At 36.8% G+C, this 288,358-nt stretch overlaps 1 non-coding gene across 1 annotated transcript; it reads left to right on the top strand.

Annotated features, from left to right (window-relative positions):
* Window positions 1-36,830: 36,830 nt before the first annotated feature.
* Window positions 36,831-36,938, top strand: LOC138097772 (U6 spliceosomal RNA). Its single transcript, XR_011146515.1, has one exon. It is a non-coding gene; the product is annotated as a U6 spliceosomal RNA (small nuclear RNA).
* The last annotated feature ends 251,420 nt before the right edge of the window (window positions 36,939-288,358 follow it).

Raw genomic sequence — 288,358 nt, 5'->3', positions numbered from 1 at the left:
CAAGGCTATGGTTTTTCCTGTGGTCATGTATGGATGTGAGAGTTGGACTGTGAAGAAGGCTGAGTGCCGAAGAATTGATTCTTTTGAACTGTGGTGTTGGAGAAGACTCTTGAGAGTCCCTTGGACTGCAAGGAGATCCAACCTGTCCATTCTGAAGGAGATCAACCCTGGGATTTCTTTGGAAGAAATGATGCTAAGGCTGAAGGTCCAGTACTTAGACCACCTCATGTGAAGAGTTGACTCACTGGAAAAGACTTTGATGCTGGGAGAGATTGGGGGCAGGAGGAGAAGGGGACGACCGAGGATGAGATGGCTGGATGGCATCACGGACTCAATGGACATGAGTCTGAGTGAACTCTGGGAGATGGTGATGGACAGGGAGGCCTGGCGTGCTGCGAGTCATGGTGTCACAAAGAGTCGGACATGACTGAGCAACTGAACTGAACTGAACATCATGAGAAATGCTGGGCTGGAAGATGCACAAGCTGGAATCAAGATTGCCAGGAGAAATGTCAATAAATCTCAGATATGCGGATGACACCACCCTTATGACAGAAAGTAGGGGAACTAAAAAGACTCTTGATGAAAGTAAAAGAGGAGAGCGAACAAGTTGGCTTAAAGCTCAACATTCAGAAAATGAAGATCATGGCATCTGGTCCCATCACTTCATGGGAAATAGATGGGGAAAAAGTGGAAACAGCGTCAGACTTTATTTTTCTGGGCTCCAAAATCACTGCAGATGGTGACTGCAGCCATGAAATTAAAAGACGCTTACTCCTTGGAAGGCAAAGTTATGACCAAACTAGACAACATATTAAAAAGCAGAGACATTACTTGCTGACTAAGTTCCGTCTGGTCAATGCTATGGTTTTTCTTGTGGTCATGTATGGATGTGAGAGTTGGATTATAAAGAAAGCTAAGCACCAAAGAACTGATGCTTTTGAACTGTGGTGTTGGGGAAGACTCTTGAGAGTACCTTGGACTGCAAGGACATCCAACCAGTCCATTCTAAAGGAAATCAGCCCTGGGTGTTCATTAGAAGTACTGATGCTGAAGCTGAAACTTCATTACTTTGGCCACTTCAAACACAGAGTTGACTCATTGGAAAAGACACTGGTGCTGGGACGCATTGGGGAGGAGAAAGGGATGAGAGAGGATTGATGGCTGGATGGCATCACAGACTCAATGGACATGGGTTTGGGTGAACTCCAGGAGTTGGTGATGGATAGGGAGGCCTGGCATGCTGCAATTCATAGGGTCACAAAGAGTCAGATATGACTGAGCGACTGATGTGAACTGAACTGAAATAATCAAAAATGAACTACATTGTTCTTTTTTCGTAGAGAGCATTTATTTAGACCTAATATATGCTTCTAAATCCATTGAAGTAGTGTTTCAATTATTTGATCAAGGACTTTTCCAAAGCTAAAATAGAACCATAGATCACTGGTTAACACTTTCCTTACAGATATCTCACACTATATTGCCTATTACTATTATTCTGTCTGGGCTCATTCACATTTCATTATGCCACTCTGAAGAGTGTGCAGTTAGTCCCATATATGGATTAAAGGAATATCTACATCAAGGGCTAAATGGTGGTGATGGAGATGAGAATGGAAGGTGGAGTGATATCTTTTTTTTTTTCTATATTATTATGATTTCACAGATCTTCATATCAAAGTCCTTTTAAGTAATATTCTTCATGCAATGTAATGACAATTTATGACATTTTGTGATTCTGGAAATTGAGATGCAATACTCTCTATTGTTTGGAATACACAAATCATTTCAGGATGTCAACAACTCAATTTTCTAAAATATCACACACCTATAGATCATCTATTAATACTATGCATAAAGCACTGTCTTCTACTTATATTTGGTTGGATGAATCGAAAATTATTAACAAGGCTAAATATAACTTCTTTCAGTCCTACACATAGTAGCAAAGTGTCCCATGGAATTTAATTGACCCATAGTATGTATTGTTCATTATGTAAATAGTATTATTCAATGTAATGTATAACTTCACTGTTTTTTGATAGACTGTAAGTTCATTTGGATAATAAAGTCTTTTGCAATTAATATAAATATAACCAATATTTATTTCTTACTATACCACTGATGTTTCTATGTCAGCTGTAAAATAAAAACTGTACACTCTAGGCATGTTCAATACAAAAATTAATACGATAAATCAAATTTTTAACATAAAATAGCAAATGTTTGTACTTTGTCTTAAAAGAGAGACAGGCCAAATAGCTACACAGTTGTTTCTGTATTCAAGACTGAAATAGAGAATTGAAAATTACCTATATTATTCAATGGTGAAATTTTACTGTTATTAATTAGCTTTGTGAAATTCTTTAATTGTACATTAGGCATAAATAACCTGATTTCATCTCATTTTTAAACTGCATTTAAATGTATCAATCCTATATGATTGCTTCTCAATATATTATATAGTTAAAACTTAAAAGTAACCATTTTATACTAACAATGATATTTAATATGAATTTTCATATTAAAGTGTGTAATTTGAGGATATTAGTAAAGCTAACACAAAAAAGAACAAACAAAGTTGAGTTTATATCTTAGAAATCACTTGGAATTCAAATCATACTTTTGTAGAATAGAGTTATGGAAATATTAGAAATAAAAAATTCATCATTAAGTTATATTACACAGAGGAATGAATTACCTTCAAAGTATTTTAAAGTTAAAATAATTTAAAATATAAATTAGAAGGAAATTATAGAGAATTTCCCTTTCCCTAGTAGGAATTCTAACTTTATTCTTTTTTATATTCATTATAAATGACAATCCTTTTATCTTTTAACTTTATTAGAACTCCTCATCCAATTTCAGTCACTTGTGACAACTTTATCTTATGTGAGCATATAAATGACATTTTCTTTTCTATTGCAAGAAACTGGCAAGTAACTCTCAAAATCAAGTAACAATTATTTTTGTTAATATTCACTGAGCCGACATTTATCAAACACCAGCCCCCTCCAACAACGTGTCAAAAACTATATAGAATAAAAGCAATGGGAAAAAGAGGTTTGAGCTAAATTAATTCATAGTCTCATCATATTTATAATGTATCAATTAACTGGATATTGCTGAAGACACAAAGAATGTACAATATAAGACATGGGATATACCCTCACAACACTTATGATATCACATGGGACAGGGGGTATATAAAAAATGATAAAGAATAATTTGAAAACATTGCAATTAATATTAAAATATATTAATTTAACAAACATCCATGTTATTGGTCTGAGATACTTCATCTTACAACTTGAAATTAATGATAAAAAATAGTTTTGTAAGGATGTAAAACAAAGAGAGGCTAAGGCCAGTTGACATCCAAGTATCTTAGTCTTGTTTCTAATGTCTAAAGTTCTTTCAATCACTTCAGCTTTTCTGGACTGATGTTGGATTTCTTCATACCCTCATCATCTAGTTTTATGATGATAATTCAGGAGTGAGGACATGAAAAGCCTCAGTTCCCATTTCCCTGCCTCCAACTTTGGCTAAAGCATTTTGCTTCTGTTTCCAAGCTGCATCAAAACAAGTCTTTCCAACTTTTATTATCTGTGGGTGTTTCCATCTGTGAAAAAATAATGAAGTGGGAATACTGATGGTGGAAAAGGAGGTATAACAGCATGTAGTTCAACACTGTAGTTTTTGACATTGTGGCTGCTTTCAGAACCTACTGCTATTGCCACTCATCTATAAAAACAGTGCATATCAGTCTCTACTTGTTTCAGCCTGGTGGGTTTTCTCCAGTTAATGGGACAAAACAAAGGCCTCTAGTTAGTGATCTCATGAGTTCAGTTTAGTCATACTATCTCAAGGGAATAAATTCCATAACATTAGATATAAGGAGAATGACCTAAATAATTTTTGATATTGTGATGAATATTAGTGATTTCTGACTTTTATCAATATTTTTGAAAGAATTCAGGAGAAACTTCTGAGATGGCTATATGGATGCTGTTTGAAACAAGAAGTATCTTTAGTCCGTCCTTATAAATACCATGTACTCATCTCACACACTAGCAAAGTAATGCTCAAAATTCTCCAAACCAGGCTTCAAGAGTACCTGAACTGAGAACTTACAGATGTTCAAGCTGGATTTAGAAAAGGCAGAGAAATGAGAAATCAAATTGTCAACGTTTGTTGGGTCACATAAAAAGCAAGAGAGTTCCAGAAAAACATCTACTTCTGCTTATTGACTACATCAAAGCCTTTAACTGTGTGGATCACAACAAACCGTGAAAAATTCTTCAAGAGATGGGAATACCAGACCACCTTACCTGCCTCCTGAGGAATCTGTATGCAGGTCAAGAAGCAACAGTTAAAACCTGAATGGAAGAATGAACTGGATCTAAATAGACAAAGGAGTATGTCAAGGCTATATATTGTCACCCTGCTTATTTAACTTATATGCAGAGTACATCGTGTGAAATGCTGGGCTGGAGAAGGCAGTGGCAACCCACTCCAGTACTCTTGCCTGGAAAATCCCATGGATGGAGGGGCCTGGTGGGCTGCAGTCCATGGGGTTGCTAGGAGTCAGACACGACTGAGTGACATCATTTTCACTTTTCACTTTCATGCATCGGAGAAGGAAATGGCAACCCACTCCAGTGTTCTTGCCTACAGTATCCCGGGGATGGGGGAGCCCGGTGGGCTGCTGTCTATGGGGTCACACAGAGTCGGACACGACTGAAGCGACTTAGTAGTAGTAGTAGTAGTATGAAGCACAAGCTGGAATCAAGATCGCCGGGAGAATTATCAATAACCTCAGATATGCAGATGACACCACCCTTATAGCAGAGGGTGAAAAGGAACTAAAGAGCCTTTTGATGAAAGTGAAAGAGGAGAGTGAAAAAGCTGGCTTAAAATTCAACATCAGAAAATGAAGATCAAGCCATCTGGTCTCAACACTTCATGACAAATAGATGAGAAGACAATGGAAACAGTGACAGACCTTATTTTCTTGGGCTTCAAAATCACTGCAGATGGTGACTGCAGCCATGAAATTTAAAGACACTTGCTCCTTGGAAGAAAAGCTATGACCAACCTAGATACCATATTAAAAAGCAGAAATATTACTTTGCCAACAAAGGCCCATCTAGTCAGAGCTATGGTTTTTCCAGTAGTCAAGTTTGGATGTGAGAGTTAGACCATAAGGAAAGCTGAGCACTAAAGAATTGATGGTTTTGAACTATGGCATTGGGGAAGACTCTTCAGAGTCCCTTGGACTGCAAGGAGATCAAACCAATCAATCTTAAAGATAATCAGTCCTGAATATTCATTGGAAGGGCTGATGCTGAAGCTGAAACTCCAATACTTTGGCCACCTGATGCGAAGAACTGACTCATTGGAAAAGACCCTGATGCTGGGAAAGATTGAAAACAGAGGAGAAGGGGATGACAGAGGATGAGATGGGTGGATGGCATCACTGACTCGATGGACATGAGTTTGAGCAAGCTCTGGGAGTTGGTGATGGACAGGGAGGCCTGGCGTGCTACAGTCCACTGGGTCACAAAGAACTGGACTCGACTGAACGACTGAACTGATAAATTCCATGAGTGGATTTTTTCCTCTGGTAGCAGTAGCAAGTGTAGCTAAAATTCTTTGAAAATAAATCTGTGGGTGATGTGTGTGTGTGCATGGTCTAAATAGTTTATTTTAGATTTTCACAAATATTAAAGTAAATTTCTTCTTGTATATATACAGTGATACTTTTTTCTATAAGGTTAAAACATTTCTTAATTGACATTAGGATTTTATTATATTTGTATATATTTATATATTATATATATGATTATATATTATATATTTATTATATTGATAAATATTAAATATATTTTTATATATGTAAGTTCTTGAGGACTTTAGGAAAAATGAAATATTTTAATTATGATTTAGATGTGTTTGTGTGCAAAATAATTCTGTTTCATGTAAGGATCAGGAAAAAAATAAATTATGAAAAATTATTTGTACAAGGTTCTATGGTAAGCACAGCATTGCTATTTCTGTTTTGTATTAATAGTAAAGTGTCCTTTTTTCCTCTGCTTTTCCAGTAGCAGAAAGTTGTTTTTTGTAATCCCACTTATTTGAATGGTCCTATATTCTGAGAATCCAGCATGAATTGCCCTTGAAATGAAGGTAAACACAGGAAGTACTGTGAGAAGCTGCTGCTTGTCTTGGCTTTCTCAGTGTGATGCATAACATAGTCTCCTGAATTCCCATATTTTCTTCTCTTAGTCTGGAATAGCTACTGATCAACTGGGATCAGTATTTTTCAGACTTCTGAAGGAAGCAGTTGGTAAATGTGCATGTTCTGCACGCAAAATAAAATGTTTAAGTATACAGGCACCAGATCAGTTAGACTGACTTTAAATTCTCATGTCTGAAATTTATTGGAGGTTTATTTTGTCCATATTTCACTAAACAAAGATTACCTGCTGTCATTGGTGATCTTTGTTTTGTTTTTGCTGTGATTATGATTTTTGTTTAGCTGAGATAAGAAATAGTTGGTATCATTAAACAGAAGGATTTACATTTTGCATACTATGTGCCAGGCATTATTACAAACATGTCTGTGTATTAATTAATCTGATTTTGCTATAGTACTGCCTTAACCAGTAGCCAATGCCATAACATAGATGATGTACACTATGAATTCCATGAGGGAAGTCCACAAAAAGCCCCTCTTCCTACAGAGAACTAAAAGGGTTTGTGAATTTTTAGCTATAGCTTGGGCCTTTTAGAAGCTATACTAAGCCACTCTCCTTTCAAATTCATTAAATAAATATATATATCACCTTTCAGTGATCTACTTTTGCTGAGTCACATTCCCGTAAATGACATTTGGAGCAGAAAGAGATCAAGTGATTGAAATGAAGTCTCCCTCAGAAGAAGTCTGAAAGGTATATGATATTAGATAGCTCTTTAATTTGTAACAGAAATCTATTTTCATAGTTTCCATTTATCAAAATTATTTTGCAAATGCACTGCACACTTCTGGTTTAACTATTATACCTCCCTTTCTGAGAAGATAGGTAGAGTGGTTATTAATAATTTCATAAATGACAATATTTGTGATGGATGCATGGATATCTGTTTCTGGATTGAATTGTATGGCAATGTTGAGTCAGTGTTCTCTATGACTTTGAATTTCTTAGAGATTATCTGGTTGCACTCCTAGTATTTGCTCTCTCAGTCACTATATCTAATACATACTTTTTGCACTATTAGATAGCAAGAGCTAATAGGTGAGCTAGGTCTCCCTCACAATGAATCTATTTCACTTAGCTCTTTGACTGTTTTTACGTGTTTCATATTTCAGTGTTCCCTCTATCTCAGTTATGAAGCATACAAGAAATATCTAGCACATACAGTAAACAGGACCAGCAAATAAGAGCCACGGTTATTTCTCAATTTGACCGTTGAGACAAAAATAAAGATTGATTTAAAACTATACCTGCTGCCAGGAAAATAAAAAGTTTGGCTCAATATAGCAGAATTCTTACAGAGCCTTATGAAATGTCTCCTAGTGTGACATCCTACAGTTTATCCCATACTAGACAGGAGCTTTTTACACAACTGAACATCACTCTGAGAGAGTTTAAAAACCAGGAAGGTAGCAAAGAGAATAAAATGTTCACTCTTATTTCTACTAAGCCATTATTTTTATTAGATACAAAACTCTAAGATTATTGGCAGAATGAAGGTTTGCTAATGTTGCCACAAAATTCAGTTTCTAAAGAACTTATATATATGAAAATTTAGGTCCTTTACCCAGCATTTAACATGTTTAGATCTCAGAAATTCTTATTTTCTAAACAAGGAAAATTGGTAAAGTTTCAGAGTTTTGTAAACTTTTAGAAGAATATAAGATTAGCCTTTAAGTAAATATGAGTATTTTTCCTCTCAAACATTAGAATGATCTACAGAATAGTAGAATCAGTGAATTTACAAAAATACAAAAATGGAAAAGCTAATGATGGGAACTATATGTATCTAAAAATCTGTTTGACATTGCGAGGGGAAAAAATATGTACCCATGGTGCTGAAAAAGTAATGAATGTGATCCGAGTTGAATAAGCAGACAAAGCAATAGTAAGACATAAGTTCACATCTGCAAGAATGATTATCCTCAAAATGTCCACAAATAATAAATTTGGAAAGGATGTGGAGAAAGGAGAACTCTTGCACATTGTTGGTAGGAATGCAAATTGGTGCTGCCACTATGGAAAACAGTATGGAGGTTCCTCAAAAAACTAAAAACAGAACTACTACATGCTTCAGCAATTCCACTCCTGGGAATATATCCAATGAAATGAAAACATTAATCTGAAAAGATAAATGCACCCCAGTGTTCATAGCAGCACTATCTACAATAGTCAGGATATGAAAGCAACCCTAGTGCCCAGCAACAGAGGAATGGAATGGATAAAGAATGTGCGGGATATATCTATATCTGTAGTGGAACATTACTCAGCCATAAAGAGAATGAAATTTTGTCACTTGCAGCAATGTGAATGGGCCTAAAGAATACTCTGCTTAGTGAAATAAGTCAGAGAAAGATAAATGCTGTATGATAGCACTTCTATGTTGAATCTAAAAAATAATACAAATCAATATATATGCAAACCACAAAAAATATCATAAATACAGAAAAAAAAAAACTAGTAATTACCAAAGGGGAGAAAGGGAAATTAGAGGTATGATATTAAGATATACAAACTACTATGTATAAAACAGATAAGCGACAAGGATATATTGTACAGTACAGGAAATTAAAAACATTATTGTGCAATGATTTTTAATGGAATATAGTCTATAAAGAAACCTGAATCATAATGCTGCACACTTGAAACTAATATAACACTGTAAATCAACTATTGTTGTCATGGTTGTTTAATTGCTAAGTCATGTCCAATTCTGTGACCCCATGGACTGCAGCCCATCAGACTCCTCTGTCCATAGGATTTTCTAGGCAAGAATACTGGAGTGAGTTGCCATTACCTTCCCCAGAGATCTTCCCCACTCAGGGATCCAACTGCACCTCCTGCATTAGCAGGTAGATTCTTCAATAAAAAATAATTAACAACTTATTTTAAAATTATGAGTAATCATGATTAATTAGATAACTAGAATCCTTTTTATATCTTTATAGTTTAATGACAAACATTATAGTTCTTAAACTCTACTGTGTAGTTTTTGTACAAACATCTATAAATACAAGCAATAGTTACAACTAGTGACACTCATTTCTTCATTTAAAAAATGTACAAAAGATTTTTTAAAGGAAAAATGTATTTTAAAAAATCCATCTAACTTTATTTTCTTTTTTTAAAAGCCAATACATTTTCTGCAGGAATGAAGTACATTTTCTTTTTAAAATGAGAGAAAATGTTCTTCCTGTGGAAATAATATCATTAGCCAAGGAACATTTCAAAGTAACAAATCACTGACACAAACATTTCCCAAAGAAATAAACAGGAAATGTAGTTTGAATTTCACCAAGATTTATAAAAACTGGAGTTAGAAACAGAACTCAGTATTGATTTCCTAATGATCTTTTTTTTTTTTTTAATAAAAAAAACATTACTTTCTTGAGGTCATCTAAGTCTCAGTAATTCTTTTTGTTGTTTTTTGCTTACATCTTATGCCTTTTCCCCTAAATAGCTATATGTGCAAAAAAAAGGTATTAAAGTTTAATATTTTTATTCTATAGTAGGAGATATTCAAGGATAAAATAGTTTAGACTTCTCTCGTTTCCTCCCACTTAAACACAACTGTAAGTCCTGAAAAGAACACAAGAGAAAGCTAAAAAAGAACACTAAAAGCCAGTGAGAAAGTAAATGGATTTTGTTAGGGAGCTACCTTAAATTTGAGAAACAACACAGCTGGAAGAGGTTAGCCCAGATTTAGCATTTCTCAGTCTCCAATCCGGAAACAGAAGACCGCCCAGGTTCTGCAGACAATTCATAGGTGTCCCTTTCTTTTGGGTCAGTCACTGGAGTTTTGCCAGTTTCCTTTAGTGGAATCACCGCTTCCTTGGTATCAGGATCTTTGTGCTCTTCCGTTGGCGTCTGCATGTTTGAGGGTGTAGGCACCTCCTCCAGTCTTCGCAGACGGGCTTCAGCAGGCAAACCCCGTCACCAGTCAGCCCCCCAGAGATCCTGCTGGTGTGCATGGCTGATGGAGACCTTGGGCAGGTAGGCCTGGTGCCTGGGTCAGCAGGTGGGCTGGTCTGGGTTTTCGTTCCAGGGGCCTGTCTGGGTGCTACAGTCCAGATGTGCAGGCCTCGAGTTTGCGTTCAAGGAGGCAGGCTTGGTACTGGAGTCGCTTCTGATGGGCTTGGGCCCTTGACTCTGGATCCAAAGGGGTCAACCAGGCACCTGGGAATAATGGTTTATGTCTGGCCTCTGAGTCCACAGTGCCGCACAGGAGCCGCAAGAACACTGAGGTGCGGTAGTGGCTCCAGGCCTCGGCTGGCTGGGAAAGCCGGATGCTCAGAAGCCTCATGGGACTTTGCTGGGAAGCCACCTGTGTCCTCCCACAGGAGTATCCACCACTCCGTGAGCCAGCGGGCCTACGTTCACCGGCTGTCTGAGAGCCTGGACAAAAGGAAGCCAACTGGCGCCCCGAGACTCACCTAGGCCCGCAGGAGCTCGCTGATGCCCAGGTGAGCTGAGCCTCAGTTCACGGAGAACCTCCTCGCGAGAACCTGGTGCTGGGGAAGCCGTCGGAAGCCGCTGGTGTCCGGAGCTGTAGGCCTCGGTTTGCTGCAGCCACAGAACTCTGTGACTTAGGAGCAGCTCGAGGCCGGGGAACCCTCCTGGGGCCACTGGAGCCAGTGGACACTGAGGTGAGTTGGCCTGGATTGGTGGGAGCCCACCAGGGTCCAGTGTCAGGGACACTGTCCTGGGGCCTTGTTGCCTTAAGACACGGGGGAGAGCCTGGAGTGGCAGCAGTTTGCCAGAGCCTGTGTGCTGGATGTCGCTGGGGGTTCCAGGGAGTCACCCGGGGCCTCTGGGGTCGGCAGGCACCCACGTGCACTTAGGGCCCAGGTTCTTGGGAACCTGCTGCCAGAGCCTGGAGTTGGGGAAGCCACTTGGGGCCTTGAGCCGGAAAGGTGCTGAGGGAGCCGGGAGCAGGGGAATGAGGATGCTTCTGGGGCAACCGGAGGGACAGGTATGGTGCACTGGGCCTGGGTTCCTGCAGGGCCACAGACGTTGGCCTTGGTCAGGGTCCACAGTGATAGAGTGCCCACTTCGCCCTCATCTCACGCAGGGGGTGCCAGAGCTACAGGCAGGGGCGAGGGACTATGCCCCTTCCTTTCCAGCTTTTTCAGTATTTCTGTTCTTCACCCAAATGGCTGAGTCCCTTCCCTGGAATCCTTGGCTCCTGTGAAGGTTTCATGAGCTGGTAACTGCTCAAATGGATGCTGGGGCGGGAGAAGGGACTTTTGGATAAGAACTCAGAGGAAGGCAGTTCCAGTGCAGCCTTTTTTGTTCCATTTATTTGCTAGTCTTTTATTATTTGGAGACAAATCATCAATTTTATATAAGCTATGTTTTACTTGTGCGTATAGAAATGAATTAGTTAATCTTTGCTGTGTGTTTGCTAATTTCTTTTACATTTGCTAATTTTGTGTTTCTTCATCAACCTGATGAAAACTTTTAAGAATTTTATTGGGCTATTTGAAACAGCTTTCGGTTTGATTGTTTCTAAGTCTTTTTAGTTAATATGAGCTCTTACCTTTATTTTATTGTGTCTGCTTTTTTTGGATTTATTTTGTTGTTCTTTCCCCCAAATTTTATTTTTTTAATTAATTTATTTTAATTGGAGGCTAATTACTTTACAATATTGTATTGGTTTTGCCATACATTGACATGAATCTGCCACGGGTGTACATGTGTTCCCCATCCTGAACCCCCCCTCACCTTCCTCTCCATCCCGTCCCTCTAGGTGATTACTGCTCTGCAAGCTAGCCTTGTGCAACCCTCTAAAATACCCAGTCATCTTCTCAATCTAAGTGGGAGTTTCTCTCAGTGACTAGGATCAGATTCATTAGCATAACTTTCTCTAAACCAATTTTCTACATGCCCAAATCCCATGATGCCTTATTTTGGACATGAAAATTTGGGTGTTTTCTTTGACTGGGACAAAGAAAAGTATTACAGTTAAAGTATCTGTTTCTTCCTTTCACTGGGATCTCTTGAGCTTTTTTAAAAAATTAAGGATGAGCATTTGATATTATCAATTAAATTTTGTAAAACTACTGATACGGTTTTTTATTGATTGGCATAATTATAATCAGTTATGTGTAGAAGATCAGATGGTTTCTTAGAAAATATGTCGGGGGGAATGTATTCTACTTTGAGTCAGATTGCTAATACTTATTTGAAGTTATTCCTCTTCATTTGAGAGATGTTTCTCTTGTAACTCAAACTTATCTTATTTTGCTTTAATTGGGCATTATCATTAATGAAAATAAACATGTTTACACAGTCTGTTAATGTCTATGGTAGTACATTTTCACCCTCCCCCTTTTAAATAAGAAAGAGAAACTTTTCTAGATCAATACATTTATAGATGTTTACCAAAGTGAATATTCTAGTTTGTAGTTGCATTTTCTTTGCAAATCTTATTAAAATACATTTTGTGTTTCTGCCATAATTACATTTAAGCCATGTAAGGATATTTGCTTAGTATTGTCAGATCAATTACTTTATTTAGAGTTTCTAAGTCTTTTATCTTTTCAGTGATCATTCTGTTTGCTCATACTTACTAAGAGAAGTCTGTGTTTATTTAGATTTGATTGTTGACATGAGGGCTTTTCATGGAATCAGTTATTCTTATTTAAAGTATTCTGGCACAGGAAAAACAATGAGGGAAAACTCTGGATGTTGTTCCTGATAATACTTTTTTCATGGTTTAGAGGGGGAGCTGTATGCAGCCTGAGTAAAACTAAAGCAAGTATTTTGCCTATTATTGTCTTTTTCATGTATATTGTGGTTACATGTTAATTAATTAATTAGTGCCCTGCGTATTAACAGGGATGCATATTATTGTTAAATACTACAACAGTCTCACTCTCTGTATTATGCTATCCATTGCAAGTACAACTAGGAATGAACATCATGAATTGTTGCTTTTACTTTTTATATATCTAACTGGGAAGACCCAATGGAACTGAGAGTTGGTCTCATCCTATGAAATTAAAGCTATTTTTTGCCAACATCCTTTGTGTCTCTGAATCATACATCATCAGTGTATACTTCTGAAGCTTGAATATTTATTCCTTAATTCATTCATTCCATACATATTTATTTAGTTCCTTCTATAATCCGGGACTTCCCTGGTGGCTCAGACGGTTAAGCATCTGAGAGACCAGGGTTCAATCCCTGGGTTGGGAAGGTCCCTGGAGAAGGAAATGGCAATCCACTCCAGTACTATTGCCTGGAAAATCCCATGGACAGAGGAGCCTGGTAGGCTACAGTCCATGGGGTCACAAAGAGTCGGACACGACTGAACGATCTTCTTCTATAATCCAGGCAGGTGATTGCAGAGTTGGCCATGACTGAAATGACTTAGCACACATGCATGCACATAGTCCAGGCACTATTTTTGAAATGAATATATAATAAAGTGCAAAGGAGACATGATTATAGAAGAAGTTCTGATGTACAAACAAGGATTAAATACGTATAATCGAACCAACAAACATGTACAATGAAACCCTGAGAAGGTGTAGGAATTATAAAAGAATAAGGTATTAAATAACAGATGGTTGGGAGTCATCAAGCAGCTTCTTTCATTATGGATTAAATTTCTATTTCTAGAAATAAGGTTAATAAGAATATTCCCCTGAAACTGACATAACATTTTAAATCAACTATAATTTGATAAAATTTTTAAAAAATAGATGTTCTGCTCTTTCCTCTCCAAATGACTTTATAAAAAAAAAAAGACTCATGCAGAAGAGTTATGGATAAGATATAAATTAACTTTAATGTTAAAGATCATATAAGGCAGGAAGATAGAAAGCTGAGTGAAAAGAGAAATCAAATTGTTAGTGTCCCTAATCACACTAATCAAGATATAGTGGAGAAGGGAATTGAAATTGTTTTGATAGCCTCTGAATCTTCTACAAAACTGGATTGCTAACTTGTCAATTCAGGCAAAACACTTATATTCCTGAATGTGGGCTTATGACAATTTCAGCACTACGCAGTGTACACTCTGTTATCTAAGGCTGTCTTGGAAATGTGGCCATTAGGCCTCTCAGACTACTTGGTAATGGTCTTTTTTTCTTCTTCTTTTTAAATTAATTAATTTATTTTATTTGGAGGATAATTACTTTACAATATTCTGATGGTTTTGCTATACATAGACATGAATCAGCCACAGGTGCATGTGTGCCCCCCATCTTGAACCCCCCTCCCATCTCTCTCCCCACCTCATTCTTTTGGGTTGTCACAGAGCACTGGCTCTGAGTGCCCGGCTTCGTCCATCAAACTTGCACTGGTCATCTATTTCACATATGGTAATAAACATGTTTCAGTGCTACTCTCTCAAATCATCCCACCCTTGCCTTCTCCCAATAGTCCAAAAGTCTGTTCTTTATCTATGTCTCTTTTGCTGCCTTGCATATAGGACTGTCATTACTATCTTTCTAAATTCCCTATACATGTGTTAATATGCTGTATTGGTGTTTCTCTTTCTGACTTACTTCACTTTGTATAATAGGCTCCAGTTTCATTCACCTTATTAGAACTGACTCAAATGTGTTCTTTTTTATAGCTGAATGATATTCCATTGTGTATATGTATCACAGCTTCCTTATCCATTTGTCTGCTGATGGACATCTAGGTTGCTTCCATGTCCTAGCTATTGCAAACAGTACTGCAATGAACATTGGGGTTCATGTGTCTCTTTCAATTCTGGTTTCCTCAGTGTGTATGCCCAGAAGAAGGATTGCTGGGTCATATGGCAGTTCTATTTCCAGTTTTTAAAGGAATCTCCATACTGTTCTCCATAGTGGCTGTATCAGCATTCTCACCAACAGTGTAAGAGGGTTCCCTTTTCTCCATACCCTCTCCAGAATTTATTTTTTGTAGACTTTTTGATGGTGGCCATTCTGACAGCCTGAAATGATACCTCACTGTGGTTTTGACTTGGATCTTTCTAATAATGAATGATGTTGTGCATCTATGTGCATCTATTTTTTGATTGGGTTGTTTGTTTTTCTGATATTGAGCTGCCTGAGCTGCTTGTATATTTTAGAGATTAATTCTTTGCCAGTTGTTTCATTTGCTGTTTTCTCCCATTCTGAAGGCTGCCTTTTCACTTTGCTTATAGTTTCCTTCCTGATGCAGAAGCTTTTAAGTTTTATTAGGTCCCATTTGTTTATTTTTGTTTTCTTAATGGCCATTAAATATGGCCAGACATTGAGGGGTAGGCTGTCCAGGCTCAAATAACTCACCAGTCCTCTACAAATACATTCCTAAGCATAACTCCTCTTTTTGTTTTATCCATAATTTTGCTGGCTAAATTCAAAGCACTTTGTCATAACCAGGTTGCTCCTGTCTATAACATAATATGATATAATGAATGATATATATTAACATAATGTGTGTGTGAAAGTCATTCAGTCATGTCCGACTCTTTGCAAAACCATGAACTATACAGTCCATGGAATTCTCCAGGCCAGAATACTGGAGTGGGTAGTCTTTCCTTTCTCCAGGGGATCTTCTCAACCCAGGTATTGAACCAGTTCTCCTACATTGCAGGTGGATTCTTTACCAGTTGACCCACAAGGAAAGCCCAAGAATACTGGTGTGGGTGGCCTGTCCCTTCTCCAGTAGATCTTCCCGAGCCAGGAATCAAACTGGGGTCTCCTGCATTGCTGGCAGATTCTTTACCAACTGAGCTTTCACGGAAGCCTGATTAATGTAATATAATATGAAGTAATAATAAATAAAGCTTTAAATCCTTAGATTATTAGGACTCGCACTAATAATCCCATTTCTTCCAAGCCTCCCAAAGATCAACATTCCCTGGGCTGTTCATTTTCTTTGAACTGATCATTTATCACCAGCAGAATAGAAAGTAGGTTAGGACAAAGAAAAGAACTTAGAAAAGTGCTATTCAAATGTTTTCTGTACTAGACCCTTAGACTGGTATTCAATGGCAAATTAAGTCTTCTTGGTATCGAGCCCAAAACACAAGGCAATTGATTTTTTAAAGGCTAAATTAACACAGTTGTGTTGTACTTAGTTACTTAGTCATGTCCGATTCTTAGAGCCGGTCAGGCTCCTCCGTTCATGGGGATTCTCCAGGCCAAAATACTGGAATGGGTAGCCATGCCCTCTTCCAGGGGATTTTCCCAACCCAGGGATTGAACCCAGGTCTCTTGCATTGCAGGAGGATTCTTTGCCTTCTGAGTCACCAGGGAAGACCAAGTATACTGAAGTGGGTAGCCTTATCCCTTCTCCAGGGGATCTTCCCAACCCAGGAATCAAACTGGGGTCTCCTGCATTACAAGTGGATTCGTTACTGGCTGAGCTACCAGGGAAGCACCAAAAGTCTTTGTCTAGTCTCATTCTCTGTACATATATTTCTTTTAATCTGTTGGTAGCAGAGTTAGTGACTTAAAGTCAATTGTTAATTTTCTCAAAGTTAAAACTGTCTTCCTATATCTCCCTATATGTATGCTTTGTATACCCCATCCTTTTCCCCAGTTTACTTATGCAGTGTATTCTCTCTCCATTCTTCTCTTTACAGTTATTATCTATTATACATCTTTAAATATTCCTTCTATTTGAATCATTCTAAGATAATAACCACATTGTTTATTCTTCTTGAAAACTCACTTGGTCAAATAAAATTTCAAATGATTTAAAAGTTGTAGTCATTTTTTTTTCTTTTGATAGGCTAGGTAAGTCTGTAATGAAGATAATTTATTTGAGAGTTACCCCCAGACATACTAAGCATAGTCAGAGACTGTTTGGCAAGGGACCAAACAGATTATGTCTTGATGACTCTACCCTGTGAAATGTGTGTCTTGAGTTGGACAGCTTGATGTGAGTTGGGAATGAGGAGGGTAGATCAGGAGTAGATCAGCATGGTCCATCTTAACCTACCCAGAATCTTGTATATACTTTCTCGGCGGTGGAGGTGGGAGAAAAATATTATTTTCCTTCTCTTGTCCATGTATTGTTCTGCACATATATTTGTTTGGGGGACTTCAAGGGAAAGAGTGAGATATGAATGAGTGTTCCCAGGTCAAATATTGCATTATAACCTTCTAACACCACTCTTATGGCAGAAAGTGAAGAAGAACTAGAGAGCCTCTTGATGAAAGTGAAAGAGGAGAGTGAAAAAGTTGGCTTAAAGCTCAACATTCAGAAAACAAAGATCATGGCATCCGGTCCCATCACTTCATGGCAAATAGATGGGGAAACGGTGGAAACAGTGGCTGACTTTATTTTTCTGGGCTCCAAAATCGCTGCAGATGGTGATTGCAGCCATGAAATTAAAAGACGCTTACTCCTTGAAAGGAAAGTTATGACCAACCTGGAGAGCATATTAAATAGCAAAGACATTACTTTGCCAACAAAGGTCCATCTAGTCAAGGCTAGGGTTTTTCTTGTGGTCATGTATGAATGTGAGAGTTGGACTATAAAGAAAGCTGAATGCCAAAGAATTGATTATTTTGAACTGTGGTGTTGGAAAAGACTCTTGAGAGTCCCTTGGACTTCAAGGAGATCCAACCAGTCCATCCTAAAGGAGATCAGCCCTGGGTGTTCATTGGAAAGACTGATCTTGAAGCTGAAACTCCAATACTTTGGCCACCTGATGTGAAGAACTGACTCATTGGAAAAGACCCTGATGCTGGGAAAGATTGAGGGAAGGAGGAAAAGGGGACAACAGAGGATGAGATGGTTGGATGGCATCACTGACTCGATGGATATGTGTTTGGGTGGACTCCGGCAGTTGGTGATGGACAGGGAGGCCTGGCATGCTGTGATTCATGGAGTCACAAAGAGTCGGACGTGACTGAGTGACTGAACTGAACTGAACTGAATCTAAGTCACATCTTCAGCCAAGCTAAATTGTTTGCTATATCAGAGTAATTTATCTACTTGCTCTGTTTTTAAAATCCTATCCATCCCTAAAGGCATACTTAAAATTATACCACTTGTGTTACAATATTTTATAGTTTGTAAAATTATGGTTTGTAAACAGTGTCTTCAGTTCAGTTCAGTTCAATTCAGTTGCTCAGTCGTGTCTCTTTGCGACCCCATGAATCACAGCACGCCAGGCTTCCCTGTCCATCACCAACTGCCAGAGTCTACCCAAACCCATGTCCATCGAGTCGGTGAGGCCATCCAACTATCTCATCCTCTGTCATCCCCTTATCCTCCTGCCCTCAATCTTTCCCAGCATCAGGGTCTTTTCCAATGAGTCAACTCTTTGCATCAGGTGGCCAGAGTATTGGAGTTTCAGCTTCAACATCAGTCCTTCCAGTGAACACCCAGGACTGATCTCCTTTAGGATGGACTGGCTGGATCTCCTTGAAGTCCAAGGGACTCTCAAGAGTCTTCTCCAACACCACAGTTCAAAAGCATCAATTCTTAGGTGCTCAGCCTTCTTCACAGTCCAACTCTCACATCCATACATGACCACTGGAAAAACCATAGCCTTGACTAGATGGACCTTAGTCAGCAAAGTAATGTCTCTGCTTTTGAATATGCTATCTAGGTTGGTCATAACTTTTCTTCCAAGGAGTAAGCGTCTTTTAATTTCATGGCTGTCATCACCATCTGCAATGATTTTGGAGCCCCAAAAAATAAAGTCTGACACTGTTTCTACTGTTTCTCCATCTATTTTCCATGGAGTGATGAGACCAGATGCCATGATCTTCATTTTCTGAATGTTGAGCATATAATTTTGTATTTGCTTACAATCTGTATATCAGATTGGAAGCACTTTTAGATGTTTATGACATCTTTACATTATGAACACTATGTGCCAAGGTGAGGCAGCAGAGAAAAATAAGACAAAGAGTTAAGTAAATTATCTAAAGTCACAAAGTCAGTGAATAGCAGATTTGGGGATTTGAATCCAGTAGTCCAGCTCCAAAGGCTGTGTTCTTTATACATGTTTATATTGCCTATCTAATAACAACTCACTCTTTTAATTCTCTAAGTTCATCAATCAGTGACTAATAATTGAAATGGATGGAATGTAAGGTTAAAATTTGTTAATAATGACTGATCATTTTTAGAGACCACTGTAGCACATCATAATTTTAAGTTACTCCTTTAAGAAAACTTACATTCAATATACTTAATAAAACCGTATTATATCTGATATTTTAAATGTAATTATCCAGTGAGTTTATGGAAAATTTTGTTCAACTCACTGTAAAGTTTGACTTACTAGAATAAGTTTTCAAAATATGATAGAAACGAGAGATACCTGTAATAACCCACAGATTGTCTAATCAGTTAATTTTTTATTGATTTTAGCCATAAACTATTTGCTGGCATTAAGGAAGGGAAAGGAAAAGGAAGTATTAAAGGAAAGCATTATTAGTCAAATTTAGTATGGGTGGTGATTATTTTCAACTTGCCAGAAAAATACACACACACAAAAAAGGGAAAGGTAAAAGAAACACTTCTTTTAAGAAATAATTATGCAAAATAATTAAAATGACAATATAATTTATTTATTTTAGCTTAAAGACATCTCAATTCTTGAAGCTCAAGCACTCAATTGAATATATATGCTCCAAGTTAAAACTTAGGACTTGCTTTTAAATGCCCAGTGTCCCGTGGTCACTTCAAATTCTAATTGTCCAGGACATGGAAACAGCCTAGATGTCCATCAGCAGATGAATGGATAAGAAAGCTGTGGTACATATACACAATGGAGTATTACTCAGCCATTAAAAAGAATACATTTGAATCAGTTCTGATGAGATGGATGAAACTGGAGTCGATTATACAGAGTGAAGTAAGCCAGAAAGAAAAACACCAATACAGTATACTAACACATATATATGGAATTTAGAAAGATGGCAATGATGACCCTGTATGCAAGACAGCAAAAAAGACACAGATGTGTATAGCGGACTTTTGGACTCAGAGGGAGAGGGAGAAGGAGAGGGTGGGATGATTTGGGAGAATGGCATTGAAACATGTATACTATCATGTAAGAATCGAATCGCCAGTCTATGTTCGATGCAGGATACAGCATGCTTGGGGCTGGTGCACAGGGATGACCCAGAGAGATGTTGTGGGGAGGGATGTGGGAGGGGGGGTTCATGTTTGGAATTGTATGTACACCCGTGGTGGATTCATGTCAATGTATGGCAAAACCAATACAGTATTGTAAAGTAAAATAAAGTAAAAGTAAAAATTAAAAAAAAATTCTAATTGTCCAAATCTGAATTCAGCCACTCACTTTTCTACAAAATTATTACACCTATTCTTTCCTCCCAGGCCTCCATATCGCCCTAGGCATCTACCAAGTATATAGTTATGAACATCAGAAACCCAGTAATCAGCCCAAATGCCTCTCTTTTTTATTCACCCTCATTTGATTTTTTACCAGGTCTTGTAGAATCTTGTTTTTGAATCTGGCTTCAATCCACTCCAATAATCTGTTTCTATATGACTACTTAGTTCAGCCCCCTATTAGTCTATCATCTAAATCTTTCTAATTGATTTCTAAATGGTCTCCTTTTGTCCAGTATTATCATTTTTAAAATGATCTTCCAGGTTGCAGTAAGATTCACCCTTTTAAAATAAAATGTGAATGTGTTATTCACTCTTTTGTTTAAAAATTCTTCATTTGCTCCACAGCTAGCAGAAGGAATTGTTTAATCTCTATTGTCTGGCATAAAGGCCCTTAATGAAGTGACCTGAGGCTTCCTCTAACTCAGCATCTGCTCCTTTATATCCTATCCTTTAAACTGTAGTTTTCAGCAGATGCCGTGATAGATTCATGATTTATTCACAACACTCCTTTGGTTGAAAAAATCCTTCCCCTGCCTTCAACTTGTTAATTCCCATCAGCCTTTTCTAATAATGATCAATGGTTGTTTTTACCACAAAATCTTTCCTGAACAACAATGACCAAAATAATTATCCATTTAAATTATCTTGGAGTACCTTGACTGTGTGCACAGCATAACATTTACCACAATTTAATGATGTTATTTCTTAACAATATTAAACAATGCTGTCTCATCCACTTTTTTGGATGCCCGGCAGGGACCAAATAATAGCCCTTTAAAAATGAGACCATTTGGCAGTGCCTGAGTGTTACCAGATATGCAGTAAATACTGGTAAAGCTTAAAGATAATTGTATGCTCTATTTGCCTATATGAATAGAATATTCTATATGGGTCAGCTCAGTAATTTAACATCAAGCTAAATTTTAATGAAGAATATCCCATCATTGATAACACATTTAAATTTCTGATATTTCATTTGTATTAATCTGTATTTTATATAAAAAGTTTTATGAGAATAACAGACTACATGTGATAGAATTACAAAATATATAAAGTTTATATATATACAAATTGGATATATGAAGTTTATTTCTAAATATCAAGAAATAATGTCAATGTGTATATGTGTATATATCATATATGGTTTGTATATCATATATGTATGATATGTCCAAACACTTTTGTTGGAAATAAAGTTTATCTTTTTAACAAGAGAGAAAATAATAAAGTTCATCATTGGAGAGGGGTTTATTGCTTATCAAAAATTGCATCCAAGGCCAGAATCTCTTGAGAGAGATTGTATTAACTATAAAATTTTATGCTTTTGAACTGTGGTGTTGGAAAAGACTCTTGAGACACCCTTGGATTGCAAGGAGATCCAACCAGTCCATCCTAAAGGAGATCAGTCCTGGGTGTTCATTGGGAGGACTGATGCTGAAGCTGAAACTCCAATACTTTGGCCACCTCATGCAAAGAGTTGACTCATTGGAAAAGACCCTAATGCTGGGAGGGGTTGGGGGCAGGAGGAGAAGGGGCAACAGAAGATGAGATGTTTGGATGGCATCACCAAATCAATGGACATGAGTTTGGGTAAACTCCAGGAGTTGCCTGGTGTGCTGCAATTCATGAGGTTGCAAAGTGTCAGACACGACTGAGCAACTGAACTGAACTGACTGACTGATAAGATTTTAAGTCAAGATATTCAAGTTTACAGCTTTTATTTTTTCTGAGGTCTTAGATAAGTTACTTCTTAAGAAATATGTTTATTTTTCCTCTCAAGATAGGATGTTTAATACTTTGAAACTGTATCTGACTCTATTAAAAATAATATATATATAAAATATTAAAGCATGTCCAATTTTTCTCATTATAAAAAAAATTCTAAGCGTGAAGGTCACTTGTAGAACAAATATTTGCAGGAACGACCCATCTAACCACTGAGGACTCTGTCTTGATACAAATGAGCACCTTAAACCATAAACTGGTGTTATTCAGAGAGGCATTGAAAAATAAACTGTTATAAAATTGTCAGCAGCTGACAACCAGAGAACAGATTCTGTAATTTAGTGAGAAACTAAAAAGATCAAAATCACATCTCTGCCTTTTAACGGGCCTTTGGCTGTCGCACAGAACCTGCTAATAGCTGCGTAGAAGGGAAGGGAGAAGGAGAGGTCCTAAGGGCTACTTTACAGAGTTGGCAAAATGGATGTGCCTATTCTTAGCTTGCTGCAAGTCCTAAGAACAGAAGACTTAAAGATGTGCTGGCCTTACTCTGAGACTTGATAATAAGAACTCAGAAAAAGCATCTTGCTCTGTGTATAACAATTAGTTTAGCTGCTAATAATTGCAAAGTATTTTGTTTACCTAACTCTTTGTTCAGAAGCATGGAACAGTTAGTATATTCTCTCTAGTTTACCCTCGGAACTGGATTCAGGAGGATGAATCACCCACCTGGCTTTTACACATTTTTCTCACTTTAGCCTTTTTGTCAGTGCATCTCCTACATCTTTTGGATACCATATAATAATATTTTTGCATTTTTATATTATTATTGATTTCAATAAGCTTCACTTGACTCCAGAACTTTGATTGTATTTCTAATCCTGGCTCATGACAATTAAGTAAGAAAGTACTTTTTCTCTTTTTTGAACTCCTCATCTGGTTAGTTAGCATAGAAACACCACTGTACTAAAGAAAAATACTTAGTTTTAGACATTTTAAGAGCTAGAATATTGTATTGGAAATGCACAAAAACACATACTGTCCTCTCAAGGAGCTGAGTATGTGTCTGTATTTAATGGCCTTCCCCAACGAAGTTCATAACAACTAATATAGTAGTAAGTCTTAGTAGGTTATGTATCTACAGGCAGAGGAATGATTAATTTCTTATAGTCATGTTCTAAAAGTACAGCCTCAGAAATATGCCATGGAGATGCTGCTGATTCTTACTTTGCTTTAATTATTACTGTTATTCATTTTAGGTTGACAGCTCTTCTCTCCCAGGTACGCTTACTTACTGCTCAACATGTCCTGTTTCCTTCAATTCACTTTCCTTTAATGTATTTTTTTTAATTCAAAACCCCTTCTGAATTGCTAATACTGCATGCACTATTATGAATTATCTTTCAAATGGTAGCCATCAGAAAGTTTTCTTTTCTCTGGTGGTTGAGATCTCCCCAGATAAAAAAATGAATGCTTTAGAGGCACGAAATACAACTCATAGAATACAAGCCAACAGGACCAAAGTTGACTGAAATATTGGGCATAAAAAATTAGTGGGAATGAATATTTAAAGTGAAATTTTTATCTAAATGTTCACACAAAATTGTAAATGTTTCAATAAACTTGGCTTCCCTGGTGACTCAGTGGTAAAGAATCCCTTTGCAGGAGACGCAGATTTGACCCTGGGTCAGGAGGATCCCCATGGGAAATGGCAACCCATTCCCATATTCTTGCTTGGGAAATCCCATGGACAGAGGAGCCTGGTGGCCTGCAGTCACAAAAGACTCGGACTTGATAGTGACTAAGCAACAGCAACTTCAATAAACTTACTCATATTGCTGTTTCACAGCATTTATTTATATTGTTGCTAAATGAAGTTTTCTCAGAAATTAGGTACATATCAATCTTTTGTCAACTGAGTTATGTTTTTGAGGGACCTTATTGTTTAAAAAGAACTTTATGTCATTTCCTTTTTAAATGGGAAAAGCAGCCTTTTCACATAAGAGTTTTGAATCTATATTTGTTCAAAATACGCTTGAGTAATATTTTCTTTATTATTATTACAAATGATATGCTGGAACACTCAAGGGAAGTTTGTTGGTAAAAACAGTAAGAGGATAAGAAACCTGAACTGATTTATAAGTGGCTGTAATAACAAATTTACAAAAGCAATTTGCACAATTTTTGGACCTCTGTTTTGTAGCAATAGAATGAAATCAGCAAAAAAAAAAAAAAGAGAGAGAGAGAGACAGAAAGAACTCAACCAAAAATGTACCTGTCAGCATACATACAAAATGTGTTCTTTATCCAAAGAACTCAGTCACAATGAAAGAGAACATCATCCATTGAAATACAGAAAGTCATTTCTTGACTCTCTCTCCCTATTCAGGGATATAAATTATCAAAGATTTTCCCTCTTCATAATGTGTTTTGTTTTCCTCTGCCCTTTGTACGATAACTCTAGCCTAAGTGATTCTTTTATCTGAAGGACTAAAGTGATATTCTGCCGGGGTCCAGTCCCGGTGGATCCAAGTTAATTCGAAGGGGAGACGGAATTGGCGTCCTAGGAAAAAACTTATTTAATTACAGATATAAAGAGAGATTAGAGAGGAATAGTGTAGTAGGAAAATTAGTGGAGAAAACGAGGCTGAATAACTTGGTTTACGTGGAATACCAATCACTACCTACGTAGGCCACAGGCATCTTTCCGTTCTCCCGAAGGAGAGGAGGCACTGAGGCCTCTCCAGTCCGATCTTAGAAGCTCAGGCAAAATTAGCAGGCTTGGTGAGTACCCACGTTCCAGATGGGAATTCGGCCAGAAGGGGAAAGAAAGAACGACACGGGGGAATCAGTCTTCCCAGAAACTGATCTGATTTCTTTATTTTTCAGATTTGCTAGTATACTTTTTGTTATACATAGGGATGAATACAGAGTCACGCGGGGGTCAGCAGACCTGACCCTTGTCACAGTCAGGTGCTTCATATAAAATTATACAAAGGTCTTAGGGGTTTTACATCATTTTCTGGCCATGAGGCCTGCTGACATTTTATGGCCCTTCCTGATAACGGTCAGTTAACCAGAAAACTTATTTTTTCCAGGGGTGATTTTTTCTTAAACCAGGCGCCACCCTCCAAATAAAGTTGCATTCCTATAGGGTGAGGGTGTAGTGGGTTACAATCAAGAAAGGAATTTTCTTAGCCTAAGGTTTAACATGATTAATCTTAAAGGTTAATACTTATTTCTCCTATATGCTAGTTATATTCATTATAAGGGCAGGGAATATGGAGATTTAGCAGCAAATTTTGGCTCAACAAATGAAAACCCTTCACCAATATAATTTCTAATCAACCCACTATACTAATAATTTTCTAACTTCTCAAAAGAGTCTGTATTTAGAAAGTTTTAAAGCATCTCGTGCCTCTCACGGTTGGGAGGCTGTAAACAATCATATGTGGCCGGACGAATCTGTTCAGATAGGCTAGAGAATCTTCAGAGGAGTTTGTAAGTTGAAACACTCTTGTCACATCCAGGAATTTTTATTAACTGGAACTGCAAGTTAACTCCTTCTCTGAGAGAGGTGGTGGGGGAACAGCCCCCTGTGAAGTCAGAGGTATAGGTGAGAGCATAAAACAGTAAAGTAGGCACTCTGGTTTTGGGAGTAGATGCTCGGGAACAGGGGGTTTCCTGAGGCTCGATCCCGCCTTTGCGTATGCCGAAGCCTCCTTCCTCATGACCTTTGCCATGGGCAGAATTGCTGACGCTGGCTCCCGGCATCATTCCCAAGTAGCCCAATCACAGCCACCACTCCTTTAGAGGTCTCCTTTTATTATTATGTAAAAATACAGGTTTAAATTTTATATATTCAATCAGCATTGTGTCCCTTGCTCAGCAATTCCCAGTCCTATGGACTGAAGTTCATTTACCAGGAGTCACTGCTTGGACTGGGTGATACTTTCCCGTTGTCGCCTGAGACACATCAAGACTCATTCTGTGCACTATCTCTGCACATTTCTCTGCACTATCATACTCAAGTCTGTGGGCTTTACCCGCCTTTATAGATGTTGTTTATTCACTTAGTCATGTCCGATTCTTTGTGACACCATAGATTGCAGCACGCCAGGCTTTCCTTTCCTTTAGTATCTCCTGGAATTTGCTCAAACTTATGTCCTTTGAGTTGATGGTGCGATCCAACCATCTCATGTTCTGTTGCCCCCTTCTGCTCCAGTCCCTAATCTTTATTCCTGACCAACATCAGGGTCTTTTCCAATGAATTGGCTCTTCACATCAGGTGGCCACTTCAGCATCATTACAGATGAGATGAGGGTAAATAAGTGACAGTATCACATGTTTTTTGGGAGCAAAGAAGAATTACAATTATACTGATACTCTGAAAATGACAATTTCTTCAATCCAAGGAAGGCAAATTATGTCTATGGGGCTTATAAATCTATAAACTAGTATATAAACTCACTTCTCTAGGTTCAAGTTCGCTTCTCATTTCAGGAGCCACATCCTTTAAAAAAAAAAAAAAAAAAGAACACCCTTTAATGACCTCTGTAGATGTTGATCTGATCAGAATCCATCCCTTTCACAGATCCCCTTCGCTCAGACAAGCAGTAGAACACATTAATGTTCCAGCAGTTAAAAGGCTTCAGAAGAACGTGAAAGTGTGGATTTTAGCTCAGATTTCAAAGTTGTGTTCAAAGATAAACATAAGATTCTTCAGTTTAAATCATCATGGAATTATGGAAAACTAGTAATTAAAACACAGACACACATGCTCAAGCCAAATAAAAATCCTCACATTTGCAGTACTGTTTGAAATTATATCTCATGTTCTTTTAATTGCCGATCAATCTTTACAGTGACCCCTTTGTGTGCCAGATCATGTTTGTCATTCACCGTGCAGCATGGTAGTAGTTTGTACATATTTTTCTTCCTGGTTTTATGCTGTGCATAGTGGTTTACACATTAATAAGAGACTCTTAGATATGGTGCCTCTTGCAAGACCAGTTTGGTCCAACATAAAATGCAAGCACACATCGATATCTGTTTCCCATTTTCATTTTGGCTGCACTAGAAATGGGAATAGCAAACCACCTGACCTGCCTCTTGAGAAATCTGTATGCAGGTCAGGAAGCAACAGTTAGAACTGGACATGGAACAACAGACTGGTTCCAAATAGGAAAAGCAGTACATCAAGGCTGTATATTGTCATCCTGCTTATTTAACTTATATGCAGAGTACATCATGAGAAACACTGGACTGGAAGAAACACAAGCTGGAATCAAGATTGCCAGGAGAAATATCAATAATCTCAGATATGCAGATGACACTACCCTTATGGCAGAAAGTGAAGAGGAACTAAAAAGCCTCTTGATGGAAGTGAAAGAGAAGAGTGAAACAGTTGGCTTAAAGCTCAACATTCAGAAAACAAAGATCATGGCATCTGGTCCCATCACTTCATGGGAAATAGATGGGGAAACATTGCAAACAGTGTCAGACTTTATTTTTTTGGGCTCCAAAATCAGTGCAGATGGTGATTACAGCCATGAAATTAAAAGACAGTTACTCCTTGGAAGGAAAGGAGTTGCTCCTAGATAGCATATTGAGAAGCAGAGTTATTACTTTGCCAACGAAGGTCTGTCTAGTCAAGGCTATGGTTTTTCCAGTGGTCATGTATGGATGTGAGAGTTGGACTATAAAGAAAGCTAAGCGCCGAAGAATTGATGCTTTTGAACTGTGGTGATGGAGAAGACTCTCTAGAGTCGCTTGGACTGCAAGGAGGTCCAACCAGTCCATTCTAAAGATGAGTCCTGGGTGTTCACTGGAAGGACTGATGCTGAAGCTGAAACTCCAGTGCTTTGGCCACCTCATGCAAATAGTTCACTCATTGGGAAAGACCCTGATGCTGGGAGTGATTAGGGGCAGGAGGAGAAGGGGACGACAGAGGATGAGATGGCTGGATGGCATCACCAACTCTATGGGCATGAGTTTGAGTGAACTTCCGGAGTTGGTGATGGACAGGGAGGCCTGGCGTGCTGTGATTCATGGGGTTCCAAAGAGTCGGACATGACTGAGCGATTCAACTGAACTGAACTTCATTTTCCATCACTTTGGAATTAGCCAAGGCTATATGATTAGTTCTAGCTCAGTAAAATGAAAGTTGAGTGGAAATAATGTACACCACCTCCACATCCATCCTTTAAGACCACTCACGTGCTCCTGTGTGCAGCCTGTGCCCCTGAACAATGACAGATGTTAGAAGATCTAAGGGGAGAGTTTCCAAAGCCAAGTGCCTGACCTCCTCGCTCATGGACCTGAGTGAAAAAGAAATGAACCAGAATTACCTTTAAGTTTCCTAAATTTGGGCAAAGAGTAAAAGTTGTTATTCTTGTGATTTTATCATTTTATTCACAAATTGAGCTGAATCAATTTCTTAGGCAAAGTGTATTTACTCTTTATATCAGAAATAAGAGGAAAACTTGTTTTCTCTTGGCAAATTATTTTCTTTTATATCTGTATTTTATGTGAAACCTTTTACTTTCTCAAGTGTTAAAACTCTAGTTACTCAATCCAACCCATTATGAATGTCAGCTTCATATAACACCTTTATTTATTTTTTTAAAAAAATTATAATTCCTGGTCACATATCTACTTTTCCTTGAATTACTCTTATGCTGCTAGGACCAAATAAACCCCTTTGCTTTGTGAAAAAGTAGCTCATTGTCTGTAACACTCTCCTATAAGTGGCTTTCAGGAATTCAGGGAAATGATGATAAATGTAGACTTCAGAGAAAGATCTGGTTTCTTATGGCAATTTGGCCTTTGGATATGCCTAAAGTGATAAGAATTAAATAGTAAGAGAGAAATGGGATCAGAGTCCAAGCTTAAAGCAAAAGCGTGTGCAAATTAGCTATAAATTAAATTTATAGCTAATCCACCTCTACTTTCAAAAAACTCTGTGCCATCTCTTGGTAGTGTAATTGCCTTACAGTAATAAAATAATTCTAATTCCTCCCTCCCATCTCCTATGTCATTACTATCATTCTGTTATTCATTTTGCTTGAAAGTATATATATAATCATATGTAATCAAATAGATATAGCTATTATTATATTTTGGACAAGCCTGTATATTTTACCAGCTAAGAATTTTTTTAAAAAATTTTTACCTTTACTTATTTCTTCTTCTATGTACTTCCTTATTTATGCAGCTCCAAGTTTCTGACCTATATTATTTTTCTCTTTTCTAAAGAACTCCTTTTAATGTTTCATGCAAGGCAGGTTTACTGGCAAGAGATACCTTCGATTTTTGTTTTGTCTGACAGTACATTAAAAAGCAGAGACTTTACTTTGCCAACAAAGGTCCATCTAGTCAAAGCTATGTTTTTTCCAGTAGTCATGTATGGATTGGAGAGTTGGACTATAAAGAAAGCTGAGTGCCAAATAATTGATGCTTTTGAACTGTGGTGTTGGAGAAGACTCTTGAGAATCCCTTGGACAGCAAGGAGAACAAATAAGTCCATCCTAAAGGCAATCAGTACTGAATATTCATTGGGAGGACTGATGCTGAAGCTGAAAGTCCAATACTTTGGCCACCTGATGTGAAGAGCTGACTCATTTGAAAAGACCCTGATGCTGGGAAAGATTGAAGACAAGGGGGGAAGGGGAAGACAGAGGATGAGATAGTTGGATGGCATCGCCAACTCCATGGGCATGAATTTGAGTAAACTCTGGGAGTTGATGATGGACAGGGAGGCCTGGCGTGCTGCAGTCCATGGGATCACAGAGTTGGACACAACTGAGTGACTGAACTGAACTGACAGTCTGTAATTCTCCTTCACTTTGGAAGAATAGTTTTGAAGTGTCCAGAATTCTAGGTTATTGTTTTTCTTTTTTTTCTCTCAATATTTTATATATTTCACTCTACCTTCTTGCTTGGTTGGCTTCTGGCTTCTGAGAAATCAATGTAATTTGTTGTCTCTATGTAGATATATAATTTTCCCCCATCTAGCTACTTCATAATTTTTTTAGAATTTATTCCTTGTCTTTATTTTCTGTAGTTGGAAAGTGATATGTCTAGATGTGTTTTTTTTTTGTTTTTATTTTTATCTTTTTGTGTGTGTGTGTGTGTGTGTGTGTGTTTTGTTTTATTTTGATATTTTATCCTGCTTGGTTTCTCTTAGCTTACTGACTCTGTAGTTTGGTATCTGACATTAATTAATTTGAGGGCCATTCTGTCATATTATTTCACATATTATTTCTTCTATACTCTTGTTCTTCTGATATTCCTATTACTTGAATGATACACTTTTGGTTTTGTTCCAGAGTCTTTAGATATTCTGTGTTTCCTTTTTCTAGTTTTCCTTCACTTTGTTTTTTAGTTTAGAAAATCTATTGAGGTAACCTCCAATTCAGAGATTCTTTCCTCAGCCATGCCCCATCTACTAGTGAGTCCACCAGAGATATTCTTCATCTCTGTTACAGTATTTTTGTCCTTTGATATTTCTCTTTAATCCTTTCTTAACACTTTCATCTTCCTGCTTACATGATCCATTTGTTATTGTATATTATTTTTTTCAGTAGAGTATTAATCATACTTATTCCTGGCCTGAAAATTCCAGCATTCCTACCGTAGCTGATTCTGATGCTTTCTTTGTCTCTTCAGATTGTCTTTTGGTTCTTAATGGACCTTAATTTTTTTCTCAATAGCCAGGCATATTAGATAAGTTCAGTTCAGTTCAGTTGCTCAGTCATGTCCGACTCTTTGCGACCCCATGAATCGTAGCACGCCAGGCCTCCCTGTCCATCACCAATTCCCGGAGTTCACTCAGACTCATGTCCATGGAGTCAGTGATGCCATCCAGCCATCCCATCCTCGGTTGTCCCCTTCTCCTCCTGCCCCCAATCCCTCCCAGCATCAGAGTCTTTTCCAATGAGTCAACACTTCGCATGAGGTGACCAAAGTACTGGAGTTTCAGCTTTAGCATCATTCCTTCCAAAGAAATCCCAGGGCTGTTCTCCTTCAAAATGGACTGTTTGGATCTCCTTGCAGTCCAAGGGACTCTCAAGAGTCTTCTCTAACACCACAGTTCAAAAGCATCAATGCTTTGGCATTCAGCTTTCTTCACAGTCCAACTCTCACATCCATACATGACCATTGGAAAAACCATAGCCTTGACTAGATGGACCTTTGTTGGCAAAGTAATGTTTCTACTTTTGAATATGCTATCTAGGTTGGTCATAACTTTTCTTTCAAGGAGTAAACGTCTTTTAATTTCATGGCTGCAATCACCATCTGCAGTGATTTTATTACGTAAAGGAAATGCTATAAATACTAATGTGATGGTGAGATATAGGGGAAGGAGAAACATTCTATAGTACTAAGTTTGCTGCTAAGTCGCTTCAGTCATGTCCGACTCTGTGCGACCCCATAGACGAAACCCCACCAGGCTCCTCTGTCCCTGGGATTCTCCTGGCAAGAACACTGGAGTGGGTTGCTATTTCCTTCTCCAATAGTACTAAGTTTAGGTCTCTGTTCTTTAGTCAGCCTAAGCCTCTGGACAGTGAACATCACAAGTATTTCTCAGTTTTTTTTTTTTTCCTTCATACTTAGTGTGAGAGTAGGTTAGAGTGCACTGGAGTTGGTGTTTCTCTTTTTCTACATGGAGCTGACTAGAGTTTTATATTTCACTTACCCCAGATCATTTAAACTCTGATTAATACACCAGCAGGTTAGGCTTTGGTTAACTAATTTCTCCTAAGAGCAGACTTCATTGAAAAGAACAGCATGTGCTCTGTTATATTTCAGAATAGTTCATTTGTCCTCTTTTTACAGAAAGTACAATGAAATAGTTTTCTGATATTTACTGTGAGAACTGGCTCCAGCTCCAAGAGGAATATCTCACAAAGTTGTGGAGCACCTTCTACAAATGAGTCCTCTGGAGTTTTTATCTTTCATATTAAGGCACTCACAATTCATGAGTTACAGTGTAGGCTTTCCTACCTTAGCAGAATCTCTGTGCCACGAAGCCATGACTCCCTGTATCCACTTATCTCTCCGATCTTGGGGCAGCAGTTTACCCTGTTTTCTTACCTCGCTTACAGATCCAAAAAGAGTTGTTGATTTTTTCCATCAACTCAGCTTTTTACTTGATGTTAAGATAAAGTTGTGATTCCTTACTTCCTTATATGCAAAACTGGAAACCAGATGTTGAACTTTGTTTGCCATTTTAAACCTTGAGTGATAATATTTAACTCTGTCAATTTATTGGAGAATATTTGGGGCATGATTATTTGCAGATATTTCATATACTTATATATTTTCAGCTGGAAAATGCATTGCCATTTACATACAACTGTATAATAAAAATCTGAGAGAGTTTCTACAGTTTACCTGGCTCTTATATTGTGCTGCTTCATCACATCTTTAATTATTTCAGCTCATTATTGTTAGTGTAATGCAAAATGCTGCAATACAAAAAGGTGAGTAAGGGCTGATGAACTAGGTAGATCTAAGGTTGTATTACATCCCTTGCTTCCTGACAGACCTTTTACTATTTCCACTCATTTTCCAATTCGAAAGAGAAAATTGGTTTAAGTTAAACTTGCTTTAAATTTTCTCTTCTTAAATATTTTCTGAAATGACTTTTATAACAACAATCTTAAAATTAAAACATAATTGAGTTAGTAAGCAGGTGAAATTTATCTTATGACTACAGTAGTGTTTTCTGATCCACCTGTGTCTTAGAGAGGTGTTTGTGTTTTCATAAGACTTGTTATTTCAGAATTTCCAAGATAACTGCAGAGCTGAAAGAATTTGAGTGTCCATGTTTAATCTTGGCAAGGCAATGTATTTTTAAACAATACTTCTAGTTGTCATTTTAGTCATTTTTGCCTATCAATAAAGTAGTTTAATCATTCAAAATGTATTTTGAAAAGATTCCTAATAAAACTTGATTCGTTTCTAATACGATTTCATTTGCTTTAATATAAGCATTCTGGTTTTTCAGAAGTGTGCAATTATGTGGTACAAAGTATATATTATATGGCATAATGGGAATTTTTATCTGGCAGGAAATCAGTTTTATGTTCTAGGTAAGATTATCTTCATGGTAATAAAAAAAGCATTGATATTGAGGCTAGTCATTTCTTTATTTCAATTGTTCTACTAGGGCCTATGTTTCTAGTTTGTAATAAGATCAGAATAAAGTCAGAATTAATGAGTGTTTTAAAATTATATCTAGAGATGGTTATAAATAGAATGATGGTTTCTATTAGAATATAGATAAAAAAAGAACATAGCATACTATTTAAATCATTTAAGGTCACAACAATAAATGATAATAATTATTGTTTCATTTAAAACTTCATTTTCTTAGATATCATTTTTTTAAGACTCCTCATTCTGAGTAAAAGCCATACGTAGAGAATAAGGAAACTATACAATTCTTATTCAGTCAAAATGGTGTCATCTTATTCATGTATAAAATTTACTAGGTGAAAGAATACTTTAGGCCTAATTGAAAGCTTATTTAGTTTATTATTTAATTATAATATATTTTCTATCTAATTTTCTGACCCATAGTAGATTAAAAATGTTATGATTAACAAAACAAATGATATAGTTAATATAAAATTTTATATGAGAAACAGTAATTTTTCTAAGAAAAATAACATAAAAGAGGGTTCAGAAAAATAGTCAAAATTCGCATATTTAAGTAGAATGACAAATTGTGACAAATCTATAATTTATGTGCAAAAGATTTTAGACTGTTTCTTTCAATATGAGGACATGCTTTATTATAGCTTCTAAGAGTTCAACATTAAGCATAATATTTGTTATGATTTGCCTAGGGACGCTAAAAGGTAAAAGCATATCTAATATAGCAGTGCTGTTGATTCTGTAGCTCTGTTCTAAGGCCTAAATTTCTGCTTTCTGACAATCACGTCAGGTATTGCCAGTGATTCTGGTCATGGATCACCCTTTGGAAATGAAGTATTTCATTATATTGTGCTATTATTGTGTGTTTCATTATATTATACTATTTCTGAATATTTTATTGCATGTGTCATCATTTAAGAGTATTGTTGGCAGTCTAAATTATAGATGAAAAATATATAAAATTTTGTTTTTCATGATATCTTAAAAATATATTATTTCAGTAAAAAAGCAGAAGTTGAGGAATGATGATATTTATTTGACAGAAGTATTACATAGGAGAAGAGAGAGGTGTGGAAGCTTTCTTAATGATTTGGGACACTGCCACTGGTTGCTGCAAAGGTTCACCTTAAAAGAGAGCTTGTTAAGAGAACTGCCCCCACTTCCCCCAAAATTGAACTCCTGCCACAACAGGATATTCCATAAAGCCGAGCATATTCTGCATGGTCTGGCTGAACACGTGGGGATTCCTGAAGTAGATTAAAGGAAATCTGTCTAGAATTTACCAGAATTTATATACTCTTTCTCATATGGAAGATCTTCAGGAAATACAGAATTGTATAAAGTAATGAGAAGAGGGAAAAAGTACACGCTTAATGTGGACAAAGCAGCTTAAAATAAACTCAAGCAGGCAAAAGAGTATTCATTTAATTTGTATAATAAAAAGAATCATTTTCTAATAGTATTTTTTTGTGTGTGTGTACACATTTTCTAATAGTATTTGAAGCTAAAAATGTATAACTGTCTTGTTAACAGTGAGGAAAGAATAAAAGAAATGGGGATAATCCTTTTGAACCCATAACAATGTTAAATCTATGAAAAAAAGAAAGTGAAAACTAATATATGAGGCAGATTATTTAACTAAGTAGCAGAGCATCTAAAAACTTTCCTTTGTGTTGTATTTATGTAATTTTCAAAGAAGATAAGGATTCTCATTAAAAATTTTTTTTCCAATCTGTTTGATATCTGTTTTATCTATAAAGCAAATCCTTTTGTCCTTAATTTTTAAACTTCTCCCCCCTCCCGCCCTCAGCTCAAGGAATAAATAAATAAATATGTAAAAGTTACAAAAAATCATGAAATCTCAGGGAGTAAGTGCTAGAGTGTTTGAGTAAGTGCTAAAATGAGTGCATGAAAATTACTGTTATATTTTTCCCACAATGATCTAATTATTTTGAAAATGTCAGAGACTTGTGGAGTTAGAAAAGATGTTAAAGGCAAATGTACCCCAAATCCCGTATGTCCAGAATGAGAAAATAGGGACTCAAAGACATAAAACTGGCTTGTGGGAGAGAAAGGACATAATCTTAAACATCTGATTCCAACTTTAGTGTTCTTTCTAGCACGTCACCACTATTTTAGATGTTATTTCTGAATGCGAAAGTAAGCTTTTAACAAATTTTAGCTTCCAAAATGTGTGATACTCCCTTAGAGTTCAGTTCAGTTCAGTCATTCAGTCATATCCGACTCTTTGTGACCCCATGAACCTCACCACTCCAGGCCTCCCTGTTGATCACCAAATCCCAGAGTTAGCCCAAACCCATGACCATTGAGTTGGTGATGCCATCCAGCCATCTCACCCTCTGTCATCACCTTCTCCTGCCCTCAGTCTTTCCCAGCACCAGGATCTTTTCAAATGAGTCAATGCTAGAATGATCTCTCTTCATTTCCAAGGCACACCATTTAATATTATGGTAATCCAAGTCTATGCCCCGACCAGTAACGCTGAAGAAGATGAAGTTGAACGATTCTATGAAGACCTCCAAGACCTTTTAGAACTAACACCCCCAAAAAAGTGTCCTTTTCATTATAGGGGACTGGAATGCAAAAGTAGGAAGTCAAGAAACACCTGGAGTAACAGGCAAAGTTGGCCTTGGAGTACAAAATGAAGCAGGGCAAAGGCTAATAGAGTTTTGCTAAGAGAATGCACTGGTCATAGCAAACACCCTCTTCCCTTAGAGCAAGTGAATTAAAATAAGAACATGAGTTAAAATATAATGAAGAATAGACATTATTCTATATCAATGAAGACTGATATACAGGGTAATTAAATAAATCCCATAAATTATGAAGGATGTAGTTATTTGGCTGGTTGGAGAATAGATTATATCCAAGCAAGAGGATTTTAACATAAATCTTCACTTACGGAAGAAGCATTTTTTTTTTTCTAAATAGATTTCAACTAATGTCATATAAAAGTACTTTGCAGCAGCTCAGTGAGCATCTTTTCAATTGGTTATATATGGATTTTTCTAACTCTGTCTAATTCCTCAAATAGGAAACATGTATAAGTTATAGTTTGTAATAATAATCGAGGGTAACTTGAGCATGCAGTGGGAATGCAGTAAACCAAATATCAGTAGACCTTATTCTTAACTAGGTCTTTTAATTTGTTTTCTTATAAACAAGGACAAACAAGGGCGTGGGCTCACATTTCGTATTTTCAAGACAGTAAAAGTAGGTACTGCTCTGTCTACTTCAGTCAATATTAAGAATGATCAAATGAAAGACCATATAAAGGATTATTTATAATCCTTTGCATTGGTATGTTAGTTAAATTATTAAATGAAAGAGTTCCCAGTTTTCAGATGAATAATGGAACATTCCATTGTCCTCACTTGAGCAGCACATATATAGAGGAGATTAGCATGGCCCCTGTGAAAGGATGACTCGCAAATTCTTGAAGCGGTCCATATTTTTAAATATATGGCCAATGGGAATTTGCTCTGTGACTCAGGGAACTCAAACAGGGGCTCTGAAACAACCTAGAGAGGTGGAATGGGGAGGGAGATGAAAAGGAGGTTCAAGAGGGAGGCCTATGGTGATTCATGTTGGTGCTTAGCAGAAACCAACAAAATTCTGTAAAGCAATTACCCTTCAACTCAAAAAAAAAAAAAAAACAGTAATCACTTTCTCAAGGCTGTATAGATAAATAAATAGTAGCAAAATCAAGAATCGATTTATGGTCAAATATGAAATTCCATTTAGATCCAAATTGTGGTATTCACTCATTATTTTCTTTAGTGCCACTTCCTTTCAGAGAATGTGTGATACTCTGTGTGATAAGGGAGTATCACACATCTTTTCCAGAGGAAAAAATTGTTATTCAAATATTTTACTATAAAACATTACCTTCCAATTGTTACATTTTGTACTTTCCAAATATTGAAGTGCCTCCTTTTTGTACAGGTAAGATACTTGCAGTATATTAGTCTGGTATGAAAAAGTGAGGCATTGTTTTGTAAATGCTGAATCTATTTCCCTTACCAGTTAGTCTTTAGTGCTTTTAAGTTGATTTAAATATATTTTTACTTTTTTAAACAATTACAAATCCTTTCCAAACACCAGGACATAATTAATCTAGAAGTCATATTTTTGTATGCTTATGGCATTTATCTTTTAGGGCCTTACTAACATCAGACTAATTTTAGGGATAAGGCAGTAATAGGAGCTGCTATAATCTGGGCATGTATATATCATTCCATTATTCTAATAATATAAACTATGTGCTTTAGTATATCATGGCTCCTTAGATTATAGCAGCTCCTATTACTGTCTTATCCCTAAAATAATTAGTCTGATGTTAGTTAGGCCCTAAAAAGATAAATGCCATTGTTAAAAAAGATTACAGGTGTTGCTAAAGGCATAGGAAAAAAGAGAACCTTTGTGCACTGTTGGTAGAAATGTAAATTGTTATAGCCGTTGTGGGAAACAGTATGGCGTTTCCTCAAAAAATTAAAAACTACAACTATCATATGGTCTAGCAATCCCACTTCTGCATATATATCCAAAAGAAATTAAATCATTATCTTGAAGATACATATCCCCTCCCATGTTTCATTGCAACATTGTTTGCAATAGCCAAATATGGAAACAACCTAAGTGGCCTTTGATGGATAAAGAATAGCTATAGGTGGCTCAGTCATAAAGAATCCGCCTGCCAATGCAGAAGACTCGGATTCAGTCCCTAGGTTAAGATCCCCTGCAGAAGGAAATAATAACCCACTCTATGTTTCTTGCCTGAGAGATCCCATGGACAGAGGACCCTGGCAGGGTACAGTCCATGGGGTTGCAAAAGTTGGACATAACTTAAAAACTAAACATCACCAACAACAAATGCATAGATGTAAAATTCCAACTTAAAAAAAAAAAAGAAATCCTGCCAATTGCAACAACTTGAATGAACCTGGAGGGCATTTTACCAACTGAAATATAAACAAGATACATTGATACATTGATACAAGATACATGATTTCATTTATATGTGGAATCTAAAAAAGTTGAACTAACAGAAACAGTAGAAGTGTATTGGGGTTGGGGAAATCGGGGAGATATTGGTCAAAATATACAAATTTTCAATTATAAGGTGAATACATTCTGGAGATCTAATATACAGCATGGTGACATTTAAAATGAAATATACTTTATAATTTGTTAATATAATAGATCTTAAGCATCCTCTCTGAGGTGATAGATATGTTAATGGCCTTTATTGTAGTAATCATTTTACAGTGTAAACATATATCAAATTATCATGATGTATAAAACTGTGGAAGATTCTGAGAGAGATGGGAATACCAGACCACCACCTGACCTATCTCTTGAGAAATCTGTATGCAGGTCAGGAAGCAACAGTTAGAACTGGACATGGAACAACAGACTGGTTCCAAATAGGAAAAGGAGTACGTCAAGGCTGTATATTGTCACTCTGCTTATTTAACTTCTATGCAGAATACATCATGAGAAACGCTGGACTGGAAGAAACACAAGCTGGAATCAAGATTGCCGGGAGAAATATCAATAACCTCAGATATGCAGATGACACCACCCTTATGGCAGAAAGTGAAGAAGAACTAAGGAGCCTCTTGATGAAAGTGAAGAGGAGAGTGGAAAATGTTGGCTTAAAGCTCAACATTCAGAAAACGAAGATCATGGCATCTGGTCCCATCACATCATAGGAAATAGATGGGGAAACAGTGGAAATAGTGTCAGACTTTGTTTTTTGGGGCTCCAAAATCACTGCAGATGGTGACTGCAGCCATGAAATTAAAAGACGCTTACTCCTTGGAAGAAAAGTTATAACCAACCTAGATAGTATATTCAAAAGCAGAGACATTACTTTGCCGACTAAGGTCCATCTAGTCAAGGCTATGGTTTTTCCTGTGGTCATGTATGGATGTGAGAGTTGGACTGTGAAAAACGCTGAGCACCTAAGAATTGATGCTTTTGAACTGTGGTATTGGAGAAGACTCTTGAGAGTCCCTTGGACTGCAAGGAGATCCAACCAGTCCATTCTGAAGGAGATCAGCCTTGGAATTTCTTTGGAGGGAATGATGCTGAAGCTGAAACTCCAGTACTTTGGCCACCTCATGCGACGAGTTGACTGATTGGAAAAGACTCTGATGCTGGGAGGGATTGGGGGCAGGAGGAAAAGGGGACAGAGGATGATATGGCTGGATGGCATCACTGACTCGATGGACGTGAATCTGAGTGAACTCTGGGAGTTGGTGATGGACAGGGTGGCCTGGCATGCTGTAGTTCATGGGGTCGCAAAGAGTCGGACACAACTGAGTGACTGAACTGAAGTAAATACCCTAAATACAATTTTGTCACTCATACAGCAGTAAATCTGTGTTTAATAAATCAATATAGATTTTGTATTATTGAAATAATATAATGACATAAACATACTAAAGATGATTAAATATATTACTTGCTATTATATATTTTGAATACATAAAAATATAAATGTATAGAAGTATGTTAATTATTGCAAGTGGATGCCTCTAAATTGTAAAAATTAAAGCAATAATCAGTCTTTCAAGTCATAATAAAATATATATGCACATAATACTGGCCACGGAACAACAGACTGGTTCCAAATAGGAAAAGGAGTACATCAAGGCTGTATATTGTCACCCTGCTTATTTAACTTCTATGCAGAGTACATCATGAGAAATGCTGGGCTGGAAGAGCACAGGCTGGAATCAAGATTGCTGGGAGAAATATCAATAACCTCAGATATGCAGATGACACAACCCTTATGGCAGAAACTGAAGAAGAACTAAGGAGCCTCTTGATGAAAGTGAAAGAAGAGAGTGAAAAAATTGGCTTAAAGCTCAACATTCAGAAAACGAAGATCATGGCATCTGGTCCCATCACTTCATGGGAAATAGATGGGGAAACAGTGGCTGACTTTATTTTTCTTGGCTCCAAAATCACTGCAGATGGTGATTGCAGCCATGAAATTAAAAGACACTTGCTTCTTGGAAGGAAAGTTATGACCAACCTAGACAGCATATTAGAAAGCAGAGACATTACTTTGCTGACTAATGTCCATCTAGTCAAGGCTATGGTTTTTCCGGTGCTCATGTATGGATGTGAGAGTTGGACTATAAAGAAAGCTGAGCACCGAAGAATTGATGCTTTTGAACTGTGGTGTTGGAGAAGACTCTTGAGAGTCCCTTGAACAGCAAGGAGAATAAATCAGTCCATCCTAAAGGAAATCAGTCCTGAATATTTGTTGGGAGGACTGATGTTGAAGCTGAAACTCCAATACTTTGGCCACCTGATGTGAAGAGCTGACTCATTTGAAAAGACCCTGGGAAAGACTGAAGGCAGGAGAAGGGAATGACAGAGGATGAGATGGTTAGATGGCATCACCAACACAATGGACATGGGTTTCGGTGGACTCCAGAAGTTGGTGATGGACAAGGAGGCCTGGCATACTGTGTTTCATGTGGTCACAAAGAGTCAGACATGACTGAGTGACTGAACTGAACTGAACTGATTTTTCAAAGAGAATCAAAATTAAAAGAAATTATTAGGGGACTTTGCAGGTCCAGTGGATAAGACTCCACGCTCCCAATGCAGGGGACCCAGGTTCATTCCCTGGTCAGGGAACTAGCTCCCACATGCTGCAACTAAGACCCAGCACAGCCAAATAAAAATAAATAAATATATTTTTTAAAGTAAATTATTGTAATGTGAAATTGGATAAAATTAACCAAAGTTGTCATGTCACACATAACCCCTAAAAGGACTACCATGCACTGAGAAATTTATTGGTGATCTCTCTGAAATGTTTTTAATATGGATTATGCTTTCATGCCACTTACACTTCTGCTTGCATTTTATTGTTTTGGTCTAAATCCAACTGCTGTCGTAATATTCTCCACATGGAAAGTGAAATGACCTTATTTGCATTTTAAAAGACTGTGACGTGGTAAATCATGCCCAATGCTGAAACTGAATTGCTTCTTTAATATGGTCATGATGTAACATGCCCCAGTGTTATTGAGATGTACACAGAATTGTTAACCTCGAGCCTTCTGAATTTAATACAGTCCTCTATTAGAAAAATGTGTATAGTTTCTCAAAATGAACGGAAGCTAGATTTCAGTGAGATTTCACTCCTAGGTTTTTGCCGTATTTAACCCTTTTATATTTAAGTATTTCCTTTTTTAAAAAAAAGTTTAGTTCAGTTCAGTTGCTCAGTCATGTCTGACTCTTTGTGACCCCATGGACTGCAGCACACCAGGCTGCAGTTAAAAAAAGTTAACTGTCTACCATTTTAAATGAAATAGCTTACAACTATAGAGTCAGAAACTATATTAAGTGGTAAGAAACGTGGAGGGGAAGTTGGAGAGAAACAGAGGTTACTGCCAAGGAGCACAAGGTTTGTTTTTTGCAGGTGAAAATGCCTTAATTTATATTGGTAGTGGTTGCATAATTCTGTGAATAAACTAAGAAAAACTGAATTGAACACTTTAAAATGCTTGGATTTTATGGTATGTAAACTATTGTTGTTATCCTTTAGTCTGTAAGTCTTGTCCAGCCCTTTCGTAGCCCTATGGACTGCAGCCCACTAGACTGCACTGTCCATGGGATTTCCCAGCAAGAATATTGGAGTGGGTTGCCATTTCCTTCTCCAAGGCATCATCCAGACCCAGGGATCGAACCCATGTCTCTTGCTTGACAGATGGATCCTTTAACACTGAGCCACCAGGGAAGCCCAATATGTAAGTTATATCTCAATAAAGATGTCGAAAATTTAGCCTGCAAAATAAAAATGGAAAAAAAATCATATATTCTTTCAGTAGTAATATAGTGAAAAAGATTTTTTGAGACTACTTTGAAAATTCTGAAGTTTGATCATTTTCTCAAGTATTATGGTTACATTTCCAAGCTTTTACAAATATAAATCAGTTTACAAGACTTTTTTTTTTCAAGTGGATACATTTTTTGACCAAATTCTATGTTCCTGTTTAAGATCAAAGTAAGAAGAAAAAACCATTTTTATTTGAAATAACTTTAATTTCTCATGAAGAATATTTACTTTTTCTGTCTAAAGTGTTTCCATGTTATCAAAGCTAAATTTATTGTTGAATATTATTGTTAATTCTTCTCTCCATATACTTACCTATTTAATCCACATTATACTCTATAATGTAATTATTATTATTTTAAAGATTATTAACTTGGGGCAGAGAGAAGGTAGGTAGCTTGATCAGTGTAGTGGAGTGGCAAATCCAAAATTTAGAAGTACATATTCTGACACCAAAATTTCAGCTTTCACCTGTGATGTTCAATGGTTTGATAAAATTTCATAATCACACACAAGAGTACTTGCTGGCTTAACAGGATAAGATTGTATCCATAATGATTATTAATGCAAAAGATAGCAAATAGTAAGTAAGCTGGCTATAAGTTGCAAATTTCTTTTTGATGAATAGAGTTTTATTATAATGATAGTAAAAAATATCTAATATTTTATAGTCCTTGATTCATGCAGGAACACTTTAGAAAATTATAATTTTTGTATTAAATTTGAAGCTGGGATATAAATGCATAAAATAACTTATTGAGAGTCATGCAGTCATGTAGCGAAAGTGTTAATCACTCAGTCGTGTCCAACTCTTTGCAACCCCAAGGACTGTAGCCTGCCAGGCTCCTCTGTTCATGAAATTCTCTAGGAAAGAATACTGGAGTGGGTTGCCATTTCTTTCTCCAGGGGATCTTCCTGATCCAGGGATTGAACCCAGGTCTCCTGCATTGCAGGCAAATTGTTTACCACCTGAGCCACCCGGGAAGCCCTCGTGTTCCAATTACTTATCCTCTAATATAAAACATATCATAGGAATTCTGGCAAGCCAAGAGAAGAGGTTATATGAAACTTTAGTTAATCTCTTCCACTATCTAAACTTTGTATATAGTATTGACAGAATTCAGCCATTTTTGAACTACTTGCCTCTACTAAGCTTTTTAAAAAACTTTCTAGGAAAGTTGTTGTCTAAGGCCTAGGCATGAACTTGCTGACCAGTAGGCTAATTTCTCATAGGAAAAATATCAAAGATAATATTAAGTATTACTTATGAGTCTGTTACTGAGCTCAAGTCAAATACATGTCTGTATTAAGAAATCCACTAGAATTTTATTGCACTTCTGAAATATACTGGGCTTCTCTGATCGCTCAGTTGGTAAAGAAATTACCTGCAATGGAGGAGACCCCAGTTCAATTTCTGGGTCAAAAAGATCTGCTGAAGAAAGGATAGTCTACTCACTCCAGTATTCTCAGGCTTCCCTTGTGGCTCAGCTGGTAAAGAATCCACCTGCAATGCAGGAGACCTGGGGTTGATCCCTGGGTTGGGAAGATCACCTGGAGAAGTGAAAGGCTACTCACTCCAGCATTCTGGCCTAAAGAATTCCATGGACTGTATAGTCCATTGGGTTGCAAAGAGTCTTTGCTTCATGTTTTATGTATATGTAATTTAATATATATGTATATATGTATGCATATATGTGTATATGTATGTATGTATATATGTATGCAATGTAATATATATTTAGGTATATATACTTCATGTAATGACAGCTAAAGGGGAATCATTATATAATTAGAAAAGAATGAAAACATATGTTTTCATTACCCAGTTTAATAATAAAACTGTGTAAGGTGTGTTATGTGAATATATATATATTGAAGGGGGAAGTCAGATCTTAAAATCTTAATTTTTTAAAGAAAGTCGGACACAACTGAAGCGACTTAGCAGCAGCATAGATATTTGAACCTAGTATCTCAGACACCTTCTTATTCCCCAACTCTCTTTTAAATATTTGTCTATGCTCCCCATTCATTTTTACATTTACACTGTATGAAAAATCCATTACTCAATAAGAATACTTAGTTCAGTGGCATCATGTTCAAAGTCAATGGATGTTTCAGAATTCATCTTACTTAACCTTTCAATAGCCTTTAGAAAAATGCCCCTTCTTCATATTATAAACTTTTTTTTTGGCCTGTAGCTTTCATGATGACATAATCTCCTGGTTTTCCTGCTAGCTCCCTGGTCTCATTATCTCTTTTGCTTTATTCTATATTCTAAATTTTCTATACATTTCTATTAGTTGAAATATTTCTTCAAGGTGGTCTTGCATCTTTTCTCTTCTCCATATTCTATCACCAATGTTTTCCCTGTATTTCCAAAAGAAATAATACAAATATGTAAGATAAATAGAGCACTCCCATTTACATAAAATGGATATTCTTTGACAAGAAAACCAGGATGGTAATTTTTGGAATGGCAGAATAACAACCTCTGAAAATCCACTTTTAAGTAAAAGCAATAAAACCCAGGCAAAACTATCTAAAAACAACTTTCAAAGAACTCTGAGAATTAACAACCTAGACAGGATATTAAAAAGCAGAGACATTACTTTGCCAACAAAGGTCCCTCTAGTCAAAGCTATTGTTTTTCCAGTAATCATGTATGGATGTGAGAGATGGACCATAAGGAGAGCTGAGCATCAAAAAATTGATGCTTTTGAACTGTGGTGTTGGAGAAGACTCTTGAGAGTCCCTTGGACTGCAAGGAGATCAAACCAATCCATCCTAAAAGAAATCAGTCCTGAATATTCATTGGAAGGACTGATGTTGAAGCTGAAACTCCAATACTTTGGCCACCTGATGCGAAGAGCAGACTCATTTGAAAAGACCCTGATGAGGGGAAAGATTGAAGGCAGGAGGAGAAAGGGACAACAGAGGAAGAGATAGTTGGATGGCATCACCAACTCGATGGACATGAGTTTGAGCAAGCTCTGGGAGTTGGTGATGGGCAGGGAAGCCCGGTGTGCTGCCATCCATATGGTTGCAAAGAGTTGGACACAACTGATTGACTGAACTGAACTGAAGTGAACTGAGAAGTAACAAAAAGCTTTTAATAATCTAATTATTCAAGAAAAAGTGCTGAATCTAGTAAGAAGTGTGACTTTTATTTTGTATTAACCTTTCCTAATCCCTGCGCTCTAAAACCAACAGTCTTGCAATTATGTGCTGAGTTTAGTCCTTCGGTCGTGTCAGATTCTTTTCAACTTCGTGGACTGTAGTCCACCAGTCACTTCGGTCTGTGGGAATTACCCACCTAAGAATACTGGAGTTGGTTGCCATGCACTTTTCCAGGGATCTTTCCAACCCAGTGATCGAACCCGGTTCTCACACATTGCAGGCGGATTCTTTACCCACTGAGCCAACAGAGAAGCAACTATAGTTGCTGTCAAAGCAAGCAGTATAGCAGCCATTGGAGAAGGGAAAACAAGCTGGGAGCTACCCAAAGTCTTCATCCCCAGAGAACTAGCACTATTTAACCTGTGTCAACCGCAGTCGCAAGCTCCATTCCCAGGGATTGTCTTTGACAGACTCACTGTTTGCAAACAGGATTGCCCACAGGGTGTTTGTCAAAAATTATCAAGGGCAATTGTTTAACGTTGCAGCTGTCAAACATAGCAATACAAGTAGGTCTAAAAAGAGACTGACAAAAACAACTTCAGAAACTGGCAAATGAAATATCCATAGGAGATTTGTAAAGCTCCAACATATTCATAGCAATCTAGAAGGCTACACATATCTATACAGTTGCTCACATGCCACAATGTACCCTAGAAGGCTTCAAACTCTAACTGAGCAAGACCAGTAATGGAAGATTGGTTCAAAATGTAATACTCAATGTACAGTGACATATATATATAATAAAGGACAATTGCCACATGATTATCTATATAGACTTAGAAAAAAAATATCAAATGCCAACATCGTTTTTGTATTATAAAAAGCTTAAACCAGGAATAGAAAGAGATTTCTTCAACTTGATAAAAACTACATCTGAAATATTCACACTAACATTATATAAAGTTTTAAAAGGCTAGCTGTGTCCCTCTAAATACCAGAAACAAGTGAAAGATGCTGTCATTTGCCACTTCTATTCAATATTTTACTGAAAGTTCTACCTAGAGTAATTAGACAAGAAAAACAAAAAGATATATAGATAGAATAGGAAAAAATGCAAATATCTCTATTCTCAAAAGAAAATATCTTCTATATAGAGAAACCAAAGTAATAGACAAAAGTGTATTAGAACTCATTAACATGCTCAGCATAGTTGCAAGATTCAAGATTAATGCAAAAAAGTTATATTGCTAGACAATTAAAAATAAGCCGTACAAATGTCAAGTTCTTAGAAAACTGTTCAAAATGATCTTTTGTTTTCATTAAGAAGTCAAATTTGATATTTTGATACAACTTCCATGTCATTCTTATAATTTGCTTGAATTCTTTTCATAATCTATCACATTTTTTTGTTTTATGGATGCACTTAGGATAAAAAGATGTGGCATGATATGGCTAGTTTTTGCTATGTTTTTAATGTCTATAAAAGCATTTATTTTAAAATGATCATTGTGAGTTTTTAGTTTATTCACTCAAACTATATATATATATAGTGTGTGTGTATGTGTGTGTGTGTATATCTATGTATTTTTTTTTAACATTTTAGGCTCTTTCTTCTCTTTAAAATCTATGGCAATAACTCCATTTAAGTCTCTGAAAAGCAACATCAAATTTCAATCCTGACATAAGCTGTACTTTCAATATTTATACTTCAGTCCCTTCAAAGTTGAGCAAATCATTTTATTGTAATCAAAAGTTTAGTTTAAAAATCTAAAGAAAAACACAGTTAACTGAGCATCTCTCCTAAGAATAATCTTCACTTGGTAAGTCTTGGTGGAACAGTTAAAACCAAAGTGCTCTTCAATGTATCCTGTATATGCTTACAAGAATTGCATAGATCTGATGGCTCTAAGAATGATGAATACAGTATAGATTATAAGGTTAGACAAACTCAGAGCCTATTTTTTCAGCCACGATATATAGCCCAGTGGAAATATTTGCATTTATATATATAGGACTTCCCTGATGGCTCAGACGGTTAAGTGTCTGTCTGCAATGCGGGAGACCTGGATTCAATCCCTGGGTCTGGAGGAAATGGCAATCCACTCCAGTACTATTGCCTGGAAAATCCCATGGACAGAGGAACCTGGTAGGCTACATGTAGTCCATGGGGTCGCAAAGAGTCGGACACGACTGAGCAACTTCACTTCACTTCACTTCACTTCATATATATATATGAATATATATATATGACTATATATATATATATATATATATATCGGAGAAGGCAATGGCACCCCACTCCAGTACTCTTGCCTGGAAAATCCCATGGTCGGAGGAGCCTGGAAGGCTGCAGTCCATGCGGTCACTGAGGGTAGGGGACATGACTGAGCGACTTCACTTTCACTTTTCACTTTCATGCATTGGAGAAGGAAATGGCAACCCACTCCAGTGTTCTTGCCTGGAGAATCCCAGGGATGGGGGAGCCTGGTGGGCTGCTGTCTATGGTGTCACACAGAGTAGGACACAACTGAAGTGACTTAGCAGCATATATATACATACATATATATATGTATAATTTTATTTTCTTTATTCATTTTTGACTGTGCTGGGTCTTCCTTGCTTCATGAGCTTTCTCTAGTTGTAAAGAGAGGGAGCTTCTCTGTATTTATGGTTTGCAGGCTTCTCACTGTGTTGGCTTTTCTTGTTGTGGAGCATGGCCTCTAGAGTACATGGGCTTCAGTAGTTGCAACACATGGGCTCAGTAGTTGCCGCTTCCAGGCTCTGGATCATGAGCTCAATAGTTGCTGCTCACTGAGCTTAGTTGCTCCGTGGCATGTGGGATCTTCCCAGCTCAGGGATGCCCCATGTCTGCTTCACTGACAGATGGATTCTTTACCACTGAACCACCAGGAAAGCCCCTAATGGCATTTTAATTCAGGTGGGATTGTCCTATTATCATGGACTATGATCAAAAACAATTATGGATCTTTAAACATTCACCAGAGAAGGCAATGGCACCCCTCTCCAGTACTCTTGCCTGGAAAATCCCATGGACGGAGGAGCCTGGAAGGCTGAAGTCCTTGGGGTGGCTAAGAGTCGGACACGACTGAGCGACTTTACTTTCACTTTTCACTTCCATGCATTGGAGAAGGAAATGGCAACCCACTCCAGTGTTCTTGCCTGGAGAATCCCAGGGACAGTGGAGCCTGATGGGCTGCCCTCTATGGGGTCGCACAGAGTCGGACGCAACTGAAGCAACTTAGCAGCAGCAGCAGCAGCAAACATTCACAGTTGTTTAGTAAAACACAAAACAGTAACAGCTACTTTCCTGAATGGATCAACTTACATAATAGAAATCACAGCAAATATTGTTCTTACATAATGAGAAAGCAGGAGTAAGCACATTGTTTTTTCTGTGATCATACCAATCTGAACATACTTGCCAATCTTGTCTGATCTCAGAGGTAAAGGCATTTTTTTTGGTATATAATCATCAACGTTGCTATACTTTAAAACAGCACATAAGAGTCTATCCCAAACTCCTACTATATCCCTCCCCCAATATAAAAAAAAGAAAAAAATAGGTTCATCTTCAAACCAATTTTGAAAAGAGTTCTTCAATCCTTTATTTTTAAAACCAGTCTTCAGAGTGTACATCTTTTCTCATCCATGCCAAAGGCATGGCTGGAAGGCAAGAGCTGCTGTCCCATTCAGTACAGACTAAGATGTATTGCAATATAGACTTCTTTATTATGTCCATACCTCATCTAAAGCATGAGCTTCAAAGTCATACAGTGTCATTATTTTGATCATAAAAATGATAGCATTTCAGGTTGCTCACTCCTATCAGGTTTCATTAAGATAATGATGCTACATTAAAATTCAAAATAAATCTGAAAGTGCTTTTAAATTTTAAAAAATCTACAATTTTCAACAACAGCAAGTTTTCAAGTGAGACAAATAAAACATTTGAATGTGAACACTTGTCCAAAGCCACGTAGTGGTTATTTTGAACTAACCTTAAAACCCAGATGTCCTAATCACAAACCCAGTGCCTGTCCCATTGAACATCAAAATCTCTGGAGAATGTTTTTTTACTCCAAATCATAGGGTTTTATGAAGGTGTTTTGGCTCATTTATATTATGAAAATAGCAGGACAAACTTTCTGAATCTGATTATTATATTCTATTAAATCTAAATTTAATAAATCTGTTCAGAAATAACTGTAATTCAGATTATTTATTTTATTAATCTCTGTATGTTTTTTGTATAGAGCAAAGCAATTTTATTATTCAGTAAACATTTACTTAATTTTCTGTTACTGGTTAAATACAGTGTGGATATGAAGTTGAAGGGAAGAAAGACCTTTCCATTAAAAATGCTTACCAGTTTTATCTGAGAGATTTTGAAAAGTCATTATATTATAAAATATAATTCCATTTATTGTACTTCCTTCCTTGAACGTGCATATCACCAGGGCCTTGATGTGGCCGTTAAATTATTAAGCAGAGATCTATATGTCACTTCTGGGCAGAAGCTTTAACAGTTTCTATGTGATTTGCCAGATTTTCTTTTCCCTGGCCTGAATATAATAGAAACATAGACATAGAGCCTTTCTCCAGTTGTTAGAGTAGAAACCAAATCTATTTTGACTATACACACTGTGTTACGTATTGTCAAGTACCTAGAAAGAAACACTTGACACTCTCAAACTGGGAAATTAGAAAAAAAATTAAGAAAGGAATCATTTGTAATAATGAAATTAAGGTGAAAGGAATCATTAGTGATGGTATAGTAGACCAGGATTAAAATATCTTGCATTGTCAGTACTCCCAGACCTGAAAATGCAAGTAAAAATGTTACTGGGACGTTAAGAAAAAGAGAATATATTCTTGGATGAATTCATCTCAAGATATCTCTGCAAGAAAGGAGTAAAGGGAACGAAAGGTACAGTCTCATTTTCTTTCCTGCCTCATACCTGCAGCCAAATGGAAGTTGGTTGTACAAAGATCAGCCTCTCAGTAGGTAGAGCAGGCTGGAACGTGCATCTGGAAGGGAACTGGGGAGATTATTTGACACAAGTACAAAACCTTACCCATGGTCAGATTATTGTGGGAACACATGAAATAGCAGATAAAAAGAGGACTTTCAGGAAAGTTATAGAGGAATACAACTGGAGTTGAATCTTAGAGGTATAACATAATTACTTTAGACAATTTATGATGATCTTTTGATCTAGGTATCGAGGAAAGCCTGTGTGTAGAGGAAAACCTAAGCAAATACAGTGTTTTCAGAAATAAAGATTTAGATTAAAGAATGAAGATTTAATATCCAGCCTAGGACTATGAAACAATAAGGTTGACCAGAACATGGAAGACTTTCTGTATTACATTAAATAATGTTGACTTTACCCTGAAGTCCAAGAGGAAGTTCTGAAGGATTTAAAAACAGTGACATGCCTGGGTTTCTAATTAAAGTCAAAATGTAGCAGTACTAATAGTCAAGCAGTACTAATAATAAAAATGTAAGCTGTACTTACATTTATTGAGTGATTACAATGGGCCAAATCATGTTCTGAGCTCTAAGTACTGCCGAGAGTCAGATACTATCATTTTGGCTATTTTGTAAGTGAAGATACTGAAGCAGAAAGTAGTCATTCTAGATGACATATAGTACATAATGGAGTGGAGATGTGAAACTAGTTTTTGTAGAAAATATGAATATAAATGCAGGACCGAGGCAGGAAGACAGTATAAAAGTTATTCAGATAAGGAACAATAACCAGAGGGATAGTGCTAATAATGGGGACAAGAAAAGCCATTCTAAAGCTTAAACCTGTCAGATACGTGCTTGATTGACTATGTGAAATGAAGGGAAAAAGGAAATCAGCCATACACACATGGTATCCTTAACTGAAAATATGTGTTACACTTAACATTTTACACAACTGCCATTTTCATTTTGAACAAAAATATGCAAAATTATCAAAGATCATGTAGATTCACAGATGTTAATGAGCATATTTAATTTGGGGTGGGGACTGTTGAATTTATTTCAGATTTCTGCATTAAAAAGGAAAACATAATTTAATATTGCAAATATTATCTCTTAGAGCTTGCAAATTAAAAATGAAGTGACAAATAGCAAAGACAGTAAAATTTGGGTTTAGCTCAGTCATGAAACTCATAAAGCTAGGGTAAATGATACTGGGCCTTTGTGAGACCTGCCTTAATAGATCTGTGTCATCTGAGTATTTGAAAAGCTAATTAAAGCAGCAACTATAGCTTCTTATCTCCATCATCATCTCACTAATTTTGTAGGTCAATCCTATTTTTATCTTCATTAAATGCTTAACTAGCTCTTATCTTCCTCTAAGGTAATCTAGGATATTTTTGGTTGTGGTAAAATTTAGACGTGTTGTAAACGAGTAATTTAAACAGTTTTGACATTAACTAAGGTATTCTTGTTTTTTATTTTTTTCTATACCTTGGCGTGTAAACAGTTTCACATAAAGATGAAATATCTATGACAAGAAATTGCTTCTGTGATTTACAGTTGAGAATATTATCTACCCTTTATACACACAAACACAGGCACACACACTCAAAAATCATCTATCTTAAATAGGTACTATTTTTAAATTAAATTCTACTTTAAAGACTATCAGTGCATATGTTGATAAAGGTAGCATAGTAGCATTAGAAAATGCAGTGTAATAATATACTGGGGAAGATATGTTACTTTATTTTAAAGAATAAGGGCAAATATTGTATTATTATTATTAAGGAAACAGTGGCATTGAATGCAGATCTATGAAAACATTAATGGAAAAGTAAGACATAAACGATTAGTCACATGTATAAACAGAATTCAGTTCCTCACCTCATTAGTCTATTCATGACATGGTAACTGGTTTCTGTTAGAATGTGTGATTGAAGAAAAAGATAGAGACTATATGGAAGTCACTTATCTTTTATGATCTAATGATGAAAGTCACATATAATTACCTCTTCCCATCTTGTTCTCTTGGCACATAGAAAAATCTTAAGAAGAATATGTAGCAGAGGGCTTGATGAGAGTGTAACTATCAGAAAGTTATTTCCCTTTATTTACAGTGAATATCCCGGCTTCTAGCAATAGATAAGTATTCTTTTGTTGTTGTTGTTTCTTAGTACTTCTACAGTAGTCTCAGAACTGCTTTAACCATAACTCTTACCAGTACATATGTATGCTGAAAAAGAGAGTTCAAATTCCCTTGTAGTTCTTTTCCATCCCCAGACCTTCTTAGGAGTCCGGGTACATAGTTAAATTCTATGTATCATTTTCCTTCATGCGTCTCACAATGGAAATGAAAGTAGATTTTTATCTTAGTTTATGATGAAAATGATCTACTACATAGTTTCTCTTTTCATCGTCTTAAATATTTTTCAAATATGTTCAAAGTTTCAAATATTTGAAAGGTCCTTATAAGGAAGGAAGGAAAAATTGCTTCCTTATTCTTGTTTGAATTTTTACCTTTTTCATGTACTAGTGCATCATTACGTGTCACTTATAGCAAAAAGAAAAGCACAGCATTTAATTTTCCATTCAGCATAAAGCTATACAATTGCATTTATTCATGCAGTTGTATAGTTCATTTAAATACTTTAACTCATAAGTCTAGGTTATAACTTAAAGGACTTCTGACTTTCAAATGACCATGACAATATCTTTTACTATTCTATCCTGCCTTCTGTCACTTTCTGTCTTAAAATTGAGTTGTTCAGTTCAATCTGGGCATATATATATATATTAGTTTGGTTGTATTGTGACTGAACAGAAAAATAAGAGCTCTTCAGTTCAGTTCAGTTCAATACTCAGTCATGTCCGATTCTTTGCGACCCCATGAATCGCGAAAGCTCTTCAGATGGATGCAGTCACCATTTCTGGAAAAGTACATTTAGGACAGACAGTGATGATTGTTGAAGGAGGAGACTAGAAAGAGTACTATTGAATCGAAGGACGTACCATAAGCCTGATTTTAAGTTGTTCCCACATCTCCCTCCAGTCCTGTCACTACACTTTGATTATGAAAATAAAGGTTGTGGATAAAAAAAACTTAATATTGATCTTTGTGCAGCTTGCATTACATAAGAGAAGCTTTGCAAGATGCACTAAGTTACAAGTGTTGGATTCAGTCAGGGCTAGCTTCATGGACCTTTGACAGACCCAGTCAAAAATACACCTATAGGAAATAATTGTTGTGGTTGTTGTGTGTGTTTGCCTCTTACTGTAAGGTTTATTCAGTGGTGGTTATTTTTCTTGGATGTCAGGTGAAGATGGTGTCCAGGTGACCCCCCTTCCTGGTGGCTGCACTGTCTAGAATCCAGGCCTTTGAGGTTATCGTAATGAAACTGAAAGCAGTAAAGGGACATATTGATCAGAAGTGTCATGTATGCATCACCTTTCATTTCCTTAAGGTGCTTTTTTGCTGTCAGTTAGCCTACACAGGGCTTTTAAGTACTATCTTAATGCTTCTTTTCATTAATTTTACCAACTTCTTTCCCTATATTCACACTTGTAATTTTGATGTTTTTGCTTATTACTACCTAAGTGAATACATGTTTCAAAATTTAGCCAGATACTCAGACATTTGGGCAGAGTTTATACAAAGATCTGATGTTCTCAATATTTGTCATTCTACTATTATTTGATAAATAATAATATTATATAATTAATGTATAAATTAGAATATTATGTAAATAATATCTATTATTATTTTCCCATTTATTAGTGACTATGATAGTCACAGATTTCATCCCATGATTCTTTGAGCTAGAAATATTTCAGATTTTCTACCAAAGTTTTCACCAGAGTAAACAGCAATGATTGTTGCCTACTCTCTCACTGAAAGACAGATGAAATGGGAATCCCTTGTCAGTGGAGAATTTGCCTGCTTCATTTCCCTTTCTAACACCTTCAGATCTTTGTACATTTAAAAAACACTTCTTACCAGTGTTATTGTTTTTCCTACAAGAGCATTCTTTGGCAGACCAGAAGCAGATCTCCCATATCTTTATATGCATTTGATCAGCTTTATGAATGAATAATTTAGGTACAATATGTTACAATCATTTAAGGTCTGATTCAGTGCCATTTGCCAGATATATGCACTAACACACCACTGCTACAAGCAAAATGCAGAGCATTTCCATCAACCCCCAAAACTTCCCCATGTGTTACTGGATTGCATCGTTATCTCTGTACCCAGCTTAAAGCAAACACTGATCTTTCTGCTATCACTAGAGTTTAGTTTGCACTTACTGAATTTATCTATTTCAGATTTTTATTTATTTGTTTGTTTACCTATTATTTGTATTTGTTTTCTTGCATTTAGTAAAATGACTTTCGCTCATGCTTATTGTTTCTTTTACTAGTATCCATTTTTATCACTGAGAAGAACATAGAGAATAATATATAATTTCCAAAAAATTCATTTTCATATTTTATGTTAATATCATTACACATACATAAAATGGTTTATTTTATACTGTATCAATATGTCTTTGGACAAGGTGAAGTACGACTGTGCTTCAGGTTGGTATCTAGAAAATTGATCACCCAAGGTATCCCTGGTGCTGACATTATGATCGGATAAGATTCTCTTTGTTTCCTTCTTTTGTCTTTATGGTCTTCCCTTGTGGTTCAGGTGGTAAAGAAACCACCTGCAATGCAGGAGACCTGGGTTCAATCCCTGGGTTGGGAAGATCCCCTGGAGAAGGGAAAGGCTATCCACTCCAGTATTCTGGCCTGGAGAATTCCATGGACTATATAGTCCATGGGGTCGCAAAGAGTCGGACACAATTGAGCAACTTTAACTTTCACTGTCTTTATAGCTCTTTATTTAAAGTTTCCTAATACAGAATGTTTAAGTTTTATATAAGAAAAAGTATCCTGTTCCCATTAAGGCTCTTAAGAAATTCTCCAGACATAGTAAGGTTGCATATGCTAGGAAACCTGAAAAAAAAAAAAAAAAAAGTAGTGTGTTCAGGAGGAAGTAATATCACTTGTGACAGAGAACCATTTCTTAGAAGCTCATAATATTACTCAGTTTTAGTTTTTTATTATTTAATTTAGGTTAAATTTAATAGCTTTAAATTAAATATAGTATGTAATGGGCTTCCGTGGTGGCTCAGCAATAAAGAATCCTCCTACAGTGCAGGAGATACAGGTTTGATCCCTGGGTCAGGAAGATCCTTGGAGGGAGAGCATGGCAAGCCACTCCTGAATTCTTGCCTGAAGAATCCCATGGACAAAGAAGCCTGGTGTGCTACAGTCTATAGAGTCGCAAAGAGTCGGACAGGACTGAAGTGACTGAACACACACACAGAGCATGTAATAATAGCCTGTTTTAAAGAGTTTTTATGTGCATCTTTATCTACAGTTTCTCCTTCTATTACTTGGTCTTTACATAAAAAGTGAGCAATGTCTAAAGCACCATTTGCAATGAATTATAGTGATAATACATAATATGTATAATATGTATAATACATAATACAGTGTTTCTGAGTTAGGGAATTTGAGGTAGTTTGTTTTCTTCTTCTCCATACTGCTTGAATTTTTAATAATAAACATGGATACTTATAAAAAGTCAAAAAAAGCCATTCATAATATCCTCCAAATTTGAAAAACTTACACTCATCATTGCTGAGAGTTGTGCAGATTGGTAGGACTGAATCATTTTTGTTAAAGGAAACAGGCAACCCACTGCTGTATTCTTGCCTGGGAAATCCCATGGACAGAGAAGCCGGGCAGGCTACAGCTCATGGGGTCAAGAGTTGGATGTGACCTCTTCTATGAAATCTAGTCTGCAGAATTTAAGAACAGTACATTGAAACATTTTAGAACTATATTCATAACACTATGGTTTGCAAAAGCAACATGTTGGAAAGCTTCATTTAATTGGAGGAAGGAAAGTGAAAGTGAAGTCGCTCGGTTGGGTCCGACTCTTTGTGACCCCATGGACCGTAGCCTACCAGGCTCCTTTGCCCAAGGGATTTTCCAGGCAAGAGTACTGGAGTAGGGTGCAATTTCCTTCTCCAGGGGATCTTCCCAACCCAGGGATTGAACCCGGATTTCCTGCATTGCAGACAGACGCTGATTGGAGGAAGGGTATATTAAATATGACAATTCCTTATTCTGGGATACACTGCAATGATAAAAAAACAAGGTACATCTATATATTCTAGCCCCTGGAGAATGGAATGGCTACTCACTCCACTATTCTTGCCTGGGGAATTCCATGGACTGAGGAGCCTAGAAGCCTGTAGCCTTCAGTCCATGAAGTCACAAAGAATCGGACATGACTGAGCAATTAACAGATTCACTTTCACATGTGGTCTAATTTGGAAGACTATGAGAGCTTATGAAGACAAAAAAATAGAAAAAATAATTTTTCAATCTGCTAGGCATTGTTATAGCAATTTAGACATGTGAACTTAAGTACAGAGAGCATCCTGAGGATTTCAGTCTTTACCCACAGTTTAAAGATGGGCATAGTGCATCACTGTGAATGTAGCTTACTCTTTTGACAGAGGTGCTGAGAGCAGTCTGGCTCCATTGCTGTTTCTTGTAACACTTTGAAATAGTGTGTCTAACACTGGAGCTAATGTGTACAGTTATGATTCCATTTTTGTATGAGACAATGAGAGAGAGAGAGAGGTGTTTAATGACAATGAGACAGAGACACAAATCAAGATCAAGGTCTGTTTACATCTGCAAAACAATCATACAGCGTTTGCCCCAAGTCAGGCACATAATTATCTTAAGAGAAGGAAAATTTTACTTCTTTCTATACAATATTTTTTAGTGTGTGTTTTTTTTTTTTTTTGAATTTTCTGAAACTTTCAGATGGGAGTAAATCATTAAATAAAGAGCCAACCCTCACAGTGTTCTGACTAGCTATGACACTTTGAGCATTTACATAACATTTCTTAGTATGTTTCCTCACTCTTAAATTGGATAAAATAATAACATCAATATCGTTAGTTTCTTGTGAAGATCAGATGAGATTGTTAAACTTCTAAGAACAGTTAGTTCCTGGTATAAAGTAAAAGGTAATAGTTAGCTTTTTTAAATTTTATTTTTAATTGGATGATAATTGCTTTACAATTAAAATGTGCTGGTTTCTGCCATACAACGTGAATCAGCCATAAGTCTACATATATCCCCTCCTTGAAACTCCCCATCCTGACCCCCTATCTCACCCCTCTAGGTCGTCACAGAGCCCAGGGCTGAGCTCCCTGTGTTACATAGAAGCTTCCCACTAGATATCTTTTACACATGATAGTGTATATATGTTAATGCTCTTCTCTCAATTCTTCCCACTCTTTCCTTCACCTGCTGTGTCCATGAGTACATACTGTATGTCTGAGTGTCTCAGTTCAGTTTAGTCACTCAGTCGTGTCCGACTCCTTGTGACCCCATCAACCACAGCTCGGCAGGCCTCCCTGACCATCACCAACTCCTGGAGTGCACCCAAACCCATGTCCATCAAGTTGGTGATGCCATCCAACCATCTCATCCTCTGCCGTCCCCTTCTCCTCCTGCCCTCAATCATCCCCAGCATCAGGGTCTTTTCAAATGAGTCAGCTCTTCACATCAGGTGACCAAAGTATTGGAGTTTCAGCTTCAACATCAGTCCTTCCAATGAACACCCAGCACTGATCTTTAGAATGGACTGGTTGGATCTCCGTGCAGTCCAAGGGACTCTCAAGAGTCTTCTCCAACACCACAGTTCAAAAGCATCAATTATTCAGTGCTAAGCTTTCTTTATAGTCCAACTCTCAAGTCCATACATGACTACTGGAAAAACCATAGCCTTACAGACTTTTGTTGACAAAGTAATGTCTCTGCTTTTGAATATGCTGTCTAGGTTGGTCATAACTTTTTTTCCAAGGAGTAAGCGTCTTTTAATTTCATGGCTGCAATCTGCATATGCAGTGATTTTGGAGCCCAGAAAAATAAAGTCAGCCACTGTTTCCACTATAGATTTAAGGGACTAGATCTGATAGACAGAGTGCCTTATGAACTATGGATGGAGGTTTCTGACATTGTACAGGAGACAGGAATCAAGACCATCCTCAAGAAAAAGAAATGCAAAAAAGCAAAATGGCTGTCTGAGGAGGCCTTACAAATAGCTGTGAAAAGAAGGGAAGCAAAAAGCAGAGGAGAAAAGGAAAGATACACCCATTTGAATGCAGAGTTCCAAAGAATAGCAAGGAGAGATAAGAAAGCCTTCCTCAGCTATCAGTGCAAAGAAATAGAGGAAAACAATAGAATGGGAATGACTAGATATCTCTTCAAGAAAATTAGAGATACCAAGGGAACTTTTCATGCAAAGATAGGCTCAATAAAGGACAGAAATGATATGGACCTAACAGAAGTGGAAGATATTAAGAAGAGGTAGCAAGATTACGCAGAAGAACTGTACCAAAAAGATCTTCATGACCCAGATAATCATGATGGTGTGATCACTCACCTAGAGCCAGACATCCTGGAATGTGAAGTCTGAGTGTCTGCTGCTGCTGCTAAGTCACTTCAGTCGTGACTGACTCTGTGCAACCCCATAGGCGGCACCCCACCAGGCTCCCCATCCCTAGGATTCTCCAGGCAAGAACACTGGAGTGGGTTGCCATTTCTTTCTCCAGTGCAGGAAAGTGAAAAGTGAAAGTGAAGTCGCTCAGTCATGTCCGACCCTTAGGGACCCCATGGACTGCAGCCTACCAGGCTCCTCTGTCCATGGGATTTTCCAGGCAAGAGTACTGGAGTGGGTTGCCATTGCCTTCTCCACCATATATATGCATTAATATATTATTCATAAAAATTTATGCATGTGCCCAAAAGTTATGTATGAGCCCAAACAGATATAAGATTGAGAGAATAAGCTAAAAAAAGAGCAAAATAGTGTAGTATGTGTCAACTTAACTAACTTTAAGAGGCAAATGGAAGCATACTTAAATTATTTGGGAATAACAAATATTTCAATTTGGTACATGTAACTGAAGAATCTACAGATGATCCCAAAATTTTCCATGTGTAAAATAAGCTTTGAATTGATTGCTTTCCCAAGCATGCCTGGTTTTTTATGAGGACCAAATAAAATAATATAAAAGTACTCTGGAACTTGCAAATCATCCTTTAAATACAAGCAGTTCTTATTCTGGTTTATATTATTCTAAATGACTTATTCTTGGCTTTGTGTCATGCTATATTAATATACTGGTAGAATTACTATTACAAACATCAAATGATAAATACTTTAAAAGGCAGGAAATGTTCCAGATATTTAAAAAATAATTCATAATTTTACACACTTAGATTTCATGAATTATGCTATAGAGTGATGAAAGTTAACTATAAGTGGCAATTAATAGCAAGGTGATATTTATTTTGAGTCAATCAGTGCCAGCCTTATCAGAACAACATGAATTTTGAGACTACAATAACGATATAAAATATTAGCATGCTTAGAGGGAGAAATGTTTGTATGTTTCCAGGTTCTCCAAAATATAATTAATTTTCAGAAGCTTTTCTTAAAAAAGGCTAATAATGATTGTTTTGAACAATATTAAGTATTTGTCTTTTCATTTTTATATCTTTTAGAATATATATAGTATGGAAAACATTAAATTATGAAATAAAATGATTTGAAAAATATGATATAGCTCAGTGTATCATGTTTATCACATCATTTTGAATATTTACTTCTACGTTTTAACATGTGTAAAAAGATTTCAATCTAAAACTAGAGGATATTGAAATAGAATTTCTCACTCATGCTCCTTCAGAAGAACAGAACTTGAGAACTGAGAGACTGGTTTCCTGTGTATGCCCGATTTATTGAAGAACAAGACTTAGCTCCTGACCAGTGAACATCTGCCAAGAACTCCCTCAGCCCTCAAGCCAATGAACTTACTGCTTCAACTCAGGCTAGGCTTTGCCCATTTGCACTCTTGCCCATAATAGAACCTGACCCAAAGGACTCATATCTAGCTTGGCACACTCAGCTGTGTCCAACTGTTTGCAACCCCATGGACTCTTCTGTCCATAGGGTTCTCTCCAGGCAAAAATACTGGAGTGGATAGCCATTCCCTTCTCCAGGGGATCTTCCCAACCCAGAGGTCAAACTCAAGTCTCCTGCACTGCAAGCAGATTATTTACCCTCTGAGCCACCAGGGAAGCTTTATGTGTCCTAAATTGCAATCCCTCTGCTATTTCCAAATAAACTCCATTTCTGGTCATTTGAACTTGCCTCAGTTTAACCTCCTTTATTTAAGTCAATACATACAAATATTTGATCACATCTTAAAAAATATAAATAAGTATTCTTTATCTTGAGCTTCCCTGGTGGCTCAGAAGGTAAAGAATCTGCCTGTCATGCGGGAGACCTGTGTTTGATCCCTAGTCATTATCTTGTGGTGTTTTGAGAAATGCAGTATTATTCCTGAATAGTAAATAATGATTCATGTGACTATCCTGTCCCTTTGAAAGATTTTCTAATAACTGGTACTAAACCATAAGTTAAGGGAATGAAATATTAGAAATACTAAATTTGTGATGAGAAGTGTTACGCAAAGTTTGATGTGCTATTTTGAATTGCATACTGATAATAAAAGATTGTTAATAGAAATGAAACATGTAACTGCAAGCAATTATAATTTACCAGGCTACATGTATGTTGGTCAAATTTATTTGGAGCTAGTAACAAAGCAGAACCTATCATTTTAAATGACTGATCAGGATATAGGCAATTTTGACACTCAGCAGTTGGGCTTCAGTAAAATAAACTTGCCGTTTGAATGGAGATAGATGGAACAGCATGGAGTTTATATTTTAATTACTTCAGTATCTCACTGACATTAAAATGTTCCTTTTGGCAAAGGATGGAGTTTTACAGTGCACTTGTGATAAGTAATACACCAGTTGCAGAGTAACTATATGGATTGAATCTAGTTTACAGGAATGAATGCACTGGTACTTTTCAATGAAAGAATAAAAATATTCTTAGTCACTGTCCCATCTGACTCACAATCTGCGAGGCTCTTGCCAAAATTGAATTATATGTTGCTTGGGAAAGGAATATTTTTTTAGAAATGTACTACTTAAATAAATAGAGTGAGATTGGGAAGCCCAGTTCTTTGGAGAAAAGTTTGCTGACCACCATAGGATTGACAAAGATTTTCTTTCACATCACTGTCACCAAATACCTTCTGCTTACACCCTCTGAGCACTTATTGTAGTATGTTATAGGTAAATTTTTTAGCTATTGCTCATTGTTTAATTGGGAAATAATTTGTCTATGATGTCTGATATGCAATGTGCCATGTATCATGTTAAAATGTTAATGAAAGTATTATATAACATTTTAGCATAGAAAATTCTTCTTTATATTATTAAAAATTGATGCTATGCATGAATTTACTTATGAATTTACATATTATGATAAAATTAAGGAGAAAACAACCCCAAAACCTAAATTTCAAAATGGGCAAAAGATATGTATACAGAAAAGATACATATTGATTGTTCACAGAAAATGAAATAATACCATGAAAAGATATTCGATGTCACATATAGTAAGGCAAACAAAAAGCTACTAATGTAATTTTTACTCATCATTGAGAAAATTCATCATATATTTGGAATTATATAGGGTATAGTCCTTTGACTTTGGCTTCTTTCCTTGTTCAGGAAACTTTGGAGATTCATGCATGTATGTGTAAGCAGTTCATTCATATTTTTGAATAGTATTTCATTGCCGTATGTACCATGATTTGTTTAACCATTCAGCATTTATTGGACATCTTTCCCAATTGTGGCAATGATAGAAAGGCTGACATAAACATTCTTTACTGATTTTTCCATGGACCTTTTTTTTTTTTTTTTTCTGGTGATGTGTGTGTATTATATGAATCAGATGTGAATTTTACAAGCTCTTTCTCATTTACTTAGACACTTAAGCAATGGTCCAACTTAAAGTCACTGAATGTTACATACATACTGTGGTTTAGACACTCATCATTCTTATCTATGAGAGTCTGATTCTTGGGATCATTCCTGTTGCTAAATATGGAGTTGCATTGACACATTGAGTCAGAAAAACAGGGGTCATTCCATTTCTTCATTTTGAAATAATTCTAGATATACAAACTAGTAATGATAGTAAAAAGATAAAAAATAATGATAGTAAAATGATGAAAGATATAATGATAGTAAAAAGAGTTCCTATAGAATCTTTCACTCAGCTTCACCTAATGACTACATCTGTATAATCCTGGTACATGGATCAAACTGAGAAATTAACCAATGGTTATATAATACTATAAACTACAGACTATACTTGAAATTAATTTTTTTCCCCTACCGATGCCCTTTTTTAATTTCTTCCATGATTCTTCTATACAGAAGACCACGTTACACTTAGTCATGATCCTTAATCTCCTCAAACTTTTAATGTTTTCTCAATCTTTCCTTGTTTTTGTTACACTGACACCTTTGAAAAGTATTGGTCAGTTATTATGAAGGATGCCCCTCATTCTGGGTTTGCCTGGATTCAGGTAAGTAGATCAGGGTCATGATTTTTAGAAAGTGCCTTTGTATCAATGATACATGAAAGTAATACAGTCTGATGATGTTAACCTCCTACCTCTTGGTGATGGTGGTGACTTCCAGGTTTCTCTATTGTAAAACTGCTTTCCTTTCCAGACTCTGCTGCTGCTGCTGCGGCTAATCGCTTCAGTCGTGTCTGACTCTGTGCGAATCCAGAGACGGCAGCCCACCAGGCTCCCCCGTCCCTGGGATTCTCCAGGCAAGAACACTGGAGTGGGTTGCCATTTCCTTCTCCAATGTGTAAAAGTGAAAAGTGAAAGTGAAGTCACTCAGTCGACTCCTAGCGACCCCATGGACTGCAGCCCACCAGGCTCCTTCGTCCGTGGGGTTTTCCAGGCAAGAGTACTGGAGTGGGGTGCCATTGCCTTCTCCGACTGGAAGAAGAGTATCACAGAATTTGTAAACCTGTTAAAACAACCATAGTAATAAATAAATATATTGGAGGAGATATTTGAAGCTGTATGAAACCCTTGCTCTTTACATTCTAATTCAATATTAATCTGTGTATTTTAGATACAGTGGATTACTGAGGATAACTTTCTATTGCCTTTATTCTTTCTATATTTATTACTTGGAATTCTTCTATTGTAAAGGTTATACTTTCTCTCTGTTCATTTATTCAGTAATTTATTCCTATTAGTATGAACTCATGAATATTTACTTTTGCTCAAATAGTTTCAGTTTTAGTAACTGGGCAATCTTTCAGGTTGATTTTTGTGCTCTTCTTAGCATGCTCTCATTTATGTATTCATTGTTTTATTTATTTACTTATTTCATCTTGTCTTTATTTTTTTTAATAGCTTCAAGCCTACCTTATTTTCTCTGTCCCAGTTCTAGATTCAGTCATTTCTCATTGAAACACTAGTTATTAAAACTCATTTTTTCTGTATTTTCTTTTGATAGTTACATAGATTTGTACATATATGTGTGTGTGTATATATATATGATATATTTTGAGTTTAATTTTGTTTAATATGTGTGATGTATATTTAGGATTTGGGGGTTTTGTTTGTTTTATTTTGTCTATTTTCCCTTTATTAGATTCAAGGTGTTTCATTTTGTTTCTAATATGCTATTTTCTGAGAGTTTTTTTTTTTTTTTTTAAGCAAGAACTGGCTTTACAATGCTTTTTGTATATCACTTGAGATGGCTATAATCATAGTCTATTAAAATGGTGAAATATATTGATTTATTTTCAAATGTTGAAGTAGCCTTGCATTCCTGGGATGAAATGCACTTTGCTGTAATATTTGTTGTTGTTCGGTTGCTAAGTCATGTCCAACTCTTTGCAATCCTGTGGACTGCAGCATGCCAGGCTTCTTTGTCCTTCATTATGTCCTGTTTGCTCAAGCTCACATCCATTGAGTCGTGGTGCCACTGAACCATGTATCCTCTGTTGCCCACTTCTCCTCCCCTGTCTTTCCTAGCATCAGGGTTCAGCCTATACTTTGCTGTATTTTATTCATAACTATCCAAATCTGGGGGAGTTGTCCAGGTATTTTATATTGATTCATAGCTTCATTGCATTATATCTTATAACTTACTTCACGTAATTTATATTCTTATTTGTTTAGCTTTCACTGCCCAGAATATATTTTGGTGAATTTGAACATATATAATACTTAAAAATGTATTTTCAGCTGCTTTGGAGTACAGTATTTTTTTTTCATGTAGATTTGGTTATATTGGTTGATATTCTTAAATAATTTATCAATAGTCATATTGGTATTTTGTCACTTCTCTTATCAATATCTCAGAAAGGAGTGTTAATGTTTCAAACTATGATTATATATTTTTCTATTTCTCTTTTATGTCTATTATTTTTTGCCTCATATATTTTGAAGTTCTGTTGTTAGGTATTAACATATTTAGGAGGACTGACCTATTTATCAGTATGCAGTATACCTTATCACTGATAATATTACTTGTTCTGAGTCTTCACTGTATGAAAGTAATAATATAGGGCACCCCAGATTTCTTTGATCAATCCAAGTACATCTTTATCCATTTACCATTAATGGCTCTGTGTCTTTGTATTTAAAGTATATTTCATATAGGCAAAGTATACCTGAGACTTGTATTTTTATATATGAAAATCTCCTTTAGTATATTTAGAACATACTCATTTAAAATATTACTTTTTAGTGTAGATCGATTGAAATATATCATGTTGGTAGACATTTTGGAAGACTTTAAAGTTGTTACTTCGTACTTTCATGATTCTTAAACAAGAAGTCAGCTTCAATTCTTATGCTTATCTTCAGTTTGTGTTTTTTGTTTGTTTTTTTCATGTTGCCTTTAATACTTTCCCTGACTTTGGTTATCAGTTGATTGAATATGGCATGCTTATTTTTATTTATATTTCTGTTGGTATTTTCCCTCTTTGGTGTTCTCTAAGATATTTGGTCATATAATGTAGAATATGTCAAACGTTTTTTTCAAAATTCTTTGCCATTTTTTTCTTCAGATATTTCCTCTGACTCTCTCTTTCCCTTCTGATGTTCCAAGTATGCACGTTAGACTATTTGATAGTGTATATTTTTAATGTATTGGGTTTTTTTGCCCTTTGTTTTTCTTTTAATATTTCAGGTTATATAATTTCTGTTGACCTGCATTCAGCCTCACAGATTCATCAGTGGTGTCAAGTCCACTGATGAGCCTGTCAGAGATGCCGTTCCTACAAATATTTTGTTGTTTCGATTGTGTTTTTCTAATATTCCCATATAATTTATTCTTATAGTTTCCATTTCTCTGGTGAAAATACTTTTCTAATCTTAGATGTTGTCTATCTTGTTATGTCAGAGCCTTTAAGAAATCAATCTTGGTTATTTTAAATTCCTTCTCTGATAGTTCAAACATTTGTATTATGCCTGATTCTGTTGCTGATGAATGCTTTATCACTTCATATTGTCTTTTTCCTTGCCTTTGATATACCTTGTGTTTTTGAAGCAAAATATGTTTTAATTAAACAATGGACACAATACTTTTTTAGACTTGAAGCAGTATTTTTTTCTGCAAGGCCATTTTGGGGGACTTGTGTTGATGGAGATAGGAGTTCACTGTTTTGCTGTTTATTCTTTGCTTGCCTTTTGAGTCTCCCTGCTTGACTTTGAATTTTGTCTGTGTGCTGTTTACTGGGATGACACTCTCAGCTGTATTAAAACCTCAATTTTCCTTGACACTTGTTTGCATTCTGGTGGGAGTATAGGAGTGGGGACCATCTCTGATCTACTGATTAAATCTCAGCCTTAGGTAAGCTCTCTGAACCCGTGTCTTGATAATGTGGCCTTTAAAATCACTGCTGCTCCTCTATCAGATGTAATTATGTGCTACTTTTCTCCCAGAGCTTTTATATTCCCTGTTATTCTACCACAGATGTAGTGAGTTTCCTGCAGTACTCCTGAATATAATTTTTTTGGTCCATTCCCCTGCAGATTAAGGCTTTTCCATAGTGCCAGTGGGCAGTAGAATGTGATCAAGAGAATATACATTTCCCCTCAGCATGATTAAACTTTATTCCCTAGTGGTCCAGTGGCTAAGACTCTACACTTCCAATTCAGGGCACCCAGATCCCATCACTGGTCAGGGAACTATATACCACGTACCACAGCTAAGAGATCACATGCCTTAACTAAAAAATTCATGTGCCACAATAAAGATTGAAGATCCTGCATGCCACAACTAAGACCCAGTGCAGCCAAATAGATACATGAATAATTTTTTTTTAAAGGACCCTCAAACAACAACAACAACAAAAATCAATTTTAGACAGGCTTCTTCCTGATGTTAGTCCCTGGACCTACCTTTTTGGTAGCATTTACTTTAGAAAACTTAAAATTGTTAATCTTTTCTCTGCCTCTTTGAGAAGTAAATCCTCTCTCATCCTCTTGCCAGTTTTATAAACAGGAACATCTTTTTCAACAACCTGAAAGCCATCTCTCTGAAATGTAATCATTAACAAGGATGCATGCTTGCTAAGTTGCTTCAGTTGTGTCCAACTCTCTGAGACCCCGTTGACTGTAGCTGCCAGGCTCCTCTGTCCATGGGAGTCTCCAGACAAGAATACCAGAGTGAATTGCCATGCCCTCCTCCAGGAGATCGTCTAGACTCAGAGACTGAACCTGTGTCTTCTGCATTGGCAGGTGAGTTCCTTACCACTGAGCCACCTGAGAAGCCCATTAGCAAGGATAGCACCCCTATTTCTCAGTTTCTGTGTGAAGGTGGGAGCCTAGCTTTAATAAGCACCAATTGACAAACACAGATGTCCTTATTCCATATATCAACATCACCCTGGTATCCTCCAGAACTTTTTCTCACCCCGGTGTTTTAATTCCTTTCACCTCCCCCTACAGCTCCCTTTGGGGTAGAGTTCAGTCTCTCCTGTTGCAATATTCTTGACCCATATTAAAAGAATCTTAGATAAGTCCTCCTTTTGGTCCTTAATGTGTCAGTGACATTTTTCTTTGACAATAAGAAGAATGAGCCTGAAGGGAATTATTTGGGGCAGTAGCAATCACTTGTTTTTAGGCAGCACTAATTATCCTGGGCAGAATTTTCCCAGGATATCATGGTCATCCCAGTGAACACTTGAAAGTTTTCTGTAAGAGGGAGTGATTCTCCCTTGAATACTGCCCTCAGGGACTCGCTACCGGCACATCAACACATACTCAATGTACAGCAATTTTAAAATCATCTTTGTCTGGATTTTCTTGTTCCATGGCCTCTGTCTTAGTCAGCCAATGGCTTGATTCTGTTTCTGATTGTTGTTGTTTAGCTGTTGAGTCATGTCCAACTCTTTTGTTGCCCCATGGACTCCTCTGTCCCACCAGGCTCCTCTGTCCCACCAGGCTCCTCTGTCCATGGGGCTTTCCAGGCAAGGATACTGGAGTGGCTTGCCATGTCCTTCTCCAGGGGATCTTCCCAGCCTTTGGCATTGAACCCACATCTCCTGCATTGGCAGGCGGATTCTTTTAGGTGCCTGTTATTCTTCAGATTTCAACCTAGTTGTTCGCTCTTTACAGATTCAGGCTCTCAGGTGTTCAACAATGTCAGTATTTCTCAGTCTGTTCAGCCATTATCTTATAATAAGGTTAGAAGGAACTCTCCTCTCAGATCCCTGTAAGTGTTATCAAGAGCTGGATATGTTTACCAGATGAGAAATAGTATGGTGGGCCTCCCTCGTGGCTCAGATGGTAAAGAATCTTCCCAAAATATGGAAGACCTGGGTTCGATTCCTGGGTTAGGAAGATCCCCTAGAGAAGAGAATGGAAACCTACTCCAGTATTGTTGTCTGGAGCATTCCATGGACAGAAGCCTGGCAAGCTACAGTCCATGGGGTTGCAAAGGGTTGGACACAACTGAGCAACTAACACACGTGCACACACACACAAAGAAAAAACTGAAACACTTATGGAAAAAATAATAATGAAATAACTACCAAAAATGGCTTTCACATCTCAAGCTGGCAGGACAAAAGGAAGAGGTTAGAGTCTTTAGAACCTGGAATCTTGGGAAAGTGTTCCCATAGACACAAGGCTCAACTCACTGGGCAGAAGGCACCAACCAAGAATGCTGTTGTCTGAGGAGCTCAGAAGTGCCTATGTGGAGCTTGGACCCACACCTTTTAGGATGAGGCCCCTCTGACTAGTGCTAACAGCACGCTGAAAACAACTGCTGGCATTTTCACTCCATATCCAAGGGGAGTGAGGACTGTTGCTAGGGTGATGCTGAGACTAGTGAGCAAATTAGTTGCAATATGACCACTCAAATTCCTTCAGATTGTCAGTCTTGCCAGTGTTTGCTGTTGGTTGAATGTAACAGTAATAAAGCCAGCAAACAAAAACAAATGTCTTGCTCTGGTGCCACCAGAATATTGAAAGATAACATATGGCACTGAGAGAAAATAGCCCAATAATCAGCACAAAGATGCCTTTGTCTTCTATTAAAAACTAAATTTATATTATTCCAATTTATATCTCAATATATATTTTATTTGTATATAAAATATACACATTAGTTACTGCACCTTGTTATTGGATGCTTTTTTTTTAATTGTCAGAGGACCTGAGAGATTATAAAGACACACACACAAAGAGAGAAGCTGAAAGTTAATGGTTCTATTTGAAATTTTGACTTTTCTTTACTTGCTCTTCGATTTCACTGTTTATTTGTTCACATTGATAAAAGAGACATGCAAGTACTAGAATCTAAAATTTTAAGGCTGTTAGAATGACCTATCCGCCTCAACAGATGCATTCTCTTAGGGCAAGGTTCTCCGTCATGTAATAAAGGCAGCTTCAGAAAGCATATCATTAGAAATGTAATACCGTATTCTCAATACATCATGTCACATTATGGGGTACATTATCCTTCTGCTGTGTGAATTTTATTTCCATTACCACAGAGCGAAAATGCAAAGAAAATTAAACTTTAAGAGTTTTCTTTCTTTAGGGCTTATTGGATATTGTTGCTAATGAATGTTTATCAATATTACATGGAAAGAAAAGATAAAAGTTGTATGTGTCTATTGTTCACTTTTTTACAGTGAGTTTCACATTACTGTTTCTAGAGCCATTTCATTGTAGTTTTCTTTTTCTCTTAAAAATAGTTTGTTCCTATAACAAATCATTTAAATGTTACTATATGAAAAGTTACCATATGAAAAGATTTCCCAAATTTTATATTGTAAAATTATGTCTATGGGGCAGTTAATATAAAATAAGGCAAGTACACACTTGCACAGGAAATGCATTTTTTAAAAATGAATATAGTTGATTTCCTTGGTGACTCAGATGATACAGAGTCTGCCTACAATGCAGGAGACCAGGCTTAGTCCCTGGGTGGGGAAGATCCCCTGAAGAAGGGAAAGGTTACCCACTCCAGTATTCTTGCCTGGAGAATTCCATGGACAGAGGAGCTTGGTGGGCTATAGTCCATGGGGTCGCAAAGAGTCAGATACAGCTGAGTGACTAATACTTTTTCAGACTTTTTTCATAGTTGTTTTCTATGCCTGTGAATGTGATTCCACATGTAAGTGATATCATATAATACTTGTCTTTGACTGGCTACACTGAGTCACCAACACTAAGTGTGATATTCTCAATCCATCTGCTGCTGCTGCTGCTAAGTCACTTCAGTTGTGTCTGACTCTGTGCGACCTCATAGACTATGTTACTGCAAATGGCAGTATTTAATTCTTTTTTATGAAATTGAAATTGTTAGTCACTCAGTCGTGTCCGACCCTTTGCAACCCCAGGACTGTAGCCCATCAGGTTCCTCTGTCCATGGGATTTTCCAGGCAAGAAAAGGAGGAAAAGAAGTGGGTTGCCATTTCCTCCTCCAGGGGATCTTCCCCACACAGGGATCAAACCTGGATGCCCTGCATTTCAGGCAGATTCTTTACCGTATATATATATATATATATATATATGAAGAAATCATATCTTGTTAAACCAGTCATCCATTTGTGAGCACTTGGGCTGTTTCCATGTCTTGGCTATTGTAAATAGTGTCACTGTAAACATTAGAGTGCATGTATCTTTTTCAATTAGCATTTTTATCTTTTCCAGATACATGCCCAGGAATAGGATTGCTGGATCATATGGTACTCTATTTTTATTTTTTTAAGAAACCTCCATACTGTTTTCCATTGTGGCTAAACCTATTTACAGTTCCAGTAACTGTGTAGGAGGATTCCCTTTTCTTCACACCCCCTCCAGCAATTAGTTATATGTAGACTTTTTGATGATGGCCATTCTGACTGGTATGAGGTGATACCACATTGTGGTTTCAATTTGCATTTCTGTAATAGTTAACAGTGTTGAGCATCTTTCATGTGACTGTGGGTCACCTAGAAACACTTTCTTGAGTAGCATACTGTGCTTCTTTCAGCAGCTATCTTTGCTCAGAACTTTAGCATACTTGTAGATCATTTACCATATGTTTCATATACAATACCAGTGCCAACTCTCTTTCAGCTGTATCCATGATTGGGTAAATAATCAGTTTGCTAAAAATGAACATAAAGGGGATACTCTTGAAGAATTTTTACCAAAAAGTGTTGTTACAACATCACAGCTAGAACTCTGAATATGTTTATATTCATGTATCCATTTATTATACTTTAAAATTTACCATCTGTGTGATCTTATTTTTTTGTCTACACAAGTAAACCTTCTCAGTAGATATGTATAAGTTGGGACTTATAATTCAAAGACATAAGTAAAATCAAAAGTAAAACATAATTGAATATTTTGTTTTGGTGGTGGTAGTGGATAATCCTGTTTTCATTTTAAATACATAAATTTGATTACTTTAGTTAAGTTCTGTGACCTAACTTAAATTATCTTGAAAAAGAAATGCAAATCATTTTTTCTATTCAAGTGGAAAGAAGTAAAACAATATTTATTTTACAAAAAATGGAGAATTAATCTTTAAAAAAATTGATGTTTTCTTATATTTGCTTTTGGAATTAAGGAAAATTAAGAAACCATATCTGTTTTATTATATGTCAGTATATATGCTTCATAAATTATGGATCATTGTTTGAGGAATCTCAAAAAGTATGTGTTTTTATGCTCTTTGGTATGTGTAAAAATTAATGTTATTTCTTATAAGAGCTTTGTTCACTGATGTATTCTCCCAAAAGATCATCTTCTCAAAATAACAGACAGTATATGTATACATTTAAGTTCTAAGTAAAGAAAATGTTCAGTTTACACATGTAAAAATTTTAACATCATCTTAAAAATATACATGATAAAATATACAATAAAAACATGTACTTTGAATTAACATAATAAACAACAATTTTCAAAGATAAAGACATGTATAATGTATTTTCTTTCATTGCTTTCTAGTTTATGCTGCTTAGGACATACTATTCAAAGTTGTTGGGTGCATTGTAAGCACTTTAGTGTATGTATGCTTTTGAAGTGAAACACTTTTACAAATTTGATATTTTTACTCAAGAACAATAATAAGATTCCACTATATCACAGGCAGGGTTTAAAAATAGAGTAGCAATTTAGGTGTGGGAGAGTGGAAAGTACAAATTGCTGGATATAAGATAGGCTCAAGGATATATTGTATAGCATAGGTAATGTGGCCAGTATTTTGTTGTAAATGTAAATGGACAGTAAACTTAACGGTATAAAATAAAAAGTGAAAATTTTTAAAAATTAATAGAACAGTATTAGAAGAAAATTCTGAAAGAGATGGGAATACCACACTTCCTGACCTGTCTCTTGAGAAACCTATATGCAGGTCAGGAAGCAACAATTAAAACTGGACACGGAACAACAGACTGGTTCCAAATAGGAAAAGGAGTATGTCAAGGCTGTATATTGTCACTCTGCTTATTTAACGTCTATGCAGAGTACATCATGAGAAACTCTGGGCTGGAAGAAGCACAAGCTGGAATCAAGATTGCCAGGAGAAATCTCAATAACCTCAGATATGCAGATGACACCACCCTTATGGCAGAAAATGAAGAGGAACTAAAAAGCCTCTTGATGAAAGTGAAAGAGGAGAGTGAAAAAGTTGGCTTAAAGCTCAACATTCAGAAAGCAAAGATCATGGCATCTGGTCCCATCACTTCATGGGAAATAGATGGGGAAACAGTGGAAACAGTGTCAGACTTTATTTTTTGGGGCTCCCAAATCACTGCAGATGGTGACTGCAGCCATGAAATTAAAAGACACTTACTCCTTGGAGGGAAAGTTATGACCAACCTGGATAGCATATTCAAAAGCAGAGACATTACTTTGCCAACAAAGGTCTGTCTAGTCAAGGCTATGGTTTTTCCAGTGGTCATGTATGGATGTGAGAGTTGGACTGTGAAGAAAGCTGAGCACCGAAGAATTGATGCTTTTGAACTGTGGTGTTGGAGAAGACTCTTGAGAGTCCCTTGGACTGCAAGAGATCCAACTAGTCCATTGTAAAGGAGAACAGCCCTGGGATTTCTTTGGAAGGACTGATGCTAAAGCTGAAACTCCAGTACTTTGGCCACCTCATGAGAAGAGTTGACACACTGGAAAAGACCCTGATGTGAGAAGGGATTAGAGGCAGGAGGAGAAGGGGATGACAGAGGATGAGATGGCTGGATGGCGTCACCGACTCGATGGACATGAATTTGGGTGAACTCCGGGAGTTGGTGATGGAGAGGGAGGCCTGGCGTGCTGCGATTCATGGGGTCTCAAAGAGTTGGACACGACTCAGTGACTGAACTGAACTGATTAGAAGAAAATCTTAATACTATTTTGAACAAAGTGACTCCAGTGCTCTGTTGAGAAATTCTTACTCAAGGCTAATTAAGAGAGAAGTTCATACTGAGGCTGTGTCGTTAGTGAGGAAGAACAGAGAAGAGACATCTGCTGAACCTTAAAGGAAACTTCAGTGAGACAAAAGTTCTATTAACTTGCCATCCTCTAGATTTTCCTACTTGAAGTTGTAAAAATATTCAGATTTCTTTTCCTTGCTCTGAAGTGTTAGAGATAATAAAATTAGAAATGATCTCTGACCAGTATACTCAGAAAATTACTAAGGAAGTGACTGACACATACTCATCTCATTATTTGATAATGATTGTCTTTAAATTCTTAATAGTTATTTCAAAATCATTTTTAGGCATATGTAATGTTATAATGGATCTGAACAAAATGGCCTATGAATGTTTTTCTCATGTAATATATAAATGATACATTGCATATGGATTTCTAATAATTACTGAAAATGACCAATGCTAACAAAATATAAAATTTGATCTTTTTAATTTCTGTTTTGAATGCAAGCCTTAAATCTAGCCCACTGGTTGGAACCAATTTTTCCCACTTACGTTAGTTTTCCGGACACAGGGTACTTTCTACTTGTTCACCAAGTATAGGCAAGATTATCATAGGACATTTCTCCTAAAATCAGCCAACATTCATCTACCTTCTACGATGCAATTGGGAATTAGTCTCTTTCTTTTTTGCATTATGAAACTAATTATATATGCCAATATTTAGAATTGTCTTACCATAGTTTAATTATGCATGTGACTGAGATACTTGTGCCCTTAACTTGCCCTTTGTGTTACATCCCTAACACTGTAATTTCCTGCAACCTCTGCCCCAAAACCAGGGATGATGTTGCCTTATTTCGGTAAATGAAGGAGTGATGAGTTCCCATCTTGCTTCCTGTAAGAGACCCTTTCTTCCATGTTCCCTTTCCACTGCAGTCCATATGGGAACGGTATATTTAAGTGAAAAAGAAAGAGAAAGAGAAAAACAAGGAGAAGAAAAGAAAGAAAAAGGAAATAAAAAGGAATGTATTTGAAGAAAACTGGCATAACTCAACCATCTACTGTATTTGGATCTTGTTCAGCTCCATGAAGTATGGTCACTGGAGGACCATACTTCACTAATATGATTCGGACAAAATAAATAGTTGGAAACGCATGTCTTTCAAAATAGAATAGACAGCCAAGATGGCAAAATAAGAAGTGTGAAGCTGAATAATTACAGAATGTAAAACTGCATCACATGGAGAGCCAGGTCAAGAAATAGAGACTTATGCCAAATTCATGTTTGCTGAGAATCTATAGAATAGGGTTAATATTGGATGACAATCGTAGTGTAATATCTTGCTTTAATTATGATACTCAATTTATAGAGAAAAATCTGCTTACTTTGTGATTAACAGAGTTATGAGAAAACTACCTTAAAATAACATTTTGGTACTTGTAATTGGGTTATTCAAAATATATTCTTATAGATTGAAAATGTGAAAATCTGCAACTATGAGAAAGTATGAGTTTTTTTTTTTTTTTACATGGGGGACTGCTTTAAGTTTTTGGAAACTATGAATAAAATAAGTAGGAAAGTGCAGTGTTTGTTGAGAATGTGTTGGAATTATATATATATATATGTATATATGTATACTTGAGTGTATAAATGCTTTCTGTTATAAACTATGTTTAATTATACTTATATACTTTCATTAACACTAGAATTTAAAATATCTATTAAATATTTAACAAATCAAAAATATACTTTTATTAAATAAAATATATTTCTAGGTAAGAGAAATATAACCTCTTGATTTATCAAATGTAGCTTAGTGAATTTATGAATTTTTAAATGTACCCTCTAAAATATATTTGTGACAAAAAAAGTTGAGATTTTAATCTAGAAGTTTATATTTTTAAGAAGTAATGCATGTAGTTGAATGTTTATAATTGTATCTTTTCTAATAATATGCTTATTTCAAACCTCTCTTGTCTGAAAAGTTACAATGAAAAATCATCTGCACATTGAGAAACCAGCTTTCCATTTGCTTGTTAAATGAGAAAGACAGTTGCATCAAATATTTAAAAGTGCCTTCAGCAGAGATTTAATTTGAAATATAGGCTCATATCTAAGTCAGTTATTATATGAAAAGCTATAAGAGTTGGAGGATCGCTTTCCTTCCTTCCTTTCTCTCTTCCTCTTTCTCTACCTCGCCTTCCTTCCTTTCCTTCATTTCCTTTATGTTTTCCTTTCAGGGTGTGATTATAGGCCATCAGTCCATCAATATTTCAGCTACTTAAAGAAGAAGTGGTAGCATAAGGCTGGTAGGTGATGAAAAGTAGTAGGATTGATGGATCAAAGCTCTCAGTGAAGGTTGATAGATTTTCAGTTTCTGGTAACTAGAGCAAGTGGGGTAGATACGTAAGTGGAAAAAGTTTCAGGGTGAGATATTTCAAATTGGAGACTTTGAAAAAAACTCTGGTTTTGGTGATGACAGATGTCTCAGGCTGAGACATGATGAGAATAACTAGAGTGAGAAAGAAAACAGGATTGTTCAAAGACAAGAGGTGAAGGATCTTAGCTGCCAAAATGTTTGTATGATCATCTCGTCTGAAATACTAATCACCTAGAATTATGACAGTAATTTTGAGAGTAAGACAGGGTATAAAACTTTTAAGGAATTGACTAGAGCATATCAAGTGCCCATATATAAACAGGGGAAGTAGTGGGTGGAATATTCTGATGATAATGAAATTCAGACTTGGTTTTCAAGATGATGGAGGCATAAAATTGTCTAGAAGCTGCAATTAGAAGAAAAAAAAAAAGACATATACTCCTATGGTAGACACAGTAATGGTTACCCCAAGATACCATAGACAGAGAAGCCTGGTGGGCTATAATCCATGGGGTCGCAAAGTCAGACACAACTGAGTGACTAATAATAACTAAAGATGTCCATGACCTATTCCTTGGACTCTCTGAATATATTCTGTTATGTGGTAAAAGTGACTTTGCAAATTTAATTAAGGATCTTGAGTTGGGTAAACTCTTCCAGATCACCACAGTGGGACAAATCACAAGAGTCCCCATAAGAAGGAGGAAAAATGGTTGTCTGAGGAGGCCTTGCAAATAGCTGAGAAAAGAAGAGAAGTGAAAGGCAAAGGAGAAAAGGAAAGATATACCCATTTGAATGCAGAGTTTCAAAGAATAGCAAGGAGAGATAAGAAAGCCTTCCTCAATAATCAATACAAAGAAATAGAGGAAAACAATAGAATGGGAAAGAGATCTTTCCCATAGAGATCTCTTCAAGAAAATTAGAGATACCAATGGAACTTTTCATGCAATAAAGGACAGAAATGGTATGGACCTAAAAGAAGCAGAAGAAATTAAAAAGAGGTGGCAAGAATACACAAAAGAACTGTGGAAAAGAGATCTTCATGATCAAGATAATCATGATGGTGTGATCATTCACCTAGAGCCAGACATCCTGGAATGTGGAGTCATGTGGGCATTAGGAAGCATCACTACGAACAAAGCTAGTGGAGGTGATGGAATTCCCATTTAGCTATTTCAAATCCTAAAAGATGATGCTGTGAAAGTGCTGGACTCAGTATGCCAGCAAATTTGGAAAACTCAGCAGTGGCCACAGGACTGGAAAAGGTCCATTTTCATTTCAATCCCCAAAAAAGGCAATGCCAAAGAATGCTATGCACAAACTACTGCACAATTGCAGTCATCTCCCAGACTAGTAAAGCAATGCTCAAAATTCTCCAAGCCAGGCTTCAGCAATACGTGAACCATGAATTTCCAGAGGTTCAAGCTGGATTTAGAAAAGGCAGAAGAACCAGAGATCAAACTGACCACATCTGTTGGATCATCGAACAAACATAAGAGTTCCAGAAAACATCGACTTCTGCTTTATTGACTATGCCAAAGCCTTTGACTATGTGGATCACCAAAATTGTGGAAAACTCTGAAAGAGATGGGAATACCAGATCACCTGACCTGCTTTTTGAGAAATCTGTATACAGGTCAGGAAGCAACAGTTAGAACTGGACATGGAACAACAGACTGGTTCCAAATTGGGAAAGGAGTATGTCAAGGCTGTATATTGTCACCCTGCATAATTAACTTATATGCAGAGTACATCATGAGAAATGCTGGACTGAATGAAGCCCAACCAGGAATCAAGATTGCCGGGAGAAATATCATAGCATCAGATATGCAGATGACACCACCCTTCTGGCAGAAAGCACAGAAGAACAAAAGAGCCTCTTGATGAAAGTGAAAGAGGAGAGTGAAAAAGCTGGCTTAAAACTCAACATTCGGAAAACTAAGATCATGGCATCTGGTCCCATCACTTCATGGCAAAAGATGGGGAAACAGTGGAAACAGTGGCTGACTTTATTTTGGGGCTCTAAAATCACTGCAGATGGTGACTGCAGCCATGAAATTAAAAGACACTTGCTTCTTGGAATAGTTATGCCCAACCTAGATGGCATATTATAAAGCAGAGACATTACTTTGTCAACAAAGGTCCATCTAGTTAAAGCTATGGTTTTTCTAGTAGTCATGAATGGATGTGAGAGTTGGACTGTAAGGAAAGCTGAGCACTGAAAAATTGATGCTTTTGAACTGTGGTGTTGTAGAAGACTCTTGAGAGTCCCTTGAATAGCAAGGATATCCAACCAGTCCATTCTAAAGGAAATCAGTCCTGAATATTCATTGGAAGGACTGATGCTGAAGCTGAAACTCCAGTACTTTAGTCACCTGATGCAAAGAGCTGACTCATTTAAAAAGACCCTGATGCTGGGAAAGATTGAAGGCAGGAGTAGAAGGGGACAACAGAGGATGAGATGGTTGGATAGCATCACCGACTCAATGCACATGAGTTTGAGTAAACTCTGGAAGTTGGTGATGGACTGGGAGGCCTGGTGTGCTGCAGTCCAAGGGGTTGCAAAGAGTCAGACACGACTGAGCGACTAAACTGAACTGACTGACTGAAGAGGGAAGCGGGAGTGGCAGAGTCAGTGAAGGAGAGGTGATGACAGAAACAGAGTTCAGAGTGATGCAGCCAGGAGGAAAGGACTGTGAAAAGCCTCTAGAAGGTTGAAATGGAGGGGAGTGGACGCACTCCTTGATGCTCAAGAAGGAATTCAAATCTACAAGCCAGTTTAGATTTGTGTCCTACCAATCTAGAAGACAAAAATTTGTGTTGTTTTAAGTTACTAAGTTTGGGGTAATTTTTCACAGCAGCAATAGGACTCAGGTAAAACCTACCTTTAAATACAGTGGAACACAATTTGAGAGATTATAATGGACACTGCCTAAGAGGACCATGAAAGAGGCAATGTCCCCCAGAGACAGTGGAATTTCAGCCAGAGCAGAACATGAAGATTCATCATAGAAGGTGTGACGAGGACATGGGGGAGATATTTAAAGAGTTTCAGGGAAGAGTGGAAAATGGGCTCACAAAGTGCATATGAGGAGTAAGAACTGGGGGGAAAAGGGATGAATTGTAGTTCTGGGTTTCTCGCTGTACTTGACAAAACAAGGAATAAAGGATAATGAGATTAGTATAGATGGCCACAAGACATCAGTGGAGGTCAAACATAAGGGTGGTGGGGAAGGCAGGGTGGCCTTCCAAGGAACAATTACATTTGCTCACAGAGTCATGGAGGCAACAGGAGGGTGGGTGGCCTTAAATGGAGTCGCTTAGTCATGTCCAACCCTATGTGACCCCATGGACTGTAGCCCTCCAGGCTCCTCTCTGCATGGGATTTTCTAGGCAAGAATACTGGAGTGGATTGCCATTCCCTTCTCTAAGGGATCTTCCCAACCCAGGTATCGAGCCTGTATCTCCTGTGTCTCCTGAATTGCATGCAGGTTCTTTACCATCTGAGCCAGGATTCCCAGGTGGCCTTATTTTTATAAAACCATGCAAAATCATACCTGCTGATCAGGAGCATTCACCAGTAAATGAAGCAAGAGCTGATTAAATAAGCAGTGCATAGGCACCAGAATCTGAGGAGCACAATTAGCATCTCCCTTAGCATCTGTGTATAAAAAGGGACTTAAGTGGCTTTGTGGATTTTGAGTAAAAAAGAATCTGCTTAAGTATGCTATATGGAGGCTTATAAGAAAGACCAGGAATGTCAGATAGTTAAAACTGGCATTAAGTGTATCCATTTGCATTTAGGAAAGAAAAAGGATCATGAGGTATTGTGCACAATAATTATATGAAGCGATAGTTATCAAGAGCAGTGGAGAACTATGGCAATCCCATTCCAAGTTTAGAACCAGGACTTTAGGTAGAGGTTTAGCTGTTATACTTTGAACTTCAGAAATGCTTGATTTTTAATAAGTATTTTTATGAGGCAAATTGCTAAGAAATATTGCTCACACAAAAGACTGTGTTCAAAGAGCTTTAAGTAAAAGAGATCAACATAAGCAAGTGAAACTGCACTTTTAACAATAGTGATGAAAAAAGAAAAACCATTGTCAGCAGCCTCATAGTCTTTCCTTTTGAAAAATGAATGCCTTATTGTACTGCATGCTTTCAGTACAATATGTTAGTCCATGAATTTTGTAGAAGATGAATCCATAGGAGATTATCAGGGCAGTGATATAAGTCCCAATGCCTAATTTCAATAGAAGTTGTACATGTATTAGTTCAGCAAGCAGTACTGAATTTTCACAAACATGCTGACTTATGATAACCGAAATGAGAAATGAATAACCATCAATGGAGCCTGGATAGCAATAAGTGGAAGTCGGCAGATGGTGTGTGAATATCACACTGGCACTAGAAAATAGTAGAACAGACAGCCATGCTTACTATGATGACAGATTGACTGACTAGAAAAGCTTGAATGCACTTGTGGTGTTTTCCCTAGTGTTTTAATTGGAGGCATAAAAGTTCATATTAAACTCCATAGCAGTTAGAAATGGTAAGTCAAATTCAACTTATTATAGGCTAGATATAGCTGTTTAGTGAGTGTGAGAGAGAGAGAGGAAGAGACAGAGAGAAGGAAATCTATAAATTGACTAATACCATAGAAAATGATCATTTTTGCCTTAATTTAATGTTGAAATTGATTACAAATATAGTCTATGATTAGCGAAAATGATCCCTTTTTACATCATTTAACAAATAGTAATGATTTAGTGGATGGCTTTAGAAATGAAACTGTGTGATCCCAGAAAATCATAAATATTATACTACTAAATTCATATGATATACTACTTATGATAAAATGTGAAGTTTAATTATTTTGAAGGATATACAGCCACTATGGCAATTTAGGCAGAAGCATCGTTCATCTCTCTCTTACTTCAAAAATGTATATTGAATCACCGACATACTCACTGTTTTTATCCCGTAATAGTGCATCAGCTTGTCTGTAGATTTGTAGAGTTGTAGATTTGCCACAGGTGAGTTAAGAAATGCAGTCTCCACAGATAAGGAAGCATAACTGTGCTTGGGTCAAATGATCAGTGACAAAACAAACTATTAGGAACAGAAAAAATACACCATATAAGAGATATATATAATTTGAAGTTATGATCTACAGAGATGAACATAATAGATCTGAAAATTTTCAAACATTGTCATTTAGAGTTAAAAATCAAATAATTTAACAAAAAGTCCTTGACTTTATAAATTTTATTGTATAAGGTTTCTTATGTCTTTTGCATATATATAAATAAATAAGGGAAAACAGACCTTCAAATGTGATAAACACTGTTATATACTATCCATATTATATAAAATGTGTAGTTGAGTGTATGAGTTTGCCTATGAAAAGTAGGGACTTCTTGGGAATTTATTTAAAGAAAGTCCAAAATGGCAAATTAAAAATAAATAATAATTTATTTTCTACAGAAAGAACAGGCATCATAGTATGCATTGTTCGCCGTGTACTTGTGTAGAGATCAGTTCAGTTCAGTCGTTCAGTCCTGTCTGACTCGGTGACCCATGGACTGCAGCACTCCAGGCTTCCATGTCCATCACCAAATCCTGGCGCTTGCTCAAATTCACGTTCATCAAGTTGGTGATGCCATCCAACCGTCTCTTCCTCTGTCGTCCCCTTCTCCACCTGCCTTCAATTTTTCCAGCATCAGAGACTTTTCCAAACAGTCAGTTATTCCTATCAGGTAGCCAGAGTATTGGAGTTTCAGCTTCAGCATCAGTCCTTCCAATGAACATTCAGGACTGATTTCCTTTAGGATGGACTGGTTGGATCTCCTTGCAGTCTAAGGGACCTTTCAAGAGTCTAATCCAACACCACAGTTCAAAAGCATCAATTGTTCAGAACTCAGCTTTCTTCATAGTCTAACTCTCATATCCACACATAACTACTGGAAAAAAACATAGCTTTGACTAGACAGAATTTTATGGCAAAGAAATGTCTCAGCCCTTTAATATGCTTTCTAGGTTGGTCATAACTTTTCTTCCAAGGAGCAAGCACCTTTTAATTTCTTGGCTGCAGTCACCATCTGCAGTGATTTTGGAATCCAGGAAAATAAATTGTGGCATAGTTTGAGCATTCTTTGGCATTGCCTTTCTTTGGGATTAGAATGAAAACTGACCTTTTCCAGTCCTGTGGCCACTCCTGAGTTTTCCAAATTTGCTGACGTATTGCATTCAGCACTTTCACAGCATCATCTTTCAGGATGCGAAATAGCTCAACTGGAATTCCATCACCTCCACAAGCTTTGTTCATAGTGATGCTTCCTAAGACACACTTGACTTCACATTCCAGGATGTCTGGCTCTAGATGAGTGATCATACCAATGTGGTTTTCTGTGTCATGAAGATCTGTTTTGTATAGCTCTTCTGTGTGTTCTTGCCACCTCTTCTTAATATCTTCTGCTTCTGTGAGGTCCATACCATTTCTGTCCTTTACTGTGTGCATCTTTGCATGAAAAGTTCCCTTGGTATCTCTGATTTTCTTGAAGAGATCTCTAGTCTTTCCCATTCTATTGTTTTCCTCTATTTCTTTGCATTGATCATTGAGGAAGGCTTTCTTATCTCTCCTTGCTATTCTTTGGAACTCTGCATTCAAATGGGTATAACTTCCCTTTTCTCCTTTGCCTTTCACTTCTCTTCTTTTCTCAGCTATTTGTAAGGCCTCCTCAGACAGGCATTTTGCTTTTTTGCATTTCTTTTTGTTGTAGATGGTCTTGATCACTGCATCCTGTACAACGTCTCGAACCTCCATCCACAGTTCTTCAGACACTGTGCCTATCAGATCTAATCCCTTGAATCTATTTGTCACTTCCACTTTATAATAGTAAGGGATTTGATTTAGGTAATATCTGAGGTCTAGTAGTTTCCCCTACTTTCTTCACTTTAAGTATGAATTTTGCAATAAGGAGTTCATGATCTGAGCCACAGTCAGCTCACAGTCTTGTTTTTTCTGACTGTATACAGCTTCTCCATTTTTGGCTTCAAAGACTATAATCAAGCTTATTTTGGTATTGACCATCTGGTGATATCCATGTGTAGAATCTTCTCTTGAGCTGTTAGAAGAGGGCGTTTGCTATGACCAGTGCGTTCTCTTGGCAAACTCTGTTAGACTTTGCCCTGCTTCATTCTGTAATCCAAGGCCAAATTTGCCTGTTACTCCAGGTATCTCTTTACTTCCTACTTTTCCATTCCAGTCCCCCATAACGAAGAGGACATCTTTTTTGGATGTTAGTTCTAGAACATCTTATTGGTCTTAAAAGAAACATTCAAATTCAGCCTCTTCAGCATTACTGGTCAGGGCATGATTTGGATGACTGTGATATTGAATAGTTTGCCTCAGAAACGAACAGAGATCATTCTGTCATTTTTAAGACTGCACCTGAGAACTGCATTTCAGACTCTTGTTTACTATGAGGGCTACTTCATTTCTTCTCAGGGATTATTGCCTACAGTAGTAGATATAATGGTCATCTGAGTTAAAGTCACCCATTCCAGTCCATTTTAGTTCACTGATTCCTAAAATGTTGATGTTCACTCTTGCCATCTCCTGTTTGACTACTTCTAATTTGCCTTGATTCATGGACCAAACATTCCAGGTTCCTATGCAATATTGTTCTTTACATCATCGGACTTTACTTCCATCCCAATCACATCCACAACTGCCCATCATTTTCACTTTGGCTCCATCTTTTCACTCTTTCTGGAGTTATTTATCCACTCTCTCCAGTAACATATTGGGCACCTATCGACCTGAGTAGTTCGTCTTTCAGTGTCATATGTTTTTGTCTTTTCATGCTGTTGATGGGGTACAAGGCAAGAATATTGAAGTGGTTTGGCATTCCCTTCTCCAGTGGACCACATTTTGTCAGAACCCTCCACCATAACCTGTCTGTCTTGGGTGGTCCTACATGTCATGGCTCATAGTTTCATTGAGTGTAGAGATAAAGTTATTACCAAATGCTTTTATCATGTTTTCACTCTCACAGTTTAACATAGAAATAAGTGTTTTGAAGTCAGCATCCAGTTTTGAATCCAGCCGTCCAGTTGTCTTCGTGTCAGTTATAATTTCCAAATGATACCCATCTGTGTCACTCTTACAGACTATTGCCATAATTGAGTGAGTCAACATCCACATATATTTTACTTAATTTCAAACTAATCTCATGTATCACTTTTCTTCAAGTTACATGATGCATTTCTTATAAGAACTGATGCTACAGAATACCAAGTCCTTTTCCTATTATTGAGGGAAGTGAAAAACGATCTATAGAAAGACTGGCCATGTGAATTACTATGAAGATGGGCTAAAGAAGGTCAAATAAAGAGTGTTCTTTGATTATTAGAATTTAAAAGTAGCAGTGAGATCAAGGGAATATCCTCCAAACTAAAATCAAGTCACTAAATTTTTAGAGGAACAGAGACAGATGCCCTTCAGGAAATACATTAACCCCAGGATTTACTATTCAATCAGTTCTCAATCAGAAGTGCCATCTATCTTCTTTAAATAGGAGAAATAATTTAAAATAGGAAAGAGAGGAAATGGAACAGGGAATTAATAGTAATACTGCATCACGTATTTTAGTAGAATTATTCTATGAATAAAAATAAAGCTTCATATTGAAATATATAGGGCCTTTTTGATTATATATATATATATTTGACTACAACTATATATATATATATATATATATATATATATATATATATATATATATATATATATACATACATATATATGTATGTGTATAAGGGCTTCCCTGATGGCTTAGTCCATAAAGTATCCACCTGCAATGCAGGAAACTGCCTGCAACACAGGAAACCCAGCTTTGATCCCTGTATCTGGAAGATCCCCAGGGGAAGGAAATAGCAACCCACTCCAGTATTCTTGCATGGAAAATCCCATAGACAGAGGAGTCTGGCGGGCTACAGTCCATGGGGTTACGCAGAGTCGGACACTACTTAGTGACTATATATATATATACACACACACACACACACACACACACACACACACACACACACAGATTTCCTCTCCTGATCATGAGTCTGACTGAGAGCTACAGCTCACTGCTGTTTTCCAACTCCATGAGAGTATCACACTGCATATCTGCATATAACTAATTAGGAAAAGATAAAAATTCAAGGTGTGATTTCAAAAAGTGTGTTGCTTTTGCACCATTGTAAGAGACAAAAACTTGTAAGTCAGACTGTTGTAACTTGGGCCCATCTGTACTTCCACACTGTTTGATAAGCAACCATCATCCTGTTCACTTCAGGAACTCTCTGCCCAAGCCATGCGTGTTGCTCAGGATGCTCTGTCCTCTCACCTAGAAATTTCTGGATACTTTCACTATTGTCTTAATATCTCTTACCGGAGACAGATTTTCAGTGAAGCAAATGAAATTTGTTTCATGGCCCTTTACTTACAGGGCCTCACCCTAGGCACTTTATACTTACATTGAAAGTGATCCTCCTCTCTTCTCACCTACTCCTCGTCTGCATCCCAAATTGTGACTGTGCCAAAGCCTTTGACTGTGTGGATCACAATAAACTGTGGAAAATTCATCAAGAGATGGGAATACCAGACCACCTGACCTGCCTCTTGAGAAATCTGTATGCAGGTCAGGAAGCAACAGTTAGAACTGGACATGGAACAACAGACTGGTTCCAAATAGGAAAAGGAGTACGTCAAGGCTGTATATTGTCACCCTGCTTATTTAACTTCTATGCAGAGTACATCATGAGAAATGCTGGACTGGAAGAAACACAAGCTGGAATCAAGATTGCAGGGAGAAATATCAATCACCTCAGATATGCAGATGACACCAACCGTTATGGCAGAAAGTGAAGAGGAGCTAAAAAGCTTCTTGATGAAAGTGAAAGAGGAGAGTGAAAAAGTTGGCTTAAAGCTCAACATTCAGAAAACGAAGATCGTGGCATCCAGTCCCATCACTTCATGGGAAATAGATGGGGAAACGGTGGAAACAGTGTCAGACTTTATTTTTTTGGGCTCCAGAATCACTGCAGATGGTGACTGCAGCCATGAAATTAAAAGACACTTACTCCTTGGAAGAAAAGTTATGACCAACCTAGATAGCATATTCAAAAGCAGAGACATTACTTTGCTGACTAAGGTCCATCTAGTCAAAGCTATGGTTTTTCCTGTGGTCATGTATGGATGTTCGAGTTGGACTGTGAGGAAGGCTGAGCACCGAAGAATTGATGCTTTTGAACTGTGGTGTTGGAGAAGACTCTTGAGAGTCCCTTGGACTGCAAGGAGATCCAACCAGTCCATTCTAAAGGAGATCAGCCCTGGGATTTCTTTGGAAGGAATGATGCTAAGGCTGAAACTCCAGTACTTTGGCCACCTCATGAGAAGAGTTGACTCATTGGAAAAAATTCTGATGCTGGGAGGGATTGGGGGCAGGAGGAGAAGGGGACGACCGAGGATGAGATGGCTGGATGGCATCATGGACTCGATGGACGTGAGTCTGAGTGAACTCCGGGAAATGGTGATGAACAGGGAGGCCTGGCGTGTTGCGATTCATGGGGTCGCAAAGAGTCGGACACGACTGAGTGACTGAACTGAACTGAATACCTGAACGACCACATGCCTGGCACAAACGGAGTCTCTGGGACCATATTCCAGTGCCACATGGCAATATCCATTCTGGTTGTTTAATCTTTTGATTTTAGATATTTTGAGGATAACCCATTAGTCACTGAAAAATAAAAATATAGTAATAACAACACCAAATTCAACATAATAATTGCCTCTGAGAAGAAGGGATGGTTGAATCCAGAAGAGATTGTGAGTTCTTCAACAGTTCACATAACATTCTATACCTTTATATAAATTGTTGGCACATGATTACTCTTCAAACTATGTATATTTATTATATACTATCATTTGTATATTTCAAGAGTAAGCATACATAAAAGTATAAGGTAAAGCGGGCAAAACCTCTTATGAAATTTAGGAAGTCTAAACAAGATGTTTGTGGAGATATACTTGGGCATAAATATGAGACTTTGAACTGCTTATAAAAAGGTACCAAAGAGCTAAAGTATCTGTGATGTATATACAAATTATGAATAAAATGTAAATCATCTTTTGTTCTTAATAAGATATTTCTATTCCTCTGAGTATAGTCACCTCATCCTGCTTATAGATAAGACATCTTTTAACTTACAACTTAATTTTGTTCTGTGCAGAGACAGATTTCCATCAGCAAAATCATGGTTAAAAATGCAAATTCTAGACTGGTTCCAAGGCCATGCAGGAATCAATGTCTGACATGATTTCTGTCTGATTATAATGGACACTCAGGTGTTAGAGCCAGTCTGTATTATTTTCATGGAAGACTAAATGTTTTTCTTCCCTGTTACTTCATTACAGTATTTCCAGTTTATTTATATTTAATAATCCCTGGCCTTTATAGCTTTATAAGTTAATCCAAAGAAATGACAATGAAAGTATTTTTTATCTTTCTTTAAAATAAGGAACCATTACCTAAACTCTAACAATGGTTAAGATTTTTTATGTTGATTATCACATAATGTAATTCTATGTGTAGGTTTCTGAACTCTTTAGAGAATGTTAAGATTGTAATGAAAGAGTAATAGTCTTGTTATTCTAACTTTTTAAAATTTTAAACCATATTGTGCTGCATATTATTTATACAACAGCATTGAAATTGATGATGCACTTGTTTTATTCAACAAAATCTCCTAAATGAAAATAATGCATAATAAAAATATTATGTAAAGTAATTGCTTCCAAAATTACTCATTATTGCCTTTATCACATTACATGCATCAGAAGCCATAACCATTATCTGCATTTTCATTATAGAAATATATTCAGTTTATACCTTGGCATTATTCTGATTACACAGAGTCCCATTAAAATTAGTAATGAGCAAAACTGAAAATGTACAAATATTCAAGCTGTATGCATCTGGTAGATTTCCTTAATGGAAATGTATTCAAAATGTATAGTTCTTTGGCCAGGGAGATTTGTAAACGTGTTATTGGGAGCTACTATTTTTATGTTTCCATTTGGCTTGAGACTTATCTGGTATTTTACATAAAATTTGATTATTAGTATGTAAGAAATTACAGTAGATGCTAAAGAAGAGAAACGTATGTTGATTTCTCTTATTTTTTGTCCAAAAATGTTAAACTACCAGCTGTATAGGTAATACATATGGATAAGTTGAAGAATCTTTAATAATAAGCTCTGTTATCTTCTGAGAAATCCAGAAATTTCTGAGAAAATGAATATCCACTCAGAAATGTTAGCACTACAGGGAATCCATTAAGCTCTATGGAATTTTCTTTCTCATGTTTAGCCATCCTTAGTGAAGGAATGATATTAGAGTGTATCAATTCTATGTCAGAGGTGTATAGTCTGTTCTAGAAGGATGAGTCAGAATTTGAGTCCAATTTCACATCACATTTTGATTTCAATAGCCAGCTTTCAATACACACATATATAAAGAAGCTCACAAACCAAAAAGAGACCATGAGGAACAAGCTGTGTCATTACATATGCTACGTTATTAGGAGTAACCCAAGTCCAAACAAAACAAAACAAAGCTAGCCATTCCTCAAACTTCATTTCTTCTCTCTCCAATGTCAAATTTCACTATCCAGCTAAGATAAATATACAGAGAATGTCAAAATTAGGTTACCAGCTGATTTTTTTAAAGGAACAGCTTACCCAGTCAAGATAAAATAGTACTCTGTGTCTACAAATAATATAATAAATACTTCTGGCTCTTGCAAGGGAAGGATCTTCAGAAATGAGAGCCAAATCAGTATTAAGCACCTTTCACAACCAGAGCAGTTTGTTAATGACACAGAGTGGGAATCAAAACACTATGTATACAATGAATGGTGAATGAATGAATGAATGATTTAATCTCCCTGCTTGATATTATACCCAGGTGTATATGAATCCTTTTCTGACTGGTCCAAGTCTAGAAAAATATATTCCACAGTATATAAACATGTTTCCAAAGTTACATATATATAATATATATGTATATATATATGCATAATATATATAATTATTATACAGTAATGAATTTATTTAACTTTCCCTGGTGGCTCACTGGTAAAAAATCTGCCTACCGTTGGAGGAGACCCAGGTTTGATCCCTGGTTTGAGAAGATCCCCTGGAGAAGGAAATGACAACCCACTCCAGTATTATTGTCTGTGAAATCCAATAGACAGAGGATCCTAGTGGACTACAGTCCATAGAGCTCAAAAGAGTCAGACATGACTTAGCAACTAAATAACAAAATAAATATATTAATAAATTAATTAAAATATAAATATATATATAGTTTCAAGTTTTCATTAATATTACTGATATTTCATTATATATCATACAAAATTTGAAGAGAAATTAAAATAGGATGATTTTTAGCTCTTATATAAGTTATATTTCAAGAAAAAGCTGATGATTTTATACCAACATAAAACAGCAGAACTTTGAGTTTAAAATATCTTGAATATACATATTTGTATTTTTATCGCTTACATAGTGTTTTAGGTAATGAGAGTGAATAGTGCAAACAATAACTTTGGTGCATATTTTACTAGAGTGTTAACAGTATTGGACTAGACTTAGAACATTTCCTCTGAAATACAATAAATACTTAACAATAGTTCGCAAAATGAGTGAATGGCCAAGTGCATGGTAGGTACACTCTACCTTTTGAAGATGTTTTAGGTTAGTTCTCTAAGATCAATTAGATTGACTGTTTACAAGTTTATCTTCAAGCAATCAATTAACTTGCAAATGAGCTAGGTTATTCATGCCTGTTAAACTACATAGATAACTGCTGATTGACTCAGACATCAAACATGTGTTTTAATATGTGAATATTATGATAGATGAGCTAACCAATTTGACATATAAACTGTCAAACCAAGAACCTCATCATAACTATGTACATAGCTCTATATGTAGTTTACAAAATACTCACAAAATACTCACATTTATTTTTCAAAATACAGAACCCAAACTTAAGCAACCATGACTTGGACTACATCAAATCCACAAGAATGAACAGAATCAGAATTCAGGTTTTCATTTTTAAATCAAATGTCTTTTCTACTACTTATAACTGACCTCATGGACTGTAGCCTGTCAGGCTCCCCTGTCCATGGAATTCTCCAGGCGTGAATACTGAAGTAGGTAGCCGTTGCCTTCTCCAGAGGATCTTCAACACCCAGGGATCAAACCTGGGTCTCCTGCATTCCAGGCAGATTCTTTACCATATGAGTCTCCAGGAAAAGTGAAAGTCATTCAGTTTGCGAAGTACTATTTGCGACCCCATGGACTATACAGTCCTCGGAATTTTCTAGGCCAGAATACTAGAGTGGGTAGCCTTTCCCTTCTCCAGGGGATTTTCCAAACCTAGGGATCAAACCTCAATCTCCTGCATTGCAGGCAGATACTTTACAGTTTGAGCCACCAGAGAAGCTCGACTTATAACTCGTAAAGTATAGTTTTTGATATAGATGATAAAGCCATCAATTCAGTTCTGTCACTCAGTCATGTCTGACTCTTTGAGACCCCATGAATCTCAGCACACCAGGCCTCCCTGTCCATCACCAACTCCTGGAGTTCACTCAGAGTCACGTCCAGCGAGTCAGTGATGCCATCCAGTCATCTCATCCTCTGTTGTCCCCTTCTCCTCCTGTCCCCAATCCCTCCCAGCCTCAGAGTCTTTTCCAATCAGTCAACTCTTCGCAGGAGGTGGCCAAAGTACTGGAGATTCAGCTTTAGCATCATTCCTTCCAAACACTCAGGGCTGATCTCCTTTAGGGTGGACTGGTTGAATCTCCTTGCAGTCCAAAGGACTCTCAAGAGTCTTCTCCAACACCACAGTTCAAAAGCATCAATTCTTTGGCACTCAGCCTTCTTCATAGTCCAAATCTCACATCCATATATGACCACAGGAAAAACCATAGCCTTGACTAGATGGACCTTAGTAGGCAAAGAAATGCCTCTGCTTTTGGATATGCTATCTAGGTTGGTCATAACTTTCCTTCCAAGGAGTAAGCATCTTTTAATATCATGGCTGCAGTCACCATCTACAGTGATTTTGGACCCCCCCAAAATAAAGTCTGACACTGTTTCCACTGTTTCTCCATCTATTTCCCATGAAGTGATGGGACCGGATGCCATGATCTTCAATTTCTGAATGTTGAGATTTAGGCCAACTTTTTCACTCTCCACTTTTACTTTCATCAAGAGGTTTTTCAGCTCCTCTTCACTTTCTGCCATAAGGGTGGTGTCATCTGCATATCTGAGGTTATTGATATTTCTCCGGGCAATCTTGATTCCAGCTTGTGTTTCTTCCAGTCCAGCGTTTCTCATGATTTACTCTGCATAGAAGTTAATTAAATAAGCAGGGTGACAATATACAGCCTTGACGTACTCCTTTTCCTATTTGGAACCAGTCTGTTGTTCCATGTCCAGTTCTAACTGTTGCTTCCTGACCTGCATACAGATTTCTCAACAGGCAGGTCAGGTGGTGTGGTATTCCCATATCTTGATGAATTTACCACAGTTTATTGTGATCCACACAGTCAAAGGCTTTGACATAGTCATTAAAACATAAATAGATGTTTTTCTGGAACTCTCTTGCTTTTTCCATGATCCAGCGGATATTGGCAATTTGATCTCTGGTTCCTCTGCCTTTTCCAAAACCAGCTTGAATATCTGGAAGTTCACGGTTCACGTATTGCTGAAGCCTGGCTTGGAGAATTTTGAGAATTACTTTACTAGCATGTGAGATGAGTGCAATTGTGTGGTAGTTTGAGCATTCTTTGGCATTGCCTTTCTTTGGAATTGGAATGAAAACTGACCTTTTCCAGTCCTGTGGCCACTGCTGAGTTTCCCAAATTCGCTAGCATATTGAGTGCAGCACTTTCACAGCATCATCTTTCAGGATTTGAAGCAGCTCAACTGGAATTCCATCACCTCCACTAGCTTTGTTCGTAGTGATGTTTTCCAAGGCCCACTTGACTTCACATTCTATGATGTCTGGCTCTGGATTAGTGATCACACCATCATGATTATCTGGGTCGTGAAGATCTTTTTTGTACAGTTCTTCTGTGTATTCTTGCCACCTCTTCTTAATATCTTCTGCTTCTGTTAGGTCCCTACCATTTCTGTCCTTTATCGAGCCCATCTTTGCATGAAATGTTCCCTTGGTATCTCTAATTTTCTTGAAGAGATCTCTAGTCTTTCCCATTCTGTTGTTTTCCTCTATTTCTTTGCATTGATCACTGAAGGCTTTTTTTATCTCTTCTTGCTCTTCTCTAGAACTCTGCATTCAGATCCTTATATCTTTCCTTTTCTCCTTTGCTTTTTGCTTCTCTTCTTTTCACAGCTATTTGTAAGGCCTCCCCAGACAGCCATTTTGCTTTTTTGCATTTCTTTTCCATGGGGATGGTCTTGATCCCTGTCTCCTGTACAGTGTCACGAACCTCATTCCATATTTCATCAGGCACTCTATCTATCAGATCTAGTCCCTTAAATCTATTTCTCACTTCCACTGCATAATCATAAGGGATTTGATTTAGGTCATACCTGAATGGTCTAGTGGTTTTCCCTACTTTCTTCAATTTAAGTCTGAATTTGGTAATAAAGAGTTCATGATCTGAGTCACAGTCAGCTTCTGGACTTGTTTTTGTTGACGGTATAGAGCTTCTCCATCTTTGGCTGCAAAGAATATAATCAATCTGATTTTGGTGTTGACCATCTGGTGATGTCCATGTGTAGAATCTTCTCTTGTGTTTTTGGAAGAAGGTGTTTGCTATGACCAGTACATTTTCTTGGCAAAACTTTATTAGTCTTTGCCCTGCTTCATTCCGCATTCCAAGGCCAAATTTGCCTGTTACTCCAGGTGTTTCTTGACTTCCAACTTTTGCATTCCAGTCTCCTATAATGAAAAGGACATCTTTTTGGGGTGTTAGTTCTAAAAGGTCTTGTAGGTCTTCATAGAACCGTTCAACCTCAGCTTCTTCAGTGTTACTGGTTGGGGCATAGACTTGGATAACTGTGATATTGAATGGTTTGCCTTGGAGACAAACAGAGATCACATGCCATACACACAGATAAATATGCACAAAGATGCATGTCAGTAGAATTATACTTAAATATTCTTATTTATTTCATTGCATCATGATACTAAATGGATTTAATTACATTTATATGCTAAATTTGCCATATTTCAAAGTACAATAATAGAACATTTAAGAAAATGCTAACACTATATTTTATGTTTCATTTTTCAAATGTAATCTGATAAGCAGTGCATATATTTGAATTGTTTAATTGAATTATGGTTTCTAGTAGACTCTATTTTTCCCCCAGATTAAACACAATAACAGTACCATGCTACTCAATATTGATGATGCTGATAGTAGTTTCTAGGTGGTCTATTCTGAGTAATGTCACAAGTTTTGATTTGTCAGAATATACTGCTAGCAACAAAGAGGAAATGACAAATGCGAGGAAAGTTAGAAAAAATTCACAATAATTGTTAAAATGAGGGAAGATATAGGAAACTGTGGTCGTTGATTTCAACCATTTTAAGAACATTCACATTACTTTGCCAACAAAAGTCCATCTAGTCAAGGCTATGGTTTTTCCAGTGGTCATGTACGGATGTGAGAGTTGGACTGTGAAGAAAGCTGATCGCTGAAGAGTTGATGCTTTTGAACTGTGGTGTTGGAGAAGACTCTTGAGAGTCCCTTGGACTGCAAGGAGATCTAACCAGTCCATTCTAAAGATCAGTCCTGGATGTTCTTTGGAAGGATTGATGCTAAAGCTGAAACTCCAATACTTTGGCCACCTCATGCAAAGAGTTGACTCATTGGAAAGGAGCCTTATGCTGGGAGGGATTGGGGGCAGGAGGAGAAGGGGATGACAGAGGATGAGATGGCTGGATGGCATCACCGACTCTATGAACAGGAGTTTGAGTGAACTCTGGGAGTTGGTGATAGATAGGGAGGCCTGGCGTGCTGAGATTCATGGGGTCACAAAGAGTCAGACATGACTGAGTGACTGAACTGAACTGAACATGAAAGAATAGGAATTTGTTCTATATGTCAAATATTGTGGCATTGAGATAAATAGATTTCATAAGATGCACTGGAGGGGGGAAGCACTGAGGAAGGCTCATACAGAGATTTGAATGATAAAGTACTCAGACCATATAAACAGGTGTGTGTGTGTGTTTGTGTGTGTGTGTGTGTGTTAGTTTCTCAGTCGTGTCCAACTCTTTGCGACCAATGGGATTTCCAGGGAAGAGTACTGGAGTGGGTTGTCATTCCCTTCTCCAGGGGAGCTTCCTGACCCAGGGAGCAAAGCTGCATTTCAGGCAGATTCTTTACTGTCTCTGCTACCTGGGAAACCTATATCAGCAGATGCTCATGCCCAAAGGGAAGCTGAGTTTTCATTTCTGCAGTTATGCTTGATGCACATGCTAGAATGCTGTACTTGGTCCTCTGTAGAGATTTGTTCTAAGTGGGAAGATTATATTTCTTAAAATGGTAAATAAAGTCAATTTCCTCTGACAGGTTGTTTCCTCAAAGTCTGAGGAGTCGTTTTGGGGAAACTGAGTTCAGAATGCAAAAAAAAAAAACTGTTAAGAGAAACACCTGTGAAAATTAAAGAGAGCAAACGCAATCCATTTTGGGGAACAATTAGACCAGGATGCTGATCTGACAGTTTCTACAGCTCAATACGATGATTTGAAGCAAAGATTGCCCTTTTCGGAAGTATCTCACATTGGATGGAAATGGCTACTTCCTTGAACGACTTTATTACTCCTTCTCTGGGAGCTGTTCTAAGAAAAGTGTGTCATTGACACCATCACCTTTCTTAGCTGTTCTGCTAGAGCCACTCTGAGAAAGCATGATCTTGGCTTAACAGCTGCAGCAAATGCTGAAGGGACCAGCAGCAAACAACCATCAACTAGCCATATTCACCGAGGCTGGGCCGGCTTTCTTTCTTAGAGCACCCTGAGAGCACATGTTTGTGTTTGCCACACCATATCCCTACCTGCTCCTATAATAATAGCCTTCCACTTTGAAGAAAACTGGATAGTTGCACAGGATAAAAATCGTGAAGTCATTACTCACTTTTCCCTTTAATATCCCTTGTATCTGTGCTGTGTTTAGTCACTCAGTTGTGTCCAACTCTTGGCGACCCCATGGACTATAGCACACCAGGCTCCTCTGTCTATGAGGATTCTCCAGGCAAGGAATACTGGGGTGGGTTGCCATGCCCTCTTCCAGGGGATCTTCCCAACCCAGGGATCAAACCAGGTCTCCTGAAGTGCCAGCAGATTCTTTACCATCTGAGCCACCAGGGAAGCCCTTAGCATTCTTCAAATATGCCAGGCACTTTTCTGTCTCAGGATCTTGAACTTGCTGTTTCTTCTTCTTTCAGGTACATTCAGGTCTTTAATATAGTGCCCCATTTTCAGAAAGAGTTTCCTTGACAATTCTTAAATAAAGTTCAATTCAAACCATAATTCTGCATGGCAATACCATTTCTCCGTTCCTGCTTTATTTTTATTCGTAACACTTAAATTGTTAATTATGGCATCTCCAGGACCCTGGAGATAGACCCTGGCATTCGGTATGCTTTCAAATGAATATTTATTAGATGAATGAAATATATCAAAAGCTATTTTTCTCCTCCTTTCAGTCTCTCACGGTAATAGGAACTAAATATTAGCACATCATTTCATATGGTTATCAGTGAGAAAATGTGTAGTCCATGACCCCAAAATAGCCAGAAGATTACTAGAAGCAAAAACAACAGAAAAGAGTTTGTTTTGTTGACACAAAGGTGCTGAAGTTTGGGCCATGACTTCTAATGAGGTGAAGAAAGATTGATTAGAATTAAATAGATAATTTTTAATTGTCCAGATTAAGCATGTGTTTAACCCATGTCATTCTAGAATGTTTTGGGCCTCTTGGGCTGCCTGTCTTTGTTGTACTAGCAGATTGCTTATTAAAAAAATAAGTGTTCCAATGTCTTTTATTTCCAAACCTCACCACAGCTATTGCTTTACATCAGCCAGTTTTTTATCTCTAAATGACATTTGAGTTTATAACTCAAAAGAAAACAAACATATATATAAAACATGAAGTATAAAGGCAAAATATCATAATAAATTAGTTTTCATTCATTATATTTTTTCAAAATATCATGATAAATTTCCATTAATTATCATTATTCATATAGCTAGTATTCTTGTAAGGTAGATCTTCAATAGAACATGAAGACTCTTTAAAAGGAATATTTTCTTAAGTTTTTCTATAACACAAAGAAACGATGCTAATGTAACCATTCTTCGGGCAAATGTAACCAATCCTTAGGGCATGATCTCAAGGATTCTGAGATCTTTCAATGACAAAGAAGTGAGAAAACCACGTATCACAACTGCTTAGTGTAAGTGTGCCTCCATGTTATATATTTATCTTTTTCACCGACTCCAAACTTCACACCTCATTTCACACTACCCTATATACTAGAATAGCATTCTGATTAATACTTACTCCTTTCCCTCTGTCTGAAGTCATTTTTTTTCTTTTTTCTTTGCTCTCTCCCAAGCCCATCTGTTTAGTGGCAAACCTACCTGCCTTCAACTGCTCCTTTGTCTTTTTTTTTTTTTTGTCCTTAGCAATTGTTCTAGTTGATGATAAAATAATCTCTGTTGAAATTGTGAACCTATTTGAGTGAGAATTCTAATGTGTTTGACCTGCATTTTCCTTCTTACACATTTCCATCTGATAGCCAGAAACTCATAAATAATGTTAGGAGAAATAATATAGTTGAGAATATTCAACAAAGTAGGCATTGTCTCCAATCAGTAGAGATGCATAGAACTCTGAGATGCACATTTCTGATTTACAGCTTAGTGCTGAAAAAAATACAAAGGCATAACATTGAACATATATTAAATACTGCTTTTACATAGTTCAGATAAAGGCTAAGGATAGAATTTTTACTTTCCTTTTAATGACAACTTTAAAAGTATTTTAGAGGATAATTTTAAAAAATCAATATTTACAATGTACCATGTTGACATATATTTTGTGTTATAGATTTCAAAGTATTGAATTACAGTGTTTCCACTTTCTATTTATTTGACATATGTTTTTTCTGTTAAAACCATGAAAAATCAATCATCATTTTGAGAACTGTCATTATTTTCCTCAATGCCATTTATAAAAATTTAAAGAAAGCAACTCTACCTTCCTAAACACATGAATGCACACTGTCTTGAATACCCAAAGAAAGCTATCCAAACATTTTACTTTTTAAGCAACTAATTTCTGGGCTATTTATTGTTGAGAGCTATCATTTTAGAAGACTGATGCTTCTTAAAAATGACTTTGTGGTTGATTATAAGCTAGAAGTTTCCTTTAGAGGGAATTTTTATAATATCCTGTTGTTTTGTGTTTATTATATAGTAGTTGAGGCTTCCATGGTGTTTCAGACTCTAAAGAATCTGCCTGCAATGAGGGAGATCCCCTGGGTCGGGAAGATCCCCTGGAGAAGGGAATCTCTACCCACTCCAGTTTTCTTGCCTGGAGAATTCCATGGACAGAGGAGTCTGGCAGGCTATATATATAAAATCCATGAAGTTGCAAAGAGTCGGACATGACTGAGCGACTAAGCACAGCACACAGTAGTTGTGACAGTACAGTATATTACCTTTCAAATGTAAAACAGGTAAAATTACTATATAAAATATATGAGTCACCATAGTAAGCATAATATAAAATCATATATTAAAATGTCTGACACACATATGTGTTAAAATGATATATAAATTATTTTATTTGGGGCTTAAGAATTATTTAGTGAACTTTCTAACTCTTAGCTACTTAGGAATTTTTCCATTAAAAGAACCATTTCACATTTCATAGGTCAAAGCTACCATTTAGAGAAACATGCATTTAGCTTACAGCAAAATTCTGAAGCTCTCCTGGTGAGAAGTACTTAGATATAAGCTGTGAAACGAAAACTACACTCATTTTCCTTAGCCCATAACATTGAGAGTTCAAAAGGCAAGAAGCACTTCTCACCAAGAATAAACTGCAAACTGCATTGGGTTGTTGCAGGCTGTGCCAGGGGATTTGTCAAAGCAAGTACACAGAACCCTACAACTATTAATGGTTAATTCAAAGGTGATTTAAGTCAGCAGTGCCTAAATGGTATTAACATTACATCAGCAAAGTGAACTGCTAGGATAAGCATCCTTGATTCTTCTGTGGCAAGTGATTTCTGCATAACAACTAAGCATATAAAAGTTCTCATCATAGTAGTTGTTGCTCCAGGAATAATTTAAAAGAAACCATGATTTTTTTTTCTTCCCTGCTAAGAGTATTATGACTATCACAATGCCATCAGTTCGAAAGACAGAGAGAGATCTGAGTTCTCAATTAAGAAAGCTAGATTCCGAGGCAAAGAGCGAGTTTCAACTTGCTTGATCTCTCAGTCAGGCAAAATAAACTAATAACCTTGGAGTATATAGGTCATGTTTGACTCAGTTTTTGAAGCTGAATACATGGATCACTTTACATTTTATGAATTCAAACCAATGCTTCTAAGACCAGAAGCAGTCCTTTAAATTTGTTGCCACAGACATCAGTGAAAATATTTGAAATGTATTTTTTATTTCAAAATGGTCATATATATGCAACTCCATAGGGTTCACCCCAAACATATCTTTAGGGTTTGCAGAGTTTCAACCTCAGCCATTCAAGTAAGTGTGAAGAAAAATATCCCATTTTAAAGCATACTGAGGTATGAAAATATTATTCATAGACCACAAATAAATGTATAAATGAGATACTACAAATATTTGTTAGTGCTCTTCAATTAAGCAAGTGGGTTGTATTTTAAAGTTGAGTAAAATGATCATAACACTTTTCAGTAAAATGATGGATATGACTGTTAACCTTGATAAAATTAACACTCGTTGTCTAACTCAGTGTGAAGATTTCTGAGATATTTTTTATTCATTCCTAAATATGAAAATCCACAACATATAGTTAATCACAGGGGATCATCTGTCAATTTTTCAGACTTTATCCCAAATGTTAATTAATTATCAGCATCAACATATCTTTTTCATAGAAGAATTTGCTGTTTCGTTATTACTCGTGCGTGTGTACTCAGTTGTGTCCGACTCTTTGTGTGGCTCACCACAGACTGTAGCCCTCCAGGCAAGTATACTGGAGAGGGTTGCCATTTCCCCCTTCAGAAGTCATTATTACTTAGACCTTGAAATTTTTACCTTCTTTTTTAAATTATCATTAATGTAGCTTAATGTATTTTATTAAGAAATCCACAAAAGAGAGAAATGATGTTAAAAAAAAAGTGGCTGGTTCTTTGTGTATTCAAGAGCCTTGTATAGTGTTTGAGTGATTTATTAATCATAATTATTAAGTGCTTAACATATGCACTGTATTTGTCTCTGAAAGTGGCTGATGGTATGGGAAAGTCCATTTCTCTATGGATCATGTGATACAATTAAAACAAGAGATAAAATGCTCTCTTGTGTACACTTACCAAAATATCTTTAGCTACTTTATTGAGGAAAATTTAAATTCCACTTAAAACAAAGTAAAAAAAAAAATCATTGTTGGAATATAAAATATGACATTTTTATATAATTTGATACTTACCAAATCTGAGGAAGAAAAATATTTTCTACAAGTTGTTTTTTAAACTTGTATTTTAACTTAATATTTTTAATGAATGTCAAATCTACCACACAAGTACATTCACCAAGGGTGTTTCTGTATCTCTATCATGAAGTGCATCCTTAGTCTAGAAAATGAATGAATCAAAGATGCTTACATTGCCTGTAGATAGAGGCTCGGGAGCTACTTTCATGTTTAGGCTATCCTGTGGCCTCCTGTGGTAAAAAGTATACAGTTTACTTCTGTGCAGGCTTCCCTTGTGGCTCAGCTGGTAAAGAATCCGAGTGCAATGCAGGAGACCTGCGTTTGATCCCTGGTTTAGGAAGATTCCCCTGAAGAAGGAAATGGCTACCCACTCCAGTGTTCTGGCCTGGAGAATTCCAGGGACTGTATAGTCCATGGGGTTGCAAAGAGTCGGACATGACTGAGCAAATTTCACTTCACTTACTTCTGTGCAATCTGGGAAATCCCTATAGACGTTTACTAAGATCATGGCATCTGGTCCCATCACTTCATGGGAAATAGATGGGGAAACACTGGAAACAGTGTCAGACTTTATTTTTTGGGGCTCCAAAATCACTGCATATGGTGATTGCAGCCATGAAATTAAAAGGTGCTTACTCTAGATAGCATATTCAAAAGCAGAGGCATTTCTTTGCCAACAAAGGTCTGTCTAGTCAAGGCTATGGTTTTTCCAGTAGTTATGTATGGATGTGAGAGTTGGACTGTGAAGAAAGCTGAGCGCCGAAGAATTGATGCTTTTGAACTGTGGTGTTGGAGAAGACTCTTGAGAGTCCCTTGGACTGCAAGGAGATCCAACCAGTCCATTCTGAAAGAGATCAGTCCTGGGTGTTCTTTGGAAGGACTGATGCTAAAGCTGAAACTTCAGTACTTTGGCCACCTCCTGCGAAGAGTTGACTGATTGGAAAAGACTCTGATGCTGGGAGGGATTGGGGGCAGGAGGAGAAGGGGACAACAGAGGATGAGATGGCTGGATGGCATCACTGACTCGATGGACATGAGTTTGGGTGAACTCCGGGAGTTGGTGATGGACAGGGAGGCCTGACGCGCTGGGATTCATGGGGTCGAAAAGAGTCGGACACGACTGAGCGACTGAACTGAACTGAACTGAACTGAATTGATAGACGTTTACATATAAATTGCCTGTTTCCAGCTCAAAAGTAAAATAATTCCAGTGAAGAAATGTTACCATTTGTGTTCAGGAAAAAAGGATGAGCAAACCTCAATTGCAGAACTTCAATGCCAACCATTTGGTAAATGAAGCAAAAGAGGAGCTGGAAATAAACTTCAAATTCCTATGCAAGAGACTTACACCATACTGACTGGTTAAATATAAGCAGTGGAAAACTTGCTAAACATCTACCATGTGCCTAGAACAGTGCTATTAACTCTCCGGTCAATGCCAGCAGGTTTGAGTAAGACAGAAGAATGTGTTCAGTGTTCAGTATCATCTTAAACATGTTATCATCTTTATCACTATCATTATTCTCATTCTTATCCTTATTTTCATCATCAATGAAGTTCATTACTAAGCATTATTTTAATAACCATAAGTATATTAAGTCATATTTCACAAATAGATTCATGTCAGTCAATTTACTTCAATGAGAGGGACATTGAGTCTGAGGACAGATTTCAAATCTCTTACCACCACTTCACCAGGCAGCATTATATTACAGAGATTTACCCCACCTCTAATCTCAAGGTTCAGAATGTTAGATGGAAAGTGCATGAAGAAATGCATGCTAGCAGGTATCCTGGCCTCAGCAAATTTTGCTTTTCTGTAGGTTCTTGGGGAATAAGCAGGAAGAGAACTTGAAGTTCATTCATTTACTTATTCTCTCATTGTATATTGGTCCCCTCCATCCCCAGCTGTGTCAATTTCCATACATCCTGATATCGAACAGAAGTCCCACATATTTCTCACTTAAACTGTACATTGTTGTTATATCTTTGTATTAAAAATCTTTGCCTTTTGCTTCTAAAGTTTATCCAATATTTATTGGGGGAAGAGAATCAATAGTTTCTGATAATTCTCCATCTTAACAGAATTATGAGACTTTCAGGCATTTTCAGGTAAAAAATAGTCCTCTGACCATGTCCACTTTCCTCAAAGAATGTTAAAATGTAAACTCACTAGATATATATTTATACTTATATCCTACTACTCTCTTTCTGGAATAAACAATTTTGTGTATTTTAAAATATTGCCATTAATAATAAGTATAACTTTGATTTTACTAAACAATAATAGAATGTAACTTGGATAATTTATTGTAAATATCTTTATTATGTTTTGAACAAAAGCATCTCTATTTGTTAAAAGATTTTGCTATGCATATATTCTAAATGTGAATTAATGAACATAACAGTATGTATTCCTTATTTTATATTCTTATACTTCTATTAATCAAATTTTAAATTTATAAATTTATTTTCAGAAATAATATTTACTCAGTCTTCTTGTTTTTAAGAAGGAAAATTAATTTAATTTTATGACTATGCACAGTTATTATATATTTTGACTACTCTTAAAGATTTGGTGATTTAATGAAGATAAATTCAACTCTAAAATATAACTTGTAATTAGTTTTATTAAATTTCCATAGATTATTTGCATTGTTAAACATTATCAAATATACAATTTGAATTGACCCATTTATATTCAATAAGTTAAAGACAGAGATAGACATATAATTTAAGAGACTTAGCTTCATTCTAACCATGAATTTGAGAAATTTATTTAATAGCTTGTACATTTCTAAACAGCATCTGTATGTTCAATAAATTTCTATAGACATTTATTGAATGGTTCATTAATCCATATTTAGTATATATGCATAGTAAAATCTTTTAACAAATAGAGATGTTTTTGTTAAAAACATAACAAAGATTTATACAATAAATTATTCAAGTTATATTCTATTATTGTTTAGTAAAATTAATGCTATACTTATTATTAATGGCAATATTTTAAAATACACACTTTATTTAAAGAGTGCATTTCTTTAATGTATACTCTTTATTTATGTATTTATTTAAAATATTTATTTAAAGTTTATGTATTTATTTATGTATTTATTTAAAATACACTCTTTATTCCAGAAAGAGAGTAGTAGGATATAATTATAAATCTATATCTATTGAATTTACATTTTAACATCTTTGAGAAAAATGGACATGTTCAGAAGACTATTTTTCTACCTGAAAATGCCCAAAAGTCTCATAATATTGTCAAGATAGACAATTATCAGATATTTCTATAGACATATCTTTTTAAAAACATGTTTGTTTATCTCACTTTCTGTCTTTTAGAAATTGCATTAAAAAACTCATATACAGAGTAAAATTATATGGATATTTTGTTACATTTACTTTGTAAAATGAATTATTAGCATTCTTTATTATTTTATTCTTTTATGTTTTCCTGATATAAGAACACATAAGATATACTTATTCAAGTATTTTATGGACCCTTAGTATATGCTATGTTATCCTCTCCTTTTCTAGTGAAATTAGGCATGCCAGTCTATAGAACTGGTGAACACTTATTCAAAAAATTTATGTAGCCTTTCTATATCAACTCGACAAGAAAAATGAAGAAAAAATGAAATGTAGTTTTAACTTTAATAGTTCAGATCAGTTCAGTTGCTCAGTCTGTCTGACTCTGTGACCCCATGGACTGCAGCAGGCCAGGCCTCCCTGTCCATCACCCACTCCCAGAGTTTATTCAAACTCATGTCCATTGAGTCAGTGACACCATCCAACCATTCATCCTCTATTGTCCCCTTCTCGTCCTGCCTTACATCTTTCCCAGCATCAGGGTCTTTTCAAATGAGTCAGTTTTCCCATAAGGTAGCCAAAGTATTGGAGTTTAAGCTTCAAAATCAGTCCCTTCAGTGAATATCAGGACTGATTTCCTTTAAGATGGACTGGTTTGATCTCCTTGCAGTTGAAGGGACTCTCAAGGGTCTTCTCCAAAACCACAGTTCAAAAGCATCAATTCTTCAGCTCTCAGTTTTCTTTATAGTCCACCTCTCACATCCATACGTGACTACTGGGAAAACCATACCTTTGACTAGAAGGGCCTTTGTTGGCAAAGTAACGTCTCTGCTTTTTAACATGCTCTCCAGGTTGGTCATAACTTTTCCTCCAAGGAGCAAGCATCTTTTAATTTCATGGCTGCAATCACCATCTTCAGTGATTTGGAGCCCCCCCCAAAAAAAGTCTGTCTCTGTTTCTACTGTTTCCCCATCTATTTGCCATGAAGTGATGGGACTGATGCCATGATCTTAGTTTTCTGAATGTTAAGTTTTAAGCCGACTTTTTCACTGTCCTCTTTCGCTTTCATCAAGAGGCTCTTTAGTTCTTCTGTTTCTGCCATAAGCGTGGTATAATCTACATATCTGAGGTTGTTGATATTTCTCCCAGCTATCTTGATTCCAGCTTGTGCTTCATCCAGCTCAGCGTTTCTCAGGATATACTCTGTGTATAAGTTAAATAACAGGGTGACAATATATCGCCTTGACATACTCCTTTCCTAGTTTGAAACCAGTCTGTTTTTCCATCTAAGGTAAAATTGTTAATAATAGGTAATAATCTAGGGTAATTATTTTAAATTATTTTTTCATTCATTTATGCATTTTTTCATTCAGTGGCTACTCTGTGCCAGGTGCTCTGGAAGTTGTTGGTATATAATTTTGATACCTAATGGGCTTCACTGGTGGCAAGCAGGAGACTCAGGTTCAATTTGTGGGTTGGGAAGACCCCCTGGAAAAGGAAATGGTAATCTACTCCTGTATTCTTACCTGAAAAACCCCATGAACAGAGGAACCTGGAGGCCTACAGACTGTGGCAATGCAAAAAGCTGGACATGACTGAGCAACTAAACAACAACAAACAAAAGTCATCCTGCATGAAAGATAAGAAAAAAGGGCAAACAAATATTTGTTTCCATAATGAATCCTATAACACACATGAGTAATGTAATATACAACCCTTCAGCTTAGAGCATCCAGAAACCTTCCAGAAGGGAAGATCTTGAACTATACCTTGTGGATCAATGTGCATCGTGGATTGCATTGTAAAATGAGGGCTCAGCAAAGCAACTGCCTGACAAACGTGTGTCAAAGAATTGTGATCTTTTTCAAATATTTATTTGCATATATGAAGCCTTGGTGATAGTAGGCAAAGAAAAAGTAATTTATCTTCTTTGTTCAGCAAGTGTTTATCCTCATGGAGAATGAATAATATGTGATTCTAGTGTTAAAAGAAACAGACTGTTGCTTCTCAACAGTAGCTCTTTTCTAGTACCTGATTAACAGTGGGTTAAAATAGTCTAATTTGAGCCTTGGAGTATCTTTACTTCCCACTCCATTTGTACTAATTCTTCCAGAATAATTGTTATTTGGCCACCAGAGATGATTGTGCCACTAATATATGTTGCCATAAGCAACTTGGAAAATGTCTACATGCAAAATTTTCAGCTACATATTATTTAATAGAAATGACACATAATACTTTAGATAAGCATTCACTGACAGAAGATAGGTGTTAGAGAGCATACAGCATAAAATATTCACATTTTGATTGACAAAATTAAAATAATTGTATCTTTGAAGATCATATTTTTAAGAGTTTTAGACTAATCTTAATGAAGTTAAACAATAACTCTAATATTGTTAATATTATAATAATAATAAGACTAATAAACTGGAGTTAAAGTAACTTTCCTTGAGAAATGGTATATAAACTAAACAATACTTCCTTTACGGTATTGAAGGTTGTTTATTGAAATCTCACCTTCAGTTCAGTTCAGTCACTCAGTCGTGTCTGACTCTTTGCTACCCCATGAACCACAGCATGCCAGGCCTCCCTGAACATCACCAACTTCCAGAGTTCACCCAAACCCATGTTCATTGAGTTGGTGATGCCATCCAACCATCACATACTCTGTCATCCCCTTTTCCTCCTGCCTTCAATCTTTCCTAGCATCAGGGTCTTTTCAAATGAGTCAGCTCTTTGCATCAGGTGGCCAAAGTACTGGTGTTGCAGCTTCAACATCAGTCCTTCCAAAGAACACCCAGGACTGATCTCCTTTAGCATGGACTGGCGGAATCTCCTTGCAGTCCAAGGAACTCTCTCTCAAGAGTCTTCTCCAACACCACAGTTCAAAAGCATCAATTCTTCGGCACTCAGCTTTCTTTAGTAGTCTCACCTTATGTTCTACATATTGTATAATGCAGTATCATGTGGAGTGATCTGATATCAGAAAGCCCCCAACCTCTAGTAGGTGAACTTTTTCTCACTTTCATGCTTTAAGAAAAATTGAATTCATATTGGATTCTCAGAGACAAAAAAAGAAATTGCCATGCTTTGTTCACTTTAGTTCGCTCTGATTCCAAGAGACTGAAAGTTTAGTTCTGAAAAACTAGATTTAAATTCTGCTAACAGACTGGTTCCAAATAGGAAAAGGAGTAAGTCAAGGCTGTATATTGTCACCCTGCTTATTTAACTTATATGCAGAGTATATCATGAGCTGGAATCAAGATTGCCAGGAAAAATATCAATAACCTCAGATATGCAGATGACACCACCCTTATGGTAGAAAGTGAAGAGGAACTAAAAAGCCTCTTGATGAAAGTAAAAGAGGGGAGTGAAAAAGTTGGCTTAAAGCTCAGCATTCAGAAAACGAAGATCATGGCATCCAGTCCTATCACTTCATGGGAAATAGATAGGGAAACAGTAGAAACAGTGTCAGCCTTTATTTTTGGGGCTCCAAAATCACTGCAGATGGTGACTGCATCCATGAAATTAAAAGACGCTTACTCCTTGGAAGAAAAGTTATGACCAACCTAGATAGCATATTCAAAAGCAGACACGTTATCTTGCCAACTAAGGTCCTGTCTAGTCAAGGCTATGGTTTTTCCAGTAGTCATGTATGGATGTGAGAGTTGGACTGTGAAGAAGGCTGAGCACCGAAGAATTGATGCTTTTGAACTGTGGTGTTGGAGAAGACTCTTGAGAGTCCCTTGGACTGCAAGGAGATCCAACCAGTCCATTCTGAAGGAGGTCAGCCCTGGGATTTCTTTGGAAGGAATGATGCTAAAGCTGAAACTCCAGTACTTTTGGCCACCTCATGCAAAGAGTTGACTCATTGGAAAAGACTCTGATGCTGGGAGGGATTGAGGGCAGGAGGAGAAGGGGACGACAGAGGATGAGATGGCTGGATGGCATCACTGACCCGATGGACGTGAATCTGAGTGAACTCTGGGAGTTGGTGATGGACAGGGAGGCCTGGCGTGCTGCGATTCATGGCATTGCAAAGAGTTGGACACGACTGAGTGACTGAACTGAACTGAGCTGAACACTCTAAAGCTTTAATATCTACTTACGAGTGTAGCATTACATCACTACATTTGTTTTCCTTTTTCTCACTATGTATTTACCTTTTATGATTTTCTGAACTATGCTGAATCAATGACTATTTTTAGTAATAGGTCTCATTACTGACTCAATGCACATGAATTTGAGCAGACTAGGAGATAGTGAAGGACAGAGGAGCCTGGCGTGCTGCAGTCTATGGGGTCACAAAGAGTTGGACATGACTTAGCAACTGAACAACAATAGCAACAACTCATCCTTTGAATTTTAATCAATGTTCTTATTATAGTCATTCCATATAAATTGCATCATATTCACACAATTTGATAAAATCATAAAATGATTAATTATAAAATTCCACATACATTTAAGCTATATTTATTTTTGTGTTAAACTGATGAGGAACAAAGGAAATTTCTTACTTGATAGATACTGATGTAAATACACTGCATTCCAACGTGCTCTGTCTGTATCTCTCTCAATCACACACACACATGCACACATGTTATTAGTTTAAAAAAAAATGAAGCTGATTGCTCTTGTTTTGTATTCTCTTATGTAATAATGTAATAAAGCAACAAATGTCTGCTTTATTGGGGGAACTGAGATATGAATGGTAAGAATATGAAAATCATCATGGAGCTTGCTAAAATGTGGAATTCCGTCTGTAAAGGTTCTGATACAGAAATCAGTTCTGAGAACCAATGATGAGTCTGACTAAATTTAGTGTAACTGTTCTTTGTGAAATTTAGTTATGCCGGAGTGACCACATTTTGTTTATTCTCCCATTAAAGGAAAATCTCACAAAGTTATTCATGGCTGTGTCCTGAACTAATAAATTAAATGCAAAGGAAACAGAGGGGCATGACATGTGGTTCTGCTTGTTGTTGTTGTTATTTAGTCTCTAAGTCTTCTTTACTCTCTTGTGACCTCATGGTCTGTAGCCCACCAGGCTCCTTTTGTCAATGGGATATTTCAAGCAAACATACTGGAGGAGGTTGCCATTTCCTTCCCCAGGGCATCTTCCTTACACAGGGATCAATCCCACATCTCCTGCATCAGCAGGCAGATTCTTTACTCCTGAGCCACCAGAGAAGCCCTGTGGTTCTGTTTCCTTAAGACATATCCAAGGATATAAAATAAACAGTATTTGATCTACTGACTTAGTAAAATTATCAAAATCAAAGATCTGAATCCCTACCAATTTTAGAGTATGGTAGAAAAATATCTGAAAAGATGTTCTTCTGTAATTTCAGTTAAATTGTGAATTTTCTCTAATTACAGTTTAATTATGAATCCCTTAACTAATCATTTTGAACTGTGAACAGTGCTATCTCTAGTTATTAAAGAGCTTCCTGTTAATGCATGAATCTATTGATCCCTGCTATGTGATAGAAAACTGTGTGATATATTCTTCTCATATATTGAGTAATTGAACTTATGCAAAGACCCTGGATAATTATTTTTTAAATCAATTTATAGTGAAGCTCAGCAACATGTTAAAACATGCACACAGAGGGTATAAGAAAAGAACATGATCCCAGATATTTCTTATTTTTCTCTGTCTTTTTCCTCCCTTCAGCAATGTTATTTTCCATCTGCCCATGAAAAAACAAACAAACAAACAAACAACTTTTTTGTTTTCTTTAGTAACACCAATTTGGGCAAAAAATAATAAAAACACAATGTGCACAGCAATGAGATTGGTCATTTCTGTGTAAAGTGATGAGCAGTAAATGTTTTTGAGATGGAAGTGTTTTTGCTTGTTATTTTGTTTGGAGTTGGGGAAGGATCATAATAAGCACCGACTTTCTTTTACTGAGCATTATCCCTACCACTCACATGCTAGGACCTCAGGCATTAGAAAGTCTAATACGTCAGTGATGTATGAATAAACTTCATACTTTGTTCATAAGTAAATTGCAAGTTGTGTATGATACAGTGCCCTTTGGCTTCCCTGGTGGCTCAATGGTAAAGAATCCACCTGCAATGTAGGAGATGCAGGTTTGATTTTGGGGTCAGAAAGATCCCCTGGAGAAGGAAATGGCAACCCACTCCAGTATTCTAGCTTAGGAAATGCCATGGATAGAGGAGCCTGATGGGCTACAGCCCATGAGGTCACAAAAGAGTCGAACATGACTTCATGACTATATAACAACAACACACTGCCCTTTAACTTTTATAGCAAGTCAACAAGTAATAAACAATAGTCAATTTTCCAATAAGTAGATAAATAAGTACATGAAGTGAGAGAATTTTAGAGTAGGAAAAAATTAAATGGTATAGCTTTGCCCCAAAGTGTGTCAAATTATAGAAAATTTGTACCTTTAAGCCCAGAATGATCATGTAACTTGGTATGTGAAAAATGTATGCACAGGTTGAATGTATTTTTATTAATGATGAAAGTCATGTTTATGAATGCCCTCATAGTCTAAAGACAAATAATTCTTCACTAAAGAAGTAACTATAAATGAGTTTAGAATAATTTTCTAGGAATTAGTGAGGTAGGAACATAAGGAAAAAAAAAACAAACTTAAAGCACAGATGATTTAATTTCACAAAAATGATACAGTGGTGTATTAGCTTTGATGAAAAAGGTAAACTGATGAAGATAGACCTCTTTCAGGTATTAAGTTTGTCAGCAAGATATTTTTCTAAGAGACACATTTCCTTATAGAATAACCATTTAGGTGATAACCTGGGTCATCATTTTATCCCATAGCGGAGCCTGAAGCACACTATGCCTTATATATATTCATACTAAAGCAGAAGTTACCTGCTAAACTTTCCCAACTTGTCTATTCTAATGTATATTTTGAATTCATATGGATTATTTTTATTTTTTAGTATTTTTTAATCTTCACTTTAAAAATGGAATTGATTACAAATAATCTTTTGGTTTTGATGTGAAAGCAATTAGAATAATATGCAGATGCAGCTAATCTTGGAACAATACTTTTCCTGGAAATAGGTTCAATGATAGTACATATGCTTAGTCGCTCAGTCGTGTCCAACTCTTGGTGACTCCATCGACTGTAGCCCGCCATGCTGCTCTGTCCATGGAATTCTTCAGGCAAGAATACTCAATGGGTTGCCATGCCTTTCTTCAGGGGATCTTCGAAACCAAGGGATTGATTCCAGGTCTCCGACATTGCAGGCTGATTCTTTACATCTGACCCAACAGGGAAGCCCAGTGATAGTGTGTCTTTTAGAACAGTGCAACTGTTGTCAAGCTTTCAGCATCAGGATGCCATGGGAAAGCTAATACACAGGCACATCATATTATAAAATTCCACTCAAAAATAATACATTAGAGATAACTTTATTTTTGAGGCATTAAACTAATTTGAATATGACGCTTGTCATATAAGTTTTCCTTATGTAAAAAATGTATACCAATGACAGTTTTAATATGTTGGATCATCCAATTTTCTTAACATATGGCTAAAAAGGTTAATTTTGCAAAGCCAATACAGAATGTTTAATGTTTTACTTTATATTGCTTTCTAATATTATTTTTTATTAAGCAAGATAAACTAAATAAAAAAGAGGGCCCTCTACTGCCAGACTAGTTGGTAGATGAAATATGTATATAAATTCACATACCTGCCTTGAACTCCATGTTAAGTTTTGGTCAGGCTATCACTTGACATTTCTTATTCCTCTCTTCTCCCTCATGCACTTCTGTTAGAGCCTGGATCTCAGACTAGGTCAGATGTTAGCCAATTTTAATCTTTTCACATTATTTTACATTACTCTAAACACCCCCCAGAGACAATCAATGGAAATTAAAAATGAAAACTGGCTTTTTGTTTAGAAGATTATGAATACCAGATTATGAACCCCCAAAAAAGGGCTTTCTAGTATTTCTCAGAAATAAAGATGAATAAGAGAAAAAGTGAAAAGGGAGAGTAAAAATGTTGGCTTAAACCTAAACATTCAGAAAACTAAGGTCACGGCATCTGGTCCCATCACTTAATGGCAAACAGATGGGGAAACAATGGGAACAGTGAGAGACTTTATTTTGGGGGCCTCCAAAATCACTGCAGATAGTGCCTTCAGCCATGAAATTAGAAGACGCTTGTTCCTTGGAAGAAAAGCTATGACCAACTTAGATAGCATTTGAAAAAGCAGAAACATTGCTTTGCTCACAAAGGTCTGTCTTGTCAGAGCTAGGGTTTTTCCAGTAGTCATTTATGGATGTGAGAGTTGGACTGTAAAGAAAGCTGAGAGCCAAAGAATTGATGCTTTTGAACTGTGGTGTTGGAAAGGAATCTTGAGAGTCCCTTGGACTGCAGGGAGATCAAACCAGTCCATCCTAAAGAAATCAGTCCAGAATATTCATTGGAAGGACTGATGCTGAAATTGAAACTCCAGTACTTTGGCCACCTGACGTGAACATCAGCAGATGAATGGATAAAAAGCTGTGGTACATATACACAATGGAGTATTACTCAGCAATTAAAAAGAATACATTTGAATCAGTTCTAATGAGGTGGATGAAACTAGAGCCTATTATACAGAGTGAAGTAAGCCAGAAAGAAAAACACCAATACAGTATACTAACGCATATATATGAAAGTTAGAAAGATGGTAATGATAACCCTGTTTGCGAGACGGCAAAAGAGACACAGATGTATAGAACAATCTTTTGGACTCTGTGGGAGAGGGAGAGGGTGGGATGATTTGGGGGAATGGCATTGAAACAGGTATAATATCATATATGAAACAAATCGCCAGTCCATGTTCGATGCATGATACTGGATGCTTGGGGCTGGTGCACTGGGATGACCCAGTGGGATGGTACGGGGAGGAAGAGGGTAGGAGGGTTCAGGATGGGGAACACGTGTACACCTGTGGCGGATTCATGTTGATGTATGGCAAAACCAATACAGTATTGTAAAGTAATAACCTCCAATTAAAATAAATAAATTTATATTAAAAAAAGAAAAGACCTTGATGTTGGGAAAGATTGAAGGCAGAAGGAAAAGGAGATGACAGAGGATTAGATAGTTGGATGGCATCACTGACTCAACTGACATGAATTTGAACAAGCTCTGGGAGTTGGTGATGGACAAGGAAGCCTGGCCTGGTGCAGTCCATGGGGTTGCAAAGAGTCAGACACGACTGAGCAACTGAGCTGAACTGCACTGCACTGTACAGCATACTGCCTGTAGATAAAAATGCAATATTATATACATAGAAATTTGCTAACAGAGTAGATTTTATGTTATCTTCTTATCACAGATAATAATGACAACAACAAAGAGGGCAGGAGAAAAATTTTGGATAGGTTATGGCAAGGATTGTGGTGATCGTTTCTCAAGTATATACTTATCTCTGTACTCATCAAGGTGTAGTCAATAAGTATGCACAGCTTTTTTTATATTAATCAGACCTTAATAAAGTGGTTTAAAAAATAAGCAAATTTTAAAAGAATTTTTTTAAACAGCTTCCTTTTCAGGATTTCCCTACTTCTTATATTTTTTCACATATGTTTCCAAATACATATTTCATTGAAACATCGATGCATGGCCTCTCAAGTTGTTAATATTTGCTTTAAGATAAAATAATATCTTACCTAAATTATCATTTGATATATGAAATCTCTTTCATGAAATGCAAAGACAGTTTTTACTACATATAGTTTATTCTTTAATGGTAGTTACCTTTTAATGAAATAAATTTTGTAATTTTTCTCTTTAAATACCACTAGGGTCTTCATACATATATTATGATATCAAGTAAATAACAAAAAACCATTTTTATTTGTGAAGGTCCTCAGAATAATATGTATCTAAATACGTAAATATCCAGGTGCAGCTATGTTAGATAGCATCCAGGGAAATAGTGGGATAAATGAAGAAAACTAGAATGCATATAAGCTATATAAATCTACTATTTCATTTCTGTTAAAGGAGTTCTATGTATATCAAAGGCAAAAATACAAAAATAAATAAAAAGTAAAAAAAAAAACAAATAATAGAATTTGGAAATTAATATTAAAAATGTGACTGATGATGTAAAAGGGAAAATATAAAGGAGAGCTCTTGTATAAGTGAGTCAGAAATAAAAGTTTAGAGAAATACATTTTACACTATTTAAAGAATTTAGTAAAATATGAGAGAACTATTTGCTTTTTCTCAGTGATGAAAAGGAAGCCAAGAAAAGCATACTAAGAAGAAGAAAAATTACCCATGAATAAGTTGTAGAAGGCAGAGCTGAGATAATAATAGTGAATACATTAAGACAGAATGAAAGTCATCAACTGCATCAATTTCATGGGCACTAACACTCAATTCTGAAGACAGCATGTAATACTCCTACTACTTCCACTAGCAGCTGTATTAGAACACTGTAAGAGAGACAGTATTTAATTAAATTTTACTTCAGCAATAAGTTCTTATTTGTCTTGGGCTGGTTCCACAATTCAGTGAGGTCCTCTAGAACCCAGACTCTACAGATTTTGTCAGTGTGCCAGTGATGGCTCTCCCAGTGATAGCAAGAGAACCACAGTAGTGCCTAGCATCAAGTCTTCAGATAGCCATGTCCAAAAGTTAGAAAAATAAGGTAACAGCATGGGTCCTTAGGCTCTTATTTCTCTTCATTAGGAAGAGCAATATTTCTTAGAATAACAGAGATTTTTATGTTCCAGTGGACAAGCTATATCTTCCCTGATGGCTCAGCAGGTAAAGAACATGCCTGCAATACAGGACTCACAGGAGATGCCTGTTCAGTCCCTCAGTTGGGAAGATCCCCTTGAGGAGGAAATGGCAACTGAATCCAGTGTTCTCTCCTGACAAATCCCGTGGGCAGAGGAGCCTGGTGGACTACAGTCCACAGGGTCGTAAAGAGCTGGACACAACTAAGCAACTAAGCACACACAGACACACACACACACACACACACACACACACACACAGCCAAAAAAATCCTATGCACCATCCTAAGTGAATCTATAGCAAAAATGTGATGAAAATACACATGTAGCAATGACTGATTATTTGTGCAATCCAGTGTTTCCCCTGAGGTTTTATTAAGGGGAAAAGATAGGGTGAAGTAAAAATGATGGCAGGAACATAGATGTATATTCTAGTGGTAAATACTGATTGGAGGTTTTCTTCTTACCACACAAGCTGTGTATATTTCTCTTCTTCTAATTATGTTGTTTAAGTCACAGTTTTATTCTTGGTTAACTGAGAGTAAATAAAACTTTAAGATCATGTAACTCCCCTAAGATAACATAGTTAACAAGATGATTCAGATTTGTACAAATTCTCTTCAGGTTTCTAAATAGAATGCAAAAGCTATAAAATATAAAACTGCATCCTACTGAAATATAAATTCACTTTTAAACTAAAATATTATAGAATAAAACCTTTGAAGCTTTATAAAAAACATATACAGTTATGACTTACGATATAAAATGAAAAGTTTAATTCATTCTATGGATATCTGCTAACACTTATTTGAAAAGACCCTGATATTGGGAAAGATTGAAGGTGGGAGGAGAAGGGGATGACAGAGGATTAGATGGTTGGATGGCATCACTGACTCAATGGACATGAGTTTGAGTAAACTCCGGGAGTTGGTGATGGACAGGGAGTCCTGGCATGCTGCAGTCCATGGAGTCGCAAAGAGCTAGACACGACTGAGCAACTGAACTGAACTGAACACTTATTATATTTCCTCGGAGGCCTTACTGTCCACGGGGAATTTGAATACCATGACCCAGAGGCCATTAATGCCTGTGTGTGTGCCATGTGTGTGCATGTGTGCAGTAGTATATATCTATGTTAAGATGGAGAAAATTTGATATTGCTTAAATAATATGCAAGAACTATAATAATGTTAAACTTAAAAAATAGAGAGAGAGTAAAGAGGTATTTGAGTTAAAGAGAAGTATTAGGTTTAAAGCTCACTCTTGGGTAAAATAAAGGATTTCAGCATCATCATTTTGTTGTGAGACACAGATTACAAAAAAGTAATTATAAGTGTTCATTTCATTTCCCTGTATTCCATTAATGTATAAACCTGAGTGGCCTAAAGGCCTATTATCATGATCTTGAGTTTGGGCAGGAAGTAGAAAAAAAGTTCCTAATATACTTAGCATTTTCCCCTTATTAATTCAAACTATTCAATGAAAATTCAAAATAGATACAGAGTTATCCTATGCTTGGCATAAACTGAGCATTAATTTCTTAAAAACAACAGATTATTTTTCACTACTCCCATATTTAATAAATGAACTTCCAGGTGAAAGAGAGCCCTATTAATAAGTCTCATTTCCTTAGGGATCAACAAGTAATAGAATCCAGAGCTCAGGAAGAGCTATTAGTCTTGGAAAAGCAGAAAGATCCTCATTTATGAAACTTTAAAGAACAAAGAAGTGTGTAGGCTGTAGCTGGTTTAAATAAGTAAGTGTTATATTAATGACCCAAAGATGGCCTTTCTATGTTGGCGCCCAGATTGTTTGTTCACAGCAGGCTGACTCCTTTTCATTATTAGCTCAGAATCCTGTTGGTGCTAAACTGAGATTTTTATACACCCAATTATTTAAAATACAGCCCAAATCAGCTACTTTGCCCTCTTCCGTCTGTTTGCCTTGCCCTGCCCCATGAGACTGCTAGCCATGGACAGGTCTGGCACTATACAGACTCAAGCTGCTGCCTTTCCAGGCTCTCAGACCCAGGACTGTCTATCGTGCTCGTGATCAACATCACCTAGACGTATAACTCCCTTCTCAGTCTGGATGGTGCTCCCACACTCCCAAAGCCTCTGGAGAGTTTCATGCTTTGAGAGACTTCACATCACGTGTCAGAGTCTCACAAATCAGGCTTGTATGTGCTACTGGGTTTTATATAGATATATAGGGATATATATATACATATTGAAGAAGGCAATGGCACCCCACTCCAGTACTCTTGCCTGGAAAATCCCATGGACGGAGGAGCCTCGTAGGCTACAGTCCATGGGGTCGCTAAGAGCTGGACACGACTGAGCGACTTCACTTTCACTTCTCACTTTCATGCATTGGAGAAGGAAATGGCAACCCACTCCAGTGTTCTTGCCTGGAGAATCCCAGGGACAGAGGAGCCTGGTGGGCTGCCGTCTATGGGGTCACACAGAGTCGGACACGACTGATGCGACTTAGCAGCATATATATATATATATATATATATATATATATATATATATATATATATATATATAATATCTGTTATAGCTGTACTTATCTCTGTTTCATGGAGCCAAGTGCATTTGCAGAGAAAAGTGGAAAGATATGACAAGGTAATTAAAAGTTTAGACTAGCTTGACTGTGGAGAAGGAGAAGAGGGTACCATAATTCTAGGTATTTCAAAGACTGATCAACTGATAGTGGGAACAATGAGTTTGTAATAGCGTAGACCACATAGTTTTGTTCTTTTCTGTTTGTTTCCGTGTTTGTTTTTCTTTGCACTGTTTGGCAACCTTTGTGGCAAATAAAAGATGGAAATTTGTGTTGATACAATGTTTGGTGCTTGTGTTAATGGTGAAATGAAGAGCAGAAGGAGTTAATATGCTGAAAGTATTACTAAAAATCTATAGTGAACATCTGTGAGATCTGGTCTATAGAAAAGCATGTGAAGATAGAATACTATATTGGAACAAAGGATAAAATAAATTTCTAGAGCCGGGCTATGTAGTCAAAACACTGTAAAGAGAGAAATGTTCTATAATCTGTGTGTCCAATACAATACAGTATACTAATTACATGTGACTGTTGAACACTTGAAATGTAGCTAGAGTAACAGAGGAATGGATTTTTTTTTCCATTTTTTTTATTGTGGTAAACAACATAAAATGTACAGTTGTTACCAGTTTTGTTCAATAGCATGAAGTATATTTATATTGTAAAGCTATCCATCTTGTAGAACTGAAACTCTGTATTGATTAAAAAATAGCTTCCCTTTATCCCTTCCCAGGTCCCCAGCCCCTGGTAGCCACTATTGTTACTTTCTATATCTATTGATTTGACTACTTTAAACATATCATAAATGGAGTCATACAGTATTGGTCCTTTTGTAACTAGCTTACTTCACCAAGCATCATGTACTTAACAATATCCTAATTATGGTATGTGACAAGATTTCCTTATTTTTAGGGTTTCATGGTATTCTGTTGTAAATATCTATCATATTTTGTTTATTCATTTGTCTGTCAGTGGGCATTTGGGTTGCTTCCACCTCTTAACCATTGTAAATAATGCTACTAAAACATGTTTTCAATTAATGCTTCAAGATCCTGCTTTCCACTCATTTGGATGTACACCCAGAAGTGGGGTTGCTATATTTTATGAGTAATTCTATTTGTAATTTAAATTATTCTGTTATTTTAAATTTTAATTTCCTTTGCTGTTAACTATCCCAGTTCACATACCAATTTTTCCACATTTCTGCCAAAATTTATTATTTTCTCTGTTTTTTTTGAAGTGGTAGACATATTAATAATTGTGAGGTGATAACTCAATATGATTTTAATTTACATTTCTCTCAGGAACGTCTTTTCGTATACTTGTTAGCCATTTGTATACAATCTTTGGAGAAAGGTCTAAGTCTTTTCCCTATTTTGTAAATTGGGTTATTTGATTTTTGGTTTTGAGTTGTAATTCTTCATATATTCTGGATATTAATCTCTTATCAGATCAGTGATTTGCATGCATTTTTTTCTCCTAGATTTTTACCCATTCACTGTTGATTGTATCCATTGATGAACAAAATGTTTAAGTTTGATGTACTAATATATGTATATCTTATCACTTCTGCTTATGCTATCATATCCAAAAAATTATTGCTACATCCCAATGTCACAAAGTTTTTCACTATGTTTTCTTCTGGGAATCTTATAGGTTTTATGTTTAGGTCTTTAATCCATTTAGACTTAATTTTTATATACAGTGTAAGAACCCGATGTTATTTTTTAGCATGCGGGTATTCAGTTTTCCCTTTGCAGTTAGTTGGAGACTGCCCTTTCCCCACTGAGTGGCCTTGGCACCTGTGTTGAAGATCATTTGCATATATTCTCAAGAGTATATTTCAGGACCTTCTATTTTATTCCTTGGTCTATATGTCTTTCTTAAAGTCAGTACAGAATTTTGATTACTATAGCCTTGCAATATGCATTGAAATCAGGAATTGTTAGTTCTTCAAGTTTGCTTTTCTTTTTCAAAAATCTTTTGGCCATTTGTGTTCTCTTGAGTTCCCATATGATTTTTAGGATGATTCCTTTCTATGTTTGCAAAACGTACCATTGGGATTTTGACAGGGATTGCATTGAATACATAGATCACATTAGGTCATATTGGCATCATAACAATTAAGTCTTTCAATCCATGAGCAGAGATGTCTTTCATTTATTTGGGTCTTTTTTTTCTCTCTCTAAGAAACATTTTGTATCCTCAGTGAACAAATCTTTTATCTTTGGTCAAATTTATTTCTAAGTATGTTATTCTTTTGATGGTATTTTGAATGGAATTGTTTTCTTAATTTCTTTTACTATTTATTGCCAGTGTTCAGAAACACAACTGAGTTTTGCTTATAATTTTGTATTCTGCAACTCTGCTGATTTTGTTTATTACTTCTAATAGCTATTTTTTGTGTAAACTTTAGGGTTTCCTACATACAAGATAATGTTATCTGTGAGCAGAGATAATTTTAGTTATTGCTTTACAATTTGTACCTTTTGTTTCTTTTTCTTGACTAATTGCACTGACAAGGACTTCCAGTACTATGTTGAATAGAAGTTAATTAGAGTGGGCATCTTTGTTTTATTCCTGATCATAGAGGAAAACTTTTCAGCCTTTCCTCATTGAATATGGTATTAGCTGTGAGTTGATGAGCTGAATTTTAATTGAATTTAATTTTAATAATTAAATTGTAATTTAAATAGTGCCACGCAGTTCATGGCTATCATTTTGGGCAATATAGTCCTAGAGAGTCCAGAAACAGATAAATATTGGCTTTGTTGGCAGATGTGAGTTTAGTGTTTTAAAAGCAGAATTCATTCGTAGGGCACACTTTCAGGTAAGATGATGTAGAGTTGTGAAAATGTGAGGAATATAGAGATTTTTTTTCTTTTTTTTTGCCAAATCTGAATTTAGCTTTATTTAAATTGGGTTTGTGTCCAACTCTGTGCAATCCCATAGACAGCAGCCCACCAGGCTCCCCCGTCTCTGGGATTCCCCAGGCAAGAACACTGGAGTAGGTTGCCATTTCCTTCTCCAATGCATGAAAGTGAAAAGTGAAAGTGACATCGCTCAGTCGTGTCCAACCTAAGTGACCCCATGGACTGCAGCCTTCCAGGCTCCACCGTCCATGGGATTTTCCAGGCAAGATAACCGGAGTGGGGTGCCATTGCCTTCTCCAAGAACAATGAAGTAACATATCAAATGCCTATTCACAATCATACCAGGAATTATTACATAAAGTTCTATCAATGACAGATAACTCAGAGATCGGTTTTCTCCTCTGATTTGGGAGACTGTCAATTTTGATATAGGTGAGAAATGATGAAATAACATCCACTGTTTCTTATGTAACATAAAAATCTACTTATAGTTGTGAGTCCATTAAACTGTAAGGAAACAATGAGTTGTTAAAAGTACCAGTGTTTGATTCCAAAAAAGGCAAAGGAAGGAAATAAACTATGGAGAAGACTGAGGGATACATTTTGTAACAGAAGTAAGACACTATTTTATTCCATATTTTTTCATATTATCTCTCATAAACTGTTTATTTCTCTCACAGAATTTCTGTTTAGTAGTTATTGTTTTTTTCAAGCTGGTACTCCTAATTTATTCTAATAGATCAAGTCAGTGTCTATTGGACCTGAAAATAATTACATTAAATTCCACTTTGGTTCAGTTACTTCAATCTGTTTTTGGGGTTGTATTCACATGAATGCAAAATCAGGGAAAAATTAAAACAGGTTCTCAATGAATATATGAAAGTTTTGATGTTATCTAAATTTCTATAGTCACCACTATGGATATTTACTAAATGAGACTAAATTAGACCTGGCATTCTCTCTGTTCACAAAATTTCGAAGCAAACTGCCTTCCTACAATCTAACTTAAAACTACACACTCATAATATGCACTAGTTTTCTCTGGTGCCTTTTAATAATTAGAAAAAGATAGGCTCACACACAACCACATTATGTTTTGCTTTCTCTTCTATATTAGGACACATAAATGCAATTTCTTTATTCCCGTGTTATCTCTCTAGTGGCTTAATGAAAGTTGTTATTTTTAAAATCGGTTAGATAATTTTTTGTTCAACATATGGTACTTCTTAGTTGTTTCCATCCCTGAGGAAGAAGAAAAAAATAATGTCTTATTCAGGGTAATGTTGATATGACTTGCAAATTTTCTGAAGTCACTGACTACTGGCCTTCTATTTCTCTAAAATGAACTATGCCACCCTACGTGGAAGTTTTGGTTTTCTATTACCTCTAGGGTTTCAGTTGTTTTATTTAGGCAATTTCTCGAAATAGTACTGCAGAAAGTAATGGTGTCTATTATCATTTTCATAAAGGAAAAGTTTCTAGAATAAGTGGCATATTTCAGTGGCATGGAGAACTAAAATCTATGCATCAGCAAGAGTTTTTATGTGAAATTAAAGATTTAACTCTATTAGATCTATATTCTCTTAAGGCTAATATTGTCCATGAATCACAGGCAAGGTTATATCCTATAAATGCATCAGAGGTGCTTAAACTGTGAATATTTCTTAATTAAAAGCATAAAAGAACAAATAGGAATATTAATTATAGCGTTTCCAAGGTAAAGGTTAGTTTTCATTCAAATCAAAGAAAGGCAATGCCAAAGAATGCTCAAACTACCACACAACTGCACTCATCTCACACGCTAGTAAAGTAATGCTCAAAATTCTCCAAGCCAGGCTTCAGTAATACGTGAACCGTGAACTTCCAGATGTTCAAGCTGGTTTTAGAAAAGGCAGAGGAACCAGATCAAATTGACAACATCCGCTGGATCATTGAAAAAGCAGGAGAGTTCCAGAAAATATCTATTTCTGCTTTATTGATTATGCCAAAGCCTTTGACTGTGAGGATCACAATAAACTGTGGAAAATTCTTCAAGAGATGGGAATACCAGACCACCTGACCTGCCTCTTGAGAAATTTATATGCACGTCAGGAAGCAACAGTTAGAACTGGACATGGAACAACAGACTGGTTACAAATAGGAAAAGGAGTATGTCAAGGCTGTATATTGTCACCCTGCTTATTTAACTTCTATGCACAGTACATCATGAGAAATGCTGGGCTGGAAGAAACACAAGCTGGAATCAAGTTTGCCAGGAGAAATATCAACCTCAGATATGCAGATGACACCACCCTTATGGCAGAAAGTGAAGAAGAACTAAAGAGCCTCTTGATGAAAGTGAAAGAGGAGAGTGAAAGAGTTGGCTTAGAGCTCAACATTCAGAAAACGAAGATCATGGCATCTGGTCCCATCACTTCATGGGAAATAGATGGGGAAACAGTGGCAGACTATTTTTCTGGGCTCCAAAATCACTGCAGATGGTGACTGCAGCCATGAAATTAAAAGACGCTGGCTCCTTGGAAGGAAAGTTATGACCAACCTGGAGAGCATATTAGAAAGCAGAGACATTACTTTGTCAACAAAGGTCCGTCTAGTCAAGGCTATGGTTTTTCCACTGGTCATGTATGGATGTGAGAGTTGGACTGTGAAGAAAGCAGAGTGCTAAAGAATTGATGCTTTTGAACTGTGGTGTTGGAGAAGACTCTTGAGAGTCCCTTGGACTGCAAGGAGATCCAACCAGTCCATCGTAAAGGAGATCAGTCCTGGGTGTTCATTGGAAGGACTGATGTTGAAGCTGAAACTCCAATACTTTGGCCACCTGATGCGAAGAGCTGACTCATTTGAAAAGACTCTGATGCTGGGAAAGATTGAGGGCAGGAGGAGAAGGGGACGACAGAGGATGACATGGTTGGATGGCATCACTGACTCGATGGACATGGGTTTGGGTAGAATCCGGGAGTTGGTGATAGACAGGGAGGCCTGGCATGCTGTGGTTCATGGGGTCACAAGAGTCGGACACGACTGAGCGACTTAACTGAACTGAATTGAGAGGCTAGTGGACATTGATGATTTGAGGTGCAAACATGGTGTATATAATTATGAAATAGTACCTTTGGAGAAATATAATAATATAATCATAATAATATAATGTACTGCTAAAAGCTATATCCAAGGTAACTGGAAATCATGTTTTTTTTTGTTTGTTTGTTTTGTTTTCCCTACAGTTCATAATCACTCATACCTCCTCCTTTGGTACCTCATCACTTTTAAGTATAATATTTTAAAACTCTAGACACAATTTTGCTGTGTTCAAATCCCAGCTTTGTCATTCACTGTCTGTGTAATGGGATTCCCAGGTAGCATAGTGGTAAAATAATCTGCCTGCCATTGCAGGAGACAGAAGAGTCACAGCTTCGATCCCTGGGTTGTGAAGATCCCCTGGAGTAGGAAATGGCAACCCACTCCAGTATTCTTGCCTGGAAAATGGACAGAGGAGCCTGGAGGGCTACAATCCCTGGGGTTACAGAGAGTTGGATGTGAGTGAACATGCACACACATACACACACACACATAGAGCTGTGTAATATTGTGCAGAATTATTTGTGGCTCAATGTTTTTATCTGTTAAGTGGGAGGAACATTAAGCGAGGATATCTTCTAGAAAATTACTGACATGTTGAAAACATTCTTTTAAATATTTATTGTTGTTGTCATAATTTGTTTTGATTTTGTTTTCTCTGATATGGTGGCCTTATTGAACAGAAATTATTTCCTGATCAAAACAACCCTACCAGTAACCTCATCATCAGCAGTTTACAGAGGGCACAGACTAATGAGGTTCCTGCTCTTTATTTCACTAACCATACACCAAATTTATAATGCATTTTGTCAGTGAGCCAGTAAAAGATTAATAAAATAGATATTCAATCAGATGACTCTTCATTTTAGCTAGGACATTACTGTTCATATATTAATTTTATCCTTAGCCTTATGATTTATTAAATGCCTAAAATTGATCTTCCAAATTATTTAGTAATAATAGAAAACAGATTTTCTATTTTTTTTGACAAGTGCTTGACTAAAATTTATCTTTTCTTTTTAAAAGAGCTTTTTTCTTGGATTTCTTCAATAAAATCTTGTGTACATACATAGAGAAAGCATCAATTGACGTTTCCATTAACTTTTACAAAAAGATCCTATTAAAGGAACTTCTAATATTAAGAATATAGTCCTTCATAGGAATATCATTGCCATTTCTATCTTGGAAACTCTAATTAGAACCTCTTCTTTGGGTTTTAAGTGGAGGTAGGAGGTGTAGTTACACAAAATATTTTGACAAATCCCATTGTAGAGTTGAGAATTTAAAAGAGATGGTTCTTCTAATATTCAAAATTACGTATGTTAGAATTTATATATATTCAGAAATATTAAATGTAACCAGAAAGCTCTAATCATTTAGAAACATAAAATATTTCCTCAACAGTCCCACAGCTGTATCCACTGTTACAAAAATGTGGCAACGGTAATGAACTATGAGTTGCTTCAGTGGACAGGGTATGACCGGAACAAGTACTAGTACTTGCTAAGATCTGCAGCTTGTGAAACAGTTTTCACTCAAGTAGAACTGATTCATATTGAATTCCATGGGCATTTGAACACGTACTAGGTTTGAGTAGCCAGGGAGGAAGTCTTTTTTAAATTGCTTGAAATAAAGTTGTTGAAAAACAGGAAAAGTATTCTACAAGTTTGATGAACTAAACAATGCAATTAAGTCTTCCACTGGTCATTTCTGTAGAGCACAAATCTTAATATTAAAACATTTAAACTGAAGTATTGATATAATTATTTTCTACACTGTCTTCTTTTTTTGCATTAGAGATGATAAAGTTAAAGCTTATAAATGAATGAACACTAAATAGTGGGAAAAGTTAAATATAGGTCATTTGGAGCAAAGCTTCCTACAATACATTTAGTGAAGCATCACTAAACTACAAAATAGCTTTAGGAGAAAAATAAAATAGATGTATATTTAAGAAATCCTGTTTCTCTCATGCCTTGGTTTTTGGAAACAGGTAGGTGAATTGTGCTGTGTTTATGTCATCATGCCTTTTTACAAAAAATTGCTTCTTTGGGGCTTTCTAAATGACATTCGTTAAGTGGAGTTCCAAGGGTAACATCAACTACTCGTTTGCTCCATGACATTTTTATTCACAAAATAATCCTGAAATATTCATTTTGTAGTACTTGATACTTCAGTGTACCATACCATTTATAGAAAGGGAAAACCCAAGAGAGACTTTACTAACAGCTGGAAAAATGCCAGCAGATTTTAGTAACTTTCTCTGTAAAACTGTAATGAGTAAAGCAGTTGTAAACCTGTTAAGTTTTATCATTTATTATTACCTATTCAAGTACAGTTATCAGAAAAATACATTATTGATTGATTTTGTATAAGTTTTATATTTATATATAGTTGTTAAAAGTTTGGGCAATTTGATCATTTGAAACAAATACTGGCAATGTATTTGTGACCTCTTATGAGCGTTTATATTTAGTAAGAATTCTTATGACTGCTACATAAAAATTAACATTTTAAATTTCCTCTGTTACTGGTCTTAAGAAAGTGGATCACATGTTATTAGGCAAAAAGAAACAAACAAAAGACTGTTGTGGAGATAAAAGTTATTCAATGGCAAACATTATTAACATTCAGGCAGTTTTATCATATCTTTAGAGTGATTTCTGGCATGAAATTCAATGGAATCATCATCTTACTCTGATGTCCACATTGCTAATGCTGTTAACTTTAAGAGAAAGGAAAGCTTCACTTCAGTACCTGAAGACTTAATATCTGGTTGAACTCTCGAAGTGAAAGAAAGTAAACCTGAACGTGCAACGTTAGTTTTGTGCAGTTTAAGTAATGAAAATCCCCAAGCCTGACACTAATCTTTTGAGTTTATAGATTTCTTACTTGGCAGCATAAACTCCTTGGTTACTTTCCTCTTGTTGTGAAATAAACTGCTACTGAAATCCTAGCAGGAGACTCTGGTCTTTGAAAGTGTTGTACTGCCGAAACAAAAATGATTACCCAACTCTAAGTTTCCTATTATAATTAAAATTAGCAAAAACAAGCTGTTTGACCACTAATTTTATTGCATCTTCATAATGATCCTTACTTTTATCAGAGCGTGTTTAATACTTTGTTCAGTTATTTATATCTTTGCATTATGAAATATAGCTTATTGATTTGTATATCTATAGCACTTTGGACAGTGCTTATTCAAGGAAACACCGTAATCCTTGTTGAACCAATGAGATGAATTTATGTATAGACCTGGGGCCATCAATAAAACATAGTTTAAACAGAGAATGACCAGAGGTCGATATCTTTCAAATATTTTTATGTTTCTGTACCTTAATCTTTTTAAAGTTAAATGTGGATGTGGAGATGAACCAGTAGCTCTATCAGATCTCTTTATAAATCAAGAAACTCAAATCTTGACATGTCTTAGAATACCATCCTATAATTTAAACCAAGAAACAATTAAAAACAGAATATTTAAAGCTTCTATATTCAAATATAGATTAATTAATTGATAAACTCATGACAGGTCAAGCTGAGCCTGGTCAAACAGATCTTTGTCTACAGGGATATTCTTGGATTAACTACCAAACCAGCAAAGAAGTGTTACAAACATTATAACATCTAAAATTTACACAGCTCCTTGAATTCTCCTTTGTTTTCTAGAAGAAAAAAGCAAGTGTGATCAACAGTCAAGAAACTAAACTAAGATTTTTGACTCTTATACTCTTAGGGTGCGAAGGAAACAGAATTCAGGAGTCTTTCTATTATCGAGATACATACAGATTCTTATTCTTCATTTCTTACTGCACAGTTATACTGAAAAGACTAACCATACCTAACAATGACCTGAGATACCAGCTCAGCTTGGTAATCCTGGAGACATGTGTCTCCTGGCCTGAAGCTACCCAACTGCTGGTTCCTTTCTTTTAGCTCTAAGTACTGGCGCATCTGCCCTACCAAGATTAGTCTAGATTAGAAGTGAACTTTATCTCTAAAGTTGATCTTTCACCTAAGTTTCTTTTGTAGAATGTTTAGACTTCAATACCCAGTAGTCCTTTATGATTCATGCAAAATTCACTAGTGTGCTAATCTATGATGAGATAAGAAATGATCCTTGGAAATTTTAAATTACCTCCATACATGTCCTGATAGAACTTTTCAAAAGGCCATTTTTTTAAGGTGGAGAGGTCATTAACAAACATAGTGATGAATATCTGTTTTTTTCCTAGTTGTAAAATCTTAAGAAAATTTAACACATTAAGATGTATTCATAAAACAAACCCCATAATAATGAAATTTGTATTCTTTTGAACTAAATTAAATCAAGGCGGGCATTAAGCATCTTTGGATTGATTATATGTAGATTGTCTTTATTCTCTACCTATTTAAAAAAAAATCTCTCATCACCTCCAACATCTTCCCTATAATTCAGTGGTCCGTCCTTCTCCATTCAAATCACTTCATTCTACTCTGATATTTCTTATGTTGCCCAAGGCAATATACTAGTGACTACACATGCCTCTCTTTTCCTACCAATCATTTGCCCCATGAAGGAAACTTTCAGTCTTGTATTTTATCTTTTTCAGAAAGCGTTTTTGGTTTTCCCTTTAAAATGAAGGCAAAGAATGAGGGCTCTTAAAGAAGAAAAGTTAAAGGTTCTGTTTTATATTTTCTGGCTTAACAGTTATTAACCAAACATATATGCCTAGTAAGTATTTATAGATAGGAAATTAGGAATTAGGAAGCTGTCAATTACTCATATAGACTATCAAGTCCTTTACATTGAGATTGAAGCTGTGATAATTTTCAAAGCAAGCTCCTCTATGACCCATCTCCTAGAATAATGGAAATAAAAACAAAAATAAACAAGTGGGACCTAATATAACTTAAAAGGTTTTGCACAGCAAAGAAACTATAAACAAGGTAAAAAGACAGCCCTCAGAATGGGAGAAAATAATAGCAAGTGAAACAACTGACAAAAGATTAATTTCCAAAATATACAGGCAGCTCATACAAGTCACTACCAGAAAAACAAACAACCCAGTCAAAAAGTGGGAAAAGGACCTAAACAGGCATGTCTTCTTTCTCCAAAGAAGACATGCAATAACCTAACAAACACATGAAAAGATAAAAAAAAAAAAAAATCATCTTCAGGAAAGATGAATTAACATAAGTTGAAAACTATGATAAAATAAATATTGAACCAGCAGCATAATAAGAAAATAGGTTAAAACTATTTTCAACACTACAAAATAAAATAATTTTGTGTAATATTTTATTAAATTTCATAGATCTGAAGTGTTATTACATGAAAAGCAAGAATACTGTGCTCTTTTTGGCAAATGAGTTGCCATTTCCTACAGCTGGGGAACTTCTCAACCCAGGGATCGAACCTGGTGTCCCGTGTCTTCTGCACTGGCAGGCATATTCTTTACCACTGCACCACCTGGGAAGCCCAACAGCCATCATATTACCTGCCATGTAGTAATTTATTTCATTTATTCAATTTTGATATAATTTATAGTCATTATTTAACTTACTGTTTTTCATCCTTGTGCCAAAAATCATGTTATTTTTTATTTTTCCACCTTCTATTTTTTAATCCACCAAATATAAAATCCTCAGGTGGCACTGAGTGCATGCAGCCATTGCCAGAGGCTGAGAGGCTATTGATTTGATAGTTGTTGCTTTTGGATCAGTGGGAGTCTGGCACTTCTAAGGATGTTTTGCAGCCAACCCATCTTGGCTCACTGGGCAAAGTAAACTCCCACGCCAATAAGAGAGACCTGCTGATTGAAATAAATCACTTGAAATGGCACAAAAGCAGTAGAACTCTTTTTCATTTTTTGGTCCCAAATTGTGTTGATTTTCTTTCACCAAACAAATATTCTATCTTGGGAACACAAGTGAAAGAGGATCTTTAAAAGCTGCAAGTGGAAGAATAAACAACCACCCAATTTCTTAGGTGAGAGTATAATTTCAAACAAAGATGATAAAGCAAATGTAAAAGGGGAGAGGAAAAAAAGAAGTGGGATTTTTTAGTTAGCTCTAATGATAATCTTTCTAATCCAATTAATTTTCCATTTATGAATCTAGCTAGGAATAAGATATATTTTCCTCATATTTTTTCCTTGTTATATTAAAATACCTTTTAGATGATTTATATGTCAGAGTATGTTTTCCATATATATATATGTATATATGTGTATATATATATATATATACACACACATACATACAGAGAGATAGGAGATATATACTATATATACATGTATGTATGTATACAGTATCCCCATTGCTTTAAAATCATTTCATATTTTTCTGTATTCTGAAGGTGGCTGGAGAATAAATGCTTAGAGATGTGTTTCTTTAAAAGTTTGCTTGATTTTAGCATTTTGATTGATTCATTTTCTGAAATTTCATTAGCACATAAGAGTTTATGTCTCTGAAGTTGTAAGAAATCTTGGTTAATGTAGTTAGGTGAGATTTGCTGAAGGATTTGCCTCTGTCTCAAAAGATCATGAGTTCTATCAAAATCACAACTGTATTTAACCTAATTTCTGGGACAGACTTAGGTTTAGAATATATTCATTAAAACTCAGTTGAACTGAATGAATTTAGTATTTTTAAATGGATGGACAGTTTTCTCTTCGAATTCTATTTGCTTTGTTTATTATTTGAAAAATTTGCCAACTTTTCACACTGACGAAATGAGTGTAGCAACTGGCTGTGTGCTTGTTATTAAAGTTAAAAAAAAAAAAAAAGCCCAGAACTTAAAAGGGGAAAATTCTCCACAATAGCTCTATGACATTATGTAAACCAGCCCCCATGAACCTCAATTTTTTTCATCCATATAATTGCAATGATGATATCATCTTCATCTTTCTTTCCTGGCTGGGAATTTATGTACTTCTGTAGCTGTTGATCTTCTCAGGACAGGTATTGTTTTTTCACCTCTTACTAATTATCACTAATCTTTTTTGGACCCTCTTCAGACATATATGTGTCTCTTAAATACTTTGGTAGAGAAGTGGACATAATACTGTCCGAAAATAGATGGAAAAACTGACTCTTCTATAGAGAAACACAATTACCTCAACAATATTTTTAATACTACCATCAGTGTTTTTAATATCATAATATCATAGCCAGAAAATAACTTTTTAAGTGTAGTACTATATTAAATTATATCATTTTATTATTCTGGTATAGAGGAAATTATGCACATATTTTCACTATGAAGACAACAGCAAACTTTTTGTTTGCAAGAAGGCTCACAATTTTGTGCAAACACATTATTTTTTATGAAAAAGTTTGTACGACAAATCATTAACTCTGAGGGTAGAATTAAAAGCACCAATGAAAGTAATTTTTGTGATGACCAGAATGTGGAATCACAAATAAGTACAACTGCAAGAATATGCATGTGCTACACAGTGGTCCAGATGGATAGGTTGTCCTGCCATTGCATTAAGCAGAAAACCTAAAGAGGATTGATTCTGGTAGAAAGAACGTGAGTGCAGCCGTAGGTATGTTGAGGGGGCAGTATGTTTGTGGCATCAGAAAGGTGGTATGGATTAGACTGAAAGAACCAAAAGCATGGAGCTCAGAGATCTGTTTTGAACATTTGTACATCTGCACTTAGGAGCCAGTCTTAGAAACGAAGTCCCTGAGAAAGGATATAAAGTGGGAAAAGAAGAGGGTCTGAGATCAAATCTCTAAATCCCAACACATGAAAGATGAGAGAATGAGCCCGCTAAGGAGGTAAAGTGAATTAACAAAAGTGGCTAGGCAAAAATCAAGAATGTGTTTAGTTAACTTTTAATAATTTATCAGGAAGAAGAGAGATAAAGGAGGAATACATTTTGAGCATTAAGTACAAATGGATGAACATCATGTTATACACCCAGTCAAACACCTACATTTAATTCAAACAATAAAACAATTTATGTGTCCATAGCACTATCCACTAGGGAATTGATAAATGCAAGGTACAGTATAAAAGAATGAGCAGGGGAAACTTCTGCAATGGCTGAGTAAGGAGCTCAATATATCCTGTCCTTGAAAATCAACGATAAATGGACATAATTGTCAAAGACAACCACTTTAAGATTCTGGAAATAGATCAAATACATACAAAAAATTTAGAAATGTTTATTTTGGAACTGCTGTAAGGATAGTAGGGAGCTCTGGTGTTTCAGCTATAGGAGGGTCTTCCATTTCTCCCCATACCACTCTGTTACATGGAATACAGGGCAGGGCATGAGGACCTACATCTCTGCTGCCAAAGGGTCTGGTTTTATTTGGTATGGGTGCTTGGAAAAATCCATACCAGGGCAGACTGTTGAAAACAATAGAGAAACAATCCAGAAACAATGGCAAACAATCTGGGATGGCTAACTTCACACCTATTTTAATGTCATGCTGCAGTGTGGAGCAAGCAACAGGCAAGTGGACAAGTCATAAATGTAGCAGAAGTTCTTGGGAACTTGTCTTTATAAGACAAGCTGTCTTGTCTTTCACATAACCAAGGTGGTCTAGTTAAGATTTCATATAACATGGTGGTCTGGAATACTGTGGGTGTGTGTATGTACGTATTCCTGCAAATTCAGGAAAGACCATAGAAAGCCTTAGTTATCTCTTTGTCTTGCTGACTATGAGACCTTGAACATACAGAAATAAAAGGTTAGAAAAGAATTGTAAGAACGTTGAACTTTGAATGTGTTTTCAAACCATACATAGACCTATCATCAAAGAGATGCTACCAGTTCAATGACTTTAAGTACAACTGCTTACTAGTCATTCAGTTCAGTTCAGTCACTCAGCCGTGTCCGACTCTTTGCGACCCCATGAATCGCAGCACGCCAGGCCTCCCTGTCCATCACCAACTCCCAGAGTTCACTCAGACTCATGTCCATCGAGTCTGTGATGCCATCCAGCCATCTCATCCTCTGTCATCCCCTTCTCCTCCTGCCCCCAATCCCTCCCAGCATCAGAGTCTTTTCCAATGAGTCAACTCTTCACATGAGGTGGCCAAAGTACTGGAGTTTCAGCTTTAGCATCATTCCTTCCAAAGAAATCCCAGGGTTGATCTCCTTCAGAATGGACTGGTTGTATCTCCTTGCAGTCCAAGGGACTCTCAAGAATCTTCTCCAACACCACAGTTCCAAAGCATCAATTCTTTGCTGCTCAGCCTTCTTCACAGTCCAACTCTCACATCCATACATGACTACTGGAAAAACCATAGCCTTGACTAGATGGACCTTAGTTGGCAAAGTAATGTCTCTGCTTTTGAATATGCTATCTAGATTGGTCATAACCTTTCTTCCAAGGAGTAAGCGTCTGACCCTAAACTGTGTTGACGCAAAAGGAAGCCCAAGTAAGCCAGGCTTAAAAATAAAAATAAAAACAAATGGTAATAAAAACTGAGCTGCAACTTCAGTGGCTATTCATTTGGGGTAGGGGAGACATAATCTTGAATTATCCCAAATAAATGAATACAAGGAGGGTTAATTTGAATATATGCTTGTAACAGTATATTAGCTGTGTGTATGTGTGTGTATGTGTGTTCAGTCATGTCTAACTCTTTGAGACCCAAAGGACTGTACCCCACCAGGCTCGTCTGTCCATGGTATTTTCCAGGCAAGAACCCTGGAGTGGGCTGCCATTTCCTACAATGTCCAATTTTCAAAAAGGAAAAATAAAAATGAGACATGAAAAACACCAGGAAATTTAAATATATGCACATTAAAAAAAGGTAATTGCTAATATTGTTGATGGATTAAGCAGAGAAAGAATTCAAAGAAACTATCTTAAATATCTTCAGAGAGTCAAAAAAACTCAGTCTGTCATACATAGTATCACTTTTGGTTTACTCGATTGGCTGAAGCAACAGTCAAAAACCCACCAAGATTCAAGAGGAGGCAACATAGACCCACTTCTAAATAAGAGGAGTTCCAAAGAATTAGCAGTCGTGTTTTAGAATCACGACAGTCTGCCCTCTAACTTCAATTTATTTATCTTCCTCCTATGTGTAAAATATGAGTTTCTCCTCTCTACACCAACATCCACTTAAGTTACATTCCAGTACAGCATCATACTCAAGGCCTGGCCCAGGATCTTTGCATGAGGTCCCAGTACAGAAGGTCTTTGAGTGTGGCTGCTCAAGTATGATTTTTGTCAATATGGATGTCTGAGAATTAAAGATAAACCATTTGCACCCATGCTACAAAACAAATGACGCTGAGACAGATGTAGGATAAACATAGTAGACAAGCCAACACACAAAAGAGGAAAGCAAGAGACACAGCAGTCACTGGCCAATAGCAATTCTGAAGTCAGCCAGGCAGGAATGCCACTTTCTTGGTTAGACTTAGTGCTGTTCCCTGAGATTGTTTTTATTGTGTCTGCTATTTGGATGTGAAGAAAGACTTGGAAAGACTGCAAACCCAAACTACACATCCCACTTGTTTAGCAAAACAGCTTGACGAAGTTTTGAATGTGTTAGTCGCTGTCATGTGCGACTCTTTGCAGTCTTCACGTACGGTATCCCACCAGGCTCCTCTGTCCGTGGAATTTACCAGGCATGAATGCTGGAGTGGGTAGCAGTTCTCTTCGCCACGAGATCTTCCTGATGAGGGGTTGGACCCGTGTCTTTGAATAGGCAAACTTAATTACATGTGAAATGGACTAAACCGTTGAATATGTGATAACAAAGTACAGTCTTTAAACAAGATGAAAAGTATTTATCACACAATAGTCCAGCCAGTGGTCAGAGCTAGTATAGTTGCTCAATAACACTGAGGACCCCACTTGTTCTCACTTTTTAAACTACCATCCTTACAGTGTTGTGCATTCCAAGAAAGAAAAAATACTTTGGAAAATGTAGAAAACATAAAATCACATATATAATCAATAACATCCTTTTGTCAGACCTTATTGGATACTCAATTATATAAAATAAAATTTTATTTTCAAATAGCATTTAGCCTTATGGAGAACTGACCCTATTAAAAGTAGAAGATGAATGTAAATTTACATTTATAACATGATCTTTAGTAAGCACACACGTATACACACACACCTCCATATATACAAAGAAAGAAAACTAAAATTACTATCATTTGCAGCTGTTGTTTGTATGCAAATGGGAAATTGTAGGGATTTAATATTTTAAAATAAAAATACTAATTAGAAATATCCTGGATGGCCTGCTTCCTAATTTTAGAAGCCCTTTAGATATATGTAGGTACTGGTTTTAGGAGACATTACATATATGCATTTGCTTAACTGATGCTTTGGTAATAATAAAACTGACTAGAGGAAAGTGTTTTACAGGTATGACTTTAAATACATCACAGGTGCTTTCTTCCTTGAATAGATTTCTGGGATGCTTTAATGATGGAAGACTGGAAGCAAAGTCTCAGCCCCAGTCATGGAACTCTTTTACATCATGTTTCTTTTTTTCTTCTTGTTTGGTCGCTCCTAACTTAAATCACTACACTGATGGGTTGAGATATGACCTGAAATCTTTTGTCCAGCTGGAATCTCAGAATATGACCTTAGCTGCAAATAGGGTTTTTCGGGTATTATTAGCTAGGACAAAAATCATCCTGGGGTTAGGGTGGACCCTAAGTCCAGTGACGGGTGCCTTTGTAAGAAGAGGAGAGAACATATGAGATAAAGTCACAGAGGGCAGAGACCGACTGACAGTTCAGCAGGAGCTGGAGTGCTGCAGCTGAAAGGCAAGGCCAGGGCTGTGGAGACAGCAGAGCTTGGGTGAGTCAAGGAGGGATTTTCCCCTTGACCCTTTAAAGGAAATGTGCCCGTGATGGCATTTTACTTGAAAGGGCTAGACTCCAAAACTGTAGGAGAAAAAGAAATTTCTGTTACTTTAAGCCACAGTGTTTGTGGCAATTTATCATGGTAACTCAGGAAACTAATAAAATTACCCTCCAGAGAAAGGAATATATTGTATTAATCTGAGATAACTAATATGTAAGAATATTATATGTATATAATATTTATAATATTATGTAATATCTAAGAAAAATATATTCTTTGAGATGCAAAAATAGAGGTTACTTTTTAAAATGATTAATGTAACTGCTGATCTAAAAGATAATATTTGGGAAAGTGTTTTGTTAGCCATCAATTGCTATGCAAATGTTAGTTGTACACAAGCTTATGCATTTTAGCTTGTGACTCTATCTATAATATATATTAGAATGATTTAATTTCCCCACCCACATTCTAAAACTTCATTAGCAGGGGTATAAATTATTTCACATACTTTAAACAATTTATCTCAATGGATAAAACTTAAAAATTTGAACTTATAAATCAAGATCAAGACAAAAAGCACGCCACTGACTAAATATATGAAGTTCAATATAACTTTCTCTCAGATAATTTTTTTCTGAGAATGCAGAATTAATTACTAAATTAAATAAATCCCAATTAATTTAGAGTGCACATAATATAAGTAATTACAATTTGGATATCAATTTTGCATGGCACAAAAATTTACATTTATTTAATCATTGGTTCTTATTGGAAAAGAACAATGGGATATTTGGAGTGGAAATTATGTCTCCAACATGTTCTGAAACATAAAAGAAAACTAATAAATATTGAAATAGTGTTATAAGTCAAGATAACTGTTTGAAATAATAAATATTTATTGAATTTTAATGTAATATATTCAGTATATATGCATATAAGGTAATATATGCAGAACATGTAGTGGGAAACAATGAGACAGCTTGTTCAGCCTTCCTTTCCAATAAAATGAAAAGAATACCTTCCTCCTGAGATTGCAGTAGGATTAAATGAGATACCATAGGAGTATCTGTCATTTGTTTCAGATGCATTCCCTTTCTTTCATCTATTCTGCTAATTATTTCAGGAGTTCCACCTCTTCAGCTTGTGTGTTTCTCAATCTCCATGACTCCTGACTTCCAGCTAGGCTTGGCCAATGACTTTCCTGGCAGGAGAATGGGCGTCGAAAGCACTAAATTAACTGAGAAATTCCTCCCCCTTTTCCTCTGCTTTAGTCAGTAGCTTCAAAAGTAACTCTGTCTCCTTGGTGGTTTCAGTGCCACTGGGCAGTGCTAAGTTATTTGGATCCTGATCAAACAGACATTATAGACATACATTGTTATGCAAAATATTGTACATGCCTACCTACTCAGTTGATTCAATTGCATCTGACTTTTTGTGACCCTATGGACTATAGCCAACCAGACTCCTCAGTCCATGGGTTCTCCAGGCAAGAATACTAGAGTGGGTTGCCATACTCTCCTCCAGGGTATCTTCCCAACCCAGGGATGGAACCTGAGTCTCATACATTGCAGGTATTGTATGCCTATATATTAATTTTAGCTTCTAATTTCATCCATAATGTAACTTGGAAATATTTATCTCCCTCCTTACCACACATTCTGAAACCAGTCATTACAAATGTGGCATTTTTTCAGGAATTTGTCATCCTAATTGTCCCTTCCTTATCTGACAATATTCTTGTAGATATGTTATTATTAATAGAACTAACTCCAGTAACTCAGAAGTAATGTTAATACTTTAGCATCTCAATCCATTCCCAGTATGAGTGGAAATACATTCAGTTCAGTTCAGTCACTCAGTCGTGTCCGACTCTCTGTGACCCCATGAATCACAGCATGCCAGGCCTCCCAGTCCATCACCAACTCCCAGAGTTTACCCAAACTCATGTGCATCGAGTCGGTGATGCCATCCAGCCATCTCATCCTCTGTAGATCCCTTCTCCTCCTGCCCCCAATCCCTCCCAGCATCAGGGTCTTTTCCAATGAGTCAACTCTTTGCATGAGGTGGCCAAAGTATTGAAGTTTCAGCTTCAGCATCAGTCCTTCCAATGAACTCCCAGGGCTGATCTCCTTTAGGATGGACTGGTTGGATCTCCTTGCAGTCCAAGGGACTCTCAAGAATCTTCTCCAACACCGCAGTATAAAAGCATCAATTCTTCGGTGCTCACCTTTCTTCAGAGTCCAAATCTCTCACATCCATACATGACCACTGGAAAAACCATAGTCTTGACTAGACAGACCTTTGTTGGCAAAGTAATATCTCTGCTTTTAAATATGCTATCTAGATTGGTCATAACTTTCCTTCCAAGGAGTAAGCATCTTTTAATTTCATGGCTGCAATCATCATCTGACGTGATTTTGGAGCCCAGAAAAATAAAGTCTGACACTTTCCACTGTTTCCCCATCTATTTCCGATGAAGTGATGGGACCAGATGCCATGATCTTCGTTTTGTGAATGTTGAGCTTTAAGCCAACTTTTTCACTCTCCTCTTTCACTTTCATCAAGAGGCTTTTTAGTTTCTCTTCACTTTCTGCCATAAAGGTGGTGTCATCTGCATATCTGAGGTTATTGATATTTCTCCCAGCAATCTTGATTTCAGCTTTGTGCTTCTTGCAGCCCAGCGTTTCTCATGATGTACTCTGCATAGAAGTTAAATAAGCAGGGTGACAATATTTAAACAAAATTTTTACTGTCCTGCTCCATGATTATATCCTACCCTGTTTCCGCTTATGTTCATTTCCATTTTTGCTATTATTTCTCTTATTCTCCCACTTTCTCTCCTTGCTTATAAACAAGCACTGTTACCATCTGTCCTGCCAACTTAACTGGGTTTCCATAAAGGCAGAATAAGCATCTGCATCTATTAGTGGTTTGTAAACTGTAAAGATATGCTTACCCCTTAGTGTACCATTTTGCAGCAGCTTTTCTTTTTTCTTTCCCCATGAACACCACTGACTTTCCCCAAAATTCATTCTCAATGCTTTATATTTTGCCCTTCTCAGACTGCCCATTAATTTTATGTGACTGAATCTCAATTCTCTTTCTAATTGTGACATGGTTGGCAACTGTCTACTCACAATTCTTACTTGAGGTTTTTTGTTTTTTGTTTTTTGTTTTTTACTACCTCCTCATTCTCATATGGGATTTCCCAAGTGGTCTTAGTGGTAAAGAACCCAATTGCCAATGCACTGGATGTAAGAGAGCAGGTTGGATCCCTGGGGTAGGGAAGATCCCTTGGAGGAGGACATGGCAACCCACTCCAGTATTCTTGCCTGGAGAATCCCATGGACAGAGGAGCCTGGTGGGCTACAGTCCATGGGGTTACAGAGTCGGACAGGACTGAGTGACTTTCATTTTCACTTTCATTCCCATAAGTTCCAAAAGCAAGCTGCACCTATTGCTCCAAAACTCATATATTGGGCTCCATTGTCTAAGTTATTGACATAAATTTTTTCTCCTTTTTTCTTATGTCTTTTATTCCTAACTTCAAACACCCAGATTTATTGATTCTTCTTCCCTTCTCTCTTTTGTGCTTTCTTCCTTTTGCTGTTTTTTTTAGTTTCGGTGTGTCATTTGTTGATTTTTGCTTTTATCATTTATTTTAAGGATTTACTGAATGTGTGCAATTGTTTTGCTTTTGTATCAGTCAGAATCAGTCAGGAAATCACCATTGATGTCAGTTAGTTACACGTGGAAATTTTAAATAGGATAACTGGCTTGGGAGAGCTAAAAGGACAACACAAAATGTTGCAATCCAGGAATTAGCAACAGCAGAAAGCTGCCATCACTGTGTAGACTGGAGGTAAAAGGGGAGAAGAGTTCAGTCCTGTTTTATTAATATTATAACTGAAAATCCTGAATTTAATTTTAGGTACCACATTATAAGGAGGATATTAAAAGTTAAGAGGATGGCTATTATGAGAATGAGATGGTTGGAAAATGTCAAGTGAATAATTTTTGAGAGAACTATATCAGTTTGCCTAAAGAATAGGTGTACTGGTGGCATTGAGAAGGATACAATAATCATTGTTCCAAATATTAATGGAAATGTATATAGTCCTGGGCGAAGTAAGAAGTTTATGACATTGATTTTGGTCAGTGTGAAGCCTGATATTGGAATAATTAATGCTGCCCCAAAATATGCATTGCCTTGAAAATAATGAATACACTATCACAAGCTTGATATTAGAGTATTCACACAGAGATTAAGAAAAACAATGTTAGCATTGTGAAGGAGTAAAAGCAATTAACTTGTTAAGTTCTTGCCAAATTTTAAAGTTAACATTGATAGAGAAGAATATCAAATAAGTACAAATTGATTTGTACTTAAAATTAAAATTCAAGATGATCCCCCCCTTTGTTTTGATGAAGGATAATTTCATCGACTTCCATGAATGCATTTATTTATGCAATTATCTGTACAAAACCAAGTTGGCAAATAAAACTGTTGGTATTGATTACTAAAATAATGAGAATAATCATTATAGGGAAGGCATATAAAAAGGAATGAACTTTTGCAAACTCTAGAAGTAGCTAAATATGCTTACAAGCAATAAAGACAGAATATTGAACTAAATAGAGAAACAAAGACCAGATATGCACTTTGTAGACATTTGAGGAAAGGATGGAAATAAAACACACACAAACACAAGCAGTAAAGGCAGAATATTGAACTAAATAGAGAAACAAAGATTTTACTTAAAATGGGATGATTAGAGAATCCCAGGGGGAGCCTCGTGGGCTGCCATCTATGGGGTCGCGCAGAGTCGAAATGACTAAAGCGACTTAGCAGCAGCAGAGGTGACTCTATTAGCGAGATGGATTTTCAATTTTTCCACCATAAACATGGCAAAGAAGTGAAAACTCTCCTTCCCATTTGCCATAAAATAATATCCATTTGGCTTCATTTCTGAGAGCTCTTTGGCCTTTCAGCTTCATTTCACATCTTATCCAAGCCACTTATAATCTTCAAGGATAAACCATAAGGTACTTCATAAAAAGGCAGGTAGGAGGCAAGTTGGGGAGGACCAGGTATGCACTTTGTAGACATTTGAGGAAAGGATGGAAATAATACACACACAAACACACACACAAACTGTTTATATTAGGAAGAAGGTAAAATTGACTTCAGTCTTCAGTAAATAGAGTTCTTATTTCTGAGGATGGCAAAAGTAGATACGATTTTGAGTTTGCAGAGAGCATGGCTGCTGGGAATAAGCATTATGAGAAGTTCATGTAGTTGAGTAAGAGGATTACTGAGCATCACTCAGGAAATGATTGAAGACATAACATGTAACATTGTAACAGGTCAAAATTGCATGGCTTGCTATCTTCCCCTATTAAAAATGTTCATGTCTACATAAGGAATAAGGAATGAAAATAAAACTGATATTTAAAAAGCAATCAAGCTTTTTACCAATAGGAAAATGATTTCTTCACAGAATTTATTTTAGAAGAAAGTTGAGGATAGGGGAGTTTTGAGACACCTGGATACAGAAGGAACAGAGAAGGAAAAATACAAAATATGGAGATGAAGGCACAGTTCACGTTAAATAGATTATCAGCTCTATCACACAGTTGCATATTAACACATGCATTTTAAAAAATCAGAGTACAAGAACATATTCTAAGACACATGAAAATATTCTGGTCACTTCAACTTTGCCCCCTTTCAATTCAGTGGGTTTATAATAACAATTTAACAGTACACTTGTGGATTTTTTAAATCATTCTGATAGAATGTTGCAAGTTTGATAGGAAGTTGGTGATAACACCTCTCAATCTGTGTAAACAAAACTTATCTTGATAGTTTACACAGACTTTATCAGCCCCAACAACATTTCCAATGCATTTAGAAATATCTGTTAGACTCATTTAGATTAAGGTTCCTTTTAAAATATAATTGTACAGTAGTACATTTTTATGCCTCTTCTGTATGCTCAGGAAAAGAAATAAGCTTCTACTATTAAAAATATAGACATTAAAATGTTAATAGTTGTTATATTTATCTGCTTGGATTAGAAATTTTTAAAGAAATCACTGTGCAGTCTATATTTTCCAAATTATTGTTTGAGCATACATACTTTTTAGAAATATGTTAAGACTTAAATGTTTGTATATAACATATTCTCTCTATATGTACATGTGTTTGTATGTATATCTAAACAGTAATGTGAGTGATTAAAAAAAGATTCTGTATTACAGGCTAGTGAGCAAAACATGACAAAAATGAAAGGGGTTCTCAAAGTTTTAATGTGATGCTGAAGCTCCAGTACTTTGGCCATGTGATGCGAAGAGCTGATTCATTGGAAAAGACCCTGATGCTGGGAAAGACTGAAGGCAGGAGGAGAAGGGGATGACAGAGGATGGGATGATTGGGTGGCATCACCGACTTGGTGGACATGGATTTGAGCAAGCTCCGGGAGTTGTTGATGGACAGGGAAGCCTGGCATGCTGAGTCAATGGGGTTGCAAAGAGGTGGACGCCACTGACCGACTGAACTGAACTGAACTGATGTGGTCCTATCTGGATGAATATAAACTGTAGTCAGAACTGGGCTAATGAAGAGAATAATGTGTGATGTTCAACAACTATTTAAGTAAGTGTGAGGGAACCAGAAGAAATGAAGCTTTTGATTCTGAGAGTGGCACACCTATTCAAAATTTTGGAGGGCAAGAAGTGGACTATAATAATGTTGATAAAATTGAAGGTATCCTGGTCAATAGCAGGCATAGACTAAAGGAAAACAATCTTTTAAAAGCTGAGGAAAAACTAGATAGATTATCTAGCTAACAAAGGCAAGATAATTAGAAGCAGAAGTTAAGTTTTATAGAAAAAAATGAAGAGAATCACATGTGACAAGGTAAATTTGCTTTCTCTTACATTTCTGAGCCTGTCTATAAAATAATTTTAAAACTTCTGAAAACTGGTACATCCTTTCTGTCAGTCTAGAATATTTGGTTCTGGACAGTTAGAGTAGCAAAAGAATTTGGAGTAGCAGAAATGGTAAAGGAATTTTAATGTTTAAGTGATACCTGCTAATACTCCAAACGAGTGTGATTATATAGAATCATGATCGTGCTTCAAAAGTAAGAAGTTAAATGCCATTAATGGACTGTTTTCTAAAAGAGCAAACTGAAGTAGGAGGAACCCCTTTCAAAACTCATTAAAAGAAGAGCATAATTATAGTAAGTTCAGTTTTGAATGTAAAGGTCAGTCCTCCAAATCCAAAAGTTCCCTGTTGGAATTTGTCTTGAAAATATTAGGCAATCTGTTGTGAAACAATATGGTTGCCTGTATGAAGAACTATGTTCATGCCAAACAGCTCGTAAGCAGATCATTAACAAACTAAACAGAGAAGCAAAACGATGGGATCCCCTAAGGAGATAAGGCTCAGAAATTCTCTTGTATTTAACCCATCAGGTAGTCCCATACAAAGACACCATTTGTCCAGTGAATTAAAATGGATTTTGGGTTTCAAATGATATAGGGAACAACAATCCAAATTCATGTGAAAGTAAAAGTACTCCTTCTCTTACTAATTCTAAAACGAAAACATATTTTTTCCTTAGGGCAATTGATTATGATGTATGTAGACTAGCCTGAAATGAATAGCGTGCTAGAATATGTGAATGTAAGGGAGACTTCTGAATAAAAAATTAACCATATCCTACCTTCCCATTCTAACTGCCCAATCCAGTTAGACCACAGTGCAAAAGACTGAGTTAATCATAGTCCTCTGTTCTTGTAACAATATCGTAAGCACTCAGATGGACCTTCTCTTGACTATTAATTTGATTTTATTTACAAATAGTTCTCCCATCCATTTCTTATCTTATCATGAACCATATAGGTAGATTCATTTGTTCATGTAAAATGCACTTAGTAATAATTGTTTTATTAACATACTTTAAGGTAATTTTTACTGTATCTCATTGTTTTCTTTTTTATTTCATTGAGACATATTTTTAAAGGTCAATTCATGAGACTAAACTATATCTGGTCAGTTACTTTTAACTTAATGATACAGTGTGATGTTTTCCTCTACATGTTTCCCAGTGTCTTTCCCAATGATAAGTACCTAGATTCCTACCATATACTTAATATGTACCACAAACATTATTGCAAGGAATATTTTTTGTGCACAGCACTTAATAGATTTACGTGAGCGATATATATATATATATATAGAGAGAGAGAGAGAGACATATGTATATATAATGGAATTTATTGTTCATAAGATAATGTATAATATTATTTTTAGCTTGGCTTTTATCATATTGCTTGCTGAAATGACTGCATTTTATATTCCTGATAGGTACACAAATGTTTGTATGTACCAAAATTCCCGCAAACAACATTATCAGTTTTCTAAGTTTTTGCAGATAAGTATAAGAACTGTAAAGTGTGTGCTTGATATCTCTCTCTTTTCTGTGAATTCACTCTTATCCTGATTACTGATAAATATGATTCTCCTTTAACCTTATGGCTTTACTTTTTAGTGAATTACCTAATTGCAAATTGTATATTGAGATTAAGACTGTCTTGGTAATATGAAGCTTTAATGATAATTCTAAGGGAAGATTGAATGTATGTGAATATCAAAGAAAGCATCATTATTTAAAATGATGCCGAACTGAAGAGAATGCATTGCCTGGTAGTTAAGATTATCAGGATCCCTATTCTCTGTGCCTTACTAGTTGTACCATCTTTGCACATTGCGGCAGTGTTTTCTCTTTTAAAAAGTAGGTGTAATATTGATATTATTACCCACTTAGTAGCGTTCTTAAGAGACTAAATCATATACAGAACAGACTACAAACAAAGCTCAATCCTGGGGAGAACTGAATAAATGAATGTTTTAAGAACAATTTACCCTCAATTTTTGATTAATAATTTTAGATTTTTCTCATTTTCTAAAGACAGTTTTACCTACTAGGTAATGTTAGTAAAGTAAATATTATTGAAGGGACATAAATTGCATTCAACATGCTTCAGATATTCACATCAGCCTCCTTTGGACATTTTTTTTATGTAGTAACTTCTCTGTCTTTATTTCATAGCTCAGATAAACAGAGCTGGAACTGAGAAGCCTGAAATCTGTTCTCTGAGCATCTTCCATATATTTGTGAGATGTTCTGATTAGATACATTTATTGAAAAGGTTACCAGGACAACAGATGCTATCTGAAAATGTTATCTTAAAAGTTAACTAAATAATGCACTCCAGAAAGGCAAGCCATTCACCAGCCATTTGTAAATTCTTGCATCTCATTCTCCTCCACCCTTGCTTAATTTATCTTCAGGCATTTTTTAATCTGTAAGCAAAATATCAGTTGCAAAGGTTAATATCTCTCTTGTTCCTAATTAGATGAAATATGCCACCTCTAGCTATGAATTTAGTTCTGATATTTCATGTCTTATGGTGCTCATAAATTAAATGTGTTCAGGGAAAACTATATAGAATTATGGACTGCCCTACAAAAATCTGTTTACATAATTTTATGAGCAGCTGTTGAAATTCTTAAAAAAAAAGGTACACTTTTCATAAAGATAAAGGTTTTTTTTTTTTTTCCCTCTGCTTTAGTAGGAAAAAATTAGAATAATTGAGAAAACTTTGTCAAAGAAGCATATTTTTAGGCCAATAGCTTAAACAAAAGTGAAATCAAACCTGTTGTCTCAATAGCAAGGGTTTATTTTAGAGGTGTTTTTCTTTTAATAGGGGTATAATTTGTTAAACATTGGACATAGTCACTTTTAATTAAATATGTGTTATTCTGAAAATTGAAATATTTCATTCTTATAAAACTAAGAAGGAAACTAGAAATAGACTTTATGAAAGTATGAAACTTAAGGTCCTGCAACTGGCCGAAACCCATGATTTAATTGACGAGGAAATGTTTTCATCATCACCACAGCTGCTCAGTTCTCTCCAACTCTTTGGATAAACTAAATTTGCCTCTTTTTGAGATTGTTAGTCTATATCAACTGGCCAAATATTTTTGAGTTTACAACTTTCTAGTAATTATTGAAACCATGTTACAATGTCTTCTAGTGACCAGGCATAGGATTTAGTGTTAATCAGAAAGAATAAGGTAGGCCTGATGTTCTCCTCATATTTACAAAAATACCAATTTGTGTAAATTTAAAAACAGTGGTTTGGACTCTGTGCTCTCACTGTTGAGGGCCTGAGCTTAATCCCTGGTCAGGGAACTAAGATCCTGCAAGCCACAGTGCAAAAATAAATAAATATATGATAATAATAATACTAAAAACAGAGTGTCAGATCTACTTGTCCCTGTCTCTCTCTCTCACAGCTAACTCTTTTTTCCCATTCTCTCCTTGCCCTTTATTTTCATACCCATGGAGATAAATCACAGAAACAAATAAATCCAATAATGTGTAAACAGATACTCCCAGAGTTATAGCATCTTCTCAGAGGCACAAGCGAAATCTAGCCTAGACATTCTAGCCTTATGAGTTCTGTGATCCACCAAACCCATGAAAAGAGACATTAACGGGTCTTGACCTTATCAGTTCTTTCTAAGTCCTAAATGGTTGCTTTGAGATGACATAAGTGGTTCACAAGTACCTGATGTCTAATTAAAGCTATTTTCAGTTCCAGGGGGAAAAACAATGTTAGGGTCACATGGAGCACTACTAAATTGCTTAGGCTGTTCTAGAAAAGAAATCAAAATTCCATGGGAGTTATGAATTGTCATAGACGAATTTGAGGTATTAGTAGCACAGTGTTCATAACTAATAGCCCAGTGTGGGTGTGCTCATTCCCTCAGTTGAGTCCAGTGGTTTGTGACCCCATGGACTCTAGCCTACCATGCTCCTCTGTCCATGGAATCCTTAAGACAGGAATACTGGAGTGGGTTGCCGTTCTCTTCTCAGGGGATCTTCTCAACCCAGTCAGCAAACCCAGGTCTCTTGCACTGCAGGCAGATTCTTTATAAACTGTGTACATGGACTATGACCAGAATGGAAACCTTTCCTTTCTCTCACTAGGAGAATGGATCCAAAGAGACAGGGATTATACATTACTCAAAGTAGAGGTAGGGGTATATATCCTGGTCTCTGGATTTGAATCATGTGTGTATGAGAGCTAAGTTGCTTCAGTTATGTCTGACTCTGGGGACCCACCAGGCTCCTCTGTCCATGGGATTCTCCAGGCAAGAACACTTGAGTGATTTACCATGCCCTCCTCTAGGGGATCTTCCCAACCCAGAGATCAAACCCCTGTCTCTTGGATCTCCTGCATTGGTAGGCAGATACTTTACCACTTATGCCACTGTCGCTGGCCAAAATTTTGGCCTTCTCTGCCCATCAATGCCAAATAAAAAAATGTAGAGACAGAGTCTGAAGGAAATAGAAAGGTGGCTTTAATTCTCAGCCAGTGGAGAGAAAAAGACATTAAGCTCATGCCTCAAGAACTGTGCCCTCGCTCTATGAATCTAGGGGCTTATTTAAGGCAAGGGCTCGCAGTCAGGAGTCAGTGATGAGGAATAAAGGTGATAGGATCTTGATTTCTTCCTCTTGCATTATTTCGGAGATAGTCGTAGACTGGCATCAGTAACGCAGTAAATCAATCTGGCAGTTTGGTGATTCTGCGATCTTCTTTCTGATATGTAACAACAAGGGGAAGGATATCGTAAGGGTAAACACCAGATACAGGATGTATTCAGCGGAGAGTCAAAGGAAAAATGTGAATTGTAGCTCCTTCAGATTTAGGAAGCAGAAAAGCAAACTTAGTTACAAGCATGCAGAGTTAGAAACAGTTAAGGTTTAAAAAAAAAAAGGAATATTTGGGCCTGCTCACTGTTCACACTGTCCTCTTTGTTCACAGGAAAGGGAAAGAGAAAAACGTATTCCTCTTTTTTTTTTTTTCTTTTCACTGCAATACCACCTGCAAAACCCTTTTGAATCATGATGTCCCACTTATGAGCTGTGAGAACTCAGTTACCCACACTTGCTCCTAAACTTGCTCATTTGTAAATGAGAGAAATATAGCGTAGGTAAAACACAAACAACAGTGCCTAGACCAAAGAAGCCACGTGTACATATTTGTCCAATGAATATATGCTCTGATTGGCATTTTCACATAAGAACTTGATGAGATTATTTGAAAATTCTTTCTTAGATATTCATTTTTTGTAATTCCAAGTGTAAAGTCTGAACTTTGAGGTTTAGAAAATTGCCTAAACTCATGGAAAACTAGGATTCAAACAGGTTATTTCGATTCTAAGCCCAATACATTTGGTTATCTTGTTGTTGTTGTGTTGTTAAATCTCGAAAAAATAGGCCCTGAGGTCTGATTTTTTCTATTTTTTCTTTTTTTTTAACATAAGGATAAACCTACATGTTTTTCTCCAGTGATACGCAAACAAAGGCTGCTAAACTTGGTCCCTGGAGAAGGAAATGGCAACCTGCTCCAGTGTTCTTGCCTGGAGAATTCCACAGACAGAGGACCCTGGAAGGCTACAGTCCATGGGGTTGCAAGGGTTGGACATGACTTAGTGACTAAACCACCAAATTCGTTGGCCAAGATACCCCCAAATAAATGGGGTCTGGGCAGGGAATAGGTGTGGTTGTGCACATAATAGTGAATATTTTGACCTTATTCTTGCAGTCTCTTCAGACTGCTTGGATATTACCTGCTTTACATGATTGTTACATTAGAGACATATATCCCAGGTCCAACTTCTAGCCCATACTGACTTTGTCAGCATTTCTCACAAAAATGTTTAGTAATCCTGATGCTAAAGTTCTGCCTCTGTGCACCAGTGCTAAATCCAATCTCAAAGACAAGAATTTTGGGTGGAAGAGAGAATAGCTTTATTGCTTTGCCAGGTAAAAGGGGGACACATCCTCCTGCCCCCAAAAGCTGTTTGCTCCAACCTGGAAGGATTTGAGGAGGAGTTTTATAGAACTGATTCAAGGGTGGTGTTGCTGATAAGATTATGGTGTGTGTGTGCCTGCACTGCTTTGTTCTGCTCTCAGGTAATCTTCTTGATGAGCTTCTTTGATTACTTAATGTAACCTCAGGTGGTTTCCTCTGGTATGAAGAATGCTGACATCTTCAAGAGCTTCAGTTCAGTTCAGTTCAGTCACTCAGTCATGTCCAATTATTTGTGACCCCATGGACTGCAGCACACCAGGCTTCCCTGTCCATCACCAACTGCCATAGCTTGCTCAAACTCATATCCCATAGTTAGCAATGCCATTCAACCATCTCATCCTCTGCTGTCCCCTTCTCCTCCTGCGTTCAATCCTTCCCAGCATCAGGGTCTTTTCAAATGATTTAGTTCTTTGCATCAGTTCAGTTTAGTTCAGTAGCTCAGTCGTGTCCGACTTTTTGCGACCCCATGAATCGCAGCACGCCAGGCCTCCCTATCCATCACCATCTCTGGAGTTCACTCAGACTCACGTCCATCAAGTCCGTGATGCCATCCAGCCATCTCATCCTCTGTTGTCCCCTTCTCCTCCTGCCCCCTATCCCTTCCAGCATCAGAGTCTTTTCCAATCAGTCAGTTCTTTGCATGAGGTGGCCAAAGTTCTGGAGCTTCAGCTTTAGCATCATTCCTTCCAAAGAAATCCCAGGGCTGATCCCCTTTAGAATGGACTGGTTGGATCTCCTTGCAGTCCAAGGGACTCTCAAGAGTCTTCTCCAACACCACAGTTTAAAAGCATCAATTCTTCAGTGCTCAGCCTTCTTCACAGTCCAACTCTCACATCCATACATGACCACAGGAAAAACCATAGCCTTGACTAGACAGACCTTAGTCAGCAAAGTAACATCTCTGCTTTTGAAAATGCTATCTAGGTTGGTCATAACTTTTCTTCCAAGGAGTAATCGTCTTTTAATTTCATGGCTGCAGTCACCATCTGCAGTGATTTTGGAGCCCAAAAAAATAAAGTCTGACACTGGTTCTACTGTTTCCCCATCTATTTTCCATGAAGTGATGGGACCGGACGCCATGATCTTCGTTTTCTGAATATTGAGCTTTAAGCCAATTTTTTCGCTCTCCTCTTTCACTTTCATAAAGAGGCTTTTTAGTTCCTCTTCACTTTCTGCCATACGGGTGATGGCATCTGCATATCTGAGGTTATTGATATTTCTCCCCGCAATCTTGATTCCAGCTTATGCTTCTTCCAGCGCAGCGTTTCTCAGGATATACTCTGCATATAAGTTAAATAAGCAGGGTGAGAAAATGCAGCTTTGACGTACTCCTTTTCCTATTTGGAACCAGTCTGTTGTTCCATGTCCAGTTCTAACTGTTGCTTCTTGACCTGCATACAGATATCTCAGGAGGCAGATTAGGTGGTCTGGTATTCCCATCTCTTGAAGAATTTTCCACAGTTTATTGTGATCCACACAGTCAAAGGCTTTGGCTTAGTCAATAAAGCAGAAATAGATGTTTTTCTGGAACTCTCTTGCTTTTTCCATGATCCAGCAGATGTTGGCAATATGATCTCTGGTTCCTCTGCCTTTTCTAAAACCAGCTTGAACATCAGGGAGTTCACAGTTCATGTATTGCTGAAGCCTGTCTTGAAGAATTTTGAGCATTACTTTACTAGCATGTGAGATGAGTACAATTGTGCAGTAGTTTGAGCATTCTTTTGCACTGCCTTTCTTTGGAATTGGAATGAAAACGGACCTTTTCCAGTCCTGTGACCACTGCTGAGTTGTCCAAATTTGCTGGCATATTGAGTGCAGCACTTTCACAGCATCATCTTTCAGGATCTGAAACAGCTCAACTGGAATTCCATCACCTCCACTAGTTTTGTTCGTAGTGATGCTTTCTAAGGCCCACTTGACTTCACATTCCAAGATGTCTGGCTCTAGATTAGTGATCACATCATCATGATTATCTCTGTCGTGAAGATCTTTCTTGTACAGTTCTTACGTGTATTCTTGCCACCTCTTCTTAATATCTTGTGCTTCTGTTAGGTCCATACCATTTCTGTCCTTTATCGAGCCCTTTATCTTTGCATGAAATGTTCCCTTAGTATCTCTAATTTTCTTGAAGATATCTCTAGTCTTTCCCATTCTGTTCTTTTCCTCTATTTCTTTGCATTGATCACTGAAGAGGGCTTTCTTGTCTCTTCTTGCTGTTCTTTGGAACTCTGCATTCAGATGCTTATATCTTTCCTTTTCTCCTTTGCTTTTCACCTCTCTTCTTTTCACAGCTATTTGTAAGGCCTCCCCAGACAGCCATTTTGCTTTTTTGCATTTCTTTTCCATGAGGATGGTCTTGATCCCTGTCTGCTGTACAATGTCATGAACCTCATTCCATAGTTCATCAGGCACTCTATCTGTCAGATCTAGGCCCTTAAATCTATTTCTCACTTCCTCTGTATAATCATAAGGGATTTGATTGAGGTTATACCTGAATGGTCTAGTGGTTTTCCCTGCTTTCTTCAATTTGAGTCTGAATTTGCTAATAAGGAGTTCATGATCTGAGCCACAGTCAGCTCCTGGTTTTGTTTTTGTTGACTGTATAGAGCTTCTCCATCTTTGGCTGCTAAGAATGTAATCAATCTGATTTTGGTGTTGACCATCCAGTGATGTCCATGTGTAGAGTCTTCTCTTGTGTTGTTGGAAGAGGGTGTTTGCTATGACCAGTGCATTTTCTTGGCAAAACTCTGTTAGTCTTTGCCCTGCTTCATTCCGCATTCCAAGGCCAAATTTGCCTGTTACTCCAGATGTTTCTTGACTTCCAACTTTTGCATTCCAGTCACCTATAATGAAAAGGACATCATTTTTGAGTGTTAGTTCTAAAAGGTCTTGGAGGTCTTCATAAAACTGTTCAACTTCAGTTTCTTCAGCGTTACTGGTTGGGGCATAAACTTGGATTACTGTCATATTGAATGGTTTGCCTTGGAGACGAACAGAGATCATTCTGTCATTTTTGAGATTGCATCCAAGTACTGCATTTCCTTTTTTTGACCATGATGGCTACTCCATTTCTTCTGAGGGATTCCTGCCCGCAGTAATAGATATAATGGTCATCTGAGTTAAATTCACCCATTCCAGTCCATTTTAGTTCGCTGATTCCTAGAATGTCAACGTTCACCCTTGCCATCTCTTGTTTGACCACTTCCAATTTGCCTTGATTCATGGACTTGACATTCCAGGTTCCTATGCTGTATTGCTCTTTACAGCGTCAGATTTTGCTTCTATCACCAGTCACATCCACAACTGGGTATTGTTTTTGCTTTGGCTCCATCCCTTCATTATTTCTGGAGTTATTTCTCCACTGATCTCCAGTAGCATATTGGGCACCTAATGACCTGGGAAGTTCCTCTTTGGTATCCTATCATTTTGCCTTTTCATATTGTTCATGGGGTTCTCAAGGCAAGAATACTGAAGTGGCTTGCCATTATCTTCTCCAGTGGACCATGCTCTGTCAGACCTCTCAGGTGGCCCAAGTATTGGAGCTTCAGTTTTAGCATCAGTCCTTCCAATGAATATTCAGGACTGATTTCCTTTAGGATTGACTGGTTTGATCTCCTTGCAGTCCAGGGGACTCTCAAGAGTCTTCAAGACCACAGTCAAAAGTATCAATTCTTTGGTGCTCAGCTTTCTTGGAGAATCCCAAGGACGATGGAGCCTAGTAGTCTATGGAGTCGCACAGAGTCGGACATGACTGAAGGGACGCAGCAGCAGCAGCAGCAGCAGCATTCTTAAAGGGCTTAAAACATTGTTATAAGTATCCCCTGAGGTGATACCGGGATCCTGCCCCAAGGCTGCACTATGGTTTCTTGTCTTTGTATCCCTTCCCTTCTTGGTCTATCAACCATTGAAATCTGCCCTTTGGAACTCAGGAAAGGTCATGGAGTCTGGAGTCTGTTTCTTATAAGAAACAGGAGACAAAAAGGCTTCAGTGCCAGAACCCCTACAGAGTCCTGCTTGTTTTCAGTCCCTATGTTAAAATAACATTGGTGACAATTTGACAATGGCTTTTGTAGCATTTAAAATGCTAGGAGTTCATGTGTCTGTAAAAGGAATTTCTGAAAAATATTGTGTGAGCATAACATAGAGAAATAATTGTCTTTCAGTGCCTGAGGCATGCTCTCACCAATCCAATTTTAAACTAGAAACAAAACACAGAGCAGAGGGGTAATAACAGCCATGTTTTAGAAGATGAGGCAGAACTGTTAGATGATTTGAGGAATGTCTATAGACTGAGGGTTTTTTGTTTTGTTTTGTTTTGTTTTTTTCCAAGCTGGCCCCAAGGGAGGAAAACCATGAAAATAAAAAAAATGAACTGAATATGAACTAATATAATTTCAACAGGCTGAAAGCTGACACTAAAATAAAATGTGCAGCAGTAAAAAACACGAAAAGTAAATAATATGAATGGCTTTCTAAATGGAGGTATAAAAGAAGCATGACTGTACACATGGCATACATCTGATTTCTTATAGTATAAGGAATGCTCTCGTATCAGATGAATTCCCAGAAAGCTGAAACCAGGAGAAATATTACCATAAATTCAATCAAATCTCCTATTTTTTTTGTAAATGAAAACATGAACAGAGAATTTGCAAAAATTTATGCCTGCTATATAGAGAGCTTCACCTTATTCAACAGTCTCTTCCAACAACACAAGAAAAGACTCTACACATGGACATCACTGGATGGTCAACAGTGAAATCAGACTGATTATATTCTTTGCAGCCAAAGATGGAGACACTCTATACAGTCAGCAAAAACAAGACCAGGAGCTGACTGTGGCTCAGATCATGAACTCCTTATAGCCAAATTCAGATGTAAATTGAAAAAAGTAGGGAAAACCGCTAGACCATTAAGGTATGACCTCAATCAAATCCCTTTTGATTATACAGTGGAATTGAGAAATAGATTTAAGGGCCTAGATCTGATACATAGAGTGCCTGATGAACTACGGACAGAGGTTCATGACGTTGTATAGGAGACAGGGATCAAGACCATCTCCATGGAAAAGAAATGCAAAAAAGCAAAATGGCTGTCTAAGGAGGCCTTACATATAACTGTGAGAAGAAGAGAGGCAAAAAGGAAAGGAGAAAAGGAAAGGTATAAGCATCTGAATGCAGACTTCCAAAGAATAGCAAGGGGAGATAAGAAAGCCTTCTTCAGCGATCAAAGCAAAGAAATAGAGGAAAAAAACAGAATGGGAAAGACTAGAGATATCTTCAAGAAAATTAGAGATATAAAGGGAACATTTCATGCAAAATTGGGCTTGATAAAGGACAGAAATGGTATGGACCTAACAGAAGCACAAGATATTAAGAAGAGGTGGCAAGAATACATGGAAGAACTGTACAAAAAAGATCTTCATGACCCAGATAATCACGATGATGTGATCACTCACCTAGAGCCAGACATCCTGGAATGTGAAGTCAAGTGGGCCTTAGAAAGCATCACTATGAACAAAGCTAGTGGAGGTGATGGAATTCCAGTTGAGCTGTTTCAGATCCTGAAAGATGATGCTGTGAAAGTGCTGCACTCAATATGCCAGCAAATTTGGACAACTCAGCAGTGGCCACAGGACTGGAAAAGGTCAGTTTTCATTCCAATCCCAAAGAAAGGCAATGCCAAAGAATGCTCACACTACCACACAATTGTACTCATATCACACACTAGTAAAGTAATGATCAAAATTCTCCAAGCCAGGCTTCAGCAATACATGAACCATGAACTTCCAGATATTCAAGCTGGTTTCAGAAAAGGCAGAGGAACCAGATCAAATTCATAACATCTGCTCAATAATGGAGAAAAGCAAGAAAGTTCCAGAAAAACATCTATTTCTGCTTTATTGACTATGCCAAAGCCTTTAACTTTCTGAAAGAGATGGGGATACCAGAGCACCTGACCTGCCTCTTGAGAAACCTGTATGCAGGTCAGGAAGCAACACTTAGAACTGAACATGGAACAGCAGACTGGTTCCAAATAGGAAAAGGAGTATGTCAAGGCTGTATATTGTCACCCTGCTTATTTAACTTCTATTCAGAGTACATCATGAGAAATGCTGGGCTGGAAGAAGCACAAGCTGGAATCAAGATTGCTGGGAGAAACATCAATAACCTCAGATATGCAGATGACGCTCCCCTAATGGCAGAAAGTGAAGAGGAGCTAAAAAGACTCTTGATGAAAATGAAAGAGGAGAGTGAAAAAGTTGGCTTAAATCTCAACATTCTGAAAACGAAGATCATGGCATCTGGTCCCATCACTTCATGGGAAATAGATGGGGAAACAGTGGAAAGAGTGGCAGACCTTATTTTTGGGTGCTCCAAAATCACTGCAAATGGTGATTGCAGCCATGAAATTAAAAGACGCTTACTCCTTGGAAGGAAAGCTATGACCAATCTTGATAGCATATTAAAAAGCAGAGACATTACTTTGCCAACAAAGGTCCATCTAGTTGAGGCCTCCTTGGTGGCTCAGATGGTAAAGCTTCTGCCTGCAGTGCAGGAGACCTGGGTTCGATCCCTGGGTTAGGAAGATCCCCTGGAGAAGGAAATGGCAACCCACTCCAGTACTCTTGCCTAGAAAATCCCATGGACTGAGGAGTCTGGTGGGCTATACAGTCCATGGGGTCGCAAAGAGTCGGACACGACTGAGCGACTTGGATTACTTAGTCAAGGCTATGGTTTTTCCAGTGGTCATGTATGGATGTGAGAGTTGGACTGTGAAGAAAGCTGAGTGCCAAAGAATTGATGCTTTTGAACTGTGGTGTTGGAGAAGACTTTTGAGAGTTCCTTGGACTGCAAGGACATCCAACCAGTCCATTCTAAAGGAGATCAGTCCTGGGTATTCTTTGGAAGGACTGATGCTAAAGCTGAAACTCCAATACTTTGGCCACCTGATGTGAAGAGTTGACTCATTGGAAAAGACCCTGATGCTGGGAGGGATTGGGGGAAGGAGGAGAAGAGGACGACAGAGGATGAGATGGCTGGATGGCATCACCGACTTGATGGACGTTAGTTTGAGTGAACTCTGGGAGTTGGTGATGGACAGGGAGGCCTGGAATGCTGCGATTTATGGAGTTGCTAAGAGTCAGACACGACTGAGCAGCTGAACTGAACTGAACCTTATTCAAGGGGGCGTGGTGGAACATAAGATCTGGTTTTTGGTGGTAAGGAGATACTCTTTGTTTAGATGATAAGCTCACCACCTTTATGTATATAAGCCAACCCTTTTCCCCTATCAAAGACTTTCTCAAGGCAATCTGTAACTTTTCAATTGTTGCAGAAACCTGTAATCAAGAAACCAAGCACCACACGTTGAGAGTTGGAGAACTCAGGTTTACTACGCTGGTGGGCCCAGAGAAGTTAACACTGCAAGCTCTGAGCCCAAACACAGGGTTACAGGGTTTTTATAGACAGACTATGGTGGGTAACACTGGCTGTTAATAGGATGGTTTAAACTAAGTGGTGGGGGGTGGACAGCAGTCAAGACTGGGAGGATGATGCCTGACCCTTACACGGGCAGACATGATTAAGCAGGTTTTTAGAGGTTGGGTGATTGCAAAGAGCAGGACAAGGGTAAGTGAGATAAGCTCCAGTTCCTACTACTGTAAGTCCCCACTTTCAGAGGCTATGTGACTATGTGATCCAGGCTTTGCAGGGAGCAAGCTGAGTTACAGAGGCAGAACAAGCAGGAGCTTATGTAAAATTTTAACTTTTCCTCTTTACAATCACAGAGATAGAATAGTGATGCTAGAAAAGACTCTTGAGAATCCCTCCAGTAGCAGGGAGATCAAACCATTCAATCCTAAAGGAAATCAACCCTGAATATTCATTGTTAGGACTGATGCTGAAGCTCCAATACCTTGGCCACCTGATGCAAAGCACCAACTCATTGGAAAAGACCCTGTTGCTGGGAAAGATTGAAGGCAAAAAGAGAAAGGGGCAACAGAGGATAAGATGGTTATATATTATCACCAACTCAATGGACATGAATTTGAGCAAACTGTTGAAGATAGTGGGACAGAGGAGTCTGGCATACTTCAGTCCATGGGGTCACAAAGAGCTGGACCAGCTGAGCAACAGCAATTCAAAAAGCTCTTCTAAGGCAGGAAATCTGTGGGAACATCAGTTTCTAAACTTAAAACTTAAGTTTTTAGCAACTTTAGCAGTTGCTAAAACTGCTTCCTCCAGATGCACTGGTATCAGAATCCCTTATCCTTGCTCATTGTTACTGATGGGTAAATATGGGAGAGAAAGCTGAAGAGTGGGGAAAAATCATGGAAGCCTCTCCAAGAATAAAGGACAGGATCAGCACTCTGAACAGACTTGTGATAAAGTAGAGAGTGACTTCAGTTTCCTTGTTTACTGTACTCCTGCTGTACTCCCAAGTGCCAAGCTCACCATCAGGGATGGGATGCAAGGGATCGGAGTCATAGTGATCAAGTCCAGAGATTAAATGATCCAATTTTTAAACTGAAAGTACGTATCTCACCCAGAGCCTTGGCATTACAGATGAGGAAACAGTTCCAAAGAAGCATCAAAAACAATCTGCCTAATATCACCCAGTATACAGTTAGACCAGAATCTCAGTCTCCAAATTCTCTGGGCCAGTGCATTGACCACTGCTGTGCCCTCCTTCTTCGAAGAAAGCACTGGATCCTCATCACATTATTCATATTCTTATGGGTGAAGAGGAAATAAAACATTGTAAAAACAGAAAAAGTCTACATAAGAGAAGACATAGGGTGGAGTTGTGGCTTTGCAAGCGCTCAGTGTGCTTCCTCTAGTACCCTGTGCATATTTCCACCTTACTACTTAGCACATGCATAGCAATCATTTCCTTGTCAGCAATTATCACAGTTTTCAAAATACCCATTCATTTTAGTTGAATTTAACTGTGTGATATTAATGAAGGAATTGAAATTTTCTATTTCTTCATCAAATTCTCTTTTTTAATAAAGAGAAAGTCATATTTATTTGCCTGTTTAACTAGGTTTGTTGTGAAGAGTAAGCAGTAACGAGGGATGTGATGCACCTTACAATTGGAAAGTAACCATCTAAGGAAAATCAAACGGTAGTAGTCATACTATTGTATTGACAATCACTATCCAATTAACATGCCTAGAATAGGGAAACTCAAAGAAGAGAGGAGAGGAAGTTTGTTCTTAATGAATACAGCATTTGCCAAATGATAGTTGTTATATTAGGATCTGAATTAGACCCCCCAAAAAGGAGTTAGCTGAAGCGAAATGTACTGAAAGGTATCATTCCCATGTACATCTGAACTATGCTTGCAAATTTCAATGATGTACAATACAGAGGCTCCAAGGTATTTATAATAAAAATAAAAAATGATACGGGTGGGAAAAGATTGCTAATACATTCTATTGTCATAGTCTTATTCATTGTTTCAATCCAAATCAGTTTTTTTTTTTCCTGAATGGAGCTTCATTAATATATAATTTCTCTATGAAGCATTAGTAAAACCAACTGAAAGCAAGTAAAATATGAAATCAATTGTTATACTAGAGTTTGTGATAGATTATTTAGAAAAGACCTTGATGCTGGGAAAGACTGAAGCAAAAGAAGAAGGGACTGGCAGAGGATGAGTTTGTTAGATAGTAATACTGATTCAGTGGACATGAATTTTAGAAAACTCCAGGAGATAGTGGAGGACAGAGGAGCCTGGCATGCTGCAGTCCATGAGGTTGCAAAGAGTTGGACACAACTTAGCAGCCAAACAACAACAATCCATTGGGAAAAGTCAAGGTTATATACCTTTTAAATTTATTTTAAGTGTAATAGTGAACATTGAGGTTTCTATTCAGATGTTTTGATGTTGTTTATTGAGACAGTTCAGTTTGTAACTAAAGCAAAGCCTTCTGAAAAATTTGAGAGTAAATCTGTTTAGATTTTAAAGCCATGTTTCAGTAAATAATAGACATGACTATTTCCCCCCATTTCTGGCTAAAGTTTTCTTTTTTCAAAAATAATCAAGTTGTTTTGGAATTTAATGGCAAACTCAAAGATGAATGCTTGAAAATGGTACCTATAGTATATAATATTAAATAAAGTGTATATTAATAGTGAATATTTATATAGTAGATTGTATTTCTGAAAAGTTTTGAACCATTTTTTGTTGACATATTAGTTAGCATTTTCCTTATAGTCAACTTTCTTTCTCTACAATATCACTTGATGAATTTTACTTAAAGAAGTTTATAGTGAGATGTGAGCTTATCCTGTATGATTCATCTAATTCTCCTTTAAATGAGTTTTACCTAATAAAATGGTAACTGTAAATATGCTGATATATTTGCTCTTAGTTAAGTAATAGGTCTTCTGCTCTCTAAAACTTCAAAACAGTGCTCTACTGGCAAATGAAATTTTTAAAAGATATCAATCAATGCAAAACTAAATATTTATAGATTTTGCTCCAATAAGTACTTTTTTCCTATATAAGATGCTTAATGTCTATCCAGAGGTGTCTAGATATATGTGTTGCAGATTAGGCAAAATTTCACAGACTCTTACTCCTAGAAAGGCCAGAGTTCATATGTGTTTACTGTAATCGGCACCTCACTGTTTGCATTGCTGATATGCATGGAGGCTTTTTGCTGTGCTTCATTTGATTTTAGAGGAGGGGAAGAGGCAAGAATACTGGTGATTCTGTGGCTGGCCCAGTTAAACAACATGTGAGTTTTAAAAATGTACTCTTCTCACATGGGCTTAAATTTTTCTGTTTAGAAGCCCGAGGCTCAGAAGCTGTAAGAGCTGTTTAATTTTGTGAAATATCGGTTAGTGTGGGAAGGGATATTGGTCAAGAAGGATTAGGTGAGGTGCTAAATCCGAGGAAATAAGTTTTGGAGTCTGATGAAAAAGGGTGTTGCTAAGCTGATGAGGAAGGGGTGAATCTACCAATCTCTATGTGTTGCACAAAAATGCTCGAGCCCTGAAAGTACAAATGTTTTTTTTTTTTCATTGAATTCTACAAATCTCAAATCAACAAACCTCAATTCCTTTAATTATCAAAAGGATGTAAAGGTAATAGTAGCACTGTGTTTATAGTGTTGCTGCAAGCATTGCAGTGGAGTTTCCTAGGTTAAATGCCTAGAAGACTGTGTGATACAGTGTATCCACTCAGCAAATATCAGGCATTATTTCTCATGTAATTATTTTTTATTAAAGTGAGACTTGTGAACATGCTGAGACTTCAGCAAATGTATTTGCAGGATTCTCTGTTACAAAGAAGTTGATTATATATATATATATCTGTTAGAAATTTCAGTGACCTGTGTGGGCCATAGTGAGCTATGGATGAAGATAAGAATAACTAGTAGAGAAGAAACAGTTCTGTGCTTGACTTATTGTTTAATCAGTACATTTGAAGCTTCTTTGTAGTCTCCAAACAATATCTCTTCATGTTTTTAATTTTCAAATGTGCTGTCTCTGGTTAATTTCTTCTGTTCCTATCTCAACATGAGGGTAAGTAGCAATGCTTCTATTACTCACAATGCCAGGGTCTTTGGAAGATGTGTATATAGAAACAATATAAATCTTCTTACCTCCCAGTTTCCGAATACTATTTGTTTCATTCCAGTTATATAATTTTGCATGACGCTGCATCAACCACTGAACCACCCATAGATCCTGGATTCCAGTGGCTCTCAAAATTCATCACTGTGCTTCATTGATAATAAACACGTATGTAAGTTTTATTTTGAATATATAGAAAATGTAAACAATAATTTGTTTGAAAGCCATGTTGTACAGTTTTGATTGGGTTTATTGCTGTTTTAGAGACTGACATTTTTCCGCTTCCAGATTCTACTCATGGACTCTATTTAGCGTTCCTCAAGAACCCAGTGAGATATATATATATATATCTCAGTATATATATATATGTATATTTACTTATGAATTCCAGTAATATTCTTATACTATATTTAAGATACCTATTATATTGCTTTTCAAATGTAATACTTAATCAAGATACTTTCTCTCATTAGGATTTGTTTTTAGTATAGTATATGTCCCATATATTTTCCTTAACTTATTTTCTGCATAAACTACTTATTCAATAAATGTTCAATGAACTTCAAAACATAATTTATTTTTCTCCAGTGTTAAGTACTGATATGCAACAATCAAATAAGGGCATATTATATTTGTCACTTATTAACTACTGAGATAGATCACCATCAGATTTCATTTATATCATCAAGAAAGATATCTTATTAGTCTAGTAGGTTTCCTGAGTACTTTTTCTGAAACCTTCAAAATGTCTATTTTCCCTGAACCAACTGAGGATTAGAAATTTACCCAATTAGTTTAATGTTTTAACTTAAATTACACTATTATTAATTTCCCCTTAAGTGTTTGTGCACTCTTAAGACATTGACAGGAATAAGTCTGAGATCATTTCTAAGGGCAAAGTTCTATAGGAAAAATAAGAAAAAATGTTATGGAATCAGGATCCAGAGGAACATAGAAAAAATATTAAGTAGATATTGAAGGTGCTTAAGCTAAACTTGGAACTCACTTTCAAAGATTACCCTTTTAATCTTAAGTATTTAGGTAGTGTGCTTTGCCTTCCCTGTTGTGTTGTTGTTGTGTTCAGTCACCGAGTTGTATCCAACTCTTTGTGCCTCCATGGACTGCAGTACAGCAGGCCTCCCTGTCCCTCACCATTTCCTGGAGTTTGCCAAAGTTCATGTTTATTTCATCGGTCATACCATTCAGGCATCTCATCCTATGATGCCCTTTTCTCCTTCTGCCCTTAATCTTTCCCAGCATCAGGGACTTTTCCAGTGAGTCATCTATTCACATCAGATGACCTATAGAACATTCCCTGTTGCTGCTGCTGCTGCTAAGTCACTTCAGTCGTGTCTGATTCGGTGTGACCCCATAGATAGCAACCCACCAGGCTCCGCCTTCCCTGGGATTCTCCAGGCAAGAACACTGGAGTGGGTTGCCATTTCCTATGCAACCCCAAATCTTGAATCCTAAATATTTAACATGAGCCTAAACAGGGGAGGAAAAAAAAATTATAAAGTCCTGGGAAGTTCATGTTAAAATTTTCTAAGTTGTTTTTTTTTTTTTTTTAATATTGAAAGGGAAAATAACTTTCACACCTTAAATCATGAAGTACATATTGTAAATTCATTGATGAAATATGTTGCAAATCACCTCTAACATAAACTCTGTATTCTTAAAAAATTGTTTGCCACATATATTAACTTACTGATTGAGCTTCTAGATCACTTGGTACAGTTGACTAATTATTTTCTTCCAATAAAGAAATTTTATTTGTATTTAATCTTTCTAAAATACAACAAAGTATCTTACTTTGATACATATAGCAGAGGTAAATCTGTCTAGTTTTCCCCCCTTTGTCATTTTATAACTTGCCTATGAAAATATACTACAACACCAGTCATGTTTGCTAATCTGTAATATATTACGTCTCTGGAATCTGGTTATAGAGTTGATGTCACCATCTGAGTCATGCATAACTAGCCTTGGGATAAAATTTATAAAATTTACTATGGTCCACCATTATTCATGTAGATCTGTTGTCCTAGTCCATCCAGCATTAGAAATAAAAAAATAAAATATGTTACAACCACAAAGTATAAAATTATGTTATTTTATATAGAGACAAGAAGCTGATTAGTAGATTATCATAAATTGAGGATAGGAAGCTAGCTGGGCTTCCCTGGTAGCTCAGCTGGTAAGAATCCACTTGCAATGCAGGAGATTCCAGTTCAATTCCTGGGTCAGGAAGATCCCTTGGAGAAGGAATAGGCTACCCACTCCAATATTCTTGGACTTCCCCTGTGGCTCAGTCCACAGAAGAATCTGCCTGCAATACGAGAGACCTGGGTTTGATTAATGGGTTGCTGCTGCTAAGTCACTTCAATCGTGTTTGACTCTGTGCAATCCCATAGACAGCAGCCCACCAGGCTCTGCGGTCCCTGGGATTCTCCAGGCAAGAATACTGGAGTAGGTTGCCATTTCCTTCTCCAATGCTTGAAAGTGAAAATAGAAAGTGAAGTCGCTTAGTCGCGTCCGACTCTTCGCGACCCCATGGACTGAAGCCTACCAGGCTCCTCCATCCATGGGATTTTTCAGGCAAGAGTACTGGAGTGGGTTGCCATTGCCTTCTCTGGATTACTGGGTTGGGAAGGTGGCAACCCACTCCAGTATTCTTGGCTGGAGTAGCCCCATGGACAGAGGAGCCTGGCTGGCTACAGTGAATGGGATCACAAAGAGTCAGACATGACTGAGTGACTAAGCACAGAGGGTAGGAAGAAATGGAAAATAATTTCATGATGGGTACAGGGCTTTATGTTCAGTTCAGTTCAGTTCAGTTGCTCAATCGTGTCCAACTCTTTGCGGGTTATAAAAATATTTTGAGTCAGATAAAGTTGGGACTACCTAAAAGTGATGTTTGCCAAGCATCGTGAATATACTAAGTGCCACTGAACCACATACTTTTCATTTTATATTATGTGAATTTTACCTCCATAAAAGGAAAAAAAAAAAAAAACACAAACCTGTATTATGGGTCTCCCAGTCCAAAACTTTCAAAGAATTTCTTACAAAAAATAATGATTCATATATGTGTGGATTTGAGAGGATACATTTTAAGTGTTATATTTCCATATATTATTGTCCAAATCTGGCCTTAATCATATATTTCCTTTTCCAATTACTAGTATTACAATTATCAGTCACCAGTACATTCCTCTCTCATAATCTGTATCTTCTATTTAGTTTTTTTAACCCCATTACTTTAGTCATAATGACCTAATGCTCATAATTTCTCTTATCTGTCTCAGTGAATGAAATTTTTACATTCTCCACTTCTGAATTTTCTAGATCAGAAATGAGTATTTCACTTTTGACCTTTCCTGTTCTGTGATATGCAGAGTCATAATCCTCAAAAATGTCCATGTCCCTGTCTCCAGAACATGTGAATGTGTTAGTTTAAGTAACAAAAAAAGACCACACAGATGTGATTAAGGACCTTGGGAAGAAAAGATTTTCCAAGACTATTTGGGTCAACCCAATCAAACCCAGTCTTTAAAATCCAGTAATCTAGCCTAGTCATGGTTAGAGAGGGAGATATGGTAATGGAAGTTGGTTCAAGAAACTGTAATAAAACTAGCTTCAAAGATGGAGAAAAGGGGTCATGAGCCAGGACTATCTCTATGAGCTAGAAAAAGTAAGGAAATGGATTATCCCCTAAACAATCCAGAAAAGGACATAATGCTGCCTTTTAACCTTAGAGTTCAGCAAGATTTGTGTTGACTCTAATCTATAGAACTGTGAAATAATAGTTTTGTGATAGTTATTTAGGTAGTTAGTGGTAAAAAATCTGTTTGCCAATGCAGGAGATGCAGGAAGACGCAGGGTCAGTCCCTGAATGGGGAAGACCCCCTGAAGTAGGAAATGGCAACCCACTCCAGTATCTGTGTCTAGAAAATTCCATGGACAGAGTAGCCTGGTGGGCCACAGTCCATGGGGTCACAAAGAGCTGGACGTGACTGAGCACGTACCGTTATTTTCAGCAACTACATTTCTGATAATTCATTTTTAGTGGCAATAGTAAAATAATACATCTTCTTTTCTCATAAGATTTATGATAAATATCTCATTGTCTTTCAAATCTATTTACTTTTTCCCATTTAAACCTCTACTGCCTTGCTTTATGATTCATTACATTTTTGGATCATAGCAATAAATTCATAAATACTTCGTTTTATTTCTAAAGTCACTTTAATTCATTTCCCACACTGCAGTCAGAATTTCCATACCAAGAGACAAATCTGTATATAAATTACTAATAAATCCCTTCAATCATTTCTATAACCCTCAGGATAAAGTCCAATCTCCTCATATGTTTCACCAGGCCCTTCATGATCTAGTACTTGATCTCTCTATCCTCCAGTGAATTATCATACAAATATACATGAAGTTCTTGCAAAACGCCCTATTTTCTCCTGCCTTTGGGTGAGAACTTTCCATCATTGACAGTACCATCTCTACCTAGTTCATTGTTATTTTGTTGTTGTGTAGCAGAAGGCAATGGCACCCCATTCCAGTACTCTTGCCTGGAAAATCCCATGGACGAAGGAGCCTGGTAGGCTGCAGTCCATGGGTTGCTAAGAGTCGGGTACAACTGAGCGACTTCATTTTCACTTTTCACTTTCCACTTTCATGCATTGGAGAAGGAAATGGCAACCTACTCCAGTATTTTTGCCTGGAGAATCCCCGGGACAGAGGAGCCTAGTGGGCTGCAAGTCTATGGGGTTGCACAGAGTCGGAGACTACTGAAGCAACTTAGCAGCAGCAGCAGCAGCAGTTGCTAAATCATGTCCAATCCTTTTCAACTTCATGGACTATAGCCCCTAGGCTCCTCTGTCCATGGGATTTTCCAGGCAAGAATACTGGAGTGGGTTGCCATTTTCTTCTCCAGGAGAACTTCTCAACCCAGGGATCGAAACCAAACCTTTTGTGCCTCCTGCATTAACAAGCAGATTCTTCACCACTGAGCCACCACCTGGTTAATACGTGTTTATTCTTTACCTATCAATATGTACCTGTTGCCTTTTTGAGGAAGTCTTTTCTGAACCCATAAAATTAGGTTTCCTATTACTAATTGCTCTTGTCATCTTTGCATCCATAATAACCTCAGTCATAACATTTATCAGTCTATTGAATGATGTCATTTATTTTTGAATTGTAAATATCCTTCACTAGACTCTAACTTTATTTTCATATCAGTCACTTGATATTCGAAAGTAATATATAAACTAATGAATGAATATAGGTATTTGTGCTGTGCTTAGTCACTCAGTCATGTCCAACTCTTTGTGACCTCATGGACTGTAGCCCACCAGGCTCCTCTGTCTATGGGGATTCTCCAGGCAAGAATACTGGAGTGGGTTGACATACTTTCTTCCAGGGGATCTTTCCATTCCATGTCTTCTGCATTGCAAGCAGATTCTTTACCATCTGAGCCAGTAAGGAAACCCAGGAATACTGGAGTGGGTAGCCTTTCCCTTCACCTGGGGAACTGCCTGACCCAGGAATTGATCCAGGGTCTCCACGTTGCAGGTGGATTCTTTGCAGCTGAGCTACCAGGGAATATAGGTATTTAGCTTTTGCCAATATGTAAGCAGATATGTGTATGTGTACCCACATTTAACCACTTACTTAAGGTAGTTTCTGCCTTACTATAATTTTAAGCTTATGACTATGTTATATTATGACTTTAATCAAAATATTCTTATTAAAAATCTAATGCTTACTGAATGATGTGGAGAACATTCTCAGAGTATTGCTTGGTGTAAATCTAACTTACTCATTTATGTCCAACTCATTGCATCCAAAATAATGAATCTGCCATCTAAATTGTAGGCATACTGCCTGGGAAGAATTAACAACTTTTAGAAGCTTGCCTTGAAAATCCAAACCTGTTAAATGACACAGAATGTCTCAGCATGTCATACGGTAATACAATTATCAGTGACATTAATTATTATATTCCAAATTGCCCTTTTAATCATGTTTTAAAAGATGAAATTATGATTACTTTCTGCTCTTTATCATTTATCTCTTCTCACTGTATTTGAATAAGCAGTGTATGGGTCCAAAAGAATAGTTATAATAAGCCCTCAATGAATATTTTAGTTACTAATACATTTAAAGTTCTCCAGTAAAGCCATATAAATATTGAAAATGTCTGCTTTATAAGCCACTTACTGATACTGCTGCTAGTTGATTATGTTATCAATTCAAAGACCATTATATTCAAACATTATCTTAACTTAGGAAGCTTTAAAATATATTTTACAGCAAGAGTATACATCATTTATACAATTATTTATTATGGAAAATAAATAGAAATGTAAACTCAATTTTTTGCTTCTGAAGAGAACATTTTACATACTTAGTGACTTTTATACTATATGTATAATATTCAGGTGTAATAAAATAAAAGTCCAAATAAACTTGTTCCAATTTAGACTGCTCATGCACTAATTATTTCCCCATGAGTATATGGGATATAGTTTATTAATACATATAATGAGGGTAATATTTCTTCCACTTCCCTATGTTATAAAATTAAGAGAGTAAATCATAAATCAAACAGGATAGGATATTGTAAAACCCTAAATCTATGAAAATTTGGCATTATTACTAAAATTAAAAATAGTTATGAAAAGGGTGCTGCTGCTGCTGCTGCTGCTGCTGCTGCTGGTAAGTCACTTCAGTCGTGTCCGACTCTGTGTGACCCCATAGATGGCAGCCTACCAGGCTCCTCTGTCCCTGGGATTCTCCAGGCAAGAACACTGGAATGGGTTGCCATTTCCTTCTCCAGTGCATGAAAGTCAAAAGTGGAAGTGAAGTCGCTCAGTCGTTTCCCACTCTTAGCAACCCCATGGACTACAGCCTACCAGGCTCCTCCGCCCATGGGATTTTCCAGGCCAGAGTACTGGAGTGGGTTGCCATTGCTTTCTCCAATGACCAGGGTGAATACTTAGTAAATAAATAAAATATAATTTATTTTAGAATAAGCAATTTTCCAATTTAATCATTTAACAGTCACCAAAATAAAACATATCATCTCCCAATTCGGCTATCTTAACTGATAAATTTGTTATGTTTTCAATTGTTGCTAACTTTTACCACATCTTAAAATAGTAAAACCAGACTGCATTGATTACATTTTGGGTGGTGATAGGCGTAGAGATTATCCATATTGTCTGTGTAGTTTGTGTTAAAGACCAGCAACTTGCATCAAGACAAGACAAATGAAGACAGGAATCTTGCCTTCAAACATATAAATAGTCAGGAAGAAAAATCAGCTCTTTCTTAAATTCTAAATATCTGGTGAATTATAAAGTTTTAATTATAGTTTTATAAAGTTTTCTATGAAATATGAAGGACTAATATATGCAATTTGGTATGCATGCTTTGGGCATCATGCACTTTCATATGTACCAAGTTCATTAATGAAATAATTGTTAGGCTTACATAAATTAAATCATAATTTTGCATACATAAAAGATTAAGGATCAGAGAAATCAAGTAATTGTTTTGTACACATTATAAAGGTTGAACTTAAAGGAAAGGACTTAAATCAAGAGGTGACAGACTCTTTTGCACCACTCATAAGATGTGGAATAGAACTTTGGTCCAATGAGAAAGCCTAAGATATGTGTTTAAGTTATATTTCCCAAATATTTGGCTGTATGACTGAATAACTGAGGGAATTTTCCTGAGTTTTATGTTCCTATGAAATGGAAAATTAATACCTACTGCACTGAATTATATAACTTAACTAAGCTTGCAATATAATGTATCAACTATTAAAAAGCTGCATGTAATAGTAAACATATTCTTTGAATATAATGGAGATTAAAAATGTACATATTATCAATACATGATGTTTTTCTTTTTTAAAAAAATATTTTAATTGAAAGATAATTCCTTTACAGATTTTTTCTGTCATACATGAACAAGAATCAGCCATAGGTACAGCCATGTCTCCTACCTCCTGAACCTCCCTCCCATCACCCTCCCCATCCCACCCTTCAGCCTATCAGAATCCCTGTTTGCATTTCTTTAGTCACACAGCAAATTCCCATTGACTATCTGTTTTGCATATGGTATTGTAAATGTCCATGTTACTCTCTCCGTACATCTTGCTTTCTCCCTCCGCCCCACTCCCATGTCCGTTGGCCTGTTCTCTATGTCTGTTTCTCCATTGCTTCCCTGAAAATAAATTCATCAGTGCTATCTTTTTAGATTCCATATATATGTCTCAGTATATGATATTTATTTCTCTTTCTGACTTCCTTCACTCTGTATAATAGGTTCTAGGTTCATACATCTCATTAGAACTGATTCAAATGTGTTCCTTCTTATGGCTGAGTAGTATTTCATTTTATACATGTACCACAGCTTCTTGATCATGGTGTATGAGCTTTTCAATGTGTTGTTGAATTCTGTTTGCTAGAATTTTGTTGAGGATTTTTGTGTCTATATTCAGTGATATTGACCTGTAATTCTCTTGTTTCATGTTTTCTTTGCCTGGTTTTGGTATCAGGGTGATTGTGGCCTTGTAAATTGAGTTTGGAAGTATTCCTTCTTCTGCAATTTTTTGGAAGAGTTTCAGAAAAATAGGCATTAGCTCTTCTCTAAATGTTTGATAGAATTACCCTGTGAAATCATCTGGCCCTGAGGTTTTGTTTTTGGTGAGACTTTTGGTCATTGGTTTGATTTCCTTGCTTGTAATTGGGTTGTTCATGATTCCTATTTCTTCCTGGTTCAGTCTTGGGAGGTTGAACTTTTCTAAGAATCTGTCCATTTCCTCTAGGTTGTCTGTTTTATTAGTTATGTAGTTTCTCTTAATATTCTCTTATGATCCTTTGAATTTCTGTGTTGTCTGTTTTAACCTTTCCTTTTTCATTTCTAATTTCATTTATTTGATTTTTCTCCCTTTTTTTCCTTGATGAGTCTGGCTAGTGGTTTGTCAATTTTATCTTCTCAAAGAACTAGCTTTTAGTTTTATTAATCTTTACTATTATTTTCTTTCTCATTTATTTCTGCTCTGATCTTTATGATTTACTTCCTTCTGGTGACTTTGAGGTTTTTTGTTTTTCTTTTTCCAGCTGCTGTAGATGCTAAGTTGTCTATTTGATGCTTTTCTTGTTTCTTGAGGTATGAATGTATCACTATAACCTTCCCTCTTTGAACTGCTTGTGCTAAATGTGTTAGGTGTTGTGAAGGTGTTGGGTCATCGTGTTTTCATTGTCATTTGATTCTAGGAATGTTTTGATTTCCTTTAATATTTCTTCAGTAACTTTGTTATTTAGTAATGTATTGTTCAATCTCCATGAGTTTGTGTTTTTTACTGTTTTTGTTTTTGTTTTTTTTTTTTTTTCCTGTAGTTGATATCTAGTCTCCTGGAGAAGGGAAAGGCTACCCATTCCAGTATTCTGGCCTGGAAAATTCCATGGACTACAGACCATGGGGTTACAAAGAGTTGGAAACTACTGAGTGACTTTTACTCATAGGATTGTGGTGAGAGAAGATACTTGATACAGTTTCAATTCTCTTAAATTTACTGAGGTTTGATATGTAGCCCAAGATGTGGTCTATCCTAGAAAATGTTCCGTCTGAACTTGAGAATAAAGTGTATTTGTCTGCATTTGAGTAGAAAGTCCTGAAGATATCAATTAGGTCCATTAGGTCTAATGTTTCATTTAAGGTGTGTGTTTCCTTATTGATTATCTGTTTTGATGTTCTGCCCACTGGTGTGAGTGGGGTATTAAAGTCCCCTACTATTGTGTTACTGTTGACTTCCCCTCTTATGCCTGTTGGTGTTTCTCTTATGTACTGAGGTGCTCTATGTTGGGTGCATAAATACTTACAATTGTTATGTGTTCTTCTTGGATTAGTCCCTTGATCATTATGTAGTGCCCTTCTTTGTCTCTTATAATAGTCTTTATTTGAAAATCTATTTTATCTGAAGTAATGATTGCCACTCTGGCTTTGTTTTGGTTTTCTTTTGGTTTTCTTTTGCATGGAATATCTTCTCCATCCTTTTACTTTCAGTGTATGTATCTCTAGGTCTGAAGTGGGTCTTTTGTAGGCAGCATTTATAAGGGTCTTATTTTTGTATCCATTCAGTCAGTCTGTATCTTTTGGTTGGTACATTTAATCCATTTACTTTTAAGGTAATTATTGACACCTATATTCCTACTGGCATTTTCTTGATTGTTTTAGGCTTGTTTTTGTAAGTCTTTCCTTTCTCTTGTGTTTGCTAGCTCTGTAAGTTCCTTCCATATTTGCTGCAAGGCTGATTTGTTGGTGCTGAATTCTCCTAAATTCTGCCTGTCAATACACGATGATTTATAATGATAAAAATGCAGATGACTAAATTAAGGATTTTTCAATAAAATAAGGCAATCTTTAAAAATAATTATAAAATATCAAGGATAAGAAAAATTATAGGATGTTACATTAAAAGAAAAGTATAATAATTAATTAGTGGACTAAATCTTACAAATATTTTTTGTCCTTTCCAGACTGAAGAGACAGAAAATTCCTGGTCACAAAGTGAACTCATATTTGCTGTGTTCAAAGGACAGGAAGAAGGCATATGTGACTGGATTTTTATAAAGATAAGATGGTATTAAGCCTGTTTTGAGTTTTAGAACAGGGTTCTATTAAAATACAAGGAGAGGAATAAGGCAAGTGTGGTTTGGTTAGAGAGCTGAAGAGAATTGTAGGAGAAGAAATCAGAGTTAGCCCTCATCCGAATTAATTTAGATTTCCAAAGCCATTGTGAGGATGTAGGCTTTTATTTAGAAAGAGATTGGATGCTACTGGTGGATCTGAATGGAACAATGAAAGATTCTTTATAAAGTATCTCTTCTCCTGCCACATAAGTGAAAAGTCATTCTGAAGCTATTAGAATAATTCATTTGCAGGAGTTCAAAGCAAGGTGACATGTCAGGGGTTGTTACAAAAGTTGAAAGAGATGAGGAACATTTTGACCAAAGTAGTGGCTAATTAGATTCTGATGACCACATTTTGAATAAATATTTTATTTATAATAAATAGAAATTGCTTTTGTACAGAAAATAATAAATATGTGTATTATTTTAATTTCAAAAATCATTTCAAGTCTCGTTTTCTTTTTTTTTTTTTTTTCTTGTGTAACTTGGAAACTGCAGTGGCATTTATTGAGATGAAGATGGCAGGAAAAGTACATTAAGCACATGAGGATGCTGAGGCTACATCTGAACTTTAAACTTGAGTTGACTTCTCAACATCCCCATGAGGATGTCCAGTAAACCATATGATGTATGTAGGGAACAAGGTATAAGGAAGGCTGAGAAGTGCTTGCAAATGAGACTCTCAACCAGGGCTGAACATTCTTGAAAACGAGATGTTCTGCCCAGTGTAGGGAACAAGGTATAAGGAAGGTTGAGAAGTGCTTGCAAACGAGACTCTCAACGAGGGCTGAACATTCTTGCAAACGAGATGTTCAGCTAAGAATCCTCTGTTTGTTCCCATGGGAAAAGAACATTTCTTGCACACAAGGATGTTTCTCTGATTCCTCAAAAGGAACAGATCCAGAGACAAAACGGATTCTAAGTTGATAAGGAAGTTCCCCAAAACAAAGTCTTAGCTGCAGTAAATAAGTTAAGGTAAAGGTTATCTCGCCCTGCGCCTGCGCACTGTATAGTCGCTGAATCATAGTGCTTGGCAACTTGTCCTGTAGATTGTTGTGCAAGGGATATAAAATAAAGCAGCTGTAAGAAGTAAAGAGTTAAAGTAAAAAGATTTAAACCACTCTGCAGTGTTGGTGTTTCATTCCATCGCTAGCAGATGTACATGTCTTTCATGCAGAGAATATGCCTGACTTGAGCTAGGGGATTAAATTTTGGGTGGATAACATAGATAGTATTTAAATCCCTGAGATCACTGATAAGTGAGTAAAGATGGTAAAGAATAGAGACTCCAAGACTGAATGCCAGATTTCTGAAAATTTTAGAGTTCAAGGAGAAGTGGAGAAACCAGCATTGGAAACTGAGAAGGTGTTTCTTGTAGGCAGAAAGTTATCTGAGAGAGGAACATCCCAGCCATAACTTGACCACTATGAAGACAAAATAGGATAAATGCATAAAATTATTAATGAAATAGCTGAATACAATTATCTAAATGAATTATTCATCATGTCTTTTTTTTTTTTTAATCCACCCTGCTAAAATATTTATAAACAAAATTCTGTCAGGGCCAATTCCATTGTTCATGACTATTCAGGTTAGAAGGTACAGAATTTGAACTTGAACTCATATAAAAAAAAAGCAAACAAACAGGAAATTCTAAATGCAAACTGACCAAATGAGAAAAGGAAAATAAGATATATATATATATATATTTGTTTCTGTTGCTCAGTTGCTCAGTTGTGGCCAACACTTTGCAACCCCATGGACTGCAGCATGCCAGGCTTCCCTGTCCTTCACTATCTCCCAGAGTTTGCTGAAATTCATGTCCATTGAGTCAGTGATGCCATCCAACTATCTCATCCTCTGTCACCCATTCTCCTCCTGACCTCTGTCTTAACCAGCATCGATAGATATAAAACTTAAAAGTAAGCAAAAAAATGAAAACCACACCATATCAAGAACTTGGATGCCATCAAGTCTCTGTCTTAGTTTTTCAATTATGCTTATCTCCACTTTTATACTTCTTTTTTTTTTTTTTTTTTGTCTCTCTTCAAGCTTATTTCCCTTAAGGAGGACAGGAATACTCACATGTCTCCAGTTCTTCATCTTGTAATATCTATCACCACAAAACCTGAAAATTTTGAAAACTTTAAAGAAAAATCTTTGCTGGACTTGAATCTATTCTTGAACTAGTCAACTATGAACAGAGAGTTGGAGTCAGGTAAAGACATAGAGGGTCCCAGTGAAAATAAAGGCTTCCTATGTTGCACTCGGAGAAGGCAATGGCACCTCACTCCAGTACTCTTGCCTGGAAAATCCCATGGATGGAGGAGCCTGGAAGGCTGCAGTCCATGGAGTCGCTGAGGGTCAGACACGACTGAGCAACTTCACTTTCCACTTTTCACTTTCATGCACTGGAGAAGGGAATGGCAACCTACTTCAGTGTTCTTGCCTGGAGAAGCCCAGGGACGGTGGAGCCTGGTGGGCTGCCGTCTATGGGGTTGCACAGAGTCGGACACGACTAAAGCGACTTAGTAGCAGCAGCATGTTGCACTAGTGGTAAAGAATCCCTCTGCCCATGCAGGAGATGCAAAAGACACAGGTTTGATCCCTGGGTCAGGAAGATCTCCTGGAAGAAAGCAAGGCAACTCACGCCAGTATTCTTACTTGGAAAATGCCATGGACCCAGGAACCTGGCAGACTATAGCCCAAAGGATCACAAAGAGTTGGTCATGACTGAAGCGACTTAGCATGCACACACACACAGTGAAAACAAATTGATGAGTTGGAGAAAATACAAGCCCCCAAAAGAAAATGAGACAGGGATTGTTATTCTTGCAAAAAGCATAACAAGTAACAAGGTGGGGAGAAAAGTAAGTTCCAGAAAACCCCAAGCCACATTCTCAGATATATTTCATCCTCATATTCAAACAGACCTTTATTTCTCTGATGTTCTTCTCTCTGATTAATTTTTTCTAAGTGTCAATGAGTCAAAAATGTTAATGATAAAATGAGTGTAAATTATCAATGGACTATATGAAATTAGAATTAATTTTTATTGAATTCTGACTTCTCAGAATGACTATTAATTTGTTGACTTTAAATTCAGAGAACTGAACAAAGTAACAGAAGAGTTATTCAGTTTGCACTATTATTGGAATTAATCTTCTGAGGTTCTTTTTAAGATCTACAAGGTGCACACAATTCCTCAGCAACATGCTGTTTCTAGAGGATTCCAGAGAGGAAATCATCTTTGAATTGTTGATACTGATATTTTCCCCAGATTTTATAAAGATAAGTTGGTATCAAGCTGATTTTAACTTTTAGAAGAGGGTTCTATTAAAATGCAATATATACACCCTCAAAATACACACATATCATGCATATTTAATTTTAAGGACAAATTATCTCACATAATACTCATTTATGTAATGAAGTACAAATTTTATTCTGAGCTAAAAATTGCACCTATAACTCACATATTATGATAATCCAAATAATTGAAATTCTATAATCCTTAGATTTTATTAAATATTCATGTTAATATTCAAAAAAATAACAGCTATTTTATTCTTTAGAACCTTCTCTTTGTGATTTCTGTACCACTTGATTGCTTTTTTGCCTTTCAATTTTATTTAAGATTGCAGAGATAAAAAATAAATACTGTTTTTCCATTCATTTAATGTATCACAACTCTGTTTTCCCAGTTTCCTCTGGATCTTAGTTTTCAATTATACCAACTGTCTCACATGGGCACCATGTGATTGCATGTGTGCTGAGTCTTTTCAGTCCTGTCCAACTTTGCGACCCTGTGGACCGTGGCCCAGCAGGCTCCTCTGTCCATGGGATTCTCCAGGCCAGAATATTAGAGTGGAATATTGCCAAGAATATTGCCATGCCCTCATCCAGCAGATCTTATCCACCCAGGAATTGAACTCACATCTCATGTATCTCCTTCACTGGCAGATCAGTTCTTTACCACTAGCTCCAGCTAAGAAGCCCATGGGCATAATATTATATATTTAAAATCTGATATAAGATGACCTCTCATCCAGTTTTCAAGAGTCATTAAGCTCAAATTAGTGTGCTTAATGTATGTATGTAAATGTCATGTATATTCTCAGCCAGATACTTTTAATGAAATATTTTTTTAATTAATTTAGTATTTTTTTTATAATTTTAAATTTGAATTATTTGTTGGTATTATTTGTTAGTCCGGCATATCTTCATCAGAAACACATCCTGAATTAGTTAATATCCAGGGACTCTTCTAGCATGTATGTTTCTGATCACAGTGCACATATATTTTTCCCTATTTGACTATATATTTTTTTTTCTTTTAGAGCTATCTGGATTTTATATCTGTCAATAATGCTCTCATTTTCTTTCAAGCTGGTATATCACAGCTTGACACAGTCAGTAAATAATTTCTATTAAAAAAATTTCTAATTTTGAATATCTTCAGAAAAAAATATAAATTGTTGATTTGGTGTTTCTAGATAATGATTTGCTTCTTTTCACAAAATATAAGAGGAATGAGATTTGTTATTAAATTTATAAAATGTAGTATTAGAATCCATCTACTGGTATACATTTCATTAGTTAATTAAATACATATAAATAGTTAATAAGCGTAAGCATATTGCTTATGATAACTTATATAGAGGTGTCATTTTAGTATTTCACTATCTGTATACAAATAGCAATTTTCTCATTAGTATAGTGAGGAGAATTTTTCATAGACACCAGGAGGAAAAAAAAAGATTTTAGTATTATGTATAGTGCTGAAATAGAAATAGGATTTATTGTCTATAAATAAGTATAGACTATTCGGATGAAAGAAATAACTTTTGAGACTCTTTCAATGTTCAAGGTGTCAGCACCCTAAAATAGATTATTTCCTCTTGTCTTTGCTAACATTTTATTTGATGCTATTAACTGCAAATACATACATCCAGTGCTCTGTCCCAGGTAGTCAACATGCCAAGACTCTTTCTCCTCTTGCTTAATTATATAGAGATGACATTTTCTGTCTTCAAAGTTTTAAACCTAGATTTCAAATTCCACAGAAAGATTTTTTTTGAAAGTACAGCTCATTCTCTGTCATCTCTAACTATATTCTCACTGTTCTAAATTCTGGAAAATTAAAAAAAAAAAAAAGCAGAACATAGATTTTAAAAATCACTAAAAAACAGTACAACAGAGATTTTGTCCAAGTTGTCACTAATTATGTTTGTGACCTTCAGTTCAGTTCAGTTCAGTCATTCAGTCGTGTCCGACTCTTTGCGACCCCATGAATCGCAGCATGCCAGGCCTCCCTGTCCATCACCAACTCCCGGAGTTCACCCAAACTCATGTGCATCGAGTCAGTGATACCATCCAGCCATCTCATCCTCTGTCGTCCCCTTCTCCTCCTTCCCCCAATCCCTCCCAGCATCAGGGTCTTTTCCAGTGAGTCAACTCTTCACATGAGGTGACCAAAGTATTGGAGTTTCAGCTTTAGCATCATTCCTTCCAAAGAACACCCAGGACTGATCTCCCTTAGAATGGACTGGTTGTATCTCCTTGAAGTCCAAAGGACTCTCAAGAGTCTTCTCCAATGCCACAGTTCAAAAGCATCAACTCTTCGGTGCTCAACTTTCTTCACAGTCCAACTCTCACATCCATACATGACCACTGAAAAAACCATAGCCTTGACTAGACGGACCTTTGTTGGCAAAGTAATGTCTCTGCTTTTGAATATGCTATCTAGGTTGGTCATAACTTTCCTTCCAAGGAGTAAGCGACTTTTAATTTCATGGCTCCAGTCACCATCTGCAGTGATTTTGGAGACCAGAAAAATAAAGTCTGACACTGTTTCCACTGTTTTCCCATCTATTTCCCATGAAGTGATGGGACCAGATGCCATGATCTTCGTCTTCTGAATGTTGAGCTTTAAGCCAACTTTTTCACTCTCCTCTTTCACTTTCATCAAGAGGCTTTTTAGTTCCTCTTCACTTTCTGCCATACGGGTGGTGTCATCTGCATATCTGAGGTTATTGATATTTCTCCCGGCAATCTTGATTCCAGCTTGTACTTCTTCCAGCCCAGCGTTTCTCATGATAAACCTCTTAATCTGCTATATATGTACATGAACAAATTAGAGTTAAATGAGGTCTTCAGAGGCCTTTGCACAAAACTGCTCCTCCAATTTATGCTCTTTTACTAATTATATGTGTGGTATACTGAAAAAAAGCAAACTAGCTTCATGTCCTCTTTCTTGGTTAACTTCTCCATGGTCATGAAATCAATAACAGAATATGCATGGTGGGCATGACTGCCTAAGGATTAGGCAAAAGTGACTGATTTTTCTGGATTTGCTATTTTCTATAGGATTGTTTCTCTAGAGAATGATGGAATCTTCTTTTCATTTTGTGTGGTAGTGATCAAGTTGAACAATTTATTTACACTTAAAAAATGCTTCTAATGATAACAATTATATCCTAGTGTGTTCACCAAGCTCATAGAACTGAAATATATTGCCTAAGTATTTTAAGTTAACTAATGAATTAGATTTCCTGTGGTTCAATTATGCAAGGAGTTCAATTTATAAATAAGTCGATTATAAGGGCATGTTGGTAGCTAAAGAAGCAGAATCTCCTGTCCTCTGATGAAGTGTGTTACCCTTTGCTTTTATTATCTTGGATACTCACTTTTTTTCTGCAGCCCTCTTTTCTGTTGAAACACTGTTAAAGATGAAATGTTTTGTGTTTCATGGAGTGCATATATTGAAGAACTAACTCCCAGTTTAATTACATTTGGAGATGGATTCTCTAAGGAAATAGTTAAGGTTAAAAGAGATTGTAGAATTAGTGTCCTTATAAGAAGAAGCAGCTTCTCCCTTCTCTCTCTCTGTATCCACAAAGAAAACATCACATGATAGAGAGATGGCAGCTGCTTAAACGCAAAGAGAAGTAATCTTAAAATGAAACCTGTCTTGCTGGCAACTTGATCGTGGACTCCTCAGCTTCCAGAACTGTGAGAAATAAATTTCTCTTAAGCAACCTGGTCTGTGATGTTTTGTCATGGCAGCACCAGCAAACGAGTATGAATTTTGGTACTGAAAGGGGGGTGTTGCTGTAACAAACTCCCCCAGCAACTTTGAAACTAGGTAATGGTTAGATGTTGGAAGGAGTTTAAAAGTACATGCTAGAAAAAGCCCAGATCGTAGTGAAGGGGCTGTAGTAGAAAAATGAATGTTAAAAGTGATTCTGGTAAGGGCTCAGGAATTTTAAAAAGAGAGCTGGAGAGAAAATCTCCATCTTCTTAGAGGATTATATAAATAGTCATGAACAAAATGGTGGTATAAATATGAATATTAATGGATATTCTGGTGAAGTCTCAAATGGAAATCAGGAAAAGGTAATTGGAAACAAGAAAAAAGGCAATCTTTATTTTCCAATGGCAAAAACATTGGCTGAATTGTTTTCTATTGTTTTTACAAAAGATATAACATTTTAATCATTAAATTTAATATTAGCTAACATTTCTAAGCAAAGATGTCACTTGAATCTTCCTGACTACCTACATGAGAATTCAAGAGTGGAAATAAATGGAACACAGAATTGTTAAACAAAAAGGAACCATAACTTGAGGATTGGGAAATGCTCAGTCTGTCCATATTTTAAAGGATAACAAAGAAGGTTCTGGAAGAATACAAAGATGTGGCTGGACTGTCACTAGAAAATGAGATTATGTGATTATATGAACACTCAGTCAGTTTTAACTGAAGGAAATGTTTGCTGTACAAAATGAAGAGTGTCAGATTCTTGGATTTTGCACAACAGAACCATAGAGTTATCTGTCTGAAAACACATGCTATTCTTCAAGAAAAGGGAAGAATGACCCCAAAGGTGTTCAGAGATTATCAGGAACACCAACTCAGTTTCAACATTTAGTGACCCTGGAAGGTGGGGCTTCAGTTGCAGTGGGTCTAGAAGACAGGGCGTGAAGCCAAGGAGGATTATGCTCAACACTTCAGATCTAATGGAATCTGCCTTCTAGGTCTTAGACCTGCTGGAACCTGTCAGCCCTTTCTTCCTTTCTGATTTATCACTCTAGGAACAGAAATGTGTATCCTATGTCTCACCTACCATTGTAATTTTTGAAGCACATAATGTATAGTTTCATAGATTTGCAGGTGAAGATGAATTTTGCCTCAGGAAGAATCATCACTCCCTTCTCACCCTCTGCTATGATTTAGGACATGACTCTTTCAACTTTAGGTTTTGGAATGAGTCAATGAAATGAGTCAATTGAATGAGTTAAGAATTTTAAGGCTGCTGGAATTTAATGGATATATCTTGATTACATGAAGAAAAACATGAATTCTGGAACTGAATATTTGTCTCCACTGACATTCACATGGTGAAGCACTAACTCTTAGAGTGTGGTGCTTGGATATGGGATCTCTGAGGGAGTGATTAAGATTAAATGAGATCATAGGGTGGGGCCCTGATCTGGTTCAATTCAGTCCCTCAGTCATGTCCAACTTTTTGCAACTCCAAGAATCGCCGCACACCAGGCCTTCTGTCCATCACCAACTCCCGGAGTTCACTCAGACTCATGTCCATCGAGTCAGTGATGCCATCCAGCCATCTCATCCTCGGTCGTCCCCTTCTCCTCCTGCCCCCAATCCCTCAGAGCATCAGAGTCTTTTCCAATCAGTCAACTCTTCACATGAGGTGGCCAAAGTACTGGAGCTTCAGCTTTAGCATCATTCCTTCCAAAGAAATCCCAGGGCTGATCTCCTTCAGAATGGACTGGTTGGATCTCCTTGCAGTCCAAGGGACTCTCAAGAGTCTTCTCCAACATCATAGTTCAAAAGCATCAATTCTTCGGTGCTCAGCCTTCTTCACAGTCCAACACTCACATCCATACATGACCACAGGAAAAACCATAGCCTTGACTAGATGGACCTTAGTAGGCAAAGAAATGCCTCTGCTTTTGAATATACTATCTAGGTTGGTCATAACTTTTCTTCCAAGGAGTAAGCATCTTTTAATTTCATGGCTGCAGTCACCATCTGCAGTGATTTTGGAGCCCAAAAATATAAAGTCTGACACTGTTTCCACTGTTTCCTCATCTATTTCCCATGAAGTGATGGGACCGGATGCCATGATCTTCGTTTTCTTAATATTGAGGTTTCAGCCAACTTTTTCACTCTCCTCTTTCACTTTCATCAAGAGGCTTTTTAGTTCCTCTTCACTTTCTCCCATAAGGGTGATGTCATCCGCATATCTGAGGTTACTGATATTTCCCCTGGCAATCTTGATTCCAGCTTGTGTTTCTTCCAGTCCAGCATTTCTCATGATGTAGTCTGCATATAAGTTAAATAAGCAGGGTGACAAAACACAGCTTTGATGTATTCCTTTTCCTATTTGGAACCAGTCTGTTGTTCCATGTCCAGTTCTAACTATTGGTTCTTGACCTGCATGCAGGTTTCTCAAGAGGCAGGTCAGGTGGTCTGGTATTCCCATCTCTTGAAGAATTTTCCACAGTTTATTGTGATCCACACAGTCAAAGGCTTTGGCATAGTCAATAAAGCAGAAAGAGATGTTTTTCTGGAACTCTCTTGCTTTTTCCATGATCCAGCAGATGTTGGCAATTTGATCTCTGGTTCCTCTGCCTTTTCTAAAACCAGCTTGAACATCAGAAAGTTCACAGTTCACGTATTGCTGAAGCCTGGCTTGGAGAATTTTGAGCAATACTTTACTAGCGTGTGATATGAGTGCAATTGTGCGGTAGTTTAAGCATTCTTTGGCATTGCCTTTCTTTGGAATTGGAATGAAAACTGACCTTTTCCAGTCCTGTGCCACTGCTGAGTTTTCCAGTTTTGCTGACATATTGAGTGCAGCACTTTCACAGCATCATCTTTCAGGATCTGAAACAGCTCAACTGGAATTCCTTCACCTCCACTAGCTTTGATCGTAGTGATGCTTTCTAAGGCCCACTTGACTTCACATTCCAGGATGTCTGGCTCTAGATTAGTGATCACATCATCGTGATTATCTGGGTCATGAAGATCTTTTTTGTACAGTACTTCTGTGTATTCTTGCCACCTCTTCTTAATATCTTCTGCTTCTGTTAGCTCCCTACCATTTCTGTCCTTTATCGAGCCCATCTTTGCATAAAATTTTCCCTTGGTATCTCTAATTTTCTTGAAGCGATCTCTAGTCTTTCCCATTCTGTTCTTTTCCTCTATTTCTTTGCATTGATTGATGAAAAAGGCTTTCTTATCTCTTCTTGCTATTTTCTGGAACTCTGCATTCAGATGCTTATATCTTTCGTTTTCTCCTTTGCTTTTTGCTTCTCTTCTTTTCACAGCTATTTGTAAGGCCTCCCCAGGCAGCCTTTTGCTTTTCTGCATTTCTTTTCCATGGGGATGGTCTTGATCCCTGTCTCCTGTACAATGTCATGAACCTCATTCCATAGTTCATCAGGCACTCTATCTATCAGATCTAGTCCCTTAAATCTATTTCTCACTTCCACTGTATAATCATAAGGGATTTGATTTAGGTCACACCTGAATGGTCTAGCGTTTTCCCTACTTTCTTCAATTTGAGTCTGAATTTGGTAATAAGGAGTTCATGATCTGAGCCACAGTCAGCTCCTGGTTTTGTTTTTGCTGACTGTATAGAGCTTCTCCATCTTTGGCTGCAAAGAATATAATCAATCTGATTTTGGTGTTGACCATCTGGTGATGTCCATGTGTAGAATCTTCTCTTGTGTTGTTGGAAGAGGGTGTTTGCTATGACCAATGCATTTTCTTGGCAAAACTCTATTAGCCTTTGCCCTTCTTCATTCGGTATTCCAAGGCCAAATTTGCGTGTTACTCCAGGTGTTTCTTGACTTCCTACTTTTGCATTCCAGTCACCTATAATGAAAAGGACATCATTTTAGGGTGTTAGTTCTAAAAGGTCTTGGAGGTCTTCATAGAACCGTTCAACTTCAGCTTCTTCAGCGTTACTGGTTGAGACATAGACTTGGATTACCGTGATATTGAATGGTTTGCCTTGGAAACGAACAGAGATCATTCTGTCGTTTTTGAAATTGCATCCAAGTACTGCATTTCGGACTCTTTTGTTGACCATGATGGCTACTCCATTTCTTCTGAGGGATTCCTGCCCACAGTAATAGATATAATGGTCATCTGAGTTAAATTCACCCATTCCAGTCCATTTTAGTTTGCTGATTCCTAGAATGTCAACGTTCACCCTTGCCATCTCTTGTTTGACCACTTCCAATTTGCCTTGATTCATGGACCTGACATTCCAGGTTCCTATGCAATATTGCTCTTTACAGCATCGGACCTTGCTTCTATCACCAGTCACATCCTCAACTGTGTATTGTTTTTGCTTTGGCTCCACCCTTTCATTCTTTCTGGAGTTATTTCTCCACTGATCTCCAGTAGCATATTGGGCACCTACTGACCTGGGGAGTTCCTCTTTCAGTATACTATTGGGGTTCTCAAGGCAAAAATACTGAAGTGATATGAAAAGGCAAAATGATAGGATACTGATCTGGTAGGACTATTGTTTTTAAAAGAAGAGATACCAGGGAGCACTTTTTTTCTCTTTCTGTGCACACACAAAGAAGAGGTCATGTGAGCACACAAAATTTGCTGCCACCTACAAACCAAGATACAAGCAAAACTATGGGAGGTGATGGAATTCCAGCTGAGGTATTTAAAATCCTAAAAGATGATGCTGTTAAGGTGCTGCATTCAATATGCCTGTAAATTTGGAAAAGTCAATAGTGATCACAGGACTAGACAAGGTCAGTTTTCATTTCAATCCCTAAGAAGGACAGTGTCAAAGAATGTTCAAATTACAACACAATTGTGCTCATTTCATAAGCTAGTAAAGTGCTCAAGATTCTTCAAGCTAGGCTTTAACAGTACATGAAATGAAACCCTCCAGATGTACAAGCTGGGTTTTGATTAGAAAGGAAACCAGAGATCAAATTGCCAACATTCACTGGATCACAGAAAAATCAAGGGAATTCCAGAAAAACATCTACTTCTGCTTCATTGACCCTGCTGAAGCCTTTGACTATGGATCACAACAAACTGGAAATTTCTTCAAGAGATGGAGTACCAAATGACCTTTCCTGTCTCCTGAGAAATCTGTATGCAGATCAAGATGTAACAGTTAGAACTGGACATGGAACAACTGACTGGTCCCAAATTGGGAAAGGAATACGTCAAGGCTGTATATTGTCACCCTGCTTATTTAACTTATATTCAGAGTACATCATGTGAAATGCCAGGCTGGATGAAGCACAAACTGGAATCAAGATTGCTGGGAGAAATATCAACAACCTCAAATGTGCAGATGCTACCACCCTAATGGTAGAAAGTGAAGAGGAACTAAAGAACCTCTTGATGAGGATGAAAGAAGAACATTAAAGAGCTTGCTTAAAGCTCAACATTCAAAATTAAGATTATGGCATCAGGTCCCATCACGTCATGTCAAATAGATGGGAAAAGTGGAAACAGTGACATAATTTATTTTTTGGAGCTTCAAAATCACTGTGGATGGTAACTGAAGCCATGAAAATAAAAGATACATGCTCCTTGGATGAAAAGCTATGACAAACTTAGCATTTTTAAAAGCAGATACATCATTTTGCCAACAAAGGTCCATAGAGTCAAAGCTATGGTTTTTCCAGTAGCCATGTACAGATGTGAGAGTTGGACCATAAAAAGGCTGAGCACCAAAGAATTGATACTTTCAAATTGTGGTGCTGGATAAGACTCCTGAGAGCCCCTTGAACAGCAAGGAGATCCAACCAGTCAATCCTAAAGGAGATCAACCCTGCATATTCACTGGTAGGACTGATGCTGAACCTGAAGCTCCAATGCTTTGGTCACCTTATGCAAAGAGACAACTCAATGGAAAAGACCCTGATGCTGGAAAAGATTTTGAGGGCAAAAGGAGAAGGAGGCGACAGAGGATGAGATAGTTGGATGGCATCACTGACTCAATGAACATGAGTTTGAGCAAACTCTGGGAGATGGTGAAGGACAGAGAAGCCTGGGCTGCTGCAGTTCATGGGGTAGCAAAGAGTCAAACATTACTTAGAGGCTGAACAGCAACTAAACAACAAACCAAGGGACTAGGCATCAGAATGCAAACAATCCTGCCAGTACCTTGATCTTACACTTCTCAACCTCCAGAAATGTGAGAGGTAAGTTTAAGTGTTTAAGCCACCCAGTCTGTGGTATTGTGTTATTAGCCCAAGCAGACTAATACAAACACCGCTCTGTTTGATATATGAATGCTGCAAGCTGTATTTGAGCTAAAAGAGTTAGAATTTTGACTGCAAGTTATGTCTTTAGGAAAATATTTGGATAGCCCTCTGCAAAATTTATGGTAACCTTTTATTTTTGTGATGGAGATATGTAACTTTTTCTGAAGAAATTACAGCTGCTTTCCCCAGGAAATGAATGTATTCACATAATTATGATGTTTTGCCTTAATTGTACAGGAGAGGAGAATTCCTGCATTAAGGACTGACTTGCTTTGAATCAGTCCTTAGATACTCAAAAAATCCTTACATTGGTTGTTCAGAATGTTTGATTAAATATTTTGCATAACATGGCTACCCTGTCAAGTATACTTAGTTTAATTTATCAGAGTCTGATGGTATCTCACTTTACTGAAGCACCACACTAGTGAATATTTTGAATACAAAGATGAGTGGGACTGAGTTCTGCCTTTAAGAAGCTTTCACTTTCTTTGAATAAATAAACAGAAGTAAATAAGATTCTTTTGGTTTCTGCTTGTCCATTTATTTATAGTGCATGGTCTCAGATCTAGCTAAGAACTATAACAAGCACGCAAGAAAACCATCTAAAGACATCGGGAGAAGGTGCCCATCCACATGTCAAGGAGAGAGGCCATCAGGAAAAAAAAAAAAACCCTACTGATGCCTTGATTTTGGATGGGTAGCCCTCTGAACTTTGAATAAATAAATTTATGTTGTCAAGCCAACAAGTCCTTGGTACTTTGTTATATCAGCCCTAGCAAACTAACACACTCATTAAAATGAACTGAACTAGGCTAGGGCAAATGCTTAACAAAATATAAGAAATACTTAAAAAATAACGACTGCTTTTAGTTCCAGTTAAATTTAACCAGAGCTTCATATAATTGACCTCTTCGAAGGACAAGGTTTCAAGGTAATGAACTAGAAATAAACTGAAGTACTCGAGTGGAAATCCTAATTACTAAATGGAATAATTTCAACGATATCTAATGATGTTAGATTTCATTTAAATTAGATGACATCTATAAGAAAAGATTAAATGTATCATATTAAATGATGTTGTTTATCATTCAATATTTAGTTATAAACTTTTAATTATTATTAAAATCTTCTTAAGCTGCTCATGCTTTGATGGAGATGATCACTTTTCATTATAGGTCATTACATAATGCTTCAGCTGTTTCATGACAAAACTGTTGCTTTTATAGAAAATCATATGCTAATATGATAGAGAAAATCTTAAAATTATTTTTCCCCAAGTAACTTCCAAAATAGCTGTGGTTATCAGTTTTCAAATGCTGTAACAGGAATGGGAAAACATAGTGAATGCAAAGAAAATGGGCACAGATAGCCACCAAAATAGCCTTGCTAATCCAATATTGTGTTGATCTGGACAAGGATATTTAGAAAAGGCCTGCTCAGTTGATAAAGAATCCTGCAATGCAGGAGCCACAGGAGGCATGAGTCTGATCCCTGGGTCTGGAAGATCCCCTGGAGAAGGAAAAGGCAATCCACTCCATTTTTCTTGCCTGAAAAATCCCATGGATAGAAGAGCCTGGCAGGCTAAAGTCCATGGGATTTCACAAGTCAGACATGACTTAGCAACTAAACTACCATATATATGTGTGTGCATGTGTGTGTATGTGTGTGTATGTGTGTTAAGAAATATTCGTTTTATTTAACTAGTTTTCACAGCTAAATATTTATTCTATAAAACTTTACAGATTTTATAGTTTATATATAGTTCAAACTGCTGAACTAAAAAGTAGATCCCATAGATGCAAAAATACTGCACCAACAATCCAAGGTAAAGGCAACATGATGTGCTGTGCAGCGCTCTAGGAGCCAGGTATGGTCGACTCTAACTATAAAATTCAAAATTGTACAAAAATTTTTAAAAATTATTTCATTCATTCTTTATACATTTAATATGATTGCAGGTTCAGAAGCTTACATTTATAATATGAATCATGGTCTAGGGTGAGATTTTCCCACTTGTATTGAAAATTGACTTGTAAATTTCAGGAAAATCATCTTGGCTGCTTGAGATACATGTACATGCACTAAATTTAAAATAAAGCTATCTTTCTGTATTTTCGGATATTTTATCTCTGCTGCATTGCTTCTTCAATTAAAAAAATTAGTAAATAAATAATAATTTAATCAATAAAAAAAGAAAAGATCACAGTATGGTGTTTAGAAAAAATGCTTCTGAAAGTTGAGAAAATTAATATTATTTGAAAAACAAATGTATGCTCTACTCAATACAAATTTATAATATGAATTTAAATTTGGAGTCAGGCAAATCAGCAGTAATTTGAGAAGTAATAAAACATTTTTTTTTCAAATTGCAGATGTTACATAATTAAATATTCAGCAGGATAAATGATCTGATATTCTGATATCAACTTACTTAACTCAGAATTATTGTGAATATATCATCAATAATTATGAAGCACATTTTAAGGGGTGAAGCTTTTATGTTTATTACAGAGTATGTGAAAGTTTGCACATGTTTTATCACTTATGTATATTCTAATATTCAGTTGCTTTGGCCTTTCACCATTACTGAGGGAAACCTAATAGAATTTAAGTGGTAGGGTACTATAATATCACAGTTTTCAGTAGCAAATACCATAAATGAAGCTTCCAAAATGTTCTTTGTAGTATCTAATTTTCTTACATAGCTTTCCTGATACTCTCTTTTGAGATAAAACTTTTCTTCATAATTTGTCTAGAGGTAAACATATTTTGGGATATTATGTTGGAATAAACTCAGGCATTTAAAATTACATATTTTAATGTTAAATTTATGGTGAGGGTAGGAATACCTCAAAATAACTCTCCATCAAAACTTTGCAATTGTATATATAACATCTTTACCTGACATATAAGGCAGCACCCTACTGCTATAAGACTTAGGTAAACTGAAGCCTTCAGGCTTTTCCTATGACATATTACCAAGAAGATACACACGGAATAAGCAAAAAGCTTACACTGAATATAATATTTTATTTTAAGGAATACTGAAAGATTTACTAGCACTTTAAAAATATTTACATTACCATTTTGTTTTCTGATATTTGTGAGGAAGAATGGAAAATTAAGGTCACTTAAGAATCAGAGGTCCTAATTGAATCATTTTATGCCTCCTTTATCTTAGAAAAAATTTTGGTGAATATTTTTTTAATGCACACATAAATGTTGATAGAACAGGCCTCAGATTTGTTAACATATTGTTAATGCAAATGAAAGCAGTAAGACATACACACCGTGTTAATTATGTATGATGGGCTAACTTGGGTATTATGAAAGCTATTTGATGAGAGAAGAGGAAAATGTCCTTGGAGAAGAGTAAAAATTATTAAGTTAATGGCAAATCCCATCATTACTGATGTTCATACAAAGTCAGTTGTTAGAAGGAAATTTGAAACTTGAAACCTTTGATTCTATCCTGATATTTTCTTTCACTGAAACTAAAAGTATAGTGAAGGTATACAACAGATATGAAAATCGATATCCATTTCCAGGAAATTTGCTTAGTAATGATCTAGTAACACTACTCGTGATTTAACTTTTTTTTCTATGTGTGTGTATCATAACACATTGCATTCTTGGGCACCTTATCCTTGCCTGTAATCTATTATTGACCAGAGAAAACTTCGATGGAAAATTAAACAAGATATATAAATTATCCACTGTACTGTACTGACAGTTTCTTCACAAATACATTTTGAGACTACTTATGATAAACACTCTTGAGTTGAAAATTTCTGATAGAGTACAATGATGTTAGACTTAAAATACTGTTTTGCAGTGGTAGAATGAGTTACTATTTCCATAAGCATATGAATAAATAAATGAATCTATCAAAAATATTAACATAATATATTTTATTTGGGAGAGAAAATTACTGGAGATTCTACAGTTAAGTTTTAAATAAAGAAATAATAGAAAAAGTTTAAAATGTATTTATTGTTGTCTAATTTACTCAGTTTTCCATTGCTTTAAGGTTATTTTACCCTAAAATAATAGTAAAAGAGAAATCTGCATTTTTTTCAGATAAATATTAAATTTTATCCAACTGAACATAAGGTTTCACCGTTTGATATATACACTAATAGCTTTTCTTTGGGGTCATCCTGAGGAAAATCTAACCTGTTTTCTAAATATGGTAACATGATTAAAACCACACTTCCCAGTTTCTATGCATTTAAATAAAAACTTATAAATACTTTCCCTCAAGTAAGCAAAACATATACAAAATGTGTTGGATTACTTCCAAATATCCATCAAAAGTAGCCACTAAAATAACTCTCTACACAGAAATATGACTATATTTTATACTTTATAAATTGTGAAACTTATTTCTCATGCCATTGGAGTTTTAAAGCCAGATTTCTAGTATTTGAATATAGTTATTTTTCAAGGTTTAAGTGATATGAAATTTTAGCTGTAGAAACTACCTGTTAAGTTAGTCTCAATAATATTGCATGTGGGGAGTAAATGCTGGTACATGCTATTTACAAAATAAGAAGAAATCATTTTAAAACTGAGTTAGAAGAATTAGATTATTCTGAAGTATGCAATGCAAAAGGCAATGCCATCTTATCCCATGCCAAGTGTTCTAATTGTAAGATGGTATTTTCATTACACATAGGCTGCCAAATCAAGAAAAATTACCAAATTTGGCTACTCTTTCTCTCTATAAAATACTTCATCCTAAACTGTGCTTAAAAATCCAAATGTGCAATCACTGATGTTCTTTTACATTTTCCCTTATTTTAATCTTTTAAATGTATGTGAATTTAATTGGACAATGACTTATTGCGGCCGGGTGTCTGAATTCATGGAAAGTCATTTATTTACCTAGCACTGTAATATCCATTAGTAAATGCAAAACTTTTATTCTCTTCTTCACACTGTGGTTAATAAAGAAATATATTTACTAGTTCAACGAATCAGATATTTTGTTTAAATATGTATTAAATGTCCAGAGATTTCCTGATTTTATATATTCACTGCTTTGAGTGGATTAGTTTTATCTTCTGTAACAATGAATCTTTCACATTCTCACAGTATAAGCATGGGCTCATCTACTTTATTTTGGATTATGATATACTAAGTTGGCTCCATCTGCCTCTGCATTTCTATAAATGCTGATTATGTGCAATTTTGGGAGACATGAATGTGCTTTGAATCATTTAAACACTCTGAGTGTGTTTCCTGTGCTACATTGAATCCCTTCTTATATTCTTTTTAAAAGTCTAATTCAGAAGAAACTTCATTTTTATCTTCAACCAAATTGTTATTCTACTGTCATAAATTTTGCATGGGCTATTTTAATATACATATAGAAGACATAAATGAAAGGGCATCAAGATGAAAAACTACCTTGAACCACTCAGAGATTCAATATTTATTCTTCCAAGTTGACAATATGTCTGTCAGTGGCCTCTCCAAATCTACTCATATTATAAATAGGGTATCATAGCACAATATCGTGTTCGGCTAGTTTCAGGAATTGTAAATAGTGTCATGATTAGAAGCTGGTTAGATTAATTACCTGCCATCGATGAAACTAGCTTCATAGTTAGCTTTTGTCCAGAATGTTTTTCTCTTGCTATTCATATACTTAGTGCTTTAATGTTTCTAATGTGTTCTTACTAAAATAATATTCTTTTGACCTTACCTTCTTAATTCTTGCATACCATTAACAAAGTTTTGGAAGAAATTACATGTGGTAAAAAAAAAAAAAAAAAAAAAAAAAACACTTGTTATTCTTTCTAGCTCCTTTATATGTTTATTTTGTAAATAAATCCAAGGTATATTTGACTTACAGTCTTCATTTTGGATCACAGATTCACAAAATGGGATTGTAATATTGAAAGTGAAAGTGAAGTCGCTCAGTCATGTCCAACTCTTTTGATTTTATTTTATATCATTATTCATTTACGTTTTAGCTAAAATAGCATTTTACTCTGTCACAAGTCACTTACTCTTTTATATTATTTGCATAAATAGTATGATGTATTTTACATTTTTATATAGAATAAATATATATTAAATATTTCAGTATTGGTACATGCTTATCTGATTTCTTCCTTGTTACTGCTGTATACTTTTCATAGTTACTATGTTACACATATTTATTCAGTTTTTTAATAATTGAAGGACATATGGGTAGTTTCCATTATTGTGATGAACTTTACACTAATGAGCCTCTTTAGGCAACCTTCTTTGAGTATTTATACTAAAGTTTCGCTGGATATGTGTTTGGAAGAAAAGTTTCTGAGTGGTAAAAAATGAGCACAGTAAACCTGATAAAATACATCTAGATTTTGTTTGTTTGATTTCTATTATTGCTAAGAACTTGAATGTCACTTCATATGCTTATCAGCCAATGAGATTCTCTTCCTAGTACTTATTAATTTGATTTGCCCATATGATATTGATTAAATTCTCTTGCTACTTCTCAGAAATTCCCTATATATAAGATAAAAATCTTGGAATGGTTGTTCATATTGCAAATATTTTCACTTAACATTAATTTATTTGTTAAATTGTATTCATAACATATCCTTTGATTTTAATATCATGAATTTGTTCACCTGTTTTAGTTTGGTGCTTTATTTAAAGAAGTTATTCTCCATTACAGAGTTATAACTCTATTGCCTACATTTTTTACTGGTAGTTTTTACAGGTTTATTTTTTCTTTTTTTACTTTCACATTAAATCTTTAATACATCTAAGTTTGCTTGTTATATCTTGTGTCAAGTAAGCCTTATTTTCAGATAGCAAAGAAATTTTCCTCAATTTAAAAAATAAATTCTCCATAGATCAATGATGTCAACTAATCATTATTTGGGTAAACAAAGAAAATAAACTTGTTAGTTATTATTATCTATTACCATGTGCCAACTGCTTAACAAGGATTATGCCATTTAATCCTTGAGATTTCATGGTAATAAATGTTGCTTCTAATTTTGAAAAGATCAATAATTTCACCTGATGATGCACAACTTATAATCATTATAGGTAGAAATTGAACACTATGACATCTCAGATAAGTGAATGCAGTCCAATACTTCTTATAGATAAATGTGTCTGAAATAAAAGTCTTCTTTATCCCATCATATTCTCATCTAAGACAACATCTCTAAATTCCTACAAGATCTAGAACAGGATCCTTGGCATGATTTAGAAAACATCCCTCATCTAGCCATGCCCTACATGTACAAGTTCATCTGCTTGCCTTCCTGTCTTCACTTCATACTCTGCCCCAGACAACAGTATCCTTTCACATGGCATGGATAGTTCAAGCTTTCCATTCTTTGCTAATGTAACCTCTGTGTCAGAAATACTGACCAGTTTCACTTAGATAACTCAGTTATTCTAGGGAGGGCCCTACATTCAGCTCTTCTAGGAAGCTTTACTGGAACCCCCCTTGCAGACCACATCCATATCCTATACCTCTGTACATAGTCCATCATTTACATTTTGTACCTCATCCTTAATTTTTTGGCAGAACAGACTGCAAGAAGCCTCCAGTGAAATGCTCCTTATTCTTGTTTTACAACAAGCACATGACACAGGTCTGATGTATGCTAATGGCTCAACTGTGTTTAATGCTTTGCGACCCCATGGACTGTAGCTCATGAGGCTCCTCTGTCAGTGGGATTCTCCAGACAAGAACACTGACATCAGTAACCATTCCCTTCTCCAGGGTATCTTCCTGACCCAGGGGTCAAACCTAGGGTCTCCTGCACTGTAGACAGATTCTTTACCATTTGAGCCAGCAGGGATATATATGGAAGACATGCAATAAAACTGGTTTAACTAAACTAACTGTAAAAGCTGGATTAACTGAGCTGAACTGAGAAATCTTTATGCATACAATAAATATTTAGGAAAACCTCCATAAAAATATATATTTACCAATGTCTATAAACATTGTTCAATTGACTCTATCTTAAATAATTTATTTCTTCTCATTGGAATATGATGCGCAGCAAGGGAAACTCCACCTTTCTTTCTCCAGCCTTGAAATGTCAGTGACTAAATGTGGTGATGAATAGAGTGTCTCCTGTAACCACAAGTTCCCCACAGATCAGGAGTCATATCTGGTTTGCAGTATTCAGTGGGGATAGGGGGTGAGCTCAGTTATTCTAACAGACATGATCTGTTAAACCTAGTTGCCTGCCTATCTAGCTAATGGATTCTTGATTACTCTTAGTAGATTTTAGTGTCAGTACAGTATTAGTCTTTTCTTTCTCCTGTCTGCTGCAGCTATAATAAGTGTGAGAAATGTGAAAGTATCTTCCATAGTGATATGAACAATCAAATTAAATTGTCATGAACTTTGACCATTTTTACCCAAATGAGAATTTAAGTGGGAGTATTTAAACAATTCTGGCATTTCTTCATAAAACAGAATACCTAACTCACAAAAAAAATGACCCTGTTAGGGGCTCATTTTCATCATTCACATATAACTTTTTGGATCAGTGAAATAGAATGACTGAAGATGACAGATTTATTTTGGTGATACCATACACTCAAAACTCACTCATTTGCACCTGGCAATGCAAAGCAAACAAGAGAACTACCCAAATAAGAATTTAGTAGATTTTGTTTTCTCTAAAAGTCATTGTCCAGCCCTCACTCAGAACACAGCTCCCAAATAATAATCCCCTTCGTTGTCAAGAACTTTATAGCAGTAAATTCTTTCATCAGCACTAAGATGACAACCTTTTACTTCCCAGAGACTGAAGCACCAATGCTCTGGGTACAGCTGTGAAGGATGAGGCTAGCAATTACTAATATGCCATTTCTCATGCTAAGTATCTCTTGCTCCCTCTCTAACTCTATAATTAATTAAAAAATATTACTTGGTTCACATTGCATAATGCAAAATTTTCTTAAAAATTAACTGTCTTCTTACACTAAATAATCACATAAAACTGACCAAATACATTTAACAAACAGCTAACTCAAGAGCAGAACATTATTCTTCACACAAAGTGCAAGCAAATAGTTTTATTCCTGTTTGTGGAGCTTAACCTTCTGCAAAAGTAATTAGGTCTATAATTAAAAAGCTATTTGGAATGATTAAAACTCTGTTATCTTCTGGCATTTAAAGACAAATGCAAATGTCAGAAAGGATGAATTCATTAAAATTTCTATTTAAGAGAAAAAAATTGGATGGAGGCTGTTATTTATTAAAATGTTACAGTTTCAGAGGAGGTTTGATCTGTAAAGAAAACATTAAAGGTGGAAAGTAACTTTCTGTAACATTGGATTCAGCAATCAGCTGCTATTCACAGATATTTATATTGGGAGTTATTTAAACATAACATCTCATAATGTCACAGTGCTATTTCAAAAATGATGTTATTCTTCTGAGAGATTTTCTCTTTCCATAAATTAGAAATTGTTACCCTGTCTAGTCTTGATTAGCCATCTATACAAGTATGGTCATCTCACTGGCAAGCCATAGTATATTATCAATCTAGATTTTCAAGCTGAGGATTCAAAACGTAATTACTTTGAATGAAATGGTCGTTTTTTCTTGGGCCCCAAAATTAGTATGATTAGGGGTAAAATTTTTGAGGGCATAGAGGACTGTTGGGCTCTCTGCTGTTCCATGAGCGTTTTTCAAGTGAATGTTATTTAGGAGCATTCTGCTCATGGTCCCTAGTCAAGTGTTTTGCATTATTTAAAACAAAGAAACAATTATTCATGAGCAAGTCAAGTGTACTTCTAGTCGTAGAAGTTATTGAATTTTATCTTGTGTTGTGTATGACTAATTTAAATTCATACCTTTCCTATAGTTTTAGCATTTGTATTCCAACACATCATTAAAATACAAGAAAATAGATACATGAAGAAATAAATTTTAAACCAAAAAGAAAGAAGTTTTTAAAGTATTATCCTAAATGAGAGATTAAGTAAAAAGAATAAAAAGTAAAACACATGATCATTGGTTGGAAGGAAGAAAAACTATAATTATTTAGGCATTATTTGATTTATTTACAAAGCCAAGAAAAAATTAAACAAGTATTATTAAATGAAAAATCACTCTTTAACTTTAGAACAAGAGTCCTTTCTCTACTTAAATGGTCTTTATGATCTCATAGATTCAATTTCCTATCATTAGAAAGATAGTATAGTCCCACCACAAAAGCCTTATATCACTAAGGGTACCATGGGGCTCTGTCTTCCCAGGTTTATTTTAAGGATCTAGAAGAAAACTGATTATTTCTTGAAAATATAACAACATGATCCATAGGCAAGTCATTTTCAGTGGTGTGAGCACAGAGGGCTACACACAGAAGAACTTCAGATGCTTGGTTTTAATGAATCTTTATATTTCCAATTCATTATTTATCTCTTGATTGGAATACGGGAAGGAATCTTGGCTAAATGATATAAAACTGACAAGAAATCTATACTTAATCTAGGAACCAAGAGGTAAAACTAAGAAATTATCTTATAAAACTGAGATAGATGAAATAAGATAAATGAAACATAATGGAAGGATGGAAAAATTACAATGCATAGGTCTGAATTTTCTAGCTGAAGATATTATTAGAAATAAAATATACAATTTGAAAAACAAAAAAACAGAACTCAGGAGGACATTTTAAACATGTAATATTCATCTAATAATACATGCTCACTTTCAACATGCATCTTTTATTTTATATTCAAATTTGAATAATTTTTAAAAGGTAAGAGTATTAAGAAAAGTAAAAATAACTTTATTTATTTATGCCTCATTAGTCTTGTATGGTCATGTGTGTTGGAACTTAAAGAAGACTGAGCGCCGAATAATTGATACTTTTGTATTATGATGCTGGAGAAGACTCTTGAGAATCCCTTGCACTGCAAGGAGATCCAACCAGTCAGTCCTAAAGGAAATCAACCCTGAATATTTATTGAAAGGGCTTCCCTGGTGGCTCAGATGGTAAAGAAGCCACTTGAAATGCGGGATACCTGGGTTCTATCCCTGGGTAGGAAGATCCCCTGGAGGAGGGCATGACAACCTAATCCAGTATTCTTGCCTGGAGAATCCCATGGACAGAGGAGCCTGGCAGGCTACAGTCCATAGGGTTGCAAAAGTCCAACGCGACTGAGCTACTAAGCACAGCACAATCATTGAAAGGACTGACACTGAAGTTGAAGCTCCAATACTTTGGCCACTTGATGCAAAGAGCTGACTCATTGGAAAAGACCCTGATGCTTGCTTGGAAAGACTGAAGGCAAAATGAGAAGGCAGCAGAGGATGAGATGATTAAGTAGCATCACTAACTTAGTGAAAATTTGAGCAAACTCTGGAAGAAAGTGGAGGATAGAGTAGCCTGATGTGCTGCAGTCGATGGGGTCACAAAGACAAACCTGACATAACAACTAAACAACAGACTTATTCAGAAGCAAAGAGTCACCTAGTGAGCAACTCTTTACATGGACAGAATATAGAAATATCTATAGTCTTCACATATAATTTACATACATTTGGAAAATATACATACATGATAAACCATAAAACTCAAGAAACGTCATATTTTATGTATTTATTTTTTAAATTGAGATCTAATCCAGGTGAAAATGCCAGTGAATATAATGAATGTGAGAAGGCCTTTTTCCATGACTAGTGACTTATTCAGCATCAAGGAAGAAAGATTAGTAAGAAACAAAGCAAATATAAGTAGTGTGGAAAGACATTTGTGAAGGATCTGTGTCTTTCTGAACATCTCATTAGTATTAATGGTAAGAAACCTTTCAAATCTGATCACTATGGATAATGTAGGGGGAAATTTTATGGAAGTTAGGAATGTGGAAAGAATTATGGTATAACTCAAGACTTATTCTTCATCAGAGAGTTTATCCCAGTGAGGAATCATGTAAATGAATACTGTGGTTTCAATGCCTTTAGGTATAGCTTTCAACTATCTCTGTATCAGAGAATCTATGCTGATTAGAAACCCTAGGAATTGAAGCATTGTGAGAAGGTCTTTCCTTTTGTGGTAGGATCAGAGAACAAATGGAAAAAGGGTAAAAAAGAACAAACATCCCACAAATGAATTATTTTGGAATGGTCTAAGAGATTGTGTCTTACTTGATGAGAGAGCACTTTTATCATCTTTTAACATTTTTCAAATAATACATATGTGTGTATGTAATTCAGTGAATTTCACTTCACTTCTAATATTTTGTAAAGTTTTATGGAGGACTTTTGTATCTAGCTCACATTTCATTATTCACTATTCACAGTGAAAATTGTATCTGTACTAATTTCGGCAAAATTGTAATTCTATTATCAATACTTTATTCCTTTGCTATTTTTATTTCCTTGATATATTCTTATTCCCACTAGTTTTTATTTCAGCATACTCTCACTTATAATATTGATTAAATATCTATAAATGCCTATGATTTTAGTCTCTCTCTCTCTCTCTCTCTCTATATATATATATATATATATATATATATGCACACACACATATACATGTGTGTGTGCTAAGTCACTTAATTGTGTCTGACTCTTTGAAACTCTGTGGACTGTAGCCCACTAGGCTTCTATGTCGATGGGATTCTCCAGGCAAGAATACTGAAAGGGGCTGCCATTCCTTCCTCTAAGGGATCTTCCAATCCAGAGATTGAAGCTACGATTCCTGTGGCTCCTGCATTGCAGGCAGATTCTTTACCACTGAGCCACTGGGGAAGTGTGTATTGAGTGAGTGAGAGAGTGAGTCACTCAGTTGTGTCTGACTCTTTGCAATCCCATAGACTATACAATCCATGGAATTCTCCAGGCCAGAATACTGGAGTGGGTATCCTTTTCCTTCTCCAGGGGATCTTCCCAACCCAGGGATCAAACCCAGGTCTCTTGCACTACAGGTGGATTCTTTACCAGCTGAGCCACAAGGGAAGCCTGGAAGAGTGTGAGTGTGTGTGTGTGGTATATGTATAATTTTAACAAAACTATGGATACCTAGAGTTTGTCCCAAGTAAGTGATTCAACCTTAGAAAATCAGTAAATGTGATACATCATGTGAACAGGCAAAAAACTGAGAAATACACTATCATGTCAATAGATGTATAAAAAGCATTTGACAAAATCCATGATCTGTTCATGATAAAAACTCTCAATCAACTTGGAACAGAAGGGAGCGTCTTTGCTTTCACAAACAATATCTCCAAAAATCTACAGCTATCACCATGCTTAATGTCAAAAAATTCAGTTTTTTCCACTAAGATCAAGAACAAGGTAAGGATGTCCCCTTTTACCACTGCTTTTCAACATTGTACTGCAAGTCCTAGCTAGTGGAATTAGGCAAGAACAGGAAATGTTAGCTATATGTTTGGAAAGGAAGATATAAAACTCTCCTTGTTCACAGAGGATACAACTGTCTATGTGTAAAATCTAAAAGAACTGACAAAATTGCTCCTGAAATGAGTAAGTTATAGCAAGTGGCAAAACACACAGTTTACATTCAAAGTAGTCACTAGTTATTTCAAGTAGAGTTTGAAATAAAAGCAAAATTCTGTTTATATGAGCACCCTCCAAAATGAAATACTTCTGAATAAATCTAACAAAATATATGTAAGATCTATTTGTGGAAAGCTGTAAATTTCCAATAGAGGAAATCAAGGAAGTTAATAAATGGAGAGCTATCTCCATATTCTTGATAAGAAGAATCAATATTGTCAAGATGTCAATTCTTCCAAAGCTAAGATAAACTTAGTGCAATCCATACACTAAGTTTAAGCAATGCATGCATTTTCATACATGTTTTATGTATATTAACAAACTGATTCTAATGTCTATGTGGAGAGGCAAAGATATAGAACAGGAAACACAATATTGAAGGAGAAGAAAGTTGGAGAACTGACACTACTTGATTTTAAGACTTACCTTAAAATCACGTAATGGTAAAGAATGTGGTAAAGGATCTGCCTGCCCGTGCAGGAGGTGGAGGCTTGATCCCTGAGTTGGAAAGATTCCCTGGAGTATGAAATGGCACTCTACTCCAGTATTTTTGCCTGGAAAATTCCATGGGCTGAGTAGCCTGGTGGGCTAGTCTATAAGGCCTCAGAGAGGCAAACACAACTGAATGACTAAGCACATAGTTATCAAGACAGTATAGTACTGGTCAAAGAATAGACAAATAGATCAATGGAGCAGAACATAATGTCCAGAAAAGACCTCCATGAGTATAGTCAAGTGATCTCTGATAAAGGGAAGGCAATACAATGGAGCAAAGAATCTAGATATAGAAGTCTACAAAAATTAAATCAGAGTGGATAACAGATACAAATACAAAACACAGAACAAAAAACTCCTTAGATGGTAAGGTAGGTGATAACCTAGATGAGCTGGGGTATGGTGATTACTTTTTAGGTACAACAAATGGCATGATCCATGAAAAAACTGATCAACTCGACTTCATTAAACTCCTCTGTGAAAGACAAAGTCAACAGAATGAGAAGACAAGACATAGACTTGGAGAAGATATTTTCAAAAAGCATGTTTGATAAAGGATTATTACTCAAAATATAGGAAGAATCCAAAATTTAACAATAAGAAAATAAGTAACCCTATGAAAAAATTAGATCAAAGCCCATTAATAGCCTCTCCAGATTTAATGTACATTTCAGTGGCTCTAAGTATATTTGCATTGTTGTGGAACTCTCACCATCATCCATCTCCAGAATTTTTCACTTTCCTAGACTGAAACTGTCCCATTAAGCATTAGGTCCCCATTCTCCTTCCCACACCCCTGTTCCCTGGCATCTACTAAAGTATAGATACTTTCTGTCTCCATGAATTTGACTTTCTATGTATGCTGTAAAAGTGAAATCAAACAGTATTTGTCTGTAGCTACTGTACATTATTATAGTAATCAGTTCAGTATTTAATGATATGCATATGTAGTACATATACTATTATACATGTATATATACATGGTATATATTTGAACACATTGGTATATATATTGAAGAATGGATTAAATTCATTCAGCATATTTTGATAAATTGCTAATAAAGTTTACAAGTAGATACACGGGGTGCTATTTGAAATTTCTTTTTAATTTTATTATTATTATAATTTTTTTAATCTTACAATATTGTATTGGTTTTGCCACACATCAACATGAATCCGCCATGGGTGTACACGTGTTCCCCATCCTGAATCCCCCTCCCACCTCCCTCCCCATACCATCCCTCTGGGTCATCCCAGTGCACCAGCCCTGAGCATCCTGTATCCTGCATTGAACCTAGACTGGCAATTCGTTTCTTATACAATAAAATTTATGGTAGTAGCTAGAATTGAGATTGACTAAGTCACTTTTTACCTGTGAATGTCAGTTTCCTCTTTATTAAAAATAAAGAAGTTAAGAAATATAATTTCTGTGTAAGGTCTGAAGCTGAAAAATCTATTATTTTATTGGATAAATAATTGTCATAACTATGTAACCACACTCAAAGATTTCTTATTATTTTATACTTTTCCCTGAGTTTTTCCTCAGAGTGAAAAGATCTCAGAAACATGACACATTGCTACCGAGCTGTTTTTTCAAGAAAACAAATTATAATTTGAGACTGAATTTTTTAAAGATACAAAGCATAATATTTATTTTTAAAAATGAAGATCATCTGGAAATAGAATGTAATTTGATGCATCATACTGTATTTCAGAACTATATTTACATTAAACCCAATAAAAATAGCATGTATTTCTTAGCTTTTCTTAATGATGTCAGTTATTTATGAACTTTAACTACTCAGCACATCCTATTTGGTTTATCATTCGATGGTGTCTTACAATCTCTTTTAAAATTATGGAAGTGACAAAGAAGTAAGTATTTTAGATGTTGTAGTTCTGCTTACTAACCAAGCTAAACATAAATAAGCTGGCTCAGCATCATCTCAACCTGGCATTTTTCATTGTTTTTCAAATTCTTAATGTTCAGTGTGGCTGACAGCTTTTGTATATCCCTGACTTTCCAGTATCATGGCCACTGAGTTAAAAAAAAAAAAAAGTTTTAAAGTTTCTGTTTCAAGTAACTTCTAAAACTGAATAATAAAGCTTTCACCAAGGGATATGATGACCATTAGAAAATAGCCTGAGTACATTTATATAACATTTTGCTTTTATACCATGGTTTAAATACAATTTAGCATCCATTTTCCTAAAAGAAGAAAAATAACCTCACATTATTTTCCAGCACTCTATAGAATAAGTGAAATTTATATTTCACTTATTCCAGCTTATTGGAATTATTTTCTACCAGCATATAGTTAAACATTATTCTCAGCGTGTGATGCATGCCAATTTTTCATTAATAATTGATTTGCATATGCTATTTAAATGAACTCTTTTCTAAAGAAGCATAAGTAGTAAAAGTCTTTTTCTTCTGATCACATAAACCAGTAGCTAGTGCAATATACTGTTTGCTAGTAATGGCAGTTCCTAGAGGAAGCTGTTAGCAAAGATCTGGAATTGCAGGACAGATGTTGTATTTTGTGTTTAGGCAGGAGAAGACTTCAGATGGTTAGCAGAATGTGCCTGTGGGAATTCAATGTTGTACATTACAGTAGCTCAAGGTCTTTAAGACTTGGCATAAAATAACTTCTGAGCACACTGCAATTGTAAGATAACACACAGAAATCCATGTCTTATTCAAGTAAAACCAAAAGCAGTCATAGGGTTAGGAGAGCATGAGGCACATACGTCTATTAAGAATCAGCCCCAAGAGAAGACATGTCTTTTTAGAAGATTATATTTTGATACAAGATGGGATCATACAGTCAGTAACTCAGTTTAAAGAGGACACGGTAATTACAAAAGGAATATCCCATCTGTCTGTCATTAAAATGTGACAGATATTATGATTTCTAGAAGTGGCTTGTTTAGAGAAAGATGATTCATTTTTCTGCCTAGAATATGTTCATTTTTGAAGATTGCATGTCTAAGATATCAATTCACTGTACTTTGGATTTTGACCAAAATACATCCATTAAAAATGTTGTCATTTTAGTGTTGAAGTGCTTTGGTTCCTAAAATCAATATTATAAGAGACCAGATTGTATTAAAGAAATGTACATTTTCTCTCAGTTTACAAATGAAGTACCTAAACGCCTTCAGCAAGTGTCCTGAAGGCAGTCACACAGAGTGTTTTCTTTTCAGTTTGGCATGCCTCTCAGTTATCTTTCAGTGGAAAAGGTTCATGCTTTTTCTGTGCTACAGTGGAACTTATCTAACATGCCATAAACAGTGATAGCGGATCATCTAAAGTGAGCACGGACTGAGATGATAAAATCTTGGCATCATTTCCAAAAAAGTATTTAAAAATATGCATTTTTAAAAGGGTGTTTTATGGCAAGAGACAAAGATGAGATTCAGTTGGTACAAGGGATGAAGGACTAATGAACTGAAGTATGGACATAACTATCTTTATCATTAGAGACTATTGTATCCTTTCCATCTGTAGCTTAATTGCAGCCAGTCCAGAGGAAAAATATCTAGTAATGGCCAACAAGTATATAGTGCTTATCATTGGCCAGATATTATTCCAAATGTGCTACACATATAATTTCTTTTTATTTTTATCTCTATGAATAAGGTAGTATTAGTATCTATATTTTATTTGTAATAAAACTCAAAGAGATTATTTGACTTGCTATTATATACATATACTTGCTATAGTATATGACTATTAGGTCATATACTTAAAACATAGCAGGGTTAGAATTTGAACACAGGCAACCCATATTCCTAACGCTTTACAAGACAAGCTCATAACATGTAGTAAGGAAAGTAGGCTTTAGACAAAAATGAAGTCTGAGGTTCAGCGGAACGGCTCTGAGATTCAAAGGAATGGGATCTTCCTTAGCCATATCAGGTTATGTGCTTTTATTAAAATCCTCATAGGATATTGGATTTTGTCTTCATGACATTTCCCACAGTTGACACTATTTATAAAGTTATTTGTACAATAATGTTTTTACCAAACCAACCTTGAGTCTGCTTGTTGGGGTTCAGTCACTCAGTCACTAAGTTGTGTCTGACTCTTTGCAACCCCATGGACTGCAACATGCCAGGCCTCTCTGTCCCTCACTATCTCCCAGAGTTTGCCCAAGTTCATATCCATTGAACCGGTGATGCTATTTAACTATCTCATCCTCTGTCATCCCTTTCTTCTTTTGCCTTCAATCTTTCCCAGCATCATAGTCTTTTCCAATGAGTTGACACTTTGCATCAGGTGGCCAGAGTATTAGAGCTTCAGCATCAGTCCTTCTAATGAATACTCAGAGTTGATTTCCTTTAGGATTGACTGGTTTGATCCCCTTGCAGTCCAAGGGACTCTCAAGAGTCTTCTCCAACACCACAGTTCAAAACCATCAATTCTTTTGCGCTCAGCCTTCTTTATAGTCCAACTCTCACATCCATTTATGTCTACTGGAAAGACCATAACTTTGACTATATGGATTTGTCAGCAAAGTGATGTCTTTGCTTTTTAATATGCTGTCTAGGTTTGTCATCGCATTCCTTCCCAGAAGTGACCATCTTCTAATTTCATGGCTGCAGTCACCATCCGCCGTGATTTTGGAGCCCAAGAAGAGAAAATTTGTCACTGCTTCCACTTTCTCCGCTTCTATTTGCCATGAAGTGATGGGGACCAGAGGCCCTGAGTCTCCTTACCTGCTTGCTTTAACACCTGTGTGCTAACACCAGGTTGTGGTGAAGGAAACTGCAAGTTTTCTGTAGACACCAAACAAGGAGTATAGACAACTAATGCTCAAAACACCTCAACATCCCAGATGGGTTTCAGGGAAGGATGTTTGAACGAAGGGGAAGGGAGAGAGTTGCAGGGTGTGTGATCAGCTCAGGCAACATTCTCTGATTGGTTGATGGTGAGGTAACAGGGATTAACCTCTTTAATCCTCAGGCTCCAGCTAGTTTCAGAGGTACATGTTCATGGTCATTATGCAGGCAACTTCTTCCACCTGATGGGCATTTTAGTATCTAAAACAGCTCAGGATTGTGCATCAGACACTGTTATCTTTATCTTTCAGAGAGAAACTCAAAATATATGGCTGATTTATGGTTCAAACTGTTACGAATTCTCCAGGTTTAACTGATACATGTTGTTACCACATGTTCACTTTCTTTCAATTACTAATTCTTCAGCTAGTCTTTTGTGATTTAGAGGATACCTGGGAGACCAAAGCTTGTCTACAAACAAGAGGCAGGTAGACAGTATGGGAAAAGAGGCAGGGGACTCTCTCCCAGGAAGGCCCCACAGAGCCCTGTTCAGTTACAGTGCCTGTTTACCTGGAAATTGTATTTCCAGGTATAATAAAATGCTTCAAACACTATAAGTATACTTAAGCCTTTTAAAAGAAATTGAAAATGGGAGTTTCACAGAGAGTCTAAATAAAACACAATTTTATAAATGACTCCTAAAGGAAGTTTTTAATTTTAATAATGTCACTTGTCTGCTGATATTTCACTGTGCTTTGTGACCTAGCAGACTTCATGGGGCTGTTCAGAGAGGCTTCTAAAAACATCATTCTCTTTTGAATATGTATGCTTTCCCGAATCCTCCAGGTACTTTGATCAAAAACTTATGACTGTCCTTTATATAATAAGTTAATTGTGAACACATTGACCAAATAAGAAATGTATTGATAAATAAATAGCATGAAATTCTCTATGCATATGCATGTTGGGAAATAATTCCACATTACTTGAGAATTTCATTTGATCAATCTATGGATAAATTCATAAAGCATAATGGGATATATACATACAATGAAATAGTGTTCAGCCTTAAGAAGGAAAGAAATTCTGATACACACTACAACATGAATGAATCTTGGCATTTGCTAAGTGCAGTAAACCAGACACAAGAGAAAAAATGGCAAATGACTGCACTTCAGGTATATGTGGAACAACAGACTGGTTCCAAATAGGAAAAGGAGTACATCAAGGCTGTATATTGTCACCCTGCTTATTTAACTTATATGCAGAGTACATCATAATAAACACTGGGCTGGAAGATGCACAAGCTGGAATCAAGACTGCCGGGAGAAATATCAATAACCGCAGATATGCAGATGACACCACTCTTATGGCAGAAAGCGAAGAACTAAAGAGCCTCTTTATGAAAGTGAAAGAAGAGAGTGAAAAAGTTGACTTAAAGCTCAACCTTCAGAAAACTAAGATCATGGCATCTGGTCCCATCACTTCATGGGAAACAGATGGAGAAACAGTGGAAACAGTGGCTGACTTTATCTTATGGTCTCCAAAATCACTGCTGATGGTGGCTGCAGCCATGAAATAAAAAGATGCTTACTCCTTGGAAGAAAAGCCATGACCAACCTAGACAGCATATTAAAAAGCAGAGATTACTTTTCCAACAAAGGTCCATCTAGTCAAGGCTATTGTTTTTCCAGCAGTCATGTATGGACGTGAGTTGGACTATAAAGAAAGCTAAGCACTGAAGAATTGATGTTTTTGCACTGTGGTGTTGGAGAAGACTCTTGAGAGTCCCTTGGACAGCAAGGAGATCCAACCAGTCCATCCTAAAGGAAATCAGTCTTGGGTGTTCATTGGAAGGACTGATGTTGAAGCTGAAACTCCAATACTTTGGCCACCTGATGCGAAGAACTGACTCATTTGAAAAGATTCTGATGAGGGGAAAGATTGAAGGCAGGATGAGAAAGGGATGACAGAGGATGAGATGGTTGGATGACATCACTGACTCAATGGACATGAGTTTGAGCAAACTCTGGGAGTTGGTGATGGACAGGCAAGCCTGGCGTGCTGCAGTCCATGGGGTTGCAAAGAGTCCGACGTGACTGATCGAGTGAACTGAACTGACTGAAGGTATGTATAGTAGTCAAATTTGCAAAGCCAGGAAATAGAACAGTGGTTACTAGGGGCGGGAAGAAGGGAATGGGCAAATATTGTTTAATAGGTACAGAATTTCAGCTTGGGATGATGAAAATATTATGTTGATGAATGATGATCATTGTATAACAGTGTTAATGTACTTAATGCTAACGTACTCTACACTTAAAAATTATTAACTTATGTAGAGTTTACCAAAACTAAAAATAATAAGGCAAAAGAGAAATTTCATTTGAACTCAACATCTTATCAGAAATATTGTTGAATTTGAATTTTTGGTATTATAGGTTTCTTGGGCCTATGTCTATTTATTGATTATCCTATTAAGATAAAAGGGGAAGTTTCATCTTATAAAGGCATTCAGTTTGAACTTTACTTTGAATTATTTTGTCTTATGCTTCCTTATATAATGCATTATTTTTATTTCCAACTAATCTGTCAATTAGTTAAGAAACTATTTTGTTTTAAAATATCAATATTAAAAGTCAATGGTTTGTTTTTTTTTTATTAAGCATCTGTATAAGCAAGGAAAATAATGCTCTCAATCTTTGTCTGGACATATTTATTTAGAATAAGATATGAAATTGTAAATAATCAGAAATATGTAAAAAATTGAACACAAATGTACATACCGTAGAAGAATATGTTGATCATATCAATCCAAATCAATTTTCATATTCATGGCAACTAATATTAGTTTTATAAGAATTGTCCCGAGACAATGTTATTTTAGACCTTTCCTGTTATATTAACAAGTATACTGGCAAACAGAGTCTAGGCCCTGACCTCAGCTTCCTGGGATAAGTATTGACTCTGCTACAAAAAACTGAAAACTTCACAAGTACTTCAACATTCCAATGCCAAAGGGAGAAACCATTTTTGTAGTATGACATTCTCTGTAAACCACCATCATGGACAAATTGATTTAGATTTATAATGCTATTCTGAAGTATAAGATAAAAAGGGACTCTATCAGAACTGACTTAAAATATTCCACATTTGATGTTTCCCTGAAAACAAGCAGAGAAGGATCACTGACCAACATTACATCTTATGTTTACCTCATACATTTATGAATTCTAACCTTAAACACCAAATAAAGAAGTTATTAAATAATTATACATATAAATTTCAAAACTATTTGCTTATATTCACATGCAATGGAAATATCCTGTTTTAGGAGGCAATAATCCAGGCATGTCAGGAAAATAAAGTATGCATATAGTTCAAAATTGAGCTGTATTTTAAGCTGAGATGATATATTATAAATTTAAAAAATATATATCCGTAAGACAATGCTTTGTATTAAAATATGAGTGAATTTCTCCAAGGTATGTCACATTATGGTTCAGTGATAAGCTTGTGCTAATGGATATATATGTAATAGTAGATGCATGTCTGATTTCATGAGAAGTAAAACTGGAGTTTCCTGTGAAAAAAGTAATTTAGATATAAATACTAGCAAATATAAATTATAAACTAAGTCCTTACACAATTTTCTAAATAAATTTTCAAATATTTTAATTTTAATTCTTGTGGAATTAGTGACTTTATTCTCTTTTAAAACAGATTAGTTTCAGAAAAAATCAATGCTAATTTAAAAATTCAGCTTCCTTGAGCAACTCTCACTTGTTAAACAGCTTTCTTGATATGGTGTGCACTGTGTGAAAAGAAAGCCACTTGTATGAAAATAAAACCACTTTTAAGGTAGCTATTAATGTAACACTTTGTTTTATATGAGTCTTTTTTTTTTATGAGTCAATTTTATTGGCAACTCTGACTCAGATTTGAAAAGGAGTTTCAATCATAGCCATGCAATTATTATATTTTTGCATTATGTCAGAGTAAAGGAAGAGAAGAATGTACATTTCACCAATAATACTAAGGCATCAAAGTATTACTAGAAAATATTATTTGATGTCAGTTCATGCATAGCAATAATAAAGAACTCTAAAGAAACAAAGAATAATGCACAGAAATCAAATGGCTCTGATGATAACACTTTCTGGAAGAAAAGATTCTTCTCATTTATATGAATCAAACAAATAATACTGATTTAATCTCAAAGTGTGAATTCATCATGATTGTCATATTTTAATCTAAATAAATCCCCAATAAATATATTTTGCGTTAAATATTTATCTTCTTATTTACTTTATACTTTGGGGCTTCCCAGGTGGTGCAGTGGTAAAGAATTTGCCAGCTAGTTCAGGAGACTAGAACTTCCCTGATGGCTCAGATGGTAAAGCGTCTGCCTACAATGCAGAAGACCTGGGTTCAGTCCCTGGGTTGGGAAGATCTCCTGGAGAAGGAAATGGCAACCCACTCCAATACTCTTGCCTGGAAAATCCCATGGATGGAGGAGCCTGTTAGGCTACAGTCCATGGGGTGGCAAAGAGTTGGACACGACTGAGCGACTTCACTTCACTTTCAGGAGACTAGATCAGGAAGATCCCCTGGAGTAGGAAATGGCAATCCACTCCAGTATTCTTCTCTGGAAAATTCCATGGACAAAAGAGCCTGGTAGGCTTCAGTTCATAGGGTCCCAATAAGTCAGAGACAAATGAGCACTTGTTACTTCCTTGTTGTTCTTTTTTTTCCTTTAATCAATTTTCCCAAACATTGATTGGCAAATATGTCATTTAATTCAGCAAAGCAAAATAAGTACAAAGTATAGATTTTGTTTTAAAGAATGTTACAGAGAACATTATAAAATGTTCCTCTAAAGAAGCTGAGGGGGTTGCAAGAGTTGGACACAACTTAGTGACTAAAACAGCAAAGACACTAAGAGAGACTTCCCTGGTGGCCTAGTGGTTAAGACCCCATGTTTCCAATGCAAGGGGTGTGGGGAACAGGATCCCATATGCAACACAGTGCACCAAAATTTTAGAAAAGACGAACAGGCGCTGAGAAAGCTCTTCTGTATGATTATCAGAAGAGAAAATTCCTTTCTGACTGAAGTGTTAGCATTGGCAGTGATGATCTTATTATGTTCCACACATGCCAAGGAAAACATTAATCTAAATATAGATTCATATCTAGCCAATCCATAGAATTTGTGACATCGTACTTGGGTTCTATCCTTATACTTGCTAAAGTCTCGTTACTTTATTTCCCTAGAATTATTTTCTATTTGTGCTTCCTAGGTGTTGCAATGGTAAAGAATCCACCTGCCAAGTAGGAGGCACAGGTTTCACGGGCACAGGAGCCTGGTAGATTATAGTCTATGGGGTAGCAAAGAGTAGGACGCAACTGAGCACAGCAGGATGTTTGCTGTTTAGCTAAGGTTTTGATCCCCATATCAGAACTTTTTTTTCTGCTGTTTGCTAAGTCATATTTTTTTTTCCTTTGTGTGATTTCAGAATATAATTGCAAATGCAATAGAAAAATAGAAAGTAAATGAAAAGGTGAGGGATGTATAAACACAAAAAGTTGATTAAAACTAAAAAATCTTTTGGCACATAAGAAATGCATTTGGGAAGTGTTGCTTTAGTGCATAACTATCAATAATTAATTTAGTTAAAGCATATTCATAATATTCTTTTATATATGCTTATATCATCAATTTAGTTAAAGCTTTCATGTATGGATGTGAGAAAAAGCTGAGTGCCGAAGAATTGATGCTTTTGAACTGTGGTGTTGAAGAAGACTCTTGATAGTCCCTTGGATGGCAAGGAGATCCTACCAGTCCATCCTAAAGGAAATCAATCCTGAATATTCATTGGAAGGACTGATACTGAAGCTGAAACTCCAATACTTTGGCCACCTGATGTGAAGGACTGACTCATTTGAAGAAACCCTGACGTTGGGAAAGATTGAAGGCTGGAGGAGAAGGGGATGACAGAGGATGAAATGGTTGGATGGCATCACCGACTCAGTGGACATGAGTCTGAGCAAACTCCAGGAGTTGGTGATGGACAGGAAGGCCAGGTGTGCTGCAGTCCATTGGAGTTTCAAAGAATCAGACTCAACTGAGTGACTGAACTGAACTGAACTGAACTGATATCATCAAGCCAAAATATGAACGAATAAGTCAGGAATGCCATTTCACCTTATAGGCTACTGTGAGGGACAGTCTAAGAATAGACAGGTTTTTTGACTATCTAAAGGGATATAGGGATGACATCTCCTCCGGACACTGTTTCCTATGAAGGAATAAACAACCTGACACAGCTATTAAAATATAAGAAATGTAGTTTTATCATAGTTTATGTGTCTATGTGTTAAATTACTTTTATTCTATTTATTTCCTTGATATATAAGATTTTAACCATGAAAGAAGTTGATGTGGATATTATATTAAAAAAAACATATAGTTGTTATTTAGTCATGTCTGACTATTTGCAACCCCATGGACTGCAGCAGACCAGGCATCCCTGTCCTTCACTATCTCCTGGATTTTGCTCAAATTCATATCCATTGAGTTGCTGATGCCATCCAGCCATCTCATCCTGTCACCCCTTTCTCCTCATGCCCTCAATCTTTCCCAGTCTTCAGTCTTTTCCTATGAGTCAGCTCTTTGCATCGGATGGCCAAAGTACTGAAGTTTCAACATCAGCATCAGTCCTCCCAGTGAATATTCAGGGTGGATTTCCTTTAGGATTGACGGGTTTGATCTCTTTGCTGTCCATCACTTTCAAGAATCTTCTCCAGCACCAGTTTGAAAGCATCAATTCTTTGGCACTCAGCCCTTTATATGGTCCAACTCTCACATCCATACATGACTACTGGAAAATCATAGCTTTGACTATACAGATGGTTGTTGGCAAAGTGATGTCTCTGCTTTTTAATACACTGTCTAGGTTTCTCAGGGCTTTTCTTCCAAGGAACAAGTATCTTTTAATTTCATGGCTTGCAATAACTGTCTGAAGTGATTTTGAATCCCAAGAAAGTAAAGTCTCACTGTTTCCATTGTTTACTCATCTGTTTGCCACTAAATGATGAGACTGGATGCCATGATTTTAGTATTTTGAATTTGAGTTTTAAACCAGCTTTGTCACTCCCCTCTTTCACCTCAAAGTATCAATCTATCTAAATTCTTTTAGCCCTTATATTTATAAAAGCAAAAGAATTGAGTGATTTGGGATTCTTAAGGTCTGACATGACGTGAGTTTACCACACATCTTCAACTTTGTATTGAAAGATCTGAATGTTTTCTAGGAATAAAATTCTTCAAATTAAATCACTTGTTAAGTATAAATTACAATATCTGTATAATTTAAAAGAAAAGAAAAGAAATAGCATTTATTTATGAGAAATTAAAAAAAAAACTACTCACTACCTTTTGAAGTTACTCTAAGGAAAGAAACTGATCAGATTTCCTTATGACACTGTATTAAGGTAATTTGAAGAGTTGATTCTACCTTTGCAGAAATGTAATAGCTATAAACCCTCACGTGCATGCATGCTCAGTCACTCCGTCATGTCTGACTCTGTGTGACCCCATGGAGTGCAGCTCGCCAGTCTCTACTGTCCATGGGAGTTTCCAGGCAAGAATACTGGAGTGGGTTCCTCTTTCCTTCTCCAGGGGATCTTTCTGACCAGGGATCAAACATGCCTCTCCTGCATTAGCACGTGAATAGTTTACCACTGAGGCTCCTGGGAATTCTATAAACTCTCATAGATTAAAAAACATGTAGTCTTATATCTTTGTCATCAACTCTTGTTAAGATATTTTTTTCAAAATTAGAAACCTTTCAAACATTTCAATAACACTATCATTAATACTACTTGCCTCCTCTTATATTTTATACAACACTTTCATATATATTTTCTCACTTGGAACATAATGTTTTATTGCTCACCGGATAAAAGATAAAAGTTGAATAAATAACATACATGGAGAAAAATTTTGTTATGTGTCTGATGAGCCAGGTACAATAAATTATAAAGCAAAGAAAAGATCAAGAATCGGGATAGTAAATATATATGGAGAAAGTGAAAATCACTGAGGAATGAGAGAGATAACAGAAATGGATACTGTCAGTGTTAGAGAAGACTGTACGTACTGTGCACTGCAGAAAATAAATAATAGAAGTGACTTTTAAATCACTTGAGAAAAGCTTAGTGAAATATCTCTCAGGAAACCTAGTGAAATTCTCTGATAATACAGAAAAATGTTCAATTGCCTAAATTTGTTCCTATCTAGAATAGTATCAGAGCTGTTAACTAATCAGAATGTAACATTCCCATAATGACACTTTATGAGACCCATTTTCCACCTTGCTGCTCCTAAAAATCAAATTACATACATTTAGCAATTTTCTAAGTGCTCTAAAAATATCTTTATTCTCTCATCTTGCTATTTGAAGTTTTATTTTTCCAACTAGCACTTCCTGCAAGAGAGAAATTAACAGGAAAGGCAAAGGACACTTAGAAATAAAATTTTCTTTTAGTTTTAAGATTATTGACACCAAAGGAAAGGTCATTTTAGTTTAAAATTGCTATAAATCATTTTATTTGTTGTTCTTTAAAAAAAAAAATCATAGTAGAAATACTGACTTATCTCATTCATTCAGTGAAAGATTTGGAGAACTCCTACCATAGAAGTGGGCTTCCCAGGTGGCGCTAGTGGTAAAGAACCCATCTGCCAATGCAGGAGACTTTTTAAGAGATAGGGGTTCAATCTATGGTTAGGGAAGACCCCTGGAGAAGGACATGGCCACCCACTCCAGTATTCTTGGCTGGAGAATTCCATGGACAGAGGAGCCGGCTGGCTACAGTCTGCTGCTGCTGCTAAGTCACTTCAGTCATGTCCGACTCTGTGCGACCCCAGAGACGGCAGCCCACCAGGCTGCCCCGTCCCTGGGATTCTCGTCTAGAGGATCACAAAGAGTTGGACATGACTGAAGAGATTTGGCACAGCACATACCATATAAGTAGTGACTTTGTTGTTCCATGTGGACTTTAGACACTTAAAAGAATTGTTGAGCCCTTAGAATTTCTAGCTGTATAATTCTGAAGGCCTCCAATAAAAAGACTCTTATTCTAGACCAGTGCTATTCAAAGTGCTGTTACTCAACAACTCATGAGGCTCATCTGAGAATGAAACTTTAGGCACTGCTTCCTTCCATAAGAAAAGCACTGTGTAAGATAATTTTTACCTGAATTAACATATTTGATCTGTGAAATAGTTGATTACATGTTGATTTTAAGATTTATATGAATTTTACTACAAATAAGTTTATCTTGACCCTATTATATTTAGCATTTAATTAGTCTAAAGTGAACAAAATAAAATTCATAATCAATTAAATGTAAAATAATATAGATAGTGAATGATAAGTAAGGGAAATCCTTAGTACCAACAGCCCTTTATTTTAATCCTATGCTCTTTTCATAAATTGCTCACTGTTTAAATAAAATATTCTGTTTCTGGTCTGCTATCTTGGGAAAGCTGCATATTTAATAATGTATAATATTTTAAAGGATTTTAACTTGAGTTGAAAGTGTATGATTATGTTTGCATGCATAGTCAGTATATCATGCACAGGCTGAAGGTTTACTTTCTACTCATGACTAAATAAGTACAAGAAATCTTGTATCAAATAGGGCATATGATGAGTTAAAAAACGTTTTGAAGTCACATTGATTATACTTCCAAATACGAACATCTAACTGCAAAGAAGTTGAGTGCATATGTTTTCCACCAATTTCAAAAAGTTGAATATTTCAAACAAAGGTTGAAACTGAGAGAGTCAGCAGGTTGATAAGAAGTCCAGGGTCCCTGAGATGGAGAAAAGGATCTGGTGTTCTCAAGGAGGAGTTCACGTCTGGAATGCTCAAGGAGGAAAGGACATATGTCTTTTTTTTTCTCTACATTCAGCAAAAGGTTCCGAAATGCAGTACATGGATGCAATCTCAAAAATGATAGAATGATCGCTATTTGTTTACAAGGCTAACCATTCAATATCACAGTAATCCAAGTTGATGCACCCAAAAAAGATGTCCTTTTCATTATAGGGGACTGGAATGCAAAAGGAGGAAATCAAGAAATACCTGGAGAAACAGGCGAATTTGGCCTTGGAGTAGAGAATGAAGCAGGGCAAAGGCTAACAGAGTTTTGCCAAGAGAACACACTGGTCATAGCAAACACTCTCTTCCAACAACATAACAGAAGACTCTACATATGGACATCACCAAATGGTCAATACTGAAGTCAGATTAATTATATTCTTTGCAGCCAAAGATGGAGAAGCTCTAAACAGTTGACAAGAACAAGACCAGGAGCTGACTGTGGCTCTGATCATGAACTCCTTATTGCCACATTCAGACTGAAATTGAAGAAAGTAGGGAAAACCGCTAGACCATTCAGGTATGACCTAAATCAAATCCCTTATGATTATACAGTGTAAGTGAGAAATACATTCAAGGGATTAGATCTGATAGACAGCATGCTTGAAGAACTATGGGTGGAGGTTCATGACATTGTACAGGAGGCAGTGATCAAGACCATCCCAAAGAAAAAGGAATGCAAAAAGGCAAAATGGTTGTCTAAGGAGTCCTTACATATACCTGTGAAAAGAAAAGACATGAAAGGCAAATGAGAAAAGGAAAGCTATATCCCTTTGAATGCAGAGTTCCAAAGAATAGCAAAGAAAGATAAGACAGCCTTCCTCAGTGATCAATGCAAATAAATAGAGGAAAACAATAGAATGGGAAAGAATAGAGATCTTTTCAAGAAAATGAGAGATACCAAGGGAACTTTTCATGCAAAGATGGGCTCAATAAAGGACAGAAATGATATGGACCTAACTAACTGAAGCAGAAGATATTAAGAAGACACAGAGAACTATACAAAAAAGATCTTCGTGACCCAGATAACCATGATGGTGTGATCTCTCAGCTAGAGCCAGACATACTGGAATGTGAAGTCAAGTGGGCCTTAGGAAGCATCACTACAAAGAAAGCTAGAGGAGGTGATGGAATTCCAGTTGAGCTATTTCAAATCCTAAAAGATGATGCTGTAAAAGTGATGCACTCAATATGCCAGCAAATCTTGAATACTCAGCAGTAGCCACAGGACTGGAAAAGGTCAGTTTTCATTCCAATCCCAAAGAAAGACAATGCTAAAGAATGCTCAAACTACCTCACAATTCCTCTCATCTCACACGCTAGTAAAGTAATTCTCAAAATTCTCCAAGCCAGGCTTCAACAGTATGTTAACCATGAATTTCCCAATGTTCAAACTGGATTTAGAAAAGGCAGAGAAACCAGAGATCGAACTGCCAACATTCGTTGGATCATTGAAAAAACATGAGAGTTCCAGGAAAACATCTACTTCTGCTTTACTGACTATGCCAAAGGCTTTGACTGTGTGGATCACAATAAATTGTGGAAAATTCTTAATGAGATGTGAATACCAGACCACCTGACCTGCCTCTTGAGAAATCTGTATGAAGGTCAGGAAGCAACATTTATAACTGGACACAGAACAACAGACTGTTTCCAAATACAGAAAAGTGTATGTCAAGGCTGTATGTTGTCACTCTGCTTATTTAACTTATATGCAGAGTACATCATAAGAAATGTTGGACTGGAGAAAACAAAAGCTGAAATTGAGATTGCTAGGAGAAATATCAATGACCTCAGATATGCAGATGACACCACTCTTATGGCAGAAAGTGAAGAACTAAAGAGCCTCTTGATGAAAGTGAAAGAGGAGAGTGAAAAAGTTGGCTTATGGCTCTTTATTTAGCAAACTAAGATCATGGCAGCTGGTCCCATCACTTCATGGCAAATAGATGGGGAAACCGTGGCCGACTTTATTTTGGGGGGCTCCAAAATCACGTGTATGGTGACTGCAGCCATGAAATTAAAAGACGCTTAGTCCTTGGAAAAAAAGTTATGACCAGCCTCAGTTCAGTTCAGTTCAGTCGCTCAGTCGTATCCGACTCTGCGACCCCATGAATCCCAGCACGCCAGGCCTGCCTGTCCATCACCAACTCCTGGAGTTCACTCAGACTCACGTCCATCGATCAGTGATGCCATTCAGCCATCTCATGCTCGGTCATCCCCTTCTCCTCCTGCCCCAATCCCTCCCAGCATCAGAGTCTTTTCCAATGAGTCAACTCTTCACATGACATGGCCAAAGTACTGGAGTTTCAGCTTTAGCATCATTCCTTCCAAAGAAATCCCAGGGCTGATATGACCAACCTAGACAGCATATTAAAAAGCAGAGACATTAGTTTGCCAACAAAGGTCCATCTAGTCAAAGATATGGTTTTCCAGTGGTCATGTATGGATGTGAGAGTTGGACTAAAGAAAGTTGAGCACCAAACAATTGATGCTTTTGAACTGTGGTGTTGGAGAAGACTTTTGAGAGTCCCTTGGACTGCAAGGATATCCAACCAGTCCATCTTAAATGAAATCAGTCCTGAATATTAATTAGAAGGACTGATGCTGAAGCTGAAACTTCAATACTTTGTCCACCTGATGCGAAAAACTGACTCATTTGAAAAGACCCTGATGCTGGGAAAGATTGAAGGCAGGACGAGAAGGGGATGACAGGGGATGAGATGGTTGGATGGCATCACCGACTCAATGGTCATGAGTTTGAGTAAACTCCAGGAGTTGGTGATGGACAGGGAGGCCTGGTGTGCTGCAGTGCATGGGGTTGCTAAGCGACTGAACTGAACTGAATGTAATGTTACCATTTAAACATTTAGAAAATTAATTTGGCACTGTGTCATCATCCCACAGACATTTAAACAAATCTAAATTAACTATTACATTGTGGTTTCAATTTGTATCTTTGCGTCTGTGCTGGGGAAGGGAGCTGGGAAGGTCAAGGAGGTGGCAGATAGAAACTTGCTTTTCACTTTCCACAGACTACTACTACTATCACTGTAAAATTTTCAGTGAATATTTGTTGAATGCAATGCAGTTTCAGAGGTTGTTTATAAATGAGTTTATTTATATTAATTTTTAAAATTTTTCTGATTTATTTTTTAGGTACTCCTTCTCGTTCTCTTCTTGTCCCTCCCAGCCTTCATTCCCCTTCCTTCCCCGCCTCTCTCTTTTCCTCCTCTTTCTCCCTGACTTTAATTTTTGCTACTGTAGAGCAGAAAAACTTGTAGTGTATATCTATTGTCCAAAGTTAATATAACTTCCTGGTTATAAATCTTATATAAATAAAACATGAATGTGAACAGAAACACTACTATGAAACAAATAATTTCAGTTATTTTCTCTTGTAATAATCACCTCCCACTGGGAAAGAGAACTATATTTGATATTAAAAAAAAGTAGATGACAATGAAGTTTTATTTGCTTCGTGAAAGTGTTAGCTGCTCAGTTGTGTCCAATTCTTGGTACCCCATGGAATGTAGCCCTCCAGGCACCTCTGTCCATGATATTCTCTGGGCAAGAATACTGGAGTTGGTAGCTTTTCCTTTCTCCAAGGGCTTTTCCCAAACTAGAGATTGAACCTGGGTCTCCCACATTACGGGCAGATTCTTTACTGTGTGAATCATCAGAGAAGCCCTTATTTGCTATATTATCCCCTAAATCTCAACTGTTATTGATGCAGAAATATGCCAACTTTTCCTAGATAGTGTATAGCTACTAATGCAACTTCAATAGAATACTCTGGATCATGACTTCCAGCACCGAGTTTAGTATTACATTGCTTGTTCTCAAACAGTGAATTAGAAATGAGAAGCATTTTAAGAAATGTGAGCCTAGGTTAGCCTTTCAGGCTTCAGGTAATCCTTGGTTTGTCTTTTAAGGCAACCTGTCCCTTCCATGAGCTGCAAGTCTTCTTTTCCTATCAAGGTTTATCATTTTGGTTTGCTGACATGACCTTTTGCTACTGAACTTAAGTTCATAGACAAAAGAATGTTACATTTTTCACCTTTTTACTCTGTGTACATCATGTTTCTGAAGATACTTAAAACCCAAACAGCATGAAAAAAAATAACATTTTTAGTGATGAAGAAAAATAGGTGACAGAGTCCTCCAAAATACCAATGCAAATTAAATGAAAATTGAAAGAGCTAGGTTTTTTTTTTCACATGAATAGATATTTTCTTAATAAATACAGGGTTGCTTGAGTGAAAATCTACTGATTGGCAAAAGACAGGAGGAAGGCTGTCTTATTTTATATAGAAATGAAGCAGTGATTTTTTAAAAAAAATGTGTAAATATTTCTTTAAATACTTGAAACTTAGAAAGAGCTCCCTAACCTCTCCCATCAAAAAATCTACCAATCTAATTAATGAGAATGTGTTTTCTACTTATTTGTGGAAACATGTTAAAAATAAATTTAAGCATTATCCTTCCTGCAAAAATAAGCAAGATACGCAGTGTAAATTAAAACTTTACCTTCAAAAAAGAATAATTAAAAATAAACAAGTAGCAGTGTTATGATTAATATTTTCACCATCTAAATTATATAAGTTCATATATCAAAGAGATGTATTTCATTGTAACCTTCTGTAGAAGCTTTCTATTTTTAGAGAAATATAATTTCACATGGGCTTCCCTTGTGGCTCAGCTGGTAAAGAATCTGCCTGCAATACAAGAGACCGGGATTCCATCCCTGGGTTGAGAAGATCCTCTGAAAAAGGGAAAGGCGACCCACTCCAGTGTTCTGGCCTGGAGAATTCTGCGGACTGTATAGTCCATGAGGTTGCAAACATATTTGATATTTAATATAAAATAATATTAATGTTATAAAAATATATTTCATCTAAGGACAGACGTTAAAATTTATCACCTTATAGGTTATATTGATGCATCTTAAATAGGAATTTTATAAATATATATATACACTTTAGCAATCTCGATTTGATAGTTACAGTTCGTTTTTATGACAGTTGAATTTTTGTCATTTATTGCTGAAAAATTTCTGAGTCTTGGCAGCTATCTTTTATTACTTTAACCTTAAACATATTTTAATCAGAGGCCTATGCTGTCATGTTTATTTTAATTAGAAACTGTCCCCAAGTAAAATGATCAGGAAGCCTATGAATTTCAAAGTTGGTATTTTGCAGAAAAAAAAAATTTCTTCAGAATTTTAATTAAATGGTGTATTATCATGTAATTACTGATGAATGATATCAATATTGGTAGATACATAAATAGATAGGCATAGATATAAGAGAGTTGGCTGTTTAGTTTAGTTGCTCAGTCATGTCCAACTCTTTGTAACTTCAAGGACTGTAGCCCGCCAGGCTCTTCTGTCCGTGAGATTCTCCAGGCAAGAATAGATGAATATATTATGAGACCATTGTTATATCAAAATATTGCTATATACTACTTATTATGCCACTAATTATTCTCTTAAGATGCTTAATGTAATGATTAATTGAGAGAGGGATGCACTTATTCCTAGTTGGAATGGCACTGATGCTGTTGTTTGATTAAGGTAGACTGCATGCATGCAGGCTAAATTGCTTCAGTCGTGTCCAAGTCCTTGCAATCCTATGGACTCTTTCCAGGCTCCTCTGTCCGTGGGATTCTCCACGCAAGAGCACTGGAGTGGGTTGCTATGCCCTCCTACACGGAATCTTCCCAACCCAGGGATCAAACCCTCATCTCTTAAGTCTACCTGCATTGGCAGGTGGATTCTTTACCACTAGTGCCACCTAGGAAGCACTTAAGGGAGATTATGTTGCAGTAACTAGATGTATGTATTTTAAAGTCATTAATTCATGTCAGCTTATTTTATCCCTCATCTCCTTCAATAAGGTTGTGGCATGATGTAAAATACTACTAATTATTTTCTCCCAGTCTTTGGTATCTCTTCTTATTCCCTTGTTTTTTTTTTTTTTTACACAGAAGATGTTTTTAATTTTTTTTTAAATATATATTTTTTCCTCATATGGGTCATGCTTTAGGGATTAGGGCTTCCCTTGTGGCTCATCTGGTAAAGAATCTGCTAGCAATACAGGAGACCTGGGTTCAATCCCTGGGTTGGAAAGATCCCCTGGAAAAGGGAAAAGCTACCCTCTCCACTATTCTGGCCCAGAGAATTCCATGGAATGTAGAGTCCATGGAGTCACAAAGAGTCGGACACGACCAAGTAACTTTCACTTAGGGGTTACATCTAAAAGCTTTCTGAAATTAAGGTCATGTGGATTTTTCTCCTCTGTTTTACCCTGGAAATTTTATAGTCTTATATTTTACATTGAGGTCTATCACTTATTTTGAGTTCACTTTATATAAGGTATGAGGTATGTATCCAGACTACCTTTTTTATTTTATTTTACTTTATTTTTCTCATGGATACTCAATTGATCCAGCAGCACCATGTGTTAAAAAAAAATCATCCTTTTCCATTGGATTGATTCACATATTGTCAAAAATCAGTTGACTACCTTTGTGCAGCTTTATTTCTGGACTCTTTATTCTAACTGTTGTGTCTATTTCTAATCTATTGCTTTGATCTTTGAAGGTTTATAGTAGTCTTCAGGCTTCCAAGGTGGCTGAGATGGTAAAGAATGTGTATGTTTATAGATTCTTTGGAAGTTTTCTCTATAGACAATCATGTCATGTGGGAATAACCATGGCTTTATGGCCTTTTCCTTTCCAATCTGTATGCCTTGTTTTTCTCTGCTGTTGCATTGGTTAGTACAACTAATACAACCAGTACATACACAATACACACATACAAATATGTACTTCCCTTAAATAACACTTTACAGGTATAGGAACAGGTCCTTTTCTTTTTTGGTATAATTTCCCTGCTCCTCTCATCAGGGTTTTTGTTTGTTTATTAACACTCTATTTTCAATATACAGCATCGTCTTCTATCTGGATACGATTCCTTAGGAACACCTGATGTGTCATTATCAGGTGATCATCCACGCCCAACTCTTCTCCAATTCTTTTATTCATCAAAGATGTTTTAAAAAGTCATTTTTGTAAGGTTACATTTTTCCTTCACTATCTACTTTAAAAGTAAAGTGAAATACACCAAAGATAAAACCTTTCTTTAAAAATTAGTATGAAATTTTTTATTATAAGGTAATATTTTAACATGTTAATACTTGAAAATCAACCTAAATAGGCCTGCTCTTCATTCATTCATTCATTTATTCACTATCTAGCTGGTATGTATCTACTCTGTGTCTAAAAGATTTAGATACTAATCCTAAAAGTTACTTTTTACATCTCAGCCAAAACTTTTAATTTAATATACATTTTTAAAATTCAAATATGCAACTTAAATTTAAGAATAAAGATAGTAAGAATGTCATTTCTGTTCAAGCACAACATATATTGAAATGTTTGTTAACAAAGTGTGATGCTCAGTTCAGTTCAGTTGCTCAGTCGTGTCCAACTCTTTGTGACCCCATGAACCACAGCACACCAGGCCTCCCTGTCCATCACCAACTCCCAGAGTCCACACAAACCCATGTCCATTGAGTCGGTGATGCCATCCAAACATCTCATCCTCTGTCGCCCCCTTCTCCTGCCCTCAATTTTTCCCAACATCAGGGTCTTTTCCAATGACTCAGCTCTTCATTAGGTGGCCAAAGTATTGGAGCTTCAGCTTCAACATCAGTCCCTCCATGAGCACCTGGGACTGATTTCGTTTAGGATGGACTCATTGGATCTCCTTGCGGTCAAAGGGACCTCTCAAGCATCTTCTCCAACACCACAGTTCAAATGCATCACTTCTTCGGGGCTCAGCTTTCTTTATATTCCAACTTTCACATCCATACATGACCACTGGAAAAACCATAGCCTTGACTAGATGGACCTTTGTTGACAAAGTAATGTTTCTGCTTTTTAATATGCTGTCTATGTTGGTCATAAATTTTCTTCCAAGGAGTAAGCGTCTTTTAATTTCATGGCTGCAATCACCATCTGCATTGATTGTGGAGCCCAAAAATAAAGTCGGCTACTGTTTCCGCTGTTTCCCCATCTACTAGCCATGATGTGATGGGACTGGATGCCGTGATCTTAATTTTCTGAATGTTGAACTTTAAGCCAATTTTTTCACTCTGCTCTTTCACTTTCATCAAGAAGCTTTTTAGTTCTTCTTCGCTTTCTGCCATAATGATGGTGTCATCTGCATGTCTAAGGTTATTGATATTTCTCTGGCAATCTTTTTCCAGCTTGTGCTTCTTCCAGTCCAGCGTTTCTCATGATGTATTCTGCATATAAGTTAAATAAGTAGTGACAATATACAGCCTTAACATACTCCTTTCCCTATTTGGAACAAGTCTGTTGTTCCATGTCCAGTTCTAACTGTTGCTTCCTAACCTGCATATAGGTTCCTCAAGAGGCAGGTCAGGTGGTCTGGTGTTCCCATCTTTTTCAGAATTTTCCACAGTTTATTGTGATCCACAAAGTCAAAGGCTTTGGCATAGTCACTAAAACAGAAATAGGTGTTTTTCTGGAAATCTCTTGCTTTTTCCATGATCCAGCGGATGTTGGCAATTTGATCTGTGGTTCCTATGCCTTTTTCTAAAACCAGCTTGAACCTCTGGAAGTTCATGGTTCACGTATTGCTGAAGCCTGGCTTGAAGAATTTTGAGCATTACTCTACTAGCATGTGAGATGAGTGCAATTGTGTGGTAGTCTGAGCATTCTTTGGCATTGCCTTCCTTTGGGATTGGAATGAAAACTGACCTTTTCCAGTCCTGTGGCCACTGCTGAGTTTTCCAAATTTGCTGGCATATTGAGTGCAGCACTTTCACAGCATCTTCTTTCAGGATTTGAAACAGCTCAACTGGAATTCATTCGCCTCTGCTAGCTTTGTTCGTAGTGATGCTTTCTAAGGCCCACTTGACTTCACATTCCAGGATGTCTGGCTCTAGGTGAGTGACCACACCATCGTGATTATCTGAGTCATAAAGATGTTTTTGGAAAGTTATTCTGTGTATTCTTGCCGCCTTTTCTTAATATCTTCTGCTTCAGTTAGGTCCATACCATTTCTGTTTTTTATTGAGCTCATCTTTTCATGAAATGTCCCCTTGGTATCTCTAATTTTCTTGAAGAGATCTCTAGTCTTTCCCATTGTATTGTTTCTCTCTATTTCTTTACACTGATCACTGAGCAATGCTTTCTTATCTCTCCTTGCTTTTCTTTGGAACTGTGCATTCAAATGGGTATATCTTTCCTTTTCTCCTTTTTTTTTCCCCCACTTCTCTTCTTTTCACAGTTATTTGTAAAGCCTCCTCAGACAGCCCTTTTGCTTTTTTGCATTTCTTTTTCTTGGGAATGGTCTTGATCCCTGTCTCCTGTACAATGTCACGAACCTCCTTCCATAGCTCTTGCGCCATGCAGCCGCCGCTCCTGTGCCGAGCAGCCTGCCAGTGTGATGCTAGATCTATATTGTATTATGCTTTTGCACTTTATAGATGTTATCTGACATCATTTTATCTCTTACATATTGAGTGTACATAATAGGCTTTAAATAACTTCTTCTTATTAGGCACAAATGTACATTAATTTACCTATCAATTTGAAGATTTGCTACTTTATTTTCTTACTCTTTGAACTAATGTCAGTACTTTATGTGTTATAAATTAAATGATCAATGATATTATATTATTGATCCTATTCTATTTGTCAAACATTTCCAAATAAACTTGTTTGGCAATTTATAACATCAATATTTGTGCTTATCATACTCATATTTTTTGATCACTTGTAGCTTGAAAGCCATGGTTTCATCTAGCGTAGGTAGCAATACTATTCTTATAGCAAAGACACAGTGTTTTATTTTGTTTTTTACAGAAAAGTAAAGACCAAGTCATACTAAGTTACTCAGTTGTCTTCAACTCTTTGTGGCCCATTGGATGGACTGCAGCTTGCCAAGCTCTTCTGCCCATGGGGTCTTTTCCAGGCAAGAATACTGGAGTGGGTTGCCATTTCCCTCTCCAGTGGATCTCATCCCAACTCAGGGATCAAATCCATGACTCCTGTGCCTCTTGCATTGCAAGCAGATTCTTTACCTGCTGAGCCAGAAAATAAAATTTATCATTTTAACCATTTTAAGTTTGCAGTTTGAAAATGAAATGAATTGAAATAAAGTTGCTCAGTTATGTCTAACTCTTTGTGACCCCATTAACTGTAGCCTACCAGCCTCCTCTGTCCATGGAATTTTCCAGTCAAGAGTACTGGAGTGGGTTGCCATTTCTTTTTCCAGGGGATCTTCCTGAGCCAGGGATCAAACCTGGGTTTCCCACATTGCAGGCAGATGTTTTACCATTTAAGTCACCAGGGAAGCCAGTTTCAGTTCAGTTCAGTTCAGTCGCTCGTTCATGTCCGACTCTGCAACCCCATGAATTGCAGCATGCCACGCCTCCCTGTCCGTCATCAACTCCCGGAGTTCACTCAGACTCACGTCCATCGAGTCCGTGATGCCATCCAGCCATCTCATCCTCTGTCGTCCCCTTCTCCTCCTGCCCCCAATCCCTCCCAGCATCAGAGTCTTTTCCAATGAGTCAACTCTTCGCATGAGGTGGCCAAAGTACTGGAGTTTCAGCTTTAGCATCATTCCTTCCAAAGAAATCCCAGGGCTGATCTCCTTCAGAATGGACTGGTTGGATCTCCTTGCAATCCAAGGGACTCTCAAGAGTCTTCTCCAACACCACAGTTCAAAAGCATCAATTCTTCGGTGCTCTGCCTTCTTCACAATCCAACTCTCACATCCATACATGACTACTGGGGAAAACCATAACCTTGACTAGATGGACTTTAGTCGGCAAAGTAATGTCTCTTCTTTTGAATATGCTATCTAAGTTGGTCATAACTTTTCTTCCAAGGAGTAAGCGTCTTTTAATTTCATGGCTGCAATCACCATCTGCAGTGATTTTGTAGCCCCCCAAAATAAAGTCTGACACTGTTTCCCCTGTTTCCCCATCTATTTCCCATGAAGTGATGGGACTGAATGCCTTGATCTTCGTTTTCTGAATGTTGAGCTTTAACCCAACTTTTCCACTCTCCTCTTTCACTTTCATCAAGATACATTCACATTTTGTGTTTAGATTTTGTATGCAATTTTATTTACAGCATCTAAATACTGAATAAAATTAGATATACTTCTGTTCCTCATCTTTAGTTACTGAGTAACAAAAACCAAATGCTAAAAAATAAGACTGTAACTTTTCCCACTGTTATATTGAATTTATTGCATAAATTCTAAAGCTTTGCTCTATCTTAAAATGCTTTTTTGTGAGTTACAAATGGAATTTTATTATACAAGTCTTTCTAGAAATATTGTAATAAAGCAACAAGCAATATTGACTTCAAAGATAATATGCAATGCAGAAATATCAGGATCATTAGTAATTATATGAAGGTTACAGTATAAGATAAATTATATTTGCAATAGAGGTGTAAATCAAATTCTAGATATTATGTCAGAGTTTCCAAAGCCATTTTATGTTGGGAAGAATTTCATAGAAAATAGTTTGAGCTTCCCAAAGCAAGATTTGATTTTACAAAAGAGGTTACATATTTCAAGATGTACTAGGTAAATAATGGTGGTATTCTGGGCTACACAGAACCCATTTCACCCATGGAGAAAAGGCTCTGAACAGATACAGACGGGATACAGAGAAGTGCTCAGCTGCCAAAGCATTTAGTTGGGATAATATTGACTCCAATGAGCAAAAATCTTATATCTCACTTGGATAAACAACATTTTTAAAGATAGCTAAACTACAGAAACACTTTTCTAATTTTAGGTTTTAAGATTACATTATTTTGAAATCTCCTGTCTTCAAAGAGAAACATTGAATTATTTAAAATACCTAAGGAAAACCATCAGATAAAGCATTTAACTGATTGTATCATCAGTTTCTCTTCTCACCCAAGTTGGCCAAGTATGTTTTATATTTCTTATCTCCTTCTAAAGTACCAGTTTGCATGGAGTTGGGTGGTAAAATCTAGTTGAAGCTTTTACTGGAAATCCTGAAGTTGTAATGATAGCCAGTAACTTGAATATCAAGAATAGCAATGCAGAAAATATAATCTAGAAGACACTCTCCTCTATTCCTTTTGAGCATTTCAGTCACAGCAGTTTCAAACTTTACTCCTTTTTCAAAGCTAGCCCACTCATGTCAGCAAAAATGTTGGTTTCACGACTGGAGAAAATTAATATAGTATATATGATTTCCCTCAAGTTTCATCTCAACCTTCTTTAACTCTCTATTTCACTCCCACTTACATTTGTTAAACTTCCTTTAAATTCAGTAGACTCTGTCCTCAGGCACAAGGTTAATATCTTCCCTGTATTCAAGTCACCCCACTCTCTCCTTTCTCCTTGAATTATTTTTCAAATCATATTAGATCAGTATTTGTGTGTGTGTGTGTTTATCTCTGCTCCATCCCCAGTGCCTAAATCAGTATCAGTATCCATATCAGTATGGAAGTGCATGTGTGCTAAGTCGCCTCAATAGGGTCTGACTCTGTGACCCCATGGACTATTAGCCCACCAGGCTCCTCTCTGTCCGTGGGATTCTCCAGGCAAGAATATGGAGTGGGTCTCCATGGCCTCCTCCAGGGAATCTTCGAGACCCAGGAATCAAACCCTCATCTCTTATGTCTCCTGCATTGGCAGGTGGGTTCTTTACCACTAGCGCCACCTTGGAAGCCCATATCAGTACCTGCATTATATGTTTTCATATGTTTCCCTCTCTCTCCCATTTTTAATATAGCCCTTCTCAGATTTTTTAGTCTTCTTCATAAGGTCTTAACTTTCCCTCTTGCCTCTCTTTTCCAGTATCATCTCTTCATCTCTCTTTCTTATCATCTTCATCTTATTCCCTTCATTCATTTTTCTCTGCATAAACCTCAAACAATTTGTTCTTTATTTCTTAAACTCTTGATCTGTAAAATATTCATCTCTCTTTACTCTTCTTCTACGTCTTGTATTGTTATGTTTCATCTTCATTGACTTCCATCCTCCTGTTAATCAAGGTCCTCCCCAAAGTTCTCCCCTAAGTTTATTTTATTCTATTTATGTATTTTTTTCTTGTGAAATTCCATCTAGGTTCATAGCTTCAAATGTTTTAAAAACTGGATGTTAATTAATAGCTATTGCACTGAAGCCTGTACTAGAATGGTGTGTTTATCATTTCATATAATGCCTACACAATCTTACAACAGGAGCTGCTAATTTTCACATTTTATAATAAAGGAAATATTAATACCCATATATATATGGGCTTTCCTGGTGGCTCAGATGGTAAAGAACCAGCCTGCAATGCAGAAGACCCAGCTTCGATCCCTGTAAGGAAATGGCAATCCATTCCACTATTCTTGCCTGGAGAATACTATGGACAAACAAGCCTGACAGGCTACAGTCCACGGGGTTGCAAAGAGTCGGACATGACTGAGCACTTTGCATGTAAAGTACTTAGAAATCGGGACACCTTAGCTCCAAGGGAGAGTTCTATCAGATGGGATAATACAGGAACCTTATAGGAAAGGAGTGTTTATTTATGTTTTGACCTGAGATCTAATTGATAAACAGCCATAGAAATCAAAGATAGTTACATGTGTGAAAGTCATCTTCTGAAATTAAATAATTTCTTATTGGTGACGACTACTGTTAGGACTCCCCAAAATACCACACAAGGTTATATGTGTTGAAAATTCTGGGTAGTTGCTTCACATTCAGTAGTCATTCTGAAAATAAATTTGCCATGTATCCATTGTTACCTTGTCTGTCAGAAATGAGTTTGGGTCTGGAGTTTTAAATAAAAATTCAGATGCCATATAAAGTCAAAATTAGACCCTCAAAGGCTAGTGACAAGCTCTCTTTGAGTCAAGAGAATAAAAATACTGAATTGCAAATCCTAACATTTTCAGTGGAAAGTGTTATCTGATTCCCTTTATTAAACAGTCGATTTTGGGGAAATGGCTGATGAGGTTTCTTAAACAATAAATACATAGAACATTTAGCTGAGTAAATTGAATGAAGATAGGTTGAAAAAGTAAGTCATCCTCAAGAAGAGTTGTTCTCCAAACTCTTCATAGTATTTATAATTTGAACAAACACAATATATTTGTATAAAGTAAAATTGAGCTATGAATTGAGATAAGCAATAACCACTTTTTATCTCCTCCTATTAATGTGCCTTATAATAATCAACACTGATACTGAGATTTGAGAGAAACTTTACAAAAACCAGCAAAATAAAACTTTCCTTAAAAGGAAAGTGTTGTTTTTTTTTTTTAAATCATCATTGAAGAAGGTTATTTCAAACACTCATTTTGAACATGTTATGGATATAAATAGTTAATATGATTGCAAGGAGAAAGGCAGTTGAATAATGAAAAGCTTACCAGAAATCAATCATCTATATAATTGTTAAGTTTTCTGGTATCTCAAAACCTTTGTGAATCTCACTGCTGAGTTGCTATGCTAATGTGTGAGTTTTCCTATCAAGTACAGAAAGAAAAGGTGCAGGATTATTTTGGTCCTCACAGAAACCAAGGCTTCACATATCTGACAACACTTTAATCAGGACACCAGAGCAAATGTAGAACTGTTTCCATTTTTAGACTCACAACTCATTCCTTAGTGTTGCAAAAGAACAGAGTGTTACATGATAACCATTTGATGTTTATTTTAGATGTGCATTATTCTTTATGTAAAAGTTTCCCTGATGCAAAACCTTCCTTATTCTTCATACTGCCATCTGGTTGATGGTGCCTCGGTGGAAACTTCCTGTAATCTGGCTTGAAGTCAGAAATATTGTTCCTAAGAGTTTCTTGTAGTTTAGCATCTAAAGATGTTATTCTGAATGTTTATTTTGGATACCTATATATCTAATAAATTCAAGAACACCATCAAAGCCTTTAAAATTTAGTAATAAGGGAGAAAAAAGTAATTTTTCCTCCTGTTTTCTTTTAAGCCTTGGACTAGGATGTATTATAGCCAAATATTGGACCAGATGCCTTAGAGAACTGAGAGATAAGCATATTCCAGAAGGTGATGACTTACCTCTCCTACTGGTAACATCCATTCTTCTTAATGTTATCACATCTCTAATCTCATATGGCCACTAACTAAATCTCATTTACTGCATTTTAAATAAAATTGTACATATTCAAAGTATACAATCTGGTGTTTTGGAATATATAGATATATATATAGTGAAATGACTACTACTCTCAAGTCAATTAATTATCTATCTCATCGCATAGCTATCACATTTTTTGTGTGTGGTGAGAGCACCTGAGATCTACTCTCTGTAAATTTCCAGTAGAGAATACAGTCTCATTAATTATACTCACCAGGCTTACACTTGAGCTCTAAAATTCATTCAGCCTGAATGACTACAACTTTATGTCCTTTGACCAATATCTCCCCATTTTCCCCACCTCTTCATGCATGGAAATCATCATTCCACTCTCTGCTTCTGTAAATTTATTTTCTTTTCCATTTATAAGTGAGATCATGTAGCATTTTTCTGTTTCTGGTTTATTTTATTTAGCCCAGTGTCTTGCAGATTTATCCATGTCCTCACAAAAGCCTATAAAGCCATATGTATATATGTATATAGGCTTCCCTGGTGGCTCATTGGTGAAGAACTCGCCTGCCAGTGCAGGAAATGCAAGTTCAATCCATGAGTCAGGAAGTTCCCCTGGAGAAGGAAATGGCAACCCACTCCAGCATCCTTGCCTGGGAAATCCTATGGACAGAGGAACCTATCAGGCTACAGTCTATGCAGTGGCAGAGTCAGACACCACAACTCAGTGACTGAACAACAAGAGCAATAAAATATATATGCAATTAATAGCCAGACAAAAAAAAGAAGATAACTACAAAACTGATAAACATCTTTTACTAGTATGATTATGCAACTGTTACTCACTTAATACCATTATATCATGATTGGTCAACAAATACCACCCAAACTACCATTAAATAGAAAAACCAATAATCACTTTTTAAAATCCAGATGCATGTCAGATTTATTTGGAATTTTTTGAAAACTACAAATGCCCAGGTATTGGTTTTTTTTTTTTACCAGAACTCCAGATTGTTTCTAGTGAGCAACTATGTTTAAAAACAACTGGGCTATATGAGGATCTTTTACTTTATCTAATTTGCTTCACTTTTTCTATTTCATATTCAGTGCTCACTCCCATTTCATTTAGTTTATATTTTTTGATATTTCCATGTCTTCTTTTTTATGTTCTTTCTCAAGACTTTATCAAGCATTAGAAAGGTTTTTTTATACATATACATAAATAATATGTACAATACATATAATTTAGAAGACATGAATTTTTGGTTAAAAAGTGTATGACATTTTGATTCCACTTGTTTGACTTAGTACAAATAGAATGCTAGATTTCTAATTTAAAAAAATAGATATGCAACAAGCAACAAAGGTTTACTGTATAGCACAGGAAACTATAGTCAATATCTTGTAATAACCTATAATGCAAAATAATTTCAAAAATAATATGTATGTATAACTGAATCACAAAAAATCATTTCATTTTTTCAAATTTAGTAATGTTTATCTTTTTGCCAGATTTTCTAAATGTCCTATGAAAATCTAATAACAACAGATACAAAATGTTAAATCTATTTGTGTAGGATATAAGATTAATATGCTGCTGCTGCTGCTAAGTCACTTCAGTCATGTCCGACTCTGTGCGACCCCATAGACATCAGACCACCAGGCTCCCCTGTCCCTGGGATTCTCCAGGCAAGAACACTGGAATGTGTTGCCATTTCCTTCTCCAGTTCATGAAAGTGAAAAAAAGTGAAGTCACTCAGTCACATCAGACTCGTCACGACCCCATGGACTGCAGCCTACCAGGCTCCTCCATTCATGGGATTTTTCAGGCAAGACTACTGGAGTGGGTTGCCATAAAATTAATATAAATATAAATCTATTATATTTAAATTATTAATGACATCATTCAAGATTCTCCTATTCTTATTTTTTATGCACTTGATAAAATTTTCTCAGATAAATGTTAATATGTCTCATTATGATTATATTTTTTTCTTTTTCCTTATATTTCTTTTGATTTTTACTTTATGTATCTTTCTTTTGTTATTGTTAGTTGTCTAATAGTTTATGATGTCTATCTTCTTTGTGAATTGTACATTTCATCATTAAAATATTCATCTTTGTTTCATTTAAAAAGAAATACCTAAAGAAATATATAAAGTATGTGTGTGTGTGTATATATATATATATATATATATATATATATATATATATATATAAGACAATTATATTTTGCCATTAATCCATTGAAACATACCTAGGTTGTTGACAGATATTGGCTGTTGTGAAGAATGTTTCAATGGACATAGGCGCATAGATATCTCTTTGAGGCACTGATTTTATTTTCTTTGGATATATACCTAGAAGAAGGATTGCTGGATCAGATGGTACTTTATCATTATTTTTTTAAGATCCTCCATACTCTTTTTCATGATGACTGTACCAATTTATATTCCCCAACACAGTGAACAGGTGTTCCCTTTCTCCACATTCTCTTTGACACTTGTTGTGCCTTGTTTTATTCTCTTTTTAATAATAACAGCAGTGCTAATAAGTGTGAGGTGATATCTTACTGTGTTTGTTTGTTTGTTTTCTTTTCTTTTCTTCTTTTCAGTCTTTAGCCCTGTTTCAGGGCTTGCAGGGTCATACTTCTCCAACCAGGAATTAACCCTCTGCAGTGAAAGTGTGGAGTTCTAACCACTGGACTGCCAGGGAATTTCTCCTCGTAGCGGTGTTGATTTGCACTTTCCTGAAGATTAGTAATGTTGAGCATCTTTGAGTGACAACATCTTTAAGATACAGTTTTTTTCCCCTTGGGGCCTAAGTAAGGGATTTTTTGAAAGCTGAAAACTTTTCAAATCTAAATAGTGATTCTGATGTGTGATATTTATGAAATTAGATGGAAAAAATATAATCCCCTCTGTATACAGTCTCCTGAGGAAGGTTCAAATATCCTATTCAATCACAAGGAATATAATAACAGCATATTGGGTGACATGGGGCAACCTCCACGAAAAGGAGATAGAAAGTAGGATTCTTTCCTTTTCCCAATACCTATCCAGCCAGGAGTCTGGACCTTAAGCATTATCTTCATTTCTGTGTTTCTTTATTGTTTTCTTAGGCAGGCTATAGATTCTAAACAAAACAAGAACTAATAATAGTAAGTGGGATATTTATCAACAAAATAAACTCTCATTGGATAAAATAGGCACAATAGATAAAATCTTTTGACTGAAATTAACTTGGCATATTGTTAGTTTCAAATTCTCACCCAGAAAAGCAAAGCCAAATGTCAACATTTTGTTATTAAGACTTTATTTTGAATCAGTGACTTTGTAGGTTTCTGCGGGATATGGTTTTGGCTGGACCTGAAAGGGAATTAAGGTCAAATGAAATCATTAATGAAAGGGTTAGCCACTTAGTTGTGTCTGACTCTTTGCGACCCCATGGACTGTAGCACATCAGGCTCCTCTGTCCTCCATTATCTCCCGCAGTTTGCTCAAACTCGTATTCATTGAGTCAGCGATGCCATCCAACCATCTCATCTTCTGTCGTCCCCTTCTTCTCCTGCTTGCAATCATTCCCAGAATTAGGTTCTTTTCCAATGAGTTGGCACTTCGCATCAGGTGGCCAAAATATTGGAGCTTCAGCATCAGTCCTTCCAATGAATATTCAGGGTTGATTTCCTTTACAGTTCAATGATTTGATCTCCTTTCTGTCCAAGGGACTCTCAAGAGTCTTCTCCAACACCACAGTTGGAAAGCATCACTTCTTTGGCACTCAGCTTTCCTTATGGTCCTACTCCCACATCTGTACATAACTGCTAGAAAAACCATAGCTTTAACTAGATGGACCTTTGTTGGCAAAGTGAAGTCTCTATTTTTTAATATGCCATCTAGGTTGGTCATAGCTTTCCTTCCAAGGAGTAACTGCCTTTTAATTTCATGGCTGCAGTCACCATCCACAGTGATTTTGGACCCAACAAAATAAAATCTGTCACTGTTTCCAATTTTTCCCATTCTATTTACTATGAAGTGATGGGACTGGATTCCATGGTCTTGGTTTTTTGAATGTTGAGTTTCAAGCCAGATTTTTCACTCTCCTCATTCACCCTTGGAGATAGGGATCTTAATTTTTGCCTACCACAGGAATTACGTTGAATTATTTTCTAACTCAGAACATGAAGATTTTCTTTTTCACTCCTAGAACATGCAACCTGACACAGTAAGATTATATAGGGGGAACCTTAGAGAGTTTATCTTTTAATTTCTGAATCGCCCAGTCCTGGTCAAAAGAATTAAGAAGTTCAAGAAGCAAAAAAGAAAATAATTTGGCAAGCAATGCCTATTTTATTAGCACAAAATGTCATTTGGAGTTTACTTGCATTATAAAATTATTTATAGAGCTGCTATATGTAGAAAAAGTAGGACTGACACTTTACTTTTAACTTGTAAAGTGAATTACTTCTTGTGCGAACAGTATAATAATTTTATCCAGTAAAATTGGGTAGATGCCTTAGACCAGCATCTTTTGATTACAAACTAGAATCCTAATTATATCTTAAGAGATTTTCATTTAACTTGAAACTCACTTTCGAAGCAAGACAGATCAATTGCATAAATTAAGCTCTTTCCTTATATGGTTTACATAGTTAATTTTCATGTTGATTTTCATTCCATGATTTGCAGCATTTTTTACATTCTGTCTCAGAGGATCCTTGTGGTATTTCTTATCTATGCCTCAGTTACTTCCAAATTATTAAACTGCATTAACTTAAAAGGAAATTTTATTTGAAATAAAGCATTCAGAACATACTATAAGCATTCCTTAGAAGTGAATTTCTTAAATCACTCAAAATTAGTCTCTGACCCTCTGTCCAGGAGCCTTAAGACAGTTAAAACATGATTTAAGAGAAGTTGAGAGAGCATGGCAGTACGTTCTGCCATTACTCTTCTTCCTTGCACCTAACAGTGCTTCTTTTCTGATTTTTTTTTAATCAACAGATCTATAGATTAGTGAAATTTAATATGTATTTGTTGAGTTCCTATCATACTTATCTGTGTATGATAAATGTTGTTCAGTTGCTCAATCATGTCTGACTCTTTGCAACTCCATGGACTGTGACATGCCAGGCTTCCCTGTCCTTTGCCATCTCCCAGAGTTTGCTCAAACTCGTGTCCATTGAGTCAGTGATGCCATCCAACCATCTCATTCTCTGTCATCTCCTTCTTCTCCTGCCTTCAATCTTTCCCAGCATCAAGGTCCTTTCCAGTATGATAAATACTTAATATTTATTAAATCTAATTTATTTTCTATCTTCAATTTTCAGACTTTTTAACCCAGTTATGACTAATATTAAAAAGACTAAAATGTCTAGTAGGGAGAAAGAAAATGTAGATGGAACAATACCAATTTGGGGTTATCAATGTGGTAAAATTTAAAAAAAATTGGGGGTTGGAAGAAAGGTAATTTTGATTTTTTTTTCCCCCCAAACTGGTCAAAATGTTTCTGCTATCACAAACATCATTTTTTTTTGCCTTCACTTGTGCATTTTTTTTTGCAATGTACCTCTTCTCCCTGAATACTATTTGCTTTTCTAATTCTACAAATGTATACTGTATATTTTTTTTCATTTGACTCTGTGTGTATATTTTCTTTGTATATAATTTTTTTCGTGATGGAGAGGACTTCGCCAAGAAAATACTTTCCTTAAAAGATTGTTTCAGTAATTATTTTTACTTGTTGAGCCTCTCCAGTGGAAGTTTCTTTGAATTCAATGTATAATTCCTTTATAAAAAACACCACTGTAATACTAAAATTTAATGAGAGTAAAATAAAGGTAGAGTGCATTTACAGTTTTTAACCTGACAGGTATAAAAGAATTCTGGCAAAATGTAGAATTCTTTTTTAAAAAAAATTAAAATCTTCCTTATTTTTATTTCAGTTCAGCCACTCAGTCAAGTCCAACTCTTTATGACTGCATGAACTGCAGCATGCCAGGCTTCCCTGTCCATAACCAGCTCCCAGAGATTGCTCAAACTCATGCCCATCAAGTCAGGGTGCCATCCAACCATCATGTTTCCCACCATTAGGGTCTATGAGTCATTTCTTCACATCAGGTGGCCAAAGTATTGGAGCTTAAGCTTCAGCATCAATCCTTCCAATGAATATTTAGGACTGATTTCCTTTCAGCTTAACTGGTTTGATCTTGCAGTCCAAGGGATTCTCAAGAGTCTTCTCTAACACCACAGTTCAAAAGCATCAGTTCTTCGGTGCTCAGCTTTCTTTATGGTCTAGCTCTCACATCCATACATGACCACTGGAAAAACCATAGCTTTGACTATATGGACCTTTGTTGGTAAAGCAATATCTCTGCTTTTATTATGCTGTCTAGGTTTGTCATAGCTTTTCTTCCAAGGAGCAAGTGTCCTTTAATTTCATGGCTGCAGGCACCATCTGCAGTGATTTTGGAGCCAAAGAAAGAAGAGGTAGCAAGAATACACAGAAGAACTATACAAAAAAGATCTTAAGACCCAGATAACCACAGTGATGTGGTCACTCACCTAGAGCCAGACATCCTGAAGTGTGAAGTCAAGTGGGCCTTAGGAAGCATCACTTCAAACAAACTAGTGGAGGTGATGGAATTCCAGCTGAACTATTTCATATCCTAAAAGATGATTTTAGGATTTTATTTTTGGCTGTGCTGGGTCTTTATTGCTGCTGCTAAGTCACTTCAGTCATGTCCGCCTCTGTGCAACCCCATAGATGGCAGCTCACCAGGCTCCACCTTCCCTGGGATTCTCCAGGCAAGAACCCTGGAGTGGGTTGCCATTTTGTTCTCCAATGCATGAAAGTGAAAAGTGAAAGTGAAGTTGCTCAGTCGTGTCCAACTCTTCACGACCCCATGGACTGCAGCCCACCAGGCTCCTCCGTGCATGGGATTTTCCAGGGAAGAGTATTGGAGTGCGTTGCCATTGCCTTCTCCTGTCTTTGTTGCTATGTGTGGGCTTTCTCCAGTTCTCCAGTTGCCAGTTGTCCAGCAGTGGCCAGACTCAAGTTGCTGTGAGCAGACTTCTTATTACAATGACTTCTCTTGCTGCTGAGCATGGTCTCTAAAGTGTGCGGACTTCAGTAGTTGTGGCACCAGAACTTAGCTGTTTGCGGAATCTTCTTGGACCAGGGATCAAACCTGTGTCCACTGCGTTCACAGGCAGATTCTTAACAAGTGGGCCGCCAGGGAAGTCCTGACTGTCTTTCAGTGCACTAATACAGTTCGTACTAATTAGTTACACCAAGAGACCATGGCATGCAGAAAATTGTAGCATAAAGCAAAACTAAATCTACATCTCCATACTTCACCTCATGACTGTTTCTGGACAGCAATATATACAGATAAGTAAGCAGTATATAAATTTCATGCTTAATAATATGAGTAATGTATTGGATTGGCCAAAAAGTTTGTTCGGGTTTCTCCGTGGAAAAACCTGAACAAATTTTTGGCTAACCCAGTATAATCCAATTTTCTCCATTTCTATCCACCAATATTAAAATAATATTTATACAGCCTTACTATTGACCATCTTATTCTGATGTTTGTTTGAACCTCTTTTTTATACATCTATAAATTCTACAGATTGCAAAATTAGGTTTACAGTTTTAGTTCATGGATACACTTTGAAATATGCAATTGGCAATAATTTAAAAAATATTTATAGCAACAAAATACACATGAATCTATGAATTCACACAAGGCATAAGTTCTTATTAGATGTGCATCAGTCAGTTCCCTTAGCCATTTCTTAACTGTGGCTCTCTTTCTTAACTGTGGTTGGTCAGTCTGTAGCACTCTAATGCTCTTTTTCATGATGTGAGTATTCTATATACATTGTACATGCATTTAACATCTTACCAATGACATATCCAAGTAGAAAGAGAAGGCAAAAATAAATGATAATTTCCTGCTTGGGAAATCATGCCTTATTATTTTCTTAGTGTGTGTTTATCTTAGTATTGCCCTGCTGTGCTCAGTGCTCAGTCATGTCTGACTCTTTGTAAATCCACAGACTGTAGCCTGCCAGGCTCTTCTGTCTATTTAGCAGGCAAGAATACTGGAGTGGCTTGCCATTTCCTACTCCAGGGGATCTTCCTGATCCAGGGATCAAACCTGTGTCTCCTGAATTGGCAGGCAGATTATCCACCACTGTGCCACCTGGGAGCCCATTTTAGTATTACATTGTTTAAAATTGAAATTATGGAAATTATTTCATGCTAGCCTTGTGCAAAATATCATGTAGATAGATATGTGTGTGCCGGGTCAGTTGCTCAGCTGTGTCTGACTCTTTGCAATCCCATGGACTGTGGTCCTCCAGGCTCGTCTCTATGGGATTCTCTAGGCAAGAATACTAGAGTAGTTGCCATTTTCTCCTCCAGGGGATTTTCCCAACCCAGGGATCATATGTGTGTCTCTTGCATCTTCTATTTTGGCAGGCAGATTCTTTACTACTGAGCCACCTGGAAAGTGTATATGGGCAAATATGTACATATATCACTGATACCGATTACTTCAATATTATTCATTAACATTCATTAAATAGATTAACTGCAAATTTAGAGATTGGAGAGACACACTTTTACAATTAATTATCCTATGAAAGCTGTAATGAGCTAACAGAAATGATGAATTGCCAACTTAATAATAATCATTTAGGTTAAAAAACAATTTGCATATTGGTTACTGAAAGTTTTAATAATCTAGTCCCTTGAGCCTCTTCCACATTCTTAACACTTATCATTACTTCTCAGCAAAGTTATTTCATGGGGTCAAATTTTTTAACTCTAACAAAGCCATCCTGATTGTGAATAGAAGTAGATTTCCCCCTCCCTTAAAAGACTCTTTGAAATCATAAGAGAAGAAATGAAATGTGCTTGTAAAATTGAATGAATTGTCAATTGACCAGTAATACTTGTGCTACTTTCCAGAGGGAAAAATGAAGAATTTTATAAGGTAGAAGAAGGGAAAAACACCATAAAATTGGCATGGATTCTTTCACTGGATAGGGAAAAAAAGTGTCACAGACAAAGAAAAGAGACTTTGGACTTGATATATAATGAAAGTGATTTTTCTGAACAGATGAAGCAGATGGCATTTACAAAAGCAACTAAACTTTGTGAATGGTGTAGAGTTTTCTTTGGTTCTCTTCTTTTCAAAGAGCTAACACTTGAGAAACATTGGGTCTGAAAGATGATTACCAAGCCTTCACTCCTGTAGAACCAGCTCAAATTTAACCCTTGGTACTTCTAACTAACTGAATTCAATCAATAGCTAGTATTTCTTCTGGAAAAATACATGGCATATGTTTGGGGAACAGTATTATACATGGTTACGATTTGTTACTATTTTTACAAAATTCATGCTGAAACTAGGGCATGATGTATAATAAATCAAGAAAAAAAGAATTGAAAACTTTAAAAATTTATATAATCAACCAATCTTTCCAGAAAGTAAGGAATTTCAGGACTCCGTTGTCAACATATACCATAAAGCAGGTGATTGATAAATATTCTTTCCACATCATTTGAAGACTATCAGAATAATTTGAATATCAGCTATAGAGACTGGTAATAAATTTATATCAGTATTCCTCAGGCATAAATGGAATATATTTTAATATATATATGGGATTCAGTTCAGTTGCTCAGTCATGTCCGACTCTTTGCAACTTCATGAACTGCAGCACACCAGGCATCCCTGTCCATCACCAACTCCCGGAGTTCACTCAAACCCATGTCCATTGAGTTGGTGATGCCATCCAACCGTCTTATCCCCTGTCATCCCCTTCTCCTGCCCCCAATCTTTCCCAGCATAAGGGTCTTTTCCAATAGCTCAACTCTTCACATCAGGTGGGCAAAGTATTGGAATTTCAGCTTCAGCATCAGTCCTTCCAATGAACACCCAGGACTGATCTCCTGTAAGATGGACTCGTTGGATCTCTTTTCAGTCCAAGGGACCCTCAAGAGTCTTCTCCAACACCACAGTTCAAAAGCATCAATTCTTCAGTGCTCAGCTTTCTTCACAGTCCAATTCTCACATCCATACATGACCACTGGAAAAACCATAGCCTTGACTAGATGGACCTTTGTTGACAAAGTAATGTCTCTGCTTTTTAATATGCTGTCTAGGTTGGTCATAACTTTCCTTCCAAGGAGTAAGCGTCTTTTAATTTTATGGCTGCAGTCACCATCTGCAGTGATTGTGGAGCCCCCCAAAATAAAGTCAACCACTGTTTCCACTGTTTCCCCATCTATTGGCCATGAAGTGATGGGACCGGATGCCATGATCTTAGTTTTCTGAATGTTGAGCTTTAAGCCAACTTTTTCACTCTCCACTTTCACTTTCATCAAGAGGCTCTTTAGTTCCTCTTCACTTTCTGCTATAAGGGTGGTGTCATTTGCATATATGAGGTTATTGATATTTCTCCCAGCAATCTTGATTCCAGCTTGTGCTCCTCCAGCCCAGCGTTTCTCATGATGTACTCTGCATATAAGTTAAATAAGTATGGTGACAATATACAGGCTTGAGGTACTCCTTTTCCTATTTGAAACCAGTCTGTTAAGAATATGAAATTCATAGTTCATATGAAGACATGCCACTAAAAATGTATGTATAATTTTTATCTTGTTCAGCTAAGATAATTGGCTAAAATTAAACAGGAAGGAAGAGTCTTGTTTTCACTAAAGTTTAGAATTTTAGGTTCATATTGCTTATACCCCTACATTTTACAGATAATAAAATTGAAGCTTTAGCAAGTCAAATATTTATATCTCATGGCTAATAACCACCATACCTTGGAATAATAGCCAATTTATAATATCCTAAAATATAGGCATTCAAGTTTTTTATGTCTTGTTCTCTATTTCCTTCCATCAGTAGTTAGCTTATTTTTTTCCACTGATACATTTTCTGTTTAAAAGTTATTGACTCTAAATTTTTATATCTTGCTCAGATATCTCCCCTCCCACTTAAACTTATATATCCAGCTACCTGTCATTAGTTTTTACAAGCTCCTCAAAGTCACCTTACTCCAAAGGAAGCTCTTCCTCCTTATAAATTCAGCTTTTAAAGACAATATGTCTAACTGACTCAGCTTCCAAGCCAGAAAACTGGATGTCATCCTTGATGATTCCATTCCCTCTACTCTCATATCTAGTCGATCATATATTTAAAAAATGTGTCATTTCTTATCAAAGTAGTTTCTATACCCTTATTATTTACCCTTAGTTTTATCCAACAACCTAGTAAGATAAAACTCTAGCAATCAGGCTAATTTGAATCCTCTAAATTAGTTTAACCAAACTATAATTTCTTGATCACACTTTATCTGCCTAAATTAGACTCTCCTCTGTGTGCTTCTGTTTATATCTGTCTTTTTTCCGATAGCATCTACCACACTGCTTATATTTTTTCTCTTCTTAAAATCATTCCCACCCACTTGCACTACTCTGTAGTAAGACAGGAATTATATCTATCTTATTTACAATTGTATCTCTAAAGTCTATTCCAAGACCAGAAAATTACTCATCTTTCAGTAAATAATTGTGAAATAAATAGATTAGAAACTGAACAAATGTCAAGGGGCCATCCTACAAAATCAAGGTAGACTATGAAAATTAAAGTTATATTTCTAAATAGCCCACACTTCTGTATGATTCAGTTAAAAATTAAAACATGCCCAACTCTTGTTTTGTTCTTGATATTAAACTAATATAATGCATAATATAACCTATTCCCTTGTACCATGATGTATGAAGTTTGGCCAGATAATCCAATATAAATTAGGCCACCAAATGCTAAAATTTTACCAGAGGAAATGCATTAGATCTCTAGAACTAATTCATCCTGCAAAATTATAAATTGTGTCCTTTAACAATTTATATGTATATAATACTAATCATTTACTTTGGGTAATAATATATGAACAATTTTAAATATCTTTATTTTACATTTATTTATATGATCATTTAATCCCTTTTATTTATTACTGATCTTTCTGAGAAATGTTTGCAATAGGTACCGATTACCACACATCCAAGTTTAAGTAACAAAGCATAGCATACCACATCAATTTTTATATTGATTTTTAATTTAGTTGCATTCTGGGAAAACAATTTGAATTTTGTAGTTTTTCACTTAGCTTGAGATTACCCAGAAGCAGACTTGGAGACACATAGTACAAGTAATTTATTGTGCAAGTATCCTATTAAGGAGATGATTCTATTAAACAGTGGCAAGCAAGTGAAGAAATGAGATTGGAAAAGGAAGGAAAATAATACATAACTCAGAGGTCTCCCACCAGGGAGGTCATAGGGTTGAGATATTTGCATGGCTGAGGTACTTCTATGTCAGAGTTTCCCCTTCAGGTCTGAGGGGAATGGGGTCAGTGGTTAATGCACTTGCAAGGTAGAGAGAGAACAGATTTTACCAAAGAAATCACATACTGAAAGCTGCAACCCACACCAAGATGTAAAAGCCAATGGTACATGGTTATTTGCTAAATTAATCACACAGTTCTTCAACACAGTACAAACTAAAGTGCCATAATCCATGTCTAGGCTGCCTGGTGGCTCAGATGGTAAAAAAGCTGCCTACAATGCAGGACACCTGGGTTAGATCCCTGGGTCAGGAAAATTTCCTAAAGAAGGGAATGGATACTCACCCCAGTAGTCTTGCCTGGAGAATTCCATGGACAGAGGAGCCTGGTCGGCTGTAGTCCACGGGGTTGCAAAAAGTCAGACACAACTAAGTGACTAACACTTTATTTCTTTTTAGGCGGCACAAACTGAAAAATATAAACAGTAGCACATAAAATCAGACTTCCATTTCAGGCATGATGAAATCTGTGACTGGATATACCCTCCTTCTGTAAAAAACTGAGAACCAGGACAAAGTATATAATTGTTTTCAGACACTGCACGCCAGACTCTGCAGGAAGATGATCTCTGAAAGAAGAGAAACAAGGGATTGAGCTCCCAAACAGCACAGGACCTCAGTGCAGAGAAAAACAAAATGAAAGTGTTAGTCACTCAGTTGTGTCTAACTCTTTGCAACTCCATGGACTATAGCCCTCCAAGTTCCTCTGTCCATAGAATTCTCCAGGGCAGAATACCAGAGTGGGTTGCCATTTCCTTCTCCATGGGATCTTCCTCACCTAAGGGTTGAACCCAGGTCTCCTGCAATGCAGGTTGGGTCTTTACTCTGTGAACCACCAGGGAAGCCCCCCGCCCCTGTGCAGTGAAGCAGGTTCTAAACACCACCACAATCCTATGGAGTTGAAGAAACTTCAGTTCAGGGAGACTGAGGTGTCTTATTTGCAGGACAATCTATCAGAGAGTTGGAATGTACTTAGAGAAATATGAAATTCGTTCTTCATTTTATGAGGCCAGAATTGCCCTATACCAATATTAGACAAATGCATAAGAAAATGAATCTACAGATCAACAATCTTCATTAGCGTAGATGCAAAAAAGCCTCCATAAAACTTTAGCAAGTCAAATCAAGCACTAAATAAAACACATTAGATGTTCTGACCAAATAAATGCTATCACAGGAATGTAAGTATAGTATAATATGAAAACCAAAACTGTGGAATATTAACAGCAATAATCCTCTTGATATTTTTGTTAATAGGATAAAGAAGAATAAGTGTATAATTATCTCAATACAAACAGAAAGAAATAGTTCCTGTCAAATGCTCTACACCTAAGCTATTTTCCTTGGGATTCGGTTAATATTTGTCACTATGTTTTCTCAACCATCCAGGAGTGAAATATAGTTAATGTCAAGTGGAGACTTGGGAAAATGTTTGATGGTAAAGCGAGGTTCTCATATTTTCTGAAAATAGCTAGAAACTATTAACCTTGGGTCTTGAGTTAGTTTGGGCTGATATAATCGAATACGATAAACAATAGAACTTGATTTCTTACAGTTTTGGAGGCTGCAAGTCCAGGATCAAAGTGCCAACAGAGTCGCATTCTTAGTGAAGGCCTCCTGGTTGGTTTGCAGATAGATGGCCATCTTCTTCTCATATCCTCACATAATGCCAAGGACAAGAGAGTTCTGTGGGAGTCTCTTCTGCAAGGAAACTAATCTCATTCATGAAGTCTCTACCCTCATGAACAAAGCCGCCACCTTCTCGAACCTATTAGAGGTTAGGATTTCAACATATGAATTTTGAGGGGACACAGTACTCTTGCCTGGGAAATCCCATGGACGGAGGAGCCTGGTAGGCTGCACTCCATGGGGTCGCGAAGAGTCGGACACGACTGAGCGACTTCCCTTTCACTTTTTACTTTCGTGCATTGGAGAAGGAAATGGCAACCCACTCCAGTGTTCTTGCCTGGAGAATCCCAGGGACGGGGGAGCCTGATGGGCTGCCATCTATCGGGTCACACAAAGTCGGACACGACTGAAGTGACTTAGCAGCAGTAGCAGCACAGACGTTTGGTCCATAACACCTAGTCTTGAGATACTACAGTGTGCAAACAGCTTGAGAAAGTCTGCTGAAGGGAAAGGTTGAATCCAGTGATTGCTAGTCAGCTCAATGTTGATGTCTGAAGTTTTCTTTAGGTAAATGGTAAATGACAGCAGGACCAGGCCTGGCGATGGGGAGAGGAGAAATTGTCTTCCTCTCCCAGGTCACTACTCTTTGACTCTTTGTCTTCTGTTCCTGCTTGCCCCTCACATGCCTCATCCCTCTTGCACCCAGTAGTGCCCCATAGGTGGGTGACAGTGATCTCTTATTGCCATAGACATGACTCTATCAGAGAAAATTGATTGCATAGATGAGTCAATTTACCTTGAAATTTTACTCCTTTCCTACCAACCTTTTATCATACTAAATGAGATAGCCAGCATCCACTGAACATTAGTCCCTTATCCCAGTAGCAAAAAGGAGGCAGGAGAGAAACGACAAAAGGCCACAGATTGTTAAAATATAATAGTGAGTGTCACAAGGCTCGTTGCTTTGAAATACCAGCGCCTTTACATTTTTCAAAAGCCAGTTTAATGATCTGCCTAATTTTAAGCAGCACAAGCATCTAATTAAAAGAACTTGACAAGGATAAACTCTCACCAATAGATACACTGCTATGTGACATGGAATGGTCTGGTTGCCTTGAAGGCTTATTAATCTGTGTTACTCAAACTCACTGTGTATGGACAAAATACATAACTTTAGTTTTGGAGAAGCACAGGAGCTGTATAATCCCTGGTGTCCTTAGCTAACACCAGAGCTTACTTTTAAGATGTAAAAGTAAACTTAATTCTTAGGATAAATCTCATTTGGTCGTGGTGGGGTTCCACGGCATTACTCTTCTATTGAGCTAGATCATTATTTATTGTGGGAGGCTGTTCAATGCATTGAAGGCTTTTAACCAGTATTACAGATGCTTTCCAACTATAAGCCAATAGCAAACCCAGAGTAATAGCAATTAAATATGTCTTGGGGCATGTCTTCTTTTTGGATAAAACAAATGAGTGCTGAAGAATCCACTTGCTAATGCAGGAGACATAAGAGAAGTGGGTTCAATCCCTGGGTTGGGTAGATCCTCTAGAGTAGGAAAGAGCAACCCACTCCAGTATGCTTGCTTGTGAAATTCCACGGACAGAGGAGCCTGGCAAGTTCGGGTCCAAGGACTTGCAGAGAGTTGGACGTGACTGAGTTACTGAACATGATAGCACAGGCATGCATTTCCAGTTCAGTTCAGTTCAGTCACTCATTTGTGTCCAACTCTTTGCGACCCCATGGACTACAGCACACCAGGCCTCCCTGTCCATCACCAGACCCTGGAGCTCGCTCAAACTCTTGTCTATTGAGTGGGGGATGCCATCCAACCATCTCATCCTCTGTCATACCCTTCTCCTGCCTTCAATCCTTCCCAGCATCAGAGTCTTTTCCAGTGAGTCAGTTCTTCACATCAGGTGGCCGAAGTATTGGAGTTTCAGTTTCAACATCAGTCCTTCTAATGAATATTCAGGACTGATTTCCTTTAGGACGGACTGGTTGGATCTCCTAGCTGTCCAAGGGACTCTCAAGACTCTTCTCCAATACCACAGTTCAAAAGCATCAATTCTTCGGGACTCAGCTTTCTTTATAGTCCAAATCTCATATCCATACATGACTATTGGGAAAACATGGCTTTGACTAGGTGGACCTTTGTCAGCAAAGTAATGTCTCTGTTTTATAATATGCTGTCTAGGTTGGTCATAGCTTTTCTTCCAAGGAGCAAGCATTTTTTAATTTCATAGTTGCAGTCACTATCTGCAATGATTTTGGAGCCCAAGAAAATAAGTCTCTCACTGTTTCCATTGTTTTGTCATCTATTTGCCTTGAAGTGATGAGACCTATGCCATGATCTTAGTTTTCTGAATGTTGAGTTTTAAGCCAACTTTTTCAGTCTCCTCTTTTGCTTTCATCAAGAGGCTCTTTAGTTCTTCTTCACTTTCTGCCATAAGGGTGGTGTCATCTGCATATCTGAGGTTATTGACATTTCTCCCAGCATTCTTGATTCCAGCTTGTGCTTCATCCAGCCCAGCATTTCTCATGATGTACTCTGCATATAAGTTAAATAAGCAGGATGACAATATACAGCCTTGGTGTACTCCTTTCCCAATTTTGAACCAGTCTGTTATTCTAGCTCCAGTTCTAACTGTTGCTTCTTGGCTGGTATACAGATTTCTCAGGAGACAGGTAAGGTGGTCTGGCATTCTCATCTCTTGAGGAATTTTCCATAGTTTGTTGTGATCCATACAGTCAAAGGCTTTGGTGTAGTCAATAAAGCAGAAGTAGATGTTTTTTACATTTTAGTTTACCATTTTAATTCTGTTAATTTATTTTAGTGTTTATTGTAGTGTTTAAAATAGTCATATTAAATGATCAGTCCTAACTTCAATTAATATGGGTTTAATTGTGGTAAAATAAAGCAACTTTTTCTTCATGTAGCTCCCCCTCCTTGGAAATATATATATAATATAACATAAATTGTATGTAAATAATATAAACAAAATACAAATAAATATAGATACAAAACTAATTACTAATTCACAAAATCTTATGAATTTAAAGAAAATAAGAATAGGAAAGAGAAAGAACTGTATACTTTCCCATTATGCAAATGCCTATCATTTCAAGTGCTTTTCATTTCTGTCTGTGATTTTCATTTACCATTTTTTCTATTTACTTTCTAGTCTGTGGGATGACCTTTAGCATTTCTTGTTAGGCATATCTTCTAGCAATTAATTTTTTCAGTTAAATTTATATTTTCTGAGCATTTTTTTTTGGTAACTGTGTTATTCTTTATAATAGTCTTGGTTGACTTATATTCTGTCAGTATGTTTTTCTTTAATCTTCCAGAATATTGGTTACTCTTTCTGTTCTGGAGGGTTTCTATCGACCAGTCATCAGATTCACTGGTTCCTTCTTCTGCCATCTCAAATGTTCACTGGACCCTGGGTAGAAAATTTTTCATTTTATTTTTTCTGTTTCAAGACCAGAATTTCCATATGCACTTTTAATAATTTCTGTATTTTTGCGAGGTTTCCTAAGTGCTGAGTCATTTTTATATTAATGATACTTCTTTTACTTGGTCGAACTGAATTGATACTTATAATGGCTTCTTTTATGTACTTTGCTTAATAAATACAACATGGGGCCCATTCAAAGTTAATGGCTAATGAATGCTTTTTTTCCTAATTATGGGTCACAGGTTTCTGGATATCTGCATGATTTTTAATTTTTAATTCAATATGAGTATTTTTCGATCCCAATGTCATTTGTCCTTGTTTTTTCTATTCATGATTTACTCTACAGAATCTTTCTCTATTTGGATGTGCAGTAGCTGATGTGTCTGTTCAGATTTGTCTTTCGCTACTTGTATTATTTTTTATTCTGAGTTCACAGGAGATAAAATGTGCTTCCACAGTCATAGGGCCTAGTGGTCAGCCAACGATTTGAACAGAACTTATGGTCTGTCTCTCTCTCTGCCCACAGATCCTTCTGCAGACTTGACCCATCTGGCTTCCACCATCTGCAAAAGGATCCGTGGGCAGACAGAAGGTACACAGTGTGGCCATTCCTCAAGCCTTTACTTTGGCTGGGCCCTCTTTTGTTTCTTTGAATGGTTGTGGCTTCTCAGGCATCCAGGGAGCTTTGGAGTGTTTATCATTTCCATATGCAGGTTCTCGTCATTAAATTTCTGGCTGGTTTACACATTTGCCAACTTAGATTGTAAGCTCTGGTTAGCAGATCTGGGGGTCTGCTCTTTTTGTTCCTAATTAAGCTTGCAAATTACACTGCTTTGTGTGATGGTCTCAGCCTGTCCATAACTGAGTGGCCCTCATGGTTCTTATGATTGAAAAACACCCTCAGCCTTAAACATCAAGAAATTTTGAGAAAAAATGCTTATTACTTATCTGGAAATTACAGATATATCTGGGGACACAAAGAGATGTGAGGTGAGAGAGAGGGCAAGCAAGCGGGCTTAGGGTTCTGCTTTTATTGGAGTCAAAGCTGAGGTTCTGGGATTTCTGGAATCACTCTTTACTGGTAAATGTAAAACATAAGAGGAGGAATTTAAGAGCAGGAGGAGAAAAAAAGCAATCCAAAAGGTCAGTTATCAAAATTAGCCAATACATCAGTAGATACTTCCTTGAAGTGAATGTTTAAGCAATCAAAGTTTAAGTCAGGCACTTGCATTATAAAAGGAAAAGACAACAGTCTGGACTTATACTGCATAGGTAGATACCACCACCAGCCATGGGCTTGTATCCCCCTCTCCAAGTCAATTCCATTCATTCTAGTTGCAAAGATTCTGAATTTACCAGGCCAACTATACCCTGGTTAAACCCACTGGGCCACCTGGGCAGGGAATTCAGAAGTATCTCCTGGCAAGAAAACCTCAGACTAAGCTGTTTTTACCTAAGGTTTCAGCATTACTTTAATAAACACTTCTCAAGGGTTGGATAGGATATGAGACCTGAAAATGTTCTGGTGATAATGTAAAATTAGACAACAGTATTGCAATTAGTTGGGGAAGGGAACCAGGAATAATTTGAAATGATAAAAATATTTTATGTTGATGATAGTGGTGGTTACATGAGAATCTGCACTTGTTAAATCTTATTAAAATTTCTTTTTTTTCTTCATTTTTATGTAAATTAAAACTCACTACAATTGATTTAAAATTAAAATTTTTCTTGAAGACAGTTTATAAGATGCTATTTATCAGACGGAAGATGCTCCCTTTTACTTTTATTTTGCTAGGAATTTTAAATCATAAATGAGTATTTTTTAATTAATTGATTTATTTTAATTGGAGAATAATTACTTTCCAATATTGTGATTTTTTTTTTGCCATACAACAACATTAATCAGCCACATGTATACATGTGTCCCCCTCATCCTGAACCCCCTCCCACCTCCCTCCCTAACCCATCCCTCTGGGTACCCTGCTTCATGTATCAAACTTGCACTGGTCAACTGTTTCACATACGGTAATGTACATGTTTCAAAGCTATTCTCTCAAATTATCTCACCCTCGTCTTCTCCCACTGAGTCCAAAAGTCTGTTCTTTACATCTGTGTCTCCTTTGCCGCCCTGCATGTAGGATTGTTGGTACTATTTTTCTAAACTCCATATATATGAGTTAATATACAGTATTTGTCTTTCATAAATGTCTTAAATTTTATAAAATTATTTTATTTTGGCTTTCTTAAAATTCCTTAATATACTACTGTGACTAATTACATATAAAGAATTTCTAAATTTTTAGTTGGAAATAACTACAAATTTACAGTGAAGCTTTAAGACTAGTACAGAGAATCTCACATAACCATTACCCTCATCACTTATGGCTATTATTTTCCAAATCACTTTATCATGAACCATTTGAAAGTTAAGTATATTATAGCTCATTTTTTCCTAATGCATCAAGGTATACTTCTGAAAAAAAAAGTGTCTTCTCCCATAATCTAGTACAGTTATCAGTTTCCATGTATTCCATTCATCTGTTTTTATATTTATTTGTATAAAATGTGTGCTGTGCTTAGCCACTCAGTCGTGTCCTACTCTTTGTGACCCCATGGTCCGTAGCCCACCAGGCTCCTCTGTCCATGGAGATTCTCCAGGAAAGAATACTGGAGTGTGTTGCCATGCCCTCCTCCAGGGGATCTTCTCAACCCAGGATCGAACCCAGGTCTCCCACATTGTAGGCCAATTCTTTATGTCTGAACCACGAGGGAAGCCCTAAAATAGTAAGTGTAGCTAAAAATCTAGTAATGATAAAGTTGACCTAAAATAAATAGATGCCAGATATTTTCCCAACAGGCATGAATTTATTTGGAATCAACAGAAAATTGCAAAGATCAGCATCTACAAATGTGGAGTTCCAAGTGAAAGTTGCCACAGGGCAAGGGAAAGAGAATGCTTTTATAGAAAGAAGAAAGTTGAAAGGCTGATAGTAAACAAAGAAAGTAAGCCTTACTTTTTGTTGGCTGAGTCCTTGCCAGGAAAGAAGTCCTTCTTCTTGTTGGGCTCTGTTGCTATCAACAGGACATATGAACTTGTTTCCCAGCTCTATTAAATGAAGTGTCTATTAATTTTTCATATATTTTCCTCCTTTGATCAAACTCTTTCTCTGAAAGCATCATTGATCAGCAGTCCAGTTTTCTAGTTTCAGCAGCTTTGTCCCTCAATGCCAGAAATGACCTTTCCTGGGTGTGTTTGTAGTCAGAGGGAAAGTGCATGGATTAAAAACTTATTGAGGTCACATTTGAGTAACAAGAAAGGATAAGAGTGAGAACTTTCAGGTGTTTTAATCTAGAATTTATAGTTTTCAGAAAACAGTGGGTCTGTTGCTTAGAGAACATAGTCTATGAGCACACCAAGTGCTTTTGATTAAAGTGGAAGCATTTGTTACTTGTGACACATAAGGAGACAGGGAAAAAGTTGTCAAACCACTGTCTCCCTAAATAGCTGAATAGGGAGGATTTTAAGCCTAATTGTTGTTGTTCAGTCACTAAATTGTGCCCTACTCTTTGTGACCCTATGGACTGCAGCAGCCTGGCTTCCCTGTCCTTCACCATCTCCTGGAGTTCGCTCACACTTCATGTTCACTGAGTTGTGATACCATCCAACCATCTCATCCCCTGTCATTCCCTTTTCCTTCTGCCCTCAGTCTTTCCCAGCATCAGGGTCTTTTTTTTCCCAATGAGTCAGCTCTTCACATCAGGTGCCCAAAGCATTGGAGTTTCAGCTTTAAGCCTATGTGGCATGCATATTCATGAAAGGGGAGGCGGGTCATTATAATGAGACAAGGGTTATGCAAAGGTTACTCTAGGTTGCCAAAAACCACAAGCAAGTAGATGCTTGGCTTTCTGTGTGCACTGTTCTGTCTTGTTGACTGGACTATAATATAACTTAACAGAACATCTAGTGTCTGGAACTCTCTGCAACTTAATGTTTAGTTCCTGCAAAACAATGCACACTTTGATTTAACTTCCTTTTTCCCTTTTTCCTACTGTTGCTTCACTATGTTATCAAGGTCATAGACATTGAAGATCAACTGAAGTTTTATGTCATTATGAAAGCTTTAGTGATAGACTTCCACTAAGCTTGACCAGATATCTTGGGAAAGCTGTTTCCTAGATGCTATCTGCTTTAATTCCAGGAAATCTTTGTTTTTTAGTTACCAGATAACATGAAAATCCAGTCAGGGTTTGATGCTTTCCTTAGATGTGTCTCATGTATCCAAGAGTCCATTCCGTAGAGTAGGGCAGCCCAGAGTTTGGTTAGCAGTGCTTGATGGGGCCTCTCCAGTGAGGATGAAGAGTTCTTTTGGAGGTGTCTTTTCTAATAGATGAAGCTTCCCTGGTGACTCAGACTGTAAAGAATCTACCTGCAGGAGACTTAGGAGACCTGGGTTCCATCCCTGGGTCAAGAAGATCCCCTGAAAAAGGAAATGGCAACCCAGTCCAGTATTCTCGCCTGGAGAATCCCTGTGGACAGAGACGCCTGTCAGGCTGCAGTCTACTGGGTCACAAAGAGTTGGGCATGACTGAGTGACTAACGCTTTCATTTTCACTTTCTTTTCTAATAGATGAAATCTTCCATTTATAAGGTGAGATGTTTAAGCTCTTTGTCTCCTATGAAAAGATCATTCTGCCAAAACATGGTTATTTTTAGTCGAAACAATAAGACCTTTGCAATGTTGGAGTATCTCTCCTTTTATCAGTTGCGGATCCAGAGAAAGAGAAACCAAGTTTGTTGTGCATTGTGTGACTATCTCAAAAGGTAAGAGTTTTCTGAGTTCCAAAAGGGATTAGATCTGAGATTAAGAACCAACAGCAATGCTTTTGGACAAGGTACTAGGAAAGCCTCTACAAATTTTGCCAATTGGTTCATAATAATGCCATTTGTGTTCAACTAGATGAGAAAACTGAGGGTGGTAAGCACAGTGAAATTGTAAAACCAGCCAAACAGCACAGGCTTGTTGAAACACCTGGCTATTCAAATGGCTCCCTCAATCACTATGAAAGTTTAAGAGGCATTCTCCAGGTAGGGGTTATCTTTCCTAAAAAGAGTTTAACCACAGAAGAGGCAATTGCCTTTCTCCAAGAGAAGGCTTCAGTCCAGTGTGAAAACATACAGATCATGACTAAAATATATTTATATCCATGAGATGGAGAAAGTTGTATGAAATACATTTCCCATTTCTGAGTCTTCGAATGGTCCATCAGACAATTTAAAATATCCAGGAGGTATAAATCCATGCTTTTCTGGGTGGTACTTCGGACAAATGGGACAAATGAAGTAGGCATTTTGCTTATTAATTGTTAATGTTTGCTAACATTAACAAACCTTGTTGCTACATTTCTTGTTAATGTCTCTCATCAATATTGGTTTATGAAGGCTATTATTTTATCAGTACATCAGCGTCTAGATATATGTACTATGGAGAGGAGTGAGAATTTTACAGTTATTCATTGGTCCAAACCAGGACACTCTTTTTATCAAACCAGCCATTGTTGAATTAAAACTCTTGCTTTTGCTTTTCTGAGACCAACTGTTGGGCTTTTCTAGCCAGTTTTTAGCATTTGGGGAAATATCTCTTTGGATCATAACAGAGATTTGGTTCCTATTGATTCCTTTAATCAATGGAAATATTATTAGCAAGGTGACTTCCCTTAGTGTCAGAGTCAAGTTTGGAATGCCTCTGAATCTTTTTTATTTATTTTTGGCTGCTCTGGGTCTTTGTTGCTGCAGGCGAACTTTCTCTACTTGTGGTGAATGGAGGTTACTCTTCATGTCGTGCACAGGCTTCTCATTGCAGTGGCTTCTCTTGTTGAGCATGGGCTCACATGGGCTTCAGTTGTTCGGGTGCCTGGGTTTTGTTGCTCCTCTTCTTGTGGAATCTTCCCAAACCAGGGTTCAAACTGATATCCCTTGCATTGGCAGGTGTATTCTTAACTACAAGGAAGTACAGCTCTGAATCTTAATGATAGCCAAATAATAGCTAAACTAGCAGGTATTGCATCCAGTAATTCCTGAAAATAGAGGCCAATTTAAATGTTATATCCACTGGATATAAGTTCCATAAACTTGGGTCAGGGTTCTTATAATTGAGTATAACATATGGAAATTTGGCCATAAGTGAGAAATTTGGAATCCAATTTTGGCATTAGCCAAGTAACCCAAGAAAACCTTGCAGTTGACACTTAGTTTTGGCTTTGGAGAAACAAAGAAATAGAGGAAAACAACAGAATGGGAAAGACTAGAGATCTCTTCAAGAAAATTAGAGATAACAAGGGAACATTTCATGCAAAGATGGGCTCGATAAAGGACAGAAATGGTAATGACCTAACAGAAGCAGAAGATATTAAGAAGAAGTGGCAAGAATACATAGAAATGTACAAAAAAGATCTTCACAACCCAGATAATCATGATGGTGTGATCACTCACCAAGAGCCAGACATCCTGGAATGTGAAGTCAAGTGGGCCTTAGGAAGTATCACTACAAATAAAGCTAGTGGAGGTGATGGAATCCCAGTTGAGCTATTTCACATCCTAAAAGATGATGCTGTGAAAGTGCTGCCCTCAATATACCAGCAAATGTGGAAAACTCAGCAGTGGCCACAGGACTAGAAAAGGCCAGTTTTCATTCCAATCCCAAAGAAAGGCAATGCAAAGAATGCTCAAACTACCACAAAATTGCACTCATCTTACACACTAGTAAAGTAATGCTCAAAGTTCTACAAGCCAGGCTTCAGCAACACGTGAACTATGAACTTCCAGAAGTTCAAGCTGGTTTTAGAAAAAGGCAGAGGAACCAGAGATCAACATATGCTGGATCATTAAAAAAGCAAAAGATTTCCAGAAAAACACCTATTTCTGTTTTAGTGACTATGCCAAAGCCTTTGACTTTGTGCATCACAATAAACTGTGGAAAATTCTGAAAAAGGTGGGAACACCAGACCACCTGACCTGCCTCTTGAGAAACTTATATGCAGGTCAGGAAGCAACAGTTAGAACTGGACATGGAACAACAGACTTGTTCCAAATAGGAAAAGGAGTACATCAAGGCTGTATATTGTCACCCTGCTTATTTAACTTATATGCAGAGTACGTCATGAGAAATGCTGGGCTGTAAGAAGCACAAACTGGAATCAAGATTGCTGGGAGAAATATCAATCAGCTCAGATATGCAGATGGCACCACCCTTATGGCAGAAAATGAAGAGGAACTAAAAAGCCTCTTGGTGAAAGTGAAAGAGGAGAGCGAAAAAGTTGGCTTAAAGCTCAACATTCAGAAAACAAAGATCATGGCATCCGGTCCTATCACTTCATGGGAAATAGATGGGGAAACAGTGGAAACAGTGTCAGGCTTTATTTTTCTGGGCTCCACAATCACTGCAGATGGTGACTGCAGCCATGAAATTAAAAGACGCTTACTCCTTGGAAGGAGAGTTATAACCAACCTAGATAGCATGTTGAAAATTTGCCAACAAAGGTCCGTCTAGTCAAGGCTATGGTTTTTCCTGTGGTCATGTATGGATGTGATAGTTGGACTGTGAACAAAGCTGAGTGCCGAAAAATTGATGCTTTTGAACGGTGGTGTTGGAGAAGACTCTAGAGAGTCCCTTGAACTGGAAGGAGATCCAACCAGTCCGTCATAAAGGAGATCAGTCCTGGGTGTTCACTGGAACGACTGATGCTGAAGCTGAAATTCTAATACTATGGCCACCTCATGCAAAGAGTTGACTCATTGGAAAAGACTCATGCTGGGAGGGATTGGGGGCAGGAGGAGAAGGGGACGACAGAGGATGAGATGTTTGGGTAGCATCACCGACTTGATGGACATGAGTTTGTGTAAACCCCAGGAGTTGGTGATGGATAGGGAGGCCTGGCGTGCTGCAATTTCATGGGGTCGCACGAGTGAGACATGGCTGAGCGACTGAACTGAACTGAACTGACTGAGGACACCAGGATATAGATCTGGATCTAGGTGTCACCCTGGTTTGAATTTTAGATGCCGTATACGTCAAACCTGGGCTGCTGCTGCTGCTGCTGCTAAGTCGCTTCAGGTGTGTCCAACCCTTTGTGCCCCAGTGGACTGCACCCTACCAGCCTCCTCCATCCAGGGGATTTTCCAAGCAAGAGTGCTGCAGTGGGGTGCCATGGCCTTCTCCCAAACCTGGGCAAACTACACTTTTTCTTTGATGACCTTGTGTCCGTTTAAGGCTAGAAGCTTTAGCAAGTGGACGCCATCTTCTTTGAGGAGACTTAAGAAGGAAAGCAAAGAAACAAATCATCCCCTATTGCAAAAAGTAGAACCTCTAAGAAACTATATCAAGCAGATTAGTTTCCAGGATTTGAGAGGAATAAGAAGGACTTTCAGTAAAACCCTGAGGCATTACTGTCTAGGTGAATTGTTTTTATTCCTAACTGAAGGCAGAAAGTATTGTCTGGTTTCATCACTGGAATATTAGAGAATGCACGGCCTAAATCAACTACAGATTAAAAAAAAAAAAATGCTCCCAGAGGAATAGATGTTAGTAATATATAAGGGTTAGAAACAATAGATGGATTGTTTATCCATCTATTTTGTCGTTTATTGCTCACGTGCGTGTGTGCTAAGTCACTTCAGTCATGTCCTACTCTTTGCAGTCCCACAAACTGTAGCCCACCCAGGCTCCTCTGTCTGTGGGATTCTCCAGGCAAGAATACTGGAGCAGGTTGCCATTTCCTTCTGCAGATCTCCCCAACACAGAGATCGAACCTGCATCTCCTATGACTCCTGCATTCCAAGAAAATTCTTTACTGTTGAGCCACTGGGTATTGCTCAAGTGTCCTGGACAAACCTCACCCTCCATCCGTATTTTTTCTCACTAATAAAATGGGAGTGTTACAGGGAGTAGTACAAGACACAATGAAGCCTTGAGCCTTGTAAGCTTGTCTTATAAGCTTCATGCCTTGAAGGAAGGACTTATTTACTTATCATATATTAATCAACAGACTGGTTCTAAATAGGAAAAGGAGTATGTCAAGGCTGTATATTGTCACCCTGCTTATTTAACTTATATGCAGAGTACTTCATGAGAAACGCTGGACTGGAAAAAGCACAAGCTAGAATTAAGATTGCCAGGAGAAATATCAATCACCTTAGAAATGCAGATGACAACACCCTATGGCAGAAAGTGAAGAGGAACTAAAGAACCTCTTGATGAAAGTGAAAGAGGGAGTGAAAAAGATGGCTTAAAGCTCAAGATTCAGAAAACTAAGATCATGGCATCTGGTCTCATCACTTCATGGCAAATAGATGGGAAAACAGTGTCCAGCTGTTTTTGGGGGGCTCCAAAATCACTGCAGATGGTAACTGGAGCCATGAAATTAAAAGACGCTTACTCATTGGAAGAACAGTCATGACCAACCTAGATAGCATATTCAAAAGCAGAGACATTACTTTGCCAACAAAGATCCGTCTAGTCAAGGCTATGGTTTTTCCAGTAGTTACATATGCATGTGAGAGTTGGACTACAAAGAAAGCTGAGCACCGAAGAATTGATGCTTTTGAACTGTGGTGTTGGCGGAGACTCTTGAGAGTCCCTTGGACTGCAAGGAGATCCAACCAGTCCATCCTAAAGGAGATCAGTCCTGAGTGTTCATTGGAAGGACTGATGTTGAAGCTGAAACTCCAATATTTTGGCCACCTGATGGCAAGAACTGACTCATTTGTAAAGACCCTGATGCTGGGAAAGATTGAAGGTGGGAAGAGAAGGGGATGACAGAGGATGAGATGGTTGGATGGCATCACTGACTCAATGGACATGAGTTTGAGTAAACTCTGGGAGTTGGTGATGGACAGGGAGGCCTGGAATGCTGCAGTCCATGGGGTCGCAAAGAGTCAGACACGACTGAGTGACTGAACTGAACTGAAGGAAGAAGTTTTGAGGGATCTATTTCAATCTGGAAGAGAGGTGCACTGCGAATTTTGCTAATATCAGTTGAAAATTTCACTCATAAGGAAGTTGGTAGTTGATTCAATAGGGACAAACAATCAGTGTTTCCAAATTCAGCTCTAGGACTGTCAGAGACAGAGCAAAGTGTCATTTAATTCACATGGTCAGTTACTTTAATGATTGGTGTCAGTTTCTAGATTTTTTTTTCCTTTTGGGAGACATAAATTCTGCCATGGTAATTCTCTAAGTAGCCTCATTGTAATAAATAAATACTCATTGGGGAATTATGAAGAAAAAGCTTGTGTATGTTTCAAATCATCTAAAATATAGGGAGTAAGTTTAGATAAAAGAACCTCTTGAAGTTCATTGGAGATCCCCACTAATTCAACTGTTTTAGTACTTTGAGGCAGGAACTGTTTTCCAGCAGAGGCACTAATCACTGACAGTGTGGCTCGGGTGTCATTTCCCACTAGAAGAGACTCAGCCCCAGTCTACAGAAACGTTTCTCCAAACCAATATTAGAGGTGGGGTTAGGAAGAGCCCCTGTAGTTCCTTAGAGCCCTGTCATTAAGAATTGTGGAAATATTGGACATACTGGTTAGAGGGCTAAAGTGGCTAAATGTGTGACAATTTCTTTTCCAATGTCCTGGAGGTTTACAACAATAACAGAAACTAGGAACATTTTGGATTCCAATTTAGGAGGCTTAATTTGCTGGAGTTGACAATTAAGAAATTTTGTAATCTCCTTTTTAGGTGACTCGTCTAGAGTGTGAAAGAGCTGGTTTACTAGATGAACTAACTCTGCAGTACATACCATTTTCCATTTTATCCTAGCTCCTTTTATTAGAAGAGAAAAGTCCTGGTTTAGCATATTAATAAACAGAGTTAAAAGATAACTGGGTGAAACCCACATCTAAAGAAAGACCAGAATTTTCTTTAAAAACAATCTCATTAATTGTAATAGTCATGAACAGATTCAGTGAATTTTTGTGATCAAGCTTGAATTTTTCTCTAATTAACAGTTTTGGAAAAACCCTAGGACTTGTTCAATGAAGTCACCCAGAAATTTCCCAAGCCTGATCATATATAAATTAGCGGGCTGGCTGGGCTTCCAGTTGTAATTCTATACACCTTTCAGGATTTTCCCAATTAGCAGTTGTCATCTAGTGCTGGGCCTGACCTTCATCAATAAGCGTATTAACTGACTGACATGAGACAGAGAAACCAGGTTAGTAAGTTTGAATGACTATATTAAATTCTTCAGCGAATTTGAATGGATCATTGATTACTTTGGGGAAATTTTTTTTATTATGAATCACACTTTAAACTGTGACTAAAATTTAGATAATGACTAAAGTCCCAGGAATATAAGAATTTAATGGTTTCACCACTGGATCCTCAAATGCCTCCATTTTAAAGGGGAGAGAAGAGACTTTCAGAGAAAAGGGAGTTTAGCAAGTACAGGGGAAGTGATAGGACAGAGAAGGAGAAGGTGTTATAGGAGGAAAGGAGGAAGATGATGTCAAAGGCTGATTCTGATTACAGAGAGCCAAGGAGAGATGGGTGACAGGTGAATCTGAGACAAAGAAGCCAAGAAATCAGAGCCTGAGCCTTCAGGAGCCATTTTATCGTTCTGTAAAGATTTGATTCCCTCAGTTAATTGTAAAATCTTATTTTACAAAAAGGTAATTTTAGGCTCCTGATAACACTGGAAAGTCTCAAAATACCAATTGAAATAGGCATTCATTTCAGTTAAAAAAATTTTTCTTGAGCTGTTGTACTCCATTATGGCTCTTAGAAAATTAAATTTGAGGATTTCAAAAGTTCCCCATAATGGCCATTGATATGCTAAATTACATTTGGTCAGGGCTGTTCAACTACTTATAAATGTGCTTGAGTAAGGACCATGGTTTTTAAACATAGAATCAGCCAGAGTCCCTATAGAGGAGGAGTCCTCAAATATTTAGATAACTGGGATCCCATTTCTCAGAGGTTTATTTCTAGAGTAAATGAAAAATTTTCAAACAGCTCAAACACCTCAATTCAAACAACTTGTAAGCTACCACCAATCAGTTCTAGGGGAGCAGCTTGGTTCTGGGGGAGCCAGGCCAAAGGCTTTTTCGCAGTTGCCAGAGAATCAGTCAATTCAGTTCAGTCACTCAGTCATATTCGACTCTGCGACCCCATGAATCGCAGCACACCAGGCCTCCCTGTGCATCACCAACTCCCGGAATTCACTCAGAATCACGTCCATCGAGTCCGTGATGCCATCTAGCCATCTCATCCTCAGTCGAAACCTTCTCCTCCTGCCCCCAATCCCTCCCAGCATCAGAGTCTTTTCCAATGAGTCAACTCTTCACATGAGGTGGCCAAAGTACCGGAGCTTCAGCTTTAGCATCATTCCTTCCAAAGAAATTCCAGGATTGATCTCCTTCAGAATGGATTGGTTGGATCTCCTTGCAGTCCAAGGGACTCTCAAGAGTCTTCTCCAACACCACAGTTCAAAAGCATCAATTCTTTGGTGCTCAGCCTTCTTCACAGTTCAACTCTCACATCCATACATGACCACAGGAAAAACCATAGCCTTGACTAGACGGATCTTAGTCGGCAAAATAATGTCTCTGCTTTTGAATATACTATCTAGGTTAGTCATAACTTTTCTTCCAAGGAGTAAGTGTCTTTTAATTTCATGGCTGCAGTCACCATTTGCAGTGATTTTGGAGTCCAAAAAAATAAAGTCTGACACTGTTCTACTATTTCCCCATCTATTTCCCATGAAGTGATGAGACCAGATGCCATGATCTTCGTTTTCTGAACGTTGAGCTTTAAGCCAACTTTTTCACTCCCTTCTTTCACTTTCATCAAGAGGCTTTTTAGCTCCTCTTCACTTTCTGCCATAAGGGTGGTGTCATCTGCATATCTGAGGTTATTGATATTTCTCCCCCCAATCTTGATTCCAGCTTGTGTTTCTTCCAGTCCAGCGTTTCTCATGATGTACTCTGCATAGAAGTTAAATAAGCAGGGTGACAATATACAGCCTTCATGTACTCCTTTTCCTATTTGGAACCAGTCTGTTGTTCCATGTCCAGTTCTAACTGTTGCTTCCTGACCTGCATACAGATTTCTCAAGAGGCAGGTTAGATGGTCTGGTATTCCCATCTCTTGAAGAATTTTCCACAGTTTATTGTGATCCACACAGTCAAAGGCTTTGGCATAGTCAAGAAAGCAGAAATAGATGTTTTTCTGGAACTCTCTTGCTTTTTCCATGATCCAGCGGATGTTGGTAATTTGATCTCTGTTCCTCTGCCTTTTCGAAAACCACCTTGAACATCAGGGAGTTCACGGTTCACGTATTGCTGAAGCCTGGCTTGGAGAATTTTGAGCATTACTTTACTAGCAAGTGAGATGAGTGCAATTGTGCAGAAGTTTGAGCATTCTTTGGCATTGCCTTTCTTTGGAATTGGAATGAAAACGGACCTTTTCCAGTCCTGTGGCCACTGCTGACTTTTCCACATTTGCTGGTATATTGAGGGCAGCACTTTCACAGCATCATCTTTCAGGATTTGAAACAGCTCAACTGGAATTCTATCACCTCCACTAGCTTTGTTCATAATGATGCTTTCTAAGGCCCACTTGCCTTCACATTCCAAGATGTCTGGCTCTAGATTAGTGATCACATCATCATGATTATCTGGGTCATGAAGATCTTTTTTGTACAGTTCTTCCATGTATTCTTGCCACCTCTTCTTAATATCTTCTGCTTCTGTTAGGTCCATACCATTTCTGTCCTTTATCGAGCCCATCTTTACATGAAATGTTCCCTTGGTATCTCTAATGTTCTTGAAGAGATCTCTAGTCTTTCCCATTCTGTTCTTTTCCTCTATTTCTTGCATTGATCTCTGAAGAAGGCTTTCTTATCTCTTCTTTCTATTTTTTGGAACTGTGCATTCAGATGCTTATATCTTTCCTTTTCTCCTTTGCTTTTCGCCTCTCTTCTTTTCACAGCTAGTTGTAAGGCCTCCCCAGACAGCCATTTTGCTTTTTTGCAATTCTTTTCCATGGGGATGGTCTTGATCCCTGTCTCCTGTACAATGTCACGAACCTCATTCCATAGTTCATCAGGCACTCTATCTATCAGATCTAGGCCCTTAAATCTATTTCTGACTTCCACTGTATAATCATAAGGGATTTGACTTAGGTCATACCTGAAAGGTCTAGTGGTTTTCCCTACTTTCTTCAATTTGAGTCTGAATTTGGTAATAAGGAGTTCATGATCTGAGCCACAGTCAGCTCCTCGTCTTGTTTTTGTTGACCGTGTAGAGCCTCTCCATCTTTGCCAGAGAATAGCGCCTTCCAAAGGAGTGGACCAATGGCTAAACTGGCAGTTTCAGTGCAGCAGGCCATTTCCAAAGGAATGGAAAGACAACTGTCGTTAAATCAATCTGACTTTAAGATCAGACCAAAGTATTAATAAGTACTCACATACAGAAAAAGGCCTTCTCCAGAAAGAACTAAACCTTAAAAGAGGCCCCAAGTAAAGCCTGGAGAACTTCAAACGCAATAAAGGGTAAAAGCTCTGGTCCAGGTGACATACATTCCTGCTCCAGTGTTAGTGACAAAAGTAGCAAGTACCATGGGCTCAATGCTAAATCGCTTTTATCGTGTCTGACTCGGTGCGACCCCATAGACAGAAGCCCGTTAGGCTCCTCTGTCCCTGGGATTCTCCAGGCAAGAACACTGGAGTGGGTTACCATTTCCTTCTCCAATGCATGAAAGTGAAAACTGAAAGTGAAGTCTCTCAGTCGTGCCCGACTCTTAGCGACCCCATGGACTGCAGCCTACCAGGCTTCTCCGTCATGGGATTTTCCAGGCAAGAGCACTGCAGTGGGGTGCCACTGCCTTCTCCAAATTGTCAATACAGCACCTGTTTACTCACCAATCCTATAGCCTTTCGGGTTCTGGTTATTGTACAGGCCACTGAAATATTGACCTAAAACCAACCAGCAAATAAAAATAAATGATCTATTCAGAAATTTAGGATTAGTGAAGATACTAAATTGAAGAACTGCAAAAATTCAGGGTCTGCATCCATGGGGAGCCCCAGAGTAGTCCTGGCATGGCAAAGGAAGGAGAACACTTTTGTATAGAAGGGACAGGAATTTGGAAGGACTACAGCGGGGGAAAAAAAGTCTACAGCTTCTCATTGGCTGAGTCCTTGTCAGGAAAGAAGCATCTTGCTTTTTTGGGGGGGGGGGGGCGGTGCGGGGAGGGCTCTACTATTGTCACACGGCATTAGAGCGCCCCCTTCTGGTCTCCAAACTATTTAATTGAAGTTTTTGTTAATTAAATTTTCAACAGATTAAAGCTTTAACAGTGGTAACAATGTAAGCTGGTAGTCATTTGAAAATAAATGTCTATAATACCTATTAAAGATTAGTATATGCATATTTTAGTATTCTAGTTCTTTTCCTGACACAAATGTATCTCCCAAAATACAGGTAGATGTAAGGATGCTTGGTTGTTGCTGTTTTTGTTCAGTTGCTAAGTCATCCCCTTCTCCTCCTGACTTCAGTCTTTCCCAGTATCAGGATCTTTCCCAAAGAGTTGGCTCTTCGCATCAGGTGGCCAAAGTATCAGAGCTTCAGCTTCAACATCAGTCCTTCCAATGAATATTCAGGACTGATTTCCTTTACAATTGACTATTTTGATTTCCTTGCTGTCCAAGGGCTCTCAAGAGTCTTCTCCAGCACTGCAGTCCAAAAGCACCAATTCTTTGGTGCCTTTGTTATAGTCCAACTCTAACAAGACTACAGGGAAAACCATAGCTTTGACTATATGGACCTTTATCGGCAAAGTGATACCTCTGCTTTTTAATACACTATCTAGGTTTATCATAGCTTTTCTTCCAAGGAGCATGTCTTTGAACTTCATGGCTGCAGTCACCATCCACAGTGATTTTGGAGCCCAAGAAAATAAAATCTGTCACTGTTTCCATCTTTTCCACCATTTATTTGCCATGAAGTGATGGAACCAGATGCCTTGAACTTAGTTTTTTGAATGTTGAGTTTTAAGCCAGCTTTTTCACTCTCCTCTTTCACCTTCATCAAATGACTCTTTAGATCCACTTTGCTTTCTGCCATTAGGGTGGTTGCATGCTAAGTCACTTCAGTCATGTCTGGCTCTTTGTGACCCTATGAACTGTAGCCCACTAGGCTCCCCTATCCATGGAATTCTCCAGGCAAAGATACTGGAGTGGGTTGCCATGCCCTCCTCTAGGGGATCTTCCCTGACCTAGGGATCAAACTCACCTCTCTTAAATTTTCTGTATTGGGAGGCAAGTTCTTTACCACTAGTGCTACCTGGGAAACCCATTAGGGTGGTTATTGCAGTATTATTCATAACAACACCAAATTGTAAACAACCCAAGTAGTCCAATGGATAAATAAATGATGATGCATTCTTACCAATGAAAAGTGAATGAACTTTTACTTAACTACTATTATAGAAAACTATTAGTTAAATAAACCTCTTCACCAAAGCAACAAAAAGATACAGAGTGTATCTCAAGCAAATGTTAGATGAAGGAATCTAGACATCAAAGTATACATCCTGCATGAGGTCAGTCTAGGAATTTTGAAACTAAAATAGTAATTAACTTGTGTAGGAGGAATCACGAGAGGCTACGAAAGGACATGAAGGGACCTTGGCATTTTATGAATTTTTATTTCTGGATATAGACAGTGATTATGTTGTGTTCATTTTATGCATATTCATCAAGCTGAATGCATGATTATTCACTTTATGTTGGTATTGTTATTAACGGTTCATTATTCATTACTCCAGTAAATAGTGTTTGTCATTTAATATTGTTACTTCATGCACAAGAGAATATTTTCTGTCTGGAGTCTGTGGTCTTTTTTCCCAAATACCAATGACTTATCCATCTACCACTTGCAACCCTGGGTATGAATAAGTCAATGGGGTTAAAATCTATAGAAAATTAGGTGCAGTTCAGTTCAATCGCTCAATCGTGTCCATTCTTTGCGACCCCATGAATCGCAGCACGCCAGGCCTCCCTGTCCATCACCATCTCCCAGAGTTCACTCAGACTCATGTCCATCGATTCCGTGATGCCATCCAGCCATCTCATCCTCTGTCATCCCCTTCTCCTCCTGCCCCCAATCTCTCCCAGCATCAGAGTCTTTTCCAATCAGTCAACTCTTCTTATGAGGTGACCAAAGTACTGGAGCTTCAGCTTTAGCATCATTCCTTCCAAAGAAATCCCAGGGTTGATCTCCTTCAGAATGGACTGGTTGGATCTCTTTGCAGTCCAAGGGATTCTCAAGAGTCTTCTCCAACACCACAGTTCAAACGCATCAATTCTTCGACACTCAGCCTTCTTCACAGTCCAACACTCACATCCATACATGACCAGAGGAAAAACCATAGCCTTGACTATATGGACCTTAGTCGGCAAAGTAATGTCTCTGCTTTTGAATATACTATCTAGGTTGGTCATAACTTTTCTTCCGTGTAAGCATCTTTTGATTTCATGGCTGCAGTCACCATCTGCAGTGATTTTGGAGCCTCCAAAAATAAAGTCTGACACTGTTTCTACTGTTTCCCCATCTATTTCCCATGAAGTGATGGGACCAGATGCCATGATCTTCGTTTTCTGAACGTTGAGCTTTAAGCCAACTTTTTCACTCCCTTCTTTCACTTTCATCAAGAGGCTTTTTAGCTCCTCTTCACTTTCTGCCATAAGGGTGGTGTCATCTGCATATCTGAGGTTATTGATATTTCTACCCGCAATCTTGATTCCAGCTTGTTTTTCTTCCAGTCCAGCGTTTCTCATGATGTACTCTGCATAGAAGTTAAATAAGCAGGGTGACAATATACAGCCTTGACATACTCCTTTTCCTATTTGGAACCAGTCTGTTGTTCCATGTCCAGTTCTAACTGTTGCTTCCTGACCTGCATACAGATTTCTCAAGAGGCAGGTTAGGTGGTATGGTATTCCCATCTCTTTCAGAATTTTCCACAGTTTATTGTGATCCACACAGTCAAGGGCTTTGGCATAGTCAATAAAGCAGAAATAGATGTTTTTCTGGAACTCTCTTGCTTTTTCCATGATCCAGCGGATGTTGGCAATTTGATCTCTGGTTCCTGTGCCTTTTCGAAAACCACCTTGAACATCAGGGAGTTCATGGTTCACGTATTGCTGAAGCCTGGCTTGGAAAATTTTGAGCATTACTTTACTAGCATGTGAGATGAGTGTAATTGTGCGGTAGTTTGAGCATTCTTTGGCATTGCCTTTCTTTAGAATTGGAATGAAAATGGAACTTTTCCAGTCCTGTGGCCACTGCTGAGTTTTCCACATTTGCTGGCATATTGAGTGCAGCACTTTCACAGCATCATCTTTCAGGATTTGAAACAGCTCAACTGGAATTCCATCACCTCCACTAGCTTTGTTCGTACAGGATTTCTTTAATTTACAAAGACTTCTGCAAGCTAAGAAACTGAAATGAAATTATTGGGTAATGTAGAGGAAGTTCTTTATAAAATTGATCATTGGATTATGCCTGGTTTCTACATGGGCTGTCAAATGCTAAAAATGCTTTACCCTTTTTCTTATATCTCTGTTTTCAAGTCACTTTCACATTCATTGTCTTCAGTGATCCTCAAAGCCTCTCTGTGGAAAGTGGGTAACTTTCTCAGTTGTACAACTAGTAACTGTTTTTTTTAGGTTAAAATTTGTTTCCTGTTTCCTAAATTAGAATTTTTTCCTGGACTTCCACTTTGCCACACTATCAGACCATTTCACCAATCATTGTTTTATGCTCACCAAGAAATTGTTTCCTCCTTCTCCATAATACAGATACATGTATCATATGTCATATTCTGGGGTCAAACTTGTTTTGAAACAAAAGTAAAACATCTGATATAGGTGAAAATCCTCATACCTCCTACCTCAATTCATATTGCACACTCTATAGTTAATAAAGACCCTGGCCTAATTACCAGATGTTTGAGGATATTACTTTCAGAAAAAACTGTCTCTTGACATACTAATTAGATTGGGAAAACATGGTATGAGAAATACTTTCAACATTGCTCCCTACAATATCACATGGACAATGTGAGATGAAATCTGTAATATTCAGGAAAGCATTACTCTTTTAAACAGGAATCTCCATTTTTAGTTTTCAAAAGTAGTGTATGAAAAAAATATGTTTTTGAAATTGTTGCATTTGAAGTGGATATCCTATTTAGAAAGAGTGAAGTCATAGGCACATTACAAAATATCAGTGCACTTAAAAATAAAATACGTACTAAATTTCAAACTACTAATTTCTGTGATATAAAATATATAATTAAGGATTTTTTTTTTCCAACCAGAATCTCTTCTGAAAAGGAGACAGATTTTTTGATAAGGTCTTTCACTCTACTCATGTACTCATTCTCATGAAATTTGTTATGTGCTTTCTCAGCATTAGGGAATAAAGAATGACTCTTAGAGCTAAAACTTGCCATACACAGCCAGATGACAAAGTTCTCATTCATATATCGCATTTCAGAGTTTTCTTATAAACATCAATCATAAACTGACATTCATGTCCACAACAATCTGCCAAGGTGCTGTTCTAAACGCAGTGTAAACCTCAAGGTTATTTTCTGCTAATTAAACTCTGTCCCTCAGAAACTTTTTTGAATTTTTTTTTTTTCTCAAACTGAGACTTGCTGAATAGAAAAAGCACTCCCTTCAGGTCAAGCTTTGTGCTCTGTGACATATTTACTGATTCTTTGTTCTACAGCTGGCCTTTTCATTACCTAATGCAATGAGATGGGACTCAGATAATACATCCGATATATCTAAATGTCCTTAAGTCCAGATTTGGTTGTGAAAAATACAACAAAAGTATTCACTCTCCTTATGTACTATTGATTTTGTTTTCTTGGTTTTTCCAGCCCTCACGAAATTGTCATGTATTTCTCATCATGATAGTCCTGACAATGCCTATAACAAGAATTTGTGATTTTTAAATAGTTTGCCAGACATTTTTCTGAAAGTCGGTTGCCAAGAAGGAACTGTAAATATATGGAAGTGTCAGGCTACAGTAATTTTTAGAACGTGAAAATTTCTAAAGGGAGCAGTTGATGTCAGCAAGAACCTTATTGCCTAGTACACACAGTAAAGGGCTTCCACAGTTGCTCATATGGTAAAGAATCTGCCTGCGATGCCGGAGACCCAGGTTCGATCCCTGGGTTAGGATGACCTCTGGAGGAGGAAATAGCAACCCATTCCAATATTCTTGCCTGGGAAGTCTCATGGACAGAGAAGCCTGGCGTTTTACAGTCCATGGGTTGCAGAGTCAGACACGACTGAGCTACTAACACACAGACTGAAGTGATGTTATCAAGTTAACTTTTAAATGCTTGGAATCATTTAGCCTAAACACATTTAACATAGGGTTTTATTTCTAAAAACAAAAGTTTATTCAACATTGTAAATTGTGATGGCATAACTTATAATTTGTGATGGTATAGTTATTTTATAAAGAGGAGTGAGCAGACTTTAACAAAAATATTTAACGAAAAGTTGGGGAAGCAAGAGAGAGAGTAAATAAATGGTATGATCAGTGCAGTGTGAGAGGAAACGTATATCATTCTGGTCAGATTATTCTAATGATAAGCTATGAAAAGAGGGGGATTGAGTTGTATTATAGTGTTTACTCAGACTTGGGAACAGGCCAAAGGTCAAGGAGCAGTGGGGAAGAGAGAATTTTGCCTGACATTTAGTCAAGATAAAGCCAAGTGTAAGAAATAGGCAATTGTGTACAATATGATACAGACTGCTCATTCATGTGTTAATTAAAAGAACTGGAAGTCAGTATCCTAAATATATGAATATATTTATATTCTAAATATATTCTAAATATATTTAGTGTTCAGTCTTTTCCACTGAAAGGGTGGGACCATGGCCAATGCAGATTTTATTTTTAATATAGCACCTCTCCTTTTATCTGTAATAGATACTCAGTATTTCATAAATAAAACATGTATATTATCATATGTGAAACAGATCGCCAGTCAAGGTTTGATGCATGAGACAGGGTGCTCAGGGCCGTGCACTGTGATGACCCAGAGGGATGGGATGGGGAGGGAGATGGGAGGGGGTGTTCAGGATATGGAACCCATGTAAACCCATGGCTGATTCATGTCAGTTTGTTGCAAAAACCACTACAATATTGTAAAGTAATTAGTTTCCAAGTAAAATAAATTAATTTTTAAAAAGAAATTTAAGGAAATTAAGGAACAATTATTATTTAACAGCATCCTAATTTCAAAATGGTATTTGTCTATGTAAAAAAGTTTCTAACACGTTTTCCAAGTAAATGTCAATAGATCACAGACAAAAGAAGAAAAACCAACTAGCAAACACTTTCGATCAAGGATGATAGAATATTCCCGACTCAGGAATCAGACTGGAGTCTTCTGCATTGCAGGCGGATTCTTTACCAACTGAGCTATGAGGGAAACATCAAGAATGATAGAGAGAAAAATACAGTGTGCTACCTTTAACTCCAGGCTTCCCAGGTGACTCAGTGGTAAAGAATACACCTGCCAGTGCAGGTTCAATCCCTGGGTTGGGAAGATCCCCGGAGAAGGAAGAGGCAACCCATTCCATATTCTTGCCTGGGAAATACCATGGACAGAGGATCCTGGTGGGCTACAATCTTGTGGGTCTCAAGAGTCAAACATGACTGAGCAACTAAACGTCAATGTGTTTTCTAAAATGCATAAAATCCTCTGTCTCCTTGGTGCTTTATATTCACAATTACAGGTAATAATTTAAAAATTTGAAACAAAGATACATTTTGTACTGCATTTTACATAAAATAGTAATAAGATCTATAGAGCATAATAACTTGTTCATGGCCCCAGGGCTAAAAAGCAGCAGAGTAATGGCTAACACCAAGGTAAGCAGAAGTCTAGATTGCTGTGGCCCGCATTACCTCACACTGCCTTGGAGGTGAGCATGGACTCTCGCTGAAAACACCAAAGTAAAACTCAGACATTTTCAACATCAGATCAGTTACCCTTATTTTAAAAAGTCCTGATTAAATAAACTTTGAAAGCCAAGTTCATCACCCTACTGGTAGGCTTAATATGTGTGCTGTGTGCTAAGTCGGTTCAGTTGTGTCCACTTTTTGCGACCCTGTAGACTGTAGGTCCTCTGTCCATGGGATTTCCCAGGCAAGAATACTGGAATGTGTTGCCATTTCTTCCTCCAGGGGATCTTCCTGACCAGGGATTGAACCCAAGTCTCTTAACTCTTCTGTGTTGTTAGGCAAGTTCATTACCACTAGTTCCATCTGGAAAAACCATCCCAATGTTAATACTTATGGAATCTGTTTAATTTAATTTATGAGTTTAACTCACAGTTGTGGGTTGTCACTTCTAAATCTTTTTGATATATAAATATATTAAAATGGAACCAGAAGTGGATTAGATTTTTCAAAGTGATCATAATCTGTATATTTTAGTACATACTAAGTAAAACCTCTGCACTTGATATCAGTTATTTAATTTAGTCAACATAACTCTCTTCCAAATTATATTTTATCTTTTTTAATGAAAAAGTGAAGAGTCTAGGGACTTAAAATGTTTTTCCAAAGCAACACAATAAATTATGATATAAAATACATTTTATACTATAATCTAAAATAGTGTATGTTTAACTCAAGAGACTGTGTTCTTTCCTTTCTGCAACACTGACTCAAAGCAAGCTTCAGAGATATCTATTTTCTAAAACACTTAGAATTTTAAATTGTAGGCCATTATTATGTCTATATTTCTAGGGAAAGTCAAGTTACTCTCCTTGTCCCTGGTTAATATATGATGGGTTCAGGGTACTGAATGTACTTTTCTTATATTTTTTCCTGATTCATTTTTAAGAGCTTAAAAAAGTGATCATGAAAAATAAAGTAGGAAAATTATTTATAAAGAATTATAGTGCTACCAATGGAGCTCTTATTTCTAGTTTAACAAAATTGTAATTTATGAGATCAAGGGGTTTCCAGATAAAATGTAATTCTAATAAAACCCTTTCATGTTCTTTTATGTTCTTCTATTCAGCTATTTATTTATTTATTAACATTTAATATGAAAATTATTGTGAAAGAATATTCCTTTTAATGTAAATGCCAATAATTTTATGTGATTTTTAAGTCACTAATACATAATAAAAGGCAAGGATGTTACTGTGAATTTAATTCATTCCTTCCTGTATTTGGACAATCAAACTGTTCCAAATTTTAGAGTATACTACAGATGAATTTTCTTTTTCAATAAAGTCTTGATGATTGAAACTGAGACAGGAAAATCTAATAATTGACCAACTTTTCTCACCTGAGGAAAACAAGCTAGTAGGTTTAGTAAACTAACAACAATTGCTTGCTCAAACTTAATTTTGCCCATTATTTAATTTAGCAATATTAAATAATGAACTTTAAAGTGTACCTTTATTTTCTTCAAATATGCAATGATTTATTAGGAAATATGGGGAGGGGAAAGAAGCAAAATGAAAATGAGAGCTAAATATGTAGGGCATTTTAATTAATTCATTTAGCAAATAACATATGCTCAATATGCTACACATATTGTATATTTTTGTAGAATACAGGAGGAGGGATTCATGTTACTTTCAAAGCTCTAATAATATTTTCAGAAGCAAGAGACATTTTATCTGGATCACGATGCTTACTTTGTCTCTTAGAGAAGTCAGTTAACTGTTTTCAGATTGAAGAAAGACCAGAAGTAAGAACCTCAGGAGGTCTTCAGGCAAGGTGTATGTGTGTGTTTGTGTGTGTGTGCATGCATGCATAGAGAAACATCTATGTAGCACTGAGGAAATGCACAGACATTGTTTTAATTAAAAAGTTACAGGACATTATTGGCATTTGTTGACTGGGGGCCTAGGGTGACAAATGTTCTGTATATAAAGAATCGTGGTAGTTCCCGTGTGATTTGTGAATGTCTTGTATATTCAGGTAAAAGAAAATTTACATTTATTTACCTGAAACTATGTATTTAGCATTTCACATGTGAACGCAAATAATTCTTGTTGTTCAGTCGCCAAATCATGTCCAACACTTACAAACCCATGGACTAGGCATGCTAGGCTTCCCTGTACCCAAGCATGCTAGGGTATTCTGTCCTCCACTATCACCCAGAGTTTGCTCAAATTCATGTCCGTTGAGTCAGTGATGCTACCTAACCATCTCATCCTCTGTCATCCCTTCTCCTTTTGCCTTCAATCTTTATATGTTTTAGGTTTTTTTAAGATTTGTATTTTTTTTCCATCATATTCTGATGTTTCCTTTTTTTTAATTTAATTCTTTATTTTTACTTTATTTTACTTTACAATACTGTATTGGTTTTGCCATACATTGACATAAATCCACCATGGGTGTACATGAGTTCCCAAACATGAACCCCACTCCCACCTCGCTCCCCATATCATCTCTCTGGATCATCCTCATGCACCAGCCCCAAGAATCCTGTATCCTGTTTCAAACATAGACTGGCACTTCGTTTCTTACATGATAGTATACATGTTTCAATGCCATTCTCCCAAATCATCCCAGCCTCTCCCTCTCCCTCAGAGTCCAAAAGTCTGCTCTACACATCTGTGTCTCTTTTGCTGTCTTGCATACAGAGTCATCATTGCCATCTTTCTAAATTCCATATATATGTGTTAGTATACTGTATTGGTATTTTTCTTTCTGGCTTACTTCACTCTGTATAATCGGCTCCAGTTTCATCCATCTCATTAGAACTGATTCAAATGTATTCTTTTTAATGGCTGAGTAATACTCCACTGTGTATATGTACCACAGCTGTCTTATCCATTCATCTGCTGATGGACATCTAGGTTGCTTCCATGTCCTGGCTATTATAAACAGTGCTGCGATAAACATTGGGGTACACGTGTCTCTTTCAGTTCTGGTTTCCTTGGTGTGTATGCCCAGCAGTGGGATTGCTGGGTCATAAAGCAGTTCTATTTGCAATTTTTTAAGGAATGTCCACACTGTTCTCCATAGTGGCTGTACTAGTTTGCATTTCCACCAACAGTGTAGGAGGGTTCCCTTTTCTCCACACCTCTCCAGCATTTATTGCTTGCAGACTCTTGGATCGCAGCCATTCTGACTGGTGTGAAGTGGTACCTCATTGTGCTTTTGATTTGCATTTCTCTAATAATGAGTGATGTTGAGCATCTTTTCATGTGCTTGTTAGCCATCCGTATGTCTTCTTTGGAGAAATGTCTATTTAGTTCTTTGGCCCATTTTGTGATTCTGGAATTGAGCTGCAAGAGTTGCTTGTATATTTTTGAGATTAGTTGTTTGTCAGGCTTCATTTGCTATTATTTTCTCCCATTCCGAAGGCTGTCTTTTCACCTTGCTTATAGTTTCCTTTGTTGTGCAGAAGCTTTAAGTGGTGCTGGGAAAACTGGTCAACCACTTGTAAAAGAATGAAACTAGATCACTTTCTAATACCACATACAAAAATAAACTCAAAAGATTAAAGATTTAAACGTAAGACCAGAAACTATAAAAGTCCCAGAGGAGAACACAGGCAAAACACTCTCCGACATAAATCACAGCAGGATCCTCTATGATCCACCTCCCAGAATACTGGAAATAAAAGCAAAAATAAACAAATGGGATCTAATTAAAATTAAAAGCTTTATATGGTTTTAAATTTTGTACAGTTTAAAATTTTAGGAAGGCAACTACCATGTAAACTAAAGGGAAATTATAATTTTTAAATTTCTAATTTTATCAAAATTTCCTCAGAATTTTAGAAAACTGTTTCACTGAAAGCGATGTAGCACATAGAATTTGAATACCTAATATAATGTATTTATATCAGTTTACATTTGTGGCTGTTATATTTACAGTGATTCTATACATGTGTGCAACTTATCTTTTAATCTTGTTTTGCTTGAGTATTTATGTATGACAACTATATATTTATTAGAAATGCATTGTATTTTCTATTTTTATATTTATGCTTTTAAATTATTCTTATTGAAATTATATCTGCAAGTTATATTATCTGTTAAATTTATCCTATGATAACAAAGAGGTTGTCAAAAATATTTACTATAGAGAGGTTGATTACCATTAACCTAGGACATTTGCAAAGCTAAGTGTAATTAGGCAGGGCTCTGTTAAAGATAAGATATCACAGTCTTAACTATTTTACTTAAGAATATATTTAATATAATAAGTATGTAGAAACCTACATGCAGGTCAGGAAGCAACAGTTAGAACTGGACATGGAACAACAGACTGGTTCCAAATAGGAAAAAGAGTATGTCAAGGCTGTATATTGTCACCCTGCTTATTTAACTTCTATGCAGAGTACATCATGAGAAACGCTGGACTGGATGAAACACAAGCTGGAATCAAGATTGCCGGGAGAAATAGCAATAACCTCAGATATGCAGATGACACCACCCTTATGGCAGAAAGTGAAGAGGAACTAAAAAGCCTCTTGATGAAAGTGAAAGAGGAGAGTGAAAAAGTTGGCTTAAAGCTCAACATTCAGAAAACGAAGATCATGGCATCTGGTCCCATCACTTCATGGGAAATAGATGGGGAAACAGTGGAAACAGTGTCAGACTATTTTGGGGGGCTCCAAAATCACTGCAGATGGTGACTGCAGCCATGAAATTAAAAGACGCTTACTCCTTGGAAGGAAAGTTATGACCAACCTAGATAGCCTATTCAAAAGCAGAGACATTACTTTGCCAACAAAGGTCTGTCTAGTCAAGGCCATGGTTTTTCCAGTAGTCATGTATGGATGTGAAAGTTGGACTGTGAAGAAAGCTGAGTGCTGAAGAATTGATGCGTTTGGACTGTGGTGTTGGAGAAGACTGTTGAGAGTCCCTTGGACTGCAACGAGATCCAAACAGTCCATTCTGAAGGAGATCAACCCTGTGATTTCTTTGGAGGGAATGATGCTGAAGCTGATACTCCAGTACTTTGGCCACCTCATGTGAAGAGTTGACTCATTGGAAAAGACTCTGATGCTGGGAGGGATTGGGGGCAGGAGGAGAAGGGGACGACAGAGGATGAGATGGCTGGATGGCATCACTGACTCAATGGACGTGAGTCTGAGTGAACTCCAGGAGATGGTGATGGACAGGGAGGCCTGGCGTGCTGTGATTCATGGGGTCGCAAAGAGTCGGACACAACTGAGCAACTGAACTGAACTGAACTGAACTGAATATGTTAAAATCATGAAGGTGCAAAACCCTAAGAAAGTCTCACTGGAATCAGAAATATTGATTCCAGATCTATTCTGAGCCTGTTAGGTTTAAAAAAAAAAAGGAAAGATGGGATTACATGTGTTTTTCACTCCTATGAAGTGAAGTGAAGTGAAGTGGAGTCGCTCAGTTGTGTCTGACTCTTTACAACCCCATGGACTGTAGCTTACCAGGTTCCTCTGTCCATGAGATTTCCCAGGCAAGAATACTGGAGTGGGTTGCCATTTCCTTTTCTAGGAGATCTTCTCCACCCAGGGATTGAACCCAGGTCTCCCACATGGTAGGCAGACACTTTACCATCTGAGCCACCAGGGAAGTCCTATAAAGCTCTATAAAATGGTTACAAGTACTAACAAGACCTCTGTTTCTTTTGCCACAGAAAAAAATCCTAAACCCTAAAAAAAGCATGAAAGAAGGAAAAGATACATAGCCGTCCTTTCTTCTGTCTTCTAAAATTCATGGCAGGAGATAGTTGGTAGAATCTAAATCAGATCTGGAAGCTTAGGAGCAAGCAAGGTCATTAGGGAAATACAGGTTTTATTCAAAATGTCTGTGGATTCACCAAAATGTTAAGGCTATTATTATAAAAAAAAGTGGGGGAGACAGATAAATGTTATATTACCACTAGCTATCTCTACCACACTGAGTATCTAACAAAACATTTGGGCTTTATACTTACAGATTATAAAGGCTACATATAATATGTACACAGTTATGCATGAAAGTTCTGTCCAGGGTGCCTAATAACTGCACAGAAGGCAGTGATCAAAACCATCCCCCCAAAAAAGAAATTCACAAGAAAGCAAAACGGTTGTCTGAGAAGGCTTTACAAATAGCTGAGAAGTGAAAAACAGGGAGAAAGGGAAAGGTATACCCAACTGAATGCAGACTTCCAAAGAATAGTAAGGAGAGATAAGAAGGCCTTTTTCAATGAACAATTCAGAGAAATATGGGGGAAAAATAGAATGGAAAAGACTACAGATTTCTTCAAGAAAACTGGAGATATCAAGGGAACATTTCATGCAAGGTGGGCACAATGAAGGACAGAAAATATAAGAATATAACAAAGGCAGAAGATTAAGATGAGCTGGTAAGAATGCACAGAAGAACTATACAGAAAAGGTCTTAATGACTGGGATAACCACGATGGTGTAGTCACTCATCTAGAGCCAGACATCCTAGAGTGTGAAGTCAAGTGGGCCTTTGAAAGCATCGCCATGAACAAAGCTGGAAGAGGTGATGGAATTTCAGTTGAGCTATTTCAAATCCTAAAAGATGATGCTATTAAAGTGCTGTATTCAATATGCCAGCAATTTGGAAAACTCAGTAGTGTCCACAGGACTAGAAAAGGTCACTTCTCATTCCAGTTTCAAAGAAGGGCAATGCCAAATTGCTCTGCACAATTGCACTCATTTTACATTCCTGGTGGGCTGCCGTCGACGGGGTCGCACAGAGTCAGACACGACTGAAGTGACTTAGCATCAGCAGCACATGCTAACAAAGTAATGCTCAAAATTCCCCTAACTAGATTTCAGCAGTACATAAACCAAGAACGTTCAAACTGGATTTAGAAAAGGCAGAGGAACCAGAGAGCAAATTGCCAACATCCACTGGATCATAGAAAAAGCAAGACAATTCCAGAAAAACATCTACTTAAAAGTGTTTATGTGCTTAAAAGAAAGATAACTATAAGAATTCTTTTTGTGAAAGTCTCGTCTGACTCTTTGCTGCAACCCCATGGATAATACAGTCCATGGAATTCTCCAGACCAGAATACTGGAGTGGGTAGCCATTCCCTTCTACAGGGGATCTTCCCAACCCAGGAATCAAACCAGGGTCTCCTGCATTGCAGGAGGACTCTTTACCAGCTGAGCCACAGGGGAAACCCAAGAATTCTGCAGTGGGGTAACCTATTTCTTCTCCAGCTGACCTTCCTGACCCAGGAATCAAACTGGGGTCTCCTGAATTGCAGGTAGATTCTTGACCAACTGAGCTATCACGGAAGTCTGAAGTAATTCTAATTTTAATGAAATAAGAAATCTGACTCTTGTTATTTGAAACTATGAATCTTGAGTTACTTACATCTGAAGGCTTCCTTCAGTTATGTCTCCCAAATATAAACCAGAAGCCTTCTACTTAAATATTGGTTTATATCATTTTAAAAAATCATATTACTGACATTAATTTCTTATCCCAAGAGAGCTTGGAAAAGTTAGAAAATGCTCTTATTAACATTGAAAAACCACTACTATAATAGAAATGATTATCAGATTTATCTGTTAGGTAATTATCGTTGCTGCTGCACATTCATAAATCATAGTAATGTTTTTAATTTAATGAGTTTTAATTGTTGCAGAATTGGTAATTTAAGTTTCCTAACATGTTTTAGAAAGAGGACTCAACTTTAGCCTATAGAATTTATACTTGCAAAAAACTTCAGCAATTTCCAAAGGTGTTAATTCTATACATGAACAATTTGGTTTTTATTTCTAAAATAAAAATAAATAATTCACATTGAAATTTGTAAGCTAAATTTTAATTTAGTTTATGATTAAAGACTTTCCCTCAAAGTAATATCCTTCTCTTTGTTTCCCATTTTATTAAATCCTTGAAACCAAGGAATACTTATTATTTTGTCTGAGAAAGATGAAGCAGGAGAATAACATGCTTACCGCTTGCTACACTACACAGAGGAGCAAGAAGCAATGGCCTTGATATGTGTTTTACATTCTGACCTTATATTCATAGTAGCAGTTTTTTGACAGGACACATACCCTGCTGCAGAGGAGACTGCCACATTTCTAGGAGTGAGGGGTTTGAATACTTAGAAGTAACACAATTCCTAAACATCCTTAGGTAGATGTCAATAATTAATTTGCATCTTTGATTCATTTGCATCTTTTTTATTCATTTAACTTTAATATATTTATTTGATGCAAATTAAATCCACCTTTCTATTTTGCCTAGTGGTCTAACAATATCCTTCCCAAGAACCATTATAAGAGAAAACAATGCTGTTCAGTGTAGCCATCCCAGTATCCTCGAGGCATTCCATTTCAATACATGCAGGGGGAGGAATAATTAAAAATGGTGAAACAGTAAGGAGTAACAGGCTAGAACGAAGTCAAGCTGCCATAAGAATCCTAAATGAGACATGTCTAATAATGAGTTGACTACAAAATATATAATTCCATGAATTGATACCAGCTGACTTGACCTCTGTTAGTATGTAAGATGGCAAATTAAAACATCTTTATGTGTGATTCTGTTAAAGCCCACTGATGATTCAGGTATTCCTACAATGTAAATTATAGTATTTGAATGCCTAAAATCCAGATATAAACTCCCAATAGCAAGATGAAACACAGGATATTTACTACCTTGTTAAGAATTCTAGCTGTTAAGAACTGTATTATTATAGTATATTACACTATACTTTAGGTTACTTTTACCTGGTAGCTCAGCTGGTAAAGATTTGCCTGCAATGTAGGAGACCCCAGTTCAATTCCTGGGTTGGGAAGGTCCACTGGAAAAGAAATAGGCTACCCACGCCAGTATTCTTGTGCTTCCCTAGTGGTTCAGACCATAAAGAATCTGCCTGCAATGCAGGAGACCTGGGTTAGATCCGTGGATTAAGATAAATCTCCTGGAGAAGAGAATGGCTATCCACTCCAGTGTTCTGAACTGGAGAATTCCATGGACAGAGGATCCTGGGAGGCTATGGTCCATGGGGTCACAAAGAGTCAGACACAGCTGAGTGATTTTCACTTTCTTTTTCCTCCACTGAAAGGTAGAATTTGTAACTGTAAAATACATCTATGTGGCGAAAAAAAAAAAAAAAAGAGGATGGTCAAATTGGTGACTACATTTCAATCAGAACTAATATTCTAAAAATGCTTTTTATTATATACTTTATGAATCAGGGTATCTTCTAGTTTAGTGGAAAAAATAGACATATAATTTATCACACTTGAATAAGCAAGATGTAGGTAGTAAAACTATAGAGGAAAATGTGTGTATTGCACTAGTCCCTTAAAATGTACAGTTGACCCATGAACAACATGGGTTTGAACTGTGTGAGTCCATTTATATGACTTTTTTTCCCCAATGGTAAGTACTAGAGTACTGCGTGATCCACAGTTGGTTGAATCCATAGATATGGAGGAGATGTGGATACTGACAGCAGGCTATACAAGATTTTTAACCATTCAGAGTTCAGCAACCCTAACATGCACTCCCTGGTGCCTCTGTTGTTCAAAGGCCAACCACATTTACTGAGGCTATTCTTCTGATGTCCTAGTTGAAAACTAGTCTCCCTAAGAATTCTGAATAGTCTGAGGTATTGAAAAATATTCAATAATTACTATCAGTCACAAAATATAGTGACCTTGGAAGTTTTATTTCTGAAAAAAAATTTTTTGATCTAAAATTTCTGATTTACCACTTTCTCTAATCTGTTACATGGATATAAAAAAGCATAAAGTTCTTAGAAAAAAAACACAGCATTACCAACATGGATCTTTGCTGTCATTTGTGTACTTTTGCAAATATAATCTATAAATGTGTTGTACCTTTCACATAAAGATGAGCCATTGAATGAAGATGCACTGGGTACCAATGTCAGTTCAGTTCAGTTCAGTTCAGTCGCTCAGTCATGTCCAACTCTTTGCGACCGCATGAATCGCAGCACGCCAGGCCTCCCTGTCCATCACCAACTCCTGGAGTTCACTCAGACTCACGTCCATCCAGTCAGTGATACCATCCAGCCATCTCATCCTCTGTCATCCCCTTCTCCTCCTGCCCCCAATCCCTCCCAGCATCAGAGTCTTTTCCAATGAGTCAACTCTTCACATGAGGTGGCCAAAAGTACTGGAGTTTCAGCTTTAGCATCATTCCTTCCAAAGAAATTCCAGGGTTGATCTCCTTCAGAATGGACTGGTTGGATCTCGTTGCAGTCCAAGGGACTCTCAAAAGTCTTCTCCAATGCCACAGTTCAAAAGCATCAATTCTTTGGCACTCAGCCATCTTCACAGCCCAATTCTCACATCCATACATGACTACTGGGAAAATCATGGCCTTGACTAGACAGACCTTTGTTGGCAAAGTAATGTCTCTGCTTTTGAATATGCTGTCTAGGTTGGTCATAACTTTTCTTCCAAGGAGTAAGCGTCTTTTAATTTCATGGCTGCAGTCACCATCTGCAGTGATTTTGGAGCCCCAAAATATAAAGTCTGACACTGTTTCCACTGTTTCCCCATCTATTTCTCATGAAATGATGGGACTGGACGCCATGATCTTCGCTTTCTGAATGTTGAGCTTTAAGCCAACTTTTTCACTCTCCTCTTTCACTTTCATCAAGAGGCTTTTTAGTTCCTTTTCACTTTCTGCCAAAAGGGTGGTGCCATCTGCATATCTGAGGTTATTGATATTTCTCCCAGCAATCTTGATTCCAGCTTGTGCTTCTTCCAGTCCAGCGTTTCTCATGATGTACTCTGCATATAAGTTAAATAAGCAGGGTGACAATATACAGCCTTGATGTACTCCTTTTCCTATTTGGAACCAGTCTGTTGTTCCATGTCCAGTTCTAACTGTTGCTTCCTGACCTGCATATAGGTTTCTCAAGAGGCAGGTCAGGTGGTCTGGGATTCCCATCTCTTTCAGAATTTTCCACAGTTTATTGTGATCCACACAGTCAAAGGCTTTGTATAGTCAATAAAGCAGATATAGATGTTTTTCTGGAACTCTCTTGCTTTTTCCATGTAGAAGACACCAACTGAGGCTTTAAAGAATAGAGGTAAAACAGAAGCAAATTCTTTTCTGAGAAAGATAGCAGTATAGGTGAAGAAATAACATATGTTCACTAGTAACTAAATAGTCATCATCCTCTCTCATTAAAAAATATAATGTACAGGAAATCAATAGATATATAGGATATCTGAAAAACACTTATCAATCAACTTGATCCAATTGATATTTGCAAAATGCTCTACACAACAAAAATAGGGCACACACTCCTGTCAAGATTCCACAAGATAGATCATGTTCTAGCCATAAAATAAACTTGGAAAAACATTTTTTTGTAAAGAAATCATACAAAGCATATTGTTTATGATAATAGTACTAGAAACCAACAGTAAAACAAATGTCTGGAGAATACACAAATATTGGGAGTCTAAATTACAAACAAGAGAATCTCTCATTAGTCAGAGAGTGTGTCTCAATAGAGATTACAAAGATTTTCATCTGAATAAAAGTGATAATGCATCATATCAAAATTTGTGAAAAGCGTGTATGTAGGGCTTCCCTTGTGGCTCAGTTGGTAAAGCATCTGCCTACAATGCAGGAGACCTGGGTTCAATCCTTGGGTCAGGAAGATCCTCTGGAGAAGGAAATGGCAACCCACTCCAGTACTCTTGCCTGGAAAATCCCATGGATGAAGGAGCGTGGTAGGCTACAGTCTATGGGGTCGCAAAGACTTGGACACGACTGAGTGACTTCACTCGCTCACTCAATATTTAGAGGACATTTGCTACATTTAAATGCTATAGAAAGGTAGAAAGGTCTGAAGTCTGTAATATTTCTCCTTATGGATAATGAAAAACAAGAATAATTTAATAAAGCAAGCCAAAGGAAGGAAATAGTAAATGTGGTATTTGTGGTGAAAGAAAAGACAGATAGAACAATGGAAAAGAACAGAATACAGAGCTCAGAAAGAAACCCATACAAATAAACTCATTTAGTTTTTGACAAAGGAGCAAAGACACCTCGAAAGACATATGGTAGTTATTTCAGAAGATAGCACTAAGGGAACTGGACATCGGCATGCAGATTAATAATATCTAAGCACAGACCTTATACCTTTCACAAAAAATAACTCAAAACGCATTGCAGATCTGAATGTTAAAAAAAAAAAAAACAGCAACAACAACAACAAAAAGACTATAAAATTTCTAGAAGATACCATATGAGCAAATCTGGATGTTCTTAAATTTGATGGTGTGACGTGATACCTCATTGTAGTTTTGATTGACATTTCTCTAATAATTAGTGATGTTGATCATCTTTCCATGTGCTTTTTGGCCATCTGTATGTCTTCTTTGGAGAGATATCTATTTAGATTTTGTGCCTATTTTTTGATTGGGTTATTTGCCTTTGTGTGTGTTTGTTTAATTCTAAGCTGCACGAGCTGTTTGTATATTTTGGAGACTAATCACTTGTCAATTGCTTTATTTGAAAGAGTTTTCTCCCATTCTGAAGGTTGTCTTTTTGTTTTGTTTGTGGTTTTCTTTGCTATGCAAAAGCATTTAACTGAAGAGTTTTATAGAAATACCACATGACCCAACCATCCCACTCCTGGGCATACACCCAGAGAAAACCATAATTTCAAATGATAGACATATCTCAGTGCTCACTGAAACACTCTTTGCAATAGCCATATATTGGAATATATGTGTATTTTGGAATAGATATATATGATATTACTCAGCCATTGAAAAAACAAAATAATGCCAGTTACCGCAGTGTAGATGGACCTAGATATTTTCATACTGAGTGAAGTAAGGCAGACACAGAAAAACAAACATATGGTGCTGCTTATATGTGGATTCTAAACAAAAGGGGTACAAATTAACTTATTTACAAACAGAAGTAGAGTTTTGAATGTAGAAAATAAACTTATGGTTACTATGGGATGAAGGAGGGATAAATTAGGAGACTGAGATTGATATTCACACAATAATATATATGTGTGTATGTGTGTGTGTGTGTATTTATATAAAACAGATAGCTAATTAGAACCTGCTTTATAGGACAAAGAACTCTACTCAGTACTCTGTAAAGGCCTATATGGGAAAAGAATCCAAAAAAGAAGAGTGGATATATGTGTATGTACAACTGATTCACTTTGTTGTACAACTGAGACTAACACAACATTGTAAATCAATTATACTCCAATAAAAATGAAGGAAAAAAATAACAGGTAAAATATATTGAAAATTTTTTTTCTAAAAATATTAGAACCCTACCAAAAAAGTTAGAATCTTAGAATTAGAATCAAGGAGCCTACATGAATTCCAGAGGGGCACACCTGGTATTTGGTATTATATTGAAACTGGAGCCAATTATACAGAGTGAAGTAAGCCAGAAAGAAAAACACCAATACAGTATACTAACACATATATATGCAATTTAGAAAGATGGCAATGATAAACCTATATGTGAGACAGCAAAAGAGACACAGATGTAAAGAACAGATTTTTGGACTCTGTGGGAGAGGGAGAGGGAGAGGGTGGGATGATTTGGGAGAATGGCATTGAAACATGTATAATATCATATAAGAAATGAATTGCCAGTCCAGGTTTGATGCAGGATACAAGAGGCTGGGGCTGGTGCACTGGGATGACCCAGAGAGATGATATGGGAAGGGTGGTGGGAGGGGGGTTCATGTTTGGGAACTCATGTACACCTGTGGTGGATTCATGTCGATGTATGGCAAAACCAATACAGTATTGTAAAGTAAAAAAATAAAATTTAAATTAAAAAAAATAAAAATAATAATAATATTTTCATTACAAAACTATGAACATATACAGAGAAACTGAGAAAGCTTAACAAACTCACTTGACTGGAGGAGGGAATAATGCAGAATAGAAAAACAGCAACAACAAAGTCCTTCAAGTCCTAATGAGAAGGAGGTGCCTTGGTAAAAACTGCAAGCTTTTACATGGGAACTGAAATATAGATGAACCAACATAGATGGGCTGAAGCCAGCTTCAAAAACTTCAGTTACTGAGTAGGAAAAGATGAGCCAGATTATTAGGGCTTTCTAACAAAAGCAAAACTAACATACAGAGCCTCAAATTATTGCTACAATTTTTGAAATGAAAATATTTGACTGAAGAAAAATATAAAAAGTAGACAGTAGGGATAATTGAGTACCCAGAAAATAGACTTATCAGACATCAAGTTCAAAATGACAGCATTTAATATATCCCATGAATTAAAGTAGAGACATTCATCACACTATTTAAAACTATTAAAGAATAAAATAAAAATTCTGGAACTAAAATAGAGTAACTAGAATTAAGAACTCAGTGAATGAGTTTAACAGCAGATAGTTTAAATTGAAGCAGATGAATTGGAAGAGATATTATAACAAAAGCCATGAATTAGGGATATAATCAAAAGGTGTAAATACATAGGAATTCATTCTTAGAAGAAGAGAAGAGAAAATGAAGTAGAAACTGAACTTTTTAAGTAATTTTCTGAATTTTTCCAAGACTAAAAAATGAAACCAAGGCATAGAAGTACTATGAGCCTGAAGTTAGATAAACAATGATTAAAATATTAAGAACTAATGATGTAATAAATCTCTGACAACCAAATAATATAATAATATCTTAAAAGCAGTTAGAGATTAAAAAGATATATTACTTTCAAGGAACAACAAAAACATAAGAACTAACTTTTCAACAGAAACAATGGATATCAGAAGACAAAGTAATGATATCCTTTATTGTTTCTGTTGAAAAGTTAGTACTTAGGTTTCTGTTGTTCCTTGAAAGTAATGGAAACAGTGACGGATTTTATTTTCTTGGGTTCTAAAATCACTGCAGATGGTGACTCTAGCTATGAAATTAAAAGACACTTGCTACTTGGAAGAAAAGCTATGACCAACCTAGACAGCATATTATAAAGCAGAGACTTTGCCCACAACTGTCCGCCTAGTCAAAGCCATGGTTTTTCAAGTAGTCATGTATGGATGTGAGAGTTGGACTATAAAGAAAGCTGAGCTCTGAAGAATTGATGCTTTTTGAACTATGGTGTTGAAGGAGACTCTTGAGAGTCCCTTGGACTGCAAGGAGATCCAACCAGTCCATCCTAAAGGAAATCAGTCCTGAATATTCATTGGAAGGACTGATGCTGAAGCTGAAACTCCAATATTTGGTCCACCTGATGCGAAGAACTGACTCATTTGAAAAGACCCTGATGCTGAGAAGGATTAAAGGCGGGAGGACAAGGGTACAACAAAGGATGAGATGGTTGGATGGCATCACGGACTGGATGGACATGAGTTTGAGCAAGCTCCAGGAGTTAGTGATGGACAGGGGATCCTGGTGTGCTGCAGTCCATGTGGTTGCAAAGAGTCAGACACGACTGAGCAATTGATCTGAACTGAACCCCCACCCCCACCCTCACACTGATAAATAGTTTGTTCTCTATATGTGAGTCTGCTTCTTTTTTGTTATATTCATTAGGTTTTTTTTTAGATTCCACATATTAGTGATATCATATAGCATTTATTGTTCTCTCTCTGACTCATTTCACTTAGCATAATGCCATTCAGGGCCATCCATGTTGTGGCAAATAGCAGAATTTCATTTTTCATGGCTGAGTGTGTGTGTGTGTGTGTGTGTTTCACTCTTCTTTATCAATTCATCTGTTATTGGACACAGGTTGTTTCCATATCTTGGGAATTGTAAATAACCTGCTATGAACATTGGGGTGCAGGTATCTTTTAAAATTAGTGTTTTTTTCTATTTTAAGATATATACTCAGGAATGGAATTGCTGGATTGTATGGTAGCCAGCTTTTCAGTTTTTGGCGAAACCTTCATACTGTTTTCCACGGTAGCTGCACCAATTTACATTCCCACCGATAGTGTATGAGGGTTGCCTTTTCTCCACATCCTTACCATCATCTGTTATTTGTGTTCTTTTAGATGATAGCCATTCTGACAGGTGTTAGGTGATATATCATTGTGTTGTTGTTGTTAATTTATTTTAACTGGAGAATAATTGCTTTATAATATTTCATTCACATCTGCTGTACAATAACATGAGTCAGTATACATACCCCTGCTCTCTATTGAGCCTCATTCCCACCCCACCCCCCAATCACACTCCTCTAGGTCATCTCAGAGCCCCAGGCTGAGGTCTCTGTGTTATACAGCAGCTTCTCATTAGCTATCTATTTTACACATGAGCAACTTCACTTTCACTTTTCACTTTCCTGCATTGGAGAAGGAAATGGCAACCCACTCCAGTGTTCTTGCCTGGAGAATCCCAAGGACGGGGGAGCCTGGTGGGCTGCCGTCTATGGGGTCGCACAGAGTCGGACATGACTGAAGCGACTTAGCAGCAGCAGCAGCAGCGTATATGTGTCAATGCTACCCTCTCAATTTGTCCCACCCTTTTCTTGCCCTGCTGTGTCCATAAGTCCACTCTCCATGTCTGTGTCTTGCCTTGCCCTGGAAATAGGTTCGTCAGTACAATTTTTCTAGATTCTATGTATATGATGTTTGATTATGTATGATTAATATATTTGTTTTTCTCTTTCTGACTTAATTCCCTCCAACAGGCTCTAGATTCATTCACTCACTATGACTGACTCAAATTCATTCCTTTGTATTGGTGAGTAATAATCTTTTATATATATGTACCACAACTTCTTTCTCTATTCATCTATTGTTGGACATCTAGGTTGTTCCCAAGTCCTGGCTATTGTAAAAAGTGCTACATGTGACTTTTTGAATTATGGTTTTCTCAGGTATATGCCCAGTAGTGGGATTGCTGGAAGGTTTATTCCTAGTTTGTTAAGGAATATCCATACTGTTTTCCAAAATGGCTATATCAATTTACATCCCCATCAACAGTGTAGGAGGGTTCCACATCCTCTGCACCATTTATTGTTTATATATTTTTTAAATTTATTTATTTTTAATTGAAGGATAATTGCTTTACAGAATTTTGTTGTTTTCTCTCAGACATCAACAAGAATCAACCATAAGTATACATGTCCCCTCCCTCTTGAACCTCTCTCCCAATTCCCTCCCTATTCCACCCCTCTAGATTTATACAGCACCCCTCTTTGAGTTCCTGAGACATAGAGCAAGTTCCCATTGAGTATCTATTTTACATATGGTAATTTAGGTTTCCATGTTGCTCTCTCCATACATTTCATGTTTGTAGATGTTTTGATGATGGTCATTCTAATTGGCGTGAGGAGATGCCTCATTATAATTTTGACTTTCTTTTCTCTAATAATGAGCAATGTTGAGCATCTATTCATGTGTTTGTTGACCATCTATATGTGTTCTTTGGAGAAATGTCTGTAAAAATCCTCTATCCATCTTTTGAGTGGGTTGTTTGCTTTTCTGACATTGAGCTGCATGAGCTGCTTACATAGTTTAGAGATTAATCCTTTGTCAGTTGCTTCTTTTGCAATTATTATTTTTTTCATTCTGAGGGTCGTCTTTTCATCTTAATTATAGTTTTCTTTGCTGTACAAAAGTGTTTAAGTTTGATTAAGTTCTATTTGTTTATTTTTGTTTTTATTTCTGTTTCTCTAGGAGGTAGTTAAACAAAAGATCTTACTGTGATTTATGTCAAAGATTTCTCTTCCTATATTTTTGTCTAAAACTGTTATAGTTTCTGGTTTGACATTCAGGTATTTAATCCATTTTGAGCTTATTTTTGTGTATGGCATTAGGAAGTGTTCTAATTTCATTATTTCACATGTAGCTGTCCAGTTTTCCCAGAAACACTGAAGAGATTGCCTTTTCTCTACTGCATAGTCTTGCTTCCTTTGGCTATTGTATGGTGCCCATAGGTATATGGATTTATATCTGGGCTTTCTATCTTGTTCCATTAATCTATATTTCTGTTTTGTGCCAATACCATACTTTCTTGATGACTGTAGCTTTGTAATATAGTCTGAAGTCAGGAAGAGTGACTCCTCTATTTTTGATTCAGGGTCTTTTATGTTTCCATACAAGTTGTGAATTTTTTGTTGTTGTTGTTCTAGTTCTATGAAAAATGCCATTGGTTATTTGATAAGGATTTCATTGAATCTGTAGATTGCTTTGGGCAATATAGTCATTTTCACAGCACTGTGAATTTATGTGCATTTACTTGACAATTAGTGTTGGTGGTTTAGTCACTAAGTTGTGTCTGATTCTTTTGACCCCATGGACTGTAGTCTGCCAGGCTTCTCTGTCCATGGGATTCTCCAGGCAAGAATACTGGAGTGGGCTGCCATTTCCTTCTCTGGGGAACTTCTGGACCCAGAAATCAAACATGGGTCTCCTGCATTTCAGGCAGATTATTCACTGACTGAACTATGAGGGAGTCTTTGCAACCCCATGGATTGTAACCTTCAAGACTAACTCAGCAAGCAGGGTTTCCAAAAGCATGATACAGTGGGAGAATGAGAAACAAGACACAGAATTCAGTGAAAAGCGAGGATCAAGGGACCAACACCTCTCCAAGGTGAAGGTGCCGAAACTGAATCAAAGCCAGCTTTATTATACTTTCAGCTGTGAAGGAAAGAATATGTGGGGAGTTAAGCTATAACTCATGTGGCCTTCAGGGCCAAAGGAAAAAGTGATCATTAACCAATGAGTAACTAAAAAATATTAATCAATAACAAATCAGTAACTAAGACTCATATTCTTATCTGTAGATTTCCCACCAGATACATAAAACATGTGACTCTGAGATGCAAGTTAGGAAACAGTCTGGGATCGATTTTCCAACCCCAGGATCATATCTTGTTTTCAAGACTATGAACTGTAACCTCTGGACTTGTTCCAAGAGTGTCATGCCTGATAGCATCCAGTTTATCAATAGTTATAAATTTCTTTTGCGGCCCTTGCCGGGGCCTGCTTTTCTTTTATTCTTCCTGTCTCCTACAGCAACCTGCTAGGCTCCTCTGTCCATGGGATTCTCCAGACAATTAGTGATGTTGATAGCTCTTCCATGTGTTTGTTAGCCATCTATCTGCATGTTCTTTTTTGAAAATGTCTTTTTAGTTCTTCTGTCCATTTTTAAATTGGGTTTCTTGGTTGAATGGTTTGAGCTGTTGGTATATTGAAAATCAGTCCCTTATTAGTCATATTATTTGCAAATATTTTCTCCCATTCAGTAGAATCTCCCTTTTCACTTTGTCAATAACTTCCTTTCCTGTGAAGGAACATTTAAGTTTAATCATATCCTACTTATTTATTTTTTATTTTATTTCCTTTACTTTAGGAGACAGAATTAAAAATATATATATTGCTGTGATTTATGTCAAAGAGTTTTCTGCCAATTTTTTCCTATAGGGATGTTATAATATCCAATCTTACATGTAGGTCTTTTGGACCAATCCAATGTGAGTTTATTTTTGTACACATGCTAGAGAACATTCTAATTTCATTCTTTTACATGTAGCTGCCCTGGTTTCCCAGTGCCACTTATTGAAAAGACTGTCTTTTCTCCACTGTATATCCTACCTTTCTTTACAATAAAATCTATATATATTTTGAACTTCAGTATAGTTCTAAATAATTGATATATTAAAGAAAAATAACAATGCTAATTTGAAAATATTAGAAATTAAATGACAATAAAAATACTATTTACTAAATGGTGCAGGGCCGCTACAGCCATTTTTGAAAGAAAATATAATTTATTGTATATACATATAAATTTATTAGAATAGAAAGGCAAAAATTTGCTAATCATCATTGCTTCTAAAAAGCTAGAAAAAGAACAGAAAATTAAATCTAACAAGTAGAAGATAAGAAAATGGCCATAAATTAATCAACTGTATAGTGCTGTTGAGCACTGTCCCTTCTCTTTGAGGAACATGAAAGATATCTCCTCTTTCATCCAGTAATTGTAACTTTAAAAGAACCATATTTGAGGAGTGTAAATGCCTGAAAGAAGAGAAGACTTACATCATATTTTCTAGTCAGAAATATATTGAATGGTGCAATTGCTATCTTGCTATGGAGCTATCTTCTGGCATGTCAGATTACTATTTATATTTGTGACTATTTATATTCACTTTGTGGCTATTTATATTCTATGGAGAAAAGGTTAAATTAGTTTAAATGCAATGCCTGTTTGCTATTTTCTAAGCATTATGCTCATTTCAGTTCAGTCACTCAGACGTGTCCAACTCTTTGCGACCCCATGAACCGCAGCATGCCAGACCTCCCTGTCCATCACAACTCCCAGAGTTTACCCAAACTCATATCCATTGAGTTGGTGATGCCATCCAACCATCTCATCCTCTGTCATTCCCTTCTCCTCCTGCCCTCAATCTTTCCCAGCATCAGGGTCTTTTCAAATGAGTCAGTTCTTCATATCAGGTGGCCAAAGTATTGGAGTTTCAGCTTCAGCATCAGTCCTTCCAATGAATATTCAGGACTGATTTCCTTTAGGATGGACTTCTCCTTGCAGTCCAAGGGACTCTTAGAGTTTTCTCCAACACCACAGTTCAGAAGCATCAATTCTTTTGCACTCAGCTTTTTTTATAGTCCAACTCTCACATCCATACATTATGTTAGATTACTTAAACTGCACACCAGTTACTTGATAATGTATTTATTTCCAATTTCCAACTAGAAGTTGAAGCTTAGGAAGGTTTAAACAATACATATAAGGCATAAAATTATTGTAGCATTTCAGTTTCTTGGGGTTAAAGACTCACACCTGAATTCTCATGTCTTCAGGCTCAGACTGAAACCACCAGACTTCTTGATTTTTCAACTTGCAAGTGTCCAATTATGGGAATTTTTCTTCATAATTGTGTGAAGCTATTTCTATAAAAATTTCATTTTATATTTTATTTGTCTGTTATATTCCCGTTGGTTCTGTTTCTCTGGAGAACACTGACTAATACAAGGTTAAACATTTTACATCAAAAATTTTCTGCTCAAAGTTCAAAACATAATAAGAAATCTCAATTTATTAAATATAATTACTTTTTTCATTGATTTTCAAATTTTAATTTTGATAACATGAGAGGACTTCCCAGGTAGCACAGTGGTAAAGAATCTGCCTGACAATACAAGGGATCCAGGAGCTGTGGGATCAGTCCCTGGGTTGGGAAGATCCCCTGGAGGAAGGCATGGCAACCCTCTCCAGTATTCTTGCCTACAGAATCCCATGGACAGAGGAGCCTGGCGGCTACAGTCCATAAGGTCCAAAGAGTCTAACATGACTTAGCACAGCACAACATTAGATGGTAATTTAACACTTTATGAACGTGAAGCTTTTTTTTTTTTTCCCCACTTATAGTAACAGGCTTTGTCCTAATATTGAAATTATTTCCCTTCTCTTAAACAGTCATCCATCTGAAACCATCAAATAAAATGTGGACATATCAGCATGGACAATAATTCTGGTGTTGTAAAATCTTACCTTATAAAACACTGCAATTTGGTGAGGACATTAAAACACATGTTTGTATTTCAGTTAAATTCAAATGCAAGAGCCCGATTGGTACAAGAGCCCGATTAGAGCTTGAGGAAAAATTCTGGAATCACGTTGGACCAGGTGATGACATTCCAGGTTATGGCAGGGTTTGAAATTTTTTCAGTGTAAATTCAGAGGCACCCGGGGATTTTTTTTTTGTTTGTTTTCCCAAGAGTATATCTTTTTGGTAAAAGACATAATTCCTGGATTCTTGCTAGCGTTCCTGAATCACTTACATTTTTGCTTCTAATTCCAGCAACAGAACTCATCATTAGAACATTCAAAGCATCCTTGTGCTTTGGATTATTTGTGTTCAATCTCCATCAATTCTTATGTTTTAAATATGTCTCTGTTTCCCTTTATTGTTTAATCAGAATTGATGTGGCATATAAAGAAACAAAAACATATCATTTTCTTCATGATTTTATTTGATGTGTAGTTAAAACAGATCAGTGTGAATTTAGAATTTAAAAAATCAGATTGCCACTCTCAATCCACAGTTTAACACTGAAAAATAAGTTTCAATTCTTCCCCTACCTTTGAATCAAATAAAAGACCTGTTATTGCCTTTGACTTAAAGGCAGTAAGGATATAAGCATGTCTTTGACACTTTTCCCTGCATGGTGATTATCTATAGTTTATTATTCAGGCCAGTTATTATGCTTTCATTGCCATGGGTTTCAATTAAGCCAGCTGCTTAAGAACATACACATTTAATGTGTTATTTCAGTGAATGCAACACTAGACTGTCAAGATGACAAAAAATTCCTGAGCCCAAATTACCCAAGCTTTAGGTAATATGATCTGTATTAACAGAGCAG

The sequence above is a fragment of the Capricornis sumatraensis genome, chromosome 21 (assembly GCF_032405125.1).
Source record: "Capricornis sumatraensis isolate serow.1 chromosome 21, serow.2, whole genome shotgun sequence".
Taxonomy (NCBI): domain Eukaryota; kingdom Metazoa; phylum Chordata; class Mammalia; order Artiodactyla; family Bovidae; genus Capricornis; species Capricornis sumatraensis.
Note: the sequence above shows the minus strand (reverse complement) of the source record. Positions and strands in the feature narration are given on the sequence as shown.